The 288,358-nt window shown below is 46.2% G+C and overlaps 1 protein-coding gene and 1 pseudogene across 1 annotated transcript; both read left to right on the forward strand.

The window, feature by feature from the left end:
- Positions 1-687, forward strand: part of LOC121837228 — a 2,827-nt pseudogene extending 2,140 nt beyond the window's left edge.
- Positions 688-89,025: 88,338 nt separating this feature from the next.
- Positions 89,026-196,262, forward strand: LOC115324104 (nicotinamide N-methyltransferase). Its single transcript, XM_040216775.3, has 5 exons — positions 89,026-89,224; positions 181,537-181,612; positions 181,830-181,990; positions 192,969-193,176; positions 195,836-196,262. Exons 1-5 carry the CDS (start codon positions 89,026-89,028, stop codon positions 196,260-196,262), a joined length of 1,071 nt encoding a protein of 356 aa, XP_040072709.1.
- Positions 196,263-288,358: the final 92,096 nt, after the last annotated feature.

A 288,358-nucleotide genomic window follows, 5' to 3' on the forward strand; every position in this document is an offset into this window, starting at 1 on the left:
GTGCTGGTAGCCAAAGGACAAGCAGCAGTGTTTCTGGACGTTAATCTACCACAACATCAGATCGACCTGCCCAAGTAGTGCAGTGCCAATACCGAAACTGTGGCACACTGGTGAAAATGGGTACGCGACTGCTGGTCGTGATGTCGCTATACGAACGGCAAGGATACATTGTGCACGGCAACGCGGAGGCGTAGATTCCACACCTGAAACTGATGGCGGGGAACATACCTATTGTTGGGGGGGGGGGGGGGGGGAGACTTCAATGCCATACATGCCACGTGAGAATACTCTCGAGACTCAGAAAGAGGCGAGGAAATTGCTCAGCCAATAACTTTAAACGGCTTTAGAGTGGCAAACGACGTAGTTATGCCGACACGTGTACGTATGCACGCGAAACAGAATGACACTACCGCTGACCTTACATGGGTAACTCGAAACACCGAACTCGAGTGGCAACTCAAGATAGATTGTTTGGGCAGTGACCATCTACCAGTAGTTCTCAGACTGTCCCACTTCACAACAGGTGCTAAGAAGTGGGTCCACAAAAGAGTGAGATGGGACAAATTCAGGGAAGTTTTAACTGGAGGTGTGACCGAGGGCGGGATCACAGAAAGACTAAAGGGGGCCCTTAAAGAATCCACCCAAGATGTCAAGGTTAAAGAAGGTGCCCTGATACAAGACTCCTAGCTTATGAACTTGTGGGCCTCCAGACTTGACGCCTTGGAAAAGTACAAGGTGGGGGGCAAGAACCGGCACTAAGGCGAAATTCAATCTTGCGACGGGAAAGACACGCAGAACAACTGTCCAATTAAGGAGCAATGGCAAAATCACTGCGACTCGTTCTATAGGAAGACGGGCCTTGACAAGTTGGGGAAGACGTTCCAAGCCAGGCAACTCACGAAAAAGAATAGGACGGCAGCACAGATCATTGTGTTGGCACTACGCGTGTTGGAAGACCATATGCCAAGAGACGCCGGCCAAATCTTCCTCCCGCAAACCGCTACGCTCACTCTATCGGAGAGTAACATATGCCTACACTACGCAGGTGAGGACCCTTCTAGTGCCTCCGTCACTATGGGGGAGCTGATATCGGCCATAAGGTGGTGCAAGAGCAGGAGCACACCAGGCCCTGATTGCATTACATATGCCCTACTCAGGAACTTGCGAGACCAACTTTCAGAGGAGCTCCTGATATGAATCAATCAAGTCTGGAGTACAAGTCAGGTTCCGGCAGACTAGAAAATATCCTTGGTCATACCCATTCCTAAACCAGGCAAGCCTACAACAACGCTCGCTAACATGAGATTAATTTCACTGACCTACAACGTATGCACACTCATGGAGAGAATGGCGCTGAATGAAATTTAACACGTACTCGAAAAAAAAACAAAAAAACAAAAAAACAAAAAAAAAAACCCCAAAAAACAGCACACTTCACTACACACAAACAGGCTCCAGAAGACTCCTGGAGACGGAGGATAGCCTTTTGATGATTTACAAAGACGTGCTAGAGACACTCTCCAAGGTGGATCCACGCATCTTTGTTGTCAAAAAGGCTTTTGAGTCCGTGCCATATAAGTCAATCATCGAAAGCGCAATCGCTCATGGCATCCAAGACACACCAAACTTCGTCAAATCCTTTTTAGAGGGACGGAAATGCGCATTCAACGTGGGAAGTACAGAAGGCCAAGAAACACCCAAAAAGGTTGGGTCGCCTCAAGGCGCAATCCTCTCACCCACATTATTTAGCCTTCTCATTCTCTATCTCCCATCCCGCTTGGCCGAGATTCAAGGTCCTAGCTTCACGATCTATGCTGATGATATTATAATATGAACCAAAGGCGGAATATAAGAAGAGATCTTACAAAAGGAACTGGACACCATCATCGAGTTCCAAGACTCAGTGGGCATGACGGTAGCAGCCGAAGAGACCCAGTACATCCTAGTTGGGAACTGACCCATACTACCTCAGACCGAAAACCAGAACATACGTCTATCCATGAAGTAACAAAACATAAAGAGGGTAGAAAGTATAAGAATCCTCGTACGTTTATTCGATCAAGACTGAATGCATGGGAGCAGAGAGTACCGAGAACATGGAAGAGCATCCTGCTCCTAGTCAGGAGGGCAGCCTAAAACAATGAAGAGCCACGGAAAAAGTAACATGCACTCTGGCTCTATCACTTTTGGCTTCGAAAGTTCTTTATGAATAAAACCTATAATAGACTCACCCAGGCACAAACACTAAAACTCGAACGATTCAACAGAGAAGCCATGAGGACAATCAGTGGACTCCAGCATTAGCGAATACCGAAGACTACACACACACTCCAGGCTCGACACAATCAAGGAACACAACAGGTCACCTCCCTACGCTCCCACACAGAAGCCTCCAAGATACGACAATTTAACTACCACATTTGCTCCTTTGGCTCCCAACTTGAAAAAGAACCATGAAATGCGACGGGTTTAAAGAGTCATGGAGCACAACGACTTTGTGTGACAGTATAACAGGGAACTCACCAACCAATACGTATACTAACATGAAGCATTGAGCGGAAATTAGCAAGGAGCCATTGGGTGGCGTGGTTCACTCTTAACGCACAAAACAAAGCGCTCCAAGGAAAACGTAGCCTCAGGGAAGCGGAGCTTGAGGCTATACTTACCGGAGCCAAACACACAGCCACTTAACGCAGCAAGACGCAAGTCCTCTACAGACACTTGGGGGTTTTCACGGACAGCAGGGAGGCCCACGCAGATTGCGAGAAAGTCGGAACATATAACAGCATCGTCCGGCAGTTGAGAGAACTAGGCCAGCCATTCGCCTGTGAAAGGGCAATCCTACGAATAGGTAGGGTGTCGGGACACCCCGGCCTCTACGGTAACGAAGAGGCCGAAAATGCCGCCAGAAGGGCGCTGTAAGCTTAGCCACAGAGCCGTATATTGGGAGAGTTTGGCCAGTGGGTGTGGCGACGAAGGCGCCGGAGAGGAGAAAGTTAAATGAGAGGGAGGAGAGCGCCGAAGGAGCGAGAGAGAAAGAAGGAAGCAGAGAGTGGACGACCGCCATTTTTTAGCAACGCTGTCGGAGACTGGTCGGAGAAGAGCGCTGCTGAGGCTACGCGTCGTCTCCTACGGGCCGACTTCTTTTTCGCATGAATAAAAGTTTACGGCCATACGCCGAAAAATCTTAATTTATTAGCTTTTTAACCCACCGAGGAATAACAGATTGTCATTTTCTTGCCAGAGCCAGCGATATAAAAGCCAATAATCGAGATTTAGATGTCGATCCCACGCATTCTGCCGGAAGAATGATCGAAGATGGCGGCCCTCCCCACTCAGGTGGGAGCAACCGGGAGTTCACGCGCATGCGCTCATGCCTCTCGCTCTACGCCGCGTGCTGATTGGCTCACTTGGGAGGAGAGCGTTACGGCGGCGAGATCATAGACTGACCAAACTCTCCCCATATACGGCTCTAAGCCCAGACATTCAGACCACGATCGTCACGAACCGAGTGAAGAAGGCGGTAATGTCCTTGCCTTCAATCCCGACGAGTTCCTGTCTCCGGGACGAATGAGGCGGCGCAAGGCTCAAGCAGACTTAATAACTCAAAATCCGTATGGTGAACTACCTGCCGAATTCAGCCGGGGTGGCAGGAATATACTCCGCCGCATCCGAAAAAAATGGTAGTAACCTTAGCACTGCAAGCTAAACTGGATAGTATAAGGCGGAACTAGGATCCGCTATAGTCGGTTGCAAGCTAAGAAAAAACCGGAAATGCCTCTCAGAGGAAAATGTAATCCTACGCCGAGAAACGCCAGCCAATCGTTTTCATGACGTCACGATTCCGTGGACCAATCGCGATCCTTTTGAAAAAAAAAAAGAAAAGCCCAACATGGCTGCTGGCCTTAGCAACGCGACGCTAGTTTCTCGTGACAATTATTCTGCTTTCTTGCACCGTGTTTTACGTGCCCGAGGTTACGCCACGAAATCTTAATGGTATCGGCTTGCGTTTGCAGCAGTTTTTGCGCGACAACGTGAGAATCCAGCGACGCTATCGCCAACGAAAATTTCGAAGCGGGCGCGAGGCTTAGCACTGCTGAGAGGTATGTTAGACGGTATGTTAGACAGTATCTTGGACAGAAAATGAATTGGGAAGACGGTACATTGGACATGACTTTCTTTCTTTACTAAACAGCTATTTCGTTGACAAAAACGTATTTCGACTTATTTAAATGTCCTGAATGAATTAAATCAATATTGTAGTAGTTTAAGATACGTTTCCTGGAGGAAGTAAAAGCACCGTTGCTAGCGAACTACTTTCTCGACGGCGGACGCACTTCAGATGGGCGCAATGCGCTTGTGGGTGGAGCTAAAAGATTGTTCTTAGGTTGCATCCGACTATAGTACTAAGCCCCTTCATGTACCAGAAGTAGCGCAAGGTGCGTCGATGCACGAGGTACGTGCAACGTGCAGCCATTGGGAAGACCATGGCGGCACAGCGCAGCACTGAGCTAGATTTTAGACGCCATGTTCTTCCCAGAAGTGGCGCGCGGCACGTGTCTTGAGCATATCCACAACAATGGATGGCGCCACTTTTCACAGGATAAAGGGGCTTCATACCCCATTCACACGACCGCAAAGGTACCCTTAGCTAAGGGACCTTTATTCTCTGCGGCCAATCAATTGACGATCATCCGCGCGTGGTGTGTGCTCGCGACTTAAGAGCACGGGCTGAGTCGCCGATAGCTAAGGGACCTATGTTAAAAATACCTTTATGCTGACCGTGTGAATGGGACTTAGCCACCACAGAGCATCTTCTCTGGAGATGTCCCGCTACTGCACGAACACGACGGGCCATAATATATGACCTTCCCTCTCGGTATCACCCCAAGACACTCTCAGAGTGGATTAGGTCAGAAGGCGAAGCTCAGCAAGGGAAGATGGTACTCGACTCTCTCCTTAAATTTATTCGGAAAACTATCATCAGAAAACAAAATGGTGAGTTGGGCCAGTTGGTTCATAATGGTAAAAGACAAGCGCCGAAAGACTAGGACAACGTAAGAAGACGACGACACAAGGCGTCGTCTTCTTACCTTGTCCTAGTCTTTCGGCGCTTGTCTTTTACTATCATCAGAAACTACTTTTAAGAGGTTCAACTTCCACTATATCCTTACCTAGCTCTCTCTTTCCCCCCCCCCCTTTCCTCCCTACACACACACACCAATGACCTGAGGTCAAGGTGGGGAGGGTCTATATATTAAAATACGTTTGAAACAAACAAAATTAAATACGACCGTATTTTACGGTGTCAGGCCCATGGTGGGAAGTGGTGTTATCTGAAATCATGACGTCACTTGACCTAAGGTAAGATAACGTGATCACGTGACCTGATGTCAGGGCGTTGCGTGAGGTGAATTTCGCCGCTAAATGTAGCGGAGAAATTGACGTCAAAGTTTAAGCTGCCATGTCACATGATAGCACGACGTCACGTGCTCTGACGTTACATGACATGGTCCCGTGACCGGATATCACGGTGTCAGGGCTGATGTCACGTAGTGTCAGGTGTTCGAGGAAAAATGCACGGACCGACGGACAAATTTCTTGGATTAGGGGCTCAAGTAAAAAGCATCCCATGCTTAAAAAAGTAAGTGATGACGAAGTAACAATACCCTTCCTCCCCGATTTGTTTCTGCAAGACCCCACCCAACAGGCCCGCAGCTCTCAAGTTTGAGGAATGCCCCTGGCGGGCAAAATGTAATATTTTCCGGTCGCGTTTCGGCTGCACGTCATTACGCTCTCTCACATTGCTCGCGGGCACCAAGGTGGCAGAATTTCGTTGGTTGATATACAAGTTCAAAAAATAACAAAAAACAAAATAACAGAAAGAAAAACAATCGTTTCGTTTTGATAAGACACTGAAAGCGCGAGCTGCACTTTTTTTGTACTTTCATACGCTCTGTTCCCGCGCGTAGACAGATGCTGACTCACGTTTATAAACGACCCTAACTTGCGCATAATCAAACACAGCAACACCACTTTATGCTCAATACAAGCGTTACATGGCCGCGTCTTAAAAACAAACTAAAAAGTTCTTGGAAAAAAACAAAAAAACTCGAGCTAGAGGTTAGCTTTAGAGTATTTTATCCCGTATATCTGAGTACCACATTCGTTTCCCCCGTTTCCCCCGTTTCCCCCGTTTCCCCCTAACCGCAAGAAAACAGGAAAAACCTCCGACCAGTCGTTACGTCATACCCAGATCTTCTGGACGCCAAGCGTGTGTAGCTCGTGTGGGCAGCTCGGACAATCGCAAGCTTGCCAGGTGTGTTTCCCCGCACTCATACCAGTCATGACATTTTGTTTACCTTTTAGTGGAAATAGCAATGGTGATCCTTCATAGTTTTGTGAAGCACTGAAGGTGCGCGAGAGCGGAGATTCCGAAAACTCTGAATATTTCATGACGTCTGAATGCCGTTTTTACCTTATGTGGAAACACTTTAATTCGGTTGTTGGGCGTGGTAAGCGTTCCCATTACACAAAAGACATTTCTTCTGCCGGCGTAGCTTAACTGACGTATCTTTAGCAGATACATTTATAGACTATTTCGTAAATTTACGTGAACAAAGTTATAGCGAAGCCGCATGCGGAAATATAACGTTTAGAAACAATGACCATATTTCTACGTCCATTCATGGATGCAAAGATGTTTACGATTTTCAATTAAAAAAAATAACAGTCAGGGTTGCGATGCGGATAACATGCAGATTAGACTAGTAACGCATGTTTTGCCTTTGGTCACTTCCCGTCTTATTCATATTTTAAACCTGTCTTTCAATTGGCGTTTTCCGTAACTCATGCAGATAGCTAAAGTGTATGTCCTATATTAAAAGGGAGATAAAAATTACATTTGGCATAACATGGCTATATCTCTCCTTCCAGTATTCACAAAGGGCTTAGATAAAAATATACATACTTCTGTATCTAAGTTTATAGATAAGCACCAACTCATAACTTATACTCAAATCGGCTTGCGGAAATATCGATCTACACAACTGGTATTGCCTGAACAAAACTAATTTATTCTACGAAGCTTTGAGATAAAAAAATTGGCTCTTGGCTTTTTTGTAGATTTTACAAAGGCGTTTGATTATTGAAGTTAAAATCTACTACTAGAGAAGCTTGGTCTTTACTGAACTCAAGGTGAGGCACTTCTGTTGCTTAGGCCACATTTAGATAACACTAAACAATCTGTTAATCTACATGGTTTTGCGTCTGCAACAATGGAAATTATGTCCTGTTTTCCACAGGGAAGCGCTTTGGCGCCCTTTCGGTTCAATACTTAGATTAATGTTATTGTAAATATAAACCCACTTACTAAATTTGTAATATACGCGGATGACAAGAGACTTTTGTTTTCTGATGATGGTAACGACCTTATCAACTGAAAAAAAATGTTAGCCTAACAGCATTGCACAAATGGACTTCCGATAATGCGCTGAAATCAATACCAGTAAGACTCAGGCAATCTTTTTTCAGCCTAAGTGCAAAAACGTTTCCGCAATAGCTATAATAATCAGAAGGTGAACAATGGAGACAAAGGACAAGCACAAATCTCCAAACAGAGCTAGGTGACAACAAATGGTCTTATCTTAGATGCAAATGCTGTGGTGAATATAAATAACTTTAATAATGGGGGTGTTAATTATATTCTGTTCTTATCTTGGGACAATCATGTAAATGGCTTAAGCACTCAATTATCAAGTGTTATTGGTCTAGCCTCTCGTATTTTTTTTTTTTATTTTACCGACAAATGTTAAACTTCTTGTATGATATCCTATATTTTTTCATCTAAATTACGGCCTGGTACGGGACACATCAACTCGTACAAACCTTCAAGAAATACACCTATTGCACAAGAACTGCGTGCGCCTCAGTCAGAATGCTTCCTACGACTGGGGTACCCAAGGCTTGCTTATAGAATACAGTATACTTCCTGTTTGCAACATGTACAACTATAGACTCGCGGTCAGATTTAATTTAGAAAATAAGAGAAATGGGGATAGCTTAGTAAACCTTGCGGAGCTAAAGGGGTATTCACACGAGGGAGAAATCCCGGGGATTTCTCCACGGCACGCGCGCATCACGAGATGAAAACGCGAGGCTTTTGCACATCGCAAAGCCTGATGTTTTCATCGTGGGATGCACGTGCCGGGAAGAAATCCCGGGGATTTCTCCCTCGTGTTAATACCCCTTAAAAGATCATGTTACTTTCCACCCAACTCGTTCGGCGGAGCCTTACACAAGGCCACTGTGTCATAATAGTTATTCTATGCAATCACTCAAGTTCATGGTACCAACTGCATTTAACTCCTTGAGAAAAATACAATATTGATATTATATTTGTTACATTGCATCACTAATGAGATAAACTAAACTTTGAAGAAAACAAAGGAATAAATTTATACGACCTGCTTAATTTGGTATTTAACTTTGTTACGTTGTTTTTCTCGTTGTTTTCCTTTACTCTGTTGCTTTGTTGTCACTTCTGTGTATGAAACTGCAAGGGAGCAGGAGCTCTGTTAAGCTGTTTCTACAGCTTTTCTCTTTGTTTCCTCAATTTATGTATTGAAATGGAAAAATAAGATTTCTTCTTATTATTATTTATTATTATCGCGTCACGCTCCGGGAAGGCGGGGCTTCTGCAGTACTTCGCAAATGATTTTCTGCAGTCTCCATGCACCCAATTAAAGAAACGAAATCTCCATATTCGTTATCCTAGAGGCCAAATAAAAGACGACTGATGTGTTTTTCCTAAAATACGAAACCGCTTCAGTTTCCCTTTAAGGACGCTGTCTGGAACCCTTGTTAGGAGCAACAGGACTATTGCCCAAATAACTTTGAACTCCTCAGTAAGATTAAGCCCATACGTTGTGTTGATGGGACAGTGTATACGTACTGCAGCACTCGCTCTTACACGAGATTCGTGAATAAAACGTGTAACTTCCTCCTACAAAAGGGATTAGGTGCCCCACAAACAACCCGAGATTGTATTCCCGAGCCCAAACAAGCACTCTTGGGCAGCAAGCGTTCCCTACCGGAAATTCGAAACGTGCGATGCAGCCATCATTACCGTGTCCCTCATAAATATTAAGGCGGGTAATCAGGGCGGGGGCAGCGCGGGCGAAATACCCCCAAATTTGTTCGGTTGCGTTTGCTTCTGCTAAGCTCTTTTAGGTTAATATTTTATCACCAGCTGTGGAGCTTGCCTGCAGTGAAGAGGGAGCCTGTTGCTTCCTGGCTTGGCGATTGCATGGTCATAGCCTCACAAAGGCGTGGATTGTTGAGCCGGTAGGTTCTTGAATGACAATATTAACATTATTGTTACCCCTTATAGCCGATTCCAAAGACAAACCTATTCGCGATTTTCGTCCGCGGACCGTGCACCACATGACCGCACGTCACCGATTCCTGCGACACGCGCCCAGTCCGGGGACTCGCGGACTGATGAAGTCTAGCGCCTTTTCACGCGCGTATCTTTGGTGGAAGATTAACTTGATGAAAGTTGACTTTGCCAACAAAACAATGTCTTTCTTGTTTATTTTTTTTTATTTTTTTTTCGGACGATTAAAGCGAAAATGGCGTATCGTTGTGTTTTCTGCGTTCGCTGGTTCATTTTGTCGCGCGATTCTTGGTTTCACGTACGAAAGAAACAGCAGAAGAAACTTTGCCCGGCTGACGTGACGCAGGTTCCAGTACTACTCAGGGTCCGTGTCAAGAAGCTTCCTTTCAAAACTCGCCTAGCACGCGGCGATAATTCTTGCACATCTAATTAGACTTGTACTCGTTAGTTAAGAAATGTAATGGATTACAATTATAATTTACCGAGCCTCAAATGTAATGGATTACCGTTACAAATTACTTTCGCTGAAAAGTAACGGATTACTTTTCTCGTTACGTTACAAATTACGTTCACATTACTTTTTTTGTACACTTATTCAGAAAACAATAAAAACAATTGTTATATTTTTACAAAAACCCTTGTGCAACACTACTTTTCATTTCTCATTGTCCGTATTATGGTAGTCAATGTAAACATAAACGGACTCTCCATGACCAAAAACTCGACCAGTGAGAAAAAAAGTAGCGGTTACGGGTTATCGATCGTTCGTTGGTTCTCAGTTTTATACCATTATTCGTGGAGGCCAGGGGAGGGGATGCAGACACGTAGCCAGGATTTTGTTTCGTGGCGGGGGGGGGGGGGGGGGGGGGCACGCACGCACCCGTCAGCACGCGCTGAGCAGTCGTGCACAAAGCTATGGCCGCCAGTCAGCGACGTGCGCGATCAAAAGCGTCGCTCTGGTCGGCCTGACACGATTGGTCGAATGCTAACTATGACGTCAGCAAAGGATTTCCCATCGACGGAAATAAGAGGAATGTAAGAACTTTAATCCTTTGGCAGTGTTGCTTTGAGAGCGCAATGGATTCTAGCTTCCGCCACGCTCATTAGAAAACCATCGAACTTGTTGTTGACGACGTAGTGACGTCACTAGAGGACACCATAGGAGGGCGCCACCAAAACATCTCTCGGCTAATAGACCAGTATTCGAAATCCAAGCCTTTGGCGACGGCCATGGGAAATCATCATCTCAAACGCAGGCTGTTCTGAAGTGAGGGGCTGCGCATAACACAAGATTTTTGCTTGTTAAAGCACTCTAGGCATCGTTGATGTTCTCTGAGCTTCGTGACTTTGTGTTTCTGACACTCTTGCACTACAAAATTAAAAAAGGTTCCCGAAAAAAAACGAAAAAAAAAAAAAACGGAGTCGTGCAAACAGCGCAGCCCACTGCTGTGAAAGGCGTCGACATAAACAAACATGGCGGCGTCCATGGAACAGAGCAGATGCTGTCCGGCACGCGCTCGTTGCTTTTAGAGCGCAGCTCTTAGGGGCCCGTTTACAGCCTGAACGGCGTCGGCGTCGCCGTCGACGTCGGCGTCGGCGTAACCGGGGGGGGGGGTCACGTGACCCCCCCCCCCCCCCCCGAGGTCACTTGACCCCCCTCCCCCGAGATCACGTGACCCCCCTCAGTACCCTTCCCTACTCCTCCTCAAGAGCTGCGCTCCAATTCGGCGTTACAGGGATTTGTAAACGGCTTTCATTTTTGTCATGCTTCAGCTGCGCATGCACGCCCGAACCTCGTGAGACTCCGAAATGTATATCGAAGGTCTCGTGCTGGAGGTGGAACATCTAAAAGACATTCCTCCCATTCTCGTCCTGACAGCGACTGTTCGCCATTCAATGCCCTATGGGAGTATTCACTGGCGGCCATATCTGTGTGCGCGGCTGCTGAGCGCGTGCAGATGGCGAGCTTCCGCAGTTCTTTTACCACGTAAATTTCACACCATCAAGATTACCGGTCTTAGCAGCCTATTAATATCAGCTCCTTCTGAGCATGCGCTCTAAACATCGCCCTCAAATATGGCGTCCAGATAATACATCCTATAGGGAGTATTCACTGGCGGCGATATCTGTGTGGGTTGTTGTTAAGCCCGTGCTGACGGCGAGCTTCCACAGTTCTTTTGCAACGTGCATTCCACACCATCAAGGTTGCCGGTCTTAGCAGGCTATTAATGTGATCTCGTTCTGAGCATGCACTCTAAACATCGCCCTCAAATATGGCGTCCAGTGAATGCCCCCTATAGACGACGGGGCGGTAGTCGCAAGATGATGGAAGAGACAGGGATAGATTCTATCGGATTTTCCGCGTGCGCCTGATCGCTGACACTGGCCAGTGTGCTAAAATAATTTATTTGGCCACAAATACAAATGCGGTCAGGGTAGGAGCATATCACATGTGGCGGAGGTGTTGGCACGCGTTAAGGTAATGGACATGGCAATTTTTCAATACCGCGTAGCGGAACAAAGCAATTCTTATTTTAACGCACTCGCTTTTTTTTTTCTTTGTAAAGGGGGGGGGGGGGGGCAGGGGCGGAGTTTATGATGCACGAACACGCCAACTAGAACGATGCGGTAACAGTAATACCAAGGCCAACACTCCCCGCCACCGTCTCAGCCGCTATTCCCGCTCCTCTGGTTCTTTGTTCGTCCGCGAGAGGGCGAGAGAGGGGCTGAGGTTCCGTATAGAAAGACTTTCATGAGCCCGCTCCAGTAGTTTTGACAACGTAGTACAGAATGAAGAAAAGTAATGACGAAAAAAAATCGTACTGCAAACGTGAGGTTTTCAGTCATGATTTTATTACGAGATATACATTTTGAAGAGCAATATTTATTACAGATATAAGAATGCATGTCTGCTCGTTAGGAATACAATGGCATTCTCGTGATAGCAATGAAGCAGTCCATTCATAGCAACACTAAAGAACAAAGAGAAATATCCCGTAAGACTCTAACACAAACAAGATGACAAGGTGCCATATCTACAAGTATTTCTGAGATTGTGGCAGTAGTTACAAAGAAGCGTGAATGTATTTCGTAAAATGTAGAAATACAGTCTAAAGTCAAAATAACTGCGTCTGTGCAGCCAAACAGAGTGAAATACTACTAAATGCAGTGTTGTTACATAGAGGGGAGACATAGGAAAACTGCGAGAAAACGTCAACATTTTCTGTTAAAGTGTAAGCTCAGTAGCTTTCTTTTTCCTTGGCGCACTCCTTTAAGAAAATACCATATTCAAAAATACTCTATTTCTCTCGCTCTCAAAGTTTTGTACCCTATATCCAATTTTATTGGAGCTGAACCACAAGCAATTGTTCAGGGTTACCGGAATTTACATTATAAAAATAATGCTATGTAAACCATTAAGAAAATAAAGCCTCTGTAGATTTACACAACAACTCGACTCGAGTATGATTTATTTTCATTTTAAAAGGATGCCGTGCCTGGCAAGCGCTCTTGGCACGGTATTTATGTGAGTTTGGGATTGTTGTGTTTAAGTTTACGGACGGCATAATTAATGATTTCTCAACGCATCGGGACAGCATCTTATGAAGAATGCAATACACAAAATGTGTAAGCATAAGATTTTGTCCTTAAAGGGGTGATGTAACAATTTTTGTACTTTGCGAAAATACCGCTTAGAACGGATCCCTGACGTTAATGACCTGTGAAACACCCGTTCATTTTTCACCAGACGGAATCGAAGTCGCAGAAAAACAAATTAAAGAAAAACGAGCAGAGTTCACACACTTAAACGCGCAGCCAGAACAAGCGGCCACGTGATCTGGAGCCAATTATATGCCGTTAATGTTGATCTTAGCCACGCGCTGGGTTTGGCAAGGCACAGGACACAGGCTGCGTTCCTGAGATCGTTATGGTTCGGCTAATGCCGTCATTGCAGCGATTGGACACGGGCCACTACCCGAATGCTTTTCGAGCTATCAATGATCATGAGCCCAAATGGAGTGCCCACGCAACGCTCGGGTCCAATCTATGAGCCGCATTCAAATATCGTCACTCGGCGGTACTGCGACCGCCCAGCTACGTCATCAGGTTTTCCGAAGGAGAGGTTGAATGGAAACGCTCGCTTCTGTCCTTGAAATACACGGCAACAAAGGAGTTTCTTTGCCAGCGGCGTTGCGTGCGAGTATCATTGAATCCCACTAGTGCCATAACTTGGTGTAAAGTGAAACACATTCAAAGTGAATATTGTCGCACCGCCCCTTTAAAGGGAAGCTGAACAGATTCTTGAAAAACCGAGTTAGAGGTGAATGCTAGAGTATTTTTATCCCGTGCATATGTTCGATTTCCACGATGATGTATCTAAACGCGACAAAACCCGAAAGAAAGCCAATTTTTCGTGACGTCATACTAGGATCTTACGGCCGCCAAGCGCGTTTCGCTCGTGTGGGTAGCGTGTGCGATTGCAAGCTTACCAGGTATATTCCAGCGCACTGACAGCAGTCGCGATGTCGTTTGTGACCTTTAAAAAATAGCAAGATTGCGCGTGCAAAGGTTCGATAGGCGCTCAAGATGTGCGAGAGCGGAGATTCCGAAAACTCTTAATATACCCCAGGACAGCACTGACGGCTTAAGCCCAGCTGGTCTGGCCCTGATGTTTCTTTCATCTTATTATTTATAAAGACATTTTCAAAGAAACAAACTCTTAATATGACTTCAGGCCCCGGTGGGGAGAGGCTTCAGCGGTACCTCGAAAATGATTTTCTGCAGCCTCCGTGTAAATATTTGAAGAAGAAAAAATTCCACACTCGGAATCCTGAAGGCCAAATGAAGACGATTTAAATGTTTTCCCTCAAATACAGAACCGCTTCAGTTTCCCTTTAATCACGTTTTTCGGAGTAGCATTTCCCCCTTAATATTGTTAACCCTGTCATGTTGACAGAAGCAATTACACATTCCACGCAAAGCTTAAACAAGAACGTCCAACAAGAGAACCGACTTCGCATACTACAAATAGGTTATTCGGGCATTAGCAATGTGCGCCAACATTCTAACCATTCATACACTGCTTTCTGTAGTCGTTTGACTTACATATGCTTCGGTTGATATAGTAACTGATAGAGTTAAAACGGCAGGGCGTATCTTTCGGACGTCCGGCCCCCAGCAAGCGCTCCATGCCTTCCTCCCGGCTCGAGGTGCACGAGACGGTGAAGCGTTGTTGACAGTAGGAAGCTCGCGCTGGAGGCCGGACAACGTAACTCTTCCCTGCTGCTTTCACCTTGTCAGTGGCAATAGCACACAATGCACAACAAAAACTGCCATTTAAAGCTACACCTCGTCATTATGACATCAGCTACGCAAAGGCTCACGCATTCGTCACTAAATGTTCTCTGGAAAGGCGGGACGACAAGGAGTGTTACACCATAGCCTCCTCTCTACTCACAAAACTTAGCAGTTCGACGACGGAGCCATAGAGTGCCCGGTCGCAGATTTGGAGATTTGGAGGGCGAGAATCTGGTAGACCCAGAAGATCAAAAAGCCGTTTCTCGGGGAGCCTGAACGTCAGCGCACAGCTTTTGTAGCGACGAGGACCCGAAACATACTTGTTCTCTCGAGAGAAGTTTGTTTCGGCGTCTCGCCGCAGCGGGGCGCCAATCACGTGGCTCTCCTCTCATATGTTGTCTGCCGGTCCTCGTGGCGATCTGCCAGGATTTGTCAGTATATGGGAGGCTATAGGTAAACATTAACGAATTGAGATCCCGATAGAAGCTAGTGTGGTCACTTTAATAGGTGTAAAGGAAGATCGGGATTTTGATGCATCTTCTTTTTTTCTTTTTTTTAAGCAAATGATTGCAAGCAGGGCATCTGGCGGCCACCATGCCGCTTCTCGTGCGGGCAAGTACGTGCAATTCCAATCTCGCCGAAGTAACATTCGCGCGCACGCTGCACGTGCTTGCACGCACGGGGCACCAGTCAGGCGCCATGCTTGCAATTCTCAATTCGCGACTCCAGCGACCTATAGGGGACGCCACAATCGAGCAAACATGGCGGTCTAATACAGGTCGTGTCGTGCCACGCGCCAGCTCAACGCACAACGGTGGGGCATCAGCAAGAAAGCATTGGACTGAAAACGGTCTGCCCGCTTTTTATTCTCCACGTTTCCAACCTGCGGCGATCTGTTGGCGTGAGCGAGCTTCCAGAGGCTCGACTTTCTTTAATGCCCGGGTCCCACGAGAGCAACCAATAGAAGCAAGCGACAGCGACAAGCGTCAAACGAGAGTCTTTTTGCGATTTGACAGGTGTTATAGGATAAAGTAGGATAAAGGAGGCTATTCTCAAACACGAGAATCATGAATGCGAAGGTATCTTATGTAGGCTTACAGTCACTCGTGCTTACTTCACGAGCGCCGAACGACTAAACGCCTGCTAAAGGTACCATCGCGAGCATGCTGCATGTGTTTGAGGCTTGTTGCTGTCGTCTGTTTAATTTCTCGCTCTAGAGGGACTCGGACATTAGGACGCGATAAAAGAACTGCCCACTGTCCCTCCGCGGTGGTCCTCATGAACGTTGATAAATGCGGAATGTCTCGTTCACACGGTTGCGTAGGTTTCGAGCAGAACAATGTGGGAGCAAGCTGATACTATAGTTACGAGAGTCAGCGGGACGACTGTTCTACCGCGTAAACTACCGATAACATGTAATCATGGAAGCCAAAAAAAACGAGCAGAAATCGCGAAAAGACCTGCTTCGGCCAGTTCAATGTTTTTCTGCTAGGCGACGTCCGTTTTACTGGAGTCGCGAATCGGAAAATGAAAATAAAAATATAACTCTCGGTTGAGTTATTTGTGCAATATCTGTGTAGACGGAGACGCAAACGTTCGCAGAAAAAGTGCAGACACCAAGGAAAAGTTCAACGTAATAGACTATGAATTTTTTGTATTGTTATTTGGCACGGTGTTGAAAACGTTTGTAGAAAACGTGCAGACATCAAACAAGAATTTCAGGCTCTAGGAACCAGACATTCGTAGTACACTATGCTTTTTCTTGGCCCTATGTTGCCGAAGAGCAACTAAATTTTAATCAACAGCTGTCCACAGCGGACAATTTTCTTTAAACGTTCAACACTTATTACTTGGTTTGGGCACAATAGTATGCACATTTAAAAGGGAACAGTGATGAGCTCACAGCACAACCGAATATATTGATAATGTTGTAAGCAACATAAATCTCTTCCCGACGAGCACATAACATTATAACTTCCAGTAGTTGTACTCTTTGAAAAAAGTGTAGCTAACTGGCCCAAGAAATCATGCTTGAAAAACAAAAATGCTTTCCGCTGTTTTGAAGAAGCGTAATGCAGCGTCTCAAATAAACCGCGACTGGCGATGTTTTCTTTTCTCCAGTATTTGTTTAACCTGGACACCGATTATCAATACCCCAGGCTTAAGAGCTTAAATGGCATGCCTGCGAAACCTCCGTAATTTTACAAGCAAATTCGTTAACGTTCAGCAGATCTACAGGCAGTAGTCGTGACGTCATTCGTGCATAAGCGTAAAGGTTTGCTTAAGCGTTAAGAAAATAAAAGAAAACTTTAATATACTTTCGAGTGTGCTACTCGCAAGTATATTAAAGTTTTCTTTCATTTTTTTAGTAAATTAGTAGAAGTAGAAGCTTTAGTAGAAGCTCGCAGGAGGGACTTGAAATAATTATTTGAATGAAAGACCTATAATCTTAAGGGATGTTAAAATTAACTATTTTATTTATTGTTCGAAAAATGGGTTGATTTATGTGTATGCATTGCCTCATTAGGTGTTCGAGGCTGAACAACTTATACAAGGAGTGAAAGTTCAGACGAAAGGGCAAAGGAATCGATCTTCGACACAGAAATCGGTGCATCTTGAGCACTACATTTTTATTTTCTCAACGCGGAAGCGCGTATAAGGCCTTGTGAGTTAATCGTGGTAGTACAATAAAAGTTCAAGATTAGGACGGTTGTTCTATTTTGCCTTGAACTTGGATCTTCGTCAAGTCCTCTCTGGTCACCGTGTGACGTACGGGATGTGTGCTTGGTTTCATCGGGGCGGTGTTGTGTGCGGGCACTTTATTAGACCCAGATGCAACCGTGAACTTGAGCACGAGCAGCACCGAACACGCTGGCCCACGAAGGGGGCGGGCAACGGGAAAAAAAGAAGCAGTTCCGATCGCGAGAGGAAAACGGCGTTGAAACCGACTAGAGCCTCGAGTGATCGGCGATAGAGCTATAAATTTACGCAGAGTGTTCGCCCTCGGACTGAACTTGACGACATTCGACCAACCCGCGAGAAAGCACCGGCGAGCACTAGCTGTGAAGGCGCCGAATTGGATTCACGACCGAAGCCGCGGCTGCATGCTTTGCGTAGTTTATCACTGTCGAGAGATTAATAGAGGGTGAATTTCGTAGCTTGCGGAGTGTGATAGCTGTGCTGACATAAACAGAGACTATTGTGCGACTTTTGACTGGTGTCTCACTTCAACGACAAGTCCCAGTAAGTGTTCGTGCGCCTCAGAATGAGGATCGTCACAACTATACTTACACCTATACTGGTATTTACCTCACCAGCAGTACTGAAAAAGTCCGGCTCTTAGCAGAATGTTACTATTTTCCTCTTTCATGTGTTGAATTAATATACGTGTAGGTACATCTTATATTAGCTTTATGTTCATTTATCAAGACGTACGCGTTTCAAATTCCAAAAGCATAGTATCTTACTTTGATAACCAAATATTGTGAGAACTTCTTGGCACAGGGAATGAACCGCGCGCATATAGTGTTTTTTATGTGACAACGAGTACAGAAAAATATTATCTCGCACTTGATTTCTTTACGCGGGCTGGAAATAATAACTTGAATTCCATCTTTGACATTGGGTAGCAATATCCTCCTCTGCTACTGAGTAGCGATACCGGACTTTCCACTTGAGCGTCATAACAAAACACTGGTGCTATGTGAAGTACCCGAATCTGAAAGTCTTAGTAAGTAATAATTGTTAGCCGAAATCTGCGTAGGCATTTCCCTATTCCAGTCTCTTCCTAATAATCATATGGTCCATTTAATCACGTAGACGCACGGTACTAAGACACCATGGAGTCCCCCTTCAGATATCATGGTTCCATCTGAGTTCCTCTAGAGGTCGCCTCCGTCATGCACCAATATATATATATATATACATATATATATATATATATATATATATATATATATATATATATTGGTGCATGACGGCGGGCATGGTGGCGGGAGGCCGAAGGCGTGGGTATAAAACTGAGAAGAAAAAAACTCTTAGTGAAAAACAGCAACAACGGACGATTTAATCTTCGACGTTTCGGCCGGAGTCCGGCCTTCGTCAGGAAGCCTTCCGGCCTTCGTCAGGAAGCTTCCTGACGAAGGCCGGACTCCGGCCGAAACGTCGAAGATTAAATTGTCCGTTGTTGCTGTTTTTCACTAAGGGTCTTTTTCTTCTCAGTTTTATATATATATATATATATATATATATATATATATATGTATATATATATATATATATATATATATATATATATTTGAAGGTAGCTGTTCTTGTGTGTTTTCTGCCTTCTGTGACTGACGCACATTAAGGTTGATAGATATCTCTATCGTAAAATTTTTAGGTGGTTAGGCAAGGTTGTCTAACGCCGCTCGGCCTTTTGAACTTTCTAAACTTTTTGAAAGCGGTGCTATACGCGGTGAGAAGCTCGTTAGGGGAGCTTCTGTTATCGCCACTATGGCTAGTACACATGCTACCCACGCCGATATGTTTTAATTTTCATAGTGCATAAAAGTTTCGCATTGCACGCACTTGTACCTACGGAGGAAGTTGAAGTATCCTTACTCTCGGTTGTAAAAAAAAAAAAAAAGCGGTGATACCCAAACTTCTCGCCTCAAATAGGCTCCGTAGCGAAGATGTCACACCCATTAGATCTTTTTTCTGTGGAAGCTATATTTACACTTAGAATTGTAAAGACAGATAAGAGTGTATCCTCATTTTCATATCTAAATCGCAAAGGTCCTGAACAAGCCAGCCTTTTCTGTCAAATTTAATGATGCTATAAAATGTTTATAAAAATCTAGATTTGGTAAAAAAAAAGAAATGAAACGTAATACAACTTCTTACAAGTCAACAAGACTTGTCTACAAAAAGAAAAAAAAAAGACACACACGCAAAAAAACAACAAGATTCCAATTTTTCTTTTCCAATTAACAAAGGCAACAGGAGCCAGGTTATAGATTTATAGCCTTGTCTTCTAGGATTAGACGAACTGAGAGAAATAATATTCGGAAACCTGCCAACTATATTTCGCTAGGAACCTTTCCTGCACTCACGAGCTCTGAAATCAGCTCAGAAACGCAATGTGATACAGAAAAGTGGGTATAGGAACAAATAGTACCGGAACTAATGGTCCCAGAATAAATGGTCCCGGAACAAATGGTCACAAAACTAATGATCCCAAGTCCAAGGTAGGCAAAAATGGTCCCGTAAGAATATCGTTTAGAAACTAAGATACACCATGCAATATACTTCATCCGTTATGCAATCAGGGATTTCCTGGTGGAATGAAGGATCTCGTCTATATTTTGAGGCCGGTTACTTCGAAGAAAGTGTTGGGGTATTGAACTTAATTTTCGTCGAAATCGTCACAATATTTTCGAAATAAATACTGTTCAACAGTTATCTCCTAACTGTTAATTTAGTGACCTTATACGATATTATAGGGCTTATTACTATTTTCATATAAGGGCTTTAGGATATTTATAGTATCAGTAGGCACTTCTGAAACAAAAATTGAGTACCCTCATCCTGTTGAAGCCATGAAACTCGAATTACTTCCATCTCGCCATGACGCGTGATGGTAGCACACAGAACGAGCGGAGCTGGATGACTTTATAGGTGCATTAGGTTTCCATGCACACTTGGTGTTCCTCCATGTCTCTTTAACCAAATCAGTAACTGGAGTAACTAGGTTAAACTATATTTTACGACAAGATGTTCAGAAATTATACAATTTATTGATAACACTAATACGGACGAGACTTAACATCTTACACGTTGTGTTCAAAACCGAACAGTGCGACTGACACCTGCAAGGAATTCCTCCATCGTCTTTGCTCCCTGCTCCTACTGGGCGGAGAGTCTGCAGTCGGCGCTGCATCTGGACCAGCGCTGTTTTTGTTTTCTTCTCCATAAAAAACTCCTGAGCAGTTTTTACGGAGACAGATAAAGCTTCCCCCCGTAGAGCGTCGATCGCCTTCCATGTAGTTGGAGAAATATGCCCGACTATGCTGCTGAATACCCGGTTTCATGCCTCGCAGTTGTTTTTGAGCATCTTTTTTATATGGCAGTGTTTTTGAGCAGTATATTTATATAAGCGAGCCCCATTCGATTATTGTGGTAGAGAGGCTACCTAACTTTTCTTTTTTATATGGGCTGAAAATATATTATTTTATGACGCTTGTAGCACAAAAGTTAAAAAAAAATAAAAAATAAAATCAGCGCAAATCATTTCTGAGCTTCCCAGAAGAATATAAAAACTGGATGAGTTCGTGCAAGCAGCAGCATCGAAATTCGGAGCTTTTCGTGTAAATTGGAAACCGCAAAATATTTTACCGACAAGTGTTATTGGATTTTATCGGATTTATTCGAAAACGCGAAACCCATATTGGCAATATTTATCTGGGACCATTTTCTCCTAGTGTGTGCTTGGGACCATTAGTTCCGGGACCATCTGTTCCGGAACCATTTATTCCAGGACATTTACTCCGGGACCATTTGTTCAGGGACCATTTGTTCCGTTTCCCCAAGAAAACATAAACTCGCAGATCTGCCAAAACTTGTTCGGATCGCTAGAAAACAATTCTACGTTTATCACGTTCTCTTCTCGAAAGTAATTCACTAGAGGCCTCAAAGTGTTTATAGGAAGCGCATGTTCGTTTCACGTGTTCCGGCTATTTCATTATTGGTTAGGGGAGAGGTTGGGCGGCCCAGGGAAGAGCGAGGGGAAAGGGGTCCAAAGGAAGTCGATATAGAAATATAGATGATCTCTAAGAAGGTACAGCGAGCACACGGAAGCATAAGCATTAGGCACAGACGCTAAGCCGACCGGCTACTACGAGTATGCAACGACGGTAAACACGGCACACACGAGTACAGAGAGATGCACCAACACCGCCAGAGACTTAAGGGAGGGGGAAGACCCCCCCTCCCACCCTTCCCCGGCCCTCCCCACTCCAAGCAATAAAAAACACGACACACCCCAGCCTTTTTTGTTAAGAAGAAATTATCTGTTTTTTTTTTTTCGAAAAATAGAAAATATTAGGTAAAAAAAGATTAGATAGACAGGCTCGGCAGCGCTTCGCCCGTGAGGTCACATTCATCCGTGACGAGAAATTTCTCTGCAGACCCCTCACCCAGAACACCGCAAACCGCAAACTGTTCGAACCGAAGCAGTCTCCCAAACTCCCACAAGATAAAGGTCCGCTGACAGGCTGCAAACATCGGAGGACCTTAAAAAAAGTTTTCGCTCTCACAATTTAAGGGCTTTCTAAATGCACAGCATTTACAGGTCGTCTTCGTGTTCCTCCTTTTGCGGGCACGTAATGAGGGCTCTGAAGGAAGGAAAGAAGAAAACATTATTTTCAATAAAACGGCAACCTTAGTCCGGGTCTCTTAAAATGGCTGCTAGGCCAGCCTCCGCGTGATAGGCCAGAGTGAGTTGATCTTCGGCTCTGGGACTAGTTAGCCAGCAGCTCCATGATGTGGCAGCGGCTGTGGGGAACGCGGGGGCTTTGCGTGTATCTAAGCAGGACCAGAGTACGTGTTATATGCTGGGATAATGGATGCAGTGTATTGCGGAATTTGTGAGTGAGGTGTGGGGTTCGGAGAGTTTTTGTTTATATTTGTCTTAGGATTTAGTTCAGGCGTCTGTTGAGATTAGTATGCGGTTTATGATTCGTTTGCCTACTTCTCTAGCTTGTTAAAGGAGTGTTTGCGCTAGTCGAGGGAGTGGGTGTTTCGGTGTTGTTTCCGGGGTGGCGCACGGCGTGCTAGGCGCCCGGAAGTTGCCAGCTCGGGCGAGCGCATTAGCGCACTCGTTGCCTGGCAGACCTTCGCGTCCAGGGACCACAAAGGATACTAAAATTCGTGTGTGCGTTGTTAAGAGATATAATTATGATAGAGGCTGCGTTATCAGGAAGTCTGTTGAGACGGAGTGTTTTGCAGGCTGCTTGCGAGCTCTTTCGAATGATGGTTGGTTGTGTTGAATTATCTGGAATTTGGGCATCTATTGAAATAGCCAGAGCAATGGCAGGTATTTCCGCCTGTGTCGGGGTGTGTGAATCAGGTATCGAGAACCAACGTAGAGTGCACGTTGGTCCTCGGCTATCTTATCGATGATCTTGTCGATTTCTCCGACACGTAGTTAACGCCTTTCCCGTTGCCTTTCAGGGTCCATGTTAGTTGCAATTGGTGGTACCTTGATTGTTTCCCTATGTTGGGAGCTGAGAGTTCGTAGGTTTCTTGAGTTCCGTCGCCCTATTGATGGCCCCGAGTGCGCAGGATGGAGCGACCCTGGATTGTGTCTAGCAGGTTTCTTACTTGTCTAATCTTGTGGGCCATCAGGATTTCTTCTCGTGTTGTATTTTTTTTTTTTTTTGCACATGTCTTCTAGACTTTGTCGGCTGGTGTATACGGGGACGCCCAACGTCAGTTTGTGGACTTTCCTTAGCTGTACTTTTAATTTGTTAAGTTCTGTTTTGGTAAAGTTTAAGTATGGAATATGGTACACAAAGCGGGAGATCACAAGAGCCTAATTGAGTCGCAGGAGGTCAATTTCTCTCAGTCCTTTGTGTGTTCCAGGTGCGTATAATGCATGAATTATTTGGTTGGTCTGGTCGATAAGTTTCCGAACTGTACACATCGCGACACTGTTAGCGCGAACACGACATTGGCGCATTTTCGCGTTTTACTTCTAAACAGTATTAGCGAGCACGAAATTTTATCGCTTACATTATAGAAGAAAATTAGTTCTTTCCGTAGCAATAATAACCTGGATGATATCCCTTGGTTTCAAAGAGAAAAACTAAAAAAACCGGCGATCGCTTGTTCGCGCTAACAGTGTCGCGCTCTGTACATGTTGGCTCGCCGATTGCTCGATAGTTGGTTCCAGGAACTTGACAATGTTTTTCTAAAGAAATTTTTTTTTTTTGCGTTTAAGAGTACCTTAATGAGGGGTAGATGTTGTTTGGCGTTGTGCTTTGTGATGACTATGAGTTCAGGTTTCTCCGTTGAATAGGAGTCCTTTGTATTGTGCATAGCGCTGCGTTATATCAACTGTAGGTTTAAGCGTTTCTTCTATTTCTGCGTGTTAACCTTTAGTTGTACAGTGTGTGATATCGTCGGCATAGATGAAGTGCCTTAGGTTGGGGTTGGCATTCAATTGTTGGGTAGGTGCATCATGGTCAGATTAAAGAGTGTTAGAGAGATAATTGAGCCTTGGGGGGTGCCTCTGTTGATGGAAATGGCGTCGACTTCAATGGGTCCCAGTGTTAATTGGGCTGAGTGGTCTTACAAGAAGCTTCTGATCTAGTTGTTTGTCTTGTACTGTTTTCGCAGTTTTCGCTTTCTTCGTTACAGAGGGTGGCGAAATCCGCGACGTTATCGAAAGCTTTGGAGAGATCAAGCGCAAGCGCAGCTTATTTAGCTTGTGCTCGGCTCGTCCCAGGGTCACTAAACTTGTCCAACACGAAGTTGGGGCCGAAGTTGACACAGCGCGCCGATTGGCTTATCACGACGATGACTTTGCGCTTTTTTCGCCGACGACCAATCGACGCGCTTCAGGAACTTTCAACTCCAGCTTTGTGTTGGACGAGTTTAGGGCCCCAGGACGTCTTTGGCGAGCCTAGCGCAGCCCAAATACGGACCAAATTCACTGAAGGGCACATTGCAAGGGCTTTGGGAACATACAGGGTGCTTTTTTTTTTTTCAAGCTCTACTGATTTGTTTTAAAAAAAGCTTGAAAGGTACACTTACGCGGTTTGTGCAGGTATGCGGCCAGGGGGCCATAGTATAGGTGGCAAATCATAACGGTTGGTCGGCTAATTAACTATACTTTGTTAATTAACTCTTTAATTAGTGAAAATAATCATATGGTTTTAATTATAAACTTGCTGAGCGACTTCAAAAATCACTAAATCCACTTTTTTGGGAGAGATACAAGACAGGTCAGCATTTTACGGCGTTCTGAAAAAACGCTGAATTAGGACGCGTTTCTAGGTTTCAATTTCTTAACGGAACGCATCTTTGTGCCCGCGATCCTGCTCCCCGGTGGTCGCTTCGTGTAGCCACCCCGTCGCCTCCCTCGTCGGATGGAGGGAAGCAGGGCGTTCTAAAGAGACCTGATTTAGTAGTTTTTGATGACGCTCAGGAAGTTTCTAATTGGAATTGTATGTCTTTTTTACTAATTAAAGAGTTAATTAACACATTTTATTAATTACCCGACTGATCGTTACAATTATCTTCCTATATTGTGTCTCCCTGACCGTGTTACTCACCGGCACACACTGCATAAGTGTAGCTTATCCGACTTTCTTAAAACAACTGTACATTTTAAAAAAAGAACGCCCTGTATAAATCCGTCGCAGTATCACAACACAGCGGTTTTCCGTGACATCATAGTGTCACGTGACTTCACAATGGCAGGTTGTAGCAGTGTCGCATGACGTCACCGTGTCAAGTGACGACATGGTGTAACGTAACGTCATGGAGTGAAATGACGTAACAGGAGACCTATAAATACTATGCCTTTAGAGCGCTTTTGGGAAGACGACGTGTCAGACGACACTGTGCCGTCATCGAGGCCAGACGCAATAAACACGAAACCCCAAAGGCTGGAACTATAAATGGCACACATCTAAAATAATAACGCCCGCATATTCTCTGCAGGCCTTTACAGGACGACCTCAGTTGGGACAAAATGTCCTCTTGTGCGGCGGAGAACTTGGGGCACTCTGGGAGGGGTAGATCGATATGTGCGCGGATCAGGACGGCTCCTCGATTGGCTCTCAGCGGCCTCTTACACGCCTTGCCATCTCACGGCGTTTGTCACGAATTCGCGCGAACCTTCGCTGCAGCTGCCCCAAGGCGATGTGGCGCCGTTTGCGTATCTTTCTCTCTTTTTCTACCCTGGTTGGGATCGTCGCCTTTCTGTGTGCGGTGGGAAGTGCCTTCGTTAACGCAGTAAGGTTAGTTATAAGGTGATGAAGCGAGCATTCTGGTGCCCGCGCTGTGCCACTTCTCCAGGCCACACCACGCAGAATAATCGAAGCTCGGGCACTTTGCTTTCACATTGAAATCGAGTGAACACGAATGTTTCGCCGGCGTTCGTCCGGGCTTCACGCCCGGCCAATGCGTCGTAGGACGCACGGCGCTGGGTTCGGGCCCAACCGCTGAGTTGGTGATATCCTCGGATAATGACGCAGTGAAATAGCTATTTTACTGACCGTCGATCAGTGGTGTAGCCTCGAGAGGGGCTTATTCCACCCGACCCCATAATATTCACATGCATTTTGCCCCGTCTCCCCCTATCCCTATTCTCCTCACGCCCCTAAGTCATAGACATTGAACGATGCGACGCGACCGACGCGATGACAACAAGCGGGACGGCGGGCGAAAAAGCAGTGTACATATTGATGGGGGGGGGGGGGGGGGGGGGGGCGAAGGAAGGAGAGCCCGATGGAGGCGGCATCTTGGTCCTGCGAAGTCATGGCTCATTTATCGAGTGAGTTGCGATACTGGAATTGCCAGAGGCGCTTTACGTGCCTTGTTTTCAAACCGTGAGCCGAAATTTCGTGGACACTTCAAAGAAGAGGCTGTGGAACCTGTAACAAGGATTTCATACAAAACAAACGACCTTGTTTTAGGCTGGAGACCCTTTAAATACTATTCAATTTTGTTTCTTCTAGCCTTAACGAAGATATTTTTGAACCTGTGGGGTTTCACTCGGTGAAAGCAACACCTTCGTTTCAGAACCATTTCAAAGACCTTCACACCATGGTATTTTTTTAAAAATCGGCTATAAAGCCACTAATCATACGATCTCATCAAGCAAACTGCACAGGTGCACGCCTTCCGGAATCGGTGCCGCCGCCATGATATATGCTTGTAGTCACCGCTCTCCGGCTTCCCGGCTGCATAAGGTTGCGGTGCGCTTACATCATCGAACATCATCGTTTGGGAATACCCAATTATTGGACTGACTTTTTCTGCCATGTGTGAATTTCATAGTAGCGTGTTGGTCGTGATGGGTCTTAGCTTGTCTGCAAGCGCTAAAAGCAGTTGCAGTCGTCTTATCGCATTAAAATCGCTTCGTCGTTTGCTGCCACGTTCGAGTCGTTCACCCGGCGGTCCCACCACGGCCTCGGGAAAAACAACGACGCCACTACTCGGGCACTCCGGCTGCTAGTACGTCCCAATGAATATGTAATTCAAGGACAAAGAACGCGATAATTCCTGCGACCATCCGCTCGGTGTAGCACTACGGGACAGCATCGAGTGTGTCGATTGGGAACGGAGCTTAGTAGTGCCCAGGTTTGTACATAACGTTTATTTGACAATGAAGCAAGAACTAAAAAGAAATATAGGGCAGCGATAGGTTTTTAAAAGTCGTTTCATTCTGGCTGGCAGCCTGTGTGCGAGGAGGAGCCTGCACACAAAGAGGAAACGATCTACATAAAGGATGTGGCTGACGCGCTGTAACAACTAGCACCTGCCAACAAACTGCAAACATGCCAGATACCTAAAAACGTTGGGTGGAGATGAGTTTTTGTGTATAATTTCTATTCAATTTTATTTTGTCTGCTCAAGCTCCGAACGCTAGCTAGCAGACGCTCGACGGTGGAAGCTTTTTCTTCTTCTTCTGCGGTCTCGATTGGTGTTAGTGCAGAACGGATGAGACATGACAGCCAAAATCAAGTTGGGGCATAATGGATCACCACAAGGTAAGTGAGGTTTTTTTGCTGCCTTTCTAACGGTAAGTGTTGCAATTCTATTTTTTTTTTTTTACGTTTTGTAAAAAAAAAAAAAAAAGCAAAAAGAAAAGACTGTTTTTGAAAAAGTTGATTTCGTTTCAAGCGATGCATATCGGGCCTCACTGTTTTTTTAATGATTGTCCTGATTTCTGGAGCACAATTGTGATTGAAACACGTCGTCGCAATAACAGAACTTTATAAGTGGAAAATACATCGAGCAATAGGTGTATTCAAAACGGCCGCAGCAAAGCAGCGCGGAGGCCCCGATTGAGATAGGCCGCTACAAAACGAGAGCTCATTGAGGTTACAAATTATACGGAACACTCCGCCACGCCACACTGTGTCTCGTGCCATTTAAACTTGCACTCTCTAGCTAACCTGCAATAGGGGAAATATAAATTATAAAACAAATCGCGAAACACATAAAAAGAAACGCTTTTCCCTGGCGCTTTGTCCGGCTCTGTTTACCTTTTTTAGCCACTCTTGACTGAGGCTGTTTTCCTTCAGGAAGGTATAAAATCCTATGCCTTTTGTTCAGGGCTATTATTGCAGCACCCTGGAACACAACGGGTGAAGCCACCCATTGAGAACCATGAGGAAACAGCCGACTAAAAGTCTAGTGCTAATGCGAACATTTCAAACGCCGGGCATACCTCGAGCACTGTCGCGGCCGGAAAGCTGGGGAGAACTACAGGTATACCAGAATGCACCGCTGTTGGGGTGGTGCCGCGCCTTTTTGACTTCAGCCATTTTGATGCCTGAAATCATGGTTGCCGCTTACCTGAATCTTTATTTAAAATCACCTAAGCACCAAAATGGCGGCGCACACAAGGTACTTGGGTGAATTGAGTGCCGACTCTCAGCTAACACGTCATCTAATGATCATAGAATCGGGGAATGACCTCGAAATCTAGATTCTCAGCGTGCCTTTCGGCGTGCAATTTTTGGTCAAAGCTATGAAGGCATTCGGTCTGGAGGCCTTCGAATTGTCCGTGAAACAGACATATTAACGGTTTCGTGAATATCCTGTACAACGTAAAACAGGCAGGGAGAAACGACTAGACGAATATAGACAAATATGCGAAGTGAAATTGCTCGTAGGTTTGTGGCCGGTAATTATACTGATATTAATATCGAATATCCTCTAAAATATTCCGACGCCAGATATAGCTGTAAGGTTCGCTTTATGCCGTTTTGAAATTTGCATTGTAATTCAGAGGTTATTTTGCAAAACGAAATGTTTGTTTGTAAAGTAAAATCTAAAATAACACATTAAACAATAACCGAAAGAAGAACCGGCGTATGATGAAAGAAAACAGCAATAAAAAACATCATAAGTCCTACGTTTACATTTTTTTGCTCCCGTCTCGCGTTTGCTCTGCGGAACTATAGTTCCGTAGCACAAGCTAGTGCACTGATGTTACCGCTTGACGACGCACACAATTGGAGCTTTAGGTAGAAACAAATATCAATATTTCACTTCTTATCACGTGACCCTTTCTTACATTTGATGTTATCTCTGCTTTGACAAATAGCAGCGAGTTTTTAATCGTAAATTAATTTTTATCTTTAACAATATCTTCAAATAACGATGCTAGTTGACAAGATGTCCGCGAAGGTTGTTATAACAACAATGTTGTGATAGGTTCGTAGGTAACTTCAAATAAAAAAATAATAACTAAAAATGACCGCCATCTGCTACCTTGTAGTCTTCCTGCCCCAATAAAATCGCCCCTCTACAGCAAAAAGGAAAAAGAAAGAGAAAAGAAATTGGGCGCAATATAACGCCGCCTTTTTTTTAAAGAATAAACATTTATATCAGAGTTGTGACTTGAATTAAACGCTTTTAAAGCCGTGGTTACACTGCTTATACATCATATAGAAGGCAGTCTGCACACAGATACGAACGAGAGTCACCGCGTACGTCAGATGGCAGTGAGTTCAATGCGAAACTTGGCACGCGGCATTCGAACCACGGATATTGCGGTGACTTGTGTTTGCAGCCTGTCTTTTGCATGATGTATGAGCAGTGTGACCCCGGCTTAAAGTTATTATTCTCAAGCAATGTACCAAGTTCTGTTCTGGCTCTTTCGTCTTGTCTGAATTATGTTTGCCATCTTCTTAGCCACAATCCTTGCCACAATACCACCTTATGATGCTTGGTTTTTGTGCTCTCATGATGGTATTTTCTTTAATTGTTAACTTCATTCTGCTCTACGGAAACCGCTTCGCAGCCGCGAACAAGCAGCATAAGAGGTCGGGCTTCGAAACGTTGGAGGACATGTAACCACCGTCACACAAGGCTACAGTTTGAAACTAGGAACCGCCATAACGCCCATAAAGATAAAGCAATATTGCTCCGCCACACGAGGGCACGGGAAACCCACTTCGGAATACAAAACTATCACTCTTATAGGAGCAGCTACGAACTGCGCGACCTTTAGTACCGCAGTCAAGTTATCGACTGCAGCTACAATCTCTTTAAGACACCGAATTAATAAGACACTTTCTGAAAGGAGGCCCCTTAGCACGCTCTTTGACAGGTCTCATCAGGCCTGGTCCTGGCAGCAGCGCTCCTCCTCGACGGCGTCCGAACTGATAGCCATGTGGGGTGAAGAGCGTGCGCGGCAGCCGAGCAGCTGGAGCACGTCCGCCCTGATGCAGGGGTTGCTGAGGAAGTAGATAAACGGGTTGATGGTGCTCGCCGTCTTGGCAAAGAGCGGCGGCACCATGGCCAGCAGATGAGGCACGGACTTCGTGTCCGCGAACACGGCCCAGAGACAGAGGACAGCGTACGGGGTCCAGGCGAAGAAGAAGGTCACCACGATCAGTGCCACCATCTGCAGATAGAAAGAACAGCGGACATCATCAGGGGCCGCTTGCTAAAACGAGTTGGGACCCAAACTGAGACAGTCTCAACTGAGCGGTGGTCTCAGCGAGCGTGAGCCACTTGCTCGAAACCAAACTGAGTCTGGACTTGTGATTGGATTTGAGACACAAGCTGAGACTGTCTCAGCTTGTGTCTCAAACTGTGAGACAGCCCAGTAGCAAATTAGCTGGTGGCCAGTGGTCTGAGACGCAAACTGAGACCAAAAGTGAGACAGTCTCAGCCGAGCGGCGGTCTCAGCAGTTAGCCACTTGCTCGAAACGAAACTCAGACTGGCCTTGAGACCCAAACCGAGGTTTTGACTCAACTCGAGTCTCAAACCGTGAGACAGTCACGGAGAAGGCTCGCTGGCGGTCTTAGAGTAAACAAAATGTCAGACGTGGCCACGACACATAGGCTCCAAGATATCTTTGCTGCATGGATGCGCTCGCGGGACCATCAGAACGTATTTTCCTGGACCGATTTCACCCCTTCGACATTTTTGACGAGGGAGCTTGGGAAGGTCTCCAAAGGTCGGTTTCGCCGCAATAGCAACATGCGCATTGTCGGAGTCTTGGAGGTAAGAAAACAGTCATATTTCCAACGTTCCTCTTCGACTATATGTTATATGTATTAAGCGGCCAGCTGCAAAAAAAATATTGGGGCAATCAAGACCTTTGTTTTCACCAATTAAAAGCTTCTTATGACCAGCATGCAGCGTCGTCATTCCATCCTCAAAACGTTCTGTAGTGGTCCTTATTCCCAAGCACTCTTTATTTTGGTCTTGGGGTGGCACGGTCAGTCGTATCATCGTGTGTTTCTCATTATGAAAACAGTTTTAAAAAACGAGTTTCACAACATGTTAGTGGAAATAGCTGTTGGATGCATGAGTGCGTTTTTAAAAGGAACAGAATGTTCAAAGTGGTAGCGAATAATATGTATTGATCATATTTCGCGGCCAGCTTCATGAGCACGGTACCACTATGTCGGAACAATGGAAACACTGATACTATTCAACTGACGGCGTAAACCACGTTTCCTATTTCAGGTGGCCAACAGCAGCGGCAGTGTTATACCGTGGGCGGCTTTCCGGGTGTCGTGGAGCCACCGACGGCACCCACTTTAGGATTCAAGGGCCGCCGCGCACGAGGAACTGTTCGTGGACAGGCACAACTGCCACTCCATAAACGTGCAGCCGATGGTCAAAACGCGCGCAATGATTCTGAATGTGGTGCCATGTGACCCGGAAACGTCAACGTTTCCTACGTGCAGTCTCAGAGTAGTGGCGGGCAGAACGTCGCGACGGGCGCGTACGGCGATCTCCTCATCGGCCATAGCAACTACCCGTGCAGAGCGTGGTTGATAGCACCGTTCCGATGGCCGACCACGCCGGTGGAGTGTGCGTACAACCAGGCTTACGCAACAACACGGTCTGTAATGGTAGGCGTTGGGGAGAGCTGCTCTCGGAGAAACAGTTTGTTTATTTTATTTATACAGTAACCACGTCGCCCAGAGGGCATTACAGTAGGGGGGTCTAAATACATAAAAGTTGGTTGCATCACACTTGTTAAACACAAGTAAAAATAATGCTTGAAAGCACCAATACACAAACAAATGCAAATGAAAAAAAAATATTAAAGAAGTGTTAGAAAAAAAAGGATACAATCAGCAAGCACAGTACAAACTAATAACAAAAAGAAACACAATGCAGGTATAACTAAGAAAACACAATACGAGATATAGCAAACTGAGGGAGACTGAAGAGGAGAGAAGAAAAGCTGCATATGAGGTGTCTCGGAGCTGCCTTTTTCTAAAGCGTAAAGGGCACACTGCGCATTAAATAGCCAGGCTATGAACAAACCTGTTTGTGTGCACAGTGTACACTAATATAGCCACAATGCCAGGTTGTAAATAAAATTTCATTGTAGCCAGACTGCACCAAATGGAAAACGGTAGCAGTATCATGAGTCCTGGAAAAAGAGCTGCTAAGGCAATTGCATCCAGCATGACAATAAGTGGAGTCGAAGGTACTTGGTTCGCTTCAGCTGTTACAATGACTCTGGTTGTTGTTCTAACCCGACACAACGAGCGGAACCACCCGATCCGGACTTCTTCTGGCTCTGTAACTCTCACAGGCCCTATTCTCTTTCAGTTCGTTAGATTTATAGCTTATAGGTATATCACACTGTTCTCTCAGTATTACAGGGTGTGGCACGTCCTGAACATCTTAATTTTGCGCCTCCTCCAATGAGCTTTCGACTTTTGCCAGCAAGAAATAATTGCAAACCTAAAAGCGTGAACAAGAGAAGATACACCCTGCGTTTCTTACGCTGTCGGAAACGATAATGAGGCTCGTTAATTTTTCTGATGCCACTATACATGCGACCAACTTTCTGTAAAAATGCAGATACAGAGCCGAAGCATGCCGTTTCATTGCGCAGCGAAATATAGTTCAGCAAAAATTATTTGCTAAATATAACTTGCCCACTTAAAAAAGAAAAAACAAAAAAAAAACATCAGATTATTCTGTTTAGTCTTGCTTCCACAACATTGCAATTATATTAGTCAGGATGTATCAAATATAACTTTTATTTTTAAGCTCCTTTAGGTTTTTCTTGTTTGTTAGCCACAGGTTTTCTGTACTCCGTTACATCATAACTTGGCAAACAGCAAATGCTACGGTCCAAGAAAGCCAATCAGCACGTTGTAAAGATACACGTGACTCACTAGATGCGTGCAGTGCTGTTCAAGACTTGGGCGAGAAAGAGAAAAATGCAGCTTTTGTGCAAATTTTGTGTGACAGGTTAAGTTTTTGGGGAGAGGAAGCGACGTATGAGTTCTTCCTTTCCCCCTTCTTCAACTGCTTGGGTTAAACTTCGCCTCTGTCACTCTGATTGGCTGGAGGGGGCCGTAACGTTTGCTCTTTGCCAAGTTACGGTGAGTCAGAGTACAGTTTCCTGCCGAGCAAACATGGAGTTTTTCTCTTGTGCAATGGGCAGGGGTGTGGATTGGGTTACGCACTTTGAGCCCAGGATCCCTGGGTTCCGCATTACGTGTTTCTGCTATACAGTTTCCGAGCTGCGGTGCGCCACCGACTCTCTCTAAAGCCGGCAGTTATTGAACGCGATCCAAATAGGATTTGGCTTTGCGCCGTAGATTGTGCGTGTTCCTATTTTGGTATGTCGCGCTCACGCTATAATTTTTCCGCACCGGACGAGCTAACATATCAGCAACCTCAAGACTGCACACTCTCAACAAAAGGGTTGTCGTGGGGTACTAGCTTCGGGGTAGTCAGAAGCCGTCACAGATATCGCTACCCCACCTTCGTTATACTGACAACCCCACGGGTAATCACACGGCACGCAATCAACAGGTTGCCAAAGTGAGCACCCCCAAAAGCAACATGGCGGCTGGCAAGCGACAGTGGAGCAGTACGAGTAAGGCCTAGCGAGCTGGGCTGCTTTTTGCTAAAATACGATTCTCAAGTGCGTGCGCGCGTTCGCGGCCTTCCGTGCGCACTGAAGCACTCCAAAACGCGCCTCGAACCACGGACACCGCACGTATTACGAGTAGAGGCGACGATGTGAAAGGAAGGGGGGGCATTTGAGGGGGTTGTCCGCGACTGCTTTCGCGCGGCCGGCTGCATTTACTTCGCGACCAGAAAACATTCAAGAAAGGAATCGTATAGCGACAAATGGAATGATATCTTTATTGAACAGAGCGTCTCCTTGCTGTGCTTGCCGCAAGTGATCCGGCGGTTTCGGTTGACAGCGGCGAGGCGAAGCATCACCGATTTAAGCGGCGTCGGTTCCGATCGTTCAATGCTCCTGCTCACCTGTTAGCATTCGTTATCCACTGCCAAGTCCCTGGTAATCCTCACCGCGTTTGTGCACGCAATTCGCGCTATTCACCGCACGGAACACCCATTCAACTGGCTATGAGACTGATCCCACTGGGACGAGAGGCTGAGAACCGAACCCTTTGGGGCTGCCCCGTCAGCTCCGTAGAGCGGTAGAGCCATGGAACGCCTCCATGTTTTTCACTCAAATAAGTAGACACATAAACGCGCGACTCCTTGAATTGGGCGGCGCCACGCGCCACCTAACGGACAGGGCTCAAACTAGAAAAAAACGAAACCAACAGTCTTTGTGTTCAGCGCTTCGCCAGACATTCACGTATGTACATATTCTACTACACACTTCACACATACCCGACATACAGACACCATAGCATTCTACACAGGAACGCGTTCAGACACAGCACAAGGTACTATATGAGACATTGACACTCTACATTCCTATACACACGCCTAGTCGACACCGCCACCTTATATACTGCTGTATTTTCTGTGACCTATTAGGATGGTGACCACTGTCATATTTTGCATAAATACGAAAAGACTGTGCAAGGTTTACGCGTATATATTATTTTCCTCTACTGCCCTTAGGAAAGCGCTCGTATCTCTAATGTAATCCATTGCAAAAGTGAACTGCAGGTTATGAATAAATTTGAATAGTTGCTACACGTCACGTTTTGATCAGTTTCGTTTTCTCGCTAGCCTACACTTTAAGTATACAGAAGCCTGTTTAATTAATTGTATTATTTATTGTAAACAATTTCTGGTATCACAACTTTCTGAACACGCTGATGCATTTTCTTTTCTCTTTTTACATATCCGAATGACTTCAGCGGCGGTTGAATAAATGTTGAGTACACTGAGCGCGCGCAGGTGATTCTAGCGAAGCCCGTCCGCCGTAGAGCACTATATAGCTCCTTCGGAGCAGAGTAGCGCAATCTAGAACGCCGCCTCTCGGCGACTAGCGGCGAACGCCCGGAGGTTCCAACTGCGGTCAGAAATGCATGGAGAACGTGAGAAAATCGTTGTTTCTTCAGTACTGTGGGGATTTACGCAATGGAAATTGTTTTTGACATAATAATGGAACATTTTAGAATACTTTGCGCTAAGTTTTGTGCCACGCAAGGACGTACCTTTTTTTAAAAAAATTGCCTGAACGGCATCATGCAGCAGACGACACGGCGACGTCACACCATTCACGTGACCCGCTCCGGCCAACCCGAAAAGCCCATCTCCGCTGCGAGCAAAAATCGTCTGCTTCAAACGCCATTGCCTTGGAAATTGCCTTCTCAAAATTTGCACACGCATCCGATGTCATTAAAACTTTGATAAAGTGTTTAGTGCTTTACTAACTTCACGACAGACTAGTTTTGAAAAGTGTGAACTCGCCGCTCATTTTTTTATCAGCCGTGTGGTGTCGATCTCCATGTATTCTCCCATAGGGCGGGCCGCCTCCTGGAACCCTGAGTACCACGTGACTCGCGCCGAGCCGCTCCGTCGGCCATGTTGTCGGCAAAACACTGGGTTCAAAGGATTGCGCTACTCTGCTCCGTAGGAGCTATATAGTGCTCTAGTCCGCCGGTCCTCCCCGAAGCGTTGTTTCAGTTTTCTTCTTTTCGCTACAATTGTTTCTGCTCAAGCGTGTGTCTTTCAAATATGCGTTCTATGCGCTCGCGCTCGCGCCAAGAGGACAGTGCAGAATTGCCACTTTCGGGCCCGTGCCTTCACCTGCAACGAACGCGAAATACTTATGCTAAATTATGTAAAGCCTGGTTCAGACAGTGGCGTTTGACTGCGTCTGACTGCGTTGCGGCAGCGAGAAACCAGGGCATCCCTGCTGCTTACATCGCGTGCGAAGATGATTCCTTGAATTGGATTCCACGCTTCATACGAAGCACAGTCGTGCCGGTGAGTCGCTTTCGGTTCTCGACGCAAAGCTGTCAAACTCATTCAAACGCAAGTGTCTGAACCGGCCTTACCGCTCATTCACACTGGAAGCGGATCCCCGTTCGCAAAGCGGTTGCGAATGCGGTTGTATAAATATCCAGTACGATTGCACGCGCACTCCATGACATCAAGTGCGCGTGCAATTGGACTGGGTCTTTATACAACTGCGCTCACAACCGCTTTGCGAATGCGGATCCGCTTCCGGTGTGATTGAGCTGTTGAGCATCAAAGAACGCCGAGAACATAGTTCTCTGCGCTGCACCTGCTGTCGTCTCCAGCAATAATTTTTCTAAAAAAAAAAAAAATCTAAAACAAATAGCACGTATATGTTTGTCAATGCCTTATTTTTGGAAATTTACTTGGAATCTTTTATATAGATAAAAGAAACGCGTGCTGGAAGGCCTGAAATCCTAGTCCCTTTCGAAGTACTCCGCCTTGGATGACACATACTTGTTTGAGCATTTTTTTTTTTATCGAGAATGCTTGATGAAATCATGTATCCCGAGACATGCGAATCATGTATCCCGAGACAGAGAAATAGTGAAATACACGAACATGATCGCAGATATCTGTGTAGGTTCGTCCCGTCCGGCCTGAGTCGTGGTGTGCAATGCTTCATACTTCACTGCACTTGCAAGCAAACAAATTGGGTACGACAGGAGCGCAAGTTCGGCGGAACGGGCGGAACCGAGGAGGCCACTTGCAACTGAACTGCACGCAGAACTGACCGATCACACCTTTATTGAGAGCACGCTCTTTACTGAACCGCACAATAAAAAACGACAAGAGTATCTCGTCCGACGAACATTCAAGTCAACTCACGCCTGTGCGTAGCTTTCTGTGCTTTTCTAGAGATTTGGTTAAATTCCTCGAGCACGACGCCAGCTGCCAGCTGTTGTTTACTGTTGTACATCGTAAAACCCGCGACGGAACCAAAAAGGACAACCGCGATACTTTTTATCTGCCTCGGGTTTTAGTAGGTGCGTACCAATGTTGCCTGTACTTGTTTGTTTTCTGCCAGTTTCGGCGAAATGAGCCACACGCTTGTTTCGAGCGGTTTAAATTTAAATAAATAATAACCAACGCACAAAGAAAGCAAGTTTTAAGTACATTTTGAGATTTTTGAAGTGACTTTTACTATTAAACGACTGCATGCGCTTGAATGTTCAATTCAAGAGTTTATAAAACGTGACTACCCCATGCTTGTCACCTTCTAACAGGGTGCTAACTCTCAATGACTCGAGCCCAGTGGGTCGTTAGGTAAGCCTGTGGGGTAGTTACAGCCGTCAAAACGCACGATGACTAGGGGGGGTGCTCACTTTTTCTTAGAGTGCAGTGCCGGTGAACTTCACGTCATTTCTTAAATTGACACCGCATACCTGCGTCAGTCGTAAGACAGAATTTAACGCAATCGACCACGGTGTAATTTACCTCATTGACTTGTGTTTAGAAACGGGAGAAATATAGGGAAAGTTATGCGAATATACCTGCGTGCTCCGCGATCGCGGTTCAGAGCCCTCAATGCGATCCTCATATAAAGGAAGAAATTGTAGCAAATGCATCTCTGTCACACCAAAACACAAATTGAAACCAAAAACCAAGAAAAAAAAACACACAAAAAACCTAAACTACTCGGCGGAATATTAAACAGCTGTTAGCACCGCCCCTCTAGCTTTCTCTTCATTGGCACAGAAAGTTGATCCCGAGTGTAGGAATGCTTAAATCAATAAAAAAACTACAGAATTAGTGCGGCTACTTATACAGTTACTGATTAGACCTCGGCCCCAATGCGTGTTCTTAGAGAACAGAAACGTTTAACCCACAGCCCGCAATGCATCGTTGATGCCACGAGGGGTGCACGCCTACACACTTAAAATTTTTACACCCTTATTCGTGTAAATGGCTCGTCCTCTGGCTAACGCCTTTATTCGTGTAAGGGTGTTAGCCGCCGGAGGTGGTGAAAATCGTGTTAACTGCTAACACCCTAAAAACAATATGGCGGCCAGTATGCGACAGGCGATACGAGCCTGGCGAGCCGTACGCGGCTTCTCGCCGGAGCAAGAGCATACGGCTCGCACGCTCGTTTGGTGTCATCTGTAGGCGCAAAAAACTTTCCAAACATCTCTATGTCCAAGCGCCAACACCGCAAATAATACGAGTAAGGCCGAAACCGCTGGAGAATGAACAGCCGAGACTGTCGCCGAAGTCTCGCTCGGCCTGCTCAATGCCGGTCGCATTTTCATCGCATCAGAAGCGCTTATAAAGAAGGGATAGCTTTACAAAACACTGACAGGCTGGCTTTATTGAACAAAACGCCCACTTGCCGTGGACAAGTTGACAACGAATCGCTCCGACACCCTCTGTCAACAGCGGCTAGGAGGTATCGCACTCGCGCTCCGTGTGGCTCTCGATTAACTATTGCCTGTGCTCACCTCTGTTACGTGCGTTATCCACTCATGAACGTTTGTGCGTGAACAGCGGCATTCAGCACCTAGAACACGCGCTGGGGAAGCCGCCTAACCTCCTTTTGTTGCAATCAGGCAGTATAACACGACGACACAGCTACCAGCGGAACCGAACAACTCGGAGCAATTAACACGACGGATGGACTAATGAAATCCAGCCCTCTAATAGTTATAGACCACCAACCGCCACACTTTTCAAATTGGGCGGCGACAACCCCCATCTAGCGACAAAAAAAAAAAGTGATAAACATTTGAAAAAAAAAAAACAGTAGTTTTTTCGCTGCCCACCGCGCGGTTACTCACTCACGACATCGACATACACACAGCACTGTATATACACACGGGCATACAAGCACTGATAAATTGCACAACACACAACAAATAGTACATACAACCTACTTATACAAACCAACAAGTGCCCCGAGCGGTATATATGCCGTCCTATTTCGCGCATCGGTTAGCCCAGTGACCACGCTAGTCTTAATCAAGATATGAAAAGATTACGCCAATTTTATTTTTCAATAATATTTTTTCTGCATTTGTCTTAGGTAGGTACACATATCCCTTAATAACTTCTTACAGCATAATGTATTATAATGATACGCGCCTAACTTCTAGTAACTCAACGTGAGTGACGAGAAAAAAAAATCGTGTGAATTCTGTCTGGCAACCACACTCGCGGCGTGGTTGCTATGGCGACGCTGTCAGTACGCGCGCCGTTCGGCTGGTTCGGCTACGGCCGAGTGCGCGAGTCCACGGTGAACGCCGCGAACGCAATCGAGAAAACAAAGCGTCGACTACTGAAGCTGTACGTTATCGAGTTTCCGCCCGTTCGCTGCCGAATTCTTCGTAGTCTTCTTCCGCCCGTTCGAAAGGGAACAGCCTACCAGTACGATTACCGCCGTGGCTTCAGTGGCTTCATCTTCGGAGGGAACTGTCAACTGAATTAGTTCCAAAACGCGGGTGCATCAGGCAGCGCAACGTGGCGCGGTCCACGCACAAAGTCGGTAAGTTCACAAAGACTCAATGCCGTTCCATTCTTTTTTTTTTTTTTTTATTTACGGGGGCGCGCGGTGTTTCTGGGTGGCTCAAGGTATGGGAAAGCAACCGGAAAAATCGGCGCCTGATCGACCATGGGGTGAAAATTTCAAGGCGTATCGTACGCAAACGACAGCGTTTGCCAGTGGAAGACTCGGTCGTCCGTGGCGAACGCATTTTTAGTATTTTTAAGGATGTTCTAGCTGCAAAAGAAAGGAGCGCCTTAAAATTTCACAAGGTAAAATACACTGCTGAGGAATTAAACGACGCCCCTTTGCGTGCAGGCGCCGATTTTTCCGGCAGAGTTTAGCGCGCTGTGAAATGCAGTGTGCATTTAGGGAGAGTTTTGGCATAATATAATGTTGCTCATTGGAAATAAAAAAAAGAAATGCTGGCATCATATGTTTACACACTCTTAGTCATTTTTGGAATCTTAAGTACCCTCTTTGTGGCAGGTATTGGACACCAGCACATTTTACGTAGGAACGAAGAGTGGAATCCGGCCAATTCCCTTCCACATTAACATCAAATGAGTGCTGTGAAAGCAAAGAAGAAAGTGAGGGTGAGACAGTTCCTGCAGTAGTAAGTGCCAGAAACAAGAAAAGTGCCCCGAAGTGGAAAATATACTCCCTTGAAAAGGATCCAAAAGAAATAGAGGTTATCAGGTATACCGCCGAGCGTCACAGACCTGGACACTCCATTTCAGTTTTTTAAATGCCCATTGTTTACAGCGATATTTGAGGGGACCATCCTGTATTGAACTCAATGTCACCATGAACACCATTTTCGGGTTCTGGTCACACCTCCACGCAGGATGTCCTGCTTCAGATCAAGGAGGATATCCTTGACAGAATCTCCTGTACGACAACGCGGGCGGTCCTGGCCCTGGATATAAAGGGCGCCTTTGACAACATCAGTCACACGCTGGTGTTCGAGAACTTGGCCTCAACTGGGTGCGGGCCCCGGATGTATGATTATGTGCGGGACTTCCTGAGCAACTGGATGGCCACCATCGGAATCGAGTCCATCCGCACAAGCACCATCCCGATACCGAGCAAGGGCAACCGGAAAGGCTCGGTCCTGTCACCCACCTTGCTACCAGGCAATGTGCAAGCCGCCTTCTCTGCTGGAACGGATTCCCCGGATGAAGCATACACTCTATGCCACTCTATGTGGACGACCTGACGATTTGGGCTACGTCGGGTTCGGACAGCGGGAGGCAAGACTTCCTCGAAGAAGTCATTGAGACGGTGCAGAACTACCTCGAGGCCGGCAACCTCCAGCGCGCCCCCGATAAGTCTCAGCTGTTGCTCCTCCGCGCGGGCAAGCCAATTCCCGAAGAAGAAGAAGGCGGACATCCGCCTCACGTTAAAGGGGCACTGACACATCAAAATCATATTTTTTTTTATTATCCGAAACGATTGAAAACGATGCCGGGACATTACGCTCAAAATTTGAGATTTGGGAGTTCAGTATTCGTGAAGTAAAAAAACAATTTCCAAATGCCGAATTCGAAGTTCCCGCGCGATCGGCGCCGGTGCCTTGACGTCAAAAATTGAGGAGACCTGAGAGTCCACTTTCCTGTCACCACTCCCTGCTGTTGCCATGGCGACCCAAAGCGAGGAGGATAGGAGCGAGCGCCGGCTAGCGCCGGCGTTGCGGCGGACCGGTTTTGAGCGGTGTCGCCTGTTTTCCGTTGGAGGATACAAATCCAGGAGACGGCACCACAACGAACTCCCGATTTTTGGTATTTCAAAAAGAAGGGCCGTAGTGCGTTCGCAATTGCGTTAAAAAACATGTTTTAAGATTGCCGTAATTAAATGTTATAGAGATGTCGCCTACAAAGCTTCTAAATTTCCTGATTTTTGACGTCACCGATCAAAAGAAGCGAGGAGGCGAGAGGCGGGAAAATCAAACGCCAAAAATAAAAAGGCGCGCGCGCGCGCGGGAAAATTTTTTTTCGCGATGCGGTTTTTTTTGCGTGTCTATGACTACAACTTGCATCGTTTTAGACAATAAAAATAAATACGACCTTTGGGGTGTCAGTGCCCCTTTAAAGGATGGTACCCCCCGTGCCGGTGGTGAAGCGGGTTCGGATCCTGGGGCCTTCACCTCCAGCGGGACGGCGGAGCCAAGTACACGGTCGACCGACTCGTCAAGACAACCACGCAAGTCATGCGCATGGTGAGAAGGATAACGAGTCACAGGCACGGGCTCGAGGAGTCGGACCTGATTTCGCTGACCCAACCACTCGTCGTGAGCCACATCGCCTGCGGAAATCCGTATCTCAACCTGACCTACTGTCGAGAGATAAGGGCAAGATGGACGTGATTATTCGCAAGGGGCACTAGCTGGCACTGGGGGTGCCGCCGTACGCGTCGAACGCCAAGCTCCGGCTGCTAAGTGTAAACAACACCTTCCAGGAACTCATCAACATGCACCTAGCCAGTCAGTGGGAGCACCTGGCCCTCACACTGAGTGGGCGGCATGCCCCGAGCTCGCTCGGCATCCCCATCCCCGCATCGCAATGCGAGGCTATCCAGCTGCTGCTGGCCCTTTGGGACAAGATCCAGGTGGCACCAATCCCGTGGAAGCTGAACCCATTTTTGCATCCAGGTCGCTGGATGGCTCCCGGTCCCTTGATTCCACTTGGTCCCGTCGTGTAGCATAGGGCCCCTGGTAGCAATCGGTTGCTAGCCCAGCATTTAAGCATACTCCAGCCTTTTTTTATGTAAAGCAAAACAATTACTGCAACTGAATACTTCTTACCTGACAATAATCGTAGTTTGCACTGCTCAATGCCCTTCTGTTTTATCTAAAATACCGCAACTAAGTACTCCGAGTACTGGTCGGAGCACTGCGGTGCAGGTGAAGTTTCTACTTCACCTGTTGCCCTTCTGTTTTATCTAAAGTACCGCAACTAAGTACTCCTAGTACCGGTCGGAGCTCTACGGTGCCAGGTGAAGTTTCTGCTTATAAAAAAGTGTCTGCCCAAAAGCTTGCTTCGGTACCACGAGCTGCAACAGGAAGCCTGATGCAGAGGCTTTAAGAGCAAGCTCCATGCTTTGAATGTTGCTAAGCATGCGCGCTTGTGCAGTGCAACTGTCGTTCAGGACAACGTGCTCATTCTTGGCATTTCAGTTTCACTTGCACTTAAAGGGATGTTGAACCGAAATCTGGATTCCATAAAACACGCCGGCAAAAGCGTGTAACAAGATGTTACAAACACCAAAACATCACTCATACAGCGATATTTCGAATGGATGACCTTATTTTTAAAAATAGGAGGCGCATTTGACAGATTTGTTTGTCTTGTTTCTCCGAGAAGGAAAGGGAACGACCTCGCATCTTCTCCGCCTCGCCGCCTTGAGGGGGCGAAGCAGAGAGAGGAGAAAACGAGATATCTTGACGTCACGCGCCTCATCGGCCTCGTTCAATCTCAACCTCTTTCTCCAAAAACACGGCCGTCCATTCGAGATATCGCCTTGTGACTACGAGTAGTGTTTTAGGGATTGTAGCGTCCCGCCTACGGCTTCTGCATCGTTTTCTGAAATCCAAATTTCGGTTCACCAGCCTTTTAAAGGGAAACGGAGTGTGGCAGCGATGGGATGATTTTTTGTGTCAGTCGGAGTTGCCTACCATTACCACTGTAGGGCAGCAAAGGCTACAGGTATGCAAGAGCGACTTTGAGAAGCGCTTTCGCAGAACAAGAGCTTGCGATAGAGCGTGTACTAGCTCGCACTTGTCGCCTTCGACCGCGCTGTCACCCTGGCAAGCCTTCGGCAACACCTTCAGAATGCCCGCATTCTTCAAGAAAGCCACAATGTTATGAATATACCACAACAATGCCTGGCTTTTATTTTCTTCTAAAAAAGAGCATTTATGAAACTTTGAAAATGCAGCAGTGCACGCTCATTACCTTCGGTACTGCTTAGTACGTGCTCACTCACGCTCACCTTATCCAGGCTGAAAAGCTTGTGCTCGGACGGGGCATATTGAACACTGGTGGTGTCTTTTGACTGAAGTAATATACAAAGTATGAACAGGAGTGATAAAGAAACACAACATTTAATGCCGGTCATCTCCACTTTTAAAAAGTATCTCAACGTGAGATTAATTTGACATTTCGTAGTAAGGGTGATGAATTCCAGACAGGGTGACACAAACCGTTTTGATAAAAACGTAAAAACAAAATGTAACTACTCCATACAGGTGCCCAATAGTTTGACGACTAGGAAACAACACGGAGGACTAGAGAAATGTGATGAATATAAACGAATAAAGCTGGTCATGAATTGAAGCATACTTAGGTATGTGAGCCACACAACTTGCAGCTGCCATCTCAAGAAAAACAAACAAAGCCTTTAATGATTTCGAAAATCGGAACAATCCTGGCAGGAGTTTCACAGACTTTGGCGATTGCACTATGTGATCAGCAATCAGGCTACAGGTGTTTTCTTGATTGTATTAATCACCTTGATTGCAACTGGCCGTAGCTGTGAGTAGATTAGAATAAGACAAAGCCTTTCAAGAAGGCAGCTCGTATTGTACGTCTTCTGGCCATGGGCGAAGCCGAAAAGCCAGTAGGCCGCCATGACCACAGTAAAGCCTTCGAAAAGCCAAATGGTTCCCTCCTGCATATAAAAGCAGAATTGATAGTCAGAGAATAATAAAGGCCGCACTGATGAGTATGATTTTAAGCATGAAATGCTTTTAGCTCCCGGCCACCAAACTGATGACATATCTTTTCGGGAACTAATGCCAAAAATCACTTCAAAACATCCCAGGTTTCGAAGTTGACTTTTGCGTTGGTTTTCTTATTTGAAACCGGCTTTGAAACCTACTGGGTCTCGAAGTCAGTTTTGGATCAGAAACGTGTGCACTAGCAGGGTTCAAAATTTGCTGTCAAAATTTTGTTTCCTTGAGACAAGGAAACAAAAAGGAACAAACACACCACCGTCTCAAAACCAGCACAGCATACAGCTGTCATTTATTTCCACAAGTCTTCTTCCTTGTCATCCCACACGCTACACATGCTATGAAACCTATTAATTCCGAACTACAGCGTTAAAAAAATTATCCAACATTCAAATTACTTTTTTGTATGACATCTCACTACCGAATTCTAAACCAAGAGCGCATCATTCGTTTAAACTGTTTGAAGCAATCGCCTGACGAGGAGCCCGTTGTCGTCACGCTTTGACGGCGCACTTTAGTTCACCTTTCTGCCGCCGTCTTGGGGAGGGTCTCAGGCATTGTCCCCCCGCAAATATTACCACAACTGTTTAATTGATTGGTGCGGCACACAAACTTCTGTTCGGGCTGGAACTTGGTCAACAGTGTCTGAGATGAGCCCGACGCCCATTTTAGACGTCAAATAAAATTTCGAAATTGCTTTTATAATCTCTTTAAGAGTTTGAATGCATGCGTCTGGAATTCGCAAAATTTAGTGGCCGCGATTATGTCCTCTGTGACCGATTTGCAAAAATAAATGGTTTTACAGTAATGATCCAGATTGTGATTTATTGGGAATTAACCAGTGCTGTTAATAACATGCTCTGTATTGTCCGCTCTGCTGGTGTTTTTTCTGCCGTCATTGCATCCACGCAGCTTGAAAGTGCACTGCTTTATGCGACAGGTGGCACGCACACACCGTGGCACTCCACTTCATAGCGTGGCATGTGGTGGCAGCAAAAGGCTCTGCCAAAAACATGCTAAGCACAGCATTTGTGGCGGCAAAAAAGGTACAAGGCTATTATCTTGTTCCCGAGAGTATAGTATGTTGCAGGTTAAGACGGTACAGTGAGGGGAAGAAGCTCCGTCTACACTCTTTCCACTTTAGCAGAAAGGATGCTATAGAGAAAAGAAGGAAACCGCCAATCGTGGCAAGCAAACCCTTTTTGGACTGGCAGAAGTGATGGGAGACGCCAGGCAGTGTAAAAAAAAGGGGAAGGGGGGGAGGGGGTGGACTGCAAACGTGTTTACCAGGAATAAAAATGGGGAAGAGTGAAAGGAGGCATTCTTCTGTAGATTCCTTTTTCTCCCGGAGCTGTGAATGTGCCATGGCCGGACTGGGCTCAACTCAATGCCTCAAATCATATTTAAAAAAAAAAAATTATTGCCGGCAGTGTTTTGCGGATTCCTAAAATGCCTTTACGGAGAGGTTCTACAAACCCTCTTTCCAGAACCGTTGGCCTAGATTGCGGGCATGGGCATCTGCAGTACGTTTTGCAGGAAAAGGAGGGGGAGGGGGGCAAACCTTGTTTTCTTTCAAAGTTATAGGTTTGAAAGCTACACCCCTTCAGAATAATCCCCCCCCCCCCCCTTTTCCGCCACTTTGCTGACGCCCATGATTGTGGGCACCTCATCACTTACAAAATGTTTCCTAGGACCCATGTGTAGAAAGTAGGAGCCACCATTCAAGCCCCTGTCATGACTACAGTGCAGACATATCACAATAGCAGGGAAGAACAATAAATAATAATGGACAGTCTGACCGGAAACAATATTGGTACAGTTTCAGACTCGCCACTCAGCTTGCCAGCTGAGCCAGGCTAGAAAAACGAAATTGGCAAAGTGAATGAGTTGCGAGTATAAAGATGCAACAACAAAACCCTACTGGAGTTCTTAGAAAATGTTGGGGCCTTCTTGTCAATGGAAAAGGCACTCAGTAATTAAATCCAATACTCTTTCGGATAGTGAGATTGATATCGTGGTAAGGTGGGTGCTTGTCCCAAGCTCTTGTTTTAGCACCAGTGGGTGTCAAGTTACACACAGCCAGAAAACAAATCAGCATAGCCAAACGAAGCACAGGACAATTGCATCCGTAAAATAGCCGATGTTCCATATTTCAATTAGTTTTTGATCTCACTCTGCGCAGCACACAATTCATAGCAGACGATTGTCCCTTTTTGGCTCTGTTCGCAGATGACTTGCCAGTATGTTCGTCGTTTTGTTTCTGTCAGAGAATGATACCTACCTAGTAGCAAACAAACTCATTATTATTCCCTCATGTTAGCAGGCGATCCGTCTGGTAGCGGTATTTTATAGCGAGTTCGTTTCACACGCACTGGCACCGTTCGAGTTCTCTCCCAGAATGCACCGCACTCGCAGAGTGTTGCACTGAGAACTGGACTCAAACGAATTCGCCAAATGCACCAAGTGCGGAAGACTGATGCTGCCGCCATCTATGTTGTAGAAAGAATACCGACCTCAAACCGAAACTGGCGCCTTGCTGTTCGGAGTGATGGGTGGGAATGCGAGAGTACAGTCGCTACCAACGTTTATCTACAAACGTTGGTCGCTGCAGCCTGTAGTTTATAGTTGCGATGACTTCAAGCAACTCGGCTGTCATAGGGATAGTTACAGACGGCGTAAATTTCTGCAACCAGCTGTCTACAAAGCAGCTGGTGGCGATCTTTCAATTCTCATAACCGTTTACACTGAAGAAAATGGATGATGCTGTCCGAGCAGAAGCTTGATTCATTTCAGCATGGCATTATGCGTGGACCACTGAAAGGGTACGCCTTAAAACTAGTCTGCTGGAATACCCAGCAAAACTTTTCGATTTCGATCGTCATTACAGGTGGATCAGATATTAGCTTTGGTGAGGGCGTCAAGAACGAGAGCTTTCTCGAACAAAATATGACGGGGCAAGTTAGCTGAAGTAGGTGAATGTTAAACATGATGATGTTGCCCAAGCCTCGGGTAAAATCACTAAATTTAGCTTTCTCTGATGCTTATTGGGCAGTCAAAGTTTCTGCAGGGGCAGTTTTGTCGACAAATGTTCAATTTTTCACCCGCACAAATTGGTGATAAACATCTCGGGGGCCGCTTATGCATTTGTTCTGAGCATTTCTTTACACACTGGTATATTTCAGCGTTTTTATGGCAACAGAGCGACTTAAAACCTCCAAATAAAGCACGGTTTGTCAACTGCTTCCTTCATGAAATAGGAGACGCTCATAGTTCAAGCTCGCGTTTGATTCCGTTGCCCGCGGGACGCAATTTCTATCAGAAAATCTACTTTTTTTCCTTTCAGTTCTGCGACACATCGTAGCAGACAAACTTTCGTCATCTGCTCCAGCACCTTGCCGGCCTAGCCGGAGCGAGGCACGACGGGATTGCATTTTGGCGCAATCTCGATTTTCTCGGTGCAGCGAGTGCATGCACGCGTGGGGTGTCAGCAATGAAACGAACTCTGAGAGTGCAACCACTTGTGGAGTGCTGGCTGAAACGAACCCGCTCCACGCTGCGAGTGCCGTGAAACGAACTCGCTAATACTTCTTCAGTGCAAGCCGGTTGAGACCTCAATGACCAAAATCGGGCTCTCGGTGAGATGGAATGGCAAACTGAGAATGATTTCATGACCAGGGGCCAAACAAATAACAGGTGCATTGTATGGTGAGAGTATCAGCACCGAGAAGTTTGGGTGGCGACCTTTTACAGCGAGCCGGGGTGACGTCCTGCTGAGGACAAAATTTACCCCCTCACTCGCCCTACAAAGGCCGAGACGGCGTTAGCTGTCGGCATATTACTTTCGTTTTTTTTTTGTTTTTTTTTGTGCGCATTTTACGTAGGAAATGCGAATTATTATATGCGGCCTTATTGAGGTATGGTCTGTAGCTGCAGGCGAAACTTCAACCAACATTCCGAGCATGGTTTCCAGGGCAGACAGTGCATGAATCACAGATGGTATATGAAAAGGAAGAAATGCCACCACACTTGCAGGAGCATTGCAGTATATTTACATCTCGCACAATCAACGCTGCTGATGATTTGAATAAATTAAGAGGTTTTTTTCAACTTTGTTTCTAAACAAAAACGTCTCGGCGAAAAAGCTGCACTCTGCTCGAGCAACATGTTAAATATATTCTGAGCCATGGGGAGAAAATTACAAGTGAGACCGCCCAGAGGCCTTTGACTTAAATGCCATTTGTATGCCCGCAAAGCGGGGTCTGATGTTCTCCTAAAGTGCGATACAAATGGACGGCAGAATCGTCCGATCCGACAGTCCGAACGCCGCTCCGAATTGAGACACACGCACACGCTTCCGACCTTCCAAGCGACACAACAATCCGTTCGGCTCCGGCCAGGAGATCCAACTTCCAAGCACTCCAGCGGAGGTCCGCGTTCATAGATCTCTGGTCCCAGATTGATGGTTTAGCTCGCACGAGCGAAGCTAGGAGCTCGTTCTTGTTAGCGCGTGCATTCTTTGCCGGGGCCATCTTTCTCGAATGGATCAGCGGGATCTACGCGTCCGGCTTCCCGTCGCCCGTCCCGTTTTCTTATTCGTCCCGACAGACCAAGTATGTCATCATGACATTCGCGCTAGCTGTGCTGTCATTGGCTGGACGCATCCGACAATCCGTCCGCCAGCACAATCCGTGCACAATACCATTGATCTCCACGACAATTTGCTGGATCGCGTGTCTCCGCTTGGTCGTTGCAGCTCAGGTGCGGCCACCGGATGGCCACCTTGGGACAAAGATTATCAGTCAACCTTTTGGAGCGTTGCGGAGGCTGGGCGGCAGTAAGCTGAAGACATGTTTTCTGCTCGTTCGTTGTCATTTACCGAAGAAGTTTGTTAAAACCCCGAACGGTGAGAATTGCGTTTGAGAACACGTGGAAATTTTTACGAAAGCTCAGCACCACAAGGAAGAGGGGCAACTCGTCTAACGCAAGTCTTACCGTTCTGGCGGCATGATCAAAGCTTCCTTGGCATGCCAAAGTGCTGCATCTTTGTCTTCGCACGCTTGAATACCGATCAAGAATTAACGCCGTGTGGATTTGTTTCGTGAGTGCAAAGAGCATGAAGATGCATGTGCCTCTGGAGCAGCATTTTACTTTACTCTTACGACTGTATTTGTAACTTGTGGCACTTGCAGTCCAGAAGCGGGCATGATCCAGTGGCGAAAAAGGAGGTGTAGGAGGCTATGGCGACGACGACAGATTGCACACAACTATATGGACGGGCCACGTTTGAAAAACTTCAGATATCGCCGCTTCATACTTTTGCCTTCGAAAACCTACCTTCTTCCACAGCATTGCTCTATTTGTGCTGTCATGTGATCCATTTGAGTAGATTTGGAACATAGCCATGGTTAATCCATAATAGCAACCACCGATTTCGTTTCCTATTGATAGCAACTCGTTGGAACAGCTGGGTGATAGAGACGACGCCTATGTGCGACATACCTTCAAAGCTCTGCCATGGCATCGATTCTTGATAAGTATCCAAGCGTGAAAAGGCACAGAGACGCAGCAGTTTGGCAGGCCAAGGAAGCTTTGATCGCGCCGCAAGACCGGCGAGACTCGACGTTCGACGAGTTGTGCCTTTTTCTTGCGGTGCCGCGCTGTTGCAAAAAATTTTATGCGTTTTCAAAGGAAATTCTTATTGTTTACACATTGCGAGCGTTTGGCGCTCCTTTCACTAAACAGAGGGGAGCGCCGCCGGAGACTGACACTCGAGCGTGCTCTTCGTGCTCCGAGCATTTCTTGGAGCACACGTGACTTCTTCGCGCTCCGTGATGTCACGTCCACAAACAAGATGGCTGTGCCATTGTTGAGATTGTTGAAACAAAAGGCGTAGCCGGACAGCTGCTCCTTTTCAGTCCATTAGTGGTTAATCCAGCAGGTAAAAACAATTTGATTTGAAAGCCAAGACAGCAATTAGCATTCCGGAAAAGGTTTGTTCATGTGCCTTGCCTGAGAACAAAGTGATCTATCGAACGAGCGTGCTGATAGCTCGGCGACAGAAAAGTTGCCGAGAAGACAGTGGGACGGCTGCCCTTTTTAAACTGCTTAGTCCAGCTGCAGCGAATAAAGATACTTAGATTGGAAAGCCGAAGCATCAGTTAGCATTGCGGGAAAGGTTTGTTCGTGCATCTCGCCTGAAAACAGCTTGGTCAAATATAAACAGCTTGCACGGTCAATAAATAGATCAGCCAAGGTGCCTTTCCCCGCACGTGCTCGAAGCGAGTCTCCAAACCTCTCAGAAATACTTAAACGTTCGTAGAAACTTCATAACGTCGCCGTCTCTTTTACTTTGTACCCTGCCGCTCTACACTGGCTTTAATTAATTTACCACCGAAATAATTTTGGCTTCTCCCACCCGTATCCACGGGATGCCAGGTTCGTCATAACCGTGCGGTGGGAAGGAGCTTGTGCGGCTCGTCAATAGATTTGGTGTGTCGCGCTCCTGCTCGCCATGTGCCGTTTAGTTGCTGTGCCTGGAGTATGAAACTCGGAGCGTCAGAGTAGGAGTAAAGGAGTGTGGACTTAAAGGGGAGCTGCAATCATACTTAAGCGTCTACCTCTTTTGCGGTTTCCACGTCTCTTTGGGTTCGGGTAAGCCAGCGGGCACGGAGAGAATAACTAAATATCAGTGAGTCATATTTTAACCGGACGACGCGGAAACCTCCTCCACCTACGAGGGCGACCCGCGTTGCCAAAAACGCGGAATATGTGACGTCTTTGGTCCTGGGCTTACTACTACTGGTCAGAGCCGCTAAAAGCATTTTTTTTTAGTCGATACAAAATATAAGTGTCGCGAACCGTTTCAATTATGTATGAAAGTAGTTTTTGTTCAGTATCTTAGATCAGAAAAGAAACAAATGCAGTTTATAAAGTACGGAAACAAGAAAAGACCCGTCGACAAACCCGCCACCAAGCGGTGAAAAAAACGGCGCATAGTAGAAAGGCGTAGTGGGATGAGGCTCCGACGAGCAATGGGCTTAGAAAGGTCCCGGATGTACGCGGTGGCGCTGCGGTCGTATACCGGCTCGAGGATCCGACCGGTTCCAAGCGTTCCCAAGGCTTTCGGCGCGGGCTTGGCTGGCGATTTGACCCTTTGGCGGTATGGCAGCGCGAAGTGGCTCCCGTTTTGAACTGATCTTTACCCCGTGTTTGCCGTCGTTTGTGGCCAATGAAGTGTTATGCCAAATTAGTCTTTAATCGCGCGGCAAATGCAATGCGAGCTGCCCTGGCCGCCCGCTTCATACAGCCTAGTCAACACGTGCTTTAGTGGCACCCTCTCGAGCCGTTGACACTGAATGCGGCAGCCGTGAGCGCTCGATGAGCTCACTACTTCACGGCCACTCAAACCAGGACCTACGACGTCATGAAGGATGTTATTTTTTGCTTGTTTTTGTAAGTCTAATTTGCCTATAACTTTTAAAATAAAGCGAAATTTGAGAAAAGAAAATTTTCTTTAAATTACTACGTTCAATGCGCTCAGGTTCGGTCCAAATTAAAAACCAGTCATAAAGTTATTGCAGGGCCACTTTAACGCTCCCAATGACGACAAACGAGCAAAAAACATGTCTTCAGCACGCTGCCGGCCAGCCTCTGCAACGCTCCAAAAGGTTAATTTTCCGTGTCCCAAGATGGTCGTCCGGCAGCCGCAATCACGGAACGGGGAAGCGCAATTTAGCAATTGTCGTAGAGATCAGTAAAAAAATATGGAACGCATACCCTCCTAGCATCCATCAGGTAAGGATAAGCATTCTGTTCAGTCTATATGCCCATCAATGTCAACGCATGTAGCCATTTGCAGGCAGTCGCATCCTTTCGAAGATCAATCTGGCCTTCGTCAGGCACCAGCTTTCGCTCTCAACACACAGCCACTGTTGGTGGGCTTCGAGGCTGCTCGCATCTTCACCCTCCACAGGCGGGCAGCCCCGGTCTGTAAATGTAGAATATGAATATGGCAGGTATTATTTGATAACACTTTATGTTTTGGCCATGTAAAGAAAATCTGCATTCCATTTTCTAACATATCTGTTATGAAATAACAAGGTCAGGTGGAACGGCTCGAGTTCGCTGACTGAAAGACAGAGGGCTTAGCCTGAACCAATATCCTAGCAGCCTTCAATATTGGTGTGGGGGGAGAGAAGGCTGAACCTCTAAAGATGTCTTCAAATGATTCTCTAATTGCTTAACTCCAAAGTTTCAGGCTGCTGCACTTCAACGTTCTGAACTTTTTCCAACATATATTTGCGCTGTCGCTACCATGTTCCATTTGCCAATTTTTTACACGCCCCTTCTCCTCCAATCAGAACAGCACGAGAGTCCGCCGTGAACAGACTTGGCATCATCGTGTGTCATATATCCCCGATGATTGCCTTCCCCACTAAGATGCATTAAAGCCAAGGCTCGAGCACAAGCTCATAGCATCGCTAGATGGTCGCACTGCACGAACCCTCGTGCAGCCTGAGTATCTACTAGTACTGGTAAAAGCGAGCGAGTTGAAAATGAATACTTAAAATCGAAAGAATAAAGCGCGAGGGACAAGCACAGGACAACACCGTAAAGCCTGGTTCAAACAGTTGCGTTTGACCGCGTTGCGGCTGCGAGAAACCAGGACATCCCTGCTGCTTATATCGCGTGCCAAGATGATTCTTTGAATTGGAATCCACGCTTCATACGAAGCACAGATGTGCCGGTGACTCGTTTTCGGTTCTAAACGCAACGCAGACAAACACACTCAAACGCAAGTGTCGGAACCGACCTTTACGGTACAGGCTCACAGTAAAGCTGTGAGCCCGAACCGTCTCGCACGTCTAGCCTTCGCTTTAGTACATCTCAGGATGAGACGGAATGTATCATAATAGAACCGATGTGGTCTCACCATTCTGAGCAGAAATGCGTGAGTAACCGATGCTATTTTCGTGGTCGCTTGCACGTAAACAACCAATGAGCTTGTACACAACGCCGGCATTTATCTGGCTTGAAAACAACTTGAGCGTTGGCTTGGCTTGGATGTCAGCTGCCCATTGTGCTTACTTGAACTTCACGAAATCCTCTAAATTGAGCAGGCTGCTTCTTGACTTCTGCTGTCGGCGCGTATGTCTGCAATTCGGCGGTTTCCGAGTTCGACGATTCGGAAATCATGGGTGTACCACCGCAACACCCTCTTAACACGATTTCGGTAGCCGTAGGGTGTGAAAAGGATGTACGAAGGGTGTAAGCCTTTCCGTACACCCTTGAATATTCAAAAATCATGTAAAAATGGTGTAGGAAGGGTGTGAGCTCGGAAAAACACCCTTTTAACACGAACATGGGTGTTGAAATGTTTAGTGTGTAGTTTCAAGATGTGAGCTGCATGTGGCAAGCCTAACCCTGATATTTTATTTCTGGGCTTTTCTTTTTTCACACACTGTGTATTGAAGGGCGACAGTGAAGCCCACCTTGAGTTGCATAAAATGTGCTAAGGGCTCAGTGCAATGTTTCATTTGCAGGACTATTACATTAGGTAGCTCAAGCGCAGCTTCCACTGCCCGCAAACTGAACCGAAGGTGCTGAGGCAGTGCTGTTACACCACCGTTGTTGTATGCTGTGTCATGCACAAAATTGCACAGCACCATACAGCTGCGATGACGGCAACTGCGACCTACCACCAAAGGGGCTTGTGCCTTCCTCGCCACCCGAAGCGGACGACGGGGTTGCGCACAGACGTGCAAATTTACGGCAACACTTTTGTGGAAAGGCACGTGCCTGCAAACACAAGTTCATCCCTGATAAACTCGTGTAAGGGCAGCACATTTTTTCTTCCAAAATAACTTTTCAAATAATAGGTCATATAGGGTTTAATATCTATACATATTTGTGCAACTAACACTTAATGTACTTGCAACCAAAGTAACCAGTCTAATACACCTCTATTTCGAACCCGGAAGAAACAGAAGCGTTTCAACGCACCCGGACAGTCATACATGCGCAAGCTGAATTGCAATCTTGGTTTTGAAACTTGGTTTTCTTCCACTATCGCTTGTTCTGTGGAAGCACATTCCTGAATAACAGTCTGCGTAAAGGACTATTCAGACAGTTGCGTTATACTGCGTTGCGACTGCAAGTAACCAGGAAATATATATACATCGCATGCCGCGTGATAAACAAGTTTGTTGCTTCGTTTTCTATGAACCATAGACAACCCAGCGACTCGAGGCTACGTCTCGATGCAATGCAGTCAAACGCAACTGTGTGTACGGGCCTCTACACCACTGCACTCTTATTTGGCACCTGCATTTTGTACTTTTTTCATTTTCACTCCCACTCAGCTTTGACGTCAGCAAATGGTGGATGCATTAGTCCTCTTTTTGCAATGCAAAAAGAAGACAAATGTGCAGGAGGTTTGGCTCAAAGTGCCTCAAACAGCTTTGACAAACGGCTGAAAGAAGGGAAGAGATTGTAAGGGGAACAAAGGGGAAAAAAGCAGAGATGAAGTGAATGTAAGGACGCAAACGTGCAGCTTTAGATTGAACACGACATAAACCCCGAGACTGCAGGTAAAAACGACACTGACACTAAAAGCATTGACGCTGACTGCATGCGACGCCGGCGGTGAAGTCGCAAAAAGCCTGTACAAATGCGGAGGTGCGGAAGGCAAACATTTTTCTTGAAGTGCAGCCCTTGCAGGCGTTTATCTGGTAATAATGTCTGCTTTCAATTGGCCGAGTGTGCAAAAGTTAGTGCATCCTTTTTACAAAGCCGTAATTTCTTTAGGTTTGGATGCTGCCAAACGAACTAATGCAGTGGAAGGTTTGTGCATGCTAGACACTGAAGGTGAAGACATTGAAGAAAACCAAGCAGAAAAAAAATCTTTTATTATATACCTACAATTCCTAATGCCCCCTCCCCCCTATATTTAGGGGCCTTCTTGTTGAGCAGCCTGCCTAAGCAGTGCGTAGGCTCTTTTGCACTTTTACACTAAACGAATAGCCTCAATCTGCGTCTGCTTTGTTGCTTTGCGCACTGCCTCTGCCGTTCTAAGCTCCTCGAGGGCTGTATTTAGCCAAGGAAGGACGCATTTCCACATGTTGCATGTTTTCTGTCTGTTGCGCGAACAGGTATTTCTCTCTTCGCGCAACCCGCTTGCCGGTTGCCGAGCCTACAGGCGGTGTGCTGGGCCTTTAGACTGGTCATGGACGAGGGGGACCCGGTCGGTGTTGTCCTGGTGGTACTGGTCGCCCTTCAACAGCAGCAACTGCTGCCTCAAGTTCCAGGGTCTCCTCATTCTCGTCCAGCAGACAGTCCAAAGGCTGGTAATCTTTCGTTCCTCCGGGCTTCGGAACCTTGAAGAAAATGACCCTGGGGGCCACCTCAACTTCCTAGTTGAGGGCCCGACTCTCTTGCACAACCTTGTCGTTTGTCGGCTGAACGCTGATTGGTGCTACGCTAGCCCAAAGGAAACTACACAAGAATGTCTGCCTCGTCACCCTTGCACATAATTTGAGAACACTCTTATTTGTACTTCATTCATGCTTTTGTGTGCGTATGGATCATGCTCGATTCCTCAGGTCTCGGCCATTGTTGCCATTAGTTGTGAATGTAGATGGGCTTTAGTAGAGTCAGCCTACAATGTGCAGGTCGAGCCCGATCTTAGCTGTTGCGGCTATTAATTTTGAAAGCAGTTGGCTTCAAGCGGAGCCATTGTGCAGTGTTGATGCCGGCCGCGCTTATTTGTGGTTGCTTGTCCCTACAATTCTTTAATGTCCAAAATACAACCATGTTGAGAAGCAGATATGCTCAGGCTGATTTAAAATTTAGCGGTAGTGTACCATTTTTCAACTGACTGGTCAGGATGACTTCTTATTTCTTTTATTTATCAATACTGTTATTTATCAATACTGTTCCAGAAAAGACATTCCCCATGGTGGAAAATGCGCATCTTGGAAGTGTTGCGGAAGCTTGCCGTCCACATCTGCTCAGCTGCAGGGAGCTCAACTGTGGCAGTGAATACTATCTATAGAATGACTAAGATTTGAGAGCACTAATCTCGCACAAACATATTTATGTAACAGACTGTCTCAGGTTCGTGCCTTCATTCAATTGACTTGTCATTTCAATACAACGGACCTGAAGAAAATGGTGTCCAAGCGTTGTGTTAGTGATCTTTGGGTCTACGTAGCTGTAGAATTTTCAACATTTTGCTGCTTGTCACAGTTCGCCTTGACTGCATGAACTTCTGGCCTCTATACGGTAGTCTTGCGATAATTGAAACTCGGAGATCATACTTCTGGTTAATTCAAATAAATTTCATAAGTTTGGTTGTCCCGCTATGCTTTTAGTGTGTTCTTAAGTAAATTAATGTGAATGCCGTTTTCCTGTAATTCATACTTTTTGTTTTTGCAGCCCTGTTGTTGAGTGCGCTTTGTTCTAACACTACTGCACTCCAGAGGCAACACCCATGGAGCTGTTGCTTCTCCGCCTTGCACCAGTGCTCGCTGATAAGCGCACTCAACGGGGCTCTAGCGGGGCACGAGGAGCTCAGAGAACGAGCACCAAGCGGAAATTTCATATGTAAAATAAAACATCAAATATCTGCTTTGTATGTTTTAGCCAATCATATGGCAAATCATAATTTTATCTCGCATGATACGAGCATGATACGAGGAGAGATAGTGCGACCAACCTCTTCTGCGTCGCGCGATGACGGCGCAGCAGAGGTTGCTTGCACTATCTCTCCACGGGGCGCGGTGCCGCCCGGGCCGAGATGCGCTCCGATAGTAAACCGAAACTTGAAAACCTGGCGAATTCGTGCGGTTTTTCAGAACGCCGTAAAATGCTTCGTGTGCCTTCTATCGTTCTGCAATTTGTTGATTTAGTGTTTTTTGATGATGCTGAGCAATTTTCTAATTGAAACCATAGCCTCAAACATAATATTAAAACAGTTAATTACGCAAAAATAATTTACAATCTAATTATCCCGGACTTTAATAATTTCCCTAAATAGGCCCCTGGTCCAGGGTCCAGGGACAAAACGACACAAGCCTTTTCTTGTTGCGATGAGTAGTTTTCGCAGGAGCGATTTGGCCTGGAGTTCTCTGAAACACCCTGTATAAAAATAAAAAAACATGGTGTTCGTAAAAGTGGATTTATGGGTCTGGCTTGTGTGTGTGTGGGGGGGGGGGGGGGGGGGGGGGGAAGGGTGCGCGGTAGGAATCTAGTTGGCGAGGGAAAAGGGGGAGGTGGTGTCTGCCGAGAGCTGACATCTCTTGCGAGACGTTGCCAAGATCTATGTTGCTTACCTATTTGCGTTGTCACCAATAACTAAACATTTCCTCCTAAAAAGAAGGGTCGGTGACCAAGTGGGCTAGCCCACACCAGCTCGGAGCACGTGGAGTTCTCGCCGCACAAAGCCAGGGATTCTGCTTTCAGTCCCCATCCCTGCCCGTTTCTATCTGGATGAGCATCGTACCGGCGTACGGTCGTGTGTCACTGCTGCGTGGCGCAGGTTATAGACCCCGGGCTACCGGTTGTACCGCACTGGATCAATTTCTCATCTACAGCTGAGACGCCAGACGTCCATCGGGGCTGACTATAACTTCCGGCTGCATAAATATCCACACCAACACAATTACTTATTTCTTTCTAACAGAGTTAATGTATGTCGATTCCTTAATTAAAATAGTTGACCTGGGTTCTCACCCCTTCCGCCTTTCCCTTAAATCCGACCATGGATATTCGCTGCAGGCATGATGAGATCTGTGGACAGGCCTCAATCACCTTCGGATCATGCTTGCTTCGTACATATGCACGCTTTGAACATGTCTCTAGAGAAAGTTTAAATGACATACTTTGCAGGACAGTCATACAAGGAACAAGCACGTCTCGGACGTTGTTCGATGATCGCCTCTTGTTTTATGAATGGGCAATGTGACCGCAGCTTTAAGCAAAGACCGGCGCGAAAAATGATCAAGACGGAAGGCGAGCTGTGTGTACACTAACTTTATACAAAGGCACGTTGTTGTATGCTTCGTTTCACCGTAACTTCGCAAGAAGCGAACGCTGCGGTTCTATCGAGCTAATCGGAGCGACAAAAAAAAAAAAAAAGAAAAAAAGCACCTGACAGCCGTTAAAAAAAAACAGTTGGAGCATCCGAATTATTCCTCTGGCGTGCGGCGTACTTGTTTCGCTAAAACAAGAAACGTCTGCTTTCGACGGCTCAGCTGCGAAGAGCGTCGCCGCACGTTAAGAAGTACAAAAGGCGCGCCATTTCTCAAAGGGGTTTCGCGAGGGCGCCAGGCATCTCAGTTGTCCAATCAAGCGGAGTATTCATTCATTCATTCATTCATTTGTTTATTTTCTGCACTCATGAACAGTTTGACGCCTTGGTTACGTTTTAAGAGTCGTGTAATGTCACATTGGCTTGCATTTCAGAGACTGTTGTTCCACTCCCGTCTTCAACATGTGTGAAGTGATAAGGAAAAATAAAAACAAACTAAGTCGGAGAAATCACTGAGGCGCGGGAAATCGAAAGTTCGGGGGAAAACTGTCAGCACTACTTCACTATTTTTATCCGATAAGGAATGTCGCTTCTTAGACACACAGTGACAGCGCATAACGGTGGCTAAGGAGCATATGGCGTTTATGTCATGTATTTTATCTTTGTTTGCTTGTTATGACGTTACAGTGTTTATGCTTGATGTTAGCACGAATAAACTTCAGTCGTAAATCAGCGCCTTGCTCGTCTACCTTCTTGCTCTTGTCCGCGTCCTTGCGCTGTTTTCATATTTTAATAATGAAATACCAAGTAGCCCAAACACCTACGTTAGTGTAGACGCTCATAGATGGGTAAATTACTTCCGTAAGAAATTTAATTACAATTACAATTACTTTGCTACAAAAGTGGTTGAACTAGAATTACAATTACTACTACGTGAAACATCATTATTTACAATTACAAATTACTTTAAAACCGCAATACAATTACTTTACGATTACTGATTCCAGAGAACGACCCTCCCCCCCCCCCCCCCCCCCCCCCGATTTGGGCCATATAACTATAAACGAGTAGTATAGAATGCAACATATTTCTTTAATTCCTTACCCCAACGTTCGACGAAGTTTAAACATCGCTTCATAAATGGCACGTATTGCACTACTTTCCTTTTATGAATTTTGCTATGTTCGCGATAGAACTCGGTAGTTTGGGGCAATGCAGTACCTCGTTTTTATATTTTTTAATAAATAATATTAAATTGGTTCATAAGCTGGAAGACGCCAGATTGCTAAAGAAAGAAATACGCTGACGGACTTTTGTTAGCCAGGCAAATGAAAATACGACAATTTTGTCATATACGTATAATTTACAAGTGCTAATATAAATCTAAAATTTCCACGCGCTAATACGGCCACATTCTCATACAAACATATGCATGTTATTGTAAATTATGCAAATTGAGTTGAAATTATAATGGCTTAGAAATATGTAACAACCAAATCGGTGCTCCCGAATCATTGGTGACAACAGTCACAGGTGCGAGGTCAGTCTACAAAATGCTTATGCAAATAATATCCGAAGTAACAATGACAGGAAATAAACTTGAAAATAATACAGATACAAACATGCGATAGTATGAAAAGAGGGACGTAAAAAACTGGCAAAATATAAAAGAAAAATAACTTGATAGACAATTAAAATTTCCAACCTCGGCTGAAAGCAGAACCTCAATTTTTTTCTTCAAACATTTCGGCATGTTTACACTATTGTTTTCTACTCGCACCGCAAATTGCGCAACACGGTACCTTTGAGGTATGCTGCAAAGAGGATTAAAGCCTGGTTCAGACAGTTGCGTTTGACTGCGTTTGACTGCATTGCGGCAGCGAGAAACCAGGACATCCCTGCTGCTTATATCGCGTGCCAAGATGATTCCTTGGATTGGATTCCACGCTTCATACGAAGCACAGATGTGCCGGTGACTAGCTTTCCGCACTCGACGCAACGCAGTCAAACGCACTCAAACGCAAATGTCTGAACCGGCCTTAATTCTCTCTCAGCCCTCAGTGCAACCAACAAGCAAATAATCAGCACGATGTTATTTCTGTTGTGCGTGCGTGCGCGTGCATGTCTATGTGTGCGAGTGTGTCACGAGCGCTAGGCCCCTTGTGCGAGTGCTGATGCTTTCCGAGAGGTTCCGTCGGCGTTGTGCCTGAAATTTCGCCATTGCCGACGCTAGAAAGTAATTACATTACAAGTACAATTCATTTTCGCCGAAAGTAATTAATTGCAATTACAAATTACCAAAAAAAGTAATTAAATTACAGTAATTCGATTTCTGTAATTGAATTACTACCCATGTATGTAGACTCTTCACCGTCTGTTTGTATATTAGGGCACCTATGAGGTGAAAAGTCGGGCCACACCCGGTAAAACGTTCTGCTTTATACCCCTCTCAGACGGTAAAGTAAATGTCATTTTGATCGAATGTCATTCAACGTTTGGCGAATCAGCAAGTAATGCTGGTTCTGCACGTGCGGGTGCGCGCGCAGCGTGGCGTATTGAGCGCGCGGACTGGCCGACCTGTAATGTCATTTAACGTGCCGTCTGACAGGGGTATTAGTTGTACAAATAAATGTACTCTCGAGTAAAACGAAAAAAAAAAAAAAAAAAACAGGAGGAAAAACGAAAATTTATTCGTGCTGCCTTTTAAGCGACATATGTTCGTCGACCACACACTCGAATAGTTAATACTTGATGTTCCGAAGCTATATGATAAAATTGTATTTGGGGCGCATGGGCTCTTTATTTATCCTTGCATCACTGAAGATAAACTTCGGACAGTAAGGGCTCACGAAACTTAATTTGGGACGCCATTCAAATGCAATGTGGCAGATATATGGTTTGAACTACAATCCATGTTTGTTCACTTCCACAAAATACTGATCTGTTGACACAATTTAAAACTGAAGTACAGTTTAACTACAGGGAGAACCAACGTTTGAGAGTAATTAAATGTAGCACTGTACCACTCTTATTATTGAAGAACGTAACACCCCTGCCCGTTTCGATCTGGATGAGCACCATACCGGCGTTCGGACATGTATCACAACTGCGTAGTGCACGTTAAAAACCCCAGACTAACGGTTGTACTGCGCTGGCTAAATTTCTCATCTGCAGCTGAGCCACCAGAGCCCCTTGAAGCAAACTAAGTTTCGGCTGTCTAAACAGATTTTCGTTTACTACTAGAGTTTCTTGTCGTCTCGTAATACAGCTTCCTGTGCCGATCACTCTTGTTCTGAAGGAGACATCTGTTTGCAAAGAGCTGCATCCCGAGTTGTATCGTGGTACGAAGCATTTTCTTCCGATTACTTCGCACGTGTGACGTTTTATAGAAACCGAAGATATTGATTACCGGAAACTGGGAACTCAAACCACCGGAAAATAAGGGGAGCATTGCGGAAAGCATAGCAGCGTAGCCAACACGCGTGGCAGACTACGCCCTGCTGCTCTTCACGAAAGGTACGCCAGGCGGGCCCGTGGAGCCCCCCGTTGAACGGTTATGCGTCTTGGCGGCGAAAAAGAAAATCGCGTGCTCGTTTTCGTCACGACAGCTACCCGATGAAAAGGCAGCTTTACTCCACGTGATTCAATTTCCAACGCCTTGCTCGATTCCTTAACTGCGGAATACGCAAATCGCCTCTGTTTTCCTGAAATCGCAATATCAAGGGCCGCAGTTCAAACATACATCTTTACGCTGAGATAGCGCTAATTTAAAACAACATATAAAGTGAATTGTGTCAACGTTAACCCGTTAGCGTATTTAGCGTTTTTTTTTTTTTTTTTCTTCTTTCGTTCGTGCAATAGGGAGTTTTCGCAGACCGCGCTGCCCCCTCCATTACGCTTTCCCGAACGAGGACGCCGGTAAAGTGTGCGCTTGACGCAAGCCTTGTTCCAAGTGTTCTGGGACTCGCAGCGGGTTTTGGAGAGCGTTGCAGGACAGTGGAAAGGATCCACGAAAGCTCTTTTAATAATGCCCCGTGTTTATCCTGATTGAGAGTTCGCAGATCCACAGTCGCCCGGCGGGAATCGATCGAAGAGCGCTCAGCTGTCGAGCACGCCTGCCTGTGGACGTTACCACATCACTCGTTTACCTGGGGGCCTCTTTCCCAGGATGGTGAAAAGAGGACTAGCTGCAAGATGGTTCTCTCCGTCACATATTTGTTGCGAGATTCGAGCGCCTGCAGATCGATGCTCTCGCACTCTGGTCGTCTGTAAGCATTCAATTTAGTATGTCTTCAAGATGAGCACTCCAGCCAGTTGTCCCAACGCTTATAAAGAGAGAAAAGCACACGAAAGCTTTAGAAACAAACTAAAACAAAATTTTTAAAATAAAATTCGGAAAGAATTACAATAGGACACTGAAATATTTGGTAGAAGAAAAACAGCCTCTTCAAAAACCCCGGTTCTTTCGCCTGTTAAGCATAGAGTTTTTTTTTGTTTTTGTTGTTTTTTAGTTGGGAGAATGATTGCCACGATTTAAAAAAAAAGTAGGGTAGAGTCTTTTTCACGCGCCCAGAAAGATATCGATGTTCTTTATGTAATAAAATGCGTTCGCACATAGGATACTACAAAGGAGTACAGAACTGATTTGTACATGTAGGTAACCCGTGCTAACTGCATGTTGGGCTACTTAAAACGCAACTTTTCATTGGCACCTATTTCACTAAAATTGATCCTCTACAAAACATTAATCAGGCCTAAATTAGAATATGCAGCCTCCATCTGGGATCCCGGTCACGATACTCTAATCACTGCATTGGAATCCATTCAGAATAGGTCAGCCCGTTTCATTCTTTCCAACTACCGTCGTACTGCTAGTGTCACATCAATGAAAAATAGTTTATATTTACCACTTCTCTCCTTGCGACGTAAAATTTCACGCCTATGTCTATTTCATAAAATGTATTTTCATATCCCTCTCCTACGCAATCGGATGATTACTCCCCCCTTTTACATTTCATCCCGTCTTGACCATCAGCATAAAGTTGGAGTTCCAAGTTCGTTTACCACAACATTTCAATCTTCTTTTTTACCCCGCACAGCCGAGGAATGGAACCACCTCCCTGATTTGATTGCTACTATAACTGATACTAACCTGTTTAGAAATTCCATCACTAGCTATTTTAGCAGTGACCCATGACCTATTATTATTATTATTCTTTGTTTGTTGTATATTTAATATTGTTGACTTGTTACTATATTACTATCTTTGTTTCATGTATGTGCTCTCCCCCTCTGTAATGCCTTCGGGCCCTGAGGGTACTTTCAATAAATAAATAAATAAATAAATAAAAAGCGAGGAAAATATTTCAATGCGTATTACGGACGTTCAGACTTCAGCGGCAAAAGCTATTTTTAAAACGGCATTCTATGCGCCACAAAGTAGTTCATCGGTTAAAAAAAAAACACAAAAATTTTGTGATGTAAATAGGATATTTTAAACTGAATGTATGCGACGCGACAAAAAGATAGCCCGACGTGCTTATTTTCCCCTTATTTTCTGAACCACTACAGGATTCCTTGGGATGTGAAAATCTTTTTTGATGATGCTTCCTTTAAAGTAGTTTTATTGCATTTTTGTTGCGTCTGTTCGGTTGCAAGAGTGCGATTTTCTGGCACAATTATCTTTATTTTTATTTCTCGTGTTCTCGCGCCCGCGCAAAGACTGAATTTATGATGAACTTCACCGACAGCTTGACCACTTTCGCTGATTCTCAAATGCACCAGAAGAATTCTGAATACTCCAAAAGATGAAAACAGCGCAAAAGAAAAAAACGATTTCTTTAGCATCCTGAACACTCGTTCCTACGCTGGTTGTTTTTTCTGCAATCTAAATTTATGCGAGTATATACTAACGCATTTAACAACCGCGGAAAGACGGATATAGCTCATAATCAAATAAAGCATGAGACAACAAACAAATATTATCCTGCTATTACATATTTTCTTGTCTCAGGGTCTAAAATATGATGTTTCCTAACGAGCTCCTCTATACACTTCACTTTCTATTTTTAGAGATGTATTTAAATAACTGTAGCATTAACGTACTTTAAAATATCCTGCTTTTCTATTGCTTTAGTTTGTAACATAGTTTTCAACTCGCCGAATATCTCTTTGAAGATATGTCTGTAAAAAAAACACACTTTAAACATTTCAGAAGCCCGAAAACGTTAGCGCAACCTAAACGCCTGACGAATCTTAGTACTGCTTCCATATAGAAGCTACTTGAAAAGCAGTTACAAGTTAATATTTTTAGGTTGGTTTTATTTAGTAATTTTGGGGTTGGTGTCTTTCAGTCAATATTTTTCATAAAGAAATACAAGCTAATTATGTCTGACGTATCTAGGATTTTCTTTAAAAAAACTTTCGTGTGGAATAAGGTTTTTTTTTTAGAATACTAGCCGCTTAGCACCTTCCGAATGGTCATCATTAATATGCAGTAGTTCAAAAAGGAAACCACAAAAAGTAAAAAAAAAAAAATAGAAATTAAAAGGTCTTCAAAAATTTAGTATTAAAACAAGTAAAAATATAAGGAAAGCAAAAAAACGTGTTCTTTTTTCTTTTTTCTTTTTGTGATGGCGCGATTGGTGCAAAATTGCGAAGTAAAAAAAAAACGGGCGAAAAGGCACAGATTCCGCGATGCTTGTGAACAAGGCCGAAATATGTTTATTTTATACCATGATCTGTAAACGTAAGTGCTAAGTCTAATTTTTTTTTTTCGAGCTGACTATCGAGAATGTTCCGCTGCATTTGAAAGCTTGGAGCTTTTCAATATGCAGCAGGAATTCGTACACAGCCAGCTTCGGCTTTCACTGAGCATGTTAATCCAGGCGCGAGCATACTTCCGCGCGCAATATATCTGCAGACAACTAAACACTGACATGCTATTAGCGCCGATATGTTACGGTGGCACCCACTCATGGTCTCCGTTCGTGACGTCACGACCAGTACTTGCATCGCCCTGACGTGAGCAGTTGTAAATCTGGCTACTTATCTTCTGTTGCGAACTAACAGTTCCATGGCGTGTGTGAAAAGCACGATGGAAGCTGGGAGTCGCCTTAATTCCTAAACCGACATCACCACATTAAACAGTCTTACACTGTTCTTTCCGTCGACGAAAGAAAAGGGAATCCAAGGGAAAACGTCCCAGTGAGGCCATTTGGCTAATCGCGAATTCTCACCGCAGCGACGCTTTCAGTCGCGCTCGTCGCCATTAGCCACAGACGGAATGGGAACGCCAGGACGTCCTGTTCCGGATGCCCGGCCTTCAGAACGCACTTGTTGCCTTCCACGGTGCTTCGGATGCACCTGCATGCTCGAGGCTCACGAGACGCCGAAGCACTATCGAAGGCAGGAAGCTCACGCTTGCTTGCTTGCTGGCGGTCGTGTAGCGAAAGGGAATTTGCTGTGGCTGGTTTTGCTCGCGAAAATTTGGTGCGCGAGGTGGTGCTTATAAACGCCAAGGTCTACGCCCCTGCATCAGGATGGATACACCCATGTTCGAGGACTGACCAAAGTAAGACCGCTCACCACGAAGTAGGACACGACATTCCGCGGCTACCCATTCCGGCACACGCGAGACTTTTCATCATGTTCTGTAATAATCGGGATGCCGTATGGTCTCCCCATAAACGACTGCCCTCGATCAATCAGATATGAAGTTGTAAGCATCCTCAAAATCGGCTTGAAATTCCGCGGCGGTCACCAAGAATACTTTGAACGACCCAAGAAAGGAACGATTTCGGAATTCTAGTTTGGAAAACGTTTTGTGTCGATTGTCATGATTGTTTGCACAAAGTTGTCAACTGCAAAAGAAGACAAGCGGAAGCTTCAATCAAGAAATAAAGTAATCGTCTCCACTTTCACAGTGTTTGTCGGCGCGTTTTACGTCCAAAAAACAACACATGAAAACCGCGTCGCCAGACGCTGTTTGTCTTTGTATTTTTAAGTGTTTTGTAGACAACTCCAGTCCCACTAGGAAACAAGTTTCCTTGACCCCGTGTTCTGCGTCGTGTCCGCCAGGTGGGACGGCGGACACCGACAAACAGGCTGTCTGTCGGTGTCGTCTGTCGCTCGCTGTCGTGTGTCGCTGTCGTTTGTTGCTGTTTGTCGCTCTAGCGGGACGCGGCTATGACGGTCCCTGGACAAGACCGTCTGCCGACGACCGGCTGGCTTGGTGAATGGAATATGCCTGCGCGACCCTTGTGGACCCCTCCTGCATCAAGGCTGGTTCACACAGCCCCGTTTTCTTTACGTTACGTTACGAATTTTCACATAGAAGTCACCGGGACATCCGGTGACTTCTACGCCCGTTTGCTCCAAGCGCTAACCGTGGCTAAAGTTAGCCGGAGTACTATAGGAGTGGGATTTCGAAATCACGTGACTGGCTCGGCAGGGATGGGGGGAAACATGACGGTGCCCCGGTGAGTGAGCGCCGCTCGCTTTAAAAGTAATATGTCGTTGTAGCGGCTATATCTGGCGCGTTAGTCAGCAACGAATGGTGCAGGAGGCTTTCGCTTTGCTCACTTAAACCGCAAAGCATGAGCAATGACTTCGCCGCCATTTTTAGCTAGTCTTTCGATTATGGCCATTCCTAAGCCTAAATGAACGCGATAATTGTCGGCATGGCAACGTCTTTGGAAAGCGGATTGCCTTGACTCAAAAGGCCGGGTATTGATAGCACACAAAAGCAAACAGCGTCTCAACAGACCTTTTTCTAAATTATCCAAGCACCGAGGTGCATGCATAGAGTTATTACAATAAACGCTAGAGGCTCAGCTGGCGCTAGTGTCTACGGGACTTCCGGTTGCAAATTGAAGCAGACAGCATGCAGTCTACTTTTCCAGTCTTCCTGTGTATTCCTGTGGAAAAACGCGAGTGAATTTTGTCTCGTCGCCAGAAAATAACATGAATAACGCTTGTTAATTCGGTTGTACCGGATACTATGCACCTTTATTACTGTTGTGAAAGTGTAATTGCCTTAGTCACAGCATTTTTCTTTTACCGCTGAACGATGTTAAACTTCGCTATATTTCAGGCAGAAACCTCTATTCCATGGCAGGTATGTAGAAACGACCTACAATTCTAAGCAAAATAACGATCGAAAGGAATGTAGAGTGTGGTAAAAGTCCGCCAGCATTCCGTTGGTGCTTATATATCGCCTGTCCTCTCAATATAAGAAAATGACCCCGTCCTGCATCTTTACGAGTGGCTAAAAAACCGTTCGAAACGTAAAGAATAAAATACGTGGGCTACGAAAGGTGTGTTTTCTTATTATTTCCTATGTCGGGCAGTTTTTATCGCGCACCTGTTCTCTGGCTTACCCTATTTGCAAGGATTTGGAGCGGACGGGTGATGATTTGAGCACAGAACAAGCATCTTCGCACATATTCATGAACAGAAAAAATAAAGCAGCTCTTATTTATTGCAAATCGGATTATATTACGTGACTTTCAATTTATTTTGATTGTCTGCAAGCACAAGGAGTTACTTATCCAGTGTTACTGCGCAGTTCTTGCCGTCTCTCTTGGTTTTCCACGTGTCCTTCGTTCGTTTGGCACGTAATCCCCCATGCTGGAAAGCGCCGACGCCGTGTTCGCGCTAACAGTGTCCGACAGTGCACATAAATACATGTACCAAACAGTATTAGCACCGTTTCTCTGGCCACGATTTTAAAACAAAAACGCCGTAACTGACCAATTATTTCATCTGCGTGACTGGGAAATGTTCAAATGTGACTAGTAGGTACGAACTGTTCGTGATATTTGCTCTTATAATCGAGTGCAGAGAGGAAATGCACTCGCTTTTTCCATAGAAATACCTTACCGGAAGTCAATTTCGGACTGCTTGCTGCCTGCTTCAATTTGCAACAGCACACTGGCGCCAGTTGAACCTCTAGCGTACATTATAATAACTCTATGGGTGCATGCTACGTCCGTAGTTACACGCGTCGCACGTGCTGGCGTCTGCAGTATAGTGACCATTCTAAAGCAAAAAGTATAAAACAAATTTTGCCTTGCACGCGCGTTCGTCAAAGCCTTATTATGATTTTTTACTTCGAATCTCTTATAGGAAGTATTCACTGGCGGCCATAGCTGTGTGCACGACTGCTGAGCGCGTGCTGATGGCAAGCTTCCACAGTTCCTTTGTAACGTGCATTCCGCACCCTCAAGATTGTCGGTCTTAGCAGCTTATTAATGTGGGCTCGTTCGGAGCATGCGCTCTAGACATCACCCACAAATATGGCGCCCAGTGAATACTCCTTATAGGGAATATTCACTGGCGGCCATATCCCTGTGCGCTGCTGCTCAGCGCGTGCTGACGGCGAGCTTCCGCAGTCCTTTTGGAGCGTGCAATTAGCACCAACAAGGTTGCCGGTCTTAGCAGGCTATTAATGTGAGCTCGTTCTGAGCATGCGCTCTAAACATCGCCCTCAAATATGGCGTCCAATGAATACTTCCTATAGGAGGAAGACCAGCGCGTGTCGACAATACCACCTAGAACACAAGGCCTGCGCGTTTCCTCCTCTAAACGTCATCACTAGTAGATCCCCTCAGCGCCCCCTAGCTAGCCCGGATGAGCAGCATCGTCTGCTACGTCGTCTGCAACATCGTCTGCTCCATTGACTGCTTCAGTGGTTTGTGTAGCAGATAATAAAACAGATGCTCATGCCGAGTGTCTCTTGCTATACCATGCGATGAAGTTAGACGTTCACGTGCAGCGTCAAATGCATGAGCCAAAATGCCTTACTGCTGTGCTAAGGACTGCAAATCCCTTCGCTGGGCGCTGGACGCTGGCACTGGACGCCATTTTTGGGGGCGCTGTTTATATTCCGTTCATTCCTAAGCAGAGAACGCAGCCAATGCCACAAGCACGAGAGCTCGAGGTGGCTGCTTTGAAGCGTTCTTCGGCAGAACGAGCGCGCGCTCTAGAAATGCTCGTCTCAAAGCCAGGAGCGCGTGCTAGCCGGCGCTCCTGGCCGAGGCAGTGTTCGAATGCACGTTACAAATGAACTGGAAGCGCGCTATCAGCTCGCGCTCAGCAGTCGCGCACGCAGCTGTGGCCGCAAGTGAATGCGACGTACTTGGCCGTGTTCCAAAGTTTACTCGATCTTACTCCAGGATAAGCTGTTTATACCTTGACGTTCTAAAACCTACCCGCGTCCAGCGTATTTCAATATCTGTGTTGTCACGTGACACGACCCGTAGGAGTAACTCGGATCCATTTGGGTAAGATTTGGAACGCAGCCGTAGTTCTGAAGCGGCCCATATATACTCTCGTCAAGCTTCGGGGTGTTTGCCGCTTGGGGCGGGTCGGGGATCTACTAACGAAACGTCATGCGCAGGCCTTGTCTTCTAGGTGGTATTGGTGTCGACCGTAGAATTACACTTCCAGCGTTCTCCTCGCGATGCTTTGATAATTTAGAAAAAGTCAGTTGGGACGCTGTCTGCGTCCCAACAGATTTATACATTTATAAGTCTGTTGGGAAATACATTTAGGTGATTACCCTCTGTCTCACGTGGCGACCACACTATGTTTGGCACACCGAGCGTGCCGGCACCCTTCTGCTGTATAAACAACTAACGACTATACTTCGTTTCACGTTATCTACGAGCGAAGCCAAAGCTAGAAGCGCGAGACCAGCGCTTTTTGCGTTTCTCCCCAGCTCGCGCGCTCGAGCAAAGCCTGAACGCACGGAACTTCCAAGCTCGCGCTTCCAGCTTTGCCTTCGCTCGCACTTAAGGTGAAACGAAGTATAATTTTGACTTTTGCAGCTCAAAATATGCTCCCCGCCTCTCGCCGCAACACACATGCCGTTGGAAAGAAAGAAGATTGAAATTTGAAGGCCCATCTTTAGTAGCGCGAAAGGTGGAATGTCCACGATTTTGTTTTCAAGCAAACTGCCGGTCTAATAACTTCAGTAAAGAACAAGGAGTTGACCCAATCAAAATCAGGAAGGCTAGTCAAAATATAGATTCGCACTAAACAGTGATAATTGTAGTGATTTATTTCGGTCCACGAGAGCCGCAGCGCCGCAGAAAGGCAAGGCGCCCATGGCACCGCGTCCAACGACGGTGAGATGGCATTGCACAGATGCATTTTTAAAAGAAATAATGAGGGTGGTTTAAATAGAGCTTGTGGGACAAGGGTAAGGGGTTGATATAGTGGTTGAAGAGGGTGAAGAGCGTTAGGCTTGCAGCTGTTTTCGCGATGGTGGTCTCCGTGGGGCCGCCATGGGCTGCTGACTTCTAGCAAGCCGGTCTCGAGCGCCTAACGCGGGTTTCCTGCGTCCACGGCTTGCAGACGGGCCGCCCGAATTTCCGGCGACGCAGGGGGTCCAGCACAGCGGTGGTGGGGCTCCATGGGTTGGAGCCAGTATTGGCCGGGCGGCGGTCTTTGCGAAAGCGGGACCTAAAGTTTCCCAGCTTGCGGTCGAGCTTGTGTGTGACCACCTAGAGCCACTAAATAAGCTGCGCTTAGAGTATCGGCACTTCGTTCCCTGACATTGTTGTGGGCGCCGCCATTTTGGCTCGTATGCAGAGCAGACGCAACTGCCGATCGTCATGATTCAAAAGTGCGACTTCCTCAGCATTAGATTCGGTGTTAGAAAGCTCATGTAATATTGCTTTGCTCTGTAGCGAACGGTTTAAACATTTATGGAGGGCGGAAAAACATTTCCTGTGATTTCAGATAAAGTTTCAGATAACTGGCAACCATGATTTTAAGACACAATATGGCCAAGTGTCGTTACTCTGAAGCGTAGCTTATTTAGTGGCACTATGACCACCTTGTCAATCGAAGACATGGTGTGTGCTGGCTCTCTGACAATGGCTGGCTCTCTGACAATGGGAAAAACACGTCTTACGCCCAGATGGCTTACTCTTCTTAGGATTGGCATTCTCGGGTATCGTTCAGCGAAACAACGCAAAGACCGAAGCAGCGAATAAAACATCGTTCAGCCTTTCCACTCTCGTGAAGAAGGAAGGCCAACGGAGCTGTACTCGATACGCTGTGTGCTTCTTCTTCGTCGTCGTCTGTTTTTCGCTCTATTTGCTACGATGAATTCCTACCAACGCGCCCAACTATCAGTACTTCTATGATGATGATGATGATGATGATGATGAAAATGATGATGATGATGATGATGATGATGATGATGATGATAACGATGATGATGATGATGGTGATGGTGATGATGGTGATGGTGATGGTGATGCGGCTGTTCCCTCTAGATCGGGCGGGCTTGAACAATATTCAAGCCCAAGCCTGGGGGCATTTGTGTTTTATTGCCCCCTAAGGTGGATAGATCTTTTTCCACCAGTCCTCTAATCGTCTCTTTGTTGCCTCGACAGACGGCCTATGTGGACCACTAGAGGCTGCAGTCTCGTTCGAGGCACGCCTGTCCGCTGGTGCAGCTGGCCTAACCTCAATGGTTTGGTGTCCATCTCTAGTAACAGTGAAGCCCAATACTTCGACAAGCTCCGGAGGGCTTTGAAGGTCTCGGTCATTGTCTCGTGACCGGGATGGCCGGAGTCCTGCACATTCCAGTACAATGTGTGCTACCGTTTTGTTGTGGGCCCCGCACACCCGGTACACGCTCGTGGTCACGGTAGAACCGAAGTGTCGTCTGTAAGACAGAGTCCTTAGTGCCCCGGCTCATGCCTCAAATAGCAAACGACTACCCAGACTCTTATCGTAAAGCCTAGCCTCCGAGCCGATGGTCCTCTTGTTTGCAACATACAGATCGAGCGTAGTCTTCAATTGGGCACCTTTGAGCCACTGCTGTGTTTCCTGGTCGCGAACCTTTTTCCGGACCTCCGTCTCCCATTCCCTGGCCGACGACCCTTGGACAGGGTCGGAAAAAAAAACCGTACTTGCTTTCGAGCTGGTATAGGCGTTTCTGCCAGCGGGTCTGCTTCCCATTCAGTTGAGTGTACCTGAACAGCCTTTTGGCCCACCGGCAGGTGTCCATATGTCAGAGACGTATGTCGTAGGCGATTTTGCTGGTAGCTTCACGGGCTTCAAAAGAGGACCATCCCAAATCATCCTGGACAACCTTATTTGCTACTGTACCGTGACAGCCTAGCACTTGGCGCCCGACCTCCTTCTGCGTTCTATATGAGCTCGGATATCTTCAGGGACACACACCACAGCGTTAGCAAAAGTCAGTCCTGGCACCACCACCGTCATCCACAGCGCCCGGGTCACAACGAATCTGTTGCAACTCCAGAGATTCCGTCTGCGCAGAATGCTGGTTCCTCTGATGGCTGCTTGGCGGAGATGGGCGTGGTGCTCTTGCAAGTAGTCCCCTGTATTTGTGAGTGTAATGCCCAAGTACCTGTACGAGTTCATTACAGGTACACAGTCCACCCCGAGTCGAAGACTGCCAAATGTTGGATCTTGTGGACCTGCAAACAGCACCGCTGCTGGCTTGTTGGTATTGAATTTCCGTCCAAGTTCTGTTGCTACCTCGTTACAGATATCTAGGAGTTTCTGCATGTCGCAGACCGATGTCGCGGTCAGTACTACATCGTCTGCGTAGGTAAGTCCGGGTAGAACCCATTCGACGGTCAGACCATTTTCTAAGTGAGCCAACGAGAAGCCCACCCTACTGTAAAAACTATTTGAAATTCAAACGGGTGGCAAACTAATCGACCCGTGTGAATGAAACGGGTGGCAAACTTGCCGATCCGTTTGGATCAAACGTGATTATGGGATACGGGCACCCGTTTGAAACGGTACCCGTTTGAAACGGTACCCTTTCGAAACGGTACCCGTTCGAAACGGTACCCGTTTGATACCGATGCCCGTTTGATACAGGTGCCCGTTTGATACCGGTGCCCGTTCGACCTGGCACGTGGCCACACGTTTGAACGTGCCATTCGAATTGGCAAATTATGCGCTAGCCCTAAATGGGTATCGTCTGGGAGCTTGGTTATCTTAAACTTATTTAAGACGTCCCGAAACTCATAAACCTATTTAAAACATGGAGGAAACACTTAGAACAAATGTGCTCGCGTAGGTGCTTGCAAATGGACAGGAAAACAGACACAAAAGATTGTTTTCGATTCTCCTCGAAGTTTATTACCTCTTCTGTAGACAAGTACAAACGTGCAAGCGATCTGTGAAATGTGAGAGGCACTCTAAGCTTTTATACAACTGAGAAGATTGCAAAGCAAACAAGAATCGAGGTAATTGTAGACTATAAAGGTAGACTTTCGAGGAAATTATTCTCCCGGCTGCCGCGAGAATAGACACGGCATTACTATATAGATAATCTGGAAGAGTACGCGTAGAAGAACGGTCAATCGCTGCCAAGAAGTAGGTTGCAGTGCACTTACCATAACAATAGCGGACTTGAAAGATGTAATCCGCGATATTTGTCGACACGGCCAAAGCAGGACAACGACAAAAACACAAACGAAAGGGAACGGCTTCTTGGAAGTTTCAACACGATGCGGCGCACAAGCTGTCATTTTCCGAACCCAACCAAACCGCAAGAATTCCTGACTCCTTTGAAGAATCGCTTGTTGCCGATATGCGCGTGGGACTTCTTGAACACTGATAGCTTTGGTGCACATCCAATACGTTGACGAAGGACATCCTTATAAGACCGCAGGGTTAGGCGACAGATCGAAGCAGGTAGGATGAGCGAATTTCGAACTGCAACTGACAACAAGCAGACAAAGAAAAAAAAGCGGCGACCAGGCGCGCCCTTCCGGATCTCGGTGCTTATGAGCGTGTAGCTCGCGCGCTGCTGCGGGTCACGCGACAGAGGTGACAAGAGAGGAGGGACGGGGCGCGGTGGAGGCGCAGGACACCGGGACAGCACCGAACCTTCTCCCCAGGCATTTCAGTGAAACGTGTTTTTGTAGCCTCAGAAAGCAGGCGCGCGCGCGCGCATTTTAGCGCGCTTGGACGCTGGAAATGGCGGCGGGGCGGCCAGAAGCTCGGTTTGCGGCCGAGCGAAGTGCTCAGCGGAGCTCGTAGTTTTACTGCTGCAACGGCGGGCGTGCTGCCGCAATGCTCGATGTTCTTGCAGCCGCGTGTTCGCGCGCTACCTTCGCTGCGTTTTGAATCGAAGTGAAACGGAGTCTAAAAGTACATTCTTTCACGCGGTCGCGTCTTCTGCGAGAAAGATTCGAGCTGAATAATTAAATTGAGGCAACAAAGATGGACAAAGTTTTGAAGTTCTTTCAAAAATATCGGCTCACCAACGTCGCGCGTTTACGTAAAAAAAAGTGTTATACTTCGTTTCAGCTTCGGTCTAGACGCAGCCGATGCTACAAGCGCGAGCATGTGGCTTAGAACAGTGCTTGCACTGCACGAGCGCGCGTGCTTGGCAGACAGGCTGAAAGCCCGGAGCTCGCTCTCGTAGCTTTGGCTGCGTCTGGACCGAAGCTGAAATGAAGTACAGTTTTAGTTGCAGTATAAGCGAACATCAGCGCAATTAAGATATAAATATAATTACTTGCATTACGCGGACAATTTGAAATCGATGGACCGGCGCTCCCAGCCTTCCGGAAACATTGGCTGCCACGGCTGAAACAGGCGTACTCATGCTGCCGATCTGTACTTTCAATATCAAACGGGCTCCGGAGAGCCCCTCGATTAAACCGGTACAGTTTGCCGGTCACCGGTCACCCGTCTGTGCGACATTCATTCATTCATTCATATATTATTCCTTGAGGGCCCTTTAGGGCATCATACAAGGGGGGTCGATAACACACAATTATAATCATAGTTTAAAATAAATTAACCCTCACAGAGAGGAAGTCAGCAATACAGATGAATCAAAGAACAACAAAAAACAAGTAGTTATCAACATTACACAATATTATTATGTTAACGGTATGCACTGTGAACAGTAAAAAGGAAGAAAAAAAATTAGCAGATAGACATGTTTGTAAGTTTAAGGTAATTGATCAGTTCTTCGGCAAATCTATCAGAGTTAGTCTCGGTTACAGCGCTATCGAATAATTTATTCCAGTCCTTGATTGTCATGGGCAGATATGAATTATAAAATGCTACAGTTAAACTAACAATCGGGCGAACTTTGCGGGAGTTATCATGGTGGAGAGATATGCTGTGGGGTGGAAGGAAAAGGGATGCTCCAATAGAGGCATTGTTATAGTATAATTTATGAAACAGGGTTAGTCGAAAAAGAACGCGCTTAAATGAGAGTGTGTGAAGGTTAGCTTTGCTCCTTAGGCCTGTTACCAGGGGCGGATCCAGACCTCCATTTTAGGGGGGGGGCGGTTCCTCAGTGTAAAACGGCGGGGGGGGGGGGGGGGAGTGTTTATATTTTTTGTGGAGTTATCGTTTTTACTAAACTCTGATAACATAATATAGATCTTGAGAGCTTTTGTATCGGTTTACCTGTCGGGGATGAACTCTTTGAATTAGAACCCTTGGGTGACCACGCTAGAGGTAAGTATCTAGAAAATTGTGGTGGCACTATCCTTTCTGAAGACCATAACGCAAGGAATATTGTAGTTCATAGGAAACGGGATTACTCCATTCGCGTGGCAGCGCGCTAGAAATAAGAAAAGAAGTTTAACTATACTGGGGATGAATGTTTAGTGCTATAGCGGCTGTGACAATTGCAGACAGTGTAACCTGATGGCTCAGATATCCCCGGCGGGGCTACAATTTTTGGGCTCCTTTTGCTTGAATATTTATAAATTTTCGTTACACCCGCAGAGCATGCACGGAGAGCCAACCTTTGCCAACTATATGGAGGAAGCTCATGCAGCTAATGGCAATGCGAAAAACGTTTTAATCTAGAACTCGTCTGTTCTGTAAGATTAAGCTTGGCATAGTAGTTAGAACTTTATATTCAGTGCCAAAATGCAGAACATGGTTTTAAAACACACTTTTCATTGTCGCCAATAGACCTTATTTAGAGTGCCTTCATACACACGCGCGCTTTTGCTTGAGTGGTGACATCTCGGCCATTTTTCCGCCCAATCGCTCTTTCTATGCATTTTGAAGTGCGCGCAATCCGGTGTCACTCAGCACGAGCGCGTAGCTTTGGCTAATGCATAGACGCCATTTTACCGCCCAAGTCACGCACCAAGTGCGCGAGAGCGTCACGCGCTGGCACATTCAGGGCAACAATGGATGTCTTCACCCTGAGACAGACAGACATGTAGGCACCCTAACCTTATTCAGATTCGCGCGCCATCTATCGGACGTGGCGCCAACCTTCATTCCGACGCCATCTTTGAGGCGACTGGCAAAGCGCTGTGGCCGGTTGCGGCGCGTGAAAGCGACGCGCAGCGACCGCACGACTGCTTTGTTCCGCTATTGTATTCAACGAGGAAATAAAATGAAAAACAACCGATGTAAAGATTCGAATCGTATTGTTTTCTTTTCAAGTTGAAGGTATTATAGCCAACGTTTTAATAGCCGTAGCGCTTTCCTGCACTATTTATGCTCCTAACAAGAACCACCCGCGCGTTAGTGTTCTGTGGTTTTGCAAGGCTTTTAAACCGCTTTTAATATATGACACTTTCCACAATGACATGAAGGACTATGATATTTGCATGTAACAACAGCGAGCATCTATTATTGCATGTGATTTTTTGGGAGCTCGATGTTGGCTAGCATCGTAGCTTCGCTCGCGCAGAGGAACGGCGAGGTCCAGTCAACATCACTCAGATACACTGGTTCGAGGTTTTTTTTTGTTTCTTTGTGTTTTTTTTTCCCGCTCAAGTAAGGCTTACATTTGATTGAAGGCTGATGCAAAGTACAGAAGAGCTTGGCAACGTAACAACTTCGTTTAACACATGAATGACAAAGACAACGGCACTAAAAAGCAAAGGTGAACGCCCGCTTACTTTACGCTGTATCATTATTATCACGCGACTCTCATATTTCGAGAAACATTTTAGAGATGTAGACGAAAGCATACAAGCGGGCTCTTCTTGACTGCAATTGTGGACCTGTTGGCGAGTTCAACAGTCGCGCTTGCTCGCTTCCCAAAAAATCGGGCTCGCGCTGCGGGAGAAGCTTTTTTATTTGGAGCCAATACTGCAAGCAGCCACTTTTATGAGCACTGGTCATATCCTATTGCGAGTAAGCATGAAATTTAACTCTCTGTAACCGCGCTACCAGGAGGAGCACATTAAAATGTCGCTGACATTTATTCATGCATTTTCTCTCAAGGGGCCAAGGAGTATATAAGCGCTATTACTGAGTTTATTTTTTAGTATTATTATTATGATTATAAAAGAAAAATGTTCCAACTTTCCGTAAAATCTTTTTTTTTTTTCATACGCTATATTTCGTATACTTGCCTTGCCGCGATACGCCGGTCATTTCCTTCTACGCTTTTGTGCCTCACATACGCTTTGGTGAGCATGCTAGTATAGATCTTCAGCGGTTTTTTTTTATACTATTATTGTAAATTCGGGATTTATCACACACACTCCTTATAATGATGTTTTGAGCTACCATTCGATGATCTCCCCAAGAAACTAAATAAAAATCGATATAATATATTTATTTTCGTGTCTTTTTGTGTGTGTGTGTGTGTGTGCGCGCGTGTGTGTGTGCGCGTGTGCGTGTGCGTGTGTGTGTGTGTGTGTGTGTGTGTGTGTGTGTGTGTGATGATCTCTTCAATATTCCTAAGGTTAAGACAACGGAAATCAAAATTTAATGTTCAACGCCGCAATCATAGAATTCTGCAATTCGGGTCTGTACACGCTGGATAAATGCGCACTGGGTGAAGAACTCCTCGCATTATTTGGACCCGCAGCCGCAAATCCCAAATAAAAACAAACTGACACACACTAGCTGACGGCTCTGCTAAATATATCATATAAATCGTCCTTGTGCGAACAAGCATAATCGGCTGATCAGGCAACTTAACGCACGATCCTAAAACAAGTGCGTGAGTCGGCCTGCTCTGGGGCTGGAATGAAGCTCATTTTTATAAAAATAGATTCTAAGTGAAACCGCTGAAAACAAACTTGAGCTTAATATTCGCAAAAGTTATTCTCGAGCAACTAACACCGTCAATATACAAAAAAAAAAAAAAAAACAACGCAGGAACATGCACGAACGCAACGCGGGGAGAGGGGTTCGTACTGCGGCGGGCGGCGCGGAGGCGAAGCCTCAAAGATGGCACCAAGCCTCTGATAGTACCCGTGGCCGCCGAGAGATGGCGCTAATAATGAATAAGGTCTATTGCTTCAATGGAGCGAATACGTTGCAAACAAGCGACAGAAATGGCCCGGCGGCTTCGATGCTGCTCGCGGCGTCAAAACACTGTTGACGCAGCGAGCGAAACGAACGCTGCCAGGCAAGTTCGTCGGTTGTTCGCCGTATATTTGGAATGTCCAGAGCGCAGCGCATGCGGCATGGCCAACCCAAACTCGTGTTTTTACGTGTTCTGGATGCAACTCGAGAGAACGAAAGCGAATAATTGTTGAATATTTTTGAAAGCATGTTGCAGTTCGGCAACTATAACTTTTAAACTTAGATGGATCCTTTCAAATTATATTCAATTGCACTTCGTCAGGATATTTTCTGTATGAAAGGAGCACTTACTTGTTTCTGTGTAGTTAGCTCATTCGTCGCGATCGAGAGGACAGGTGCAGAGATATAATGGGGCAGAGCGGTTGTCCGGTCGGCGAATCTCAACTGGGCTAAAGGCCGATCCGGACTGCAGCATGGATATTTGGGAGTCGGTGTTCACTCGAACGGGTACAGGCACTGTCTATTTAATTTTTGTATAGTCGCATCTTTGAAAGGGCTCGTTTTCCCCAAGTCCCTAGTTAGGGAATTCGAAGCCGCAGTTGCCAACCAGCAAGCCCCGCCTGTGTTCCGTTCGACACACATATATTCGCTCCTGCAAAGCCGCGCGAAAGCTCTGCCGTCAATCCACATAAGCCGCGTTTAACTCGAAAAGTAAAGACGGCGCCAAGGGGAGATAAGGGGTAGCGGGCGCCTTTCCTAAAATATGTCCCGCCACCCTAAGTTGAAACGGCATTGTATACAAATAAATGCCTACGGCGTCGGCTTGAGGACCCCGTGTAAGCAGCCTCCAGCCTTTAGACATGCTCGTACCGTTTATCTTTCTTTTATTAGCTTCCCGCCACGAGAAGTCGTACCGCAGGCAGTATGAAGCCCAGTAGAGGAAACATCTCCCCCTTCTGGCGCTCGTCGGCTTCTTTCTGTATTCCGCGCTGCGGCGCTGATCCTCAGTGAGGGATGGAGGCGAGGACGAACGCGGGCTATGTTTAAGCCAAGGTCGTGGGGAAGTCCGGAGCGTCTTCAGGGGAAGCTCAGACCCCGACTGCACTGTATCCAGAGCATTTGCTTCCTCTCTTAGTTGAGAAGAGAAGCAATTTGTCACCTGGTTGTACAAGCTGCATCCCCCCCCCCCCCTTCCTGGAACGTCTCCTCCTGGTACGTCCCCTCCGCACTTCCCTTGGCAATGAGCACACACCCTTAGTGAGCCCGTGGGCGACAGCATTTCAAAGCAAGCCAAAAAAGACATGCCAAAAGACAAGCCCAGAACCACGAAAAAACCATCAAACGGAAAGCGATGAAAATGCGGCCGCTAGAGAGGAAGGATAATCCGCTGTGTATAGGATCGTACCCTTGAGGAAGGCTGCTTGGCGTCTGCGTTTGGGAGCTTTCAGGGCACAAATGTTTCGCAGACAACCTCCAAAGAAAGAGAGGGAGACAGAGAGAGAGAGAGAGAGAAAGGGGACCAGATATGTTGAAGGTGTTTTCCCCCCGTGCTCGACTTGCATGGCCTTGTTTGGAAGTGTGCCTTCAGTCGAGGACCCTGATATTTGGTGCGCCTCCCCACTGTCTCTCCACTTCGAAACTCCTGGCGCCGTCCCTGTCGGGAAGACGTACCGTGACTTTGACGGAGATAAACCTCACTTTGGAAGCGCCCAGCAGGCGCGTCCACCCACCGTTGTTTTAATCTTTTGTCCCTCGCGTCGATTGCATACGTTTTTTCCTCGAGCTGACGAAGAACCCCGGGGGGGGGGGGGGGGTGCCTGGCGAGGCGTTTGGGGGGGGGGGCGATCGCCCCGACCGCCCCCCCCCCCCCTTCTTGGATCCGCCACTGCCTGTTACGCTAGTGAAGCGAGAGTAGTCTGAGAAAATAAACCTTAAAGCTCGGTTTTGAATTGCCTCTAATTTCATAACTAGGTAATGCTGCCATGGGGACCATACAGAAGACGCATACTCTAGGCGAGATCTAACAAATGTTATGTATGATAATTATTTAATTTCAGGTGAGGCCAGTCTGAGGTTGCGCCGAAGATATCCTAATGATGAATTGGCCTTAGTTAAATAAAATTAATGTGAGTTTCCCAAGATAGATCACAGGTTAAATGAACGCCGAGGTATTTATAAGATGTACAGGGGTCAATTATTGTGTCGTTGAGTTGATATGAAAACAGTGATGGGGACTGTGATCTGGTGAAAGACTCTAGTTTTGTTTTATTTACATTAACTTCCATTCGCCATGTTTGACACCATTCTTCTATTATTAGTAAGTCAGCCTGTAAGAGGTGATCATTATTATTACTTATCGGTCTGTATCGAGCACAATCGTCAGCAAGGTCACCGGTTTGAGCAAGCGTGCGACAACTTTGCCCCAACGAGTCGCCCATTTGCCCAGACGAGTGACCCGTTTGCCAAAAGTGACCTGTTTGTCCAAATAGGTGAACATTATGGCTTATACGGGGTACCCCGTTGAGCCACAGAGGCGACCCCTTTGACAAACTGGTGACCGGTATGGTTAAACTGTTACCGGTATGGACCCGTTTATATTCATATAGGCGCCAAATATTTTTTTTTTCAGTAGGGCAGTCCAGATCGAATTATTTGCGTTTCGAGTCCGGTTACGTAAAGCATGTACAATAGTGAAGAGAACGGGCACCCCTGGCGTAAGCCCCTTGTCACCAGCACTTCCTCAAAGTTAGCCTCACCTAACTTTGTCCTAACCGTATTGCCACTGTATAGGCGGTGGATGAGGGTGACCCACTCTGGTCGCATGCCAACATATTGTAGTCGACATATCAACTGGGCATGTGGCACACTATCGTAGGCCTTGACGACGTCCAGAAAACAACATATTAGGGTCCTCTGCTCCTTGCGGGCCACCTTAATACATTGTGTTAGCGTAAACAGATGATCTTCCAACCGGCGACTTTGTCAAAAACCTCCTTGAAGTTCCGTAAGCAAGCCTTCTTCCTCTGCCCATGCAGTAATGTGCACCTTCAGAATATGTACGAAAGTTCTATATATCGTCCTGGTTACAGTCAGTGGTCTGTAGTTGCAGAGGTAACGCTGGCCACAATTTTTTCTTGGAACGAGAACGACTTTGCCTGTCCTCCAGTCTCCAGGAACTTCTATTCCAGAGGCAATGTTGTTAAAGATGCCTGCGAGCTGATCCCTTGAACCTGAATTCCCTAGTGCTTTGAGGACGCCTGCCGGAATCTCGTCCAGTCCAGGCTGAGGGCCGAGTTTTGGCGCCGCCTAGTGAGAGGCGTTCTCACAAGGAGGCACAAAAACTCGGTCCTCCTACCATATGATCTCTATGCACGTACCTCGTTGGGCTCTTCTGTTATCCGTGGGTGCGTGCCAGCTGATCGCGGTTTCTGTTTTCGAGCGCGTTCACTGTGTAAAGTGCTTTTCTCTATTAAAGGATACTGAAGGAGTCGAATTCGGTAATTAGAGCGCTTTTTGTTTTTAAGTTTGCGCAGTCAACACCAGGTGGTATTGGCTGCGACCGCGCCCCGCCAACACCATAGAGGCCAAAACAACCTGGTACAGCGGGAAAATACGAAAAAAAAATATACAGAGTTCCAGGCCTTGTCATGTGGCGCTGGTGAAACTCGGCCCTCTGAAAGGTGCGTGCTGGAGTGTTTCCAGACGGAGTGGTCGTAAGTATAGAGTTGGTCGTGGACCTGGCTCGCCTAGTTGTACCTGCCCCCGACAGATGTCGGTAGCACAGAGCGCGCCGGTCTCCGACAATGCCTCCTTTATGGCTTAGTGGCCTGGTATAGACGGTGCGGCAGCAGCTGGGCATCGGGGTTCATGGACCCATGAATTAGTAAAGCGGCAACGCGGCTCCAACAAAGACTGACTAAAACGTGGAGCCGCGAGGAGGAAACGGAAAAAGCATCACAAGAGCATGACAGTGATAGTAGGGTTCCTCAACCTGCAAGGAGCTTGACGGGAGCAAACGTGGGAGGACCACTTCAACCAGTTGGAGTCTGAAGGAACTGCCATCTTTGGGGTGGCCGAAACACACCTTAGAGACCTAGAGGAGCTTCCGGTGCACCAGGGTTGGCACTGGGCTGGCTGCAACCGCCGACAGGATTAAAGAAGAGGTGGTGGTGTTGGGGTTCTATGGCGGGACACGACAGTGTGGCTCAGGACGCTCGACGAGTGCAGAGATCACATCTGGGTGGAGGGAGAGTTGTTGCAAAGCCAAGTGTCTGCGTGTATTGTCTATCTCTCGGTGGGGAGTGCGCGCGACGAGGTGAACGAAGCTACGATGGCGTGTGTCACCAAAGATATGAAGGCACTGGAGAAAGGCAGGAATGTCTTAATCATGGGGACTTTAACGGCCTTCTCCACACACTTGACGGATGGGAAGATGCTAACGGGCGTTGGCTACTGAATCTAGCAGACGAGAACTTGAACTAGATAAAGGAGCGGTGCAACAATATTCAATTGAAATGTTTTTCACTTTACACGAGCTTACTGACACTAGTGGGACTCAAGGATACTCGCACGCAACGTCACTGGCCAAGAAACTCCTTTGTTGCGGTGTAATTTCAAGGAAAAAAAGCGATAATTTTTATTCAATCTCTTCTTTGCAAAATTTGATGACGTAACGTGGGGATCGCAGTACACCCCAATGACAGTATTTGAATGCGGTTCATAGATTGGACCCGAGCATTGCTTGGGCACTCGATTTGGGCTCGTGATAATTACTAGCTTGAGGAGCATTCGGGTAGTGGCTCTTGTCCAATCGCTGCAACTACGACAATAGCCGAGCCGTAACAGTGCATGGAACTCAGCGCGCGTCCTGTGCTTTGCCAACCCCAGCGCGTGGCTATGATCAACATTGGCGGCATATATTCGTCTCCCAATCACGTGGATGCTAGTTCCGGCTGCGAGTTGAGGGGATAAACGCTGCTCGTTTTTCTTTAATTTTTTTTTTTTTTGGGGGGGGGGGGGGGTGACTTCTGTTGCGTGGGGTGAAAAACGGACCCGTGTTTCATAGGTCATTAACGTCAGGGATACGTTCTAAGCGGTAATTGCGCAAGGTACAAAAATTGTTGCAATGCTCCTTTAACATATGGGCATCATGCAAGGGTCAATACACGTGGCGTGCCCGAGGAAGCAGAACCTGCATAGATTACGCTTTGGTGTCTTCGCACCTTGGTAACAGCCTAGTTGGTGTCTTAAAAGTTAACATCTTCGACAGAAATCTGTCTGGTTTGGGGAACAATTCGAACAAAAACAAAAAAAAAAAAAAACTCAAACCAAAAGAAAAGTTTAGAAACAAAGAGTTCCCAACGTTTCGGGGTCGACTTGACTCCTTCAGGGGTGACTAAAAATGGAATGGGACCAGCGCGAGCTTCGAACTCTCCTTCCTCTTCTACCGAGGTGATGTTTTGTGGACGTGACGCAGGCCATAGACGTAAATTGATGGTAAGGCTCCGAGGAACCCGTTAATGTTCCCCGGCGTATTCTGGATATGCCACGACTCCAAGAACAAGCGTCTTCGAATATGTGGCTCCGTGTCTATCACGTGTGCGTTTCCGAAGTCGATCCGATGATCAAATACCTCACAATGTTCCGCGACGGCGCTACGCTCGCAATCGAAATTGCGCGCATCGTTCTGGTGCTGGCGCATGCGTTCGGGAAAGATTTAGTTTCACCGATGTAGGCGGCGGGGCACTCCGCACACGGTATCTTATAGACCACGCCTTGTGCTTTCTCTTTCGGGAGGCGATCCTTCGGCCTTGGCATGAGCCGTCCTAATATGGACACTGGCTTGTGCGCCACCTGGATCCCTTCTTTTCGGAGCACGCGCGCCAGTGTCTCGCTCGTCCCTTTTACACAGGGGACGCTGATGCGCGTGATGGGGCGGGGCTTGTGTCACCCAACGATCTATGGTTATTGCGCGTGCAGCACTGTCGACGGGCGACGCGTTGAACAAAACTCCTTGAGTAGCCGGTTTTTTGAAGGTCAGCAAGTATGGTCTGTTTCTCCTTTCTTCTGTCTCGTTCCGACGAGCAGATGGTCGTTGCTCTAGACAAGAGAGTAGAGACCACCGACGTCTTGTGACTCGTTGGGTGATCCGAGTCATAATCAAGGTAGCATCCGGTGTGTGTTGGCTTCCTGTAGACCGTGAACCCCAGCTTGTCTCCTTGCCTTTTCACCAGAGCATCGAGGAACGGCAAGACTCCATCTCTCTCGTATTTTACAGTGAACTAGATGGCCGGTTCTATGGAATTCAGGTGTTTGAGGAAGTGGTTCACCTCTGATTTCTTCAAGATGCAAAAACAGTCATCTACATAGCGCATGAACTCTTTTGGCCTGTTGGTGAAAGTGCTAAGCGCTTTCTGTTCAACCACTTCCATTGTGAGGTTTGCCGTCGTGACAGAAATAGAGGCGCCCATTGCCGTTCCGCTGACTTGTTTGAAAATCTCACCCTGGAAGCTGAAGTGCGTACTGCCACGGCAGAACTCGAGAAGGCGGCATAGCTCATCAACACTGAGGCTGGTTTTTGAGCCCAATGTTTCGTCTTTCTCGAGAACCTCTCTGGCTGCAGCAACTGCTAAGGGAACTGGCACGCTGGTAAAGGGGCATTCACACGAGGGAGGAATCCCGGGGATTTCTCCCCGGCACGCGCATCCCACGACGAAAACGTCAGGCTTTGCGATGTGCAAAAGCCTCGCGTTTTCATCTCGTGATGCGCGCGTGCCGGGGAGAAATCCCCGGGATTTCTCCCTCGTGTGAATACCCCTTTAAGAGCGACACAACGTCGAAAGACACGATCGTGTCATCATCGCTGAGTCTCACTTGCGAGGCACGTTCCACGAAGTGGCCAGTGTTCAGCACGTGGGTCAGCGTATTTCCAACAAGGGGAGCTATAGTCCGGTGTAGGTTAAAGCCCCTCGATATGTTTGCGTTTGTCGTGCAAGTAGCGTCAAATGCGCGAGTGCACGAGACCCGCGTCTCGAGCGGCCCTTGGAAGCAAATGGCGGCGCAGCACTAAAATGAGCGGCCCTAGGAAGCGAATGGCGGCGGAGCACCCGCTCGTGGCACGTGTCTCGCGCGGTTCCACAACAATGGTTGGCGGTACTTGTAAAAGTGCCTTTATCAAGGGGCTTTACTGTAGGTAATTTGACAGCGCTCGGAGCGGTGAGGTCGTAAAGTCCACGATAGGTCTCAAGGGGACGTTAGGTTTGTGGGTCTTGGGTAGTCCGTAGAAGCTTGGCGCAGAGCCATTCCTGCAGATGAGATGCAAGTAAAGGGCTTTCGACTCTGGATATTGCTTGAAAATGTCAGACAACATCTTGTTCATGTTCCGCTGAATTTGGGACGTTGGATCTTTCTTGAGCTTTTCATAGGCCGGACGTTCCAGAAGATCCCGTGCCTTCTGTTCGTACCCCTCCCGGTCCAGGACGACGGTAGATTTCCCTTTATCTGCCGGCAGTAGCACACTCTCTGTATCCTCGTGGAGCTTCCGAAGCGCAGCAGTTTGATCGCGAGATAGATTGTGGCGTTGCCTCGGTGGAGGTTTTGAAAGGATGCCTATCGCTTTAAGTCGTGCACCTTCTCGGACGCTAGGGTCAGACGAGCAATGCCGTCTTCCACAGCGGCAACCATTTTTGGAAGAGGGGGCCGGGTTGTGATCATGTTGAAGCCGTGGCCTTTTGCCAAGACTTTAATCTCGCAGGGGGAGAGTTGTCTTGAAGACAGGTTCGTGTCTAGTTCGCAAAGAGCGGTCATTTATTAAAAAAAAAAATATGCGCTTAATAATAAAACAGGTATTTAAATCCCTCATGGCTCCCCATTTTCGGTACAGAGATGTTCGTTCGAAGCGATGCACTGTTCTCGTTTCCCACGTTGCGCCATCCTTCGGTAGCTCATACAACTATAACTCCGCGAAAGCAAGTGGGTACTTTTTAGTAATACAGTCATTTTCTTTTATGACACGGAAGTTTTGACTAATTATTTACAATTTAGGTTTGAGTAATTGGAAATGCAGTTACTTACTTTTCTAACATTTGCATGTCAACGAGGAACAGACGTATTCGAAAGAGAAATGCAAATGGCAACAACAACAAAACGAAGCATTTATTCCCGCAGCTTTTCCAGCCAGACAAGACTGCATGCTTTAGAGTGTAGAGTCTACGTACCAGCACACAACTCTCCATTCATGTAGGCATAAAAATGACTTGGTGTTATAAAAATGGCAAGAAGCATTTCAGAAATAAACATGGCAGTTGTTTATGATCCTATTTGATGGGCACACCTAAAACGAAATCGTCAATATTTTCAGCAGTCTCTCAATTCTTGCACAAAATGCAACGAGCGTGCGTTTTCATTATTCACAAAGCACACTTCGAAAGCTCCAAGAACGTTCCCTGGATGTTCGCACGCGGGCTAAGAGGCTGGGCTCCGAGTGCGGCTTTTCTGCAGAACAGAAATCGTTCTTCAGTAAAATCATTTGTGGTGGGATGTGTCGTTTGTACCAGCTTGCCTTGTGGGAGTACTCTTAGCAATGCTGGCTAAGGTAAGCGTGACTGCTGATGCGGTAGACGCTTCCTCCGATGACTGACTCGAATTCGCGAGGACGATCAGAGTTCCCTCAAACTCATCTTCCACCTCCGTTACCATTTCGTCTCCCGAATCCTCCGTCAGAGTCGACATCTTCGACACCACTAAACGACCAGTTCCACCAGGATTTGATAGGTCGTGTTGAAGCACCTTTTTCAAGGTCGCTGCCGTCGGTGTCCCGTGGAGCTTGTGGACAGTCCCGTTGAGAAGCTCTAGAGGTAACCTCGAAGGGTCGGTACCATTGCTTAATGATAATGCCGTATAATTCAAACCGTCGTTCGTCGTTTCGGTGAAAATAGCATGAGTTGCCTCCGACTGCAGTGACGCGTTTTCGTTGCCTCTCGCATTCGTGGACGTGTGTTGTTCTATCGAATTTGGAGACTTGGCTTGGGAGCCACTTTCGACTTGCTGTTGAATGTTGCTGGAAGCGATGGCCGGACCTATTTTCTCCCGATGGGAATTATGCCCAGACTGATCAATCAACTTAGAGGGATGCATCATTCTTCTCCGCGGTGTGAGGTTTCCCTGAGGAGGTGCGTTGAGGAACACCACTTGAGCGCCGTCGGTTCGTGAAGCGTTGTGGCGAGGCAATGCCCGTTTGATCTGCGAAGGCCCCCTGGCACGTAGCGCAGCAGCCGCCGCAACAGCGGCTTGTGCATTTGTACTGGACGCAACTTGCTGGTTGAGGTACTCACGGTACTGGTCCAAAATGGCCACCAGCTCGTCGTTCCGCTTGAGCGAGAAGCCTAGCAGCAGGAAGCATCCCATGACAATGCACGCCATGACTGCGATGACGGTGCAGATGCGAGACCGCGACGTGGATTCTTGCTGAACCTGCAGCTCCAACGCAACGGCCGGGTCCATGGTCCGATGACTCCGTGAGGAGTCCTAGACCCCGTCACCGGAAGTTCTAGGGGCTGCGGTGTCGCTAGAACACCGATCGCGGACTGCTGGTCATCGGTGGACGGGCCATTTAAGGCGTCCGACAAAACAATGGTAAGGGCGCGTGCAATCTGCCTACAGAGCTTCATTTTCCTCTTTCTTCCCTTCTTCGTAACATTCATAAAAAGTCGATTCATACTTCAGTGAATGCTGCAGAATCCAGGGATCCTGGGTTTTATTCCCACCCCTGCTAGTTTTGATCTGAAGGAGCATTGTACCGGCGTGCGGTCGTGTATCACTACTGTGTGATGCACGTTAAAGACCGCGGGCTAACAGTTGTACTGCTCTCGCTAAATGTCTCATCTACAGTTGGAAAGAATGTCGTAATTTTTCTGGCAGACTAACCTCCCGGTGTATAAACAACTAACGACTAATTACTAAAGTGAACTTGAACACTGAGTAGTGGGAAAACGGTGACCGAAAGGTAAGACACATCGTGTTGAACCTCCCAGGTGGCGCTGGCGCTCATTTCCCGTGCTATAGTGGCTATAGGGGTAGGTGCACCCAGAGCCGTTTATACTGAGATATAATATAAATAGCTCTGGGCGTTCTTGGGTAGTTCCACGTGCCGCCGCTTCATGACAAAGAAGTGGCGCTGTAGCCAGGATACCTGCGCATTTCTGCTCGAAGGCGCGTGGCGTGGTGTGAAGCGTCTCAACTGTCGTGTGAGAGAAAGACGAAAAAGTGGTCGTAAGCGGACGCTCTGTTCCTTCGCGGCTTCTTGAAACCCTACTTTTGGATCGCATTTCTTTGAAGTCGGGGAGGGCGCCCTTTCAGGCCCCTCGTTCCAGCCCCAATGGTGTCCCAGCAAGCCGGAGAGGACAAGATTCCTTCAAGTGACAGCTCAGCAGCCCTTTCTGCCATCACGCCTGGTCAGCAAACTTGCCCAACCGATGCTGGTCCTTCGTCCCTCCCTGAAGGCAATCGTTACGAACTCTTCCCACCGTTATCCGTTAGTGACATCGCCGACATGGACGCCGAGGATAATGCGTCCGGCAAGTGGCACCTTGTTAAATCAACTAAAAAAAGCAGAAGCAAGGGAGCTTTGCCTCCTCATCTACAGTGCATCTTTCAGGAAATTGCACAACCTCAAGAAGCACTGAGTCGCTGACGGTAATCTTTATATCAAACAAGCCTGATCAGATTATCACTACGCTCGGAGGCCTCAAGATCTCTAAAGCTCTAGAAAAGCTTTGTCCTGAGTGCATCATCGAAGTACGCGTCAATGACAGACTCAATTTAATCGCCGTAGACACACGAAACGGCCAGACAACGCGAACGCTTCTCAACTGCACGTCCATCTGCGGCCTACAAGTAACCGCCTACGAACCTTCCTCGCGCTCTGCGGCAGTAGGTGTGATTCGACATGTCGAAACCAACCTATCGGACGCCGAGATCACTGAGAACATCAGATCCACAGTTCGCATAACAAGACTGCGTAGACTGGGTGCCTCCGAGTCTGTCAAGATTAACTTCGCTGGTACCGAATTGCCATCCCATGATCTCCTTGGCCACGTCTGACACTCAGTGGCAGTTTTCAAGGAGCGGCCGATCCAGTGCAAAAATTGCAGTGGCTTCGGACATCGCGCCATTGCCTGCAAGAGACCTCCTGGATGCAGTAGATGCGGTGAGTGTCACGTAATAACAGGCACAGAAAAGGTCGATTGCTCGAATCGCCCCGCCAAGTGCTTTAACTGCAACGGTTCCCATGAGGCAACGTCACCATTATGCCCTAGGTGGAAACATGAACAAGACATTCTAACCTATGCCAAAAACCACGATCTGAGCTTTTCTTCGGCGAAATCTGCACTCCAGCAGCTGAAGCAGAGCAACTTGGCAGAGAAGAATTCACAACCCAACATAAAATAACTGACCCACCACTGATTGTAGAGCCAAGCAAGGAGATGGAAATGCAAAAGACACCTCCACCTCCACGTCCAGGAATAACGTACGCCGCTGCGCTGGCAGACCAAGAACCAAACATTCCAGTCATCTTTGCCAAAACGAAACCAAATCCAGAGCCTTCACGTACGGTGACTGAACGAAAGCAGGAACCAAGACATGCAAAGAAAAACACTTCAGAGATGGAAACAGAGACTGTCGAGACAACGTGGACCTCGATTATGAAGCTCATACTCAATTTATCTTGCAATGTACTTGCCTCAATCGCTGCACCCTGGGCTCGAACCTCTCACTCAATACTGACAACGCTCCTCACTCTCTTCACCACCTAAGCCTTATTTGAGGCCATAAGCAGTGGAGGGAATCTAAAGCCGCCAAGAAAAGTACCACTGCTGCTTCAATGGAACTGCGCTGGAATCCAACCCCGTCTTTCCGAGTTAAAGTTACTGCTACAGACAATGCCTATCCCAATTCTTGCACTATGTGAAGCGGGCTTACCGCTGCAGCGAACAATTTCCGGGTACGATGTGTACAAAAACCCATCGATCTCATCGTTTCCCAATGGTAGCGCAGCACTTTATGTGCGTAATGGAGTGCCTCACATAGAGCAGAGCCGTATATGTAGAGAGTTTGGTCAATGGGAGGTGCGAGCAGAGCCAGGACGTGCGGCAGACTCGGAAAGAGGGCTTGGCATGCTCTCTTAACCAACCAGAAGCCGAAAAGAATCCCCTAGCGGTGGTAGCGAGAAACAGTTCTGAGCCGATCGAGCCGATCGATCATCGAAGGTCTCTGTTCGTATATGGTTTTAATAAGTGTGTAAGAGTGAAGTGTAGTAACATTTGTGGTTGAAAATAAAGTTCACGTGTTGTTTCATCATGATCATGCAGAAAGATGTAAGAAACGAATGCGCCGCTCAACTCTGTTTTGCGCGGACAGAGTGTGACCGCTCTGACCACAGTTTCTCGGCGCTCGGCGTTTGGCGTAAGGATTATGTCGATCTTTCCGCTAGTCGCACTCTTCCACCATCATTTTAGATGAGTGTGATTGAAACATCACGTGTACCATATTTTCAGACATCGAGAGTTACTTCAATGCAGTTATCAGGTTTGTTTCTTGCGACCACCGCCAGGGTATTATTTCCGGCTTCTGGTTGGTCACATTCGAATTTCTGAAGACGCCCTGGAACACGCCCAGCCCGCTTTCGGCCAATGGCGCCGCTTTATTTGTCTCCTATACTTCCCAACGAATGGCCAAACTCTCTACATATACGGCTCTGACATAGAGATACCAGTTGATGATTTTTGCGCAGAGTTGATAGACCTAGCGGCGGCCAGAGTGAAAGTTAGAGAAAAATATCTTAGCGTCGTTTCGGTTTATGTACGGCCTCGTGTAAAGGTAGCGGTAGACGCTATAATAAAATAACTCTGTAAACGCTGTCCAACGCCAGTCATTATATGTGGCGATTGGAACGCTCATCATGAATTGTCAGGAGACGCAAGAATTGATAAACGAGGACGACTACTGGCCGGAATCTTTGAGGTTGAAGAGCTCGCAATCGCAAATGACGGATCACCTACCTTTTTCAGATATCCTGCCTCTTTTAGTGCCATCGATGTGACCGCACATTCGTCGGAACTTCAAGTAACGTGGCAAATAGTTCCTGACACGATGGGCAGCGACCATTTCCCAATTTTTGTTTCTATGGAAGGTTACCAGACCTCCCGACAACGAACATTTCCTGTCACAAATTGGGACACTTTTCGCTCTGGCCTTGGTGACTCAAATCTAAGTATCGTGGACACAATAATTCAAAGCAAGAAGGCAGCAACAAAAACAATTCGGCTACCAGAGTATTTCCCAGCACCCGATCTCACGTTACAAAATATCTGCGCTGCACGGCGGCGATCGCAGCTATCTCTTATGCGCACGGGAGCTGGCATATATAAAACCGAATTTAATCGCATCAATGCTTTTATTCGCCGCTACGCAAAGAAGCTGAGCCGAGCGCAGTGGGAAAAGCTGTGGTCCAGCTCCGATATGCACACTCCCGTTTCCAAGGTATACCGCATCATCGACAGCCTTTCCGGTAGAAGAAAACCGCGTGCACCTTACGCCTCCTTGGCTCTTTCGCGTGGCACCAACATTGCCAATATTGCTGAAGAGTTCGCTGACAGGTACGCAGCAGTTCAAAGCAAGCCACCAAGCAACGTTCAACCAGACACTTCAACATCGGCTCTGGATACGGCATTCACTGCGAAAGAACTTGAGGCGGCTCTGCGAGCATGTAGGCGGAAAAGTTCCCCTGGCCCTGATGAAATCAGCTATCAGATGCTACAAAACCTTCCTGACTCTCTTATTCCGACACTCTTATTGGACAGCGGGGGTCGTAGCCTCCACGTTTCGCCAAGGTATCGTGAAACGGAGTGTAGCTATGGCACACAACTATTAAATGGGCAAATTCTAAACTTACTGAACTTACCCTGACTTAATTGATATATTGGAACACTTCCTCTCCGCAAACCTTCAGGAAACAATCGGACATGTATTTTCTTAATCTTGTTTAATGGCCTTTAATAAAGTTGAATGTCTTCCAAAGATTTTTTCAAATTGTGTTGTTGCGTTGTATTCTTTGTATATGCTATAATCGGTGACAGGTCAAGGGTTTAGGGCGAGGGAGGGGTAGGCTGGGGAGGAGGGAGCTGATAGATTGCTAGAGAAAAGAGGAGGAAACATCCCCCTCGCTCCAGCATTCCGCCTGCTTCCCCGTCACCAGCCTTCTTTTCTTTCGCCCTGAGCCTGTCACCGACTATAGTGCATCTGCAGCTTTCATGTATTTCTGTTGCTGTGTTGCAGCTTAGCTTGTGTGGCAAGCGTAATCTGGTACTAAGGCCCAATCGGGCTACATTTGCAGTCACTTTTTGCGTCAGTTCGTAGGCAAGTCTTGAATATCCAGTTTAGAATAAAAAAAAAAAACAACATAATAAAATGTATTTTTGCCTAGCGCTGCTATTGTAGCATCGTCGTGCTTTTTCCCCCTCCCCCTTCTCCGCAGTACAGAGCAGCCAACCGGAACCTAGGTTCAGGTTAACACCTCTGTCCTTCCTTAATAAACTCTTCTTTCTCTCTATCCCTCTCTTTCTCTCTGGCACACAACAGGTGAAGCCACCGATTAAAAGCCCCCCTGCATGGGCTTTTAATCGGTGCACCTACATAGAATATATTTTGAATTCTTTCAATGAAATATGGATCACTAGCAAAATACCAGACATCTGGCTCACGGCATGGATAATACCAATCAAGAAACCTTCTAAACATCCAGCTCTCCTGTCCTCGTATCGTCCAGTATCTTTGACATCGTGCCTGTGTAAACTTATGGAGAGGATTGTGCATGCCAGGCTTATGTGGTGGATCGACACAAAGAAGTTATTCCCACATTGCATGACTGGCTTTCGGCCACGACTCTGCTCAACAGACAGCATTCTTGATATTGAAGTGACATCGAGCACAATACCAATCAAGGAAGTCTGGAAACACTGGCAGTATTTTTTGACGTCACACAGGCTTTTGATAATGTTGATCCCTCAGCAGTTCTTCGATCTCTCACAGCCATGGGAATTACTGGTCGCGTCCAAGGCTTCCTCAGCAACCTGTTGAGCCACCGAAGTCTGAAGATAAAGCTCGGGTTGTCCCTCAGCACTTCTCGTTCGTGCGCTCGCGGTTTACCACAAGGAAGCGTGCTATCACCACTATTCTTCAATGTCATCATGGCTGGCCTTCCGGATGCACTGCCTAAGCTCTTTGTTCCAATCGAAATTTCGCTATACGCAGATGACATTTGCATATCGGTCTCGGGTCAAAGCCATCAAAACCTTCGTGACATTGCCCAAACAGCCATTCACTGCGTCCAACAATACGTTCAAAGCGTAGGACTACAACTGGCAGCTGAAAAGACCGCGTACATCCTATTTCCGGGTCGCCATCGCCGCGGAGCTAATTTGAAGCTGTATCTTGGAACAAAACAACTTCGTCAAGTGCGAAAGTACAAGTTTCTGGGCGTTACACTCGATGCTCGATTGACTTGGAAAGAGGCTGTTGATGCTTCGTTCCATTCAGCCTCTATCGCAGCTAATGCGTACGCCGAGTGGCTGGTGCGTCATGGGGTAATGCCCCACGATCAATGCTTGGACTTCATTCCTCACTTGTCCTGAGTCGCATCCTGTATATGCTACCGTTCGCATCTGCCTCATCAACACAATATGAGAGGCTCGAGAGGCTCCACAGGAAAGGCATCCGCGCTGCTCTTGGTGTACCTCAAGCCGCTAGAAACGAGCTTATATAAAGAGAAAGTCAAGCTGCACCTCTATGTCTGAAGGCTACTGAGGAACTTCTTATTCAGCTCCTTCGTCTTCTCGAAACGCCTGCGGGACGGAGACTCCTTCAGAGGCTGCACAACAGGAGCTACTCACACTTCAATTCATGCTTTCACACTCTACAATCACTAGGTTGGCGCCCATCAGTTTCTGTTGTTCCGACAGCGTTGCGGCTGGCCCCTTGGATTGAAAATGGGCCCATCTGCAGAGAGACCATTCCAAATTTACACTCTAAAAGCAAAACTTCACAAGTTGTGGCCAAGGCTCTCACAAAAGACCACCTTTCTGTGACCTATCCAGACTTTCTTCGAGTGTACACAGATGGCTCAGTGAATGCATCATTACGAAGCAGTACAGCTGCTTTTGTGATCCCTGAACTGCAGTGCGAATGGAATAACAAATTTCATCGCATGGTCTCTTCAACCACAGCAGAAATTGTTGCAATCACAGAGGCACTCGTCGCACTAAGTCGTTACCATCCTAGAAACGTAGTGGTGATCACAGACTCCCGGTGTGCTCTTAGACGACTTCTTACGTGTACCGAGACGACAACCAACAGTGCCAGAATCCCCCTCCAACATATGGAAGCAAACGGATTCGTGGTGCATTTTCAGTGGGTCCCGTCGCATTGGGATCAAAGGAAATGAAGCTGCTGATCGGTTAGCCGCACAAGCTCATCATCGGACCCCATCGCTCGAACCACCTGACGACCATCGCCAACATAGTGCAGCTGTTCGCCGACACATTGCGTCTTTGCATCTAGATACAGGTACTTACTACCCATGCATAACGAAGGGACTATCGCGCCTGGAAGCTACAACCCTGTTCCGATTACGTACAAGAAGTGCTAGGACACCCGCGTGGTTATACAAGATTGGAGTCACGCAGTCTCCGCTTTGCTCAACATGTGCCGTCCACTGCGACCAAAACCACCTGCTTCTGGAGTGCACAAACTTTCAATCACAAAGAGATACGCTTTTCTAGCGTCTCCGGGCGATCGGCGTGGCACATGCAACTGCAGATGACCTGACATTTCCTAGCGGTTCACGATCCCACCGTGAAAAGACGCAGCGCTTTCTACTCGACTTCTTAAAATCGACGACTCTGCTTACACGTTTGTGACCATATCTCCTTAACCGAAGATGCTCCCGATGTAATTGCGTACTTTGAAGCGCACATAAGTGTTGCTTTAGGACAATATGTGTGAATGTGAATATGTATGAGTGAGGTTGTATGTGAGCAACAAAGCCAACACATTAATGTTAGGCTAACCGCTTACTATTAAAACGTCATTCTCTCTCTCTCTCTCTGTTGTGTGTGAGCGCGCGGGGCATGAGAGCGTCTCGTACTACGCGTGCTCATGCAGGACGCACTTCTACGCGGGGTGCCATTGTGCGCCACCCGATGGCACCAGGTGCAGGGTACCGGTGCCACCGGCGTCATGAACAAGTGACATGCTATTGATTTTCTGTTCGGCACACGTCTGCCACCATACCGAGCACTGCTAGAGCGAACTCACTGCCTAGCTAGAAAGTACTGAGCTGGGCGATGTGCCGACTGCCTTGGTCTCTCCAAAGGACTTCTGGTACACGAAGGTACACGAAAAGAAAGAGAGAGAGAGAAAGACAGAGAGAACCAGAAAAAGGACAACCACACTTCTGGACTAGCGACCATTTACTGAAGACAAACTTCATTCACTTTCTTATTGTTATTTCGTATTTTTTTATTACGGATGTAACTTCTTCGTTGGCCTCCCGGATTATTGTTCTTCGTTTTCATCCTTTAAGTTTTGCTTCCGGCATGAGAAGATCCCTGCAGGTACATCTTTCTTTTAGAAACGACGACGAAGTGTTTGGAACGACGCTCCAGTTTTTTTGTTTTTTTTTTCTTTTTGCCCTCCGTGTTGAGTATTATTTTTTTTTCTCAGTATTAGGAGAGTCATTTAACACGAGCGTCTCCTGTCCGCCCCGAGCGAACATACCTTCTGCGTCTACACTCCAACAAGATCCTTGGGCGTTTCCCTTCGGGGGCCAATGCCATGATCCAGCCTACTGCAGCTTCCATCGGCAGTGGGGATGAACTATCTGATCTACCCAATACCTCCGAAGAGTCCCACAACGTCTCAATGAGTGGCATTGGTGACGACGCAGGCTTCACTAAGAAAGAGTTCAAAGAGAGAAAGAAACGAAAACATCGCACAAAAGGCTCCACATCCAGTGAGGATACGATCATCACAACATCAAGCCCCGCCTCACTGTCGTGATCAAGCCAACTGATCTGAATAAAATAATCACGAAGAGAAAACCCCTAAACTGTCTAGAGAAGTTGAGAACATTGCACTCGATGGAATAATCCTAATTTGACCAAACTACAGGCTCAACCTTCTGGCGCCCGACACAAGGAACACGGAATAATCCCCGTAGGCTGTTCTGAAGGTAACAGATCTTTGTGGAATGAAGGTTAGCGTATACGAACCCAATCAAAGATCAGCAGTTGTCAAAGTAATTAGTTTCCTTTTAGATCACGGACGCAGATCTTCAGACGGAGATGCGCCCGACAGTCCCTTTCACCCCCGTGAGAAGAATCGGCAGTTCGAATGTCGTAAAGCTTTCGTTTTTAAACGGAACAGCTCCAGACTACGTCACCGTAGGACACACCCGGTTCAATGGCTTCCTATACGTGAATAAACCACGACAGTGCTCCAAGTGTGGTCGATTCGGTCATGCTAATAGTGTATGTAACAAGAAAGAGCGCTGCAGCCGCTGTGATGGTAAGCATCAACATGACACGTGCGATGCAGAAGTACCATGGCGCCCCAACTGCAAGAAACAGCACGAAGCAACATCCCACCAATTCAGCGTCTACGAAACAGCAAGGTATATATCAACCTACGAAAGCGCAAACAACGTGGACTACAGGTCAGCCAGATCCGTGGTGAAGCCGTCAAGCGTAAAAGCTCAAAGCTCAGAATGCGATCTGCATCCACGTCAAAGTAAAAATCTTAAAGAAGCGTCGAAAGATGCAACCATACCCCCAACAAGCGATACTGAAATTTTATATCTACCCCACAACCTCCGGGTACAAGGTTATCCGGAAAGCAACCTAAATCTTCACGTAACCAATGCGAAGACGCCGGCGGTCAAGCGAAGAAAGACCACTCGATTTCCAAGGCGACCAAAAACAAACGTTAGCCTGATTTATTAAAAAACAAAACAAACAAAAAAACACATAGTAATTTGCCTAGCTCACGGAGTTTAGGAAATGCACTATACACAATAACAACACTGGCTCATAACTTCTTAGCTTCACTCAATTCTCCATTGGCAAAATGAATAGTCCCAGTCATTGATATTAATCTTTCGCTCATCGGCTCCTGTTGCAGATAGAACAGGTGCGAGCAAAGTCATATATTTCTAACTGGAATGCTCGGGGTCTCCGCGATCGTCTGTCAGACTTTCGCCAACTAATTTACAAGTATAAATTTTCTACACAGGCAATATAGAAATCACGTGTTCCTCGTACGATACGCTTGACTAAATACGAAATCTTTCACTCGATCAGTGGAGTAAGGCCCAGTAGACTCTTACTTGCCACACAAAAAAAGCTCGCATATCTGCAACATGGTGTAACTTCCCATGCTAAAAATCAGGGGTTTCCCCAGAATTTAAAATTAGGGAGGGGTTTCTGAATCTTTAGGGCGGTTAGGGGGGATTGAGTATAGAGGAGTCGTTGCGAATTAAGGAGGCGCCTTCAGAAAAACAAGGGTATGTGTGAAGGGAAATCCCTGCTACTAATGAGTATGTGATTGCAACTATCTCCAAACACGACACAGACCAAACAGTCATTGCTGCATATCTTGAGCCAAGAGACAACTTCGAGAAGTAAACGTCTTGAGAACCTAATAAAAAGAACCACATCTTCTCATATATAGACTGGCGATTCAAACGCTCATCATGCTTTATGGGGAGGAGAGAAAACAACATCGCGAGAAGGAGCCACTGTAAACACCGCTCACAAGTACGATCTGAATATATTTAACGGTAGAATGCGACCTATTTTAGAGGCGCCACCACGAGCAGCTGTTTAAGACATAACGCTGGAATCCTCCTGTTTCGTACAAAAGCCTACCGGGTTCGCGGGCATTGAAACCAATGGCAGTTGGTTTCCAACCTTCCAACATACAAATTAACACCCGGGTTCAATACCATGCACAATATAAAAGCCCTAAATAGAAAAAAAAAACTTTTTACTGACATTGAAGAATAACTCACCTCAAAGGGGCTGTGCAACGACATTGAGTAGGAATATTTCTTACTTTACACCAGCTTCCTGGCACTAGTGGGACCCAAGAATACTCAAACGCAACACCATTGACCAAGAAGCGTCTTCGTCGCGGCGGAATTCAAAGGATAAAAGCGGAGCTTTTTTTTCAGTCTCTCCTTCTAAAGCCGCCTTTTGCTCCTTGGCGAAATTTGTCGACGGAGCTGTGGGGACAATGACAACACTACAATCCCCGGGAATGCGTCATCGAGCTTTGCGGTGACGACATTCAAATGCTGCTCACACAGTGGACGCGAAGACTGCGTACGCATTCGATCTGGGCTCGTGACAATCAATGCCTCGACATGCATTCGTGTAATGGCCCGTGTCCAATCGCTGCAACTACGACAATAGCCGAACCATAACAATATCTGGAGCTCAGCTCCGCGCGGTTCGAGCTGGGTGCGCGGGGGATCGGTGGTCACTCGGCCACCGATCCCTCGCGCTCGCGCTGCAGAGCCCAGGGATCCTGGGTTCGAGCCTTACCCCTGCCCGCTTCGATTTGGGGTGCTATCCTGGGGTGCTATCCTGGGGTGCTATCCTGGTCACAAACGGTCACGTTCGTGTTTCTCGAAAACTCCTCCCCCCTACGAACCGCGCGCTCCTATTGGCCACAGCCCGCGTGATAATTCCACGCGGTTCCCATGGGAACGTTCGCGAAACACGAAAGCAACCGTTTGCCGTAACTGTCGCTCTTCGAGTTCGGACCGTGACGACAAAGTGACGCATGACCACGTCCGACCTACGTAGCACATAGCGGAAGTCGCGTCACTAGATTAACTGCGCTATTACTCGACACACCCTACTCTCTGTTTCACTATGAGTGCGAGCTAGTGCGGGTGTATGAGCTACAAGAACGTGCTCCAGGCTTTTAACGTCCCTGTCGAGCAGGCGCGCTTGCGCAGTGCAAGCCAACGTTCGTGCAAGATCGTTCGGGGTGATGCGCTCGTGCTTTTAACCTCTCTTTCTATTGCACAAAGGGGAACAAGCTTTGGGCAGGATTCTAGAGCGTAGAAAATGGCGGCGATGCTTGTTGCTCACCGATGGCTCGACCAACACGTGCAATGACGGGTTTTCCGCGAGCACCCGGTTGCCTTCGCGATGCACGACGACAGTTTCTGACGACAATACCGCTTGTCGAAAAGCACCGTGTGATCCTAGTGTGACAACGAGAGACGGCGATGATGAGAGACGATGACCGTCGAGCAGCAGCTACAAATTGAATCGCACTGAGATTTTTCGCAACGGGGAACTACAATGGCGCGGTTGCCCCCGATGATCACATAGCTAAAGCCCAGTGGATGGTGAGCAGAGCCGTGACGGCCGTCGTGAGTATCGCTGTCAACCGGCTGGGAAGAGAAGGGTGGGTCGACGAAACCCCGGACCGAGGCAGCTGAGGCATGTGCGAAAGAAGGCTTTCGTCGCCACCATGACAAGCACACCGACGTCGTCGGGTGCGTTGACTAAAATTCGGCTCTAACTAAACCTTCGTCACCGTCATCATCGGTCTGAAGGAGACCGTCACCATTCTGAAGGACTCCAACACTTTGCCGCAAACACCATTTTGCCATTAACAACATGGTAGTAAGTTGACGTTTAAACTTCAGGGTTTCTACCGCTTTGAAGTTAGTGCACGCTTAGAACCTAGGTTTTCAGTTGACAATTCGTTGCGGTCTGTAGCTACTGTCAATCACGCAATAAAATCTGGATGGGTTGCTGATGGCATTTTGTTGTATGAATTAGATATTTTACCTTTTCACGCCGAGCTGCTGGAATTGCAAGTCAGTCATCGGAAAGTCATAAGAACACTTTTCGATGCCCTGCAATAAACTACGAAGAGGTCTGTCCTAAAATGAATCGTTACTTGTCTAGACAGCAGCAGTTTAGTTTGACAGAGTATGGTAACATTGTTACCCACTGTAGACGAGAAATTTAGCCAAGTGTCTTGTGGATAGTTGTTATCTTCGTGACCACGAAAAACAATAAAAATAGAATTGTCCTATATTCAACACGCGTGTGTTTAATGTAAAGGCTATTATAGCAATTAAACAGATTGTCGTTTCAAAAGTGACAGTAACTCATTGAAATAAAGAGTAGTGTGAGCTGGATTTTTGAGATTTGCCTGTGATGCAGAGCAAATACGCACTGTTGGCTTATCACCATCAAACATAAACGACAAGCGGAGGCAGAGTAGATGTGTGAAGGAAAAGCGAGCATATGTACTAAAGAAAGAACTGCTACGTAACGTGAAGAATGTCAGCAACTATCTTGCCATTGTGGTACGAGCTCAGTGGCAATGCACATGCTTATAGCAGCCTGTGAATGTAGGATGCTCCCCTTATGTGGCAAAGCCAGGGGGGGGGGGGGGAGGGGGGAGCGAGGGGGGGGTGTTTATGGGGCTTCGCTCCTTAACTCCCCAAATCCGGCGGGCCCTAGAATATACACACAAATTCCGACACCATCCCCCCCGCACCCCAAGTCATGAACATCCCAGCCACCTCAACCCCCCTCCATCCTCACCCTCTTAGAAGTTCCTGGCTACGCCACTACTATCAACAGCACTCAATAGATAGTCAACATTATCAAGATAAACGAAATTTCTTTTATTTTATGCATCATATAGGCAGTGTTTTTGTCTTTATATGCATGCAGCCAAAGCACACACTGTAGAAAACACTTGTGTGAAGCCTGCGTTCACAATGCGGTCCCCGTCAAACTTTCAAGGCGTTAACGAATTCCACAAATTAAATTTTCAACGAAACGATTTTGTTTTGCAAAATGCTGGCAAACTTACGTTGCGTTTTACATCATTCACCTTTGTCGTCCGATGAATCAGTAGTCAGCACTACACAAACCTCAATGAGCTTGTCGTTTGTTTTCTTGCCGTTGGAGCGATCGCTGGCGGTCGTGGCGGCGGCACAATTCTTTCTCAGACCGTTGGCTGCTGCCTTCGTGCTCGCGGAAACGTGGCTCTCTTTGTGTCAAGGCGAGGTTTTGAATCTTAATGCACCGCAACGCTGAATAAAGGTCTATTACCGTCTTTATAATATCAGCAACGCTACCGTACGAGCCACAACAACACCACCACTTTCAAGCTTCATAACACCGGCACAAATAGAAGCCAAGTCTTGCATCGCGCCAAGCTTTACATCGGAGACGTTAAACGCCAGCTCACTGTGCTCTTCGACCCGGTCCTGCCGCCGAATGGGCTCATCCAACAGCACGAAAGTATTCGTGTGCGCGTTGATTAAGTGACCGATCGCATGTCAAACCCCAGCCGCGGTCGATCCGACGAGCATCGCGGCCATGTTCTTTCGAGTTTAACTCGCCAAGGGTACGGTTGTCGAGTTAAAACAATGCAAATAGTCCCGTGCATTCTTGTTCTTACGTCATTTTGTCGTCACAACCCGAACTCGAAAAACGACTGTTAGCGGCAAACAGAGGCTTTCTAGTTTCACGAACGTTTCCATGGCAAATGGCGTTGAATCGTCACGCGCAATGAAGCCAATGGGAAAGCGAGGTACCTATGTAGGGACGTGTAAAAACGTAAAGAGCCGTTTTTTTTTTTTTTTGCACGAGCTATTCTGCAAATGAAAATAAGTAAAAAAGACTGCCCGAGATTATGCCGTCCCGTGCATTTCTTCAGCGCCGAAAGAGAAGAGCATGGCTTATGGAAACTATACCGGCAGAATCACTGCAGTGAGCAAAGGAGCAAAGCATTATTAAAACTGCCCGAAGAAACTTTCCTGCATCATCCACAGAATGCTCACAACCGGTGCACTCTGCGTCGATCTCATGACTAGTCATATATTACCACAGAGTCGTCGTCAGCTCTGTACCCATTTGGAGTCTCCTTCACAGGCGAACAGGAAATTTCATTTCCAGCTTATGTTCACGGCGGCTTCACAAAGGATGATCGGTGTCGCAGCGTACCTTCACATAATATTTTCTTCTCGTAATGCCATCCGTATCGTGCAGAAACAGGGAAAGCAACCACGCAAGCGAGACACAAACACCACAAGGTCGTTACCGCGGTTTTCGCCATGTTTGTTTTCAAAGACCGTAGCGAAAGACTTCGAGAAAAAAAGCTGAGATATCTTAGCTAAATTTACTTTACGTCATAATTATTGAAATAATCTTTCGTATATTATAAAAGGATAATATTATTTTTCTCTGTTTCCTTCCATTTTCCGGAAGGTAGCCTTTTCTCCGCTATTCGCTTGTTCTAAGTCCCGGAGGAAAGGAAGAAGATAACAAAAAGAACAGAGGGAAATGCAGGGATTTCTTCGCCCCAACAGGATGGACACGTCACCGCGACGTAGGGCATCGTCAGATTCTAGCTGACCGCGTGCGTGAAGCCGAACGTTGGGGCGGAGCCTCAAACAAGAATCATTCTAGTTTGAGGCTCCGCCCCTCCTTTCTCGATACGTCACAACTCGAAAGGTACCCGTTTGCGACCAGAATAGCACCCCTGGATGAGCATCGTACCGGCTTGCGGTCGTGTATCACTACTGCGTGGTGCACGTTAAAGACCCCAGGCTAGCGGTTGTACTGCACTGGCTAAATTGCTCATCTACAGCGAGTGACTCGTCGCAACTTTAAACAGCTGACCAATTACACGCTGTATAAATATCCCCAGAACCCAATTTGCTTTTTTCTGGAACTCAGCGCGTGTCCTGTGCTTTGCCAACCCCAGCGCGTGGCTATGATCAACACTGGCGGCATATATTCGGCTCCAGATCACGTGGCCGCTTGCTCTGGCTGCGAGTTGAGGGGGTGAACGGTGCTCGTTTTTCTTTAATTTGTTCTGGGACTTCTCTTTCGTGGGGTGAAAAACGAGCGTGTGTTTCATAGGTCATTGACGTTAGGGATCCGTTTTAAGCGGTATTTGAGCAAAGTACAAAAATTGTTGCATCGTCCCTTTAATTGAACATGAGCCGTTACCCGAATGTTTGGCGATGCCGGTCGGCGTGAACCAGAGCACTCGACTGGGGGTTATGAAAATCGCTTACGCCACGGGGTCAGGTGACATTACTTGATAGTATCTATTGACGCTATGAACCCACGTGACAACGTGACAATTGCCAATAGTAAAGTGCCATAAAATCCCGAAATTTATCCTACATTGCAATTCTGTACTTGACGATTTGATCAATAGATAGAAATACAGCTGCCAATTTTTTATTCCCATTTATTCATTTTGTGCTACTAACAAAAAAGAAAAAAATACCTTGAACCGTTTTGAACCCGTTACCGTTATATATTTTCCGGTTCGGTTCCGGTTCAGTTCGAAGATGGAGGCGGAGATTTCGGTTCGGTTCAGTTCCGGTTCGGCTAAAAATAACTGTTCGGTTCTGGTTTTCGGTTGGGTTCGGTTCCGGTTCGACACTTTGGTCCTGGGTTCAATCCCCACCCTGCCCATTTCTATCTGGATGTGCATCGTACCGGCGTGCGGTCGTGCATCACTACTACGTGGTGCACGTTAAAGACCCCGGGGCTAGCGGTCGTACCGCACTGGCTAAATAGCTCATCTACAGCTGAGAGACAAGCCGTCGGTAGAGACGGACTAAGTCCAGGTTGCATAAAGATACAAACAACAATTTATTTGTTTAGAAATACCATTAAAACAGTAGTGGTTGTAAGTTGGCAAAGTAAAAACATATTCCTCAGAATACCATGTCTTGGTAAATATAGTTACATTGGATGTAAATGAAAGCTGGCAAAAAAGGCAATCGGGGTCCATTGCTTTATTTATTTTTTTTTTTTTTGCAGACCCTACATTTAAATGAAAACGCTCAGTGAAGACTCAAAGCTGCTTTCAAGATGCTGTAAAAAATCAGCAGGGAATATGTACGGTAAATCTTTCTTCATAAAAAAAATAAACAACATTCACTAGGCTGTTATTACCGGTACGTTTTTCTGCGCCACCGTTGCTGCAATGCATCAAGGGAGTAGTTATGCACTTAGGAAAACCTCCCTGGAGCTCGGCGCGTGCAGAGCATGAGGCGTTTCGGGCAGTTTCGCCTGTCTCCCAAGAACTAAAGTTATGGCGGCTTCGTGGATGCGCGTAACGCTTGGTGGGATACGATTTTTGTTTTAGCATTCTTCTCATGGCGCCCTTCTCATTTGAATCGCGCCAGCTACGTATACCGACGCACAGCGGAACGCGCGCAAAGCAGCTGGGGCGCTACCTCGCTCTTGTTGTTCAGACATCTCTGTCTCCCTCACTGCGGCCATCCAAGCGTCTCACATCCAAACATCTGGCGGTGTTTCTGTGCCTCACGTTGCGTTCCAAGCGGCACGCGACGGCAAATGCACATCAATCTATTCTTGAACACATGTAATACTAAACCTCGCGTGTAATCTACCAGTCTAAATGTTTTGAAAAATGTAATGTTGAAAAGGGGGGGGGGGGCGGGGGGTTTGTAATTTAATGTCTCGTTATTTTGATTAGTTCACGTGAATGAGCTTTTATAGCACAAAAAATACCACCATTTTTACATTTGTTTTTATTTAAAATAATACATTTGTGTGCAATTAATTGCTTACTTTTGTAATTACTAATATCCCACCGACCGTTCACATAAATTATCGCGGCCTTTGGAACGTTTTAACTTCCAAGATCAAGTTCAATATCTGATACTATGGTCAAATTGAAGCTACATAACAATCTAACAACGAAGCTCAACGTAATATGGAGACATCAAATTATAGCTAAATGACGGCTTTTTGTCTTGACGTTACCTCTGTAACCTGATAAAACATAGAAAGGTATAAACCATTAAAAAAAAAAAGAAAACTCCGTACGCGAAAGCGGTGCATTAAATATATACCTGTTCGCGGTTCTAGGATAAAGACGGCAATTTAGAGTAGCCTTCTTTAACGTCACTATGGGCTCAGTGCTTAGTTAGTCAATGTAGAAAATGCTCAGCAAGTGACAACCAGCCTGTTCAACATTTAAAGAAAAAAAGTTAAATTTTGTTCTAATTTACCTGCTATTTATATCTTAAGCATCATTATCCAGTTCCTTGGTAATCGTCCTTCAAGTCATTTTTATTTTTTTTATTCGAGAATCCTGCCGGCCAACTTTTGAGGGCCAAGACATGATAAGACACCATAAGAAACAGTCAATGAGTCGAATAAACTCAACAACGACAATTAACGAGTAGTTTAGTCATTGGTGACAAAAAAAGTTCATCAACTGCACTTGCAGATAAAGCAGTAAACGCAATCGCCGTAACACCTGGAGGCAACTCATTCCACTCATAAACAGAACGAGAAAAAAAGGAGTATTTAAGAATATATTTTCTACAACGGAACTAATGGAGAAAAGTCTCGTACTTCTGCCTTGTATCCCAACTCGCGTTACACTGCAAATAATCATCAAAATTTTAAACCAGCTTTATTATGAGTTATATTATGCAAAAATTTAAACGCTTTACTTTCCTTCGACGTGATAATATAGACACAGCGGAGACGGCGTACAGAGCGCGACACTGTAATCGCTTGTTCGCGATTACAGTGTCGCGCTCTGTACGCCGTCTCCGGTGTGTCTATATTATCACGTCGAAGGAAAGTAAAGCGTTTAAATTTTTGCATAATATAACTCATAATAAAGCTGGTTTAAAATTTTGATGATTATTTGCAGTGTAACGCGAGTTGGGATACAAGGCAGAAGTACGAGACTTTTCTCCATTAGTTCCGTTGTAGAAAATATATTCTTAAATACTCCTTTTTTTCTCGTTCTGTTTATGAGTGGAATGAGTTGCCTCCAGGTGTTACGGCGATTGCGTTTACTGCTTTATCTGCAAGTGCAGTTGATGAACTTTTTTTGTCACCAATGACTAAACTACTCGTTAATTGTCGTTGTTGAGTTTATTCGACTCATTGACTGTTTCTTATGGTGTCTTATCATGTCTTGGCCCTCAAAAGTTGGCCGGCAGGATTCTCGAATAAAAAAAATAAAAATGACTTGAAGGACGATTACCAAGGAACTGGATAATGATGCTTAAGATATAAATAGCAGGTAAATTAGAACAAAATTTAACTTTTTTTCTTTAAATGTTGAACAGGCTGGTTGTCACTTGCTGAGCATTTTCTACATTGACTAACTAAGCACTGAGCCCATAGTGACGTTAAAGAAGGCTACTCTAAATTGCCGTCTTTATCCTAGAACCGCGAACAGGTATATATTTAATGCACCGCTTTCGCGTACGGAGTTTTCTTTTTTTTTTAATGGTTTATACCTTTCTATGTTTTATCAGGTTACAGAGGTAACGTCAAGACAAAAAGCCGTCATTTAGCTATAATTTGATGTCTCCATATTACGTTGAGCTTCGTTGTTAGATTGTTATGTAGCTTCAATTTGACCATAGTATCAGATATTGAACTTGTTCTTGGAAGTTAAAACGTTCCAAAGGCCGCGATAATTTATGTGAACGGTCGGTGGGATATTAGTAATTACAAAAGTAAGCAATTAATTGCACACAAATGTATTATTTTAAATAAAAACAAACGTAAAAATGGTGGTATTTTTTGTGCTATAAAAGCTCATTCACGTGAACTAATCAAAATAACGAGACATTAAATTACAACTGGCGAACTGGCGAACAAGCGATCGCCAGTTCTTTTGTATTTTTCTCTTAGAATCGAAAGGTTGTCAACAAAGATATCATTGTTGTAGAAAGAACTCGTTCAGGGCTCTAATGTAAGGGGTAAACTTCTGTGCCGACTAATACTCTTTCCTAACGAAATGCGTAAAGATGCCGATGTCGCGTTCCCGCTAACAGTGTCGAGATGTGTATGTACAAACGTGTCACGAGCGAATCTTTGCCGAATGAGTTACAAATAAACCGAAGAGATTTTACTTGAAGGCCTTCCAATTGATCAATGAGCGATTGTGAGTTTGGGTCCCATGTGATGTCAGCATGTTCCAGCAAAGGACGAATCAGCGATTTATAGACCGTCAGCTTTGTCGCAGAAGTACATTCGGCCTTAAAAAAGATGAGCACAAGGGAGCGATGGCCCGGCCGGCGATAATGCGACACGGGGCGCTTACGATGGAGTAGGCACATTGGGGCCGCGATTACCGAATTAGTCCATTCTTGGATGCACGGGGGACGTCGGCCCACCGAAGCCGTTCCCAAATGGCGCTTTCCAAACGACACAGCGTGACTGCGCACATGTGTTCTGTTTTCGCTCGCTCCTTGAGAGCACGGCTATGGTTTTGTATCTGTGTTTTACCGGCTGGCGAATGAGAAGAAATAAGAAAGCGTTGTCTCACGCATAACCCGTCCCCTTCAAAAACAAGCCGCCCAAAAAAAAAAAAAAAAAAAAAAAACCGAAGAACGATAATTCTTTCCAAGCACCCCTGCGAGTCAAAAGTGGGAACGTCCCGGTCACTGTCGCACCCCGTGCAATCGCGAAATACAGCGCCGCGCCTGGCGGTTTCCCCGCGCCGGCCACGCATCACTTGTGTTCATCTTTCTTGAGGCCGACTATACAGTGACGCATTTTCTCACATAGCGAGCACAGTTTACTTAACGCTTTTGTCATAACCTGCTCAAAATGAATAGCCCAGCTTAAGTTGGGCGTGATAGTAACACGCATACATGAGAAGTTAGAAACTACCAAGAAAGATATTGAAAAAAAAGTGGCGGCAGTTATAATAAAAATATATAATAAATAAATAAATAAATAAATGAGGAAATAAATAAATAATGGTCAGAATATTCCTAACGGCTCTCAGCGCAAACAACATTCCGAAATCCACAAGCACTCCAAGTAATATAAAAATGAAAACGTGAGCTAAAACAAATATATATATATATATATATATATATATATATATATATATATATATATATATATATATATATATATATATATAGACCAAAAATACGACATTTTTCGAGTTGTTTCGTCTTGCTCTAACGTTTCACCCGCCTCGGGTTTTCCGAGATGAGAATAGTTGACCCACTTACCGGTGCGTTTAGTGTCGAACAATTCGTCGCACTAAAAGCGCCGATGGTTTGCCTATATACTGCCACGCGCGTGGGCGACTAAGCGCGCGTGGCCCAGTGGTTGCCGGGCTTGACGTTCACGTGGAGGGTATAGGTTCGATTCCAGTCAGGCTGACTGTCCTTTTATTAATTCTTTCAACTTGGGCTTCTCGTAAGTTCTAGAACATTGTCGCCTGATCGTGTTCCGATTGCTATACGCACCGAAAGTTCTACGCCGAATAATCCAGAAACCAACGAGGGTACATAAGGGGCTCCGCAAGGAGAGCGGAGTCAGTTTCGCCCCAGCGTTCGACTGTGCTGCTACGCCGACTTCGACGCCCGCGACGCTCTGTTATTATCTTTGTACTCTTTTATTTTCGGCACAAGTTCGCCATATTAAACGTTTATTTCTTCCTGTTCATTTCCTGTTTTTTTTTTGGTCACCACCCATGACATTTTGGTGGAAGTGCGGGGTACCGCATGCCCGTGCAGCGTTCCCCTCCAAGAGCCCGCAGTGCAAGTCCGGTTCCAAGCCCAGTGAGGAGACCACTCCCCGCGGAACCCGAAACTCGGACCAGCCGGCGCATCAAGGGAGAGGATCCCGAAAACGGTTCCCTACTGGACAAGCCCAAGCCGAAGAAGACGACGATGGCCAACCAGTCGCAGACCCCGGCCGCTCCTGCCTTCATCTACCTGCCCGTCGCACCCCGGACTCCAACTCCATTCCACGGGGACGCCCACGAAGACTTCGAGGACTGGCTTCAACTGTACGAGCGGGTGGCCCAGCACAACCGATGGACGGACGACCAGCGCCTGCAGAACCTTTACTTCGCGCTCGAAGGAACGGCCAGGCACTGTTTCGAGAATCGGAGACTTCGTTGATCTCGTGGACCGCCTGCAAGAATGAGCTGAGGCGAACTTTCACTAACCAGTATCGACGGTAGAGGGCCGAGGACCTTCTTCGAATGAGGACCCAGGGCTCAAACTAGACCATCACCAGTTTCATCGAGGATGTCCTGCGCCTGGTCACTCGCGCCGACCCTCAAGCCACCGACGAAAAGAAGTTGCGGATCCTGATGCGAGGCGTACGAGATGACATCTTCGGAAGCCTCGTCCGCAACCTGCCGACCACCGTCGAAACGTTTGTAACAAAGGCGACCAACATTGAACGGGCCCTGCAAGCACGAGCCGCTCACTTCCATCGAGCTCCTGCCGTCGCTGCACCCACGCCGTCAAGTTGCGCCCTTAGCCCCAATATTCCGGGGATCCGAGAAATAGTCCGGGACATCGTCCGTGAAGAACTGAAGAAGCTGATACCTGCCGCCGAACGTCCAGCTTCACTCTCGATCGCCGAGTTTGTTCGAGAAGAGGTACAGCAAGCGCTCCAGCCAGACGTTCTCGCCGACGCCGCACCGGAACCACCAGCTGTGACCTATGCCGCCGTTGTTCGTCGTCCGCAGCCTCCTATTGCTCGGCAGTACCCAGCTGCACCCCGACGAGAAGTCTCTTCACCGCAGTACGCGCCGCGCCAAGAGCAGCGTGGACTTCGAAAGACCGACGTGTGGCGCACGGATGACGGACGCCCGGTGTGCTTCCACTGCGGGGAGGCTGACCACGTTTACCGAAGGTGCCCCTACCGCCGGCTCGGCCTGCGAGGATTCGCTCCAAACGACCGTCGACCTCGTGTTGGAGAACGACCAAGGGACATCAAGGAATACTTCCGTCGCCCTCCGTCACCAGCGCCCACAGCACCATGAGGTTCCCGTTCTCCATCCCCCCGACGTTCCGCGTCGCCATTCCGTCGGTCGCGCCGTGACAGCCTGTCCCCCCTATCTCGTCGGGAAAACTAAGTGCGGCAACGCCTGGAAGTGCCGTTGCCGAAGACGACCCGAGTAAAGAGCCTCCAAGAACGCCGTGGCGCTCCCACTCTCCCGACGCCACGCATCGCGACGACGCCCCTGTAACGGTGTCCAACAACCTAAACGTCGTCATCGACGGCCACGACGCATCGGCACTCGTGGACACCGGAGCAGACTACTCAGTCTTGAGTGGGAGGCTCTCCCGCCGCCTTCGAAAAGTCATGACGCCGTGGGATGGACCTCAAATACGAACCGCCGGAGGACATCTCATCACGCCAGTCGGGAGATGCACTGCTCGCGTCGAGATCAACGGTGAAACGTGCCCTGTCAAGTTCGTCGTTCTGCAAGACTGTTCGAGGGACGTTATCCTCGGAATGGACTTTCTCTGCGAGTATGGCGCCGTCATTGACCTCGGAACAAACCGGCTGACGCTTCGAAAACCTGCTATACCAGCGGTCCGAGTCCTCGCAAACCACGTAAGCCTACCACCGCGGTCGAGTGTTTTCGTACTTGTCGGGATCGATGAAGCTTCCTGTGGCGAAGTTCTTTTCGAGGGAAGCCTCCAACTGCTCCTGGGAAGAGGAATAGGCGTCGCAAGGGGAGTGGCTGAACTTCAGAATGGGCGGACTGTGGCCCTCGTGACGAACTTCCGAAACGAAACGCAACACCTCACGAAAGGTGCAGCCGTGGGCCACGTCGAGGAACTCCGAAACCCCGCCGAAATCACCGCGATTACTGACGAATCCTCGCCGCCACAGCAAGACAGTACGTCGCCGGCGCAGCTCGACATTGACCCTAAGCTTCCGGACCCTAAACGACGTCTGCTGCTCAACCTCCTCGCCGAATACCGTGACTGCTTTGCGACGTCGTCGAAGGTACGTCAAACCGCCGTTGCGAAGCACCGCATCGTTACCGAGCACGACGCGCGCCCTGTGCATCGATTGCCGTACAGAGTCTCCGCTAAGGAAAGGGAGGTGATCCAGCAGCAAGTTCAAGAGATGCTGAATGACGACAAAATCAAACCTTCAAGCAGTCCATGGGTCTCTCCAGTCGTGCTGGCTAAGAAGAAGGACGGAACTCTTCGGTTCTGCGTGAACTACCGGCAGCTCAACGCGGTTACGAAGAAAGACGTCTACCCACTCCCCCGCATCGACGACACTCTGGACCGGCTGCGCCACTCTCGATACTTTTCATCGATGGACCTGAAGAGCGGCTACTGGCAAATCGAGGTCGACGAACGGGACCGAGAGAAGACAGCCTTCGTCACGCCGGATGGACTGTACGAGTTCAAGGTGATGCCCTTCGGACTATGCACGGCGCCAGCAACTTTCCAGCGTGTCATGGACACCGTACTGGCAGGGCTGAGGTGGCAGAGTTGTCTCGTCTACCTTGACGACGTCGTAGTATTTTCAGCTGACTTCGACGTGCACTTGCGACGACTCCGCGCGGTTCTCCATGCCATACAGACCGCCGGGCTCACTCTCAAGCCGTCAAAGTGCCGGTTCGCCTATGACGAACTGAAGTTCCTAGGCCACGTGGTTAGTAACGAAGCCGTCCGCCCAGACCCCGAGAAGAGTCGCGCGGTCGCGGCATTTCCAGTGCCGAAAGACAAGAAGGACGTGCGAAGATTCCTCGGACTTTGTGCCTACTATCGACGCTTCGTTCGGGATTTCGCAAGGATTTCCGCATCGCTCACAAACCTCACGAAGGACGCCGAGAAGTTCGAATGGGCCGAGGAACAGCAGCAGGCATTCGACGAGCTGAAGCGAAGACTCCAGACTCCTGCTGTTTTAGGACACTTTGATCAGGATGCGGAAACCGAGATTCACACGGACGCTAGTGATGCAGGACTTGGAGCGGTACTGGTTCAAGTGCAAGAAGGTACCGAGCGAGTCATCGCCTACGCAAGTCGGACGCTGTCCAAATCGGAGAGAAATTACTCAACGACTGAAAAGGAGTGTCTTGCGGTCGTCTGGGCAATCACGAAGTTCCGCCCCTACTTGTACGGGAGTCCGTTCCGTGTAGTCACGGACCACCACTCGCTCTGCTGGCTTGCTAACCTGAAGGACCCGTCAGGACGCCTCGCTCAATGGAGCCTCCGACTACAAGAGTTCAACATGACAGTGGTCTACAAGTCCGGCCGCAAGCACAGCGACGCCGACTGCCTGTCCAGGGCCCCCGTCGAAACCCCTTCCGGCTGCAGCGACGACAATGACGACGAGAGCTTCCTAGGAGCAGTGAACGCCGACGACATGGCACGACGTCAACGGGACGATCCTGAGCTGCGCGCATTAATCGAGCACCTGGAAGGGGGCGGGGGTACCGTGCCACGTGTCTTCTCACGAGTACTGCCGACCTTCGCCATTCGACAAGGTGTACTCTACAAAGAGAACTTCGGCGACAACAGCACACCGTGGTTGCTGGTAATGCCGACCGACCTTCGGGAGGAGATCTCCCACGCGGTACGCCGAAACGAAAGCCCTCCCTTCAGGGACTGTTGTGGAAGTCGCCAAGTTTTTCATCGAGTCCATCGTCCTCCGGCACGGCGCTCCCGAAGTTCTGATTATAGATCGCGGATCATCGTTCATGGCACAGCTGACCCAAGAAATCCTGCGTCTCAGCCACACCAGCCATCGTCGCACCACGGCGTACCACCCGCAGACCAACGGGCTGACGGAAAGACTCAACAAGACCATCGACGACATGATTTCCATGTACGTCGACGTGGAGCACAAGACATGGGACGAAGTGCTGCCGTACGTCACCTTTGCCTACAACACGGCCGTGCAAGAGACCACCGGGGTTACACCCTTTCAATTGGTTCATGGCCGCAAAGTGCAGGACAATGCTGGACGCCATGCTGCCCCATGAGCCATCTGACAATGACAGCGACGACGCCCAGACGGTGGCTCAACGGGCCGAAGAGGTCCGCCAGCTCGCGCGACTCATAATTCAGGACCAGCAACGCGTCGACGCGGGCCGCTACAACCTTCGTCGCACGGACGTCCACTTCCAGCCCGGAGACAGGGTGTGGGTGTGGACGCCCATCCGTCGCCGCGGCCTCAGTGAGAAACTGCTGAAATGGTACTTTGGACCATACAAGGTACTTCGTCGCCTCGGCGAGCTGAACTACGAGGTGATGCCCGACAGAACACGGACTTCACGTCGCCCTCCACGACCGGAAGTCGTCCACGCCGTGCGCCTCAAGCTGTACTACGATCGATAGGACTGTGAATTGTGTTTTGTAATACGTGCGATAGGATTGTGTTGCACAAGTCCACGTAGTTTGACGTTAGTTTTGTTTTTTTTTGCTGTTTTGGTTTCCCGGCACGTCGCATCGAGACGATGCGCTTTTAAAGGGGGGGAGTAATGCCACGCGCGTGGGCGAGTAAGCGCGCGCGTGGCCCAGTGGTTACCGCGCTTGACTTTAACGTGGAAGGTATAGGTTCGATTCCAGTCAGGCGGACTGTCCTTTTATTTATTCTTTCAACTTAGGCTTCTCGTAAGTTCGAGAACAATCTCGCCTGATCGTGTTCCGATTGCTATACGCACCGAAAGTTGTACGCCGAATAATCCAGAAGCCAACGAGGGTACATAAGGGGCTCCGCAAGGAGAGCGGAGTCAGTTTCGCCCCAGCGTTCGACTGTGCTGCTGCGCCGACTTCGACGCCCGCGACGCTCTGTTATTATCTTTGCACTCTTTTATTTTCGGCACAAGTTCGCCATATTAAACGTTTATTTCTTCCTGTTCATTTCCTGTTTTTTTTTTGGTCACCACCCGTGACAATACATCGCATTCCTCTTTCTTTATTGCTTTGTTGGTTTGGTGTCGTTCAGAGAAAAGGAAGATAGGCGGGAGGCGTATTCGGAAACGCTTGTGGAGAAAGTTGGCAGGCTGATTTCGGCACTTTGGTTTGCTCGTTTTCATAGACGTTACATTGCTTAGTTCATCAGGGGCGGGGGGGGGGGGGGGGGGAAGGGGGTGGGAGGCGGAGGTGAGAGCCGCAATGCTTAGGGAAACACGCTTCAGTGGGTCAACCGCCACCTATTTAGCCGACTCCCAGATTTGCTTACACGATGCGCAAGCAAATCTGGGAGCAGGTTGAGGGCTAGCGCGTGTATCACTGAGGTTTTATATACCTAAGCATCGGCCCCACTCTCTCTCTCTCTCCCGTAAACCAGACGATGTAACATTCATGAAAAGGCACTGACCTGAGAGGACTAACTGGCCTGTTGACTTTCTTCACAAGTTTTCTCCGAACACGCAGCCCGGGAGAGGACCTTCTTTACGGGAATAAAAGAAACAAGTCTGTGAGATCTCTGTGGCCGACATTATTGGTCGAGCTGCATACAGCAATAATAATAAGGCTTATATTGCAAAAACAATATGGCGACCTGTATTAGCCATCTAGTCGTGACCACGATAAGCGCTTCTTGTCCTCCAGAGTTCGCAGCGAACGTTTTCGTCTTTCTATCTCTGCTAGTTGTGAGCAGACGGAGAACTTCACCGTCGCTTTCACATGTCTTCAGCAAAGAGCTATACGAGATCGATTTCGTGCAGGTCCAACCAATTTGTCACATGAAACCCGGAAAGTGTCGCTTGAACTTTTCGGGCCTCAGAGAACCGCTCGAAAACAACTCTTTTTAACTCTTTACGCTAACATTTATTTTCGTTTGATAACGGTCGCAAGTACAAAAGCGATGTACGTGATTGTCGAGCAAATGCTCGAGCCTTTGGAACCAAGCGACGTTTCTATTGAGCGCCTTGGAATGGACCCCACGTTCGATTTTAAACGACACTCGCATTTATACCTTGAAGGTCATCTAAATCAAATATAAATCTATATAAATATGTTTTTCAGCGCGTACAAACCCCGCTGCCAATTCAACTCTTGGGACTCCTCGACGTTGCAAACGGAAGGTATACGTTTTCGAAGGCTGGTCACATATAGGCCTCGTAGATCTCGTCTGGATATACATATCATCGCTGAGTAAGTGGTGACGCTCTACAAGTTTATTCGCAGATATGGCGAAGTGGGCGTCTAACCTATGGAGAACACAAGTTCGTCTGCATCTTTTGCAAGGGTTGTGGTGACGACAGAACGCGGAGCTCTGATTGGCTCTGATTGGCAGGATTGTGGGTAGAGCTCAAAGCAAGCTGCCTAGAGGTGTAACCACCATCCTTCAATCAGAGCCAATCAGAACTCGGTGTGCTGTTGTCACCACAGCCCCTGAAAAGAAGCAGACCAACTTGCACTCCGCATAGCACAAAAAGACGAGGCACACGGCTTTCTCTCCTCAAACGTCATAACTAGTGAATCTACGAAACATCGCGCATATTGCGTATGCAGCTTCTTCGCCAGAGCGTCTTGTAGCGTCTCGCAACGAGTGCGGTGTGAGCAGGCGGCGACGCTAAGACGGACGCGTCTGCGGCTTTGTAGAGGCTCTGGTCGAGCTTGAGCGTATTTGCCGCTTTGGGCGGGTTGGGGATCCACTGATCATGAAATAATACTTTTGTGCCTGCGAACGTTTCTCTGGCTGGTGTGTTTTACGGCGTCCAAAAAAAGGGGTCCCTCGATTCCCGACTCGTCATACAAGCGCCACGCTGTCGCCGGCCGCGATCCTCGCGGTGTCCCAGCGACAGTGGTGGATGTGGTGGACGCCTGTTCCGCTGCAGGTCGCTCTCCAGTCTGCCAAGTCACGGAAGCGTCGGCAGCAAGGAGTTGGGACGCCGTGACGACAGCGACACTCGCGCTCGCTCCTGCTTTTCGCCAGCATTTCTACGACCAACCACCAGGATCGTGACAGGCTACAGCATGACACTCCGGCTTCTGTACGTCATTCGTTGCCACTTCCGGACCACTTTTGATGTATGGGCAGTATAAGATGCTAAACACACCAGTCTGAGTCGCCCTCCAGGCACCGTTACGCAGGCTTTATACGTCTTCTAGATGGTATTGGTCTAACGTCCCCAATGTAGACAGGACATCATCCTCTGATGCATGTGCTTTTTGGGCCGCAGCTCTTAGGCGCACGTTTCTGCGTTTCGCGGCGTCGCCGTCGGCGTAGCCGCCCCGCTAAACTTAGCGGGAAATTGAATTTGTTCATGAGTGAGGTGACACGAGGTTATGTAACGTCATTTTCCCCGCTAAATATAGCAGGAAACTGAATTTGGGTTTAGGTCACGTGGCGTCAATTTTCCAGCAAAATTTAGCGTAAATTTTCCAGCCGCATTTAGCAGGGAAATTGTGGGAGAAGGTGAGAGTATAGAGGAGGAGGAGGGGAGGGTACGGTGGAAGAGGATACGCAGGGGAAGGAGGGGGTACGGAGGAGGAGGGCAGAGGAGGAGACGGGGAGGAGGAGAGAAGGAAAGGAGGAGAGGAGGGGAAATGAGGAGGACGGGAGGAGGAGAGGGGAGGGTAGCAGGAGCAGGAAGGGAGGGTACCAAGGAGGACGGGCATACCTTCCCCTTCGTTGTTTCCTCCCCTCCGTCCACTCCCCTCCTCCTCCTCAAGAGCTGCGCTCTAATTTCGCATTACAGAGATTTGTAAACGTCTTTTAATGTTTATTTTTTTCCCGAATTGACAATTTTTTATGCATTTAGAATATACTCGTGAGACTTCTCGCTGATCGGACACTGACTGGTCCGTGCCTCGGGAACGCCGTAGAGTATTCGCTGTTCCGGGACGCCCACAGTATTTAGCGGAATGACCTTTCGACGATACGGCTTCAGCTAGTCGCCGACGGCTGCTTTTGGGACATCTGGGAACACCCGCTTCCATTGGTGCCAAAGGCCAGCAGGTGTGCCCGCCTCTGGAGTGAAGTGAGGGTAGCGACACGGCAGAGCTGAGGGCCATGGTGGCCTTACTTCGTTTCACCTAAACTCCAGACGCAACCGACACTACAAGCCGGTAGTAGCTATCAGACAGAGTCAAAAGCGCTCCATCATGGTGTTCCTCATGTTTCCGTACGTCATCCCTGAATCAATTATTGGCTACGTTTACATAAATTCGACTGTAGCTGAAGGATGGTGTTGCGCACAATTGTATGCCGTTCTCAGACTATGCAACGTAAAGGATGTTTTGCCTAAATGCTGAACTCCACGAAACGAGCCAAAGTAGTAGACTACTTACGTCACATACTCTTCTGAATGTACTCTATTTCAGATACTTGTGTTGATATCTTGCTATCACAAAGACAGATTTTATTTAAAGTATTTTTTAAAGTTTTTTAATTACCTCTTTTAGCCATTTGTGGCTAATTTTCTAAAACACACTTCGCGACATTTGAAAGAATCTGCCACCGGAATGATTTAAAGGCCTATCAATCTTTAGACACCAATACTCAACCAAAGCTAGCACCATGAGCAGGATGGAACTTCTAACCGTCTTAAAACAAAAAATGGAAAAAAAATAGTTTTGGTTGTCCCACACGTTTCTGAGCCTTTTTTGTTGTATTTTCATTAGTTTGGCTTTTTGCACGCCCTGGCAACTAATAGAAAGAAATGAAAAGAAGGCTCAAGTTTCTTCTATCTCTTCGACACTTGAGTCTGCTACGGCAAGAATGTCAGACTTGTTCGTTGCTGTGGCATCTCTTTGTCTTGGGAGCATTGTCTGTAGGCGAAAGGCAATAGCCGGAAGACCTGTCAAGATGAGAAAGATTCCAAGAAAGCGGGAAAGGAGCTATGAACAGGATGAGCTCCCAAAAGAAAAACTGCCCCCGAAGTTCTACGTCTTTCTAAACACCCTTTTTTAGCTTGATATGTGGAAGAAAAATAGGGGTGGACATCACTGAGAAAGACAACTGTCCTCAGAATTTCCGGTGCACTTTTTTATGTTTAGTGATCTCTGAAGCAGGTCTAGGAACCTATTTGAAGAAGACGTGGCAGGTGCAGGCATACCCTATAGTTGAGCTCTTTTTGTTATTTACTCATTCTCACGCGTATCCCAAACTTGTTTAGCGTAAACTTCGCATATAGAGACTCAAGTTGCTTGGAAAAATGATGCGTCTAAAGCGCGCCTGATCGACCGCAACAAGGTGCGATTATCAGCAATGCGAATGAGATAGAGTGACTTTATCTTTTTGTGTGTGTGTGTGTAAACTCGAGTTTCTCATTGTACACTGTATACACAAATCTTTGTTATTGAAGTCGATTCGAATTACGCAATATTTAAGTACGTTTGGAAGTAATTGAGGTACACTTCTAGGTGTTTGTTTTCCACTAGAGCTAATGTTCGTTGAAAGTAGCTTGAGTATCTTTAAGCATGAGTAACTTAAAGTACACTGAAAAGTTTAATAAACAATAAGTTAGTAACTATTAATTAAAAAAAAAACTCTTATCGAGTATCTTGTCTAGCTCAAACAGCACCTAGAAGACGAGGCTTGCACTTGACGTCAAGATTAGAGGATCCCCAATCCGCCTCAAGCGGGAAACACGCCGAAGCTTGATCTATGACGCGGAAAAGTAGTAGACAAGTGCGTTTTGTCGTTCTCGGGTGCTAACATAACGCTAGTTGTGCACCAGTCCAAAAAAAAAATCGTTATTGAAAGGTTCTTCGACGCCTCAATAACTCTTTGGGCTTGTGAAGAACGGTTTTTCCCTCGGCCTTATTGCCCCCTGGTGCACTAGAAAGGCAACTGGGCGATGAGGAACTCCTTCTCATTAGAAAAGGAGCTTAAGAAAGCCCCTTATGTCCTTCACAAAGAACCCTTAAGGGGGTGTTTAAAATAACCTTTTGAGGGTGCAAAATATGGACAAACCAAAAAATCATTAGAAACTTTTGTACGACGAGATTTTCTTTTAGAGTGTGACACGCTGCGAGACACGCTGGAGGCGATGCCAGGAGGCTCTGCAGGGATCCACAATGTGGAGCGCAAGTTCGTCTGCTTCTTTTCCAGGGGCTGTGTTGATGTCAGAACACTAAACTCTGATTTGCTCTGAGTGGAAGCATAGTGCGGAGACCTCAACGCAGCTTGCTTTGGGGTCTATCCACTATCCTTCAGTCAGAGTCAATCAGAGATTGGTGTCGTCCTGACGTCACCAAGACCCCGCAAAAAAGCAGACGAACTTGCCCGATATCTGCATACTCCGTTCACCCCTAATCTCACAGTGATCACTACTGCGTGGTGCACGTTAAATACCCCAGGCTAGTGGTTGTGCCGAACTGGCTAAATTGCTCATCTACAGCTGAGACACCAGACGCCCACTGAGGCAGACTAACGTCCGGCTGTATAAACAAACACACAACAATTTGCTTTTGCTAAGCTCACAGAGCTCGGTGCAAGCTACTCGCTCGTCTAACCAGTCATACGTCGAGCTTTTGCAACGTGATCACGCTTTCCGCCCCATACCCGCCATAAAGGAGTTATTAATAGTGTACGCTAGGGGTTCAACTCGCGCTAGTGTCTACGCGACTTCCGGGATGCAAACTGAAGCAGACAGCAACCAGCCTACTTTTACGGTGCTCCCGCGCGTTCCTATGCGAAAACGCGAGTTAATTTTGTATCTTCGCTGGAAAGTAAGATGGGTCACTTTTGTTATTTGGGTCGTGCCGAATAGTATGTATTCCCTTTATTCTTCCTCATCATCATACCTTTTCTTCCCCCTCGACCTTCACCCCTGTACAGAGCAGCCATTCGGAACTTGCGTTCAGGTTAACCTCTCTGTCCTTCCTTAATAAACGCTTCTCTCTCTCTCTCTTTTTATTGTCGTAGAAGTGTAATTGCTTCAATTACTGCATTTTAATTCACCATGTTAAAGTTCGAAATCTTTAGTGCCCAAACCTCTGTTTAATTGCAGGTGTGTCGAAACGAGCGACGATCCTAAACAAGATAGCAATCGAACGGAATGTAGAGTGAGTTCAATGTTCGCCAGCATTCCGGTGGAGCTTATAAATTAGTCATATGCCAGTCCTGACACCATATGAAAATGACCTCGTCGCGCGTGCATTTTTACGAGTGGTACAAATCATTCAAAACGTAAAGTGTGGGGAATCAACTGTGCCTCCTTTTTATTATCTTCTAGGCCGGGCAGTTTTTATCGGACACCCGTTCTCTGACTTCTTTGTAATTTCAAACAATTTGAGCGTGCTTCAGGTCATGTTTTGAACGCGGGACAAGCAACTTCGCACATATGCACGATCAGGGAGACTTACTTTACTTACATTACTTATTTATTGCAAATAGTACTTTATTACTTGGCCTTCATTTAATTTTGATCGTCTACATGAACAGGGAGTTACCGGTTCAGTGCTACTACTTAGTTTTTGCCGTCTCTTGGTTTTCTAGATGTCCTACGTTCGTTTGGCACGGAAATCTTCGACGAAGAAAAAACAGACACCGATTTTGCGCTAAAGGCCCGACAGTGCACATGAAGGCACGAATGAAGCTGTTTTACCAATCTGTTTAAAGGAAAACAGAACGGGTTCTCTATTTGAATAAAAACACTTAAATCATCCCCATTTGGCCTCCGGGATCGCGGATATTGGGATTAATTTTTATTTTCGTGCACGAAGGCTACAGAAAATCATTTTCAAAGTACCGCTGAAGCGCGTCGTTTCCGAAGCGTTACGTCATAACGGGAGCTATCGGAATCTCCGGCCTCACACAGATTCAGTGCGTATCAAAGGTGTGCAGGCGCACTCTTGCTGTTTTCAAAAGAGTAAAAAAAAGTCCCGACTGGTGTCAGCGCGGGGGAATATACTTGTCAAGCTTGCAATTGCACGCTTTGCCCACACGAGCGACACGCGGTTGGCGGCCGAAAAATTATTTTATGACGTAACGACTGGTCCGAGGTTTTTCGTGTTTTCTTACGTTTAGTTACGCCTTTGGGGAAAACGGACGTGATGTTCAAATTCACGGGATACAAATACTCGGGAATCGACCTTAACTATTTTTTTTTTCAAGAACCTCTTCAGTTTCTTTCTAATGCGTAAATTCGAAAGAAAAACACTGTAACTGACATATTTTTATTTACGTGAGATAGCATAGAGTACAGTGCAGACAAAACAAGATACAGCGGAAAAGACTATATATACTTATTTGAGCTAAAGAACAATATGCACACATACTGAAGTCTCCTAATTCAAATTAGGAGGGGAACAAAAAACTCGTTCGCTCGATTATGCGACAAAGACCATGAAGGGAGGTCAGAATGTGTCCCGCGCGCCCCTTAGGTGTGCGAGACACTAGCGTAAACCACACTCTGTGCGTGGTTTGTGGTAGTGTTTTCATTGTGCCTGATAATTGCTAGCCAGGGCGACACCGAGCGAACGGTCGCTCCGCACGGCTCTAGCATGGCCCTTCTGCTATGGGTGACATCAGTGAGGTGTGATGTCACATTGTGTGACGTCACGCCGCACTCATCTGCACGTTCTGCCGAGGCCCGCTAGAACTTTCCGGAAATACGTGGTGCTCCCAGCGTCTGCTTTGCACATTGTGACGTTAAGATGTACGGCACGTGAAATTATCCACAGAAGCGAAGACGAAGTTGACGTTGGTTTAGCAGTTCGTGATTTCAGAACGGAGAGAAGGAAGAAGGAAATGCAAAACACAGTATATAATGACCTTTTCCATTCGCTTTATTATTATTTTTTTTTTTTCAACTTCTAAGTCTTGAACGAAACGAAAAATCAGTCGTGCCGCGGCCAGGATATACGAAGCGTTCGAGTCCGCAACCTCCGAGCGCACATCCGAACATCCCTACAGTTCTCCTCGTTGTAAGGTCTCCTGGCACTTTCAGGAAAGGTTCATTCTTCCAGGGAGTCTGTGCTACGCAGCTTAGTGCCTATCGATCAACACCCTCTTTACAAACAAGTCCGTGTTTGCCCACACCGGGTGTGGGCACCATTGTTGCGGAATGAGCACCCCCCCCCCCCCCCCCCCCCTTCCATTGCAATTCCTTTCCGGGGATTTAGAGCTTCCAAGAATGCGATGCATTTCAACTCCTCGGAATGAAAATACTGGGCCCTTTCGCACTCCTGGGATGACTGAACTCCGCCATTTTATTCCTTTAATTTCTACACATGAAAGAAAGAGCAATTGATAGCCACATCGAGTTCCTGGAAAAGCGCAGCATAAAGTTGCTGACGTTAATAAACGCGGAGGCGAATGCCAAAGCATGCAAAAGCTTCCTCAGAGCATATATTCTACTAAGCCGACGTGTGGTCGTACAAAGCGCTTGGTGGCATTTGGTGTAGCTGCAGACATCGATCGGGCGATCAAGCGGAAAAGGCTTGCGAGTCGCAAGAGACGCCGAAAATTAAACCCAGACATTAGAGAGTTTTAGAATAGGGGCCCCCAAAGCTTGGGGGCCCCAAAGAAATAGGGGCTGACCACTGCGCATGCGCAGAACCCAAAATCTGTTTGGGGCTTTGGGTTGGCGCTTGGGGTCGGGTTGCGTCGGCAAACATGGCGGCGCCCTTTCTGCTCGCTTCGGAGCAAATTCGTCATGGTCGCTGCAGTATTAGCCCATTTAAATGCCAGTGAATAGTGCTACCGGCTTTCGCTTTGCTTGATCTGGCTCAAATCACAAAGAATGAGCGGTGGGCTCGCCCCATTTTAAAGATCGTCCCCGATTTTGACCGTTTCTAAGCCTAAACATACGCGGTAACCGTTGACATGGCAACGTATTGCTACTCGGTGGCACGATACCTGCATCTTGCAAACAAGTATTTCAAGGCTTCAAAGTCGCTCCAGCTCAGATCTAAATAGCGCAACTGCCCGCAGAGTATGCGCGCTCGCGTTCGTCTCAGTCTCGGCATAGTTGAAGGCCAAAATCTTCGGCAGCATATGGTCAAAGCGCACACCCAAAAATATCGAGAACGAGCCATGCCTAAAACAGCGCGCAAGCAAAGAAGGAAGAAAATAGAACACAGGAAAGAGCGCTGACTCCCAACTTATATATTGTGAAAGAAAGAGAAAGAGGAAGCTTCAGACATGAAGCCCACGCGCACAAACAAGGTATAAAGAAGAAAGAATAAAAACATATAAATTACTAAGTTGCAATAGAAAACGAGAAAACTGACATTATAAGGTCACGAAGAAAAAAAAGATGAGAAAAAAGAAGAAAGAAAAACAACAACGTGGGCTTCATATCTGAAGCTTCCTCTTTCCCTTTCCTTCACAATACATAAGTTGGGAGTCAGCGCCCCTACCTGTGTTTTGTTATCTTCCTCCTGTACTTGTGCGCTGTTTTAGGTATGTCTTCTATGTACAAGCTAGCTGAACTCTGTATGTTACTACGAGAACAAGCGCCAAATTAGAGCGCTACGGATTGGATTGTTTCGGCTACACCCGAAATGGGATGGCCGAACGAGTCGAGGCCGATCCAAGGCCAAAAGAAAATGGAGGAAGAGAAGGCTCCCGCGCGCGTTCGCTTCTCGATCGGCGATGACATTTATGTGCTAAAGCGAACTGTATGCCACTAACTCATTAAATTCCAGGAGATGGACTTGAATGGCCGAAAGGGTCCCCGAAGCAATCGGAAGAAATTTCCCCACGCGGGCCATCCGCGACCGGGTCGACCTGCTTCTGGCACAGTTCAACACGAAGCACGGATTTCCCGGTTACTTTTCGTAACTTAACGTGAAAAAAAAAAGAAAAAGAAAGAAACGGGTCTGTGTGAACGAGCCTTTAGCCGCGGAGTAGCAATACGTCACCATGTCAACAGTTACGACGTATGTTTAGGCTTAGGAACGGCCAGAATCAGGTACGATCTTTAAAATGGGGCGAGCCCACCGCTCATTCTTGGTGACTTGAGCGAGATTAAGCAAAGCGAAAGCCTGTTGCACTATTCATTGGCAATGAAATTGGCTAATACTGCAGCGACCATGACGAATTTGCACCGAAGCGAGCGAAAAGGGCGCCGCCATGTTTGCCGATATACAACCCGGCCCCAAGCAATTGGGGGCCCCACGTTATTTCTCGAATTTCACGTTGGGGGCGCGAGCCAACCCAAAACCCCAAACGGAGTTTGGGTTCTACGCATGCGCAGTGCTGAGCCCCTATTTCTTTGGGGCCCCAAAGCTTTGGGACCCCCGGTTATAAAACTCTCTATAACTGTCGTGCTGCTTCAGCTACAGGATGAGCTAACAGCAAGCTACACCTACCAGCGTCGTGCCTGTGACCGGGGAATGGCCCGTCCAGTTCTCAGATAATTCCATTGGCTCACATGATAGCCTGGTATTTGAGGGCGTGCACTCTCTTGTTGACCAGAGAAGTAAATCTTCTGATTCAGAGACGGTCGGCAGATGGGCCTTGCTGTGCCGTTCCAACTGGTGTTACCCTCCCTATTATTTGAGCCGCAAGCCACAATAAAGTGTCGTTTCGGCGGAAATGTTTTGCGTTTTAATAATTTTTCACTGTTAAGAAGTTCGTTCGTTGTCCACAATGGCGCTGCATGCGAAAAAAGCGAGCGTGCCGCGTTGCGTCGTCACAAACCCTATTCTATAAGCACGCTGCGTGAGGTGTCGTTGCGTTGGGTACCCCAAAGCTTTGGGTTACCCAAAGCGTTGGGGCCCCCTATTCTAAAACTCTCTATTTTCTTCGCAAACCGAGCGCATACCCTCAACAGATACATGGTTAGCGTGTTGTTCGTTCGATAAGGTCTTAAAATGTCAGCATGTTTCCCCGCTCATTTTAATCCAAATGACGACCAATTTAATCCAAGCGCCACAAAACTTAATCCAAGCGCCGCACAATTTAATCCTTGCGCTTCCCAATTTAATCCCGGGGTCAGCCAATTTAATCCACAATATATAAATGCACTTATTGCCTAAAGTGGTCGTGTTTAGATTACACATTGGGTAGCTTAAATAGTTGTTGATGCAATTAAATTTTTGGGGGAGAATTAATTGATCATTTGATCACTATTGTGATTACTTGTTATTATTATTATTTCTCCAAATGCTCCAATTGATCTATAATGAACTCCGTTGACATTATTTCTCCAATTGATCTATAATGAACTCAGTTTACATTATTATTTCTCATTTGATTACTTCGAGTTACTTTTGACCCATTGACCCTAAATTCGAATTAAATGCCATTGTGATGACTCTTCATTACGTTTAGCCAATATTCAACGAATCGAATTTTTAAGTGATTATTGACACTTCGATTACTCTTGATTACTCTGAGTTACTCTCAATTCAATTGTCTTTAATTCAGCCTAAGTGACAGTGCGTGACTCTTGTTTACTTTATGTAATTATTGTGTCAATTTATCGGTTGTGAGCTGAATGATACCTTATTATTAGTGTTTTGATTACCTCGAGTTACTTTTGATCCAGAGGACTTTAATTCGGCCTCACTGATATTGCGACGACTGTTTTGATTTTTTGGGGCTTATATTTAACAAACGTATTTATTATTAGCTCAACTGACATTACAATTACTGGTTTGACTACTTTGAGTTACTATTGACCGAATGGACTTTAATTCGGCCTAATTGACATTTTGGCTACTCTTTTGATTACTTCATATTATTATAACTCCAACTGATCTATAATGAACTCAGTTTACATTATTATTAGTTTTTTTATTACTTCGAGTTACTTTGGATCCAAAGAACTTTAATTCGGCCTCATTGACATTTCAATTGCTGTTTTGATTACTTTGAGCTTATCTTCATACAAACTTTTTTGTTATGAGCCTAATGCATATTATGATTACTCTTTTGATTACTCTGAGTTACCTTGACCCTATAATTTCGTCCTATTTCACAATTTGTTAACTCTTCTGATTACTTTGATGTCACATTCAACCAATTGGTTTTTTACGAGCTTGATTCACATTTTCATTACTCTTTTGTCCCCATTAGTCTTAATTCGACTTAATTGACATTGTGAAGACGCTTGATTATTTTCTGCTAATTTTCAACTAATTGAGTTATTGTGAGCATAATTGACATAATGATTAATATTTTTTTTTACTATTGACCCAATGGGCTCTAAATCCGCCCAATAAACACATTGGTAACAATTTTGAATACTTTGAGTTATCGCACCGCCAATTTATCTATCATCAGCTCAATTTTCATTGCTATTACTTTTGTTTATTTCGAGTTACTATTAACCCAACGAACATTAATTCGGGTTAATTAAGCGTTTGATGACTCTTGTATGCTTTGAACAACTAAACCAACTGTGCTCTTGTGAGCTAAATTTGCATTACAATTACCCTTTTGATTTGTTCGGACTGCTATTGACCCAGTAAACCAGTCTGCTTAATTGTAAGTTTGGTAACTATCTTGATTACTTTGGGTCATTATACAGACGATTTAATAATTATTAGCTAAATTTTTAATTTGATTAATTTTCGATTACTTCTGTTACTTTAGAGTTACTTTATACTTCACTTCAATCACCCCGACACCAGAGGGCGGCGTCGGACGAGACGTTCTTCCATTGAGCCCTTGTCCTCGTCCGACAGCTGTCTCTGGTGCCCGCGATACTTCCAATGTGAGCAATCTCTGATTTCGATATTAATTGAAAAACTGTAGAGCCTTTCCACTTCACGCGAAGATGGGGGACCAGCAAAGCTATCTTTACAACGTCATTTCGGACGAATTTAAGTCCACTGGGTTAAAAGTAACTCGAAGTAATCATAAGAATAATCATAATGTCAACTGAATTCCTTATAGATCAATTGGAGCAATACTAACACAAAGTAATCAAAAGAGTAATAACAAATTGCAATTGTACTTATATCATGTGAACTGTTGCAATGATAAGTCGAGTAATAAGAATGTTTAAACAAAACGTCCATCCAGCTAAAAGAAATTCGAGTGCGCCACAATAACTCGAGGTTACAAAAAGGGTAATCTATTACGCCTCGTCATAAGGGGGCTATTAACTCCAAATAATCACAATAGTGGTCAAATGATCAGTTGTCCCCCCAAAAAATCTAATTGTATCAACCATTATTCTAAGTTGCCCTATGTGTAAGCAAAACAGGACCACTGAAGGCAATAAGTGCATATATATTTATTGTGGATTAGATTCACTGACCCCGAGATTAAATTGAGTAGCACAAGGATTAAATTGTGCGGCGCTTGGATTAAATTGGGTGGCACTTAGATTAAATTGGCCGTCGCTAGTGGGAAAACCTGTAGTTTGTGCGTGGCGCAAGAATAAGCTACCTTGCTTTCTGCTTCGAATACTTGCACAACAGCTTCGCTAGTGCGCTCTGAGAAGCAACGCCGTGTATACGTGAACAACGTCTATGAAAAGTATGCGGTTATACAGGCGCTTAGAAACAGCACGAAAGTACAGTACTCACATGTGAAATTAATCAGCCAGCACGCGCAGTGACACGATGAAGGTAGCACACACCGTACACGCAAACTATAAACAAAAAACAAAAACAAAAAAGTTGTTAGTCGTTCAGACAAAAGGAGTTTAGTCTTTCAGACGGTGGTGACATTGTTACCCACTGTAGATTAAAGGTTTATCCAGTGCAGGGTTTTTAACGCATATCACCCAGTACTGGTTCACAACCGCACCTCAGCACGATGCTCATCCAGATCGAAACGGCAAACTACCCACACCGCCACAAAGTCAAAATTGTCGTTAGTTGTTTATACAGCAGGGTGATCAGTCTGCTACAACATGGTGACATTGTTACCCACTGTGGATAAGCAATTTAGCGAGTGCAGTGCGACTGCTAGCCTAGGAGTCTTTAACGTGCACCACGCAGTAGTTATAGACGATTATACGCCTGTACGATGCTCATCCAGGTCGAAACGGGCAGGATTGGGTACTGAACCCAGGATCCCTGGATTCTGCAGCGCGAGCTTTGGCTCCACGTGCTCCGAGCTGGTGTGTGCTAGCCCACTCGGCCACTGATCCTTCTACCCACACCGCAAGCACGAACGACTCCCTCGAACGACTGAGTTGAAGAAGAGAAAGACCGAGAAAGACGGTCGAAAGTCGATTAAAACAAAAATGGACAAAAAATGCAACGGGCGGCTTGCTGTTTCCAGAAAACCCACACACGTACAAAAAAATTCACTCAAGCAGCGTCCAGGGTTCTCGGCGACTGGCATCCACGCGACCGGCGCCGCGCAGTGTCGCGCTCGTCGCGGCTTCGCCCCTTGGTGCCTCCAAATTCAGTCACGGCGGAACAAACGCGGCGACTGCCATCAACTTTTTTATATTTATGTTTGCTTTTTCGTTCCTTGAGGATTATAGCTTATCAGCAATAAAAAAACGCACACACAAATGATCGCTTTTTAGCCTCTCAGGATAGTCAAATCTACAAATATATTCCGTTTCACTTTATGATATACCGCGATGGACGCCACGAGCTGCGCGAGCCAATCCGAAGTTTGAAGCTGGCGTCGTGACTTCGTGCTCTCAGCGTCGCTGCACTCAAACGGAAGTACACGTGACGCACTCCGAACTATGCATTGGCTCCTGTGGCTCGAAGTGTTATTTGCGGTCCATCGTAAGGTGAAACAAAGTATAGACGTGTACACCCGTGAGCGATATGAAACTGAACAGCCCTATTCTTGTTTTTGACGCTCCTGCAAGTTTTGGAACAAGCTCTGTTCCAGAAGAGGGCTAGAACGCAAAGTTCAGACCCCAAGCCACGTACCATTTCAAACGTTGAGAGTTAATATAGATTGAGGGAGCCGTAAAACAGGCAAGAAACCAGGTAAGGTGTTCACCTTCATATTGCCGGTGGGTGTACGCCTCCACGCTGACTCGCCGACGCCAATTCGTGCTCTACACAGGTGGGGAATATACGTATTTGTTGCATTATTATTTTGCTGCCTCCATGCCGTCGCCGCCGTTTCTTAAGTCAGAAGTTGTCCGCTGACATCACCGTCGCGAAAATTTCTTGACTTCGCGTCGCCACCCGCAAGAAAGCGCGGCCCACTTTTCATTACGCCGGACCGTCTTCAATGAATCGTTAACCGCCACATAAGATTACGATTCTGGTTCGGGTTGAATAAAAAATGTTTAATTTCAATTATAATCTTGTTCCTGTTCCGTTAAAAATAACGGTTTTGCTCCTCTTTTCGGTTCAGTTCGACACCTGGTTAGGTTACATTCTAATCGCACATGATTTGAGTAGCCGCTTTGTCGCATCTCGCGGCGCCAGGAACGACACCTCGTCCGCCTGCAACTATCGAGTTTTGGTTGCTTCACTGTTGTCGTGCCATTTGCATCCTCGAAGGAGCATAAGCCATTAAGACAATCAAGCCATTAGTCACCTCCCGTGCAATGATACTGTTTCAAGAGCCACTTACCATGCGCTAGCGAATTGTGCCATCAGCCTGTAGGCCCTAGATGATAATCGACATAGGTCGCATAAGACCAGAGTTCCCATTCCATTCCCACTCCATTCCGGGCAAAGGCCATATAATTCCATTACCATTCCATTCCCCCCAGCGCTGGCGCCATTCCATTTCCATTTCACTCCAGATTCGCCGAGGCAAAGCATCTGCGCATGCGCAGTGCCGACAGCAGAGCCACCGCATCGGCGTGACGTAAGAGAATTGAGTCGGTCCATAGTATCCGAATTCCACCGCACCCACCCAAATTCGAGTCCCACTGGGACTCGAACATTAGGTATAACCGTATTACCTTGGGGTATGAAACCCTGCCAGCGTGTCGAATGTTCATGACGCTCGTTCCTAATGATTTTTTTATTAAAAATACAAAAATGACACATAAAGCACACTGCGAGTAAACTGAATAAATAAACAAGAAAGCACGCGAAGTTGGTGCTCTCAAAACAGCGGAGGGGTCGGGGCAATACATTTTTTCACGTGTTATGTGGAGGCACGTCCACATAACAGGCTTCTTTCCCCACTCTTCCTCCATCGTCAGCTCCCGCCACCCCTTCACCTCTCAAAACACTCGTAAGCCCACTGCATTTTGCTGTTTGAACCTAAAAAAAGCCTCGCAGTAAAGCCAACTTGTCTTGCCGATTCGGGTCAGTGGGTGGATGTGTGTCTGTTTGGTCACATCTCCAGAAAACACAACAAAAAAGGAGCCAACTCTGATGATGCCGAAAGATAGCTGACGACATTGGAAATAACTGCAAGAAACTAGAAATATAAAAAGTTATTTTTTAATAAAGGAAGCGCAAAATATGACTTAATTTAATGTTTGATTAAATTATATATATATATATATATATATAAATAAATAAGAAAAATAAATAAACAGGAAGAAATAAACGTTGAATGTGGCGAACATGTGCCCAAAAAGAAACATAGAAAAACGATAGCGTCGCAGTCGTCGATGGCGGCGAAACAGCAGGATCGATCGCTAGGGCGAGACTCAGTCCGGCTGGCCACCTGGAGCCCCTTTTGTGGCGTGGCGAGTCACGTGGGCCACGTGGGCTTCTGGAACAATCGACGTCGAAGGTTCGGCGGGTAGAACATTCTAACCTCGAATCAAGAACACGGTTCTCGAATATATATATATATATATATATATGGTGCCACTTTATTTTCATTCATTCGGCGAATAATATATATATATATATATATATATATATATATATATATATATATATATATATATATATATTATTCGCCGAATGAATGAAAATAAAGTGGCACCAGCCGATAGCCAATGTGGAGGACTGCAAGTATACAGAATTTCGCAAACAATATTTATGATGAATCCTAAGATACAAGGCTCCAGATATGTTTTCTAAACTCCAAAGGTACGATATTTAGCGTTTCTGATTTCTTGCAGGAATCATATCAAGAAACGTTTAATTTAAACTAAAAAACAAGCCGTACATCATGCATTTGTTGAATAATATTAGTGTGACTTTTTTTTCGTTTTTAATTACTTATAAAACACAGCAGACCTGGGTACAAGAATAAAGAACCCGAAATGTAGCATTGCACGCTGCTCCACTCAAAGGGGTGATGAAACAAGTTTCCTACTTCTTCCCCCTAATGGTATATTCGGTGGTCGTTTTTCGGCCTCTTGGAGCGCTCTGAAAAGCCGGTGTGCATTCGGCTGGTCGATGCCAGGCGCTCCAAGTATATTCGCCTTGTTCTTTCGGAGCGCTCTCGAAGCTCCGACTCTCGCCGTCCTCCGAATCGGAGCGGTTTGAGGTGCTCTGACTTGGAAGTGGGAGCGCGCGAGAGATCTGGCTGCCGACCGGTTACGTGACTCCAGCCATTCCGCCATTTTGCTTTTGTGTCGGAAGCGGACGGCGAGAACGCAACTACTCCGCAAAAAGAGGGCTGCGAAAAACAGCCGTCAGTCTCGACGCCGTCACCGTTGTGTTGTGCTCCCCGAAATGAGGTGAAATGTCGTTGAAACGAAAACGTTTAATGTTAGTGGTGGCACCGTCAGTGCTGCTGGCAAAGCTAGCAGACAGCGACAACACCGGCAGCTTGGACTACGACGACGAGGACCGTGTTTGCGAAGCGAAGTTTGCCGAGTTGTTTGACGCACCTTGTACCTAACGTTGCCTTGTACCAACGTTGCCTTGTACGGTTCCCAAGGTCAAGGCCTATGTTTTTATAGTGCGAACCTACTCGGACAAAACGGTAAGAACGAAAGTACGAGAGTTTTCAAGCTGTAATGTTGTCATTTTTGATAGTTTCGCAGGAATTTCCGCTTAGCACGGCTGGCTTGCGATGACCTTATCAGCGTCCGCGTTGACGGTTGCCATTTTTCGAGGATTTACGAATGGATGGATCACTAAATAATGCTCAACCCTTTGAATCCAAAGAGCAAAAGTTCCGCTAGAGGGCGGCTCGCGCCGTCCTCTAGTGGCGCACGCCACCCTCTATCCGCTCGGCTTGCCGCTCTGAAAAGTTGAAGAGCGTTCGGCTGGGCGCGCCGATTCTCTTGCTCCGATGCGGAGTCGCTCCAGGATCTGGTAGCTACGACTCGGATGATTGGAGTGCTCGAAAGTGACCAGCCGAATATACCATTAGTTTTTATCCTCACCTCAAATGCGAATTGTGAAATCACGTCGTCGTGACATTCTTCAGCACCGGTGCAATGACTCCTGGCTTCCACCGTGCTTTTTATGCACACCATAGAACTTGCCGTTCCCCAGTGACGATAAGTTCCGTCAGGGCACTCATTGGCCACGAGCGCGAATCCGAATATTCGTCGACGGACTGATTGTTGACGAGTGCATACGTCCGAGTGACGCAGCTCTCGTGTCCAATGCGTGAGCTGGGCTCGGCTGACGTCAGGTTGCACCACTGACGAGGCTTTGGGAACCGCGGATGCATCATAGTGAAAGGCGGAGAGCTTTCGAAAGAAAGAAGGTACAAAATACTCCGCTATATTTTCAAATGTTCGTACCGAAAAGCTGGCTGTTGACTTTCTACCCCCTTTCTTTTGGCCAACTAAACTATATGCGATTAGTAAAGTCCCAATTTGAAATCATTTATCCCAGCCCAAAATTCTTTTTATGGCCCCTTTAAGAATATTAGTGGAACGAAATAAACTTTAAAAAAATGTGAAGAACGCTTTTGTTCATACGCAAATGGGGGCAATACACATATTTTTTAAGGCAAATCAAAATACCTGTTTTCCATTTCAAATGAAGTAATCCACGTTGTTAAGTATGTAGAAATCCTGCTTATTAATTAAGGTGCGTTTTCAGGGAAATAAAACCCGAGACTCACGAACACAGAAGGGGACGTCCCCTTTTGTGTTCGTCCCCTTCTGTGTTCCTGAGTCTCGGATTTTATTACCACGAATTATCACCAGCTCGCTTGTTTTTAAATATTATTGCAAGGTGCTTTTTGTTAGAAAAGTTGATTTTTCCAAAGTTCCGTCGGCATTTTTTTTTTTTTTTTTTAGCTTTCTATGTTGGTGTTGGCGTTTTGGAGGGAGCATTTGCGGGGGCATCGCGGCCGAGGTGGGAAAGCTTCCCCCACGGTCGTTAAGAAACGTATCAGGTTGCGGGAGGCGGTACGGGAAAAACCCACGCTTTAAGCTGCTGGTGGCTCTTAGCCGAGTGTGCCTGTGCATAGAGGGCTTTGCCGCTTAGTATCGAATTGTCGCTTTTTAACCCGATGTAATAATATAGCTGTTGGTGCCAGCCAGACTGGGAAAGTGCAAGGAACGACTCTAGAAGAAATTTGGTTTTGGCGGTTGGAGCGCCAGGCTGACAGCTCGCCGACCATTGGAGAACAGTGTACTACGTGGGAGTGGTGGAGTTTGAAGAGACTGGTCGGTCTCTGAGGGAAAAGGAGGCCCCTACGAGTCTACAAAAGGACTGCCGAGGGGATTGGCTTCGATTCGATTTTGGGAGACTGGGAACGAAGTATGGAGTTTAATTTTAGGATTTCAACTCACTGCTGAGTTGTTTTGTTTCATAATAAACGCGGCCACACTGGCCACTGTAAAGCCAGCCAACGTCGCAATGTGTTCAGCAAAATCAAACAACTTTTCTTTTTATCAACTTTCCGGGGGTTGTCATTGGGCGAGCACCATCCGGACTAGGACGCCTACCCCCACACGAGGTCGAAGGAAGTTGACTCACATGGTTGGCATTGACGTCGCACCGGCGGCCGTTGAGATAGCAATGCACTTGAGTCTGCGCCTTCTGTAGAAATCATTTAGTACCTTTGAGTTCTCTTTTCTTTTTCGACAAGGACAAGTAGGGTCGACTATTGTCATTGCAGCTGTCATGATGCGAAGACGTCGCGTTCAAGACATGTATTCGGGCAGGCACGTGCTAAACGGTGAACACGGATAAATAGTCGCGTTGAGGGTGCTGCTATCGTATAGTCAAGTCACGTACATGAAACAGCAATTGCCGTTCAACTGTAGCTACGTAATCAGTATCCAAGTGTTTTCGCTGTGTAGTCCGTAATGTCACTGCGATAGACTATTGAGAAAGTGGATGACAAGTTCTACCTAATAGGTTTTGGTGCATTTTTTGTTTTCTTTCAGTTTCTATCAAACCACAAAAACATTAGAAGAACATTCGGCTGGAAATTCCATTACGACTGACATTGAAGCAATTTACAATATCTGTACAAAAAGTGGTGTAGGCGGGCTGGTCGCAAAACGGCCATATGAACCCTAATATAAAAATATTAAAAAAATTAAATTATAAAAAGAAACTGTGAATACTTGAAGTGTTCATTTTGTATTAGTTTCCCTTCAACATATTTGAAACAACTGATTTGTTAAGTTAGTTGGTACGTTAAATAACGAACCGATATATTCGTATTTTGTTGTTTCGCTATATTGAAAACCAAATACAGCAGCTCTTTAGAAGCGTTGTTACACAAGGAACATAAAGCAAAAAGATTTATATCTGAGATTGACACGACGCGCGAGACGAAAAGAGCGCCCCAGGTGCCATGTACACCGGCTGCTTCGACATTGCTTCTTACTTTTGCGTATGGTACGTTCTGCTGTTATGTAAAGAGGCGTTTTCGTAAGATCCGTTTCCGCAGCATTCTAGGGTTTCCCGTAGGACGCGAGCTTACAATGGAATGATAACATGTGCTACCCGACGCCCGTGGACTGTCGTCTTTCGTATGTGGACGTTGTATCTACGTGTTTAACAACGATGGAGGTGAGAACAGAAGGGCGTCTTTTTCGAACGCCTGGGCCACAGCACGCGCTTGTTACCTTTGGCTTTCTCACAAAGCCTGGCAGTTCGACGACGGAGCCATAGAGTGCCCGGTCGCAGATTTTAAGCGCGATCCCGTAGCGCAGTGCATCAAAGAGCCATTTCTCAGGAAACCTGGAAGTCAGCGCACAGTTTCTCTGCAGCGGCGAGGACCCAAAACACAATTGTTCGCTCGGGAGAAGCGTGTTTAGGCGTCTCGCCGCTTCGAGGCGCTAGTCATGTGGCTTTCCTCTCACCCATAAATCAATTGGTTTAAACCTGTTATTCCGTTTGGTGGTGCAGGTAGAGAGACACATTTTATTTTTGTTCATTTTTGCTCTCACTTAGAAATTCACCAAATTCACCCATAAAGCCCCTCTATCCTGGTAAAAATGGCGCCATCCATTGTTGTGGAAATGCTCGAGACATGTGCTGCACCTCACTTATGTGAAAAACATGGCGTCTCAAATCTAGCTCAGTGCTGCGCTGTGCCGCCATAATCTTCCCAAGGGCCGCACGTTGCACGTGCCTCCTGCATCGACGCACTTTGCGCTACTTTTGAAACATGAAGGGGTTTTACTCAGATGTTGTCTGCCACTCCCCCTTTTCCATTTGGGCGGCCGCTTCTCGTGGCGATCTGCCAGGCTTTGTCAGTATATAGGAGGCTATGCTTTGGCCGGTGCTTTGGCTGTGTGCACGCTCCACTCTCATAAGACGCCGAAAGTTGTCGAAGGTATAGGAAACTCGCACTGGAGGCGGGGCAAGGGAAGCTCCTCCCTGCCATTCTCATCTTGTTTCTGGCTCGGCTTTGATTTCGCGCACTGCTTTACACAGCGCTGTCCTCTATGGCTTGTCATTTTCAAAAAGGGACATATCAAAGGGGGTTGACGAACTCTTTATCTCTATTGGAAGAAGTGGTCGTGCGATTTCATTTAATTAGAACAGGGGGAAAAATATGTTATCTGATTTTGTTAGAACAGAGTAAAAGCGAATTTTTTCATTTTAGTAGTGTGATAGAAAAACCGGCTGACCAGTTATTTTGTTATATTTAGGAATAATTAGATATTGTTTGCATGTCTAGATATAGCTGTTTCTTTTCTTATTTATTGTCCACTTCATACGAACTTTGAAGTCATGGAGTCATAGGTGGTCAAGCCCTATGTATACCTTAAAAAAGCTACTTTTTGCTCTTTTGACAGACAGGTAAATACACTATTAAAACTAATTTATGCCCCGATTTCACAGTTAGCCGGCTAGCATTCATCTCTCAGCTAAGAAAACACATTATTACAAGAGTTTATCTGTCAGACTCTCTTCTCTTTTTTTGTGGTATATACCCAAGCAGGAGATTATTACGATTATGTACATTGATGCGATGTCATATTAAGGTTCATAGATTGTATTTATGTTCCACAGGTTTATAATCAAACTAATGCGGAGTGTGTTGCTGATGATGAGTTTTATCGGAGAAAAATCCATGGCGAGCTAATTGTTTTCAAGAAAGCGTCTGCTGAGATGCTGCCATATCCACCCGCCTTGTTTGCAAGCGTGATTGTGGGTAACGCCAACTGCCACCATCAGGCGTGCTGTTTCCCGTTTTATGAATATTCTTATTAAGACCAGCCTCCTTGTACAGTTACACCTAATTAGAATGCATGTATGCTAGCACTGTTCAAGTGATACCACTACGGTATTGCGAGTTGAAAGTATTTGGAATGATTAAGTTGCCCTTAACACTCAGGGTGAATGCTTAAATTGTCGAACTTCAGTAAGTGCCTCATGTGGACAGGTGTTATTCAAAGAACATAATCTATATCGGATCTGTGAGCTTCTTCATGTTACAAAGTGTTTGACAATGTAAATTCCACTGTACTTATGCGGTGACAAGTGCAGTAGTCTAGATCATCAGGTACTGCCAGCTGGTTTTTAGAGCCCATCGAAAGTGATTTTGCACTGTTGGTAGTTTATTAATTACTATAGTTTTGCAGTAGTCATATAATAGCCAATTTATATGTACAGTTTTTTTCTTCTTTATCTTGTCTGAAAGAAAAATTTGGTTAGGAAACAACTTTTCTCCGGATGTTCTTTATTTTCATACATCTAGTTATTTACAAATTTCCTGGAAGATTTTATTGTTATGGTATTTGTAGTGTGCTCCCAAAATATACCTAGAACCTACCAAGTTACTGTTTTATTTACTTCCACACCTGTCGATTACTCGAGACATTTCTTTCATAAAAATGAGCACGATCTGGGAGCAACGACTTGCTGGTGTCCGCAGTGACCATTGTTATGGGCATGCAAGCAGATATTTATGTTTTTAAACAGATATAGTCGGTACCACATTAAAAGTTCGTGGAAAGCCCCCCCCCCCCCCACACACACACACACACCGCTTTCCACTATAGCAGATAAAACACTGGTGAGAAGATTGTCTTCTTTCCAGCGTTTGCTCCACGAAAGTGAAAAAAAAAAGTGGGAAGACCTTCACCTGACCTCTTAACCTGTCACTGGCGATATAGTATAAGATTTTAACATCATTATTTGCTTAACTCTACCTGGAAATTAAAATATAATCTATGACATAGGTGTATCAATGTGGCGATGCAGGCGAGTCGGTTCGTAATACAGCGGTAGAAAGCGCAGAAATAACGAATACGAGAAAGTTGTAGACGGAACAAGCGATGAACTACTTAATAAACTAAAAAAAAAAAGATCGAACTGACAATCCACACCACTATCGCGTCGACATATGCCTCAAAAAAGCCACCTCACTCCTATGTAAACAAACCGAGTTCGACTGACGCATGTTTAGCCTTCCTTTCGGATCTATACATTAACACGATTTGGGAAAGGGATTGATAAAACCGCCTGAGAACTGCTGGCAGCTTATAAGTTAGGAAAGGAAGGGTATGTAAACAAACTTCGATTTGTTTACATAAGGGTGAGGTTACTATTTTGGGGCACGTGTCGACGCGAAAGTGATGTGTATTCTTAGTTTGATGTTTTTCCTATTATTAAATATTCAGTCGATGTACAGCGATTCTGACGTATACGCATTTCTTCTGTTTGTTATTTGTGCGCTGTTTTCAGTTGAACTCTAGGTGACGAGACAGACAGTTGCAGAGAGATATAAAACAGAAACATTTTAAGCGAACAGACGCAGTAGAAAGTTGGAATGGCAGTTTTTTTTTTCTTTCGTCTCACTGGGTGGCCATAGGAAATTCCACTAATAAAGGAATCATTCATTATATTTCTTTTTTTGTGCGTCGGCATTCCTGAACAAGCCCCTTAATGTGCACCTCATATGACGCTGTCGTAATCCTGCGCAGCCCTTGTTTGTCCGTCCTGGTCTCATGCTATTTTTATTTTATCACCTTCCTTGTCGAGAACTGCGCCTTACAGCAGTGCTCAAGCTCTCCTTTCATCTTTTTTTTCCTTCTGGTTTGGTTGTGGGGGGGGGGGGGGGGGAAGGGGTGGTGGGTGGGGGGGGGGGGGGGGGCGCACACCTACCAGGGAGTTGTGAGCCCACACTTCGACTCGGAAAAGGTAACTGGTTGGACACCCTTGGTCTGCAATCGTATGCTTCCATATTGAATCGCTTACTACATACCAGACTTGTACGTAACGCGTTACAAGTAATTGATTACTTGTAATCAATTACAGTTAAGTGTAATTTTGTAACGCTTCAATTACATTTCTCAAGCTGTAACGCTCGGAGTAATTCAATTACTTTTTTCTGTAATCAATTACAAAATCAATTACACAATTACCAATTACATTTTTCATTCCACAATTTTTTTCTTCTCACAAAAATCAACATAGTCACTCAGCCATGGAGCAAAAATGATTGACATTTTTTTAACATCTAAAAAAAAAAAAAAAAACTAGGATTAGTCGGCAAATCCTTTTTTCTTTTGCGCCACAACTCTTCTACAAGCGCGCCACGAGCCTTGGCTGGGGAGTTCCGGATCTCGTTGCAGATTGCTGATAAAGTCGACGGGAAGCGGGAACTCGCTATTGACTTTTTAGTGGGCTTTGTTCCTTAGGTCGACGCGTCAGCTACACGACAAGGTCCGGGTCTGAAAACAAAAAAGGGAACAATAACCAAACAAAATTGTGTACGCAATATTTTACTGTGTATTTGTGTATTTCTGTCATCGCAATAAGAAGTAATGTGAAAGTAACTTGAAAAGTAATCAATTACTTTGCAGTAATTGTTCAATTAGTTTTGGGAGGCAGTAATCAGTAACGGTAATCGGTTACTTTATTGACTGTAGTAATTGTAATTGTAATCAGTTACTTTTTTTCAGTAACGTGTACAAGTCTGCTACATACCCATATATCTGATGCTACTCTTTACATTCTGCAGAAGTGCTTCAGTCAGTTGGGCTCACAAAGAAAAGGCAGTCTCATGCCCTTTCAAGGGGAAAAGATGTCAAGCTCATGAAAATGTTCTAAAAAAAAATTAAACGTGCTGCTTTGGAATTCAGCTGCGCAGAAACCTGTAAGCATATCAGCGTATAGAAATCCAATAATAAGCTTAATTTTCATGTTTAAGTTCCCTTTTATAAAACACACTTTTAACAAAATAGAATATCTACATTTTAAATCGTGTGTATGGAATAAAAACACGCCAAGACACTTAAGACTGCTTAAATGTAGGAATGCGGAAACATTCCTACAAGCAGCGCGCCAAGTCTTCCTTTTGCACAAGGCGCTCCAGAGGTGACACCACATGTCATGTAAAAATAAAAACCTTGGCGAGCATAAGTACCCTTTCAGTGTCCCTTTATGACCTGATAGTAATTAACTTCAGCAAGATTTTTTTTATTGCGTAATCTCTTCATCTTTCTTTCTTTCTTTTTTTTTTTTGCAACAAGCTTTTTCAAAAAGTGAAAGTTAAGAAATTTAATTAACATTTCTTTTTTAAGAAATCTGAGCTGAGTATAATCAATCCACCATCCTGAGATCGTCCTACCTAACCGAAATGTGATGTAGAATGCTGCAGTTCTCTTGGCGAGGAGATCGAACTATAGGGGATGCTCTGGTTACCTTGTTTTCCCTAGAGCTAGGTGTTTACACAATACAAGGCCCGTGGAGCTTAATATTTATGTAACGTAAAACGTGTTGACAATAAATGTAGTGACGTTAGCGGGACGCAACAAACTGGATCTCTATTGAAAGCAGTAATCAGAGAGTATGAGCTTGACCCAGTTCAGCGTTTGTGTTGAGCATGAGCTAGACAAATGCCCTCTTTATGCTGCATTGTTCACGCAAACCGGAGTGGCTACAAAACACCCGTTCCACGGGAGACAGGGGAACAGGGCCGAATGTTGACACAACGTTCGACTCCCTCAGCCGAGCGCTACGTCCTTGTTGTTGTCCCTATGGATGGAGTTCCGGAGTTAGCCGCTTGGGGCTCGGTGGTTGAATCCCCTCCCTAATAGATTAGCATGGTTCTCACATGGAGGTTCGAACACTTTTGGGATCCCTGATGGTCTTCTAGGGTCCACAGTTTAATTTTGAAAATGTTACTGTTGTGTAGTTATCAACATTCACAAAGTGTCTGTTGCTTTTTGAAGTACACCGCGCCATTTCACTTTTAAAGTTTGGTTTCCTCCTAAACTCGTGACTGCAATTTTTTGTTTTCTCGATCGCGGCGGGGTAGCCCCGCTGAGCGCGCTTCTTGCCAAACACCGGTGCACTGCGAAGAAGCACGCTCAAAGGGGCTACACCGCCATAATATTTAGAAACATATATTAACATATATTAAAAACGACCATCCCTCAAAAACTTATAAATTTTTCTAATAGAAGACGTAACTTTGTATATTCGATTTGTATACATTTGTGTTCGATCTACTGGCAAGTTTGAACACAAGCACACAAGCAACAAGAATACCTAAGGCATCTCACACCGATAACGAGCTTACGTCACGATCCATAAAGTATACCATTTTACGAGGCAGTGTCGGTAGATTAGAACGTTCTAATTTTAACTGGCATTTGCAGTACAACAAAAAAATTGGAAACACGATAAAAATATAATACAAAATAATGGTACGCACAAAGATCTTCAATTATTCTTTCCTGCAGAAAAAAAAATGCACTTATTTTAGGTGAAATAATTTGTGTGAATGACAATAAATAACAGGGCAGACCGTTCTGAAATAGTTCTACTCGACAACGGATTACCAGGCAAACCGTTTTACCATTAAGGAAAGGTTAGCAATATTCTATGGAGAAATAAACTACACACCTAGGGTGGCGCATGTTCCAATATTAATTATTCACAAACGAATAAAAAACAATGCCGACGCTCACTTCATACTTGGCCGAAGTTGTGACGAATGCTTGAAGCGAGTGCACACAATAACGACTACTTCTTCACGAGACTCGCGTTGGTGGCATAATGCGCCCTTGTATCCCAACAAATCACGGCTTGCTCAAGCGCTCGGCCGACGCTCGAAAGGAGTCGAAGCGGAACAGAGAAACAGACGAAACATTTCTTCACTTGGCGACATGACGGCTGGCGCCGGAGCGGTGGAAGACGTCAGCGACCGTGACGGAGCTGTAAAAACCCTCGCGCAACTCGAGCGCCAGCGCCGCGACTACGGTGAGGGCGGGAACTACTTCTGATTGAGCGAGGTCGTGGTGAGAGAGCGAGTTTGGTGATGGGCGTAAGTTCGCGAGTTCGATGAGTTTGTGAGTCGGTAAGGGGTGTGAGTTCGTGAGTTCGGTGAGTTCACGAATTCGTGAGTAAGGACTTAAGGGTGAGTACGACCATGAGGGTGGGGATATGTGATTTTTTTCAGTTTTATTTGGAGCTAGCTAGTGAGTGAGTGAGATCAACCAAAAATGTCAACCTCTGCTCATGGTCCAAGGATCCTCATCCTAGCAGATTCCTGTGCATGCCCGGGGAAGCACAGGCTGGTTGCGCCCATGTTGCGTTCTACGAACAGGTGGCCTTTGTTGAACATTTGGGTGCCATACTTTCTCCTAAAAAACTTTTTTTTTTTGCTTTTTTTTACTTGAATATATGGTGCTTTGTTATTCGAAACACGTTTTCAAAGTTCTGAAACATTAGAAAAATATAAGCGGGCAAATAGCTAGGACTGCGCGGTTCACATGAATCAAACAACGTTCAATGAGCTCACCCGCCATGTAAGGCCCATGCACCGTGGGCCCATGACTTCAAAAGCGCCGCTGCATTTCTTCGCTGAGGCCAGAGTTGGAATTTTTCGCCGTTTCGGTACTTGTCGGACTGGAGGCACCACAGTTGCAGGAATTCCTCCATGAGTAAAACTAAAAAGAAAGCAGCTTCGTCGCTGTGGCCCTGCCCCTTTGTTTCCTTCACTGGCAGATGGGCGATACGTTGACTGAATGCAAGTCGAGCGTCACGTGCGCTCCTAGGTTATTCTTTCTTAGCTGGGAGTGCAGCGAAAGCAACGGGCGCCAAATTACACCTTTGAGGGTGGCTGATCTTGTTTGGTAGAACGTGCAGCGAACGCGTCAACCAAAGCTACGAGCTCGGACTCGCTAAAGGGAGCCGAGGACACACTGTTTCTTTTCTACAGATTGTCCCATCGTTAGGTCAGAAAGAAAGACGGCGTTGAACGATGAGTTCGATTAGTTCGTTGATGTTCGTGAAAAGCATGGTTGATGCTTGAAGTCACTGCATTGTCACCAAACACCGTCAAAGTTGACGTTGTGTCGCTGTTGGTGGAAGAAGGCGACGCTGAAAACTTCTAACTCCCACCGTGTTTTTTACACAAGATATCGAAGTTTCGTTCGACGCCATAATATTTTCTCGCCGGAACGGTGGGACAATCCCCAGCTCTCGGCTGAGTGGCGTACTAAGATGATTAACAATCATTCGTGACGTGGCGCACGTGACATCGAAACGCGATGACGTCTGCTCCTTTCTGTGTAGAAAACCTTCTTTGGTGCGAATACACCGTAAACAATTTGTTGTTAGATGCCTAGGTAGTGGAAAGTTAAACTACCCCAAGAAGGCGCCTGTTGTCTCCGACGGGGGCGAGAAATTTAGCACGCTGGTACGATGCCCACCCAGACCGAACCGGGCGGAGGTGTGGTTGGAGTCGATGATTCGTGGGTCCTGCGGCGAAAGCTTTCCCTCCGCGTTATTCTCCTGACGTGTTTAGGTTTGAAGCCAAATGTGCTAATGAACAAGGCTTGCCTTGTTCAGCAGTTGGACGAACCAAGGCCGTGCTAATGTGAACAAGCGCGATCTCCTGCCTTTGCACTCGGAGTAAGTTGCTCCCTACGGCGGCAGTTTCGTTCAACGCCAAAATATTAGGGAGTTCTAGAATAGGGGCCTCAACGTTCGGACTCTTAGAAAAGAGGTATCCATTGTCCTCCCTAAAGGGAGGACCGGTGTTGTAACCTAATTTCCTATATAAAGGGAGAAACTTCGTTCCTAAAGCAGGGAGAATAGTTCCCCCATCGCCTGCATCTCATTATGGCGGCCCCGAATCGAGCAAATCAAGCTCAATAAGGCTTAACGAGTACGCAACGTCTCCTGTACGGGACAGGAGGAGCAGCAAATAAAAGCGTAACACGAGCTTTCCGAGAACTGTGTTTATTTCCGAAGCCACCGTCCTCCCGCAGGCAAAGAGAATTCTGTTTCAAAAGCAGCTACTATACGTTCTCTCGACGTCAGCAGTTCGATGTTAAACAGAGACGGCCGACATCCAGTTACTTTGCGCACTTTACGACTTTCATTTACTATTTCCTCGAGTCACAATTCCGTCGTCAATCGCACATCACGAAGGAATGGTAAACCAATTCGCGAAACCAGAAGCCGCTCTCAAAAGAATAAACTCGAAGTCGCTGTCGCAAGGTAACCAGAAATTATCGCTTGGCGTGAAATAAGGTTAAATCGCTTACCACAAGATGGCAGAGTCAAGCAGAGTAGTTGCAAGTAGCTAGGCTAGGTGGCGCTAGGTAATTCATGTTCAATTTATGTTCTACAAGAAATATTTTCATTTCCTCACGCCACCATTGCGCTTCGAGACCCTTTGTTATACGCATATGTAGACACATTACGCATACATAGGCACCAGCTAAACATGCATTGAAGGCAAACACATACACGACACTTTAGAAACATCAAGGCTCACGAACCCGATCACAACTTCCCAGCTTTGCGTTTCCGCCTTTTATACTGGTCGTTTTGAACGAACTGAATTTCTCGGTGACCGCCTAAGCAATAAAAAATATTCCCAGCATGCTAATATTTTTCCAGCAATGTCCTACCTCTGAGAGTATTTTGAACGGCTCAAGGGATGAGTCTCTTAGTAAAAAGTAAAAGCTCGATCATGCCGTAATTATTTGAAACCCAATAAATCAAGCCGCTCCAATGCGGTTCCTAGCCATGCGTTTGTTTTCCCGCACAACACGTCGTAGCCGATATTTCTATTGTTTGTTTTTCTATTTGTGTTGTTCGTGTGCGGCTGGAATTTTCGTTATCAATTAATATCTTTAGAGCGGATACTCACGCAGCTGGAAGCGATGATTCACCCGCAGACCAATTGCTTTTCGATCAACTTGAATGCAGTCATAGCCGCGGCTTGCGGCAGGTGTACGGAGCTACGCCGTGGCGGGCTCGAAAACTTCTAGCTCTCATCCCAGCGCGCCACTTGGAGGGAAGTTTTTCCAGGAACCGTAGTATATTTAGACAGCAAAATAGAGCAGTTTTTTTTTTCGTCTTTTACCTACCTTCCTTTTTTAATTCTAAAATTCCAAACTGTAAATATACGTACTTTCCGTTATATCTTCATACTGTCAGTCGTTTCCTCTGAGCGCAATCGCTCTCGGAGAGTTGAAAACCGACAGTCATTTTGGTCACTGTACGATAGGAGCTTACGGTTCAAACCAGCGTTCCAACATGACTATCCGCACGTCGACCGATTGCACCTAATCTTTCAAGTTGTCTTAAAAGGATACTGAACCGAAATTCGGATTTCGCAAAGTAAGGCTGTAGAAGTGTTGAACCGGACGCTACGAACCCCAAAACATTACTCGTACATCGATATCTCAAACAAATGGCCGTACTTTTGAAAAAGAACGACGCGATCAAGCGAGTTCTTTGACGTAACTGTCCTCCGGGAGAATTTGAGAATGAGGAGAAGCAGCCTCGCTTCTCTCCTCCTCGCTTCCGTTCACCAGCTTGACGGGACGTAGCGACGAGGAGAGAGAATGGGAATCGTGACGTGCCTTGTCTCGTCGGCCTCGTCGGCCGGGTTCAATCGCACACTTCTTTCCTGAAAAAATACGGGGATCAGTTAAATATATCGCCATATGAGTGATATTTTTTGGCTTTGCAGCTTCCCGCCTATCCGCCCGGCATTGTTTAGTGAGCTCGAAATTTCGGTTCAGTATCCCTTTAAGCTCTTTAATGTAAAGCGGAATGTCAACCTGCGACACCCCGCCCCCTCTGATCACGGGCCGAACAGTGGCATCAATGCCCGACAGCTCATCTTGTTACACCACTCATACGCAAACACACGGTCACATCGGCGATAATTTCAGTATTGTGTTCACAACGCACAACACTGGCATCCCGACGTTGCTGCTATGTTGCTGGCACGCAGAAATACAAAACCACGTTGACTGGCGGTTGGCACTCGGCATCGGAGAACAGAACTGAACTCAGCACGGAAGGCACCCAGGCACCCGGCAGCAAAACCTGCCTGTCTTGGACGCAGTTTCCGCGATTTCCATACCGTCGTCAAAGCCGACACATCCACTGGGGACACATCGTTCCGCGTGGTCCGCATGGTTCCGCGTGGGTTTTGCAATCCGGAGATGGCCATCTTAGCCCATTGTACGTAGCGCTGCTGGCGCTGCTCCGGAACTCCGCTGTTTCTAGCGGCTTTGTTTGCTCGTTTGATAAAATTAGTGGCAGAAAACGTCAATGCAACCAAAATGCTCTGCACGTTTGGAATGCGAGACGAAATTACAGGCGGCCTTCGCTGCCGCTGAAGCTCAATCAACTCAACAACGTGTGCAACGTGCACACGTTGTTCCGTGTGTACATTGCTCCATAAGTAACTTGTTTTTAGATGTTTAGGTAGTGGAATGTTAATCTACCCAAGAAAGCGCCTGGTGTCTCCGACATGGGCGAGAACTTTAGCAGGCCGGTCCGATGCCCGTCCAGATCGAAACAGGCGGCGGCGTAGTTTGAGCCGATGATTCGTGGGTCCTGCGGCGCAAGTTTTCCCTCCGCGTTATTCTCCTAACGTGTTTAGGTTTGAAGCCAAATGTGCTCATGAACAAGCGCTTGCCTTTTTCAGCAGTTGGAAGAAGAAAAGTTGTGGCAGTCAGTTCGACGTCAGCACGCTGTACGTCAAACTGACTGCCCCAACGTTTGCGAGAGAGCTGATGACGGTGCGATATAACATATTAAACAGCTAACATACGTATAAACGTCTAAAGAAGAAAAAGAGCACAAAGGTTTTGCAGTTGAGCCAAGAAATCCCCGATAACTTTTTTTGCAGTCAGCCACACTTAGATTAGCTATTTTAATAAGTTGTAAAACTCGGCTATCAAGCCGCTCATGAAATTTGGTAGCGTCGGTTCAACGACAGTGCGCTGTGTACGTCCAACTGAAGTTTTGGGGTGTCGTATATGTGACAGGGGTGTAAGAATATACCATTTCTTTTAGAGTGTTGTAAGCCGAAACTTATTAAATTTGGCTCACTGCAGTTTTTTTTTTTTCATATAAACACAAAGACACACATTTTCAATCGCAGTGGTCGGAGGCAGTTCAGGATGGCTTGGGCAGTGTTGGGCGTGGTAGAATATGGAGGCACCTCCACGTGGCTAAAAAAAGTCCCATTGCACAAGAAAAACCGCTCTCTAGTCGTTCTCTAGCCTGGCCATAGAAGAACATGGCAGGGCAGCACTGAGCATCTCGCTTGATTTTATTTTGCAGAACTGATTGGGAGCGCTTGCAAGAACGAAAGAGAAGCGCCAAGAAGAAGAAGACACTTAGGTGTTTAATGGAACAGCGGCAACTAAGGCCATAGTGTGCCAAACACAAGGTAAGTTAAAGGCAATACTGAAAAGACCTATAGTAGGTATCTATCTTAAAACTATGGAAAATGAATGATTAAAACCTTACAAGATACAGGCCTATTAAGGCATCCAGAAATTTTAACCAATGCTCCACTAACCAGAGGCACTCTAAAGGAATTTCATTCACGCAAGGAAGTATGGAAAATGTGCCGACGATACAAGATCGCCGGCTCTCTGCCACCACTAATTTTCAGGTAAACGTAATAGAAAAGAAAACAAACTAAATTTCATAGCCGATGTAGGATGCCAATGCGATCTAAAAACTTAAAAACTTGACGGTGCGACACAAGAGGTTCATCACCCAATAATAACGCCGGGTGGAACGGGACGCGATTCCGGAGAAAGGTAGAGAAAAAAGTGGTGCGTTCGTGATGTTACTTAGGACATACGATAAGAATATGCAAGACGCTCAAAGACTCGTTACAGTGTTCACATTTCGAAGCTGCCTCTGCCCGTAGGAGGTACCCATGCGTGAGATGGGTGTGTCCCAGTCTCAGACGACAGAGCACAACCTCAAAGAAGCGCTCCCTGTGTCGGCAACTTGCCCATTCCCGCAAGGTAGGTTTCACACAATGAAGCTTGTTGTGTATTTCCGTGTCCCATTCTAACTGCCACTTTTTCTGGATTGCTTTTTTAAGACTGTGTTTATAATCAGTGTACGGAATGTCCTTGATATCCACTTGCCTCTCAATGCACGTACTGGCAGCTCTATCAGCATCCTCATTTCCCTGAATACCGACGTGACTAGGCACCCAACAGAAATTGATGTGTAAATCTGATTTTGCTGCAGTGTGCACAATGGTCCGGAGCCAAGTAACGAAGGTATTCTTTGGTACTTCCAAAGAAGCAAGTGCCTTTAAAGCGCTGAGAGAATCAGAGTAGATAACAGAATGCAGGATAGCGTTTTCTATAATGAATTCAACAGCTAAAATTAAAGCATATAATTCTGCAGTAAATATTGAGGCTCTGGCATTAAGACGCCTAACAACCTTCCATGTCTCGCTTATAACAGCACAACCAACAGCAGAGTCACTCTTAGTACCATCTGTGAAGAAACTCCTACAGTCACTGCACGTATAAGCAACCTGGGAAAACTCCTGCTGCAGGGCAGCAACATGAGTTTGCCGCTTATTATATTTGATCAGAGTAAAATTGATTATGGGTGCTACGCACTCCCAAGGAGCCACCGCCAGTGGAAGTTGGGCAACTAGGTTGAAACTGTCAAGGTTGTAAGCCTGTGAATATGTTTTAATTCTCTGCGTAAAAGGGAGTACGACAGATGGCTTGTTCTGGAATGTAGTTTCATAGCGAGAATCCTGAATTGCTTCCTGGATCGGATAAGAAGGGACAGAGCGAATTCTTAATGCATTATGGAATCCTAAATAAAACCGTCTTTTTTCAAGTGAATATTCATTACTCTCAGCATATAGGCTAGGAATTGAAGGCGTCCGAAAAGTACCAGTGGAAAGCCTCAGACCTTGATGGTGGATCGGGTCCAACACCTGAAGGGTAGATTGACGTGCGGATCCATGCACTACGCATCCATAATCCAATTTTGAAAGAACCAAGCAGCGATAGAGACGAAGGAGACATTCCCGATCGCTACCCCAAGACTTGTGTGAAAGCACCTTTAGGAGGTTCATTGACCTTGAGCATTTCTGTTTCAGGTAAAGTGCATGACTACGGAAATTCAACTTTTTATCAAATATCACTCCTAGAAACTTGTGTTCATTACGAACAGGAATTGCCTGCCCCCTTAAGGTCAGACTAGGCTCTAGGATCATGCCCCTACGTAACCGAAATGTTACACGAACAGCAAGAGATCTGCAAGTCATCCACGTAAAGAGAATAGGAAAGTGATTGTGGGACAGACTTTCCAATAGAGTTCATTTTTATTAAAAATAGTGTTACGCTAAGAACACCACCTTGTGGAACTCCATTCTCGTGGACGAAACTACGAGAGAAGGTTGTACCAAGCTTGACATGAAAGTATCTGTCTTCCAAAAAGCTTTTGATGAGTGAGAGCATTCGGCCACGAATTCCGTACGAGACAAGATCGTTCAAAATTCCATACCTCCATGTTGTGTCATAAACCTTCTCTATATCAAAGAAGACAGAAACACAATGCTGTCTATTAACAAAAGCCTCACGAATAGTTTTCTCAAGTCGTACGAGGTGGTCCACCGTTGATCTGTGGGCACGGAAACCGCACTGAAACTTGTCGAGGAGGTTATTTTCCTCTAAAAAATGGACCAATCTTGAGTTTACAATTCGTTCGAAGGTTTTCCCTAAGGAACTTGTGAGGGCTATGGGCCGGTAACTTGAGGGTAATGAAGGATCTTTTCCTTCCTTGAGTAGCGGGATAACCTCAGCTCTTTTCCAAGAATCTGGGAAGACCCCTTCTCTCCAGATCTGGTTAAAAAAGCCTAAAAGCGCCTGCAGGGTATTGGAATGCAAAAACTTGAGCATACAGTAGTGAATTCGATCTGGTCCCGGGGACGTATTTTTACTTTTATTTAATGCTGCCTGTAACTCTCGAAAAGTAAAAGGTCTATTATAGGGTTCTCGTAGTCCTCCAGAGCAATTTATTCTCTTCTTCTCTATAACACTTTTATGCTTTAAAAATTCAGCCGAGTAATGCGATGAACCTGATACTGATGCGAAGTGCTCCCCTAGAATATTGGCCTGCTGCTCAAGACTAGGCAGTACACCACCTGGCAGAACAAAAAGCGGTATGGAGAAGGCTCGATAATCCCCATTAATCTTGTGCACTTTTTCCCAGACAACTTTTACACTGGTGTGACTATTAACGGAGGAGGTGTTTTAGAGCGCAGCTCTTAGGGGCCCGTTCCCGGCTTGAGCGGCGTCGGCGTCGGCGTCGGCGTCGGCGTCGCCGTCGGCGTGGGCGTCGGCGTAACCGCAACCCTCGTAACCCTCGTGAGGGTTACGAGGTTTACGAGGGTTAATCTAATGAGGGTTACCCTCACGAGGATCACGAGGGCCACGAGGGTTACTTACCCTCGTAACCCTCACGAGGGTTACGAGGGTTAGTTACCCTCAAAAGGGTTACCTTCACGAGAGTTACCCTCACGAGGGTTACTTACCCTCGTAACCTTCACGAGGGTTACGAGGGTTAGTAACCCTCATGAGGGTAACCTTCACGAGGGTTACCCTCACGAGGGTCACGAGGGTTATGAGAGTACCCTCACGAGGGTCACGAGAGTTACCCTCACGAGGGTCACGCGAGTTGCTCTCACAAGGGTTACTAGGGTTACCCTCACGAGGGTCACGATAGTTACCCAGGTCACGTGACCCCCCGTTGACGTCATAGCCACTGATGACGTCATCAGTGACGTCACTGATTACGTCACCGGCATCCGCATCGTCATCGTCATCATCACTGATGACGTCATCAGTGACGTCACTGATGACGTCACCGGCATCCGCATCGTCATCATCATCATCACTGATGGCGTCATCAGTGACGTCACTGATGACGTCATCGGCATCGTCGCGTGGCCCCAGGTCACGTGACCCCCCCGACGTCACGTGAAGTCCCAAGGTCACGTGACTCCCACAAGGTCACGTGACCCCCGAGGTCACTTGACCCACCCCTTCAGTATCCTTCCCTCCTCCTCCTCAAGAGCTGCGCTCTAATTCGGCGTTACAGGGAGTTGTAAACGGCTTTCATTTTTTCTTCCATGTCGTCTTTTTTGATTGACGACGGACATATCGAGCCTTCGCCCGAGCCTGTTTGAAGGCTAAAACATTTGGAGGGGTGGGGTACCGGCGTAGCACATCCCATGAACAATTTTGTTTTTTTCGAGTCTCACTGCACTCCTTAGTCCACCAAGGTTTTGGCTTAGCAGGAAGGCGTGTAGAAGACTGCGGAATAGCTTTATGAGCTGCCTCAATTATAGAGGCAGTAAGGCATTTGCAGACATCATTTACATCCAAGCCAACTAAAGTGTCAGGGTTAATCTCAGATGCACTTTCAAACATGGCTCAGTCTGCCTGGTCTACTTTCCAGCGTGGTGAACGTGTCATGAGAGAGCATGAAGGAGCAGTGCACTTTAAAATAATGGGGAAATGGTCGCTACCATATGGGTTAGGATGCACATGCCATGAGAAGTTAGGGAAAAGTGTGGCAGTCCCAATGGAGAGATCAATGCATGATGAAGAAAGGTGTTGACAGCTAAAAAAGGTAGGCTCACCAGTGTTAAAAAGACAAAGTGTTCGAGAGAATAACACAGACTCAATCATTTTTCCTCGGATGTCACGACGTGTACTCCCCCATGGAGGGTTGTGACAATTAAAATCACCCATCAAAAGGAATGGCTCAGGAAGCTGGTCTAAAAACGAATTAAAATCTGAGGATTTCAAAGTAAAGGATGGTGGTAGATACAAAGAGCACACTGTCAGAGCTTTGTGAAGCATGAACCGTACAGCGACTGCTTCCAGTGAGGTAGACAGTGGGTCCTGAACGCAGGGCACTTCTCTCGGGAGAACCACCGCAACTCCTCCAGAAGAACTGACAGAGCACGGACGATCCTTTCGGAATACCTGGTACCGTCTGAGGAAGTTGGTATTGCTGGGATTTAAATGAGTCTCCTGTAAGCAAAGCACACGTGTCTTGTGTTCCTCCAGCAAAAACGCCCCATCATCCAGGTTATGTAGTAGCCCTCGACAGTTCCACTGCATTAGCACTGAAACCATTATTAAGATATGAAAATATGAGCACACGGATCAACAGTAAAAAAAAAAGTGAAAGCCGTTTACTGTAACACCGAATTAGAGCGCAGCTCTTGAGGAGGAGGAGGGAAGGGTACTGGGGGGTCACGAGACCTTGGGGGTCACGTGACGATGCCGATGATGTCATCAGTGACGTCACTGAGGACGTCATCGGTGACGATGACGATGCGGACTCCGATGACGTCATCAGCGATGATAACGATGACGATGCGAATGTCGGTTACGTCATAAGTGAAGTCACAGATGACGTCATCCGTGATGATGACGGTGACAATGCGGATGCCGGTGACGTCGTCAGTGACGTCACTGATGACGTCATCAGTGATGATGACGATGACGATCCGGATACCGGTGAGGTCATCAGTGACGTCACTGATGACGTCATCAGTGATGATGACGATGACGATGTGGATGCCGGTGACGTCATCAGTGACGATGACGTCATCGGGGAGGTCACGTGACCTCGGCGGGGGGTCACGTGACCTCGGGGGGTTGCACGTGACTTCTGGGGGGTCACGTGACTTTGGGTGTCACGTGACCTTGGGGGTCACGTGACCCTGGGGAGGGGTCACGTGACCTCTGGGGGTCACGTGACCTTGGGATGACCTTGGAAGGCCGCGTGACCTTGGGGTGACCTTGGTTACGCCGACGCCGACGCCGCTCAAGCCGGGAACGGGCCCCTAAGAGCTGCGCTCTAAAAAGTGAAAGCCGTTTACAACTCCCTGTAACGCCGAATTAGAGTGCAGCTCTTGAGGAGGAGGAGGGAAGGGTACTGGGGGGGGGGGGTCAAGTGACCTTGGGTGGGGGTCACGTGACCTAGGGGGGTCACGTGATGATGACGATGCCGATGACGTCTTCAGTAACGATGACGATGCGGATACCGATGACGTCATCAGTGACGTCACTGATGACATCATCAGTGATGATGACAATGACAATGCGGATGCCGGTGACGTCATCAGTGATGATGACGATGACGATGCGGATGCCGGTGACATCATCAGTGATGATGACGATGACGATGCGGATGCCGGTGACGTCATCAGTGATGATGACGATGACGATACGGATGCCGGTGACGTCATCAGTGACGTCACTGATGACGTCATCGGGGCTCACGTGACCCCGGGGGTCACGTGACTTGGGGAGCCACGTGACTTTGGGTGTCACGTGACCTTGGGGGTCACGTGACCCTGGGGGAGGGGTTACGTGACCTTGGGGAGCCACGCGACCTTGGGTGTCACGTGACCTTGGGGTGACCTTAGGGGTCAAGTGACCTTGGGATGACCTTGGTTACGCCGACGGCGACGCCGCTCAAGCCGCGAACGGGCCCCTAAGAGCTGCGCTCTAAAAAAAATCATCCCTTCGGAGGTATCAGAGGTTTTTTAGTTTTTTGCTTGGTTTTCGGATTCTGCCACTCCATCTCCTCCTGGTCAGACTCAGGGGTAGATGGGGAGGTGGATAGGGCAGGAGCACCCCCCTCCTGAGCTCCGCAAGCAGGCTTGCCTGCCGACTTGGGAGGGTCGGAGCTGCGAGACCCTAACCTGCGGCCACGACCAGAACCTGACGGGAGGGTGGCAGATGTACTAGGGAGGGATTCAACCCCGTGAATCTTCTCCACCTCCTTCTGTGTTACAGAAGCTGCATGAGGGCCATGCAGCTCCTTGGTTGCAGGCGGTCTCTCCAGGGAGTGAGGCCAAGGGCCTCGCTTTTTCTCCCTTGTAGGAGACCATGCAGACTGTACAGGCGCAGCAGGCGCTGGCCTGTCTTGGGATGTGGGAGCAGCCCGCGAACCCTCTCCGCGAAGAGAGGGAGCCTGCTGTCCCTGGGTAGGCTTTGGGGTCCTGAGGGCGGCAGCCAGGTCTTCGAGCAAGACCTGGGTTTCCCTCGACTCCATACGCGGCGTAGGACCCCGGCGCGCCACGTCGGCATACGGGCCTTGTGCAAGGAATGACCAGCGTTTCTTGGCCTCAAGGTATGTAATGTTCTCTTTAGCCTTTAAACTCAGTATCTCCTTTTCCTGCTTCCACAGGGGACAGGCACGGGAGTACGCTGCATGGGTGCCTTTGCAGTTGGGGCAGCACACAGTGCTTTCACAGACGTCTGCGACATGTTCGTTGCTGCCACACTGAGCGCAGATCTCTCTTCCACGGCAGCTCCTGGACCCATGCCCGAACCTTTGGCACCTGAAACACCTTTGGGGGTTCGGCACATAAGGACGGACACGGCAGTTCAGATAGCCTGCCTTTACTGTTGCTGGGAGACAGTGCCGTTCAAAAGAAAGAATAAGATGTTTTGAGGGAATCTCCTGACCCTCGCGGCGAAGTATAATCCGCTTTACTGCAATGACACCCGAGTTTCGTAGGCCTTCAAGGATCTCATCCTCACTTACATCTAGCAGGTCCTCTTCGGAGATGACACCACGCACAGTGTTCAAAGTCCTGTGCGGTGTTACCGTGACTGAGGTCTCCACAATACTCTTCATCTTCTGAATGGCCACACTTTGCTCTTGTGTGGTGACCTCAACAAGGAGGTCCCCAGAATGCAACTTTTTTGCTTGGTAGGAGTGTCCGATCAAATGCTCAAGAACCTTGGCAACAATGAACGGAGACAGCTTGGCGGCAGGGCGTTGATTGTCTTCAGAGTGAACTACAAAAAATTTAACAAAGTGTTCTGTTTCTGGTGCTTTGGCGATGACTTGTTCCGGACAGGGCCGTTTGGATGCCTGCCTGAAACCGGGTTTAGAAGAGAGGGAGCCATAAGAGGCGGAAAGTGTTCAGAACCTGCGGTGTGCCGCCCACCACGGAGCCCAACAAGGGAATAGTTAACGGACCATAACAAAAAGGGCTTTGCTGGAACCGTTAGACTATTAGCACTGCCCAGGTACTATAACCAAGTGTGGTTTTGGACGAGGAGTCTGTCGCACCCAAGGTTAGCCCTTGCCGCCAAAGGAAATGAAAAAAGGAAAGAAGAGAAAATGAGAAGAGTGAAAAGAAGGAGAAGACAAGGGTAAAAGAAGGGAGGGGATAGTAGAAGTGGTGACTGACTGAATCATCCTGGTCGGGCCAAGCCAGGACACCCGTCTACGGGAAGCGGGGGCCGAAGTGGTGTATTGCCTCACCCGGGGGGCCCCGAAGGGTCCAAACCTACCCCGGGTTCGACTCAACCACCAGGATGCCCTTTTCCCCGGACACGGGAAAGCCACGCAGAGCCAGACGTGGGCGGGCAAACCCGCATGGCTCGGGGTCCGTGGAGACGCCACTCTCCAAACACCTGTTTTCACAGGTGCCCCCTGCGGGGGAGAAGCGCCAAGAAACTTGACGAGCTGATATCCTGGTCCGGCTTGCTAGAACAGCGTCTCAGCTGAGACACTGAAAAAAAAAAGGCCGTTTACAACTCCCTGTAACGCCAAATTAGAGCGCAGCTCTTGAGGAGGAGGAGGGAAGGGTACTGAGGGTCACGTGTTCTCGGTGGGGGGGGGGGGAGAGTCACGTGACCTGGGGGAGGGGTCACGTGACCTTGGGGGGGGAGGTCACGTGACTCCCCCTCCCCGAGGTCACCGAAGGTACCCGAGGTCCTTCCGAAGGAACCTGAGGTCCTCCCGAGGTCCTCCCGAAGGAACCCGAGGTCCTCCCGAGGTCCTCCCGAAGGAACCCGAGGTCCCCCGAAGTCCTTCCGAAGGAACCCGAGGTCCTCCGAGGTCCTCCTGAAGGAACCCGAGGTCCTTCGGGAGGACCTAGAGTTCCTTCGGGAAAATTTACCCATAATTCACCACACGGTTACGCCGACGGCGACGGCGACGGCGACGCCGACGCCGCTCAGGCCAGGAGCGGGCGCCTAAAGCCTGATTCACATGGTGCGATTTTCTCCTGCGAAATCGGTGAAGCGATGAACCGCACATGCGAAATTTCGCGTTTCCTTTCACATTGATTGAGAACATATGCGATTTTTAGCACTTGCGAAGCACATGGTTGGAACCCTTGAATTCGTTTGACGATACTAATTTCGATATTTAACAAAATTATAAAATTTTCAGATTTATTTATTAGCTTCTGGTAAAAAGTACGCTGTATACTTATATTTAGGGCCGACTCAGACGTTTGCATCGACTGCATTCGCATCAACGAAAAGGACGAAAACAACGAGTACGACGAACGCGACAAGGACACCGGGAGAGTCACAGCTCGTAACTGCTTGAGCAAGCTATAGTTGTAGTTGTTGCGTTGCTTGGCATGTCGCGCAAGGCGAACAGTTGTCCCGGTGGCTTCGTCACGTGGACGATGTTCCATATTGAAAGATTGCAAGTAGCAGCGCGTCTTGACTTTCATAGAGCATGATGGCCGCTGATGACGACGAGTTCAGACTGCTCTGTAAAAAGGAATACCTACTTCTGCGGAAAAAAAACTCCTGCTCCTAGACGGCAGCCCGCGGTGATGGCGGGTCAGGCCGTGCTGGCAAAACAAAGCCAAAGAATCGGAGTTTTACTCATTGGTAAGTCGACTTGTGCTTTTCTGCGAGCAGGTTTCTGGAATACTTTTTCTCTGCAGACCCTTTTTATGCTGCACAGCGACCCGGAGCAGTTTCGAAGATATTACCGGATAATGCGGAACGCCTTTGAAAGACTCCACACTGGCCTGGAAACAAAGCTTACGAAGCAATATGTCGTCAGAGAGCCCATTTCGTCGCGGGTGCGGCTTACTATCACTTTGAGGTAAAATGGTATTCTCTTTAAACTTCACTGTTTGGAGTGAATACGAGGTGCAATTAAAGTGGTTTATATGGCGAACTCATTACTAGTTTCTCGGCTTCCAGACATTGATGTACACAGCAATGTTTTGTTTTTATTCAGGTACCTGTCATCGGCAACGTCAATGCAGGATCTTGCACTGCAATTCAAGGTTGGAGTGTCAACAGGGGCATCCATCGTGCATGAGAGATGTCCGCATATATGAAAGGTGCTTCGCCCAAAACACGTGAAGGTAAGCAAAGAAATCTGATTTAGTTTTTGGTAACTTGTGGAAAAGAGGACGGTTTCACATGGAGCGACTTTAGTTGCGATTTCGCAGTTGCGACGGCGCTGTTGCGGCAAACAGGCAGGTTCAATGCAGTGTTGCAAGGTCTACTGATTTATCAGTAGATCTACTGATTTCGTTCCGGGTCTACTGATTCACTGAAAAACAAGAAAATGTACTGACTTTTTTTTTAGTAAACATATTAAAAATTTATTATATGGCCCCTTCAGTTCCCAGTGCAGCCCATCAAAGGAAACTCATAATGTCCCAGAATTAAGAACGAAGCACTGGCAAGATGGCCCAGAAGCCCGTCCTATTCGAGTGACGTAGTCGTATATTCATCTATCTATTCACCCAGAGCAGGTTCGGCAGGTTCGATGGTGACATCCGGGCCAGAGCCATATATGGAGAGAGTTTGGCTAGTCTATGATCTCGCCGTAACGTCCCTCTCCCGAGTGAGCCGATCAGCCCGCGGCGCAGAGCGAGAGGTGTTTGCGCATCCGCCTGAACTCTCGGCTGCTCCTATACAATCTACTAGAATAGCTTCAAGTTGAGCGGAGAGAGCCGCAATTTTCATTCATTCGTTCGGCGGAATGCATGGGATCGACATCAAAATTTCAGTTATTTTTTTTTATTTGGCAGGCTGTGACAAGAAAATGATATAATCCTATTCCTCGGTGGCTTAAAAAGCTAACGAATGAAGTTTCGCCACGTTTGAACGCAAACTTTGGGTCAGGCGAAAAAGAAATAAGCCCGTAGCAGACAACGCGTAGCCTCAACAGTGCTCCGGACCAACAGCGTTGCTTCAAAAACCTTCCACAGCCCAGTGAGGAAAGATGGCAGCATGCAGAGGACTTCCATTGGACATGTTCGCGCACACTTGCCGGAGCGTCTTGTTTCGGTTTTGTTTCAATAATAGCGACAGGTGAACGTCGCACTGTCGCCTTCATCTGTGATCCCAAAAGTGCCTCAGTCTCGATTCTAAAGAATAATCCTCGAAACAGTCAATAATGACTAAAACAAAAACATTTATGGTGTCATTTTAATTTGTCCTTCATATGAAGTTACTTGAGAACTGGTCTTGTTTTTTTCTTTCATTTTTATTTGTGTTTATTACCATGTTATTTGTTACTCTATACTATTTCTTTGAAGTGTGTATTAATGGAGATAGCAAAACATGGCAAAACACATATTTCGTGGAATCTACTGATTTTTGTGCAAATCTACTGACTTTTTGGGGATCAATCTGCTGACTTTTTTTTTCTCCATCTGGCAACACTGGTTCAATGCGATTATGAAATAATCGGAGCTGCGTCAATTGCCAAACATCTTTCGAGACGTCACCAGCGCCGCTGCGACGGTACGAAAAGACAGCCAATAAAAACGCGCCTCATCCAAAACCAACCATATTCTTAGTGTCGCATGCATGCTGTGAAAGAGTCGCTGGCGTCTCGTAATGAAAAAAAACACTTGAAAATGGAGGTGGTATTCCAGTCGTGTGGTATTCACTGGGGGCCATAGCTTGCGCCGGTTGCTGTTGAGAGCACGTGCTGTTAGTGAATTTGCACAACGCTTCTGCAACGTATATTTCACACCGTCAAGATTGTTTATCTTTGCCAGCAGTACGTAGCAGTTTTTTTTTAGCTCTAGCTGCGAACAATGCGCGCCAATACGGCGTCCACTAAATACCGCCTTTAAAGATGTAGATCATTACGAACAACAAGAGTCACTGTGGTGTTGTTGGGAAATTGATGAATTCAAGTTTCCCCCCCCCCCCCCCCCCCATGCCCCGGTGTACTCTTTCTACACACTACCAAACCACGGAATCATCCAGAATTCGAAATCAGGGGGTGTTGCAGTTATTCGAGGGGGGGGGGGGGGGGGGGTGCTGTTGGGAGGGGGTGGGCTTAGGTTTAAATGCATTGGTCAAGAAATTCTGGGGGGTGTCGCCCCCAACCTGGAGATAAATAGGGGGGTGTTGGAAGGGGCTGGCTTTACGTTTATATACATTGCTTAAGACATTCTGGGGGGGGGGGGGGGAGGGTGTCACACCCCACCTGGAGATAATTATGGGAGTCGGGTGTACAAATCACTGCAGCAAACTCGTCCTTTGCAGCTGCTCCTAACTATTCGCAGCCGAACTATCTAAATGAATCATGTTGAAAGCTGTACTGTCAAAAATGGTTTCTCAAAAAGTTTACACAACAGAGAGCCATTGATCTATGATTATAGGGACGAACTTGGAGAAGAGAGCGCTGCAGACCTGAGGATGTTGAGGGCCCCAATGCTATTACTGCGCCACCTTCGAAAGACGGGGTCACACATTACGCATCCTACGAATACAGTTTGCAGACAAATAGTAATTCGAGGCACCGCAGCCTCCCTGCTTTGTATGTCGCACGGCAACCAATGAAAGGAGCAGCCTGGCACGCGGCTTATGAAACACGGATGCGTCAGTGAGTCGCGTTCGATCGATGTCTGCAGACTGTTTTTTTTTTGTCTTTTGTATAAGCAGTCTGACACCGGCCTGACTTGGGCATAATATGATAGCTTACAAAAGTAAGTGGTGAGTGCCTGGAGCTGGGCTAGTTGGCTAAACATGCTTCTGAAAGTTTAAGCTGAACGTAGAAAAAACGGAGCGAGGGAGAAAAAAAACAGACACACAGCTTTTCAGATTCAGTTACAAAAGTATTCGCAATTGTTAAGCGTCAACAAGTATTTCTCATATTTGAGGATGCATTTAGTACCAGTATTACTATAGGTAAAGTAAGATTACATGAACGGCTTTTAAGTAACAACGTAAAACCATGTGTGAACTTTGTGCTGTACTTCTAGCTCCCATCAAGAATCACAGACTAAGGGAAATTGCCAAGGGCTTTGAGACAGGGCGGAATTTTCCTCATTGTGTGGGGAGCGTTGACGGAAACACGGACATATCGAAGCCCTTGCCGATTCTGGAAGCCTGTACTATAACTACGAGGTGCTGTATATGGGTCTACAAATTTACATTAACACATATCATGTTTTGCAAGAGCGCATGAAGTGAGGTAACATTCGGCTTTTCAGGGTAACCTACTCTATAGTGCTGATGGCCGTCGTGGACAGCAAGTCGAGGTTTATGGCCACAGACGCTGGAGCGCATGGCCACCAAAGTGATGGTGGCGTCTTCAAGGCATCAAGGATAGGACAGTGCCTCAGTCAAGCTGCCTTGAATTGTCCACCACCAAATCTGCTGCCATCTTCCCATGTTATCGCCGCGTCCGTCTTCGTTGGAGACGAGGCATTTCAACTGAGGTCGGACTTTCTGAGGCCCTGTCCTGGTTGAGTCCTGGAATCTTCACTGATGGCTGAGTAGCCATCAGTGAAGATTTTCCCATTTCTGTCCGACTTGCGCGCCGTCACCTTCTTGATTTTGCCAAGCCTAAAGGCACGACTTACAAGCTGCGTCACGATAAGCTGTTTTTAGATAATAAGTGCTATGTATATGACGCCGCTCTTGGTGCCGTGAAGGAAAAAAGTGCATAGCAATGGCAGCGTTCATTTCGTTTTTCGTCACCCAATCAACCTGCAAAACGCCGTGATATCTGTAACAAACCTTCTTATCATTCTATTTTATTTACTAATATTAGAAGCTTGATACCAAAAAGAGATGATGTGATTTCCTTGGTTGAGGCATGCAACGCAGATTTCCTTGTGCTTACCGAGACGTGGCTAAGCCCCGATATATCCGATACTGAACTTTTTCCTTTGTGTCCAAACTTTCGTGTGTATAGGTGTGATAGATCCGCTAGGAGGGGGGGTGGTGTGCTTTTAGCTATAAATAATCACATTCCGTCCCGGGTTATACCAATTCTTACTGACTTAGAAGTTGTATTTGTGTACGTCGCTACGACGCCCCCCGTAATAGTGGCTGTGTGCTATAGACCGCCAGATAGTGATAAAGAATTTGTTAACAAGCTATATAAGTGTATTTCTGAAATCACCACTAAATACCCTAACGCCTTTGTTACTCTCTTTGGTGATTTCAATTACCCGAACGTTGACTGGTCTGCCCTCTCTTCTAGTTGCGCATTGTCTCAAGAATTTATAGACTTTTGTTTAGATTTCGACTTTACAAATGTTATCACTCAGCCTACTAGGATTACTAATCACTGTAGCAATATACTCGACTTGTGCTTAAGCCAAGACCCCTCACTCTTCAGTAACATCACATACTTACCCGGCATTAGTGACCATCTCGTCATCGATTTAACTCTCTCTCTCTCTGCTCCTCGTAGATCACATTACTGCAAATTCATTCGCAATTACGCGAAAGCTGATTACGCATCAATCAACTCGAACCTCGAAGATTTTTATCATACTTTCTCAGTTAACTTCTGGGAAAGAACGGTTAATGAAAACTGGACTCTATTCAAAGATAAAATGATCTACCTAATCGAACGCTTTATTCCACTGACCCGTATTATATCTGACAACACTAACCCTTGGTACAATAAAACAAATCATAGTCAATCCAATAGGAAAAAAAGACTCTATAAGCGGACTAAGGCTGTCAACACTACGGCTTCTTGGAACGCCTACTACGAATGCGCTAGGGCTTATAAATCAGCAATAAATCACGCCAAAACCAAATTCTATAGTATCGACCTCCCCAACATACTAACCACGAAACCAAAGAAGTTTTGGAAAATAATCAATCCGGCACTTTCACTTCCTTTGCAATTTGTAGATGACGACGGACTTCCGCTTTCTGATAAACACGGCGCTCTTGCTATTAACAATTTCTTCTGCTCCATCTTTACTAACGAGGACTTACTAAATATTCCCGACTCGTGCCAATCCATTCACCCTCTCATGGATCCTATCGTAATTGACCGTACTGGAGTACTTAAGGCTATAGATCAACTAAAGGTGTCCTCCAGCTCCGGAGATGACCAAATTAACTCTAAGGTATTAATAAACACTAAACACATTTCTTCCACTTTCCTCTGCAACATATTCTCTCAATCTCTTAAACTCTCTGAAGTACCATCAGACTGGAAAGTTGCTAACGTCATACCCGTTCATAAAACAGGCGATCGCCAACTAATCAGCAACTATCGTCCCATCTCGCTCACCAGCGTTTCATGCAAACTCTTGGAGCACATTCTCTATTCTAACATAATAAATTTCCTAGACTCTCATAACCTCCTTTTTAAGCACCAGCACGGATTTCGCAAGTCCTACTCATGCGAAACTCAGCTAACAGCATTTCTAACTGACGTTTACTCAAATTTCGATTCCAATGTTCAAACTGACGCCATCTTTATTGACTTCTCCAAAGCATTTGACAGGGTCCCTAATCAACGTCTTTTAATGAAACTAAGAAATATTAATCTTCACCCCTCAGTAGTCAATTGGATTTCTGAATTCCTTACTAATCGCACACAGTACACTTCTATTAACAATATAAAATCTACCACAAGCGCAGTAACGTCTGGCGTCCCTCAGGGAAGCGTTCTTGGCCCCCTTCTTTTTTTAATCTACATTAATGATCTCCATCATTGCATCACTTCTGAAGTACGTTTGTTCGCCGATGACTGTGTCATATATAGACCCATTCATTCACGCCACGATCAGCTAACCTTGCAAAACGATCTCCAACTTATAATTCAGTAATGTCATAAATGGCAAATGGCTTTAAACTATAATAAATGTAAATCGCTATCTTTTTCCCGCAGTTCACATGTTCTATCCTCCTCTTACCACTTTTCTGGCATCCCAGTAACTGCTTGTTCATCGTATAAATATCTAGGAATTCATCTGACATCTGACCTGTCATGGACCACTCATATAACAACTGTCATCGCCGATGCTAACCGCACTCTCGGATTTCTTCGCCGTAACCTCAGACAAGCTACATCCCCCGTAAAAAAACTAGCTTATACTACCTTGGTCAGAACTAAACTAGAATTCGCTTCTTCCATATGGTCACCGTGGCAGGCATACCTAACTAACAACCTGGAATCCGTTCAAAGCAGGGCCCTCCGTTTTATTTATTCCGACTATTCCCCATACGCAAGCATATCAGGACTTCGCCAATCAGCTAACCTTGACACTCTTTCTCACCGCCGCAGGGTGTCTCGTCTTTCTCTTCTTCAGCGGATCTTTTATTACAACAGTCATCTCAGACAAAGTTTGTTATCACCTCCTTACCGCATTTTCCCTCGTCTCGACCATTCTTGTAAACGCCGTCCGATTTCATCGTCAACCGTCACTCACCAAATGTCTACTCTACCATTGGCCATTGACGACTGGAACTCACTGCCTGACGTAATTGTTACCTTATCTGATACTAAGAAATTTTCTGCAGCCATTAGCTTATTTTTTCTAACCCATAACTAGATTACAGCGTGTTTTTGTAGATAAATTGTTTTGTTACTTGTTTGTTTTTTAAGTGTTCACTCCCTTGTGTAATGCCCCCTGGGCCTTCAAGGAATAATAAATGATGATGATGATGATGATACCTCAGCGATTATCTAAAAATATTCAACTATCGACTGCGTACTATTCTAGATATAGCTTAGACTTAGAATCATTCTAAAATTTTTTTAGAATGATTTTGGATACTAGATTTTGCATCTTCCGCAGGCCAATCGACCTCCTCCCAGACCACGCCACTGGAGTCGTCCGCGCAGCTTGTGTGCTGCACAACTACCTACAAGACAAGTTGCCCATGCTAAATGCCAATGCTGATTGAAGTCGACCACTTCAGCAACATCGTTGATGGCCAGTGGCGCAAGGAGGTCTCTCAACAGACAAACGCGTTCCTCCACCTACCGAGGCTGAGATCGCGGCACGTCGACCAATCTGCCCGAAAATGCAAAACATTGGCCACCGCAGTGAGAGACCTGTACTGCAGGTACTTTGTAAAGGAAGCTGCAGTGTCATGGCAAAGGGACCGCGCTGGACTGAAATCCTAAGTAGTGTCAGCGGTATGGTGACAAATCACGAAGTTTTCAAGTTTTTGTGTGTGAGGATCGTCTGACCTATTTCCGGTGGAACAGGGAGCTGAGGCCACCATTAAAACAATATTCTGCCGCTGCTAGTTAGCTACTTTTGAACGGGCGCTCTGGTGAGAGACGGCTTCCGTGTGAGGCCCACTAGGACTTTGAACAGAGAAAGTGAAACATCTGTATTGTACCAAGACCGGTGCCACTGGAGGGGGATGAAATTAGGGACTCTCCCTGTTCATGTGCACTCTTAATGTGCCTAACTAGGAGTGGGCGTAATTTATACTCTACCACCCGTGAAGGAGTGACACAGTCCTCTCAGATCCTTGGTTGGATAAGTGGGACGAGTGTTTTCAGAGCACGTTCTGCAAGATCCTGAACTGAGGCGCAGTCCTTAAAGGGAAGCCGGAACACTTCTTTAAAAAAAATGAGATAGAGCTTGATTCTAGCGTAGTCTTATCCCGTGGATATGAATATCGCGTTCGTTTTCCCCGAAGATGTAACTAAACTCGAGAAAACACGAGAAACACCCGACCCGTCGTGGTTTCATAAAAGAGCCTTTCGGCCGCAAAGCTCGTGTCGCTCGAGGGCCGCGCATGCAATCCCTAGCTTTCCAGGTGTATTCCCCCGTACTGGCACAAGTGTTAACATCTTTTTCTGCCCTTCTTAAGAAAAATAGCAAGGGTACGCGTGCATAGCTTTGGTGGACGCTGCTGGAAGGACGATTCCGAAAACTCCTTTTGTGGCGGCACGCTCCTGGAAGGAGGGCCTTCGGCGGTACTTTGAAAATAATTTTCTGCGACCTCCATGCACCAAATTATAAAATAAATAATTTCTATATTCAAGATCCTGGAGGTGAAATGAAGACGATTTATGTGTGTTTCCTCAAATACAAAACCGCTTCAGCTTCCCTTTAACTTGGTGTTTGAGAGTTATTTGAGTGGTCTCCGAAGTATGTGCATTTAGGTGGTTCAGGTAGATCTGCAACGTGCTGGAGGTAGTGTAGTGTTGAGAGGGAGTGTGTTTGTACACGCCGAAGAAGCGTAGCATCTGCCCACTTTGCAGTGTGGGGTGGGCTGTAGGGGGTTATGTGGTTACGAAGAAACTATAACAGAAGGCACGGCGAGTTTTCTTCTCGTCGTGCCTTGCGTTGTAGCTTCCGGGTCACGTAGGGGTCAATTTCGTCTGGCCATTGACAAGGGGTACTCGGATCGTCGGCGGCGTGCGTAGATGAGCGGGCGGCCTTGCAACACCGGCGCACAATTCAAATATTTGCCTTTTGGCGCCGGTGCACCCCATGACTCCAGCAACGTGTTATGTTCCTCTTTATTCATATTTGATGTCTGCCAAAAAGGTGAGCCTGTACTTGATTTTTTTTTCTTTTGTAATTGCATCTTTTTTGTCTTTTGTTAGTTGTTATCTTTCAACATTTAAAGCCAGCAATAAAAAATTTATTCCTGGATCACCCCTGCCTCATGTCATCTCTGTAGTTCATTTCCACCCCGGACCTGTTGCCTGCAAATCAGTCAATTTTTTTGTAGAAAATGGGTTGTGGTCTTTGCCTCTTTTACGGACAAACTGGCGGAAACTTTTTGAGGCAGGTATAGCCCAAAGTAGGTCGACAGAGTACTGGCTGATTCCCCACAGGGTGAGGTGCTATTTTACTGCTTTCGTTGGACCTACGCTGCCCAATCGGGTCTTTACTTAACACAGAATGCGTTTTATCGGCCGACTTTCATGAAATGAACGACACGCTGGACGTGCAAAACACATTCTGTACTTCCTCAGTGTAGGTCAGCATGAACAAGCTAACGTAAATGTTTAGCTTCTTTTTAATTCAAAACAATATTAGCGATTACGAACATGACAAAAACACTGAAAATAAAGGAAACGGCATAAATAAAAAAAAATCAGGTTTTCAGATGCAAAAAAAGCCAAAACAATATTGTTGGTGAAATAATTGCAAACTATGCACGAAACCAAATTGTCGCAGGATTTCTATGACAAATGTCACGCGTGGCACGTGTGACATTTGCGTAGGGAACTCATTGAATAGTAGAAAGACCCTTTCTTGAAATCTGTTTGGGGATCTGACACGAAGGTCTGTCCAGAAACCGAGAAGCGCTGATCGGCACCTTGTGATTAAAGCCATTTTACACGCGTGTCGCTCGCGTAGCACGCGTTTACATATCAATAGTTGTTGGCACTATACGTAAAAATGTGAAGCTCGATTTTTATCAAGCGGCTTTAATAACAAGGTGCTGTTCAGCGTTTCTCGGTTTCTAGACAGACCTTCGCGTCATCTGCAAACAGATTTGAAGAAAGGATCTTTCAACTATGCCACGAGTCCCTTACGCAAAGTGATCGAACAGAAGAGTCAATTGTTATCGCCTGGAATTTTACAAAGGAAGCAACCACAACCCTCGCGTGGTACGCAAACGCCAGTTCGTTTTAATGCCGAGCTGAAGCTTACATCCCCCGGCGAAAAATATTCACATGGAAGAAGCACATCCGCCGCCCCACCCCCGCAGGGAATTTTGAAGACGACGACGTAGGAGTCGCATTTTTCGTATTTTTGATTCCCACGTTGCTATGACCACCGCGACGTCTTTCACGAGCCGCGTTTGATTGGCTGTCCGTCCCCTTCGCAAGAGCGGCCGTTCGCAAGGAAAGTTTGGCAAAATACGGAGTTGCGAATTAGTCGAATTCGCACCGCAACTGCGTTGGGCCGCAAGAACGGCGTCGCAATTGCGAAATCGCATGCAAATTCGCACCATGTGAATCAGGCATAAGAGCTGCGCTCTAAAAGCACCGCAAAGGCAAAGGCTGGGGCGCGCGAGCGTTTTGAGTCGCGGCTTGAGTCCCGCTGAGCTCGTGCAATGGTTTTAGCGGTGCTTTCTTTCCTCCAGTCTTAGCTGAAACACTGTTTCTAGCACGTCGCCCTTGGCTGCGTATGATTAGTTGCAAAGAACAAGAGTCATGGTGCGTGTAAAGCGCAAGGTGAAAGCTTGGAGCGGTTGCATTATTAAAAAAAAAAAAAAAAAAAAACACCGCGAAAGTTGGTCATCTGACATTAATCTTGTTTGAATAAATTAAATATCAAAATTAATCAAAAGAAAGACGCCCCGAGGAGGCTTTCGCCAATGTGTAGTGCTTTTGATAGCGTACTTCACTGGTGAGTGGTCCATTAGAACCTGGTCCTGAGCGTCTCATTTAAGCCACACGACTGTTTTTTTTTTTTTTTTTTGCCTTATCGTAAGGCCCAGTCATTGCGTTTTGGACATAACACTCTCCGTGAGTTGCCTGCAATTAGAGTAACTTTGAAACTGAAAATCTCGAATCCCTGCACGATGGCGGACAGAAGAGAACCGGCACTCTTGGGAAGCTGGAACCTTAAAAGTATATTCTTGTTTATCTAGCAGTTAAGAGAAAAAAAAATTTACTACGTCGTCGGGAAGCATATGTGCTAAAATATTTACACCTTTCGTGGTGTCGGAACATGGCGGGCAGAGTGGAACAGCTTATTTCTAGGCACTCTGTGCTTTCGGAAACTTGCTGTGACTAGCTGTGACCATGTAACGGACGAGCCTCTGTGTTTTTTTTTGCGCAGGATTCAGTGTGATTTATTGCAAGAACGAGGAAGGAGCGCGAGAAAATATTTGAGGCTAGAACCCTCTGCGTCAGGGAAAGAATAAGCGCCACTTTTCCTGAACTTCTTAACCTCGAATTTTAGACACCTTTCAAAAGATGGCACAAGTGTGCGTCGCGTGCTAAAACATAAGTCTTTTTTGATATTCATGACAATTAGTACGCTTGAAAAAAATACAATCATAGAATGTAACTTTAATTAGAACAAAAAAAAAACTATTATTAAGAAATCCTTGTTTAAATAGCTGTCCTTTTAGTTTCAACCGGTGTCTTGCGTACAAAGTCGAGCTTCAAAATAATCTCATGAATTAGAATAATTTTAAACAAATCTGAATATGAATGAATATAACCAAAACAGCCTTACATAAATGCAGCCGGGTTTCTTTAGCATACAGTTAAAAAAAAAAATAGAGCAGATGCTAGAATGCTATTTGAGAACAACCAAGAACACCTGAAGAGGATTCTTTAGGATTTTTCATATTCAAGTGGTGTTTACAAAAAAAAAATGACGGTGTTGCATTTCTAATAATTTTTATACTGAGTTTCTATGTGTACCAGGAGCATGCACTTAAATGTCCTTTCTGCTTCATGAGAAACTGAGTTCCGACACTTCAAATACGTATAAAAATGGCATCCTTTAAAGAAATACATAAAAATATGAGTGTGCTAATTAAGAAAGAAAAGTAAGTACAGAACCACATGAATCCTTCACATATTCATTAAAAAAATAAGAACACGACTTGGATGCATTATAAGTCTAGAAAATTGGAATGTGCAGAGGCATGTCTTCGAAAATGTAACAACTTGTACTCTTTTTATTGTTTGTCAGGTATTGAAAAATGATTGTCTCATTCTGTACTAAGGCACTGACGAGGCATTAGCAATTTATTTGCAAAAATAACGAGATACTTGGCACACGCAAAGACACGGAATTTGCACCTCAAAGAGACAAAAATACTCTGCCAACCATAATACCTCTGGCAGCGTTACTACAGCTGCCACCGGTATTATTGTTCGGGCCGTTAGACTGCCGCCACCCGCTCGTAGGACGTTAAGATGGGAAAATAATCGTCGCGGGTTTTGAGTAAAGTATTAGAACCTAATAATTCGCATGGCCTCTATAGGAATCTGCGTGAACACTGCATTTTTAAAATGATTCACCAAATCAACATCAGAAGTTGATTAATGAATTTCAGTTCAATAATCTGCTGTGGCCTTTCTGAAGGCGCTTGATTAAGAGATAAACTATTATCTCTCCAAATTTAAAAAAAACAAATATAATATATAGTATAAATATGTTTAAATATTTTAATAGATTTTTAATATTTTTTGTTGCTCTTAAACAGCTGTGGGCCTATGGAAGTTGCGCCAAATGTCAGCCTCTACGTGTCTATGCGACAAATTCCACAGTAATCGGCCAAGTCGAATTAAACGCACCCGAGGGTGCGGGATTGGTTTGTCTGTTGTGTTGCTATTATTTGAATATGTCAGCTCATTGCATTGTATTTCCCCGCTTGTTTTTGTATTTAGAGTTTGAATGGCAAGGTGAATACCAGCGACGCAATTCGCTGGTATTTATCGCTGCAAATCTTTTCTTGACTCTAAAAAAAAAAAGTTTTTTTACAAAGCTTTTTCGAACCAAAAACCCGACTTTTCTGTTCATTTTTTTTACAAAATCTTTGTTTTACATTTTCAAGAACAGAAACAGTTTTTCTACTAGGCTGATCAACAGAAAGGCAGTCATTTTACAGAAAGGAAAAGCTTCGGAAATATTATTTTTCCACATAAGTTACAGAAACAGAGAAACCGATGAAAACAGATCACTTGTGGCGAGAGAGCTGCCATGCTTGTTGTGTTTTTATACTTTTTTTTTGTGTGTAGCTGCATGAATCATATGTATCGCTTGAGCTGGCTATTGCAGTGACCTGAAAGAACAGATGCATCCGGAGTACATGTAAAGCTTGCCTGAACGTGCAAGTCTCGACTGTTGAATCCGCAGCAAAACGCAAATCCAAGAGGAGACCAGCGACGACCTCATATGATGCATTGTAAGTGAATTCCGGCTCTTCTGTTATATAAGCTTAACTATTCCTGTCGTTCTTGTCACGCGACTCGTTCTATTCACTTTATTTTGATAATATTTGTGTAAGGAATCGCGTATCTAACATACACAGGGAATAACAATGCTTATACGGAGGCTATATTGGTTGAGTCATTTACGGATTAGTCAACTTGATACATTAGTAAGCTTGACAACCTGATACAGGCAGCCCTCGTTGCTAGCGACAATTAGCTCTATGGCGTTCATTAAAAATCGTGTGCGACGTGCCCAGAAAACGAAACCGAAAGAAGATGATTCGGGAGGGAGGAACTTTTTTCCCCTTTGCCTGGAGAAGGAGAAAATATTTCGTCCCTCTCTTCTTCCCGCGTCCGTTTGGGGGAGGGTCAGTAGAAGGGAGGAAAATGGGTCGTTGCTAACTTTTCCTCCTTTTTTCTTAGAGTGTACAGCACGCGCGGAATACACACGAGAGCAACCTTGGCGACCTTGCAATCACACGAGCTTGCCCAACCACAAACGTTACTAGAACACTCAGTTAGGAAACTTGCCGTGGAAACCTGTGTCGCTGGCGTCCACCGAGACCACGGTGGAAGAAATACATTTAGGCGATGATTCTGGCCGCTCTTCCCGCGTTGAGCGAGCGAGACCAGATCGTGTTCGGAGCTAGCCTCAAATCAGGAGTGGTTAGTTCCGCGCTGCCGCGGAGGGCACTGAGCTATGAGCACCGTGGGTATGAGGTCCCTCCTCGGCGGCTACGGTGTCGGCGGCGTAGCGTGCTCGCCTTTTTCGCGGTGTGGTATTGTGGTGGTGGTGTGCGGCCAGTGGCTGGCCTCGTATTTTTCATTGATGCTATGTCGATCACAGGTGCCACCATCGCGCACGAAAATGAGCCTTAACCACCATACGCTTAACGCGCTTCAAGACATCTTGCCCTGGGCCTGCACAGTATAAGGCTCTGTATAGAGGTACAGGAAACACAGTATCGCACACAGCCTTATACAATCTTTTCCGAGGAGCTTCACTCAAATACTCAACTGAAAAACGAGATAACAGAAATTTACATGAGGCAACGACTTCCTTTAAATATCCATGAATACCACCCGACATCGAAGACGTGGAAACAATAAACTCAGGCAACCTGCTTGCAACTCTCACTTGACAAACGGTGCGCAAAAAGGGGTCACTTATGTCCCGAAAATACATGAACCGATTAACAAACTGACGTAAAAACAAATGCGTCAAACTAAGCCCCCATTGCGTACGCGCCGGAAAAAATTCGTCCTACTCGATCGCTCCCACGTGGAACCCCAAATAAACACTGCAAATACCCGGTGCAATTTCTGCACATTTAACCGCGAACAGTGCAAAACTTGTAGAACGTACCACAGTTTGCTGACAAAAAACAAATTACAAACTGTGGCCCGTACAAAAATAGACAGATCATACCTCCGACTTTTTTCTACTCTTTCGCGAAGCTCCACCACCTGCCGTCGCCAATAGGGTTCGCTCCCCAATACAAAGGAGAAACAATTGCTCAGTTGCTCCACTACTACATCAGAATACGAATGCGACAATACTTGAAGCATATCACCAGAAGTATGAAAAAACAAGCTCAAGAAAAGGAGAAATCAGCAAAGTAATGCTTGTGTTAGTTTAAGAGCGTGGGCGAAAAACACAGGATGTAGAAAATGGCGTTCTTTAGTATTATGCAGTGTATTCAGCTTTTGTGTACATTTTAAAGCAAAACTATTTGTCAGCTTCTTTTCTTTACCTACAGGGGTGACACCATATGTGAGTGTATAGATGAAAAGTGATTTATGGCCTATAAGCGCAAGTACTGTTTAACATTCAGTCACTGTGTCATCGTTTCAGTCAGTATGTCATCATGCTGTGTCATCATTTCAGTCACTATCTCGTCATAAATAAAAATATTTTCTGCTCACATGGTTTGTATGTACCACAGTACCAGTTGACGTCGTATGTATAAACCATTTGCGATGCTAATAACTTTCTGCGCATCTAAAGAATTATTTAGCCACTGTGTGCCACTATTAGTATTTATGTTTTTCAATAAGAAGGCAGGAGCAGGGTGGGAAAAATCCCTTGACCTTCTATAAAGCTACGCAATGTGAGTATATACTTTACGGAACTCTTGCCAAACATGCTGTCGGACAAAACATCCGAGCACGACCCAGCTGTTTAAAGGAATTATTTAAAATTACTCTAAATTATTGAAAACCCAGTAGATTGTATCGGGAAGTTTTATATTTATACGAATACTTTTGTCACGTTGAGTCATCATCGGAATGTTCTCGTTCAAAAAGTAGCAACCACACGGGGGAAAAGGTAACCAGTGCCAATGCGCCAACATAAATCCACCATTTCGCCAGACAGTACACAGGGACCGAGTAAAGAATGCGTAATTTCTTTCACATGCCCTCTACGCCAGTGTTTTACGGAACGGCGTTCCAGGGAACGGCGTTCCTGGAACGCGTTCCTTTTAGGAGGAACGAAGGAACGCCGCCGTTCCATTTGACATCTGTGGAACTGGAACGGGAACGCATTACATTTTTACTGGAACGAAAAAAGAAACCGCGTTCCTTTTTTTCGTACAGTGGAGTAATTTGTATTTATTTCTGAGAGGAAAATTTAGAAGTATAAAACAATATCTTTACGAAGAGCAGTATCTCGCTAACCTTTCGGTTACTTATCTCAGGGTTTATTTTGTGTGGTCCTTACTTGGTAAGAACCGGGTGCAGGAAAGCTAGTGGACACTGATTCTTTTTTTAGTGCCGGAGGACAGAGAAAAGGGGACGATTAAAACTCAGCTACTTTCTTTGCTTTCACGAATCCTCATACACCCAGAGATCTAAGGCCGACTACAGCCACCACTGAGCTTACACAAAGAGACCTACAGTTAAACAAGAGAACAGGAGACGAGACATCGAACGCACCCTTGAATCCCGAACATTGGTCACTTAAAAATAACCAGAAATTAACCTTTATTCCTTTTCCACTTGTCCCCCACCTTCAAACTGAACAACGAATCTAACCTTCACGAAGAACGACTAATAGTTTTCAAGACTGACCTTCCAAAATCCCTACCCTATTCTTCACTTGCTCGTCTTGCGGACAGCAACATCGAGAACCAATTGTCGTGAAGTTCGTACAAAGCACTTTGTTAGATTGCAACGTGAAAGGTTGCTGTAAAACGCTCGTGCAATTTGGGGTAACAGTATATTTGGCTCGTCTGAATCACCCACCACAAACATGAAAATGGTTAAAAGCTGAGACTTTTAAAAGGTGAATATATCAACAAACGTAACCCAGCTTCCACTTATTTTCTCCTCTTGGTGCCTGTTGTGTCCCGGGCTACGGGGACACTGTGAAGTGAGCAGCCAGTCTGGTTCGTGCGTTCTGATATACTGTTCTTTTATTAGATTGAGCCAATAGAAGAAAAGAAAGATGAAGAAGAGAAGTATGATGATAGCATCGAACTATTTACAACACTGTGAAGAAGATGAAGTGGAAATCGAAACTAGGTGAACACAACATTCTCCCCCCTCCCCTTGAATTTGGAAATTAAGAATGAAACATTGAATATAGTTAATAGAGAGAGCCAAGAAGAGAACAACATTTCAAGGAAATTACAAATTAAACCGGATCACTATACAGTACCAAAGGCATGTGAACAACAACAATTACACATATATACAACTGGCAATTTTTTTCGATGTACAATGCCAAATTCGTTACGTTGAAACCAACAACAATTTCGAAGGCATCGCTCAAGGTAACACGACCCATTTTCAGACTTATTTACAGCACATTCATTCCAATTCTACACGTTTAGTTATTCCTGACCAGGACTATAGACGTTAACACATACTACTACATGTACTCATTTTTAACCACTCACACATACAGGTTTCATGAGATAAACAGTTCCGTTATATATAAGTTCTACTGAATCGTTCTGGTGGTCGCCGGCTGCGCTGGGACCGTCGCAGTCTTGGTACTTGGGGCGCTGGTGCTGTTGAATTTGGTTCCGCTGATCCTGGTCTCAACCGAGGGGTCGGAGCGACAGCTGTTGGTTGCGAGTCATGATGATTGCACATCGCACTTTCTTTGTCGTTGGTTTTGTTTTGGAGGAGGCTTTTAGGCACAGTCACCTCCGGCTCTGGAACGGTTGCTAGCTTGGAGGCATTCCATACCTTGCCGTCCTCCTGTCGATAGGTCCACCTTCCGACCTGCTGTGTTATGCGCGTGGGAGAACTGAAAGCTGGGCTTCCCTTAGGCACTTTTCCAGGCTTTTTCACTCTGACGAGGTCTCCCACTCTGAAGCGCGGTGTTCTAGCCGCCCGTCTTCCATCGGTATATCTCCTGCAGCGGTCTTGTCTCTGCTCTACACGCTCACGCAGTCGCCGCATCTCCTCAAACGGGTTCTTGAGGAACTCTGTGTAGGAGAGACCCAAAATGTGCAGCCTGTGTCTTGGCTTGCGACCGTGGAGCAGAAGAGCAGGAGACAACCCGGTGGTGGCGTGCGGCGTACAGCGGTAGACGAAAACGTAGTCCAGGACTGCAGCGTGCAGTGCGCGGTTCTCGAGTGCTGCGCACTGTATGTAGGACTTGAGGGTTCTGTTGAATCTTTCCACCTGCCAGTTGGCTTGTGGATGGTAGTTAGAGACAAGCTTGTGTTTGATCCCCCGTTGAGCCAGGAATGTTTTGAATTCCTCAGAAACGAACTGGGGCCCATTGTCGCAGACGAGACTGTCGGGATAGCCCTCGCGCGTAAACACCAGATGTAGAAAATTAGTCACCGTTTTTGTGGTGACGTTTGAGCAGAACTTAACTTCCGGCCATTTAGAGAAGCAATCCACCAACGTGATTACTTAGCGGTATGCCGGCGGCGCTCTCTCAAAAGGTCCTACTATATCGATGCCCACCTTTGACCACGGGCGATCCGGCAGAGGCGCCGGTTGCAGAGGCGTGGTTGCCGTCTTCGCAGACTTGTCGGCTGTCTTGCAGATGTCACAGGCGTGAACTGCCTGCTTCACCTCCGCGTTCATGCGGGGCCACGAGTAAAGTTCGCGAAGGCGAGTTGTCGTCCTGACAATGCCAGCATGACCTTCGTGTGCCCTAGCGATCAGCGTCGCTCGCATGCTTGTTGGGATGACAGACCGCTCACCCCTTAACAGAGGGCCGTCATCCACCGAGAGTGTGTCTTTCTGATCATGGAGAATGACCTCATCTGCGGACAACGCCCTCCAGGGTGGCCACTCAGAGATGATGTAGGTCATTACTGCAGGAACGAGCGGGTCCGCTGCAGTTTCCTCTTGTAACTGCGCTTTTGTTATGCATTCACTGTTTAGGGAGACAAATAACACAATCCCTTCGTCGAATTGTGTTCCGCCTTCGTCATCTGGCACCGGAAGCCTTGAAAGCGCGTCTGCAACCTGATTTTCACTGCCCCGCTGGTACTCGACTTGGAAGTTGTACTTCAGGAGACGGGTCGACCACCGCGTAATTTTGAGTGGGCGAAGGCCATTTCCTCGTGTGTTTAACAGTGCAACGAGTGCCTGATGGTCTGTCCGCAACTTGAAACGACGACCCCACAGGTACGTGTGCCATCTTTCACACGTCCACAAGCATGCAAGGGCTTCTCTTTCCCCCGCCGAGTACTTGCGCTCTGCCGGGGTCAGCGTACGTGATGCGAAGGCGACCGTCTGGACTTCCGTGCCGTGGAGTTGCTGAAGCACGGCTCCAAGCCCGTACGCCGAAGCATCGGTAGTCACAATGATGGGTAGGTCTGGATTGAACATCCTGAGTGTTTTTGAAGACGAAAGCAACTTCTTCACTCGAGTGAAGCTCTTGTCCGCGGCTTGGTCCCAAATAAAGGGCGTGCCCTTCCGGAGGTACTTGCGCAAAGGTTCTACCCCAGACGCAAGGTGGGGAACGAATCGTGCATAATACTCGACCATGCCCAGGAAGGACCTTAGCTGCGTCAGGTCTGTTGGGATCGGAGCAGCTTGAAGAGCATCCACTTTTTGTTGCAAAGGAGCAATTCCGGCGCCGCTGACTTTAGGTCCCAGAAAAGAGGGTTCTGGGGCGCCGAGGACACACTTGTTGTTAAGCTTGAGCCCTGAGTCAGAAATGCGTTGAAGGACCTCCTGCAGACGTTCCAGATGTTCTTGTTGAGTCTTGCCAAAGACGACAACGTCGTCAAGGTAAAACAGTACGCCTTGACAGCCCTCCAGGATTTTGGACATCATCTGCTGGAACGTTGCCGGAGCAGACGCTAGTCCAAAACACACCCTTTTGTAGCGGAACAGCCCTTCGTGTGTGATGAATGCTGTTATGTCACGGCTGTCTGGATGCAATGGCACTTGATGGTAAGCAGCCGCGAGGTCTAATTTTGAGAAGTGACGGGCACCGTGTAGAGCGTTCAACAGCTCTTCGATGTGAGGAAGCGGGTAACTATCAATTACAACCGCTTTGTTTGCGCTACGAAGATCAACGCACACCCGAATGGTGCCGTCTTTCTTCTGCACTACCACAATGGGCGAGACCCATTCTGAGGCATTAATGCGCTCAATCACGCCTTCTTGTTCTAGGCGTTTGATTTCTTTCGAGACGGCTTGCCGAGCCGCTTGAGGGATTCGCCTCATGCGATGTTGAACCGGTGGAACCGACGCTCGAATCTTTACCTTGCATTGGATTCCTTTCACTCGACCCAAGCCAGGGGTGAAGAGGTCATTAAAACGTGCGAGACACGCTGGAAGTTTTGGACTGCATTGACGGTGCGGATGCGGTAGGCAGAATTACTGCCGCTTGTTTTTGTGGCATGGCACGCGCCGCCCACTCTTCTTGCAGCGCTGCAGACATGTCGTCGGACTGGCAGGTTGCATGAGTTGTAGATGTGGAAGGTGTTGGTTGTCGACCTTCCGTGTTGTCAGTAGTATTCTCAGATACCAAAGGAGGGTCTGGCAGTCGCGACGCTTCATCAGGCTCGTCAGCGTCGGTATAGAAGCATGTTCTGGCTGCTCCACTCATTTGAACGTCCAGTGCTACCACAGCGTCCATTCCAAGTAGCGACCTACCGCTGTCCGCTATATAAAACAGCACTTGTGCCTGTCTCGTTTTGAACGTAACAGTGGCCGTGAAAGCTCCCAACACGTTGATGGGCTCGCGGAAAAAATTCAGCAACGTGACAGGGGGTGGCACAACTTTGGCGTCGCTTGCGAACTGCTGTATAAATGTGGACTTGTCCATTATCGAAACAGACGATCCTGTATCAAGCAAGAACGGTAGTGACGTCTTAAAGACTTTTACCGTAATGAAGATTCGTGATTTGCACAATCCCGTGATATAATTCACGAGCGTTGAGTCTTCGTCATCGTCGTCGTCGTCATCCGACAGAATCTGTTCGATTTTTTTGTGCCGCGGCCGTTGTGAATAGCCCTGGGGCGTGCTTCTGCAGACATCGCCGAAGTGACCACGACGACCACACTTGTAACAGTAAAGGTTCCGGGCTGGGCTAGGGTGCCTCAGTGTCCTTCTGTTTAGGGTGATGCCACCCTTTGTAGTACCACATGCCGACAGCACGCGCTCACGGGAAAAATATGAAGAAATCGTTGAAAACAAAATGTCGCCATAGCACAGTCAGCGCCACAAGCGCGTGCAGGGACACGCTCTTTCACGCGCTTCTGAACCAAAAATAAAAATAAACGTGTGTGACAAAATGGCGAGATGCCACCACCCTAAGCAAAGCGCACATGAAGGCACCCTAGGCTGGGCACGTGTCGTAACTCTGGCAGCGTTCCAGCCCGTGTCCGCAGTTCGGACACGTTCGTCCATAAATTCTCTGATCGTTACGTCTTGGGGGTTGGTCTTGCCACGAGCTAGGCGAAGATGTGAATTGGACCGACCTACGACCTGGCTGTCCAGACCGTCGTGGTCCACCTCCAGACGATTGTTTTCGGCCGGTACCGCCACAGGTGGCACAGGGCGAAATAGCTGGCGCGCGTGCGTCGCGCGTGATTCGAGAAGTCGATCTTCGGCTCTCAGCACGTTCACTCCTTGCGGGAGAGCGAGAACTGTACCGACGGGAAGACTCTCGAGGTGATGAGTTTCTTGAAGACGGTGGTGGTGTATGATTCCGTCTCAAGCTCCTTTCTGTCGACGATCCTGCTTCGAAGCCTGCACTTCCGGTGGAAACGTTGCAAGTCGATAGAGAGTTCGGTGAAGGCGTCGATGCCGTTGTCCATTCCCGAACTTCACGTCGTGCACGTTCAATGTTGAGAAGCGTCTGAAGGACCACGTCGAATGGAAGAGCGGCATCTAGAACCATTCGCTCTTGCATTTCAGAGGACGCGACGCCGATCATGAACTGTTTCCTGACCTCTGCTTGCGTTTGGTCTCCAAAACTTGCCGGAATCGCTAAGGCTCGCAGCGCCGACAGAAAGTCCTTGAGGGACTCACCCTCTTGTTGCCTACGAAGGTGAAATTGCAGCTGTTGCAGAGCCACGTTGACGGGTTGAGTGAACTCTGCTTCCAGGAGTTCCACCGTCTCTTTGTAGATGTCTCTCGCCGGTGGACGGCGAGTTTGTTCGCCGCTTGCTGCTGCCGACGTTGCTGGCGCCGTTGCAACAGCACTCTCGGGCGTTGGTAATGAGTCGAATATCTGTTGGCCTGCTTCACCGAGACAGTTTAGCAGCATGGCCTGCCGACGTTCGGCGTCGTAATCTCGAGCGCCAGTAGCCAGAAGATATCGCTCAAAAATGCGTATCCAACGTTTCCATGGAATGGGCGGACTACCCGGTTTCGCCAAGAACTCTGGTGGAAGTCTGCCGCCGGACGTCGCCATCATGGGATGATGACCTTCTGCTTGCGAGGGAGGCCGTTCTATAGCACAGCCATCTTGAATGTGGCTGGGGACGACCGAAGGACGCGGCTGGACGAACAGAATAATTCGCCGAGAACCAGCCGACGAAACCAAGGGCGCAGCCGATGTCTTGCCGGTGAAGACAATCGGGTCCAGGAACTCCTCGTCGCCAGAAATGTATGTTGTGTCCCGGGCTACGGGGCCACTGTGAAGTGAGCAGCCAGTCTGGTTCGAGCGTTCTGATAGACTGTTCTTTTATTAGATTGAGCCAATAGAAGAAAAGAAAGATGAAGAAGAGAAGTATGATGATAGCATCGAACTATTTACAACACTGTGAAGAAGATGAAGTGGAAATCGAAACTAGGTGAACACAACAGTGCCCTTCCATCACGACATTCAAATTTGTATGTTCCCATTTCATGGGATAGATAAAAAAAGAAAACTTTGCTTAATCTAACTAAATATGGCAATCAGGAAAATACAAATGTAATGTATATGTAACGATACGTTCTATTTTATAACTGTTACTGGAGCGAGTTCTTTTTCACACATGGAGCTTGTAACGAGAACGTGTTCCAACAATCAGAAGGAACGAGGAACGAAACTTCGTTCATTTTTTTTAGGAACGTGTACAACACTGCTTTATAAAAGCCTTCATAAGCCCCTTTCCAGAGTGCCACAAAAAAAAGAAATACAGGGTTTTTTTGTTTTGTTTTTTTTTTACCGCAAAAATAAACTAGGCATCGCCGAACGCTCATTCTCCGCACAAAGGTAGCGCTGAGGTCACAACCAGATGCCGAAACTTCAACCCGATTGGACACCTTATTCAAAAGTTATAAGTAATTTTTTGATATTTTCGATGGGAAAAATGGAGCCCATTTTTGGCCCCTTTTGGGTTTCTGGTGCCATAGAGCCCCATGTATTCGAAAACCTTCGTCGGCCGCCATTTTCCCATTTAAAATTTCAAAAATTTACAACTTCTGAATAAGGTATCGGATCGGGCTGAAACTTTGGCATCTAGCGCTACCTTTGGGCGGACAATGAGCGTATGGCGATGCCCAGATCATTTTTGCGGTAAAAAAAACAAAACAAAAAAAACGTACATTTTTTGGTGGGACGCCCTGTAAACTTGGGCGCCATCTATCCTCGGGCGAGTGATGCGCGCTCGGTGCGCCTAACATAATGTGGTCGCCGCGTCGGGCAGAGAATCATCAGCTAAATGTATTTCTTCCACCGTGACCGAGACCGAGCTTTATACGACAACAGCGTCACTCCTTATCCTTGGTCTTTACTGTGGTCACCTTGAGCTTTTAGAAAAGCATGTTTTTGCGTAAAAATCAATCGAAAAAACTCTTTTCGTAGTAACTTATATTTGAGTTTAGTACAAAATAATGCGTTCGTGATTTTTTTTCTAAAATCTTTAGTTTGCAAGTTTTTGCGGCAAAATTAATATTGTCTTTATACAACCATGCCTCAACGGTGATTTCAGGTTGCGCGTCCCGACCTAGGCGCATCCTAACTTCGGTAGTAATTCGCGGCGCATCCTCTTGGGAGAAGGGGGTGAACCCTCTGAAACCTCATCCACCATATCTGTTTCGGCGCCAAAAGCAAAAATAGAAGACCCGTGCAGTTCCTCTAGTGGCCGTTGCGATCGCCATTAGCTCGCTTCTCGAGTACGAATCGGTGCCACTTTTTCAGAGCAGACTCTATGGCAGTTTCCCAACTGTGTGGTTTTAGTAACGTTGCCAACCACAAATACCGTGAACTAGAGGAGGGGTTGTGAGATCAGGCACCGACGCACGTCATGCATTGCTGTGAAGTGGCGAGCGTAGAAAGGTCGCGAATGCACGCAGCGGCTCTGCAGTAGCATGGGTTGGAGGATCCGAGCGTTCCGAAGGCCTTCGCGAGCAGGTTTGGCTCAGCGGTTTGGCAGCGCGAACTCGGCTCCTCTTCAGATCTTCCTTCCGTGTTTTTTGTCGCTTATGTCGATTGAAGTGCAATGGCGAACCGATTGCAACGACAAGAACGACGACGACGACGACGGCGACGACAACGCCAGTAGCGTTGCAAATGCTATACCTGATGCAAGCACTACTACAGCCTATGCTTTAGTGGCGCCCTTTTGTGTCGTCGACACGATGTGCGACATGCGTGAGCGCTTGCTGAGCTCGTTACCCTTCCTCTAGTTCACTTTACCATGGAGAAAACTAGAAGCAGCCTGTGGGTCTGTGAGAGCCTTCGGTCGAAGCACCTGATTACACTCGACGAGCTCATCTTCTCTGGGGGCCTTTTGTTTTGCCGGGAGAGCAATCAAGCGGGCACATCTCATGTGCACGCGACAGGTCATACTGACGGCACTCACATCTCATTTCGGAAAGTAGCATTCTGCCGTCATTAGTTGTCATCCTATGTTTCGGTTTGATTCGGAGCCGCTCAAGTGGACAACTACGAATACAGACAGGTGATAAAGTTCTGCCGCCGATGTAAAAAGGTAACAAAAGTAAAAAAAAGTGAAGTTGAGTTCTGACTGGCAGCCTAGCAATGCAGGTACAAAGACATGTAAAGTGACTTTCGCTACAAGTACGGGCGACTGAAGTCCCTTAATACTTCTTTTAGAAGTAACCACAACCAATACAGATGATAAAGCACATTCCGCTGGAACAAAATGGCGTCATTCAGTTCCGACCTGCGCTGTTCACGTTATTCGCTTCCTAAAAAATGCACCGTCACGCAGTCGGCGCTTAAAAAAATGCCGTTACTTGTAGAAAGCTCTTATCTAGGAACTTTACGGGCGATGTCTTCACTCGATATGATGTGTTTCTTATCCTTGCAGTGTTACCTCGAGGTAAACTTTTCACACTCATCTTGGCGTCATGGCGCGGAAGGAAAGAGGGCTTTAGTAAGATAAGGTGCGTATTTGAATTCTTCCGGCGTGCTTTTCAATGGGCGGAACGTGAACAAGAAGAGTGCGAAATGAAGGCTAAACGCAGATGGCTGATTGCCTCCCGTGTTTAATATTTTGACGAGCCATACACGAAAAATATGCTTTTAACTGGCCAATTTCGACAAAGATACTTTTGCACAGCAGCAGGGGATTAAACTACCCATATGCCTGTTCGCTTTCAGAAGTTCCAGTTCGAACACTTTGGGAAGCGTGGAAACACAAACCCTGAGAGCTGCGTACAAAGAACAATTTCTGCCACGCACTTATGTGGACATATATGGTAACTTTACTCAGGAAGCATATATTTCCGGAATAAAAAACATTGTTGGCATTTTTCAATCAGGTAAGTTACGTTTAGCGTTCCGAATATAGAGTTGTTTGTGTTCCAGAGTTGTATACATACCGAGATTACTGACCGATGAACACGTAAATTTGGTGGCTATTATTGGTGTGTGAATGTACGAGCGTGTTGTCTTCACTAGGGTGCCTTCATGTGCGCTTTGCTTGGGGTGATGACATCTGGCCATTTTGTTTCGAATGCTTACTTTTAGTTTTTGTTCTGAAGCGCGTGAAAGAGCGTGTCACTTCACGTGTTCGTGGCGCTGACTGTGCTACGGCGACATTTTGTTTCCTGCGATTTCTTTGTATTTCGCCTGTGAGCGCGTGCTGTCGGCATCGGGTACTACAAACGATTGCATCACCCAAAACAGAAAAACATTGAGGCACCCTAGATTTCACGATTTAGAGCGCGTTTATTGCCAATACCGCCTATAGTGAGTTGGAGCTCAAGATGGTAGGGAGAGGGAGAGAACGGCTGGAGAGGAAGAAGCAGACGGTAAACTGGAGAGGAGAGGGGAAACCTCCTTCCCCTCTCCAGCGTTCCGTCTGATTCCTCCTCTGCAGCATTCCTTTCCCTCATCCTACCTTCTTGAGTTGCAATGGACTACAGAAGAGGAGACCTGCAGAAGACGTCGTCGTTAGTGAACCCAGACACACCCCAAGCCGCCAACGTGCTAAAGCTTGTCGAGAAACCCCGCAAAGCTGCAGACGCGTCCGTCTTGGCGTCTCCACGTGCTAGCGTCACGGTCGTCGTGAGATGCTGCGAGACGTGCTAGCGGCGATGTTGTGCATTCGCGCCGCCATTCGGGATAGGACTCTTAAGATGATACATCAACACAATTTGAAATATACCGGTCGCGTTCACAAATAGGCTGGATATGATCCACAATATCCATAAATCACAATGCAGATTTATATTTTGAGCCGAGTGGCTGTGTTTTTCGTTATAAATGGCCCACTCTAGCAAGCGTTTGGAGAGCAGCGAGCGGATCGCATGTCACACCCGGCGCAATTGTGGCGTAGACTGTCTTGGGACGAGCAAAGCTGCGGCGAGGCTGATGAACAAAGAATGTCCTAGCCGTTCCAGCCACCACAGCGGCCGAAGCACGCCAGCGACCGGGCCCACCACAGTCCACAACTAACCCCAAAGCGGCTTTAATACGAATTTTAAGTGACGGGTTCATCTTCTATAATCTTGTAGAGGAACAATAGCGACAAAGAGAGTCTCGGGGAGAGGGGAGGTCCTCCTTCTCCTCGTTGTTGTGGTGGCCTGAGGCGAGACAGTTATTGTCACTACCTTTCAAGGTTCCTAGTCGGGCATTACAAACGATGCATTAGCGACATCCACCAGGTGCTTATTGCTGGTCGTTTAATTTGGTTTAAAATTCCTTTTCTTGTATTTTTTTCACAAGAGATTGGTGTGCATGATCTGATAGTGCTACACTGAACACAAATAGATCAAGAAATAAGTAACCGCCCAAATTTCGTTGAAATATTTCTTTAAAAGGCTACTACGATGAAAGCTGGGTGCCTATTTCTTGGTCTATTTGTGTTCAAAGTAGCAGTATCACACCGATCTCTTGTTGAAAAAGACACGAAAAGGACTTTTAAAACGAATTAAACGATTAGCAAAGAGCACCGGGTGGATGTCACTTACGCCTGGTTTGTAATTCCCGTCTAGGAACCTTGACACGCAGCGACGAGAACTGTCTCGCCTCCGGCCACCACGACAGAAGAGGGGACGGAGGAGCTTCCCTTTTCCCGAGACTCTCGTTTGTGTGTCTCAGACGTCGCTATTGTCTCTGTCCAAGATTATAGAAGGTTAACCCGTCACTCAAAATTCGTACAAAAGCAGCTTTGGGACTAGATGCGGTTTCCGATCGCTGGCGTGCTTCGGCCGCTTCTGTGGCTGGAACAGCTAGGACATCCTCTCGACATCACCATCGCCGCAGCTTTGCTCGTCCCAAGACAATCTACGTCACGATTGCGGCGGATGTCACGTGGTCTCCACTGGCTGGTCTCCAAGCGGTTGCCAAAGTGGGCCGTTTATAACGACAAATACAGCCATCAGGTTCAAAATACAAACCTGCGATTATCTTTTACGGATATTGTGGATCATATTCAGCCTATTTCTGAATACGACGGGTATATTTTAAATTTTGTTGAAGTAATCCTTTACAGGCGGCGGGGGGCACGGCTTCGCGAATTTGACGACGGCCAGCGCGCTTTTTGAAGAACGTTCTGCCTAGGCTCCTCGGACAGCGCGGGGCTATGCGCAATGAATGTTCGCTGGAGGGGAGGCTGCTTATACTTAGAAATGGGAAGAAGTCTAGCCTGAGTGTTGTTCTCTCTGTGCGTTGGTCTGCAAAGCAGGAGGGAGCCAACTATTCTTGTTGTATTCATGTTTCACGGCGTTAGGCCCACTCGGATATCTCTATAAGACGTGCAAACAACCTCTCTTGAACCGCAAAAACCGGCGTCTGCCGCGCGTTCTCCCCACAGCATGATGGCGTCGCGCCGTCAATCATTTGTATGACGCGCGGCCTTTTTGCTGTGGCCATGCCACTTGAGGAATGCAACCGCCATCCTGGCAAGCCCTTATATAAGATCATATTAGGTCTTCCCTTATATATATTGTACGATTCATATGTGTTTATTGGAAGACAAGACATATCTCATACAAATGGCTTTTTCAGTAGGGCTAAGAGGTTACGTGACACTGACACGGCATTGGAATGACTCGTAGCGTCCGCTGCTGTCCATTGTAAACTGTAACGGAGTATATTCGCGTCTGAACGGTCTTGACCGATGCCAGAAGGCCGGCTTGCTATGAATGCGCGAAATCAGCAGCTCGTTTTGCGCGTGCGGGAATACTTTATGGCGTCCGTAGCCTTCACGACGACGACTCTCGTGACGCACCGTTTACTTACCAGCGCTGCCAACCTGCACAATCATTTCTTGTTATGAAAAAAAAAATCAATAGATTTTTCTACATTTTTGGAAAATGTGTTTATTTGCATCGATATTGAAATTGTCGTTATGAAGAAAGGCTAGTCAATAACGCTCTCAAAGGTATTTCGAAATACAAATACCTTATGGTAAAACCGGTTAAAATACTGGTATTGAAATACATTTATAAAAATGCAGCACGATACCTATTAGAAATACATTTCAAAAATAGAATGGTATTTAAAAACTCAAATACAAGAATACATTTTAGTGGGGCTAAAATACAGACACTGACATCCGTTGTTATATATATATATAAAAGAAAAAAAAACATTTTGGATGTTTTGGTGCAGCCCTAAGGCGTTAGAAAAAAGAAAAAATGCTTTAGAATTGACGATTTTGTTTTTAAACCAGCAAGCGAGTTTTCACTGCATGTTGCATGCTAAATAAAGCTCGAATCGAATTTGCCGCACAATTAACATATTATATTTTGAGAAGTAGTACGGGAAGCAAGCGATTGTTTCACCGTGGCTCGACCGTTGTTTTATTTTGGTTTCTCTTAATTTTCTGAGACAATATGCTAGGGATCTCTAAATCAGATTTGTGTCCTCCTAGATAATCTTGAGAAGTCACTAAGATTATGTTCAATCCGGACGCCTCTTTCAGCCGTGACCCTTTAACGTAACCGTGGAATGAAGTTCAAAGAACCCGTATCCTTTTATTTGTCAGTTGGACGCGCCAACAGAGCCGTCAAATTTTGGAATCCGATGAAATGGTCGACCACTTAAAGTGTGGGGAAACATTTTTCGTCTTTTGCACAATAAAGAAGAGAGTTATGTGCAGTCAGAGAGACAAAACGTCCACGACCAAACTTGGTCTGGACTCTGGACCCTCTATGCGGAGGACAACAATTAGCTTTGAAATTTTCACAAGACACGTACATCCTAATAGTACAGCGATAGCAAGAACACACCCGAAAATATGCAGAAATGCAAAGTACAGTTGAAAAATGTATCGTGATAGAGAAATATAAATGCATAATATATTTCTTAATCACTCTCGGATTACATATGTATCGCAATACTGCCCAACCCTGTTATGGAGTAACTTAGAGAGACGCCTGTAGTTGATTGTCCATTTAAAGGTTAAAGTTGCATTGTTGGGACATTTTTACATCATTAAACTCGGCAGCTAAAAAAAACTTAAAATCGAGGATTTCGAGCATATGGATCGCTAAACTCGTCAAACACAAAGATTGTTTCTGTTATGACACAGACGACACAGGGGAAGGAGCCGAAAGATTGCCCGCGAAGTTTTCTTTTTCTCTCAAACCCACAGATACGTTCACCTTTTTGACGTTCTTTACTGAAGGGGCGAAAAATCCCTACCGCTCCCTAGGCGCAGAAACAAAAGCAGCACGAGAGCACGCGCGGAGTCCACCGTGGTTCAACTTCATACGTGTGAAGTCACGACAGATTATCAGCTGCGACCAACACGTTTGATGGTCTGAAAAAAAGCACGGTGGGGGCTTGGTGTAATTGCATACTAAAATAAACAGTGTCAAAGTTGACCGTTTGATATCGTTCTCATTGCCGCCGATAAAGCGGAATTCACTAAAAAACGCCCTGGCGTCGCTTTCATTTCTTTCGGGATCAAAATGTGGTCCCCCGATGTGGCTATGTCAGAACCAGCCAAGTAGCGTTGTCCGTTTTCGGATGGATTTCGCCTCCGGGCAGTGGTCCCCCCGTCACCAGGTTAAATCATTTTACTGTTTTTTTTTCTGAGAAGTGACTCTTGGTCATGTAGGCCACGAAAAGTGTCGGTGTGGTCGGCTTGCCAACGCTGGCCAAACTGGAAATAATTCTGCTTTCTTCAGCGGAAGTAGGAGTAATGTAAATTTGTCTATATTGACGGTCACGTTTTCAGAACGTAATGACTCCAAACTTCCATCGTACACTATCAAATTTGTCACCGTCGATTCGAACACGCACCATCGACTTTGTCGTTCACAGCTAATAATCCGTGCCCTGACGCCAAGGGTGTGAATTATAAAAGGACGCCACCGAACGCGTCTGCACACGAGCCCTAGCAAGATCCTCTAAATTGAAAGTTTGTCATGGCCACTCGTGAGTTTATGGAACGCGAACCGTTTTATTACACTACTTCCATTAAATCCGTCACCAATCGCGTTGCATTCCGGGAACCTGTGGAAGGAGCGCGTATAGAACCATCTTGTAGGCTCTCTTTGTGCAACCGAGACCACGAAAGAGACCGGGGAACTCGCGCTCTACTTGTTGGCGCTGCTGGTTCTCGTGCTCCACAGTGTTGACCCGGTTGACGAGGCCAAAGTGCTCGCATGCTTTCAGGCCCATGATGGCTTGCCTGCCCTTCTTTACTATAAAGAAATCGATGAAACCTTGTTTTCTGCCGACAGATACCGACAGGCGGACTTTTCCCAGATGTTGTATGATGCCACCTCCGTAGCTATGCAGAGTTGCAGTCGTGTGTTGAGGCCGCTGCTTTTGTTTGATCTTCATAAACAATGTTCGAGGGAGCAGATTGGCCTGTGCACCGGTGTCCACTTTAAGCTCTACCTGCTTCCCTTCTATCGTAGTATTCACGGTCCAGTCACGGTTGCCGACCGAATGCACGCTGCTGGTTGACAAAATCTCAAGCACATCAAAATCGCTGCTTGCCTCACTGGTTTCTTCAACGTCATGTACGCCAGACTGCTTAGTCTTGCAACATACTGCAAAATGATTTTTCTTCCTGCATTTTGAGCATGTCTTTCTGTAGGCTGGACATTGCCTTGGCGCGTGAGCTTGGTTGCAGAAGCGACATCTCGACTTGTCTTTCTGCTGCTGCTTGACTGTCTTAACGATTTCCACCTTGGCCGCTGCTTCACTTGACCCTTTAACTGCCGCGTCATTCCATGTTTTGTTGTGGACATTGGCTGTTTCTTCGGCCTTGCAGCATTCAACTGCTATTTCTAAAGTCAAATCCTTTTTCCGCAGGAGTTTCTCTCGAATCTTCTTGCTTGACGTTCCATACACGATCTGGTCTCGTAGCATGGAGTCCTTTAGGTCGCCAAATCCACAGGTCGCTGCTTTCAGCTGAATATCGCGGTAGAAATGTTCGAAAGCTTCTCCTTCCTCTTGTCGCCTCGTTCGGAACACATAGCGTTCGAACGTCTCATTGCATCTCGGAAGGCAGTAGGCTTCGAACCTCCGTACCAGGACATCGTAATCTTGGGCTTCTTCAGCTGACAAACCAAACGTGTTAAATACCTCAATGGCTTCTTGCCCAGCGACGTGCAGAAAGATAGCGGCTTTTTGTTGCTGGTTGCGACCTTCCTTGGGCTCTGTAGCCAGAAGGAAGAGTTCCATCCGCTGCTTGAATTTTTTCCAATTCTCTGCAGCGTGCTCTCCCAGCCGCAGCGGTTCTGGTGGCGGAAGATCAGTCATGGTGCGTGGAGACTGAAGATCACTTCTGACACCATGTATCGTTCTATTACGAGCGCCTACGGATGATGGACTGTACGCCAGGATGAGATAGGAACGACTGACTCGTCGTCGTCTTTTATTCCCGCACCGCGAGGCTATGCTCGTGGTACAGAATTTGCTTCCCACATAATCCCACAATGCATGACGTGTCATTACGTCGCGATGAGTTGTTTCGAGTTTTGGAATAAGTGTATTCCAGAATTTCTAGAACCACTATTTCCAAAACTGCACGCTGTGCTGATTCTCGTCTTCGCTCAGTTGGAGCGCATGTAAGTATACTCTGTTTCACCTTGTTTTGTACCGCAGGAAAGGCTACAAGCACGAGCTCCTTGCTCTAGGGCACATCTCGGCGGCACAAGCTCTCGTGCACCAAGGGCAGCGGCCAACGCTATGAGCTCGCGCTTCCAGCCTTCGCTGCGGTACAACATAAGGTGAAACGGAGTATAGAAGCTTCAGAAATCCCTCCCCCCTTCTTCCCCAGTGGCGTCGAAAGAGGGGACGAGGGGCATAAAAGGTGCAAGGGAGGCGATCGCCCTAGCCCCAATCCATAGTCTCCTTTATAGTGCCAAAACATTTCAGAAAGGAATAATAGAATGTTCAGGGGAAGGGATATCCCCCTTCTCCCCTTCTATCCCACACCCCTCTCTCTCTCTCTCCCGATCATTTTCTACGGCACTTAAGACTCCTATGTTTTTGTTTATTTTTTTGTGTGTGTGTGTGTTGGTCGTACACGTTTTTATCTCCTCTAACCCGGTTTTTTCTCGAACTACTCATATCTTAAATACCACTAACGTCAGTAAACACTCCAATTCCGGGTAACCGCGGTAACGGTGTCAGTGGCAGAAGATGGGCTCTAAAGCAGAGCACCACCTCGCACGGCTCCACAGTATGTCAAAGTTCAATCTTCGACTCGATACCGAAGTGAAGATTTGGGCCCCAAATAATTCCTTTTCAAAGTTGTGAAATGTCATCTTGTCGTTGCCAAAAACATCCACAAACGTCGATCTTGCGACGAGAAAGTTCAGAGTATTCACAGCCCGCCTAGGGACAATCTAGTCAGCATTGACTCTAATGCGGCGAAGGGATGAAAGGACAAGCGGGCGCGACGTCATCAGTGCAGCCGTTCAATCGACTGGCCCCATGGTGTTGCTCGCGCGCGATCCTACGAAAAATTGTGTTGTTTCATAGCCTCCTCTATACTGATGAAGCCTGGCAGATCACCACGAGACGCGGGCACCGAAAGTGAAAAAGGAGAGCGGAAGAGAAGAGGCTCAAGAGGCATGTAACGGGCGCACCGCTGCGGCGAGACGCTGAAACACACTTGTCCCTCGTGATAGAATGTCCGCTCGTGCTTCTCGCGTTCCTCGGGCTACCGCTTCTTTTCTCGTCGGGTTTGAAAACCATGTTTCGCCGCTGCGAAAGCTGTGCGCTGACGACAGGCACCCCGAGAAATGCTCTGTGCTACCACATTCTCGTGCTCCATATCTGCAGCCGGGCACTCAATGGCTGCGTCAACGAACTGCCAGGCTTTGTGAGTATAGGGGAAGCTATGGTCGTGTGTATGTTTATACAGCCTAGTACTTGGTCTGCCTCAACGGGCAACGAGTCTCCCAACTGTAGATGAGAAATTTAGCTAGTGCAGTACATCTGCTAGCCTGGGGTCTTTAACGTGCATCACGCAGTAGTAATACACGACCGCACGCCGATATCATGCTTATCCAGATCGAAATGGGCAGGGGTAAGCATTGAACCCAAGATCCTGGGTTCTGCAGCGCGAGCTTTCGCTCCCTTTGCTCCGAGCTGGTGCGCGTTAGCTCACTCATACCCTTGTACACGCGCACACTTAACTGCAGTTACGCTAAGCCACAGTTAGCGCACAATATTTGCCGACAACATTCTGCGGCTATGCAGTCAAAGCTATGGGCGAACGTGCGCTTGAGCATCTTGATCATCCATCGAAGCAGTGCACGTGCGCTGTTCACTTCTTATGGAATAGCTGTCCGAGAGTATAGTGCGGTATCAGTGGTGCCGCGTAACAGCAGTTAAGCTGAGTTAACCGTGGTTTAGTGTGCCCCTGTAACAGGGGTATCAGCCACTAATGCCCCCGCGCCCCTGTGAAGCTCGCTACGACTTCCTGTTTCGGAATCTCGCTGGGATTTGAGCACCGAGGGAGTTTCTATGATTGACATCTCGTCTCGCGTGACGCCATCGTCGCAGGAGTCCAATCAGCACGCTCCGCGAACTTTGGACTTAACTTTGTGTTTGACGAGTTTAACAACCCTGCTTTACACGTTTCTCGATCTCACCTGCCAATCACGATTAACGAGAGATGGCCGAGAGCCTGCCTCTGGCCGCGAGCACGTAGCTACCGCTTGTTGGCCCATTATAAGCTCCCCCAAATTCCCTGTTGTTACAACTGGATATTATCTCTGGCCCCAAAAATATACAAAAAAGCCTTCTTCCCACTGCGCTCGGCCGGCACAAAGAAGGAAAGGAGAATTAAATTGTTCCTAAAGCCCTCTAAAATCCATTAAAAAGATCCCTAGATTTGAACAAATTTTCCTTTGTCCCTAAGCCTGGCAATTCGACGAGGTAACCGCAGAGTGCCCGGTCGCAGATTTAGAGCGGGAGGATCTGGTAGCATAGAGTATCAAAGAGCCATTTCTCGGCAAACCTGGACACAAGCGCACAGCTTCTGCAGCCGCGAAGAACCGAAACATACTTGTTCGATCGGGAGGAGTGTGTCTCAGCGTCTAGCCGCAGCGGGGCGCCTGTCACGTGGCTCTCCTCTCATCCGTTGTCTGCCGCTCCATCTTTTCCATTTCGGCGGCCGCTTTTCATGGCGATCTATAGGAGGCTCTGACCGTGTGGACGTTTATAGTGGCTAAAGTTAGACAGGATCAATGGGCGCCGGGTGTCTCAGCTGACGATGAGAAATTTAGCAGCGCAGTACAACCATTAGGCTGGGGTCTTTAACGTGAACCACGCAGTAGCGATGCTCATCTAGTACAATACTCATCCTGATCGAAACAGGGAAAGGTGGAGGACTGAACCAGGATCTCTGGGTTCTGTAGCGAGAGCTTTCGCTCCACCTGCTCCGCGCTAGTGTGCTCTATAGAGTCACTGTGTATTGCCAAAGTATCGCACTCGATTGCGTCCGCTGATATGGTTCAATTTTAGCTTTGATCGGCCATTTAGGTGCCAAGACATACACAATGGAAGGGGTTTCAGCAAATAAAAATAAATTTGCACACTTATGCGAGTTTCAGCAATGTTGCAGGGTCACAGGTGCACTCCAACCCCCGTCTCCCGAGCGGACGCACCGCGACTGACCACTGACCATGTTAGAACACGCCCAGGTCGGGACGCGTTACCTGATATTACCGTTGTGACATGCTTGTATAAAAACAATATTAACTGCGGAGAAAAGCCTGGTAAACTAAAATTTTATGAAAACATCACGCTCCTGTCGTTCTGTACAAATTGCCACTAAAATTTCATGAAAAAAAAAGCTTTTTCTGGTTGTTTTTACGCAAAAACATGCTGCCTAAAAACTCATGGTGAGAAAATAAAAAAAAATTACTAAGCCGCCATTTTTACGCTTCAAATCTGGGAGTTTCGGTACTTTGGAGAACTTTCAATGACTCTAGTGTGCGCTAGCCCATTCAGTCACGGATTCAGCGTCTATCACCAGTCAAGTTACGAAATCACAGTAAAGTAGCGCCATCGACTGCCCTGCACAACAGAAACAGATAACTAATATACAGACGACCAACCTCGCAAGGCGACTGGTTTATCGGTCTCTGTTGCAATGGCAATCGCCAGTTCGGTCCTTTAAGATCTTCGAAGCTATAAAAGGGTCGTTCTGAACCAGTCGTGCCAAGATCGCTATGCGGTCACATGGTACGGAAAGCATTCCTCGGCAGTGTGTCTTTGGTGCTCTGTTTCTAATCAACATATCAATCATGCTTATCTCCACAGATCTCATACAATTATATTGCTTCTTTTACGTTTTTCGAGACAGAAAAAAAAATATTTTTCAGTGTCTCTAAGCACCGACGCCATATGCGGTGGTGGTACGAAGACGTACGCTTCTCTCACCGGTGTGTGGGTATCAACATCTCCGTATGCAAAAAAAAAAAAAAAAAAAAAAAATCTTTATGATGTTAACTGTCAACAGGGGATCAAATCGGTGGAAAAATCAAGTAGAAATTGCTCATTTCGTGAAACCAAATGGCGGTCATACGGTGAGCTTGGCACTACATTCCCATGATCCAGCGTGTTTAGCCAGCAAAAGCGTTAGTGTCATATCTAGGCAGCCGTAATCCGAGAACGCCTTTTACCTCACTTTTTTATTCGTCGATATGTCTAGTATTCCACCTGGGAAAAGGTGGATCTATGGATGCTGAGTACGCAATGCGGCATGTTTCTCAACTGGGTAGTTTTAAAATAATAGCAGAGAAATGTTGTATCTGTATTTGTTGGCAGTAAAGCTGGGTCGATATAAAACTCTGCTCTGCTCTTTTTCAGATCTGATTCAGGGCCAGACTCTGCTGGATGTTGGCAGCGGTCCGATGCTCTTGTGCTCACTCGTTGCGTCCAGTCGATTCAAGCACATTGTGCTGAGTGACTTGCTCGAACGCAACAGGCTTGAACTCAATAAATGGCTGAACAATCATGAAGATGCTATCGACTGGACTACCCCTGCCGAGACGATTGCTGCCTTCGAAGGCTATAAGTAAGCTGGGCTTTTCTCATTTTTACCGCACTGGCATAGTACGGTTCCGTCGGTCTTTTATTCCATCTCTATCCTTCTTGTGGCCGTCCGCGTTCCTCCGTTCCCTTCGTCGTCGCCGTCCTCTTTTATTTCTCAAGCCACTACTCCTCGCCGGACTTGGGAAGTATTCCGAAGTCCGGACAGTATTGAAGAACGCCTTTAATTGACGTAGTTTCCATCCAAGAACTCATAGCGATATGATTACAGGATCGGTTACTGTTACTGCTCTAAATTCTAAATGAACTACGTTTCGGGTTTTTTCCGATTTTAATTCCTAAAAAAATTATTAAAATCTTTTCTTTTTTCTTAGAATATATTTATGGATTGGACTTGATGCGAAAAGCGCTGCGCTCAAGCGTGACGGAGAAGCGTTACACGCATGCCGAGGCAAGGACCGCTCAAGTTACAGCAGGCAATGCATAAGTGTCTAAACAGAAGTCGTACTTTGTCTTAATTAACAATACGTAATCCTAATTAGGCGCAATTAATTTTAACAAGCGAGTTCTATCACGTGGCTCAGCGGGCATCGAACACAGTGCGATCTGTGGCCCCATGCCTTCGCTCGGTGCCCCACGGAGGACACAAAAGGGAGCGCAAGCAAAAGGAAAAGGTACATGTAGGCTACCGCGCTTTTTATGGGTTATTCTGTAGAGGTTACACGTCGGTGTTGATTAAAGTAACTTGTACATCGGCTTTTTGTCTTTTAATCTGGCCCTTGTAACCTATAGTCTTGACGAAAAAACTTTAAACCTCAAAACAACTGCCTTTGTAACCATTATTTTATACGCTACTTCGGTTTAAAAGTTACATTATAGGTGACCGAGCTTGCAGAGCATTACTCACGCGGTCGCCTGCGTTGGCAGGTAACCGTCGGCCCGCGCAAACAACTTCTGAAGGACGTAGCGTAGCACCTCACGTGACCTCACGATGTCACGGGGCGAATTATAGCAAGGCTTCCGGGTTTATGGGGTTTATTTTAAGTCAAATTCGGAGGTACTTCTTCGGAAATCCTTTTTTCTCCACTGATTCGGTATTTTTCCGTGCCGATACCCCCTATAGATGCGCTGCGAGCGGAAACGAGATTTATTGACTCCACTAAAGATCGGGTGTCAGCTCCCACATTTGTTATACCATCTTTAGACACACAACGTCCATATCGATCGTCACATACATCATTCTCCATGCTATACTTTCAGCATGACAATTTATTTCGCAAGCAAGCACGATAAAGAAGGTAATCTGCACTTACTCTCGGCACTTGAGTGGCACTCACGTTAATACCATCGACGAACTGAAAGAAGCAACAACGGCGGATACATTTATAAAGTTCTGATTGAAATGACGACGGCAATGCTGGCAGGTTGCCTCATTGCACTTCCGTGGCTTCCAGCCTCGCGGCACTGTGACCTGATGCTGCGCACTGTGTGCCCAGCATGAATTCGACTGCCTTTTGTGACTTCCGCAGAAAAGGCCGAAAATCGAGACGTACTTGAACACCGCTCTCGAGTATTCCGATGAAAAAGGAAATGGGCTACGCTGATGCAGATCACTTACCGCGAGTCTAGGCCGCCGCGATGCCATTGATTCCCATTCCCCACCCTCTCTCCCTTAAACCGGTTCAAATAAATGTTTTATACTACTACAACTTATCGACATGCATCTTTCATATCATGATCAACTTCGCTTGCGCGTTGAGCACCTATTGTAAGCGCCACGATCGCGAAATCATGTGCTTCGAGATCTGGGACCGCGGGAAAAGGATTCCCGGGAAGCTGAAGGACGTGAAGGCACCGGCCGATCCCCGGAGAAGTTGCCATGTTCGACTAAGGAACCGGAGGCGGAGCGAATCCGTTATGATCGTGTGCTCCAACTCAGATCTGGTTTAATGATCCCAGCGCACTCCAAAAAGATCAGAAGAAGTTGCCTTTAGTGACGCATTGCCTCGCCTCGCCCCCCTTACGTCAGCAGCCGAAGAGGTCTGGCAGGTGGAAAATCGTAACATTAAGATATTTGAGAATTCCAGATCCTGATAAAATTCGAGCATAAGCCATGCGGGACAGCTAAGCAAGCGCCGGTAATATATGACATATGTATATCGCAGTTCAAAGGACAGCTTAAAAAAGAAGCCCTAAACTTTCCAAACGCTGTGTCATTATGTAAATTCTATATTATTGGAGGAGGCGATGTAGTTTGACTGTGTGCACACGTATGCTAGAGGTCTGAGGCAGAAGGCGGCTCGGTGAAAGGAACTAGCTCAACACCGGTAGTCCACCCCGTGGGGGAAGAAACCAAGCTTGCCACTGACCGGACACCAATACACCAAGCCCTCTCTTCAAGCACTAGACGCTTGCGATTTCCAAAAGTGCGATAACTTGTAAACCGTACCTTACTGACTAAGTGGAGGATTGGCCGTATACACAATAGCGCGTGGAGTTACTCATACGTTCCTTAAATATTTATTCATTATTACAATTTTTTCACTCACAGTCACCGTGCCGGAATCTCGATTCCCTTTTATACCATCACACCCTGGTATAATTAGGATTTCTCTGCACGCATCTGTATAGAGTGTCAGCCATCATAGCAACATTGATCACCACATCGTTGTTCTGCTTTACAGCGACGTCAAGAAGGGGGCGTCGGAAATAATGGAGCGCACACGCTCAGCCATTCGCAAGGTGGTCCCCTGCGACGTCCTGGAGCCCGGAGTGCTCCCCGAGGAACACAAGGAAACCTTCGACGTCGTTCTTTCCTCCGGATGCCTGGACGCGGTCGCAGCAGACCACGAATCGTTCCGAACGGTGGTCTGCAATGTGGGCACACTCGTGAAACCTGGCGGTCTCCTTGTCATTACGGGCGCGGGCGGTCTAAAACACTACACCGTGGGAGCAGTTGATTTTGCTTACTCAAACCTCACCGAAGATGTGCTAAAACAAGCGATTAGAGATGCCGGCTTTCAGATAAAACTATACAGGTCTACAACATTCGAGGTGGCTTTGCAAACTTCGGACTTGTTTAAGTTTATCCTGGTGGCCCGTAGAGCCTAATTCGGCTAATGGAACTGTGCTTCGCTTCAAACGAGATAGTTTACTTTGCCCGGTCCTGCTCTCTTACCTTCAACATGCTTGGCTGCTCAAATAAAGTCTTCATAATTCCAGGTATACATTTTATTTTACATTCTTATCAAAACTGCCGACTTTTCGTGGTCCGCGCATGGTCGGATAAGCTCGTCAAACATAAAGATCATTTATGTTATGACGTAGGGAAGGAACCGAAATAATGCTGCGAGTCTTTTTTTATTATCCAGCAAATCCGTTCATCTTTGTGACATTTTCTACTGAAGGGTCAAAAACCCCCTTCCACTCCCAAGGCTCCCAACAAGAACAGCACCAGCGAGGGAGCGAACACTAATGGTGAAATCTTGGAAGAAATCCCGTTCTTTGAACAAACACCGTGAAAGTTGACATTAAGCTGAGGCTAGTCTTATTTCCGTTAATGAAAGCATAATTCCTTGAAATGCCACAGCTGTCGTTCTAATCCTGTCACGCGGCATCAAAGTGTTGGCCAACGTGTAGCTATTGGTGACGTGCGCGATGAAAAGCGTGGCAGTGATCGGCTTACAACAATTGTCCAAACGCTCACTCTGACGTCTTGAGTGTGATGAAGTGTACTTTAATTAATTAGAGAAATCTAGACCTTCGCCACCCTAGTCAACAACAGCTAGAAGCTCTACGTTTCAAAGCCGATGTGTGTTTTTTTTATCAGGGGCGACAATTTGCACGTGGAGAGCAGCAGCTCTCTTTTCATCTACGGTGGTGTCCATATGCTTACTTCACTTTTTCTTCATCAAGAGGCCCAGTACGTTGACATGTGCCAATGGTAAACTGCATGTTGACCTTTTGATATTCCCTGGCGTAGTTTAGATATGCCAGGGTTCTATGAGAAGTCGTTGATAAATAAAATTACTCTTTTAGTCGTCAAACGAGAGCGGGGCGCAATCCAATCGAAACGCTTTTTGCCCGTGCACCCTCTGCAATTGTAAGCTTCGAGTTTACAATGACAGGAGAAAATATCTTTTGTAACAGTGCTGGGAAATGTAGGAAAGCGCATAAGTAATGCCGCAATAAAATCTGCTTTGACTTCATGTTTCAAAACCTGCTTTGGCTTTGACTGATGAATTGAGATGGTTATGCATGCATTTAGATTGAGTTGTTTGTTATTTTATAAAAATGCTTATTTTTCTTTCTATCCAGCTCGTGTTAGAACTACATCACGCAGAGGATAAAATATACGCACAAAGCTTGTTGTCGCTTTTTCAATTGACGCTTATGGTTATGGTACTGTGTTTGCTGGCAAGACAGGGCAAAAGGTAATGCGATTAATTCCTATGTACTGAGACCCGCGATATGGGCAGGGTGGATACAAAAAAACTAATAAAGTATGACAATGACACTAAAATGAAAACAGCGGTAATTGTATAAACCGTGTACTGGTGACGCTTTTTAGTTTTAATGCGTACGTTTCTATGGTTCACACAAAGTAAATGAACATTTCCTCGAATACCCCAGGACGGTCAGAAACAAAAAGGGCGGCAGTCACGGTGAAGTTCATCCTTTTGGCATAGAGCTTGGGAAGCACAGTGGGTCTAACCCGTGTAATGCCAAATACTCAAGAAAATAAATTTGAGATAAGATAATAAATACCCATTTAAACATGTAATTAGAGTAGTATTCAAGTTAATTGTAGTGCGAAGTATCTTGAGTGGAGTACAAATACTTTGAAAACGTAATTAAATTACATTATAACATACTCGGCAAGATTTGTATGCTGGTAATGAAAGAATAAAAAAGTTAGAAAGGCGTGCTTAATTTGTGATTACTTCTCTCAAAATCATATTTTGCCGTGATCTTTATGAACTTCAGAAGCGGCTTAGCTGCTGCAATTGAAGTTTACTCTAAAACAAACTCGTGATATGCAACATAATGGGTGTCGACATACTTTAGGAACAACCGTGATTCATGTTTCGTAGACATGGCGCCTGCCGTGTTTATTAGTTTGGCGGCAGGCTCGGCTCGTGGCGCATTCCACAATATATTTGTGATATGCCCCGCCTCGATTCGGTGATTTAACATGTAGTCTGGCATTGCATATCCATAACAGCCGAACTAGAGGTTGCCGCCATACTTATTGATGAGTGCGCGAGTGAAAGACACACGTCCACGCTCGGGGAAACACATTGACAGTAGTTGATTAACAATCAAGCTGTAGCACCCAACCGCGCAACAAAAATCTCACCCATCCACGAAACAAGTCGAGCGCAACAACAAGAGCGAAGCACACTAGGCGTTTACTCGCAGGCAAACGACGAGACACAAATGATCGCTTTGCTTTATGGCCAGGATTGGGAGACATTTGCTTTAGTTCACCGAGGAGCCCCCGGGTGGCGCAATGAGCGGACTACCAGCGTAACAACAACGCAGAGTGGATTCAGGGATTCGCTCTGCGACCTTCGTCGTCTCTTTCCTTCTATCTTCCCCCTCGAAGTGAAAGAGGCACGATCGTGAACTGGGTGACTGGTCGAGTGGACCAGCCGTCTTGCGCAGGACAGCAGCGTGGCAACAAAGGGACGTTTTGTGCGAGCAACAGTTCGCGGTGGAACTTTTTTTTTTTTGCCCAGTTTGGTAGGGAAAGAATATGACAAATTTTTTATTTATCCGTCGGCTCTGAAAACATATTTGTCTTATATAAGGAGGACCTCAAACCCTGGTCAAAGGAGGCATCAGGCTTCCTTCAACAGTGATCTTCCTTGAAAACTTGGCGTGCCTCATTGCTATTTTGTTAGCGCGTGCGTGCGTGCGTAATTGCGTGCGTGCGTGCGCGTGTGTGTGTGTGTGTGGTGCCACATCCCTCCGGGGTTGAATAATGATATTAATATTATTTATTATTATTAATATAATTATTAGAACACAACTCAAAGCTCAAAATGGATCATATATACAACAATGTTTTTGGAATGTGTTGGTAGCTCTGGATATCGGGAAGCGGGAACGTTGTTTCGAAATATACGTGTCTGCTTACGCGTGCAGCCCGGAGTTGGAACTACAAAGCACGCAACCCTCTCATGCGCCTCATTTGAAATATTCGACTCGGGGAGCTGTGCAATTAACTAGGCAGAGATTTTATAAAGAACACATGTAACGTCGGTGCTAATATACTATATGAATGTGTCAATGGGTAATGCTTATGTTCGAGGGCTACTAAATATTCTAACGAACGCTGATACATTGGACGACGCAATAATTGCTTGCGACCGTTTTAACCAAGCTCGCATGAATAAGGAAATTTCTCACCGCTATAATTTCAAAGCGGTGTTCTGTACCTTTGTTCTGAATATTATACGAGCTTGCCGGATTTATGTTTTTCATTCAAAAACAAAGGCATCACCACGCTCATCACGCGCTACAAATTATAAAGCTTTCTTATCCCCCAACAGTTATGCTAAACTAAGACGCAAGCTTGCCTAATTCTTTTGCTTTCAAGATGAAAAGAAGTTAGCTGCAGAGAAAAGGAGGGAAAACAAAGCGCATGCTTTTTGGCAACTTTTAGGGTTACATGGCCCTCAACAATTCCCACAAAACAAATTCCTTCCTCATGCTTTTAAATTATTAACGTGGCTAGTGAAGCTTAACTCCACATTCGATACATCATGCGAGCTCAGTTTGTCGGTGCTCCGTGCAAGCGTAGGCTAAAAGGTTCTCTTGGGTTCGCATCATCGTAGAACCGTCCAAGCGCCCATTCGCGCAGTCGAGCGCATGGACATAACCCAGTTAGAAGACAAGGCCTCCGCATGACGTCATCGTTAGGGTATCCCGACCCACCACAAACGGTACACACAGGTTCCACGAGAGTTGGCCCAAAGCCACAGACGCGTCCGCCTTGACGTCGCTGAGCCCTAGGGTCGTGCTCGTCATAAGACGCTGCGAGGTGCGCTAGCGACGATACTAACGCAAGGTAGGCGCGACTCCGTCGATTCATGACGTTTGGGACAGGCTTTGTTTTTTAGTGGACATAAATTCCAAACCTGAATATATACAGCGCAAGAGTATGTTAAACCAACCAGCCCCCCTTAATATTATGTACAACAATATTGCAATCCCAGAACAAAAACTCAGTTGCGCCAAACTGGGTCCGGATATTCCATTCGACGCGGTTTCATCGACCACCGTTTTATCGAATGCCATTTCATCGAGCGCAATTTTATCAAACGCCATTTCGACGAGCGACGTTTCATTGAAGTGGTCGCAACGAACACCGCCTACTTGAACAGTATCCGTGAAATAATTTATTTTTGGACCGGAAGGGTAACAGTGTTCTAATAATCATTACGATGTATACAATTTATTTCCTAGTGGAGTAAATCAACTAGTAATAAAAAAAACTAATTTTTTCTGCTATTTGAATTTTTAATAGTAAATTATGAATGACTTCTGTTTTAATGTGGCTCATAAAAACGGGAACACTGACAGTATTTCCTTTTAAAACTGTGATAATCGGTACGAACTATCGCCCTTCAAGGGCGTTTCTTCTTTTTTCGAGACGTAATCGGCATTAAGACGGAGCCGACTTTGAACCAGTGACCCGTCTCTATGTCGCATGAAACAGAAAAAAAAGGCGTATCTCCCCTACTTGTTCATTTATTGCAGTTGACAGAACCTTAGACCTGCCGAATTTTCAACCTATGAATATTCTCCTATGATATAATGAATACTCATATAAAGAGATAAATACAAAATAAAAAGGCGTAGCGGAGAATAACTGCATTCCTTTTCCGGAAGCGCCTTTCATGCTTGAACAAATAGAGGGAAGAAGTGGGAAGAAAGCGTGTAATGGAAAACAGCCGCTTACATCACATTACACCCACTCAAGTCGTAATATCATCGGCGTAGAGGGCGTGATAGACACCCTCTATTTCTGCGAGTTGGGCAGGGAGCTTCATCATCGCCACGTTAAACAACATAGGCGACAGAACCGCTCCTTGTGGCGTTCCCCTGTTGGGAGTGGGGAGAGGTTGGGTCCGAAGGTCGCCAATGCCGATCGTGGCGGTGCGGTTTTGTAAAAATGCTTGAATGTAAGCAAAGGTTCGTTGACCACAGTTTAGATCACTGAGATTGGTAAGTATGATGTCGTGACTCACATTGTCAAATGCCCCCTTCAGATCCAGCGTCAGGATGGCTCTAGTGCTGTGAGCGGAGACTTGTTGATCGATATCCTCGTGTAGTTGGAGGAGGATGTCTTGCGTACTGAGGTGCGGACGAAAGCCGAAGATTGTCGGTGGTAGGAGGTTGTTGTTCTCGACGTATGGCTGGAGCCGGTTGAGTATCACGTGCTCGAATAGCTTCCCAATACATGAAGTGAGAGAGATCGGCCTCAGGTTCTCCAATTTGGGTGGTTTGCCGGTCTTGGGGATCAGGATGATATCGGCATGTTTCCACGCTGCCGGTAATGTGCCTTCCTCCCAATGCTGATTAAAGAAATTGGTGAGGGCTTGGATGGAAGGGTCGTCTAGGTTTCAAATGATACGGTTTGTAATCTTGTCCGCACCGGGGGTGGTATTGCGGGTAAGAGCCTGGATGGCTTGATTCACTTCGGCCAAAGTGATGGGATTTTCAAGGTCCGCGTTGGGGGCACCACGGTATTCCATGGGCTGAGAGGGCGGATGTTGTTGCCCTATGTACTTGTCTCGCAGAGCGTCGAGAATGTCCTTGCTTGTCCCTGGATATTGATGTAGGAGTTTTGTGATGATATGCCGGGTGGCTGTCTTGCTCTTGGTGGGGTCAAGCAGGTGGCCCATCAGGGACCAGGTTTTGGCGGTGCCCAGGGTGCCCTGTAGGCTGTTGCAGAAATATTGCCAGTTCTGTTGCATGAGGTCCGCAGCATAATCAGCGGCCTCCTCTGTGAGCCTTGCTATCCGAATCTTGAGGGTCCTGTTGTGCTTCTGCCGACTCCATCGCTTGATCAAGCTTCGTCGAGCTTCCCACAGATGGAGTAAGTGGGGGTCAACGGCTTGTCGTTCGTCGGTTAACATGATATCTTTGGAATAAGCGGAGACGTCGTGTTGTAGAGCGCTCACCCATTCGTCGAAGGAAGTGATCTCTGAAGTTGGAGTGGTTTCTCTCTGCTTACGAAACTCGTCCCAATTAACAAGTCGTGTCTTTTTGATGTAGGAGTTCTTGCGAATGAGGGGGACCGTAGTGATGAGAATGCAGTGGTCACTTCCGAGAGTTTCCTCGGTGTTGCAACATTCAGCGTCTGCGAGCCTCTTGGTCATTGTCAAGTCGGGGCATGTGTCACGCGACACACTGTTGCCAATCCTGGTAGGGCAGGCAGGGTCTGTGTGTACTGTGAGGCCCTGTTGATGGATGAGCTCCCACAATTTATTGCCTTTCACGGTCACCTTGCCGTATCCCCAAACTGGGTGCGCCGCGTTAAAGTCGCCCAGGATGACGACCCCGTTCGGCTTGGCAGGTAGGCAAAATTCTCCTTTCGTCGACTTGGTAGACTGTAGGCATTGAGCACGAAAATACTCATCTGACCCCTTTTTGCAGGCAGGATCTCGATAAGGTTATGGTCGATGTTACTGCCATCAATTTGGTGCAGAACAGTGGTGAGTGATTTGGCAGTGAGTGTGGCGACTCCACTATCGGCGGAGCTTGTATGACAGTTGTAGCCGGATTGCGATGGGACCGATCCGGTTTCTTGAATTGCTATGACATCAGGGGGGGGGGGGGGGGGGGTTCGGCATTGCATATGTATTGACGAAGAGAGGCATGTTTTTGTTTGTACATACGACAATTCCATTGCCAAATGGTTAGGTTGTGGGAAGTTTGTTGGGCCTGATTATTCATCATGACCGGGTGTATGAGTAGGAAGGGAGGGGGATTCTAGGTTGGGTACTAGTTTTGCTTTTTTTGCGGTTTGCGTGGTCAGTATCTAATAATAATAATAATAATGTCTTTATTTTTTCATCACATGATGAAGGGTAGGCCGGGGAAAAAAGCTGTGAAAACAGCTTGACCGGTCCCCGACCTCCTACAGTGGCAGAAACATAACAGCTCAAACAAACAAACAAAAGCAAAGACAAAAAAAATGGCTGTTACAAAAAGAGCCCCGGCATGACAGATTGTCACAAAAACCGTTACACTGTGCGGTTATTGAACATAGTAATTTCGAAGCTCATTCATAGAAAGCGAGTCCAGTTGAAAGTCACGACTAATAAAGCTGTTAAGTAAATGTGGTAAAGTATATTTTAACATTTGCAGGCCATAGTTAGTTCTATGAGGTACCATCCTCCAATATTCAGCGTGCCGTGTAGGATAGGTTACAGCATTTCTAGTTAACCTCGCGAGAGTCGTCAGGAATTGTGAGTTTCGTTTTTGATCTCTTTTAAAACCAGCGGTCAACCTGTAACTGTACAAGTTATGTATGGTTATGACAGCGTATTTTTTTAACAAACCAGCAGTATGAAAGTCATGTGGGGCATTGCAGATAATTCTAACCATTTTCTTTTGAAGCAGGAATATCTTTTCTAGGTTTCCAGCTGTGGTCGTGCCCCAGATAAGGTGGCAATAGCTGAGATAAGAGAAAAAAAGAGAGTTGTAAATAATCAGTTTGGCAGAAGTTGGTAAGATAGAGCGGTTGCGGTTTGCTAATCCAACAATGCTAGATAATTTAGATATTACATATTGTACATGGTTATCCCATGACATGCTCTCAGAAAAGATGACTCCAAGTGTCTTAAAGCTATTAACGATTTCAATGGGCATTGTGTTTAGGATGAGGCTATTAGTGCATGACAAAACCTTACTTTTCGGACGAAAAAGAATGGCTTTCGTTTTATTTGTGTTTATTTGCAATGAATTTGCCTGTGCCCAAGACTCCAGTTTTGATAACGTTATATTTGCATGGGCTATCAGTAAATTTGGCTCGTCAGCGGAAAAAAATATGCTAGTATCGTCTGCATAAATGACTAGTTTAACCGTTTGATCTATGTTCACTATATCGTTTACATATATATTAAATAGAAAGGGACCTAGAATGCTTCCTTGAGGGACACCTGACGTGATAGTTCTCGTTGCAGATGAATGGCCGTTTAGGTATACGAACTGTTGTCGGTGTTTAAGGTAAGAGTTCAGAAGCATTAACGGGCCGTCTCGAAAACCATAATGTTCGAGTTTCTTTAAGAGTATTTTATGATTTAGGCTATCAAAAGCTTTAGTGAAATCTACGAAAACACCAAGTACTAGTTTTCTATTTTCGAATTGCTCTAGAATATGTTCTTTTTGTGCTAGGAGGGCCGCTTCAGTTGAAAGATTTTTTCTAAAGCCAAATTGAGCAGAGTTTAATAAACCACACCTGTCAGAAAATTGGCTAAACCGGTGATGTAGCACTTTCTCAAGAACCTTTGAAAAGACTGGGAGTATCGAAATAGGGCGGTAGTTTCCTACGTCATCTTTCGCACCCTTCTTATGCAGCACTAACACTTTGGCCAATTGCATCCCTTTAGGAAAAAACACTTGTAGCAATAGCAACATTAAAAATATGCGTTAGCAAGGGAGCAATAAGATCTATAACATACTTCACCGGGCGAATCTGAATATTGTCGGCGTCAGTGGAACCACTATTTTTTAATAGCATTGTTATAGAGATTACTTCCATCGGAACTGGGTCCAAAAAGATAGAGTTAACATTGCTTTGATCAATGTGTCTGTATGCATTAAGGTTAGTTGGAGTGTTGCCAAATTTAATAAAGAATTCATTAAACACATCTGCCAAGAGGCCTCCCGTTAATTTTTCTCCATTTAAAGTCAACTCGTCAACAGAACCTGATGAGCAATTACGATGTAGCAACATGTTTAGGTTTTTCCACATGATATCCGAACGCCCCTCGGATGACTTAAACAATGCATTGTAATAGCGCGTCCTCGCACGACGTAATTCTTTTGTCAGATTGTTGCGGTACGCTTTAAATATCCGAAGCTTTTCGGGCTCTCTTGTTCTTAAAAACCGCTTATATAATAAATCCTTGTGGTTAATTTGACATAAAAGATCTTTTGTTACCCAAGGTTTTCGCGCATTTTTTGATGCCTTCAAAAGTTTAGACGGGAAGTGAGAATCATATATATGTTTGAATTCATTCATGAACGCGTCATAAGCATCATTTTTAAGGTACACCGCACTCCAATCGGCATTCGAAATGCACTGACGGGAAGCATCTAGCTTGTCTAAGGTTATAGGTTGAAAATATACTTCGCAATTGTTTTTAGCATTTTTTCGTAAAGTTGTTTCTACACACAAAAATATAGGAAGATGGTCACTCAAATCACAGCCTATTACACCAGATTTGTGTTGTTTATCAAAATTAGTTATAAACAGATCGATAAGGGTCTCAGATTCTGATCGTACCCGAGTTGGAGCAGATACAGTGTTCACGCAGCAGTTTTCATTCATAATAGTGATCATATCGCGTTTCGTAGCACTGTCAACAAGCATGTTTATATTAAAATCACCGCCGCAGATAATATTGTAATTGGACTCGTTTACAAAACTAAGAAAAGTATGAAAAAACTCCAAAAATTTCGTGACGTTGCCGTCGGGTGGTCGATAACAAACAGCAAACACATTCTGGTTATTACGCAAAGTATCTCATAATCTTTGGTGACAGCACTGAAGTCGCTAAGTATTTCACAGCACAAATTCTTTTTAGTTAAAAGGGCAACTCCCCCTCCACGCCTGCAGGTACGGTTTAAAAAGTTGGTGTTGTAGGCTGGTTCAGTGTTAATGAGAGTATGAAGGTGCTGGAGCGCCTTTTTCATCTCTCGCAGCTGTTGTTGGGACTGCTCTTGGGACAGCTGCATTTGCTGCTGGATCTGAATGATTTGGTGTTGCATTTGTTGTTGTGACTGTACGAGTGTTTCTCCTAGTCCTGTTTCTATTTGCGAGGGCATGGGGGCAGTGGGTTCGGGGATTACAGCCACTTCATCGGAAGCTGACACTGGTGAGGTTTTTTTTTTCCCCGGTTGTGGTTTGATTGCGGGTATGACCTGGAAGGGGTCTGGGGGTGGCGAGGATCTTGAGGGTGTAAGGAGTGTTCGGAGTTGCCTATTCTCCTCTCTAAGTTGCCGACTCTCCTCTTTAAGTTGTTGATTCTCAGCCCTTAGTTCCTTTAACTGGTTTAAAATTTCGGTTAGCTTCTGACTAACATCCGGCGCGCAGGACGAAGAGGATGTGGTCTGCTTCTTTTGGTTGTTTTGTGGGAATAGCCGCGCTGCCCAGGTCACCCTTTTGTTGTCTGTTGGTTGACAGAGTGCTGCTGGTGCCTTGTCGCATTGTGGGTTGCTTGATCGTGACCTGGAATCGGACCTTGGTCTTGAGGAAGACCGTTGCCTCGGTCCTGTCCTTTGTGGCCCTCTGGAGCGGGAGCGTGACCGGGAGTTGACGCGAGTGTCCTTTCGTCTTCGGTGATGGTTCGAGACAGGTGTTGGTTGGCGGTGAGCCAGCTTTTTAGGGCATTGCTTAAAGCCCGTAGGGTGGGCGCCTGTGCATAGAGCACATCGGGGCGTACACTCGTGGCCTTTCGTAGGGTTGGAAACGCCACACGTCACGCACTTAACAGTGTCCGGGTTCGGGCACACATCAGCGCGATGACCGATCTCGTAGCATATGTAGCAGGCGTGACGGGTAGGTAGATACCAACTGCATGGAAGTGCTGCGTGCTCGAAGCTGACATATTTCGGTAATTGCTTGCCGGTGAAAGTAATAAGAGCTGTCGATGTTTTTCCGATCATTCGGGCTGAAAGAATTTCATAGCCCGGCGAGTAGAGATTGTCGATTAGTTCTTGGCCAGTGGTCTCGGGCGGGATGCCACGCACCACGCCGCGAGCCGAGTCGTCGGGGGCGGCAATATAAGCGGTAACTTCACATTCGTTGTCACCAAAACGCAGGGTTGGAATGTCTCTGTGTCGGGCCAGGTCTTCACTTGGGGTGCTTGAGATGGCGATATTTTGTATTCTGTCCATGCGGACTTGGAATGTTGCCGAGTTTGGTCGGTCGCGGGTATGTTGCCGAGTTTTCTCCGCGATGGCGCGAGAGAGGTGGATAGTCTCGAGGTTGGCAAGATTTAAGGCTCCTCGCGGGCGAATAATAATTTGGAAATCGTCTCGAGGGAGCGGAGGTAGTCTTGGTTGTCTAGTTAGGGCCCTCTGCGGCGTCGGTTGAGAGACTGAGATTGTGGCCTCGGTATTTTGTGGCTTGACCTTTTTGGATCTTCGCCTGCGTATTTCTACCCAGTCGTCTCGTTCGGGTTGGTCTTCTTGGAGGGGGATGCCCTTAGCATCGCTTGCCTCCATGGCTGTTGCCATGCTTGGGTTGTGAGCCGGAGGCGGCGTGGGGCGAAGGCACGTGCCTAGCGCACGAGCACCGGGTAAAATGCTGCGTACCTGGTTAGGCTTAGCGTGGCGGCCGTCGCTTGGGAACTTCGAGAAGCGATATTTCCGAGGGAAATTCACTCACGCGCTGGATGATGGTGTGCACTTGTTCCTTGCGACGAACTGCGTTGATTGAGACCAGAATTGTTGTTGGATTATACCTTTTGCCGGTAATTGAGATCTCTGAAAGCGGGAGCCCGTGAATGGTAGATCAGCGCCAGTTGGCCCTCGTCTTCTTTTTTTCAGGACAGGAGAAAAAGCTGTCCCCAGCCTTGCTTTTTCGTCAAGCAAGGTTAAACCGTAAGCTTCGGCCATTAGAGAGTTTTAGTAGATCGTTCCCATTACTCTGATGACGATACCCGATACTCCGCCACCGCCTCCCTTGTGCATGCATAGTATCGTTATCGGGGCTATCGGAGGTATCGGAACGATCTACTAAAACTCTCTATTGTGAACAAGAAACGATCGGAATGAATAGTTAATCCCAAATGCCTTGTAGAGCACCCGGAACGTTTCGTGCGCATCCTTGGCACTAAATGTGCTCTTTGTAGTCGGAAAAGACGGCAATCGAGCAAAGCAAATGCCGCTCGCGTGTATGCCTCGCTGCCTTTCCTTGGGAAGTTTATTCGAGAATAACCCCCGAATTCACAAACCTTACTCCAATTAAGGTGCCCCTCCACTTCCTCAAGGAAGGTGCGAGGGCCGGCGCTGGCCAATCGCGATGACGGATCCGCCGTCGCAATTGGCCGGCGCCGGCCTTCGCGCCGTCCTCGAGGAAGTGGAGGGGCCCCTCAATTCGAGTGAGGTTTGTGAATTCGGCGGTCTACGAGCAGATATCGCCACCTGTTTGTTGGGAAAGTACTACACCTGTAAGGAAACTCGAGGCGTCCATTCCTCAGCTGGCCTGGCGACGCATCTGCCTTGCAAATGCCCAGCCTCCTTGAGAGACACCGCGTAATAACGTGGGCTCTTCGGTTGTTTGCGAACAATACTCCTTGAGAGGGATGACCGCGAATCCGTCAACTAGTGCTCTTGGGAGAATAGGATTAGATTGCGTCCGAGGCGGAAGGTAAATATTTCACGTTTCCCTTCCTTCATATAACGTTTTAGAAAAGCAGAAAACAGAAACATGTATTTTCTTATTCTTTAACTAAGGACCTTCATCGTTGAATAAACATCGAAACTGGTGAGTCGACTGTCTTTGAGTCACATCTAAGGAAAAAGCTATTCATCATGTTTAACACTTATGTCGTGTGCGCCAGCAAAATGACTGATTAGTATATGGTTAACTTTGAGGCGCATAAGGCTGCTGCGGTGTAAGCAGGAAGAGCTGAGTTTTGGTACAACAATGTAAATAAAATGAGCACAAATTGCCGCCCTAAAGTATTGAAAAGTAATGTCAAATAATTTCCTTACCTTTGTAAAGTAATTGTAATGCAATGTCATTACTTTTAGTCAGTGGTAATTTGTAATGTAATGTAATTACATTTTTGGAGTTTTCTGAAAAGCAATATGTAATGTAATTCAATTACTTTCTGAAAGTAATTTTGCCATCACTGGTTAGGAACAAAAAAACGAAAATAGGGAACCATACCAAAAGTTTGAAGCCGTAACCTTGCGTTTCGAGACCGGTCCGGCCTGCGTGTGAATGCGCGGCTAGATGGTGAGAGGCATTAATAATAGAGCCAAGATGAAAGATAGAAATTTTTACAAAATCTACGATATGAAAGGTGCACTAAGATAAAAAAAAAATTAAAGGAGCACGATAGAGGATTCTGCGATCGTCTGTTCTTGGTCATAACTATTTAAGCGGGCCATAAACATCCTAAAAAAATTGCAATCACGCGACGTTAATTTTGCAGTTGAAAACATGATGAAAGGTCAGGACACACCCCTTTCTGAGTGAATTTTTCCGCTCAGAAAGCTGGGGCATTCCCAAGCAGCGGTGTCAGCGCGGTGACGATTGGCGCCGTCGGCCAATTGCAAGCCGAAAAGCTGAAAACAAAATGTAATGACATTCTGTTAATACAGAAAAAAAAATCGAGATATGGGTTGGGTGAATAGCCATCACACATAAACGGTCATGTTTAGAATGTGCGTAACCTTTGCGGGTTTTGGAAAATGGGGAAGGGGGGGGGGGGGGGGCACCAGAGAATGCGGGTTATGGTGTCAAGCTTAAATCTGTCATGTTTTGGTTCTTTGTGTATCTGCGATTGCCTTCAGATAAGAGTGCATGTGTCTATGCGTGTGAGTGTGCGTGCATTAGTTCGCGAAAGGAAAAGGAAATCATCCGTGTTTTCGCAAGTTGCCGGTCTTTTGCCTGGTGCACGAGTGGTAACTTTTACGCACCCTTGCGCTTCCTGCAAGCTCCAAGTCGTCCTAAAATTGACTGATTTAGGGGTCTTCGATGAGGCTCAGGAAGTTCCTAATGAGAACCATACGCCTATTTTACTTATTAAAGTAATAATTACTCAATATTAGGAAATACATTTGCTATTCAGTATGTTTTTGCGATTTCTGACGTCCGCCATAGCTAATATTTGTTCCCGAAAATAGGTTTTTAACCACGGAAATTTTAGAGGCCTTTTAATTCACATGCAGAAACACTGGGTACAGGAAGCTATCGTATGAGATAAAAATTGAATAGTGCAGTAGTAAGAGTTTTTTTTCTTCATTTTTACCAAGCTAGGCGATATAAAAAGACGGGACGTCTCCTTGTGGGCGTGGGAAAATAGGCTTCGAATTCACAGCATCAACTCCAGGTAGCAATGCCTCTCGGCAAGGCCACTGTTCTAAAGAGTAAAACTGCATTATAGTGCAATTAACATGACTTGCGAATTCAGCGATAATCGAAATGCCCACCTACCCTTAAATAAGCTGCTTCATTCAAACGGGCAGTGTTGAAGTACGATCTGGCAGAGGTGGGGGATCGGTGGCCGAGTCATTCCATTTTCGAACGCACGAGCGCACGGAGGTGAAATCATGAGCTCCGAAGGAGCGGCGATAACGGCCCTCGCCGGCCGCGGTGATACTGTTTTTCCCGGCTCAAGTGAGTACAGGTTTTTGTTGCCCCAGCTTCCATCAGGTGATTCAATGAAGAAAGCGGTCGTCCTTCACTGCGACATGGCCGGGAGGCCATACAGGATTGAGGATTTCCGGCAACCGCTCGACGAACTGGGGGTCCTAAGGGAGGTAGCCGGAATTGGGGCGTACCAGATGTCCCATGTCTGGCTGCTTGACCTGAGGACCGACGCGGCCAAGCTCAAGCTGGTGAACGCAGGGCGGCTCGCTGTCAAAGGACGCACCTACATCGTCGTGGACCCCTCCAGGCAAGAGGTGCGCATCAAGCTGCACTGGTTGGCGTTCGACGCGTCGAACGACACCATTCGCAAGGCTTTCTCGGAGTACGGCGAGGTGAAGGACGTCGCGTCCGATCGCTGGAAGGTGCCGGGCTTCGAGGGAGCCGAGTCTACCACCCGGATAGTGCGGCTGGTACTCCGGGAGGGTGTCAACCTTGACCGCCTCCCCCATCAGCTGCGCTTAGGAGGCGGCTTGGTATTGGTCGTCGTGCCTGGGAGGGCCCCAGTATGCCTCCGGTGCCGTAGGACGGGGCATATACGTCGAGACTGCCGGGCTCCCAGGTGCTCCGAGTGCCGCGCCTATGGCCACGAGCGTGACGACTGTGTCCGCTCCTACGCCCGAGCCGTGGGACGAGGAGTCAACGAAGACCACGTCGACGACATGATGGACGAGGAAGAGGCGGAGAGAGCGACCGCGCCCGTGAAAACCCAGGCCGAACAAGCCAAGAGCGACGACGCTTCCAGCACCTCCCCCGAAGTGAACAACCCCGTGCTGCCGGACAAGCCGTCGACTACGGCTCATGCAGATCCACCTGCAGTCGAGCGCTCGACGGTAGCTCCAACAGGGAGCGCCGGCGGGGCAGCTGGTGCTTCGCCATTGCCAGACGAGGTCTCCATCACGCCAGCGATGGACGTCGAGCTGGGCTCTGCGAAGCGTAGGCTCGAAGACGTCACGGACACGACTGGTCAGGAACTGCGGCTGCGTCAGCTCGAGCGCAGGTGGAGAATGGTGTCGGGCGGGAGCGGAGTGGATGGCCACCAGCGGTCCGGCGCAAACCGAGGAGGACCACGCGACAAACTGTCGCAGTGAACGGCAGTGTAGGCGGGTTGGTCCTCACTAACCCATGGTCTCCTTACAAAGTCCTGTCCGAGTAGCGACCCTTAATGTCCGAGGCCTCTCAGATCGCAGGAGGCAGAGGCAACTCTGCCGTCTAGCAGTCGAACAGGACCTCGACATCATCGCTGTGCAGGAGACCAAGGTCGAGAGTGAGGACCAGACCAACTTCATGGTTAGACCTTTTTCGGCGCGTTACGAAGTGTGTGTTAGTCACGCGGTTGGGTCGTCGGCGGGCTGTTTGTTGTTAGTGCGCCAGAGTTTGGGTGCTACAGTCGAGGCGGTGACGACGTGTGATTCAGGGCGCTTTGTTGTATGTGATTTTTCTCTTTCATCGTATGATTGGAGGGTCATTTGTGTGTACCCCTCCAATAGGGTTGATGAGCGGCGGGAGTTTTTTGATTTCATGCATCAGTATTGCAAAAGTGATCGCCTTATTATTTTTCTTGGCGATTTCAATTGCGTCTGCTCTGCTGGGGACAAGTCCAGCTCAACGCCCTATCGCGATTTAAGCACAGAGAGCCTTCTGAAGTTAATCAACGAGTCCGGCTTTGATGACGTCGGGGAATGTTTGAGGAATGGCCGCGAAATCCAGTACACCCATTTCCAAGGGTCGAGTCACGCCCGTCTAGATCGAGCGTACGTTTCTTTAGATTTGATACCATTATGTTTTGAATATCGCGTGCACCCTGTTTCTTTTAGTGATCACTGTCTAGTTTCCTTTTGTATGCGTAGTAAATCCCAAGCCAGGAAAGTCTTCAGCTGGGAATTATGGAAATTGAACGCGAAACTGTTGGATGATGACGTTTTCACTGCCGAAGTGCAGGCCGCGGTTGAAACACTGGAGAACCAGAAAAAATTAGGGTATGGTGTGAGATAGGAGCTTTTTAAGCAGGAAATAAAAATGAAAGCGTTAGAGCGCGCAGGCGTACTTAAAAACACTGAAAGGAGCAACGAAATGTTATTGCGTAATAATTTGCGGATACTGCTAAAGGAAGAGACTAAAATGCCTGGGGCATACAAAGACGATATTTCTTGTGTGAAAGATAAACTCGAGATTCTAGATCGGGAACGATACTGTGGGGCGATTGTTAGAGCCAGAGCCGAAAGATGGTCAACAGGCGAAGCGCCAACTAAGCGTGCGCTGAGCCTCGAGAAAAGATATGCTCGGCGTAACGAGATAACGGGGGTAGAGAGGAACGGATCACTTACGACCGATAAGGAAGAAATCGAACTCGCATTTTTCGGGTATTACAGTAGATTATTTGCGTCCTGTCCAGTAGATGTCCAGCTTTTTAAAGATGAATTTCTGGGTTTCATGCCGCGCATAGATGACGAAACGAAAGAATTACTAGAATCGACCATCAGCGTAGAGGAAGTGGTCTTTGCAATAGAAGCCCTAAACCCGGGAAAGTCCCCTGGCCCAGACGGCCTAAGTGCAGTTTTTTTATAAGACTCAGAAGCACGAGATTGCCGCAGTCCTAGCCAAGGTATTCAATGAAGCATATGATTTGAATATGTTGCCTCCATCTTTTATGTCGTCGCACACAGTGTTAATTCCCAAAACAGATGACGCAGTTAAGTTGCAGCACGTCACAGCGTATCGGCCGATCAGTGACTAATGTTGACTACAAAATTTTAATGAAGATCTTAGCAAGGAGATTGCAATCTGTAATATCAGAAATAGTGGGGCCCCATCAAACTTGCGGCATTAAAAGAAGGACTATTTGCACCAACATCCATAAAGCACGCAGTGTTCTGGAGTGTTGCGACGCAATGCGTACTCGCGTTGCGATGCTCCAGGTAGATTTGGAAAAGGCTTTTGATCGCGTGCCTCACGACCTGCTTTTAACCATTCTCGATCATGTAAACGTCGGCGCTGTTATCCGTGAAGGTGTCAGCATGGCGTACAACGGTTGCTCGACGAGACTTATGGTGAACAAGTCGGTTGGAAAACGTATAAAAGTGAATCGATCCGTCCGCCAAGGGTGTCCTTTGTCACCACTTCTTTTTTGCATTTACATAGAATCCCTTTGCATTAGTATCTTTAAAAACAGTACTATCAGTGGTTTTCAGCTTCATGCGACCGAAGTTAGAGTGTTAGCGTATGCTGATGATGTTGCAGTGTTTTGTTCCAACCGCGAGAGTATTGTTCAAGTCGTTCACACGCTTAAACGTTATTGCGAAGTCAGTGGCAGCTCTGTTAACTGGGCCAAGTGCCTGGGATTTTGGCATGGAGAGTGGAGTTCTACTCCTTGTTCGTTTGCCAACATGCAGTGGGTGACCACCCCCGTAATATATTTGGGAGTGCCTCTAGAAAATTATCGCAATAGCGAACCCTATTGGCGACGGCAGGTGGTGGAGCTTCGCGAAAGAGTAGGAAAAAGTCGGAGGTATGATCTGTCTATTTTTGCACGGGCCACAGTTTGCAATTTGTTTTTTGTCAGCAAACTGTGGTACGTTCTAGAAGTTTTGCATTGTTCGCGGGTAAATGTGCGGAAATTGCACCGGGTATTTGCAGTGTTTATTTGGGGTTCCACGTGGGAGCGATCGAGTAGGACGAATCTTTTCCGGCGCGTACGCAATGGGGGGCTTAGTTTGACGCATTTGTTTTTACGTCAGGTTGTTAATCGGTTCATGTATTTTCGGGACATAAGTGACCCCTTTTTGCGCACCGTTTGTCAAGTGAGAGTTGCAAACAGGTTGCCTGAGTTGATTGTTTCCACGTCATCGATGTCGGGTGGTATTCATGGATATTTAAAGGAAGTCGGACTCGTTGCCTCATGTAAATTTCTGTTATCTCGTTTTTCAGTTGAGTATTTGAGTGAGGTTCCTCGGAAAAGATTGTATAAGGCTGTGTGCGATACTGTGTTTCCTGTCCCTCTATACAGAGCCTTATACTGTGCAGGCCCAGGGCAAGATGTCTTGAAGCGCGCTAAGCGTATGGTGGTGCCCGCAGGCACCAAGACGTTCTTCTTTACATTACATTCAGGTACACTGCCGGTCAAGACATGGCTAAACGAGAGGGGACTTTTTGTACCGTGGGGGGATCACTGCTTTTTATGCAAGAAGCCAGAGACGGTCGAACACGTGTTTCTTGAGTGCTGGGATGGGGTCTTTTTCTGGGACGTCCTCCAACGTACCCTGAAGAAGGACCTCCCCCTGGATGCGCATGGAATCCGTTATCTATCGGTTAAAAACGAGGAAGGTTTTCCCTCTGACCTGGTTATGCTGTTGGGTCTGCACAGTATTTGGAAGTCCCGAATGACTGTACACAACGCTGACAATAACGTACGGGAGGCGCGGGAATATTTTCGTGAAAGTGTTTCTTTGTTAGTTGAAGTCAACAGAGCACAGAAACGCGAGCCTGAGTGGCTTCCGCGCATTGAGGCACTTTTGTCCATGAAACAATTTTAGCCTCCGACGCCAGTCACTTCCGACTGGTTTAGTTTAGCCTTGCCCTGCTTCCTATGGTTTGAGCGATATGCCTGCCTATTTGACAATGTAAAAAATCCGGCAATATAGAAAAAAAAAAAGAAAAAGATCGGTGGCCGAGTGGGCTGAAGCGCACACCCAGCTCGACGCGCGTGGAGCGAAAGCTCGCGCTGCAGAACCCAGGGATCCTGGGTTCGAGCCCCACCCCTGCCCGTTTCGATCTGGATGAGCATCGTACCGGCATGCGGTCGTGTATCACTACTGCGTGGTGCACGTTAAAGACCCCAGGCTAGCGGTTGCACTGCACTGGCTAAATTGCTCATCTACAGCGTGTGACTCGTCGCAACTTTAATGGCTGACCAACAGCGTGAACATGGCCCATGTGACCATGTTCACGCTGTAATATCTCGTAAAATAATCCGATTATCAAAGTGCTCTCCAGGATAATAGTAGTAGGCCTGCTCTATAATCTTCTGTTACTGCTGAGAGTTCCCTTAGCCTTGAACCCTAGGTTCGAGAGAGGCGCGCTTGCCCGAATGTTCGATGACACGCCCCTTTCTGGGTGGTTCTTGGCCCATGTGACCATGTTCACGCTGCAATATCTCGTAAAATAATCCGATTTTCAAAGTGCTCTTCAGGATTATAGTAGTAGGCCTGCTCTATAATTTTCAGTTACTGCTGAGAGTTCCCTGAGCCTTGAACCCTAGGTTCGAGAGAGGCGCGCTTGCCCGAATTTTGGATGACACGCCCCTTTCTGGGTGGTTCTTGGCCCATGTGACCATGTTCACGCTGCAATATCTCGTCAAATAATCCGATTATCAAAGTGCTCTTCAGGATTATAGTAGTAGGCCTGCTCTATAATCTTCTGTTACTGCTGAGAGTTCCCTGAGCCTTGAACCCTAGGTTCGAGAGAGGCGCGCTTGCCCGAATGTTCGATGACACGCCCCTTTCTGGGTGGTTTTTGGCCCTTGTGACCATGTTCACGCTGTCATATCTCGTAAAATAATCCGATTATCAAAGTGCTCTCCAGTATTATAGTAGTAGGCCTGCTCCATAATCTTCTGTTACTGCTGAGAGTTCCCTGAGCCTTGAACCCTAGGTTCGAGAGAGGCGCGCTTGCCCGAATGTTCGATGACACGCCCCTTTCTGGGTGGTTTTTGGCCCATGTGACCATGTTCACGCTGTAATATCTCGTAAAATAATCCGATTATCAAAGTGCTCTCCAGTATTATAGTAGTAGGCCTGCTCTATAATCTTCTGTTACTGCTGAGAGTTCCCTGAGCCTTGAACCCTAGGTTCGAGAGAGGCGCGCTTGCCCAAATGTTCGATGACACGCCCCTTTCTGGGTGGTTCTTGGCCCATGTGCCCATGTTCACGCTGCAATATCTCGTAAAATGATCCGATTATCAAAGTGCTCTTCAGGATTATAGTAGTAGGCCTGCTCTATAATCTTCTGTTACTGCTGAGAGTTCCCTGAGCCTTGAACCCTAGGTTCGAGAGAGGCGCGCTGGCCCGAATGTCCGATGACACGCCCCTTTCTGGGTGGTTCTTGGCCCATGTGACCATGTTCACGCTGTAATATCTCGTAAAATAATCCGATTATCAAAGTGCTCTCCACGATTATAGTAGTAGGCCTGCTCTATAATCTTCTGTTACTGCTGAGAGTTCCCTGAGCCTTGAACCCTAGGTTCGAGAGAGGCGCGCTGGCCCGAATGTCCGATGACACGCCCCTTTCTGGGTGGTTCTTGGCCCATGTGACCATGTTCACGCTGTAATATCTCGTAAAATAATCCGATTATCAAAGTGCTCTTCAGGATTATAGCAGTAGGCCTGCTCTATAATCTTCTGTTACTGCTGAGAGTTCCCTGAGCCTTGAACCCTAGGTTCGAGAGAGGCGCGCTTGCCCGAATGTTCGATGACACGCACCTTTCTGGGTGGTTCTTGGCCCATGTGACCATGTTCACGCTGCAATATCTCGTTAAATATACCGATTATCAAAATGCTCTCCAGGATTATAGTAGTAGGCCTGCTCTATAATCTTCTGTTACTGCTGAGAGTTCCCTGAGATTTGAACCCTAGGTCCGTGAGAGGCGCGCTTGCCCGAATGTTCGATGACACGTCCCTTTCTGGGTGGTTTTTGGCCTATGTGACCATGTTCACGCTGCAATATCTCGTAAAATAATCCGATTATCAAACTGCTCTCCAGGATTATAGCAGTAGGCCTGCTCTATAATCTTCTGTTACTGCTGAGAGTTCGCTGAGACTTGAACCCTAGGTTCGTGAGTGGCGCGCTTGCCCGAATGTTCGATGACACGCCCCTTTCTGGGTGGTTTTTGGCCCATGTGACCATGTTCACGCTGCAATATCTCGTAAAATAATCCGATTATCAAAGTGCTCTTCAGGATTATAGTAGTAGGCCTGCTCTATAATCTTCTGTTACTGTTGAGAGTTCCCTGAGCCTTGATCCCTAGGTTTGTGAGAGGCGCGCTTGCCCGAATGTTCGATGACACGCCCCTTTCTGGGTGGTTTTTGGCCAGTGTGACCATGTTCACGCTGCGGTATCTCGTAAAATATACCGATTATCAAAATGCTCTCCAGGATTATAGTAGTAGGCCTGCTCTATAATCTTCTTTTACTGCTGAGAGTTCCCTGAGATTTGAACCCTAGGTCCGTGAGAGGCGCGCATGCCGGAATGTTCGATGACACGTCCCTTTCTGGGTGGTTTTTGGCCCATGTGACCATGTTCACGCTGCAATATCTCGCAAAATAATCCGATTATCAAAGTGCTCTTCAGGATTATAGTAGTAGGCCTGCTCTATAATCTTCTGTTACTGCTGGATGTTCGCTGAGACTTGAACCCTAGGTTCGTGAGAAGTGAGCTTGCCCGAATGTTCGATGACACGCCCCTTTCTGGGTGGTTTTTGGCCAGTGTGACCATGTTCACGCAGTAGTAGCTCGTAAAATATACCGATTATCAAAATGCTCTCCAGGATTATAGTAGTAGGCCTGCTCTATAATCTTCTGTTACTGCTGAGAGTTCCCTGAGATTTGAACCCTAGGTCCGTGAGAGGCGCGCTTGCCCGAATGTTCGATGACACGCCCCTTTCTGGGTGGTTTTTGGCCCATGTGGCCATGTTCACGCTGTAATGTCTCGTAAAATAAAGCGATTATCAAACTGCTCTCCAGGATTATAGTAGTAGACCTGCTCTATAATATTCTGTTACTGCCGAGAGTTCGCTGAGACTTGAACCCTCGGTTTCTGAGAGCGGCGCACTTGTCCGACTTTTCGGTGGCACGCCCCTTTCTGGACGGTTTTTGGCCCATGTGACCATGTTCACGCTGCAATATCTCATAAGATAATCCGAGCATCAAAGTGCTCTCCATGATTATAGTAGTAGACCTGCTCTATAATCTTCTGTTACTGCTGAGAGGTCGCTGAGGCTTGAACCCTAGGTTCGTGAGAGGCAAGCTTGCCCGAATGTACGATGACACGCCCCTTTCTGGGTGGTTTTTGGCCCATGTGACCATGTTCACGCTGTAATATCTCGTAAAATAATCCGATTATCAAAGTGCTCTCCAGGATTATAGTAGTAGGCCTGCTCTTTAATCTTCTGTTACTGCTGAGAGTTCCCTGAGCCTTGAACCCTAGGTTCGAGAGAGGCGCGCTTGCCCGAATGTTCAATGACACGCCCCTTTCTGGGTGGTTCTTGGCCCATGTGACCATGTTCACGCTGCAATATCTCGTAAAATAATCCGATTATCAAAGTGCTCTTCAGGATTATAGTAGTAGGCCTGCTCTATAATCTTCTGTTACTGCTGAGAGTTTTCTGAGCCCTTAACCCTAGGTTTGAGAGAGGCGCGCTTGCCCGAATGTTCGATGACACGCCCCTTTCTGGGTGGTTCTTGGCCCATGTGGCCATGTTCACGCTGCAATATCTCGTAAAATAATCCGATTATCAAAGTGCTCTCCACGATTATAGTAGTAGGCCTGCTCTATAATCTTCTGTTACTGCTGAGAGTTCCCTGAGCCTTGAACCCTAGGTTCGAGAGCGGCGCGCTTGCCCGAATGTTCGATAACACGCCCCTTTCTGGGTGGTTTTTGGCTTGGCCTATGTGACCATGTTCACGCTGCAATATCTCGTAAAATAATCCGATTATCAAAGTGCTCTTCAGGATTATAGTAGTAGGCCTGCTCTATAATCTTCAGTTACTGCTGAGAGTTCCCTGAGCCTTGAACCCTAGGTTCGAGAGAGGCGCGCTTGCCCAAATGTTCGATGACACGCCCCTTTCTGGGTGGTTCTTGGCCCATGTGACCATGTTCACGCTGTAATATCTCGTAAAATAATCTGATTATCAAAGTGCTCTTCAGGATTATAGTAGTAGGCCTGCTCTATAATCTTCTGTTGCTGCTGAGAGTTCCCTGAGCCTTGAACCCTAGGTTCGAGAGAGGCGCGCTTGCCCGAATGTTCGATGACACGCCCCTTTCTGGGTGGTTCTTGGCCCATGTGACCATGTTCACGCTGCAATATCTCGTTAAATATACCGATTATCAAAATGCTCTCCAGGATTATAGTAGTAGGCCTGCTCTATAATCTTCTGTTACTGCTGAGAGTTCCCTGAGATTTGAACCCTAGGTCCGTGAGAGGCGCGCTTGCCCGAATGTTCGATGACACGTCCCTTTCTGGGTGGTTTTTGGCCTATGTGACCATATTCACGCTGTAATGTCTCGTAAAATAAAGCGATTATCAAACTGCTCTCCAGGATTATAGTAGTAGACCTGCTCTATAATATTCTGTTACTGCCGAGAGTTCGCTGAGACTTGAACCCTCGGTTTCTGAGAGCGGCGCACTTGTCCGACTTTTCGGTGACACGCCCTTTTCTGGACGGTTTTTGTCCCATGTGACCATGTTCACGCTGCAATATCTCGTAAGATAATCCGAGCATCAAAGTGCTCTCCAGGATTATAGTAGTAGACCTGCTCTATAATCTTCTGTTACTGCTGAGAGTTCGCTGAGGCTTGAACCCTAGGTTCGTGAGAGGCGCGCTTGCCCGAATGTACGATGACACGCCCCTTTCTGGGTGGTTTTTGGCCCATGTGACCATGTTCACGCTGTAATATCTCGTAAAATAATCCGATTATCAAAGTGCTTTCCAGGATTATAGTAGTAGGCCTGCTCTTTAATCTTCTGTTACTGCTGAGAGTTCCCTGAGCCTTGAACCCTAGGTTCGAGAGAGGCGCGCTTGCCCGAATGTTCAATGACATGCCCCTTTCTGGGTTGTTCTTGGTCCATGTGACCATGTTCACGCTGCAATATCTCGTAAAATAATCCGCTTATCAAAGTGCTCTTCAGGATTATAGTAGTAGGCCTGCTCTACAATCGTCTGTTACTGCTGAGAGTTTTCTGAGCCCTTAACCCTAGGTTCGAGAGAGGCGCGCTTGCCCGAATGTTCGATGACACGCCCCTTTCTGGGTGGTTCTTGGCCCATGTGACCATGTTCACGCTGCAATATCTCGTAAAATAATCCGATTATCAAAGTGCTCTCCACGATTATAGTAGTAGGCCTGCTCTATAATCTGCTGTTACTGCTGAGAGTTCCCTGAGCCTTGAACCCTAGGTTCGAGAGCGGCGCGCTTGCCCGAATGTTTGATAACACGCCCCTTTCTGGGTGGTTTTTGGCTTGGCCCATGTGACCATGTTCACGCTGCAATATCTCGTAAAATAATCCGATTTTCAAAGTGCTCTTCAGGATTATAGTAGTAGGCCTGCTCTATAATCTTCAGTTACTGCTGAGAGTTCCCTGAGCCTTGAACCCTAGGTTCGAGAGAGGCGCGCTTGCCCGAATGTTCGATGACACGCCCCTTTCTGGGTGGTTCTTGGCCCATGTGACCATGTTCACGCTGCAATATCTCGTAAAATAATCCGATTATCAAAGTGCTCTCCACGATTATAGTAGTAGGCCTGCTCTATAATTCTCTGTTACTGCTGAGAGTTCCCTGAGCCTTGAACCCTAGGTTCGAGAGCGGCGCGCTTGCCCGAATGTTTGATAACACGCCCCTTTCTGGGTGGTTTTTGGCTTGGCCCATGTGACCATGTTCACGCTGCAATATCTCGTAAAATAATCCGATTTTCAAAGTGCTCTTCAGGATTATAGTAGTAGGCCTGCTCTATAATCTTCTGTTACTGCTGAGAGTTCCCTGAGCCTTGAACCCTAGGTTCGAGAGAGGCGCGCTTGCCCGAATGTTCGATGACACGCCCCTTTCTGGGTGGTTCTTGGCCCATGTGACCATGTTTACGCTGCAATCCCTAGCAAAAATAACGGTTTGAAATCAGTCCGGAAAGTGAAATCCGGACTAAGATCAAACCGGAGTCACACCGGAGAGGCGGCTTCCGGTTCGCACAAACCGTGAATTTTCAAATCCGGTTCAAAGTCAAATTGGAGGAATTCCGGAGAGGCGAATTCCGGTTCGCTCGTACCGTAATTTTCCTAATCCGGTTCAAAGTCAAAGTGAAGGAATTCCGGACAGGCAAATTCCGGTTCGCTCTAACCGTGAATTTCCTAATCCGGTTCAAAGTCGAATTGGAGGAATTCCGGACAGACAGTCTCCAGTTCGCACAAACCGTGATTTTCCCAATCCTCTTCAAAGTCAAATTGGAGGAATTCCAGACAGTCAAATTCCGGTTCACACAAACCGTGATTTTCCAAATTGGTTCGAACAAACCGTGATTTGTGGAGTCCGGTTCAAAGCACAATTGAAGGAATTCCAGACACACAATATGCGGTTCGAACAAATAATTCCTTGTCACATTCGGTTAAAAAACAAATTGGACAAAGTCTAGACTGAAAATATCCGCTTTGCACAAACCATACTTTGACATATCTTGTTCGAAAGAAAATCGGATCAGCCGCCTGATGCCGAAGACTTTCAAGCGTATGGTTGAAATATCAAGTTGCAAACAATCCATCCCGATACCGTACGTACGGGCTGCTGTGTCGATCAAAGCTCAGACCGCAGAAGACAGCCAGCTGATATGCGGTGTCAAAAAGGCGACATCACGGCGATTTTTGTGCAAGTCATCGCCATCTGATTCCATCTAGCATTTTTATGCACTCTGCGATACTTGTTCATTATTATGCTTAGACTACGTTTCGTTATTTCTTAATTATTTTTTTAAATAATTGCTTGATAACTGTCAAATACCCTTTTTTATATAATTTTCTCCAGATAAAAACAAACAAAAGCAAGAACTAATTTGATGCCACAGCTAGATGTACACACAATCGGAAAGTGTCATTTCAGTATCTTTGGCAGCTTTCCTGCGGTCTCCTTGTTTATGCCTGCATGCTGAACATTCTATTATGGTGCACATGCAGGCAATTTCAGGGGCTTTTATCAATATAGGTACGCAAAGCAGGGATTTAAACCATAACCGAAACCGAAAACCATTTAGGAACGAAAATTTTCAGTAACCGTAACAGAAACAAAATTGTTAATTGAAATTAAAAAAAAAAAAACGTAACCGTAAGCGTAACCGTAAAGTCTTTACCAGTAACTGGTTTTAACCAATATTAGCCGAAAAATAAAAAAAAAAAATTTTTCTCAGGTATGACTTGGAGGACGGATCTTGAAATATTGTGGCAATTTGACAGAGTTACTTTCAGCGAGTGGTGCATCTGGTAATACAATTTCCGTTCAATCTAACTTTAGGATTAAGGATACTTGGTTAGAATCAGTAGTCATGCTTATAATAAAAAAAAGTCTATTTCTAAATCTATAACACTCCTACATCACTACCTGTGTCAGTACGTGTCGCCTTCAGTGTAATAACTAAAGTTAGAATTCTCAGATGTCCATCCAATTCGATTCTATCAAAACCACCAATGTTCCTGACATGCAGTAGCCAGTATGAAGAAACAAGGTAAATCGACTGTCATGCAGAGCTGGCGGAAAAGAAAACCTGGTATACATTTAGTCTGAAACGTCGCTAGTGACGATTTTGATACAACACAGAAAGAAAAAACTATGTGACAGGTTTGACATTGGCGTTAAGTGTATGTGTCATATTAACCGTGATCCAGAATCTATTTGAACAGAAAACAAAATTAAAATTATTTTGTGAAGTGAAAGCTAATATATCCTTCGATGGCCAGTATTTACATGGAAGTTCAGTGACTGGCCGGCATCGGCGCTTTGGTGTTCAAGCAGGCGAGCCCCGTCATGGAAGATCCGTTTATTGACCGGCATTGTTTTATTGTTTTCGCCTTTTTCCCTATGAAGTCAAGTCATTGAGATTCTGACAAACTGTGGCATTTCATGGATAGCGAGTGGAAATGTTTGCGTTGATCAATCTTTCCTAAATGACTGCCGACGCTAGGGTATTTTATCCCAGCATGGCAAGGCTGACGTGTTTTATCGCGTAAACGCAAGAAAAAACAGTACGGTGAAGAAAATTAGCTGCGACGATTTGAGAATATGACCGCCTACGCCACGAAAAATAAATTTTACAACGCCGAACATTACTTTTTTTCAGGAAGCTAGTTTAATTTGATGTGCTATACTTAAGGTCCGGCGGTATACGCCTCGCAAGTGGGCTCATTTTCGTCTTCTGCGCATGAGGAAGGAAGTAGCGGTGACGTCAGAACGCCGAGCCCTGATTGGCTGATCGCGACCCCCTATCTCAGCGTCGTCTGCTCCTTTGCAACGCCGTCTGCTCGCAACATCGTCTGCGTCTGTCTTACCTTTCCTGCAACCTTCGAAAGTGCAGGTCTTTACGAGCGAGCTTGACTTCGCCTTTCAGAGAGGGCAGACGAAATAACTCGAGCGGTACGTTGTTTGTCTAAAAACTAGCAAACGCGCTTCAAGGAGGGAAGTCAAAGCACTCACTGGCGAGGTGTCCCAAGGCGCCGAGGTTTGTTTGCTGAGGACCGAGAGGTGAGCGTGTTGGGTGTCCGCAAGTTCCCTTCCCAAATACTTTTGCCCTCCTTTCGTATGCGGCGAGACTCCTCATTCTTTAACGGCGTCGGCGGGTTGGCGCAGTTAACGTCGTCTGCTTTACGTCTGCTAGTCAAAGCGATGGCTGCTTTACCTTTCCTGCGTCTGTCGGAGATTCACCGCTCTTTCACCGGCGAGAGTCACCGTTGCCTCGGGAAACAAGGAGATAACAAGAGGAAGAAAGTGACCTCTTAATCTAAAACTGAGGTCAGCGATCAAAGTATAATACGGGAACGGTTCACAAGGGTCGCGCGGGCATATCTCATTCAGCACACCAGCCGGTCGTAGGCAGACGGTCGCCGAGCCGCGGAGTGCCTGCTAGGCCTAACTGCCGTGCTCGCTTGGTCACGTTCGGCGGAATCGTGGCCGTTGGGGCTTTTCCCGGGTGTTTGTGGATCCAGCGTTCTTGTTCGTCGTGATCTGTTTCAAGTGCTTTTTACTTTTTCTTGCTGCTTGAAGTCGGGACGCGTGAGAAGCGCACGTAGAAAAATAAACGTCCGTGGGCCGTCGCGACCGCGACGCTGTCGGCCATGTTGGTTTGATCGTAAGAAGTGCGTAAGACAGCTTCGGAGCTGTCGTAGGATTTTGTCGTAACCTGCGCAAAACTTACGAATTCGTGAATACGAATTTGTTTTTAAGTTATGTCTTACGCACATTTTTTGGCGTAAGATCGTTTCGTGAATCTGGCCTCTGCACTTCCGAAAGTCGCAGGAAAGGTAAGACAGACGCAGACGACGTTGCGAGCAGACGACTTTGCAAAGGAGCAGACGACGCTCAGATAGGGGGGTCGCGATCAGCCAATCAGGGCTCGGCATTCTGACGTCACCGCTACCCCCTGCGCAAGAAGCAGACGAACTTGCCCTCCGCATACGCAGGTGTTTGACCCTGATAAAAAATAAAAACGGTATAACAAAACCTAAAAATGAAAAAAAAACCCAAAAAAACGTGGCATGATTGAGCACGCGCTTTGAGTTACGAAAACAATAATAAACATTACTCTCCAGAGACTAGAAAAGTAAGAGATGTGTTTTTTGCTTATGACGCTACGAAATTGAGTGCGAAAATATGCTGTTTCAGACGGGAATCAACTGCTTTCTGTGGTAGTTACAATTATCTAACAGAAATATTTCGAATGTTCCCATAGCCAAACGATATCTGTCGCTTTGATAACTTATGTTATACGACATACCGTTCCAGAGGAACGCGAATATAAAAACTTCTTTTTTTAACGCAAAAAAAGCGAGAAACACCACTGCATTGTGGATGTTCACACTGCCGGGTTTGGGAATGTGACCCCTTGACGGCTACGAAAAATAATTGTTACAACGTTGAACGGTGCCATTTCTGAAAGCTAGTTTAATTATCCGTGCTGCACTTGAATCTCAGGAATAAAAACATGTCTAGGCCTAATAAAAAAGTAAAACTGCGGAGCGCAACCTGTATAAATAAAACCTGGCGGCACGCGGGGGATAGCACTGATCTACGAGAACAAATTAAATACTACTTTCCGGAAGTCAGAATATTAAGAGATGTGCTTAATACGTAGCACGCTTTGAGCTCAGCTAAATTACTGCCTTAAAATGACGGTATTTTTGATTCGACAGTGGGTGAAGATGGCCGCTTTCAGACAAACTTCGGCTGCATTACTGTGGCAGTTTTACCACTTACACATTTTCCCATTTTGCTCGCAATATGCTCATTATTATGACATTTCTTTCTTCTTTGAAAGGACTTGTACTGTTTGCCTACGGTTATGAATTATCCCGGCAAAACAAGAGGGCCACGGTTTGTGCTTTGCAACGATTCAAACTTAGGCTCGCACTTTTTGTTTTCACCTTCTCCGTGATTATTACTCTAAAGAACGGTGCCGACGACTGTGAAAAAAAAAGAAAATATTTAAAATAGTAAAATCTAATACAGAAAGGGGAGAAAAAAACATTTAAAAACATAAAAGCTAATACAAGAAGGTGAGAAAAAATATTTTAAATAATAAAAATTAATACAAAAAGGCGAGAAGAAATATTAGAAATAATAAAAACTAACACAAGTAGGCGAGAAAAAATATTTAAAGTAATAAAAACGAACACAGAAGGTAAAAACAAATATTTAAAATAATAAAAACTAATATACAAAAAAGACATCAGAATAAAGTGTTTCCGGGATTCGAACCAACGTCCGTGTGCTCTGCAAGATAGCGCGTTAGCAAACTAGGCTAAAGTCGCTTTTTTTTTTTTTTTTATTTATTTCCTGTTTAACATTGGTGGCATACATAGTTATCAAGATAGACTAAATAGGTAAAACCATCAGCCTTTCTGGCTAATGTCACAGCTAGAAGTCTTTGATGGAGGACAAATCCTCCAGAAGTGGCAGCCACTCAGGTTGAGGCTGCTGCGCCCTGTACAACTCTTTAAGGAAACACATGTGTTCTACAAAATACTTATACACTGGCCGCACATCGATATCCGCATGACGTACTGCCATACGACATCGCCATATACTGTGCAGTCCCATGAGCATGAACATATCATAAGGCACAGAAGCAGCTTCTACAGACAGGAACCGAATGCCGTGGGACGTTAAAGGGAGGTCTTTTTTTATAGTCCTTTGAAGGACGTCCCAAAAAAACACTGCGTCCCAGCAGTCCAGGAACACATGTTCAATGGTCTCTGGCTTCTTGCACAATAAGCAGTTTTCTGACCATGCTACTGGTATGCCCTTTTCAACTAACCAAGCTTTTACAGGAAGCGATCCGCTATGTAACTTAAAAAAAAATGTTTTCGTGCACGCGGGAATTACCATTTTCTTGACTCTTTTTAGAACATCCTTCCCTGTGCCTGCGCTGTACAGCGATCGATACAAAGGTGTGGGAAAAAGCAACTCGATCAAGTCCTTCGACAACCGCTTGCGTGACACGCCAGACAAATATTCTAAGGAAAAACGTGTTGCCAAAAACCGATAGGCCCCGATAACTTCCTTCAAATAACCCTGAACACCAAAGCAGACTTCATCGTTCGTCGCTACGATAAACTCGGGCAGCAGATTGCGCAGCCTTACCTGAATTACAGTGCGTAAAAAAGGGTCTCTTTGGTCTCGAAGAAAAAGGAACCTGTTGACCAGCTGTCTAATAAACAAATGCGAAAGGCCGAGACCGCCGGACTTGACTCGACGAAAGAGATTTGATCGACTTGATCTTTCCCACGCCGAACACCAAATAAAAACAGCAAACACCCGATGCATGCGCTGAATATTGATCCGTGAACAATGCAAAACTTGCAAAACATACCACAGCTTGGCAGCGAAAAAAATGTTGCACACAGTTGCACGCGAAAAAATAGACAAGCACTTCCCTCCCCATTTCAGAGTCTTTGCACGAAGAGATTCAGTTTCATCGTGCCAGTACTGGTCGCTGGTGCGATAATGTTCCAAAGGCACTCCGAGATAACGTACCGGCGTGGGGGACCATACAATGCCCTCAAACACAGTCGGCACGGAGGGCCAATTACCGTGCCAAAAACCGGTACACTTGTGCCAGTTTACCGCGCTACACGTGTGCTCACAAAAGCTTTTGGTTACCTCAACTGCTCTTCGAACACTTTCTTCGTCGACACAAAAAATAGCTACGTCATCTGCGTAAGACAGAATGCGCACTTCGGTAGCTTGCAGCCTAAACCCACGCAGATGACTATCATTGATAATGCTTAAGCAAAACGGTTCAATGAAAATACAAAAAAGTAACGGCGAAAGTGGACAACCCTGTCTCACTGACGAAAAAAGCCTAATACGCTCACTGACACGCTTGTTGACAACAAGGCTGGTGGCGCAGTTTTTATACGCCATCTGCACACCATCGCATAAAACGGAACCCAGATTCACGTGCTTTAAGATAGAAAAAAGAATTTGGTGAGACACGCGATCGAAAGCTTTTTCTAGATCAACTTGCAGTAGTGCCACCTTACGGTCCAAACTATCACAGCATTCTAAAATACTACGTGCAACATGAATGTTTGTAACAATACTTCTTCCCTTGATACCACACGTCTGGTGTGGGCCGACAATCATATCTATAACACTTTGTAGCCTGTCAGCGAGAATTTTCATGAAAATCTTATAATCAACATTCGTCAAAGTAATTGGACGATAAGAACCAACGAGACGTAGCTTTTCGCGATCATCACTTTTCGGAATAAAAATGGTGTGCGTGTACAAAAAAGATGGAGGCAAACAATTCAAATCGTACGCTTCCCTGAACACTCCATACAAAAAAGGTGCAATTTGGTCTTTGAAAGCCTTGTAGACCTCCGCTCCTAAACCATCCGGACCGGGCGATTTTCCGATTTTTAAATTTTCGATCGCCTTTTCGATTTTCCCCAACATTACTGGCTGTTCTAATCTCTCCCTCACGTCGTCCTCTAGTTTTGGCATTAACGGCAAAAATTGTGTCTGGAACCCGTCTTTATTGGGGGCACGAAGACTAAAAAGCCCCTTATAGCAGTCTACGAACGCGCATTCGATTAGTTCTTTATCGCTGGTTACAGTTCCGTGGTACAAAATTTCGCTGATCTCATTTTTACTGGCGTACGTCTTTTCTACCCCGAGGGCTCGTTTTGTTGGTATCTCGCCAAGTGATAACCGTTTGAATCGCGCGCGCACCATGGCCCCTTTGTACCGTTCCGTATCCAGAGCCTCAAGTTTCTTTTTCAAACTGACTATGTCATCAGAGAAAAAGCCGGGCATACGACATTCTTCCTGCAGCAACCTTTGTAGCAGTTGGCTTAACTCTTTTGTTTCTTTTTCTTTTTCGTGTTTCAATATGCTGGACCGTTCAAGTGCTCTCATTTTTAAGTCTTGCTTAAATAATTCCCATTTTTCTCCGAAGCCTCTCACTTTTCTGCTGGCGAAATCGTCGAGACTTTCACGCACCCCCTTTACAAAAGGATCATCTTCTAAAAGCTTTGTATTAAATTTCCATAAATCCCAATCGAACTTTTTAGGAGATTCTCTAGGTGAACAGAGCATAAAAGAAACAAGGCAGTGGTCACTGAAAGAAACATGATCTACTGAATAAAACTTGTAGGCGCCGATGATTTCCAGAGAGACGTACGCTCTGTCCAGGCGCGCGTGACTCGCTCCCTGAAAGTGCGTGAACTGTAAGGAGCTCGCTCTTGACGCACAGTGGGCGACAACTAGGCTAAAGTCGCCCGGCTGTCCGGATGTGTTTTCTGAAGGATACATGTCTGCTAAATTCGTTTCGAACCGTTGTACACTTAGTTTCGCATTTAATATTTCGCTACGTGTTCAGGACTTATTCATAATATTATGGCAATAATGACGTCTGCAATAATTTATTATTGCTGTGTATTTTATGAGTTTTATAATGCGATTTGCTTATCCTTTTATTTGAAACGTTTTGAAGATACCAAAACAATCTCATCGAATCAACAGCCTATGTTTCGCACGGTTTGCCGGCCGTATCGGCCGTGTGCGTTTGAATGCCTACGTTCACGACCGGCTAACGGTTAAATTTCCCGATTAGTCGTGATGTGTGGAGTTTGCCTTAGTTTCAAACGTGTCCGAAAAAAGACGGAAGCGACTGTGAGAAGTGGAACTTCGTCAAATCGGCTCAACAGCCAAGATCATGGCACGGGATCCGAAGTAAGTTTGTTTCTTTGTCCGTTAGGGCTAGCTTATTTCCTGCGTTCAGAAGGCTTGTTATTGTCTGTAGATCGCTTGCTTTTACCAGTATTATTATTTGTGCGCGAATGGTGTTATGCGAGGCTGTTTTCTTCTTTTTTCCCCGATGCAGAGACTGTACTCGCTCAAGGTTCATCAGTAGCGGCGGAACTCTTTGGGAGACGGGGGGTGCGGGGGTGGGGGTCAAAGCGGATGGGGGAGGATTGCCTCCCCAAAGGCCTCCCTCTGCCGTATTGTTTACTGGTAAACTAGAATGTCTGGAAGCGCGCGGTGCGGTGCCCCTCCATCGTCGACGCCATTGCATGCGGAGAGCTGGACCCGACAAAAAGCAGCGATTGATTGATCGAGCAAGCCCGTAGCTTCCACCGCCCAGTCGTCTCCAACCGATTTCATTTTCGCGATTCGTAATCAGAAAAGAATTGCCAAAAATTGGTGCCGCAATGAATTCACCCCATGGTTATTAATGCATACTGGTATGCATTAATATGCATACCAGTAGTTGCATAAGGATATGCAACTAGCCATCCTTATTAATGCATAGCATACCACTTACGATCGCAAATATTTGTGCCCGCGAAATAATTTTTGACGCCGGCACTTATTCCTCGCGAAATGTCGAGCTCTAAATATCATTTGCTGTACACGTGTTTTGTATGATCCAACGCACGTGCAACGAATTTCACAGTTCCAGAAACACTCAGGCTGCTTTAAATGGTGAAGCATTTATTCTTTTCCTACTGCTGTTTTTTTAGAGGCTATCAAGTATTAATTACAAGCTTCTAGGGAAATTTACAAGCATGTCCTGAATTAAGGTAGTGGCTCGCCAGTTTTTGGTATCTATATTTTTTTCAGTGTAAGTATATAGTGTTAGACAAGCCTCACCAAATCCCTGTATTTTCGTTTGGTATTGCCTTTAGCGAATGGTGCAAGTTGTATTTGTTTTTAGTTGTTGCATGATTGTAGTAAGGTGGTGAGCTGGTACTAATGGAACATCTTAAAAAACGGTTCGCAAAAAAATCAAGGAGGCAAGGAAAGTAACACATGGACCTCATGCAAGCGCAAACTGAACTCGCATAAATCAGAGAAGGGAGAAATATAAATGCGGAAGAGCTCGAGCACAGGCCTAAGTGGAACGCGCTGATTTACCTGTTAGCAAGAGCCGAGTACAGTGATGTGATTGCTGTGTCAATTGCGCCAAACTGATCCAAGTGGCTAACCCTGCTACATCCTGCTACATTTTGCCAAAATATGAGTAATCTGCGCCAAGCCTGCGCCAAAAGACCAATTTCGATCGCCTTTCAAAACCGAAACTAAAATGAGTACCGTAATTGAGCACGCAAGTGTTATGTGGCGCAAGCGACCGCCCTGGCTCGCGATGTCTTTCATCGATGCACTCATGGTTCTTTGTTTTTTTTTCTCTCTGTGTGTGTCTCTGTGTGTGTGTGTGTTTAGCTTGTTCCTTACCAGCCTGACAAGCGCGCGCCACTGGACTGTTTTCTGTCGTATGTTCGACAATAACATTTTGCATACAATTTGGATATCAGTCGGCGACGGAGCGGAGTGGCATGGTTTCGATCGAACAGCCGTTGTTTCCGCTTTTGCGGCGAAGCACGCGCAACTGCAAGCCTGCAGAAGTTGCCTTAACGTGCATGCGAGCATGATTGCACGACAAAGGCACCAGCCGGGACGCTTCCAATCGACTGCTTTACGTTTGCTTACTTTTTTACGTAAATCTGGCACTCGGGAACCAGTAAAACGGTGGCAAGCGATTTTTCGGAATTACTCGGTAACTTCTACAGCACTGTACGCTTGTGGGATGTCTCAGCACTAAAAACACAACCAGCGAGTTCCGTCACAACATGTCACATCAGAACACAACACAAAGTGGCCTTCGTTTGTGCAGCACTTAAAACATTTTTTTTCTAAGAATATCTGTTCCGAAAACCACTTTTGCTGTTTTGAAACACTGTCTTGGCTGCCCCAAAAGCCACTTTTACTGCTCCAGAACACTCTTTTGGTTGCTCCAAACGCCATATTTCCTGCTCCAAAACACTGTTTTGGCTGCTCCAAAAGGTGCTACAAAATGGCTTAGGCCAATCACATCACTGCAATTAAAAAACAAAAAAGAACGCAATTTTTATGTTAGTGAAGGTAACAGATAGATGGCCAGTACATAAAGAGAGCTCAATCTCTCTCTAAAATCTACGATGGATTGTCACATACCTATGCACTGTTCACACTACTCGTGTATGTCATCCTTAGGAAAAACGTCAATAATTAGCAGATACTATAAAAACATAGAAGATAATTATTTTAGGCCTGTCTTATTCATACTATGGGGCAACCAATGGTGTCCGCACATCCGTCGGTTACCTGAGCTGGCGAGGAAATTGTTTTTACTGTATTATGCATATGGGTGAATTAGCACGGCCCACTTGGACCTGTTCGAACTTTTGTTAAAGCTCCTAAGGCATTCTTTTTTTTTTTCTAAAGCATGTGTGTCGGGAGTCTGCACTCGTATGTAGTGTATATATTCCTAGCCTTTATTCCTTGTTTTTTTGGGTACTATTTTTCAAGATGTTCAATCAGAATGAACTCACCACTTTACTACATGGAAAGGCTGTTGCTAGTTCTAGAGTGTCTGTAAAACAATCTACCTGACATCTTTGCCTCACATCCCAGTTCCTGAAGCTCACATTCTCTGAGTACAGCCTTTCTGATTTCTCTCATCCTCTTATTTTCTTTTGTGTACAATCAATCGAGTTGCGAATGTACACCAGTTTGCGTCCTACGTGTTCCTGTATTTTTGTCCTTGTCTTTTTGTGCACTTTTTCAAGTTGGTCCATGATATTTTTTTCATATATTCTAATCTGTGTTTTCATCTTTGTACTTACTGCAGCCTTTCCCAATTAGATGTTGGCATTCACTTTCGCCATCCTGATGTGAGTGACCTGAGACGACACAAAATGACAGTCTCCCCTGCTGAAGTCCTGGCTTCATGAAAGACTGCCAAGGCTGTTCATGGTAAGGTTAGCAATATAATAGCAACTTATTGCTGCTAGGATTGTTTTTGACACAGACTGCATTTATGGGCTGGCCTTTAGCAATTCTGTTGCCACTCACGTGGCATGAAAGTCTTTAGGGAAACTGCGCATTTCATTCGTAAGCGGAATGCTGAGTTTACAACAGAAGTGCATTGCGTTGCCTTGCGTTGGGGGTCGGTGGCCGACTGGGCAAGCGCACACCATTTGGAGCACGTGGAACGAAAGCTTGCGCTGCAGAACCCTGGGATCCTGGGTTCAGTCCGAACCCCTGCCCATTTCGATCTAGAAAGCATCGTACTGGCATGCGTATCACTACTGCGTGGTGCAGGTTGTAGATTCCAAGCTAGCAGTCATACTGCACTGGCTAAATTGCTCACCTACAGCGAGCAACTCATCGCAACTTTGAAATGGCTCACCAACTACACGCTGTAAAAATATCCACAGAGTCCCAACAGAAGTGGGTCACTAATTGCATCCAGTATTGCTGTGTGTTGTATTTGTATTTTGTATTTGTTTATTTAGTGTTCCCAATAATGGCTGAAGCCTTCCCATTGGTGCGCTAGTTAGTAGCAACACAGAAACACAAACAAACGGCGAGAGTGGTGAACACCACCACTTTTACCGCTCGCCGCCGCGCCCACTGGTTTTCGGAGCAGTTTGCAGTGTTAGTCCTTGTGGTATTTGGTCATATATCGCACATGGACACAACCAGGGCACTGTACCTACAATTCAACACTTGCAAGACTTGCGTGAATACACCCTGCAGGTGCTCGCGCTTTCAGAGTCATTTTAATGTTGCAGAAATGGTAGAATGGATGCTTGGGCGAGTTGATGAACCATATTCTATGGTGACAGCGCAGAAAAACATTCGCACACCAGATCCTCAGGAAGACAAGCACACGCGCTGAACTTACAACTCTCGTGTATTCGACTACTTCGTTCTTCTCTTCAACGTCTAGATTGACTATTCAGAGTGTGATAAGCAGAATAGCACAAAATACAAGGAAAGAAGCAAAGAACAGAAGAAAAAAAAACGGAGGAAAAACAAAAATAGGAAGCTCTTACAAGTCATCCCTCTCCCTCACTACTATCCTTAAGATAGAAATTGGAGCTTTTTGGTCGACAACACAATAGAAGGACTACTTACACACTTGTTCTTCAGATGCTCTATTCTTTGCGCTTCTATTATTTCTCTTGGCAATGGGTCTCGACTTTTAACTATTACGGAACAATTTTCAAAATGTGCTACACAACCACACTCCGGACAGTGGGTTCCCAAATGTCCAGCGGCAACTGGGTGGGTGTTATAAAAATGCTCCTTTAAACGATCATTTAAACACCTGCCAGTCTGGTCTACATAAGTAGTGTGGTAAGACGTATGTAGGCCAGACTGGCAGGTGTTTGAATGATCGTTTAAGGGAACATTTTTATAATAACCACCGAGTCATCGCTGAGCATTTGGGAGTCTGCTGTCAAGATTGTGGTTGCATGGCACATTTTGAAAATTGTTCCATAATAGATATGATTTGAGACCAATTGACAAGAGAAATAATGAAAGCGCAAAGAATAGAACATCTGAAGGACAAGTGTGTAAGTAGTCCTTCTATAGCGTTGTCGACCAAAGAGCTTCAATTTCTATCTAAACAATAGCGGTAGAGAGAATGATGATGTGTAAGGGTTTTCTTTCTTCTTTTGTCTCGTCTTTCGCTTTTTCTTGTATTTTGTGCTATTTCTTCTGCTTATCACCTTCTGGAAAGTCTATCCCGACGTTGAAGAGAAGAATGAAGTAGTCGAATACACAAGAGCTATAAGTTTTGCGCGTGTGCTTGTCTTTCTGAGTATCTGTTGTGTGATTGTATCCCTGCACTGTCACCGTAGAATATAAAAAAATGAATAATGCCATTGGCATATTTGTCATGCGAAAGCCTGTCACACTTGTTCCAAACTTTTATCTCAACGAGATCACAATACCATCGTTTCTGTTGTAGTGACACTGCAGACTCTATACTTGTTTTGCTTCAGTCTTTGTAAGGGGGACGCTGTAGTCCGATTCTACACATCTATGGTGTACTAGACAGCACCATATTTGCAGAGCTAGTCTTCGGTTTTTGTAGTTCCATCGAAATATATTTCAGCTTTTAAGTTATTTGTTATTTGCCATGTACATTTACAAGCTTATCTAGATTGAAGGCAGCAAATATTTTTGCCAGCACTCATGGTACGCGTTTGAAGTATATTGCGTTAACATAATTGACCCAACCTCTGATTTTTATTTGTCAGTGCCTCTAACGAATTGTGCATGCTAGGATTGCTTTTGTTTGTTTGTTTCACATAATCTACGGCACATTTTTCACCTTTCTACTCAGTGCAGCCCTCGCCGAACAGAAGCTAGCATCGACCAGGCCGAGGTTCAGTCCATGGCAGTGTGCAAAAGTTGTTGATGGGTAAGCTGCCTTATATACAGCTGTGTAAGAGCAGCTTGTCTTGGGTGACAATTTGAAATGCATTTTTATGTTTTAGAAAGTGAAATTTGCATGGGCATACTTGCAATGTGAAACCTTTCCAAGCCTGTTCTGAACTTTCATCCTTTTGAGATTTCAATACAGCCGTTTGTGCTGCACACCAGAGTGTCGAACCGATATTTTTATCGGTTCGGTTCGGGTTCGGGTTCACGGCTTTCGGTTCAGTTCCGGTTCAGTTCCGGTTCAGTTCCGGGGCGCAAAAAATAACGGTTCAAACCGGTTCGAACCGGTTAGAACCGGTTTGAACCGCTAAATTGAGAATATATTTTCCGCGCTGTTCTGTCAATAGGCACTATTTAGGCCGTGAAACTAACTGCTGTAAACGATCTGATTTTTGCGAGGACCTATTTTTGAGAATTTTGCGAATCGCCTACAATTCGCGAAAAATGGGTCCCGCGAACAATGTCGATAAAATGTAAACACACTGAAATTTATATTGAGATTCCACCGCGTCGAGCAAATTACAACCCGCGAATTATTCCAAAACTTCAGCTTTGACATAAATCGCGAAATATTGAGCCCACAAAAAAAAAAAAAAAATCGTTTACAGTATATAGTTTTCTTTTTTTTTATCGTTTGTTCAATCCAGTTTTATTTTCAGGTACCAAAATTATAAAATTCTGTTATTTATTCCTACACAACAAGAAAAGAAAATCTACATTAACATACAAAACGTCGTGTTTATACGACTCAACACCCCTTCGTTTACCAGTCACATAGATAGATAGATAGATAGATAGATAGATAGATAGATAGATAGATAGATAGATAGATAGATAGATAGATAGATAGATAGACAGACAGACAGACAGACAGACAGACAGACAGACAGACAGACAGACAGACAGACAGACAGACAGACAGACAGACAGACAGACAGACAGACAGACAGACAGACAGACAGACAGACAGACAGACAGACAGACAGACAGACAGACAGACAGACAGACAGACAGACAGACAGACAGACAGACAGACAGACAGACAGACAGACAGACAGACAGACAGACAGACAGACAGACAGACAGACAGACAGACAGACAGACAGACAGACAGACAGACAGACAGACAGACAGACAGACAGACAGACAGACAGACAGACAGACAGACAGACAGACAGACAGACAGACAGACAGACAGACAGACAGACAGACAGACAGACAGACAGACAGACAGACAGACAGACAGACAGACAGACAGACAGACAGACAGACAGACAGACAGACAGACAGACAGACAGACAGACAGACAGACAGACAGACAGACAGACAGACAGACAGACAGACAGACAGGTAGATAGATAGATAGATAGATAGATAGATAGATAGATAGATAGATAGATAGATAGATAGATAGATAGATAGATAGATAGATAGATAGATAGATAGATAGATAGATAGATAGATAGATAGATAGATAGATAGATAGATAGATAGATAGATAGATAGATAGATAGATAGATAGATAGATAGATAGATAGATAGATAGATAGATAGATAGATAGATAGATAGATAGATAGATAGATAGATAGATAGATAGATAGATAGATAGTTTATTTAGTGCCGGTCAACAGCCGTGAGGCCTACAGGACAGTACACTTTGTCATGTTTCGCACAGTGGTGTTAACAATAAAAAGGGTATTACATAGGACAGTGCGGTTGCCGAGGAGCACAATAGAAATCAGTCTGACGCGTCATAAAATCCTAGTTAGCTAAAAATAAAAGTGGTTGCCACGGGCACACTAGGATAAAGTCAAGTGAATATGTCATCTTGTAAAAACATTGTACCTGAATCGAAATGTTTTCGCGAAGTGAAGTAGGTTGCCTAAAATACCCGTGATTGGTACAACTTTGTATCGCAGTATTAGATGTTGAATCGTGGTTTTGCCCTTGAACTAAGGAATTAATTACAGTGAATAAAATCATGAAATGGGCACCTCGTCGCAATATATACCATAAAATGTGTTTTAAGGAATACGTTTCACAATATATATATATATATATATATATATATATATATATATATATGATGACGAGACGACTGAGCTTAAGGCAATATAATTTTCAAAATGTCACGAAAGTCACGGGACAAGTCCTTCCAGTCTATATTTTATAGAAACACTAAGCGACAATCGCAGTGCTTGTTTTTTTTACTAGCATTGTTTGCTCTCAGCACCATGATGCGGGCGACGAATCATGCCAAAAGGAGTGGCTGAAATTGTTCACTCTAATCTATGAGCACCTTCGTACTGAGATCGAATCTGACCGAAAACAGTGCTTACCCATGTTAACATTTTCTTATATTGGATAAACTGACATAGCCTGGATGTTGAGGTTTGCTCTTGACAAAATGCCGGTCAATTTAATTTGCAAATAAGCATCACCCTCGCTAATTGGTGATTTTTGTTAAATAGAACAAAGTGGTATTTCATGCTCTACTCAATTCGGAAGCTACTTAATCGGACACTTTCTGAGAGTTTAAGTGTGCAATCGTCATAGTTCCACCATTCGTTCCAGTAAAAAAACGCGATGATAAAAACACATAAACAACGCGATAATAAACTTCTATATATTTGAGAAGTTATATATGCGTGAGGAACACATAGTTATTTAAATTAGCTTCAAGATAAAAAAAAAATTATTTAAAGCTTTTCCAAGTCACCTATAACGTGTCTATAGAGGATAAAAGCGCCGAAAAACATTTGCAGAACATCTTTCAGATAATTTAAAGGTGCATTTACTTATATATCTTTGAGGTGAGGATCTTCTAGTTATGCTGCCAAATCTTCAGATAGGAATTAAGTATATTTTTATTATCATCGATAAATTTGACTTTATGAAGTTCACATAACCGCCTGAGACCGACACGGAAGGACGATGCTCGAAAATACGCCAGCTGTTGAGTCTTCGGCAACGTGCTTTTGTTAGCTGTTTTGCAGTGTAAAATACTGGGTTGCAGGGTATGCCATAAAAACGCTGTGGTCACATGATATATCGGAAGGCAAATACACGAAATGGGCAGAAATAAGGAGATGACACGCAATTTTTTTCTAAATAATCCCTTACACAACGCTTTACTGCAAAAAGAGATGCATAGAAATGCATAAAATGATATTCCTAATTAAACATACATTCCGCGCAGGGCAAACGAAGATTTTTAGAATCCTAATATAAATCACTTTTGGGCATCAGCTTGCCTCAGCTCGAAACGTCGCGAGATACTGCCTCGGGAGGCTAATGTTATATGCTTTTTTACCTGCACTTGTTTTGGGACCTTACTTCACGACTCTGTTCTTTATCAGTCATGTGCTCCAACATTTCATTAGGCTGCCGTATATCATCGCGAGACTGCTATAAATACTACACAACTTTACACCTTGGACGTCTACTGCTGGTGTAGCGAACGTCGCACTTGACCAGAAAGCTGAAGTATTTAACATGGTTTGCACGTGACGTAATCGCACTAGATACTGGTTGTCATTGCGAGTTGTTCTTGCTGAGAATATCAAATCCGGTGTGACAAAATGCACGCTGCAAAAGCTTCGCGCTCAGTGCAAGCTATGTATTTGAGAGGCATACATTTTTCTTGTTGGTGCATCGTCGTTAGGCACGGCACGTGTATCTGGCACGACGAAAACGTGCTTTCTGTCAAGAGTGTTTTTACAAATAAAAGTTGTACCAACTACCCATCTGTCACTATCGTTTCCAGGCCACGCTTTCTAGTCTGCGCCGAAATTTAGGGCAGAGGAATCTTTACGACACAGTGTGCTTTAACACTGCCCCCCTCCCGACTCCCTTTTTTTTTAGTTGCTCCTCAAGATACTTTTTATTCCTCAGGGATTGCCTGCTCCGTATTGAGTGGTGTTCACTCGACAATTATATTTGTGTCACTTGTTAACAGTAATTCTTCCTTGTTTTTACTTTGCACCACACTGTGAAGTTTAAACAAAATATAGGGCGGTCGAAACTTGGAGAACTTGAGAACGACACTCCTGTGAGACTTGGAGCGGCTGCCAACGTTCGGCTATCCCCGTGAGGCCACTAGGATCTTTCTTCTCAGGAATCCCTCCCGTACACACTAATAGTTCCATGTAACATCGGACTAATACGTCACATTTAGACCCTTTAACTCTTCTATTCTCTGGACAACTTTCTGAGGCAGTTCAGCAATAACGAAAACATGTTTGGGAGCCTCAATGGTGTGCATACATGTAAAATGGGTCGTGCAGCATTTTTTTTAACCTTAAGTTCAATAAATACTGCTAAGATGTAATCCCTGACGTTGATAACTTACAAAAGCATCCATTAGTTTGCCCCTCCGCAAAATGGCAGACAGTCGAAAGAAAGAAATGAAACAGCTTTCCCCTCCTCAACTTGCAATTAGAACTATCAGCCACGTGATCTGATCCTAATATATACAACGTCAGTGTTTATCATTGTCATACGCAGGGTTGGCAAAGCAGAGAGCATGGGCTGATCTTCAGATATAGTTTTAGTTGGGCTATAATGCCCGAGCCCCACTAAAGCGACAAACAGAAACAAACGACAGCAACTAGCCTTAAACCAGAGTATTTCGCGATTTGACAGGCTTTGTAGAATAAAGAAGGGTATGCTCAAACACGACTATCATGCACACGATGGTACCATCTGCAGGCTTGTAAACGCTCGTGCTAACTTCGCGAGCACCGAACAACTCAAAGCCGTATAAAGGTACCATCGCGAACATGCTGCATGTGTCTGAGGCTTGTCGCTTTCGTTTGTTTCTGTTTCTAGCTCTAGTGGGACTCGGGCCCATCATAATCTTTGAGTTGAACACGAGCCGTTACCCGAATGTTTGGCGATGCTGGTTGTCATGAACCAGAGCATTCAACTCGGGATCATGACAATCGGGTACATCATGGTGTCACGTGACTCTCAGTGCGAAGTTGTGATGTCATGTGACGTCACGGTATCAACAACGTTAATAGATCTAGCGACGTCCTCAATTTGAATCGACTTAACGCGGTGAGTCACGTGAGGTCACGGGGTCACGTGATGTGACATTACTTAACAGCATGTCTTGACATCATGACGTCACGCGACGATGTGACACATGGCTAATCATAGTGCCAATAAGAAAGCGCCGCAAAAAACCAGGATTTATTATACATTGCAATTTTGTATATGACGGTTTGATCAATACTTAGTGGAATACAAGTGCCAATTTTTTATTCCCAAATAATAAATTTGTAATACTAACAACAAAAAAAAATACCGTGAACCGTTTTGAACCGGTTACCGTTCTATTTTTTTCCGGTTCAGTTCCGGTTCAGTTCCAAGATGGCGGCAAAGATTTCGGTTCAGTTCCGGTTCGGCTAAAAATAACGGTTCTGTTCCGGTTTTCGGTTCGGTTCGGTTCCGGTTCGACACCCTGCTGCACACACACTGGCTACTTCGGCCAGACAGAGACTTGATCCATATGAAGGTAAACAGGCGAGTATCGACGGCTCAGTTCCGTGTGTGGTGACGTTCTCTCCTTATCAGACGACGTACCACACTTGGTTCGCAAGGCATTTGAAAAGGACAGCAAGTCAGCTGCTGGATGATGCTCCCAGTACTGAGCAGTCGACGATTGCTTGTTCACCTTTGTATAGATCACGACTGTACTTCAAGCGCGGCAAGTGTGACACTTATCTGATTCAGCCTAGCAGTGGTGTGCTGAGCGGTATCTGTAGAGCTAGTTGGGTTTTGTATAGACAGTGGCTGCGCGGTATAGAACAGACCCAATTGGGAACTCTAATGCAATCTTTTGTACTCCCATTGATGTTATGATTATGATTACACAACGTTTTATGGTGCAAAAAAAAAAACGCGATGTAATCGTTTTTTGAGACTGCGTGTGCGATCTCCAAGCTTGTGTTTGTACGTTCTGTGCGGTGAAATGCCCTGTATAAGCAAAATTAGACAATCCTTGAGCTATATGCTGCAAGGAGTGAAAACTGCAGTCCGCCCGCATTCTCCTCTCTTCTGTATACTGTGCAAATGCAGACGGACGCGCACTTTGGATGCTTTGCACTTAAAGGCCCCACATAAAGCACACTGCTTAATGCGCATCAATTATTGTGAAGTGCTTGCGGATTTGGCTTTTAAATGTCATGCACATAGGAAGCACAATGGTGATGTAAAGTATGCCGAAATCGTAATGGTGCACTTTAAGGTTTTACAGGGTATGTTCTGCAAAATGCGGGCCAAATTGTTTGTGTCAAAACTTTACATCGCCCAAAAAAAGATCTTGTGTTCTCCTAGGCCAGGAGCCTATTTAAAAAAAAAATTATTACAAGACAATGTAGCTAATAATGTGTATATCTGCTGAATATTGTTTGTTTTCTTCCATTACAGCATACACGGAGGGCATCTCCAAGGAGAAGGGGTGGGATTATGTAGAGAAGCTAGTGCTTCTCTCTATGGGTACGAAGCTGTCCGAAATAAAGTCGGAATGGAAGAAGCACCATCAAGTTCCGCCTGGTCCTGAGCGGCCACAATAATGAACACAGAATTCAGAAAATAGTAATATGAAGGACCTAGGCAGGCAGCCACACGTTTTGAGTTCGCAACGACATTTGATTATGATCACAAATATTCCCGCTTTGCTCAAAGTCGCATAGTTTACACACCATATTGGTTATGGTTAGCGCAGCAGGAATATTTTTTTTTATCATTCTTCAACGTCATTGTTAATTGAACAAATGTGGCTTTCTGTGTAAGTCCTTTGTGTTTTTACTCTTTTTTATTTGTGTGTTCGTTATTTCATTTTTTTCTTATGATTTAGTCCGGGTTTCTGTTACTTATGTGTTCATTATTTATTTATATTTTCTTTTATTAAGTTTTAGTTAGAAATATGATTCCCTTGTCATTTTCCAGTCCGGGAAACTGTGGTGACCTCGTCGTGTTCAAGGAGCAGTAATGAACTTTTCATCTTGTATTGCTTCCGGCGAACAATGGTGTCTGTGCGTGTGTGTGTGCGCGACGCGTTGGTCACAGGGGATGATTTCGGGACTGAACGGAAAAACAAGGCCAGCGAGGAGCGACTGGGGGACTTTGAACATCGCACGGTGCAAGGAAGGACTTCAACGACGAGGCTAGCAAGCAAGCCCATGTCAAAACTGCTGTGCTCGACCGGAGAGTTGAATCAGAACTTTACCCTGTGAGTAAGGATCAACGACTTTGGAAATTTTGTATAGTTTACAGCTTAATTGTCGCCTTCCTTTTGTTTTATTTTAATAGGAGTCTGTGTGCTATTACTTTTTTAGTTTATTTTAATGGTTCGTGCCATATTACTATTATTTTTTCTTAAACGGCGGAAGTGCTTGTTTGGAATTTTGGCGCTCTTATGTATAAAACTTTTTTGGCAAACCATATTATCTGTCTGCTCCCTCGACAACCAATCCCGCCAAAGGGCTGTGACTTTCAGACGTCGAATGATATGTTACAATGTTTGCTAACTAGCGATCGCCTGCATTTGATTTTTGTAGCATACATATTTGTCGGAATTACAGATTTCGAACCAGGCCACTTAAGATTGGTCAGTGGCCTATTCTGCCAATGTATCTACGCAAACACACGTTTGGCAGTGTGATAGCAGTAAAATGTATTGTTTGTAGATATTCATAGAAATGCATTATATGATCCTATGTCTGGACCTGAAAGTATGGTACCTGCCCCATGGCAATAATTTTAATATGATGCTAGGAGCATCACATGAAAATTGCTTTATATGAGGTGGGTACCCTATTTGCCAGGCCCAAACACGGGATCATATAAAGCAGTCTATATATGTTATATAAGGAATGGGGCAGATATGGCTATATCTATCCATATACGGACTGATTATGCATGTGTCGTATCTGCACAACTCCTTATATATCCATATCTGTATTTTCATTATAAGTTTTGATATGACATTTTTGTAAGGGATGGCTTGTAGCATCAGCTGCAGTACATCGGAAGGTGAAACAGTAGGTGCGTCATTCTATTAAACTACTTCTATTATATTCAGGTGTTGCCTGATACGGTTTAATATACGGTTAGACCCACTCCGATGAAGCTCTACGGATTGGCCAGATACGGTTCAGCTTCCGCTTCGACCAATTACGGTTGGGTTTCCGGACTGGGTATTTCCGGTTCATTTACGGTTTGCTTAGGGGCCCATATGACGGATTAAAATTCCGGATTCATTCCGGTTTATTTTTAAACCGTTTTTTTTTTTGGTAGGGATATCTCGTAAAATAATTCGATTATCAAAGTGCTCTTCAGGATTATAGTAGTAGGCCTGCTCTATAATCTTCTGTTACAGCTGAGAGTTCCCTGAGCCTTGAACCCTAGGTTCGAGAGAGGCGCGCTTGCCCGAATGTTCGATGACACGTCCCTTTCTGGGTGGTTTTTGGCCTATGTGACCATGTTCACGCTGCAATATTTCGTAAAATAATCCGATTATCAAAGTGCTCTTCAGGATTATAGTAGTAGGCCTGCTCTATAATCTTCTGTTACTGCTGGATGTTCGCTGAGACTTGAACCTTAGGTTCGTGAGAAGTGAGCTTGCCCGAATGTTCGATGACACGCCCCTTTCTGGGCGCTTTTTGGCCCATGTGACTATGTTCACGCTGCAATATCTCGTAAAATAATCCGACTATCAAAGTGCTCTCCAGGATTATAGTAGTAGGCCTGCTCTATAATCTTCTGTTACTGCTGAGAGTTCGCTGAGCCTTGAACTCTAGGTTCGTGAGAGGCGCGCTTGCCCGAATGTTCGATGACACGTCCCTTTCTGGGTGGTTTTTGGCCCATGTGACCATGTTCACGCTGCAATATCTCGTAAAATATTCCGATTATCAAAGTGCTCTTCAGGATTATAGTAATAGGCCTGCTCTATAATATTCTGTTACTGATGAGAGTTCGCTGAGACTTGAACCGTCGGTTTCTGAGAGCGGCGCACTTGCCCGAATTTTCGGTGACACGCCCCTTTCCGGACGGTTTTTGGCCCATGTGACCATGTTCACGCTGTAATATCCCGTAAAATAATCCGATTATCAAACTGCTCTCCAGGATTATAGTAGTAGACCTGCTCTATAATATTCTGTTACTGCTGAGAGTTCGCTGACACTTGAACCCTAGGCTCCTGAGAGTGGCGCGCTTGCCCAAATGTTCCATGACACGCCCCTTTTTGGAGAATTTTCGGCCGTAAATATGTGCTAAGAAATAATAATGCTCATCTATTATGTACTTTTTATAATAATATTAACTCATTTAGTGCCAATATGCTTGAGAAACAGCTTTTTACTGCTCTAAACAGCTCTAAATTCATTTTGAGAACCCTGCATTTTGTTCTTTTAATGACGAGGACACATTGCAGAATTGACGTATCGCGAAGAAAATAATACCAAGATGGAGTTAGAGAATGGGAGCTTGTAGAACCGTAGAGAGCTACTCGAGATACGAAGTGGTTTGTCTGTAAATCGAGTTTGAACTCAAAAATTCCTCTGCATTTCGCCGTACTCCCATAAGGATAATGCATTTTTTTCGATTGCCAGTTGGCCCTATTTATTTTAGGCATACAGCCTTTAAATTTAGCAGGATGAACGAAATGTGTATCTATTAAAAAAGGTCGCTGAGAGCAAAACAACGCTCCGGTTAGAATTTCGTGAAGTAAAAAAGTCTAGTTCGTCCCATTGAGTTACGGGCCGTCCCGCCACCGCTGCCAACAGATGGCGCAAGTAGTGTTGGCGCGCTCGTGTCCAGCAAAACGTGGGTTAAACATTTCACTTCCTTCTCCTCTCTGCGAAAATAAATATTTCCTGGGATAGTCGAATCTTAAGCTTGGTAATTTGCTGAAAGTTTTATGTTGTTCGCAATTCTGAGTGCTTTGGAAAAAAAAAAAAGGTACATTCATTACATTTTTTTAAACTTTCCTTCAAAAGTGTTTTTAAAACCAGTGTTGTACGGAACGGCGTTCCAGGAAACGACGTTCCTGCAATACCTTTCTTTTAAGGGGAAAGGACGAACGCCACAGTTTCGTCTTGCAAGGGTGGAACTGAAACAGTAACTCGTTTAGTTTTCGAAACAACGAAAAAAGAAACAGCGTTTTTTATTCATTGTCTGTTTTTGCATTGTTACCCAATATACTAGGCACTTAGAAACTTCATTAGCAGCCATTTCAACCTCCGACTTTAAGGGATTCGGAAGTCACTGGTAGGTAGTCGAAAACAAAACGACACGTGGTTCAATGTGAATATTTGCCCGAGTGATTGATTTTAATTACGAATTAAGCTTTCGTCTTTCTTTTAAAGGAACGTGTAAAGCACTGACTAGATCCAGGATATATATGGCATTATAAAGAGCTCCAAAAAAGGGGAGGGGGAAGGGAATTTACACTTCGGCCGTTTTACACGTTTTATACAAAGTGAGATAAAATAATGGCGTATACGAGATTCATAACGCCTATTCTGAAATGCCCTACTCTCTGGTATCCGCATACAGACGTAGAAATTAACACACTGGATAGCGCGAAAAAAAAAAAACGTAGTGCTCGATTTATTTGCAACAACTATATGCTCACCTTCTCTTTACCTAGTTCTCTTTCAGAAGCTAATATTCTTCCAATGAAGACAATATCCAAGATAAACTAAGGCATCTACATTTTGTAATTATTTTTTTCCGTGTGAGCAGTAAAATATATCTAGGGTTCGGAGTTTTCGGTTTAAACCAATAAAAACCGATAAAATTATGCCGAATTCATTTTCGGAAATTCAGTTTTGACCGAAAAGGTCAGTTTTTAGGCTCGGCATTTTCGACTTAAACCAATAAAAGCATGTCGAATTCATTTTCTAAAATTCAGTTTTAACCGGTAAATGTCACTTGGACCACCCAGTCGTCCGTGGCGAAAAAGTGGAGCAGTGTGTATCGAAACGTGTCCCGAATGTATAGGATGCACGGATGCCATCACAACGGTTTCGCTTAATGTGCGCATCATCAATCGGAACGTGAAGTCCGAAATGCCCCATGAACTCGCCACGTACGAGCGCGTTTTCAAGCTCGTTGTAAGGAAGACTGACTTTTCAAGCTCTGCATCTTGTGTTATACTTCAAAACGTCGCACCATGTCTCTTGGCGGTCACAATTGGTTGATTGGCCGATTTTGGCTCAGGAAGCGCTTCGTCTCCTCAGCCTGCCATTGCCCATTGTTAGCGTTGAGAAGGCATTCTAGAAGCTCAGGGTCATATTAACAGGAAAGAAAGAGTGTGGATCAACGAGGACAACCTGGGAAAGTACATGCGTGTGTACTATAATAAGATCACGTAATCCTGATGTAAAGAAGGTGAAGTTCCATGTTTCTTGGGCATAAGCTTCATGTCTGACTTGTTTGTACTTCTGTGTTTTTCTTGTTTGTTTTACAGTTGCACTTTGCCTAATGAAGTGTCGATTTTTTTTCAATGTATCTGTGCCGTTATATTTTTGAGTGATCACAAATATCAGAGCTAGAAGGATTGTCTGATCCAGTGTCCATTTGTGTTTGTTTTATATTCACCAAAAAAAGCAAATAAACCTTTTGGGCATAAATATACGCTGAAAGAAACTGAAAATCTAATTTTAAAATAGACACCGAAAAATATACGACGATTTTTGAAAAAAAATAAAAACCGAAAAAGCGGAACCTTAAATATATTTAAAATTTTGACAGCCGACTCTTTCTAACGTCATTCAGTAGCGAAATTTAATGCTTTTGAAATATGTCTAAATGTATTTTAATGTACCTTAAAAGCATTTTTATAATTTTTAATACATTAAAGTACACTAAAAATATATTCTTCAGTTTATCACTTATTATTGAAAATTGAAATGTATTTTTAAAGATACGCAGAAATATCTGTATCAAAATGATTGCATTACGTACACCTCAAATACATTTAAGAACTAATTTCATAATTTAATCTAAATGAATTTCAAATACATTTTTGTTAATATGAATAAGATTCACTCAGTATTAAAATGTATTGTTTCTCAGGTGCCCAAACAGACAAATAATACACAAGGTAGGCTTCGACAAAACCGGACTTCTAAAATCGGAACAAATTTTGAGCAAGAAGCTTTTTTTCTTTTTTTTATGTACCCATTTTAATTTTAACCTTCAAATGAAAAAAAAAAAAAAAAATCCCATATTTTTTTACAGCTGGCAACACTACAGGGAGGTCAACATTGTGTTTGCTGTCTACTTTCGACTCCGTGAGTTTCTACGTCTTTAGCCGAAAAACGTCTGAATCCTCGCTGAAAAGTTCCTGGAGGTCTCCATAACTGTTCAAGAAAAGCATCTGATACGTTTTTCGATCGTTCGTGTAACTTTTCAAGGTCCGAGGGGCACATTTCTATCGAGCAGTGACGGCCGATTGAGCATGGCTGCCATGTGCCCGCCACTCGCGGCCAGCTGTAGCCGAGCCTTCCTGCAGGACAAGAGGCTACTCATCGCCGAAACGTTCCTATACTTCGTTTCAGCTTAGGTTCCAGCGCGGCCTATGTTATGAGCCGAAGCCGAAGGGCCAACCACACAGCGCAAAAAGCGCAGCGTCATGGCATGCTCTCTGCGCTTTATACAACGAGGTAGAAGGGCTCAGAGCGATAAACCGGGGTTCCGGTCTGCACTCGAAAAAGGCCCCCATAAGGCCGCTGCCATTTTACGCAAATTTGACAACTCGTCACGTGACCGAACCAAATACGTGACGTCACAGGAAAGATGGTAGCGCCCAGGCGGCGGCTGGCCCCAGCTGGGCCAGAGGTCGTCGGATGCTTTGTTCGTTGTCGGTTGCCACGGCGAGTTGATTTCAGACGTGGAAGCCGTCGTATGAGGTTTATCGAAAGCGACTTCAGAGTTCAGCGTGGTGTCTGTTGTAGGTATGACGTCAAAATACGGAGGAACCGACGGGGATATTTCCACGAAAGAGACAATCGGCCCTACGTGGCTCGGACCTCGGATTGATTCGGATACCGCTAGGATAACTTTTAAGGCGGCGTTCCTGTGCTCTCGTTGACTATCGGAATCTTCGAGGTCTGCAGTGAAGCGTGTGCAATATATTTGGATCACAGTTCAGCGACGGAAATTCCGTGAGTCGTGATTTGCAGTGTGCAATAGTGCGGCTTCGTTCAAATGACCGAAGGCTCACTTTGGTTGTGCGGCGCACCGGAGAGCTGCCTTCAAGCTGGTAGTTCTGTGCCGTGCTTTAGGTGACGCTGTGCTGCTTCCTAAATTGTTCTGGCGTAGACGTGCACTTTTACGAAGGACAGGTGTAGCAGTTGGTATTGATTCCGCTGGTCTGTGGCACGTTTCGTCGACACAAAAGTTTCATCAACACTCGTTACGCGAATTGCAAGCTGTATGGACATTTCATCGCGCGTGTTACGTACCGAGTTCACCCGTTCACGCCGCTTTGCGACGACAGTCTGCAGCGGCTCATTACAAGAAAAGTGGTCCCACATCCATTTCAGTTCAGCTCGACATCTGCAGTCGCCAAACCCCGAAGGAGAGGATTTATTCGGACAGAATGTCACTAAAGCAATGCAGCTTTTTTACTGGTCAGGATAGGCCCTCTTCTGTCTGTTCTGTTATATTGTCATGAATGCTTGCTCCAGTGCTATCTTCTATCAATATTTACTATTCTGGAAAGTTCCAGGCCATTCTCAGCTCTCATTGTATGTTCTGGTGGAGGTGCTGCGCACTTTACCCATAGCCCTTCACTCTGTGTGGACCCTGGCTGCTCCTCAGTCGTGTTGCCCAATAACAAGACACGGGTGGCAGATTATCCCGCGTCTTAAGCCCCCAGCGAGCCGTGAACCAAGTTTTATCCCGAGCCCGGCAGAAAAACTGCAAAACGAGCGAGTATTACAAGGCCGAACCTCGGAAATACACCACGAAGAACCTGAAATCCGAGCCAGTCGCTGCTACCAGCGAGAACCACCGGAATTCCGTCTTTTCCCAAAAAAACCGAAGCTGACTAAGCCAACAATGAGAAACCTGTAGTAGCAAACTGCGTCCGCTCCCACCATCGTTTGCATGCCCGTCGCATCTCGCACTCCGACGCCATTTCACGCAAGGTGTGTGAAGACTTCGAGGGCTGTATTGAACAACATGACCGTGTCGCCTGCCACAATGGGTGGACGGACAACCATCGCCTTCTTGCGAAAGAAACTACCAGGCACTGGTTTGAGAACCACGAATCCTCTTTAACGTAGTGGGAAGTTTGCAAGATCTAGCTGAAGTGCACGTTCATCAGCCAACATTGACGAGAGAGAGCCGAATTTCTGATTCTGTCCAGGACATGGCCCCAACGAGCGCGCCACTGCCATCATGGAGGATGTTTTGTGCCAGTCGACAGTCGAAGGATTCATATCACCGAGGCTTCCAACATGGAATGAATACTGCAAGCTCGAGCCTGTCACTGTCAACAACTTACCGGCGTCTTAACACTCAAGTCGTCCAGCTGCAGCTTCGACGCCAACCCCACAGGCATCCGCGACATCATCCACAACGGTGTCCGGGAGGAGATAAGGAAGCTAGTTCCTGCCATCACCTTCCCAGCTTTTATTTTGATTGCCGAGATTGTTTCGAAACAAGTTCGACAGGCATTTCAACTGCAGACTTCTTCGAGCGAAGTGGCATCTGACGAACCGAGGGCGACATATGCCACAAAGTCACAACGACCACCACTGGCTACCTGTTACTATTCATTGCCTAATTCAACGAGACACCCCAACGCCGAAGCATTCCCGACATCGGGAAGAACAAATGTAGGTCCGCGCTGAACAAAGTACACCGAGGAAAACGTAGGTGATGCGAACGGCCGACCGAAAACCACTCTGCTACCACTGCATGCGGCCGACCATGTCTACAGTAGATTAGAGCACTGCACGGGCCTACTTTCTGAGGCCCGGCCCGGCCCGGGCCTGCTGGCACGCAGTCTTACCCGACCCGGTCCCGGCCCGATGGGACTCCTCTCTTATTGGACCCGGCCCGGGCCCGGCCCGGCTGCTGGCGCCTGACCTCAGGCCCGGCCCGGGCCCGGTCCGGCTGCTGACGCCTGTACTCAGCCCTGGTCCAGGCTCGGACACGCCTCCTTGTCCAAACACTGGCAGAATGGGCTCGAAAAAGCCCGCGTTGGTGCCCTCGGCCTGCTCATTAAATATCTATTACTCGACGACTTCACGGCATTTGCAAGCTGCGCGAGCGCTCGTGCTCGGAATCGAAGCAGCTCGGAAGGCTATGAGCTTGTGTACGTGACTGTGGTCAGTTAGAAGAGTACAATATTATTTTATATAAGACATATTACACAATGTGAAGCCAACAAGTTAGACATTGGGACAACACTCAGCATACAGAGGTATTATACAGCTCGGTTAAAAAAGTTAAACAACACGAGAATCAAATCATAGCGGTTATTTACAAGGTGCTTATACAATGGGAAAGAAAAAAGAAACTGAGGTTACAACAGATTAAAATAAAGCTGGAAGAGAACAACAATGTTCAATGATTACATATTTTTGTGCAAAAATAAGAGATTATCTAGAGATTCTTGCTTTAGGCAGGTTCGCCGCTCATTCATCACGTACCCAGCTGCGCTGAAGTTTATCTCACTGCTGGCACTTGTGGCTGGGACGCAGAGTACTTTCTTTGCAAGGGCTGCAAGTTGCGGGTACATGATATGGTGAGTCTGCCACCATAGCATCAAGTCCTTCATTCCACCTTCGCCACCATACTCGGCACACAAGTACTTGTCAACTTCATCACTTTGTTCTGGCACTACTTCCACATCGCACCATTCTTGGAACTCATCCACACATCTACGCTTCGTGGGAGCTGAAGTGTTGTCTCGAATATCCACGTCGTCTCTCATTGATGCCAGCCGCAGTGCCTCGCGTGACAGCCTCTCTTTCACGTTGCCGTAGACCAATTTTCTTTCGTTTCCAGGGAGCATGCTGAGTTGTCGGTACTGTGGACACAAGAATGTCGATATCTTGTGCATTTCTTCGAGCTGTAGTTTGCCTTCCAGGAAATGTTTTGCCCTCTCTTTGAGTTTTACAGTAAGCGATGAGTCGCAAGGCTCCACTTGAAGATGCTTGCTTAGTTTGGCAAAGCACAAGAGCACAAACGGCAAAGTGGGTTGTTTATCTTGCTCAAACTTGTCGCTCGCCTCCTTAAATGTTCCAAGAAATCAATCATTTCTTTGAGGTTAGACTTGTTCAACTCATGAAGCAAGCAGTTTCTGGTGGCCAAAATGCGTTCGATATCTTCGTACTGGACAAATACCGACCGGATCATTGCCAGTTTGGAGTTCCACCTTGTGCTCACATCTTGGTAAACAGCATGTGGCAACTCGCTAGCAAGTCCACTTTGCTTCAGAAAAGTCACAACAGACTTGACACCTGTGATGTTTTCGTGCTTGGCGGGCAGCTCTTCTGTCACGCACGACTCGTCAAATGTATGCCGGAGTACGGTGATCAAGATGTGAGCAGTACAACTCATCCTTGTGTACGGACGGAGTGCACGTATAATATTTGCACCTTGGTCGGTCACGAACACCACGTTCGCCAGGAGGTCTTCACTGAAACCAAGCTTCGAAAACCTTCGAACAATTTCTTTGCGTATGTTTTCGACCGTCTTCCTTTCCTTCGGAAAATCGCAAGTGAAGAGAACTTTGCTCTGCAGAACCCAGTTTTCATCAATGTAGTGAACGGTTGCGGTAGTATACGCGATCTTTTTGTAGTCGTCTGTCCACATGTCAGTTGTAACAGCGCAGCGACTTTCCTTCATTGCTGCTTCAATAACAGGCCTCGTGGCATCTCTCATAGCATTCGCTACATCGGCTACTTTTCGGGACACAGTTGTGGGATGTGGAAGCACGTCATTCGCAGAGGTATTTCCGTAACGGGCGCCAATGCTAATTAGTTCGTCTGCGAGCTGAACAAAGCCGTCTCCGTGAACTACATCAAATGGTCGCATATCTTTGGCGCATAAGCCAACGCAAGCCGCTGTCAACTTCACTTTGACAATCGCAGGAATGCTAGACTCCTTTGTAGCGAAAAAAGAAGTAACACTCGCACACTCAGAAGTGGATGACTTACATTTGTGCCGGCTCAAATGGGAGACGGCACCAAGACTGGGACAGCCTTGGTGCCGTCGTAGGTCAAAAATGCTTTGCAGGGGCTGCATTGGACATGTCCCAGCGGTGCTGACGTGGTTGCGTCAACAACTTTTATAAATTTCTTCCACACATCACTTTGTTTGTAGTCCTTTGTAACAAGCTTCAGCTGCCCCGGTGAAAGTCCTTCCTTCAACTTGGCGACGTTCATATTAAAATTAACGAAAGGGAAACTGAAAACCGCATATACAATTGTCCACTTGTGGCAAAGTCAGCTCGACGTAGCTGAAGTTTATGTTAGACATCACTCATGTTGCAGTCACCTCGAAGCAATTCGTGTTAAAAAGCAAGAGATGACAGCAGGGTCAGTCATGTAAACTTTAACCAATCAGGCGGCTTCGTTCACGCGTCCACGCAGAGAGGGCTGTCACTCGACACAGGGTGGGGAAGTCAGTTCGTTCTCGTTTGAGAACGCCGAACAATGCGCCCCCCCGTCCCGGGCCCCGATAGCGTGTACCCGGCGAGAGTTTTCCACGGGTCTAGTTATTTTTGAAGCAACAACATCACAGCCAGAAATACAGCAAAGATGGTTATCTTGCTTTTTCTTTTTCTTTTTTGCGTCGGGAAAGAAATACACAACAGCACAAAGACAGTCCTCCAGAACCCCTGACAACTTTAAGAAAAACAAAATCGATGGCCGGGTCGCAGACTTCTCCGAAGTCAAAAGATCGTCCGAGAGGAGCCCACAGCCCCACCCACACCACGAGGTCCCCATCAACGCTCACGGCCATTGTGCTTACAGCTCGGGAACAGTACTCTTCCAGAACCACGTGCACCTACAAATCACTGTCAACCGTCGACGGACCCGTACGCGACCTGTTTTTGGACACCGCAACGCTCGAAAACCCCACATCGAGGGCGACCAAACGGTATGACCCTAGCGAAGGCCTCGCGTTCACCAACCTACCCGTAGAAAAAAGAATGCGCGGACAAAGAGAATAAAAGATAAAAATGTTCAAGGGGCGCGTTTCCCCCGAACCTCCAGACCGCGGGCGGGTCCTCGGTCTGGAGGTTCGTCGAATTGCGAAAAAACCGAATGACCCTCTTTTAGGGGATCGGTCGGTTCAGTTGGTGTTCTGTATGTATATTGCCCTTGTGTTTTAGCGAATGGTTGAACTTCTATGCTTCCTATGCGGGCGGCCGAGATCCGGGCCGGATGTGGGCCGGACGGCCCGAATGCGTCCCAGGTGTGGCCCGGGCCTGGCCCGGGCCGGACGGCCCGGATGCGTCCCGGGTGTGGCCCGGGCCCGGCCCGAGCCTGGCTGAAGCGTACGCTGCCCGGCCCGGGCCCGGCCCGCGGGCCGGGCCGGGCCCGGGCTTCCGAGTAGGCCGGGCCCGTGCAGTGCTCTACTGTAGATGCCCATACTAATGAATTGGCCTGCAAGGGTTCGTGCCGAACGACCTTCGACCGCGTCTCGACGAGCGTCCGCGAAACATTGAGGATTATCTTCTGCGGTCTTTGTCCTTGGTGCCGAGATTACTCCGAGGCTCGTGATCCCCTTCATATGGACGGGAGGTAATCACGACAAAGCAGGTGAGCTGCAATGAAAGGACAGTCGATTTGGTGTCCGTTGTCGTCCAAGGAGCACACCTAATAATTTTCTGACACTAATTATCTGTGTCCACGCCGCGAAGCACATAACTTCCAGCTTTAAGGGAGAATGATTCTGAGTGACTTGAAGGAATAGAATGGTTGGTTGCTCTCAAAAGTGGACTGCAACCATCACCAGACTTCACTTTGTCACACGAGACTTACACAAGTTGCAGTGGTCGTGGGATGCAGAATAAGTCGCCATTACGAAATGGAAGTGAAATGGCTTGGATAGCAAACAAACATTGTTGCCAGCTATCAAGTCAACCGTACAGCAAAGGGCACAGCCACGTAAGCAATACATGCTCGAGCTTGCTGCATTGATGCAGAAAACTACCGGGAAAGTTTGCGGATTAGAAGCCAGCCCTGCAGCTTCAGTGCATCAGATGTCAGTGGCCGCACATGACGTATGATTACAAGACGGCATCAGTCGGTCAAAGTTGCCACTCGACCAAACAGAACACCGATGTGCCAGGAGTGCCATCCGACAACAAGGTCCACAGGTACTACGACTGAACGTCGACACGAGACTGTCGCAGAAAGAACTCGTTATGGAACCATTTACTAAAAATCAATAATTATGTAATCAAGTGGAAATAAACATATTTGATACACTAACCAGATAAACATATTTCCGCTTGCCTTTACGCCTTGAGAGTCTATACAGCAAGAATTTTGTTCACTGCACGCGCAGGTCCTTTTGAGGACACTCGCGTCTCTGACACTTCAATATCAAATAATGGGACATACGAGACTGGCAGACTCGTTGCATGGGACTGCACTCGTTCCACCTCTTCGGAACACGTGGTGAATCCGAAAACCAACTCCAGTATGTGAAAATGTTATTTATTACTTTATTCCCTCCAGGGGCCATTGTAGGCGTTGCAGAGAGGATACTTAAAACTACACATATGATAATAACATTAAAGCACACTGCTGTAACTTGTTAATTGCAAAAACAAACACACCTCTGAGCATATAGTTTTGTACTATGTGTTGATGCATTGTTATGACACAATAGAATAGACCCTTTGCAGAACCCCATCAAGCAACACAACTGTCAACATTTTTTCCGCGTAAAGCACAAGAATGGGCCCCAGTTCACGTGAACCCTAATGCAGCATTCTGGTCCAATAGGCGCTCAGCCGAATTCACAGGGATGGCGCACATAACATTCTTGCCGAACAAATGCCCAAAGTATGAAAACCGGGGGTAATTAGAGTAGTAGCTACTGTGATTCGCTTCATCAGAATTTGGCAGACGGCAAAGGCCGTGAGTCAATATGCACATTGGAGAGGGGCACATGACAACATATCATCAGAGTGCCCGTCTACACAGATTTGTCACACACCTTCGCTCCGTCTCTCTGATTGGCTCGAGGGGGCTGTGGCGGTAGCCCTTTTCTAAGTTACGGTGATACGAAGCATAGGCAGGCCAAACTTTTCAAAAAAGTCTATTGAAGAGACCGAAAGGAATGGTAGTATAAATTTTTCAACAAAACTGCTCTCCAGGCAAGGGATCAACACAAATATGAATCATCCTATCCAGGTAATTAGAACAATTAAATAATTGACCAATTAATAAAATGTAATCTTGATGGCAAAAAAGTATTGCTGCTATAGATCCTACGAAAGAGAAAAATGTGCAGTTAATCTATGCATACACCAAAACAGTTGTTCCTATAGCAAGTCGAATAGCTTTGAAGCAGGTGCCTGCAACGATTTATTCATCCCCGCACTCAATAAAACGTCATCCTCGTAGCTGAAAATAAGTGTGCGCTTTGCACTCACAAAAAAAGGAAGAAAAGCGATCAAATTTAGAATTGTCGATTAGTACAAAAGGTTAAAGATCGCAGGAGCTTCCTCACTAAAAGTTGCTGTGGTTATTCGGTGACGCAGTGCTAAGACAACTTTCCCTCGGCCCTAACGCGACGTATACCTTTCGCTTCGATTTTCAGACATTCCAACGTTCAAACGAAGCTAGAAAAATACATATATTTTATGCCTGAAGTTATATCGTAAAATTGTTGATAAGTACGAAACGTAAAGATTGCAGGAGCTTGCTCGCTAAACGTTTCTGTGATTATGCAGTTACTTAGGGCTGAAACGAATTCCCTTAGGCCCTACATCCGACGCACACATTTCGCGTCGATTCCCAGACATTTCAACGTACAAACAAAGCTAAGAGAACGCGAAAATTACATGCTAAAAGCGGTCAAAGGTTTATCAATCCTCCGAATAGATTCCGGAATCTGAGCACCGGTACGGCGATACGGCTGATGCTGTCTCACAGGTGTTATATCCAGATGATACAGAGCGATATTGCGCAAAAAGGGTATAAAGTCTCATTCCTTCATATTTTCACATTATACCTGCGTCAGCGAGCACGAAGAAGCCCGAAGTCGTCGGAAAGCAGCTGCACATCATGGCTACCGCGCACCGAACAAACTTGCATCCGCCAGCTCTGGGCGCTGCCATCTTACCTGTGACGTCACGGCTCTTGGGAGGTCCCGTGACGAGTGGTCACATTTGCGTACAACATGGCGGCAACCGGGGGGGGGGGGTGCCGCTACCGAACTTCCGCTTTAACACTCTAAGCACCTCTACCTCGTTGGCTTTATAGAACTAGCCGCCAGAGGAGCACGCACAGAGAAACGGCGATTACCAGCTGGTCCTATCAACTGCAGAAAGCACGCCATGGACGTTGTGCCTCTTCTGCTGTTTGATTGGCCCTTCAGCTCATAACACCGGCCGCGCTCGGACCTAAGCTGAAACGAAGTATGGAAGTCTTCATGGATGTACGAGTACGGCGCACGGTACGTTTCCCGGCCGTTTACTTGCCTTTTCGAGTGCCGAGGAGGTGATTTTCATCGTGATGCGGCTGTTAGATCAACACGGCGGCCATCTTCCCACCCGCCTGGCTAACCTTGGCGGCACCTCTCGTGGAACTTTCCGGTGCCCTAGCTCTGAAGGTCAGCAGGTGTGCCGGACGCCATCGCGAATCGACAGGCCTTCGTGGGATGACAGGATGACGACCAGTCGATTACAAGGCGAAAAACTTAGTGCGGAGACTGACCACCTTTGTTGGCGGCCATTGCCAGTGCCGAACGCTAATTCGCCTCCGTCGGCTGATATTTCCAGGCATCGGCCGCCGACCGAAATGAACGGACGACAGCTCACCCTCGACAGCAGCCGGCAGGCGTTATTTATTTTTTTTTTTTTCGAAAATCGTTTTTTTTAGTAATCGAGTTCGTTTTTAATGTTTGCTTACATGTGCGTCCGGGCGACGTTCGGGTCCCAGAAGTTGTGTAAGAGGAAACTATTTATTCTCTCTAACTTATGGACACCAGTCACAAGTTCTGTGTCCTCTGTTGTTTCTTTTTCGTTTTCTTTCTTCGTCGCATGTGTGAGGGTTTCTGTGGCAAGTGCTTGTCTTTTGTTGAGCGTAAAAGTGCATTCTGTAGTAATATGAAAATAACGTTGTCTGAATACAAGGCTTAGTTTTAAAAACAAACGCGAGAAGACTGCGGCGATACAGTTTACCATTGTACCGGTAGTACAAAATAAACACGTTTCTAATTGCAATTTGTGTGAAGCGCTCAATGATTTTTAGAGTTATCTTTTGTGTGACTAGCATCCTGGGAGGGGTCTCTGGTTTACTTTCAACGAGTGAGCAATATTTCGTGCATTCGCTGTACTAGATGTCTTGCAGTTTTGATTTGGGGAGGGATATTCAATAGGATTATTTAAGAAATATATACAACGTATTAATAAAGCATGCTAAAATGTATTAAAATGTATTTTAGAACATGCATCTCAAACGCTGGCAATACAATACGAAAAAATACGTGTATTAAATGCATTTAAAATACAACTTAATATAGGCTTTTTTTGCCAAGGGATATCAGGGCAATAAAACATAATACTCTTCAGCCTCAATTTTTCCTGAATGAGCTTTTGCTTTTTTTTTTTTGGCGAGTAATGAAAGAAGCATGTCATCAGATGAAATTGAGACCCTTCTCACATGTCAACTTTACTGACGACATGACTTCGATCATGAGGTATCATGTCAGGGAAAAACATAAGTTCGCACAAGCTTAGTAAACCTCCTGACCTTTCGTTAGTTCTTTCTAATACGGTTTCGCTAGGAGTAACTAGCTGGTGCGAGAGTAGTTTTCTCTGGCATTTTTATGACTTTTTTTCTGGTTCATTATATAATCGGCAAAGTATCATACTTGAGCCATAGGTGTATGAACCGAAGATCCAGAAATAAAGCATAAATCAGGATTTATTTTCGCGATTTAGGCCCAAACTTTCCATATGAAAACCCAACAACCAGAAGTGAAGCATAACTGTGACACCTATTTGGTGATTGGTGCTCGCAGGTGCCAAATAACAGCGAAAACTATCAACATTGAAGTCTACTTTTCCACTTTAGTGAATTAAGGCCATGATGCATATACTATGGCCAAGGAAGGTCAATGACTCTGTTTTGGTTTCTTCTGGCTCTGAAGGCCCTAAATTCCCAAAAAATTAATGAAGTTATACCCAAAGAAATGTGCTACCTTGGTCTTTGTGCACACTTGCAACGACCCACATTTGGAAGCCACAGTATGTCTTAAGTGAAAGATAAAAACGTGTACTATGTTTATTCCCGAGACGACCAAATTTGAAACATCTTATTTACATTTGACATAGACATGTGTTTTTTTGTGACGTCACAAATACTGAAGCCATAATAAAAGACGATTTTTCTGTCTTTTATCATAGTACCCAGCCTTGTACTTACTTATTACTCGAGTGGTACCTTTTAAGCAACAGAACGCTTCCCACGCGCACAAAGTGTTTCTAAAAATTAATGATTTGGTGGTTTTTGATAACGCTAAGCAAGTTTATAACTGGAGCGGTATGTCTTTTTTCACTTACCAAAAAGTTAATTGATACATTTTACTTAATTAGCCGAATGATCGTTACGATTAGCCCCCTCTACTATGCCTGACCGTATAACTCACCTTTACGAATCGGATGAGTGTAGCTTTCACTATCTTTTTTATACAAATATGTTATGCTTAAAAAACATCCTGTATATCTTCCATACATTTTTTTTTTGAGCGCAGCTCTTAGGCGTCCGTTTCCGGGTTGAGCGGGGTCAGCGTAACCGCGCAAGTTGCATTATGGGACGTTTTCCCGCTAAAGTTAGCCGGGAAATTTTTCCGCTAAAATTAGCAGGGAAAAGTTTCCTCTAAATTTAGCTGAAAACTTTCTCCGCCAGCATTTCCCCACTAAATTTAGCGGGAAAATATCACCGCTAGCTTTAAGGGGCAGGTTAAGTTTCGCCGCAGAATTTCGCGGCGAAATTGGGGAATTGTAGTAGACCGTTTTCGCAGCCCGCTAAGCGCCCGGATAGCGCTCCGTAATCCGCCACAAGACCTTGAACTATGCCAGACAAGGCTGGTGGCGCGCATGCGCAGCTGCGGCGTTTTCTTCACGGATACCGTAGCGGAGGAGAAAAACGGTCTACTACAATTGCCTTTAACGCCACGTCACCTCAACACATATTCAGTTTCTTCGCTAAATACAGAATGGGAAAAATGACGTCACGACTTTGTGTCACGTCACCCATGAACAAGTTCAGGAGCAGGAGGAGAGGAGGAGGAAAGGGGGGAGGAGGGAAGACGAGGAGGAGGACTGGTGGAGGAGTAGCGCAAAGGGAGGACAGGGGGACGGTAGGAGGAGGCATATAGGAGGAAGGGAGTGCACAGAGGAGGAGGAGGGGCCCCCCATACCCTCCCCTCCTCCTCTTCAAGAGCTGTGCTCTAGTTTCGCATTACAGAGATTTGGAAACGTCTTTCATTTTTTGTACGCTTTGACAAATAAATTATACATAAACCCCGAGGAGCCGTCTCCAAACAACGCGCGTTTTTATAAAGGCCTACCTCAGACCATTATAATGTTCACGAAAACGAAAATAAAAAATAAAACAAAATACACGTTTTACTGTGGCGCGCCTTGTGCGGCAGAATATAAATTGAAAAAAACAACATAAAAATCACAAAAAAGAACAAAGTTGTATCTAACAGTCATCGGGCACTTTACGAATTATATGTACTACATCCTCTTTTGGATCCTACTCATTAGTACAAGTCCTGTTTGACTCGCACGCGATATCCTGTAGAGGATCCTTTTGCACGCGGATTAAGGTCTAAAAACAGGTAAATGTATTTAAGTAGTTTTTAATGGGCATTGCACGTGAAGCTAGAAACAGGATTTCATGGAGAGGTGGGAAAAGCTTCTGGCGTTAAACGACAGGATTAGCTTTTTGATTCAAAGCAATATTCGAACGCTTCTAGGTGTTTTGCTTCGAAATATAAATGATAACCTCAAGCACCACTTCGCAAAATTATTGATTAAAACGAACTTGCTCCCACGTATATAAAGGCTGCCATACTAGGTAATAAAAAAACTAAGCTACACTAATATTCTAATCTGGATCTACCTAAACATTTATTCCTACAGACATCTACACGTCATTTTTTCGAACGTGTCAGTTTAAAAATACTTATTAAACACGCTTTTTTTTTTCCTTCAAAAAAGGGGAAAGATAAATTAGACTGCTGTGTATGTGCGAGCCTTGGCAATGTTCCTCTTCCGTTAACTATTATTATGTCTAGAAATTCTCAATGAGAGAAATTCCTTAATTACCGAATATACGTAATTCGAAGTTTGAATGCTCAGGCTTTTGTGACCAGCATGGTACACATCTATCGCCATTCAAAGCTTAATTGAAGCAAAAAGCAACACGTCCGGGGCATCTTATTATCGCTCCGCCGAATTGCGGCATTAGACAACAAGAACATCGAAGAACGACTCACTACGCAATAAGTGGATACATATTAAGCCACGCTAACTGTTCCTTACATTGTCGGTAAAGATATATAAAATATGTTTTCACTGACAGCCTAAGAAACGCGGGGATCTCCGAGACCAGAACATCGTATCGCCCCATACCCAATGGGATTGCAGGATCCCCCGTTTCTTAAGCTGTCAGTAAATATAGGTTGGTAAAGTGTCAGTTACATTTTCTCGTTCAGAAAGAGCAGCAGCACGCTGCGCTGTAGCGAGCCTACTCTACCTCTGCTTTTAATTACACCACCGCATAGCAACTAAACACAGCACCTGCTTCGGCACATATCTCGCACACAAGGTCGCCTCGAATAAACTGCGCAGATCAACTGGAGCTCTCAAAACAGAAAGCGATATTATTTATAACACTTTTTAAGCTGCTGCGACATTCGGAGGCTACGAAGTACTCTTTCCAAACTCAATAAAATACCTTTATTTTTGACGCTCATTTAACGGACACTTATGCTCTTTTCACGTTAAGTCTGACTTTACGTTGAGTATGCAGTCCGACGGAGCAAATCAAGCGGCGTCAAAAGTGCACTGTCATGGTGCCCGTTGTTTCTACTGGCTTCTTATCGCTGGAAAAATTGAACACGTAGAGAAAAACTTGAAGGAGACTTTACCTTCGCGTTTAATGGCGCATTCGCGCTGGCGGTTGAGATGCGTTTGCGAAGGGGTTGCAAATGCGGTTCACGAGCGACCCTATTCAGACACATCAAGACGCGGTTGGCGGTTTCTCGGCGACCACACGTGATCTTTTGAGACTTGCGTTCGGCAACACTGTTTTACAATCAGAAATCCAGTTTAATCCCCGATCCAAAGCCAAAATTTAGCTATTTTGGCACCGAAGATTTTTCTTCAGGCGCATTGCGAGTTTCGGGCAGCGAAAAAAGAGACATGGACCCGAAAAACCCGCCCTCAATTTCCTCGACTTTGCCCACGAGCAAAGCCCAGCTAGGCGTGCCTTTCTGACCCAGAAGACGATGCCTCCGATCTTTCTTCGAAGTTGACCCTTCCCGCTTTTTTTTTCTGGATAAATGGCCAGTTTTTGCACCTCGCTGTTCGCTCTTTTCATTTTCGGAGTTGTGAGCGGCGCTGGAACATTATCTGTGCTAGCCGGTCGTGGCTTCGAAGGTGGCAGACTCTCCTCTCGTCACTCGCACGTCCATCAAGTGTACTGTTTGTTTGAGATCCTGCTCAAATAAGCGGGGTATGGATTACATATCCATCGTCTGGGACGTACACATTATTTCTTGAGTAACTTGCCTTTATTCCTTACGGTAGTAGTAAACGTTACCGGTCGAGCTAGCGCAGGTACCCTGCCAGCTCCGCGGTAGTATGTTGGCTACGCAATTGGGCTTACGACGTCTCTATCAGCCTTCGTGGTGGTTATGCACGGTATCGAAATCTTTCAGTAGTTCACTGCTTCACACGACTGCCTCTGTGGTTACAAAAACTACCATTTAGATCGATCGATCTTCTACGGGCAAAGGCTAACAAGGTAGAGAGCGATGCGCTTTGGCACCTCGAATATCAAACAAACAATTACCAGAAGCAATTCACCGGAGTGAAGTCCGTTAATACTACGTATCAATTTCTTTCGCGGCGGATTCAAGTGACGGACGTGAACATCAAGTTTCTTCGTTGATTTGTCTGCTTCAGCGCAAGCACTACAGCACCTTAAACGCCTCACCAGCGACAGACGCCATCTTGTTTCAAAAGCCACCGACGTCACGTCAGCGTCGCGTTGCCGGTTCGCCAAAGCGGTTTGGAGAATTCGGTCCTGAAGCGGTTGGCAAAAACGCACCCCATACGCCCGATCCCAGCCGCTTTGCGGTTGAGAATGCGCGGATCCGCTTTGCAGTTTCGGTCCCGCTTCCAGTGTGAAGGCGACATAAGAATGGAGCGCGATAGCGTATCGGGCCCGTTCGCATCGCCTTTTCATTCGCCGTGCAAGCGGGCCTTGCGTGGCCTATTCTCCGTTACCCCTTAAGTTAAGACTAGAAGCTGCGCCTTCGGCGCGAGCTTTCTACCCTTGCTAGAGTGTACTAGAAGGTACGAGTGGGACGAGCTATACTCCGCTCATGCTTTGAGTTGCACCTCAAAATGTGGAAAGCGATCAGGTGGAACCAAGCCACTTCGATCGCAGCGCCACCTTCGCTGCGTTCGAGCAACGACACAGGTCAAGGTCCTATGAGCAATATAGTCCCCTGGGGGCTATATTGCATTTTTTATGATTCTGACGTCAGAAGTAACGTCAAAGCACCCCGACACGACGACGCCACGAAGTCATCGTCGACGACGTTACGCGACGCCAAGATGCTGTCGTAAGGCCGTCGTGACATCGCTTCGCGTCGAGGACGACGCCGTTTGGCACATCAAGTCGCCGTTGTGACGCGGTCGTGACATCGCGCCGTGTTGAGGACGACTCCGTTACGCGACATCAAGTCGCCGTTTTAACGCGGTCATGACGTCGCGCGTTACATCGGGGACGACGTGGACGTGGCCGTAGATGCCGACGTTGACGTTGACGCCTACGTTAACCTCGACGCCCCACGCAACGCCAAACATCGCCATGACGTCACGTTAACGTCGTCCTGACGTCATCGTGAACGTCAACGTCACGACGACGAAGCCTTGACGGCCTGTAACGTCGTCGCTTTCACCATCATCAACGTCGACGCGCAATCACGACGAAGTCTTGAGGTTGCGTAACGTCGTCCACGATGACGTCGACGTCGTGAAGCTGTCGGGACGTCTTCGGGACGTCGAGTTTCGTCAAGTCGACAACGACGTCAACGAACTGACACCAAGTGTCCTTATGACGTTGCATTGACAAGGATGCCGTCATCTGGACGTCCCGTGACGTTATCGTCGTCGTCATCAACGTCAACGACGACATTATGTCGTTGTCAACGCAATATGACGTCAGAACGCAGTCTTGATGTCGTGTAACGCACGTTGTCAACGTCGATGACGACGTTGACGTCAAGGGGTCGTCCTGATGTCGCATGGCGTTGTGACATCGCGGTGACTTTATGTACGTGACGCCTGACGTCTAGGTTTTATAAAAAATATAGTCCGACGTTCTATCGTTTCTATGACCTTCACCAGTGTACCGGTCGAGCTTGGTGTTGAAACGAAACACGTTTTTCATAAAAAGCGGCTAATCCGAACCACTTCGCTCGTAGCACCCTCTCGGGCGCCACAAGCGAAGTGGTTTGGATTAGCCGTTTTTTTTAGATACGGAGCATCTCTTGCTCAGGTCTATGTCCCGCGGCGTCGTAGTCCGCACTCACACTACGCATGCGCAACTCTCCTCCTTCCCTCTCTCCAACAACTGCGCGTTACTCTCTCCGCTCTCTCTCTCTACCAGCTGCGTGCACTTCGCGTGCGTTCGCTTCTACTCACACCGCGCGCGCATGCGCAACTCTCCTCCTCTAGTCTCCTCTCCTTCAAGTGTGAATATAAGCAGCGGTAGCGCGCTGCGCGTGTTCAAGGGGAGGAAGTGGCCGAGTGCGCTAACGCGTCTCAGCTCGGAGCGTGGAGCGAAAGCTTGCGCTGCGAACCTCCTGGGTTCGAGACCCCGCCGCCCCCGCCCGTTTCGATCTGGATGAGTTTCGTACTGGCACGCGTTCGTGTGATCACAACAGCGTGATGCACGTTAAAAATCCCAGGTTAGCGGTCGTACTGCTCTGGCTAAATTTCTCATCTACAGCTAAGAGACCGATTACCCGTTGAGGCGCATCTCCATCAAGGCTGTATAAACATAAAGAGCCAACCAATTTCTGCGCGCGTTCAGTTCACCGCTGTTGACTCCACTTCACTCCGTTCTTCCGATGAAGTGTGATGGAACGATGCTCCGCATCACCCCATGGTTCCCCTCGGGAAGATGGTGTAATTTTTTCCACATGCGGGGGTACCAAAGTAGCACTCCGGTGGTCCCACCCGTTCTTTCTAGTACACTCTACCCTTGCTAACACAAGTGTGAACGCGCAACTACAGCACTACGGAATGCAGCCAGCTCGCTCTGAAGGCGGAGCTTCTAGTCCCAGCGTAAGGGTGAACGAAATATTGTCAGTAGCTGTCTAGCTCTCAACCGAACTTTGGCGGGTTCAAACCCCGCCCAAAATTCTTCAAATTGTTCTTTAACGAAAATGGATTACTTGATAAAGTCGAATAACTTAAGACATGAGGCGAAATTTAATTCGCATTACATGTCATGTTTTTAATCACTTTCATTCCAGGCGTGACGTCACGTTTCACGTGAGCATTGTGGGTTGTTTGAAATTCCCACGCGAGGTCATGTGGCTGTGACGTCATTACCTTATCGACCAATCAAGATTACCGTCAAGATACAGACGCCGGCATTTCTGCGACACGAGCTCCTTAACACCGTCGCGTTCAAAAAAGCGCAGGATTGTGGGGCATTCACTGCGCGTGAATGCGTAGTTCCGTTCAGGGATTGGAGAGCTTTTTCCTTTCGTAACAGCGAGCGAGGTAGTCACGAAGCCCACACGGAGGCGGCCGTACGCGAAGAGGGGTGAGGGGGGGGGGGAGGGAACGAAGAAGACTAAACAAAAATATAGGTGCTCATAATGTGAAACATGGAGACCAGGAACAGATGGGGCAAGGACAACAATGTCTCATTATGGATGTGCAGCAGTTCGCCTGCGTTTTTGCTTTAATTTCATGAATACGTTAGTTAAGTATAGAAATCATGCTTTTTAATTAAGGTAATTTCTTTTGGTGGAAAAGTTTATCTTTCCAGAGTTGAGTCGGCATTGTCTTTTTTTTTAGCTTTCTATGTTTGTGTCGGCGTTTTTGAGGGCGCATTTGCGGGGGCAGAGCGGCCGAGAGATAGGAGCGGTTGTCCCGTGGTCGTTAAGAAACATCTCAGGTTTCGGGAGTCTGCTTCGACAGATCCCTGGGACGGCCCGTTCTTGGAGCTGCTTGTGGCTCTTAATTGAGTGTGCCTGTATATAGAGGGTTTCGCCGCTTAGTGTAAAATTGTCGCTTTTTGCCCGATGTAATAATTTAGCTGTTGGCGCCAGCCAGACTGGGAAACATGCAGGGAACGATTCTAGAAGTAACTTAGTTTTGGCCCTTGGAACGCCAGGCTGACAGCTCGCCGACTATTGGAGAATAGTGTACAACGTGAGAGTCCTGGAACTTGAAGAAATTCGTCGGTGCCTGAGTGGAAAGGAGGCCCCTACGGGCCTACGAAAGGAGTGCCGAGAGGAGTTGGGGGGAGATTTGGATTTTGGGATTTGATGGAGAGAAATTGGGGACGGGGGTCGAGACTCTAGAGGATTCAGGGTGGTCTCCCAAGTTGGGACTTGTAACTAATGTAAATAAATGCACATAGTTCTCGACAAACAGTGGGTCGACCCGTCACTCAACGACGTTCGTGCCACCACGCTCCAGACCATAGGAGCAGAACCTGCCTCCCACACCACCGGGAGGACCAACAACTTAACTACGTTCTTTGCCCAAGTATTGGGATGCCGAAGAATGCCAATTGGAAGTGCTCCTTATTCCTGGCTAACCCCATTTGAGGTCAAAACTGCCGGGTGCTTCTTGAGTCTGCGTGAAGAAGCCGTGAGGTACGGGAGGAGGGGCGCTTTTCTGGTGTCATGCCGGGGGCCGCATGAAAATGCCTCGCGTGCCGCGGGCTTCCCACCCCTCGCTTAAATGGCGATGGAAGACGCGCAGAGACGATGAGATCCGTGACTATGGACTTACTTCGCTGCTTTATTGATTCCTTGAAATCCGTGCGTGTTCTGTGGTCGGACTTAGCTTGAAACGGCTTATGCAAAGTAGCTGTGTCAATTATGGCGGTCAGCTTTAAGATGTCTGGAGTGTCTCCCTTCGCTCAAACCGCATGTGAGGGCCAATCCCTGCAATCTACTGAGGGGGCTCGGCGAATCACAATTCTAAAATATGTTTAGACCTAAAAAAGGGCAGTCTTCGCGTTGGCATTGAACATAACGCGTTAACATGCTCAGTGTTACAGCGAAATTGCTTTCCGAAAAGGTAGACACTCAACATTTCTTCTTAGTGTGATTTCTATTTCACAGTAAAACTAAAGAGACACGCACATTACTTCAATAAATCTCACGCGTGTATCAGACAACGCGGCTTTATAAAAAAATATATGCGAACATTTCATACTGCGGAAAAGAATGTTTGATCCAGTTCAGTTATCATGTTCCACGCTACCTGTCAGGTTGGAGGATGAGTAGGGAAGTGTGCTTGTGGTGAATTTTAAATTTGGCCCGCCGTGAGACGTCAGAGCTCCATTGTTGCCAACGAAAGCAGCGTTTACGCTAGGATGTGATTGGAGCAGTATAAATTCAATTGACTCCGTAAGTGTGAGGTCATTGGTCCAAACAAACTGTTGCTCGGGTAGTTGTTATGAACAACTACATGTGACTTTGGTTTCGCAACGAAAACCCGACCGTTCAAAAATCTCGAGTAGGATTTAAACCTCTAAAAATCACAGTATAGAAAGCTCGAATGTCATATGTGTTTCGACAGAAGCGTGCCGGCAATCGCTTGTTTCTGAGATGTTTATGACTGCAACTTTAGGTACTCAAGACACCTGCAGCAGACGAAGAATGAAAGAAGTATGTCGTCTGCCACACGCCGGCCGGCCAAGCCGGCGTCGTCATTTGAATCGTGTGAATAAAGACGATTATCTGATATTGCATTTGTTTGAAAAACAACGACCTACAGACACTTATAAGAATTCATTGTGGGGTGCGATGCAAAATATGGTTTATCAAAAGTCCAGGCGTCGATCAAGATAATCGTCTGCTAAAATATTGCATTGCTCCTATGAGAAAAGCACTTTACACGATCGGTTGAGATCCCAAATTTTGTCTGCGGACTCGCGCTATGGGAGGGTGCTTCGCGCCTGTTTGTGACCGTCGCTTGAAGAAAGATTTCCGCAAGACCCCAAAGAGCGAAAGAAGCGGATAAGAAACGTAAGGCGAGGACATGTAGCACTAACGGGCAGTTGCCTTGATATAAAAAAAGGGCTAAACCAACCGAGAGCACGTGAAACCCATATTCTGTTCGGTCATAATGTCTTAAAATATGGCCGCTATATTTATATATTATTACTATAATATTGGTAAAGTAGTTGCATGCAAGTAGTTGTGAGAGTAAAATGCAGCTCAAACTTGCAGTTGTCTTACACTGCTATGGTAAACAGCGTTGAGAAGTACGCATGTGTTCATGCGCTATCTGGTTATTTTGTTTATGCTTATATATCAACCTTTGGTGATGTTTTTTATTATGCTCTTCATATGTTCTCCTGTTCGGGCTAGCTTTTCAATTTAGTATTTAGTACAAGACTCAATAATAATAATAATAATAATAATAAACGTATTACCTAGACGGCGTACAATTTGTTTCTCATTCTGGCCTGCACTACGCCGGTAATACACTTCAGGTCCTGATCGTAACTGCTTCGCACGACGTGGTTTGATTTTACGGCATTTTCATCCCTCTGAACTAAGCTGGATTCTTCATACACACAAAAAAAAAGCTCATTGTGGAGGCTTTTACGGCCACGGCGATGCACTTGTTTTTGTCGCTCGTTTACCCACGCAATTCAATGAAGACACCCGCTGCAACAGTGGCCAACCAATCTATCGTGTCTTCTGCTACCAAAGCAAAGCGGAGTGTAATACTTCAGAAATAGTCTTCATCGTTGCAATACAAAATTGAGACAACAAGGATATCTTCATATTTAGATATCAAGAAGTAAGGTTACTTACAAAAAATTATTTACTTGTAAGGATAAACCTAGCCTCATGTGGAGTCTCCAGGCATTAGCCCATAGCAACGTCCTTATCAACGGTTTGTTTGGACCCAGATGCCATGTGGTGACGTAGTCACTTATGGGATCAATTACCCATGCAGATGGGCTTAGAAAATTCAGATATTGCACGATGGCAAATTGATTTACGAGTCTTTAAATTCGTATAAAAAAGGCACCTTTTGAATAAATATTTAAAAATATTAGTATACTAATTAAGAAAAAAAACGTAAGTACAGAACCACATTAGTCCATCTATTCATCAAAAAAAAAAAAGAAGAACACGACATGGATGTGCTACAAGTCTAGTAAATTGGAATGCTTAGAGGCATGTCTTCAAAAATATAAGGACTTGCTATTTTTTCTTTATTATTCTGCGTTAAGTTTTGAAAAAAATGCATGTCACATTCTGCAATAAGACACTGACGATGAATAGGCAATTTATTTGCGAAAAGAACGAGATTCGTAGTACACGCACAGACACGGAATTTGCACCTGAAAGAGACAAGAATCCTCTGCGACCATAATATCTCTGGCAGCGTTAGTACAGGTGCAACCGGTATTTAGGCTGGGGCCATGAGACCGCCACCACCCGCCCGTAGAACGTTAGGTGGGAGAATGATCGTCGCAGTAATTGAATAAATAATTAAGATCTAATAGTTCGCATAGCCTCTATAGGAATCTGCGTGAACACAGAATTTTTAAAATGATTCACCAAATCAATATCAACAACTGATTAATGAATTTTGGTTAAGTAATCTGCTGCGGACTTACTGAAGGCGCTTGATTAAGATATAAACTATTCCCTCTGGAAATTTCAGAGGAATATTATTTCGTATCAATACTCTTATTTTTTTTCTTGCTCCTAAACAGCTTGTGGACCTATAAAAGGGGGTTCCAATGGACCTCTTGTAGAAACATCGGTCCGAGAGTAAATGGTTTTAGTACCTCTCTCTTCCTTCTGGCCGAATACAGAGGGAAGATGGTTTCATTGTGTCGACTTCGGGGTAGAAGATTGACTCCGTAAGTGTGCCGTCATGGGTCCAAAGAAACCGTTACTAGGGTCGTTGTTATGAACAAATACATGTGGCTAGGTTTCGCTACAAAAACCTGACCGTTCAAAAATCAGTAGTAGGATTTACACTTATAAAAATCACAGATATACACAACTTCAATGTTTATATGTTTTGACAGAAGTGTGCGGTAATCGCTTGTTTCTGAAATATTTACAACTGCAACGTCCCGTCCTCAAGATGCGTGCAGCAGACGACGATTGCGAGAACTATGACGTCTGCTACACGCCGGCCGGCCAAGCCGGCGCCGTCGTTTGAATCTTCTGAATAAAGACAATATTCTTATACTGCATTGGTATAAAATATAATGAGTTTCAGAAACCTATAAGAATTCATTCTCAGGTGCGATGCAAAATATGATTTATCTAAAGTCCGGGCGTCGATCGAGATGATAGGGTGTTAAAAGATCGCATTGCACCCGTGAGAAAAGAGCTTCAAGCGATCGGTTGATGCCCCAATTATTGTTTGCGGACTCGTGCTATGGAATGGTGCTTTGTACCTGGTTGTAACCACCGTATGGAGAAAGATTCTTACAGTTTCTCCAGATTTCCGCAAGACCCCAAAGCGCGAAAGAACTGGATAAAGAACATAAGGTGAGTACATGTAGCACTGGCGGGCACTTGCCTTGATGTAAAAAATAAAGTGCCATAAACAACCGAGAGCACATAAAACACATATTTTGTTCGGTCATAATGTCTTGAATATGGCGCATTATTGATATATATATAATTACTATAATATTGACAAAAAAGTTGTATGCAACTACTTTGTCAATATTACTTTGTTAAGTAGTGGTGAGAGTGAAATCCAGCTCAAACTTGCAGTAGTTTTACACTGCTCTGGTAAAACAGCGTTGAGAAGTATGCCTCTGTCCATGCGCTATCCGGTTATTTTGTTTATGCTTATATATTTGCCTTTGGTGGTGTTTTTCATTGTGCTCTTCATATGCTTTCCTGTTCGGACTAGCTTTTCAATTTAGTATATAGTACAAGCCTCCATAATAATAATAATAATAAACGTATTACCTCGATGGCGTACGATTTGTTTCTCATGCAGGCCTGCACTACGCCGGTAATACACTTCAGGTCGTCGTCGTAACTGATTTGCATGACGTGGTTTGATTTTACGGAATTTCACCCCCTCTGAAATAAACAGCTGAATTCTTCATACACACACAAAAAAAACAAAAAAAAAAACAAGTGCATCGGCCATGGCGATGCACTTGTTTTTGTCGCTCGTTTACCGACGCAATTCAATGAAGACGCCCGGTGCAACAGAGGGCAGCAAATTTATCGTGTCGTCTGCTACCAAAGCAAAGAGGAGTTGAATACTTCAGAAATGGCTTTCATCGTTGCAATACGACACTGATAAGACAAGAAGATCTTCATAAATAAATATCAAGAAGTTTGGTTGCTTACAAAAACTTATTTACTTACTGGTAAGCAAAAACTCTAGCTTCATGTGGAGTCTCCATGCATTAGTCCATAGCAAGGTCCCTAGCAACGGCTTGTTCGGACCCAGACGCCATGTTGTGACGTAGTCATTTACGGGGTCAATTACGCACGATGGGACAAAGGCGAGTTTGGGGGCGCCGTATCTAGTTCACAGCGCTTGAATGGGTGAACAGGATGTGGCTGACATTTCGGGTCTGGAACGCGTCAAAGAGGCTTTGCGTGCGCGTTGTTTTCTGGCCACTTAGTCTCGAACCTAGTTGCGTGTCTAGGTGGCAGCACATATTCGCCAAAAGGTCCACTGTCAGCCTCTAAGTGTTTATGCGATGGGAACAGGCCCACTCGTCACAGTCAACTTGTCATAGGGAAACTGGTGATAGGTGAACTGGTCAAAGAGGGCATCTCGTTCTAGGTGAACTAGTAGTAGGGAAAGTGGTCGCGGTGACCTTCTCGTTCTTGGAAAGTCCGTCAGACTTTTTTTTAGAGGGGGGCTTTCATTTGGAAAGTGGTCGCATCGAACTTGTCCCAGTTTCAAAGCTTGCTTCTCCTTTTGTTTGTGTGCAGGGGGCGGTTGTGGTCGGCTTTTCGGTGTTATCTTTACTTACGACGTCCCTTTGTTATTACACCTTTTTCGGAAGCTTTGCTAGGTCGAAACTTATTGCGCAATGACAAAACAGAGGTCCCCCTGTTGTATGCAGACCTCCGCACCAGGGTGCTAGGAAGCGTAGCAGTTAGGTTTCGTCTTTCGGGGCGTCTTCCCTGTTCTCTATCACTCTCTACTCCAAAAGGGTTTTTCATTCGAAGTGGCTTCGAATACGTTTATATATAGGGACGAAATGTGCGGACCTTCAGAAGGCGCGACCGCATTTCGTGTGATGGACCGAATAAAAACCCAGCGTGACGGTCCCATGCTTCTGTGCGAAGGGTATTCTTATAGGCGTAGCCGAAAAGACGCCGACGCTGTGTGGGTCTGTAGAAACAAATGAAAAAACATGGCAAAGGCCAAAGCCATCGCCCTCAGATGCACTATGGCGACTTGCCCTACGAGTCTACCCATGACGAGTTAGCTTGTGATCAGTTCTTCTAGTCCTAGACCCAATATTTTAATGTTTCAGAGTGGTTGTTATAGTCGGTCCTGGGCTAATGAGTTTGCTTCCATTAATAGCACGAGCGCGCACGCTTAACCAAAGCACGACGGAAGCTAACATGCGCGTTCTTCACTTCTTCTCGACAATTTGCCATTCTCAGGTACGGTCCAGCGTGCCATATTTACAGCCCAGCACGCGCGTGTTTTCATTTCGGAAAGCGAGCAAAGCACGCGTCATACGAACAAACTCTTCGAGATGGCAGCAGAAGCTCTTTTTGAAAAAAATCTACACAAGACCATGTCGTTCTTTTATTTTTTAGTTGTAAATTAGTAGTGTAAATTAGCTCCAATAGCGCATTGCTAGCGCTCCAGTAGCGCCTTGTTAGCGCTCCAGTAGCGCCTTGTTAGCGCTTGAGTAGCGCCGTGTTAGCGCGTCATTAGACAGTTTTAGTGGACCGTACGCTATAGCTTTGCGTACGCAAGGAGATTGCGGGTCGTGAGTGCGCATGCGCAGAACGCAATAAAAGGGCTAGCGTATTGCGTACGCATGCAACGCTGGGGATTTTGCGTTGCGGGCTAGCGGGCCTTGCGGGACGCTCTCGAGAGATCTCGGACCCAACGAGAGCGCCAGTTTCAAGGTGGCGGTTGCCTCGACTGGCGCAGCAAGTGCGACGTGGTGTTTTCAAAGTTCTGTGTTACGTGAAATTGCGTGGTGTTCAGCTCGACGATTCTTTCTGGGACCTACAGCGGTCGAATCAGATCGCCCTGCAGCTGAAGGAGTGCACAGTGGAAATGTTCGCTGCTCGCAGTGTGCGTCGACGCTGCGATCTGCTCAACACTAAGCCTATTCCCACAGTTCATCGCCGACGGACGAACGACTCTAAAAGAAATCGCCGAAGTTCTCGCTATGCACTGGATATCAGGGTCATGAATTTCATTCCGCGATAGCATTGATAAAAGGTGCCGTTTCCACGGGACGACTGACGGAGGCTCCGTGATCGAATTTGGCTACGCACTCGTACTCGTAGCCTCTGTACCCCGCAGAAAAGGGCGCTTGACGAGGCAGCTGTGGCTTGGTTTAATCTGAAATAAAATGATTGGACACTTTTTCTTTTTCAATATTTCTTTCCAGGAGCATGGTTGCGCTGTAAGCACGCGGAATTCCACGGCTCTAGCAAATTTCACCAAGATCATGCGCGGTGTTCACACGAAAACGTAACGCACAACTAAATTCGGTCCGAGCAGGTCATTTTTAGCGTACGCTATACTACTGCATATTGAGTACGTAAGATCCAGCAACGCTATACTAAAACTGTCTATTAGCGCTTATTGTACCGCGGTGCTGCGGATTAGAAGGTGCACTGCGGTTTCGGTTCCTGTGGTTGGGTGTGCATCAGCAGCACCATGGCGGACATGTGGGATGTTGAAATAGAAATGCAAAAAATGCTCTTACATACGCGATTAGTGCATATCTGTGTGGACGGCTTAACTGCCAGAAGAGCCTTTTGGGTGCGCGAAATCTTTCGCCACCGAGATACCGACGGGTATTCGGCGAACCTCGTTCCTAGGATGAGGAACGAGACACAGAGCTCTTTCGAAGGCGATTATTTTTACCTGCGTGTCCTTGAAACCAGCGTCACACATATTGAATTGAAAGCTATGAGGTCGTACCCAAGCAATAAAGGCCCGTTCACACTTTTGCGACCGAGTACGACTGAGAGAGACAAGATCTCTTACAACTTCTTAAATGTTTCTAGAATGAGGGAACACACTGACATTGTGGCGCCATCTATGCGGTGACCCTAGAACTGCATTTCACAAAAGCGAAGGTTTTGCGGGATTTCCGAGGTCAAATGTGCGTAATACCCATAGAAAGGCTCGTTTATAACATTGGCAAAAGTTTTTCGAGCCAAAAAAGAAAGGATATTGCGCGAGAAATAAAAAAAATATATGCCGGACCGCTGAGTTTACACTGCTTCCCAATAGATGGCGCCAGTGTGTTCTCTGGTTTAAGAAGTTTTAAGGAACCCAGGTTTAAGAGGTCGCAAGCAGTCGCAAGAGTGTGAACGGGCCTTTAGTCACTCAGAGTCCATGACTCTGGGCCGCCGGCCCGACCCTCTGCTTAGAGAGCGGCTTTTACTTTCTCTTCTTTCACTGCCAAAGGAAATAGAACAACCAAGGAATCGCCGTGCACGCGCTATTCCGCAGCAGCAAGCATAGCACAAGGGGCGTGAGAGTGCTAACAGAGCGCTTCTGTAGCGCTAACAGAGCGCTAACAAAGCGCTTCTGAAGCGCTAACAGAGCGCTACATCACGCGCCAGGAAGCGCCACATGAGCGGTCCTTGGAGCGCTCACGTAGGGCTAACTTAGCGCTCCGCTGTATAGACGCTTTACACACGCGCCAGATTGAGCCGCCATAGCTGCCCTTCTCTTATCTTACCGAGATGCCGAGCAGCTGAAGCGGGCGTTGACGGGTCTTCAGAATGGCCTATGCTGGGCACAAGAACACAGTAGCATCTAAAATGGCAATAACCTGTCCTGCTGTGGTAATGATGAAGTGAAGCGAACGGAATAAGAGGGACCAAAAACTGAAGGTCAGTTATGGCGGCGCCCATGCACAGCTGCTGTAAAGCGTCTATGTGTGAACCGGCCTTTACACACACACACAAAAAAAAAAGAAAAAGACTGTTACAGCGGCGAAGACACTCGTTCCCCCAGCTCCAAAGTCAATACCAAAAACGCTCAACTGGGGCATCTGGCAAACTCATTGCCGAATTCCAAGAAGTGGTACCGTGCCTAAGCATCGGGCAAAGCGTCCCCCGAACGAGAGTTCTGCCGATAGTCGGGAAAAGGCCGAGGGTGGATTAGGGCCGAGCGAGGCGGCACTGCCGAGGGAAGTGATAGTGCCGACGGCGGTGAAAGGGCCCAGAGACGTGCCGAGGCCGACGGAGGGGGAAGGGCCGATCGCGGCGGCATTGCCGAGGAGAGCAAAAGGGCCGATAGAGGGGGACGGGGAAAGGTCACGTTGTCGCTGCCACTTGCTGGGACAGAGGCCAATAGATGGCGCTACACTTTTTTGTTCACTTTTAGTTGCAGTGCTTTTATTTGCTCACTTTCTTCACAAAAAGAATATATATATATATATATATATACCGGGTGTTCATTTTTAATTCGAACAGATTTATTTTAAAAAATCTGTAAAAGATGCATTGATACGGTTTGTGCAGGTGAGTTATACGGCCAGGGGGACATATTATAGGGTGCTAATCGTAACGATCAGTTGGCTAATTAATTAAAATTCGATCACTAACTTTTTAATTAATGAAAATAGACATATGGTTCCAATTAGAAACTTGCACAGCGTTACCGAAAACCACTAGATCAGTCATTTTCAGAAAGACTTTGAGCGCGTGAGAAGCGTAGTAGTGCACTAAAGTTACGACTCGTGGAGCAGATACAAGGCTGGGGCTAGATAAGAGACGGAAAGATCGCGCGAGCGCCTTACCGCAACCGCTAGCTTTGTACCTGTTCCACGAGTGGTAACTTTAGTGCACTACTACGCTTCTCACGCGCTCAAAGTTTTCTGAAAATGACTGATTTAGTGCTTTTCGATGACGCTGAGCAAGTTTCTAATTGGAACCATACGTCTATTTTCATTAATTAAAAAGTTAATTATCGAACTTTAGTTAATTAGCCTACTGATCGTTACGATTAGCCCCCTATAATATGCCCCCCTGGCCGTATAACTCACCTATACAAGCAGCATAAGTGTAACTTTCACCGCTTTTTTTAAATAAATATGTTTGAATTAAAAATGAACACCCGGTATACATATATATATATACATATATATACATATATATATATATATATATATATATATATATATATATATATATATATATATATATATATATATATATATATATATATATATATATATATATATATATATATATGCATTTTATGCGCTGGGGATTTTTGGCCTAATTTGGTGCTCTGATCTGGGGAAAAGGAAGGAGGCGATTCCGGAATTTCCTGATCCGCCGCCAGATGCTTTACCATTGTGACCCTAAACTTTTGTTAGCCTGTTTTGACAATTGAATGTCTAGATCTGACATCAATCAGGCAGACAATCTAAAATGACATAAATATACTTCCCTTCGCGAACATAACTTATGTAATACAGCCGTATTGTTCGAGCATTCATATCGACATGCCTTACAGCCACGCTACTTTACAAGGTCTAACGGAGTTCGGTTAATTACTGAATATATTTTGACGGCCATACACCAATCTAATGTTCGCCGAGCCGCACAGACGCACGATGACGACGGAATTCGTGTGTGAACTTTGTCTTTTTAATATTTTGTTTAAATCAAAATAAAGCGCCCGGTATACTCATGACGTAATCAAGGGTTGGTTGACGACGTAACCGTGACGTATCTTTTACGGCCACCTGACATCAGTCATGTGATGTGACACAAAATCTTAGCGTAAAATTCGCTGGTTGTGATGCAGTTCTGCGCATGACAGTTTTATCGATTGATAAAATGGAGCTACAATGTTTTTTGCTCGTTTCACTTTTAATATTCACTAACCAATGTATTTATTTATTTTTAACGAAAGAGTGACCACCGCAGCTATTTTATTTTTCTAATAAGGTTATGGTAGTGTTAAAGGACTTTTTTTCTTGTTTTTAATTTGCACCGAACCTGAGCGCACTGAACGTAGTAACTTAATGAAACTTTTCCTTTCTCAAATTTCGCTTTATTTTAAAAGTTATAGGCAAATTAAAATTACAAAAACACGCAAAACATAACCTCCTTCATGACGTCGTAGGTCCTGGCTTGAGTGGCCGTGAACTAGAGGAGGGGTATAGTGAGCTCAGCGAGCGCTCACGGCTGCCGCGCTTTGTGTCGACGGCTCAAGAGGGCGCCACCAAAGTATGTTCTGGATAGGCTGTATAAAGCGGGCAGCCAGGGCGGCTCGAATTGCATTTGCTGCGCGATTAAACACTAATTGCATGACACTTTATTGGCCACAAACGACAGCAAACACGGGGTAAAGATCAGTTCAGAATGGGAGCCACTTCGCGCTGCCAAACCGCCAAACGGCCAAACAGCAAGTCAAACCTGCACCGAACGTCTTCGGAACACTCGGAAACGGTCGGATCCTCGAGTCCGTAAACGACCGCAGCGCCGCCGCGTACATCCGGGACCTTCCTACACTCGTCGCTCGTCGGTGCCTGATCCCACTACCCCTTTATACCCCGTTTCCTAAATAGCGGCCAGGCTCTTTAAATTTACCGCAAAAATCGGTTTCTTAACCTATCGCGTTTCGATTTTGTACAGCGTTGGCCACAGGTGGTGCATTCTTTTCTATAAAATTCGCAAAAAGGGAACTTACCTGAGCAATAAGTAAAAAAGAAAAAGGCTTAACTCCTGTGGAAACGCAGCGAAGCCACCGGTCTTCAAACAATAGGGCGCCGTATCGTTTGAAGATCGGTGGCTTCGCTGAACTTCCATAGAAGTTAAGCTTTTTTCTTCTTTCACTTTTTCCTCAGGTAAGTTCGCTCTTTGGGAATTTTATAGAAAAAATGCACCACCTGTCGCCAACGCTGTACAAAATCGTAACGCGATAAATGAAGAAACCGATTTTTGCGGTCTATTTAAACAACCTCTCCGCTATTTGGGACACGTGGTAGTATGCGCCGCCTTTTCTACCGCTTGGTGGCGGGTATGTCGACGGGTCATTTCTGGTTTCCGGAATTTATAAACTGCATTTGTTTCTTTTCTGATCTAAGGTACTGACCAAAAACTACTTTCATAAATAATTGAAACGGTTCGCGCCACTTATATTTTCTACTTCTACAAAAAGAAGCTTTTAGCGGCTCTGACCATGAAGTAGTAAGCCCAAGACCAACGACCTCACATATCGCGCGCATTCGGCAACGCGGGTCGCCCTCGTAGGTGGAGGAAATTTCCGCGTCGTCCGGTTAAAATATGATGCACTGATATTTAGTTACTCTCTCCGTGCCCGCTGGCTTGCCCGAACCCCAAGAGACGTGGAAAGCGCAAAAAAGGTAGACGCTTAAATATGATTGCAGGGCCCCTTTAAAATGAAAGAGACGTATAACGGGACAAAACAAACGACACAGTTTTCGACTTCGTCAACGTCTAATTTACTAGGACGGCTAGCCGCTCAGTGCGATGGGAATAATAATAATTATAATAATAATTTCGTACCCCCGAACCACCGTGAGTTTTTGGTATGGTGGCACAAATATACATGACTTGAGAAAAAAAGTATTCAGCAGGATCTCGTCGAGGTAGGGTGCATATTCGAAGCCATGCGTAAAAATTGCGCATTCACTAAAAACGTCCAAAGCAGTAAAAAAAAAATAAGAAGAAAACACCAAAGAGTTTTAAGAAATCTTATAAAAAAAGAAAATAGAAACGCGACACGGATGTCGGCAACATGGTACCTACAGGCTGTATGTTGTTATTCATATATAGACCAACACGCGTCCCTGACGTCACGCAGCTGCGGTGGCGCTGTCGACGGCACTGCGCATGTGCAGACTCTTCAGTTCACTCGAATTCGGTTTCTGAGCATGCGCAGTGCCCACACCTGGTGTGGGAAAGCGCGGGCTTGTTTGTAAACAGCGTGTCGGTCTATAAAACAGCCCTAAAAGCTTAAATAAAAAAAAATTAAAAAGCTAGCAGTTTTTAAAAGCACTTGGTCATGGAAAGATTCGTCAAAAAGCAGGACAAGAACGACTAAAAGTTATCTTGAAAAAAAGGTTGGAGTTCGTGCTTTACTAATATCTTTCAAACAGCAAGGAACGAGAGTGCTTGTTACTGTAACGTCTCAAGTTATTGAGACATTGCTTTTAGTCGATTTCCGGGTTGAACGAAAAAACGAGCGTCTCTTTCCTCTGCATTCCGAGTCAGAACATCCAACGCTTTAAAACATCCATCGAGTCAAATTATCCATTCGTAGATGTTTTGACTCGTTGGACGTTTAACGCGATCCAGGTTCCGACTCAGATATATAAAGCTTGCTTGTGAGCTGTTAGATCTACTTTACCTGAAAGGGTCGTTCTTTTGTGTAACTGACTTTCATAAGAATGGTAAGCAAAGGCCATATGTTCCTCGGTAAACCTATAGACGCTTTACACACGCGCCAAATTACAGCCGCCATTGCTGACCTTCTCTTGTCTTACCGAGATGCCGAGCAACTGAAACGGTAGTTGACGACCCTCTACAAAGGCCGATTCTTTAGAAAAGGACACAGTAACACTTAAAATGGCAATAACCTGGCCTGCTATGGTAATCATGAAGTGAAATAAACGGAATAAGAGGAAACAAAAAATGAAGGTCAGTTATGGCGGCGTCGATGCACAGCTGCTGCAAAGCGTCTCTATAAATGACGAAGAGACGAACAATGTTTTCACATTCTCAGGGAATAGGAACCACGCGCAGAGAATGAGTGGAATATTTCTACTTTCTGTTTTCTCATTTTTTAGCGTACAGTACACTGGTCAGTGACGCTGTAAACTCTACCACTGTCGTATCTTATCAGAGCTCGTGGACACAGCTTCTAGCGTTCCGCTCTGTGTTACGCCAAGGAGGAACAGGCATGCGCAGCCGGGACGGCTCCATAATGCGGTGAGCGGATTGCATGCTTGAAAACGGTATAATGAAACTCATGGCGTATCAAATAGTATTTAGCATGCAGGTATGCGAATGGTATGTCCCAAGAACGTTTAAAAAAACATGGTTTCAGATATATGGGGAAAGGAATTTCAGCAATTTATTTTAACTGAACTTAAGAATACAAAAATTGAAATGTGAATATTTTCCTTGACCGGTTCCAGCATAGTACATGTCACATGCGGAGAACCAGCAAAGCGGGCGATGGGCTCTGAGTAGTGTGAGTGATAGCGCGAGATAAGACGTCATAAGTGAAGCAAACATGGGAAACGGTGAAAATCATCAAGCTCGGGAGCGGGATCCACCTGCCTCTAATAATGTCGCAGTCAAATTCGAGCAAATGGTCCGGAATCGTGCAGCAGTAGCATACGCTCGGGAAGTCAAAGTAATCGCTCAACTAGATGCAGACGCTGGATAAACAGCGCACGGAAGGCCGAAAACATTTTATGCTCCAGGCCGTATTTGGGGACCGATGTAGGGCTGCTGTTACATGTTTAGGCGCATATGCCCAGTAGTGGTTCATCACACTGCACTCCCTTCGCCCCGAAGCTGACAGTGCGGAATAAGCTGCACGCTTGTTAGACCTGTCGGCGCCACACCACGTGATCGCCCCTATTCCTGTATATGCTCAGGCGGGAAGAACGATATCAAGCTAGAAAAAGCATGCCATTGGTTGCACTTGGGAAAATATGGTTTCCACAGCGCTTGGACCGCACTGTAGACCGAGGGGTGAACGGATTATAGTTTGTGCCTCGGCTTTCACTCCGAGATGCGACACTATGATATTTTACGAAAGGTCGTTGAGTAAAACGCCAGTATTGCCCGGGGCATTCAAAACGGTCTGTTGTGTGCAGAAGCGTTCATCAATAAAAATTACTCATTTTCAGGCAAGCCGGCTCACCTACTATAGTAGGTTCGTTCTATGGAAGGACTCCAATTATTGAAATTTCGTCAACGTAGTTGAGCACGTGTTGAAATGTCGGAACTGCGGTCGCCAAGTAGCACGAAAATATAGCCATCTCCTCCTGCAGCCGCTGGTTACGTCTGGTACCTTGAACTGCCGGTGCAGACGCCACCGCGAGGGGATCCAAGAGCAGTGCCTGGATCCTGTTTTGCGAGGAATGCTGGATAACTCGCAGTAACTATATGAATTCAGTCAAGCCTGGGTGATGACTCATCAGCCGGCTGTACAGTCCATTATGCCACCCTTTCACCCTGTTGGTGGTGCGTGGTCCATCGTTCTCAAACTGGCCCCAGATGTCCTCGACGACTGTGTTCGAAAGCCAGAAGCTGTCAAAATACTTGGCAAATTGCCCCAGCCCAGCAGTGTCCAGTGCAATACCTGTGGCCGAGTAGCGAACAAGCCCCTGGCGAAGGTGAATGGCATCCTTCCCGGAACTGTCATCGCAAAGTATGAGCGTTATCTTATACGTTATTTGTTTATTTAGTTCTTTGTGCCTCAAAACGACCGAATTTTTTGTATGACGCACTTCAGTACAAAAAAAAAATCATTCGCACAATTTAGAATACCATGCATACATCAACGCATGCAGCCTTATAGAGGAAGGTTAAAAATGAAAGACATTTACAACTTCCTGTAACGCCGAATTAGAGCGCAGCTCTTGAGGAGGAGGAGGAGGGGAGAGTATGCCCCTCCTCCTCCTCAACTCCTCCTCTTCCCTCCTCTGCTGCGCCCCTCTTCCCTTCTCCTCCTTCCCCTCCGAGGATCAACGAGGGTCACGTGATCCTCACGAGGTCACATGACTTTCGTGACGTCACGAGGGTCACGTAACCTCACGGTTACGCCGACGACGCTCAAGCCGGAAACGGGCACCTAAGAGCTGCGCTCTAAAACGTTTTGATAGCAATGTGTGAAGAGTGACTGAACTCAACAAAAATAATACATATATCTCAACTTCTCAAGGTCCTCGGCTTTCAAACTTCCGGAGTGATGTTCCCAATCGATGGACGTTTTGACTCCATGGATGTTCAGACTCGGATGGATGTTCCCACTCGAGCAACGTTTTTGCTATGGATGTTTCGACTCGGATGGGTGTATTGACGTGTTGGATGTTTTGACTCTTGTGTCACGTGACCTAATGGATGTTTTGACTCGTTGCATGTTATGACCCGTTAAATGTTTTGACCATAAGTGGCTCCTCTGGTGTTGACACATTGTTAATTGTTGTCTATTATGTTCATATAAACTCCAGCTTCTGGAGGGCAGTATGTGTTCCTCTCCCCTTCACCGGGGTTTGCGAAGAAAGGGAGAAGGAAGGAAAGGCGGATTTGGCTCTAGCGGGAGGGGAGTGGAAGAAGATCGACTTTCCCTAGCAAAAAAAAAAAAAAGAAAATGGCAACGTGAGCTAAATGGCGAGAAGGAAGATATTCTTTCCGTTTCTTTTTATGCGTTTATGCGGGTTTTAGAAATGAACGACTTGACCCGTTGTCGTTACGGCCTTCTATTGTTTTCGTCCTGAGTCCCGTTCTTCCCATCAGTGTGCTTCCCCGCGTCGTAGGCAAGCAATCTAAAGAACAAAGGATTGATTTGCCCTAAGCGAAGCGCACAGAAAGGCACCCTAGCTCTATCCTTGAACGAAGGCTATTAGCGCGAGCTCAAAATGGTCGGATGATGCTGCAGCATAACTCGTGCGGCGGGGGCAATACCCAACGCTTCCAGCTCAGACTCGTTTTTTTTTTTTTGCTTTTTTTTAAATTCTGGGTTCAGTTATCACCTGCTGCCCATTTCGATCTGGATGAGCATCGTACCGGCGTGCGGTCGTGTATCACCACTGCGTGATGCACGTTAAAGACCCCCAGGCTAGCGGTTGCACTGCACTGGCTAAATTTCTCTTCTACAGCTGGGAGACTCGTCGCCCGTTGAGGCAGACTAAGCTCTAGGCTGTATAAACATACACACAACTAAATTTTTTTGTTGTTCTTTTTATTCCACGGTCATGTTAATAGATCTGTAGTAAGTAAGGTAAGCAGCCATGTGAATAGATCTCTAGTACGTAAAGTAAGCAGCCATGTGAATAGATCTCTAGTAAGTAAAGTAAGCAAACATAGGGGGGGGGGGGGGGGGGCCACTGCAAGCAAAAAGTAAACAAAAACGTGTAGCGTCATCTATTGGCCTCTGTCCCAACAAGTGGCAGCGACGACGGTCGACGCGGCGGCTCTGCCGTGACCTTTCCCCGTCCCCCTCTATCGGCCCTTTTGCTCTCGTCGGCAATGCCGCCGCGATCGGCCCTTCCCCCTCCGTCGGCCTCGGCACGTCTCTGGGCCCTTCCACCGCCGTTGGCACAATCACCCCCCTCGGCAGTGCCGCCTTACTCGGCCCTAATCCGCCCTCGGCCTCTTCCCGACTGTCGGAACAAGTCCGTGGCCCTGCGCGCGGCAATATTGCTCGTATGACCCTTGGTATGACCTTGATCTGTGTCGTTGCTCGATCGCAGCGAAGGTGGCGCTGCGATCGAAGTGGCTTGGTGCCACCTGATCGCTTTCCACATTTTGATGTACAACTGAAAGCATAAGCGGAGCCTGTAGCTCGTCCCAGTCGTTCCTTCTAGTACACACTATCTTCACGTCTTCAACGCCTCTTCCTATAGAGTACGGTCAATCCCCCTTCCCGTGGCCGTGCCCATGGTCACCCAATTTTTGAAAATCCGCCAGACTGAGGGAAAGTTTCCTATTTTATGATTGGCCGCCTTCAACGGGGCGGGGCTCCTCTCTCCCGTCGGCGCCTGGGACACAGAACGCTGTCTTTCGGCTCCTTTCGGCTCCGGCGGCCCGATTTCGGTCCGAAACCGGTCCGAAAACCCCCTCTCCCGGCGGAAACGCTGCCCAGCCCTATCGCTAGGACGGGGTACAAGACGGCTTGCCTCCTGATTCGTCCGCCACCGTCGTCATCGTGGCTCGCTAGGTTACCTTGTTTTTCGTGGGTTCCCCCTAGTTCTCCCTACTTCCTACCAAGCTGACCAAGCTGATCATACCTATCGTACTGCTCGCGTGGCTCGCGTGCTGTCGCGCACGCGCCGCAGCTCAGAGAGCGAAGAAACTGGTAGCATAGCTCCCATTATCGACTGGTAGTGCAGGTCACCTCCTCAATTTTCAGTTCGTGCAGCCGCCGCGTGGTGCCGTCGGTATGTGAAAAAAGTCAATCGCAGCAATTGCGACTTCAAGATAAAATGGAATTTCAGCTGCTCGTCAAGCGATCGGTATGGCAGTCTCAGCTTAGAGGTGAACAAAGTATGGTAGCGGCAGCACCAATTATCAAAGCCCGCCATTGTTTGGGCACACCCTCTGAGCATGCATTGGACATGAGGGCTGTGCAAGCATTCGGCGTGAACCAACACCTCCTAGAAGACAAGGCCATAGCGCTCTGAGAGGTTACGTCACAATGGCGGAGGAAGGAAGTCCATGGCGCAACTACGTGAGAATACGCTATCGACGTGAAAAAAAATGTTTCTTGACAAGCGGCGCGGTGATGTTCGTTCATGCGCGTTTATCCGACATTAATATACGTTTTAAAGGCGCAGTCTTGTACAATTTATTATATATATAATATAAACGTAATATTCAATGCACTACCAAGGTTGAGAGTACCAAATTTATATTTATGAGTATCCCCGTAACCGCGGGACTACGTGCAGTTCCTCAGCACCCCACACTTTTCGAAAGGACCGGCTGCGATGCTGCCGATGCCACATTGCTCCGATTCTGGTAAATTTACGTTGTGTGTGAGCTGCTGACTGTCTGAAAACGAACGCTGAGACATCTCAGGAGGGAAGGAAACCGAAAAGAAATCCAGTCATTGTCACAGGGAGCGCACACCAGCAAGAGATGGGTCGACAACGTTAAGCCTTTCGTCGTCGCTGCTCTCGTGTGTGGTACTTCTGAGACTTGTTTCCCGTCGTATTTCTGTCATCACCGTAGTTTCGGGTAGTTCTTTTTTTTGTGTTCGCTTGATACTACGGAATTTACGTGGATTCGTGAAACAAGTCCTGCTACGGTTCGAGTGACAAGTGTGACAACTAGCCAACGAAGACTGGTAGATTAATCGATAGACCTCTCTCGACAGAGAGAGGCTTCTTGGAGTTCGTGTTCAAATGTGTTCGTCACGGATATTATGGGACGTATGGATACGATCGACAGTTGAGAAACAACTTATTTACGGGATTTCTTGGTCATGTAGGGCGCAAGTAAAATGCTGCAATCGGTATTTTTCTTAATCACATGATAGACTGCAATTTTGTTCTTTGTCGTTATTCGTATGCAGTTGCGTCGACGTTTGTAAATATGCGCGGTAATCTAGTTTTTACTGGAAGGTAAATAACAAGTTTGTGTGATTATTGAAAGTGCGTTGTTTGTGGTTCTGTGTTTATTTATACTAAGGTTATTGTATTTCCTTTACCGCGTTTGTACCAGAATCTTAACTATTAAGGTAATAGTATTATTATATACAAAATAAGTTATGTTTTGTTCTAAGGCAGCTCGAGCCCATAGGGAGAGGTAAATTAGTAGACTAAGTAGTACGTTTAGTACCCCTGCCACACGGAAAAGTTAATATATTTTCATTCAGTTATATATGATTTAATCAGCTCGCGGTCTTGAGTGATTATACGACCGCCGCAAGCGGATTTGTCGACCCCATAATGTCATTCGATCGAAATTACATTAATTTTGCCATGTGGCCGGGGTCTGATGCAAGAATTTAGTGACTGCACGCGATAACGTCGCTTACATGATCGTGAGAAACACTTGTCTTGCCTTGTCCGCCTTGACTACGTCTACCTGATTTTTAACTTTTCTGTTTTGCTGTTTCTAAATCACTGCGTGTCTCGCCATTTTGTCGAAGTATTCCTGTGCAAAATATGCATACCTACAACAATAATTGCATGACTCAATGTTTTCGACTTAAAACAATCGCATTTTTCTATAGACGACTTATACGCATACCTCGTGCCATTTCGTACCGATTATTTAGCGGTGTAATATTTTGCTCGTGTAATAAAATGTTTTCTATACCCGTTGCTATGTGCAGCTTTCATTTTAGCTAATATGACACGCGTATGTGACTAAAAACACGTTATGACGGTCGATCCACGCGCGTTGCCTTCGCTTTGACGCGCGCCCCGATGGCCTTCCTTTGCGACGTCACGAGAAGAGCGCTACGGCCTTGTCTTCTAGGAGGTGTTGCGTGAACTCGGCTTGGCTTGTATAGAGAATAAATGTTGCGTCAGAGATCGGTAAGCACTCTGATGCCATTACAGGTTTCGTGCCCAAGAGATGGCGACCGCCAATGTTGAAATTGCCTTATCTCGATAAACCTTATGCGAAATTGCTTGGTGGTCTGACAACACTAAGAGCGTCACTATTTTAATGTTACGAAGCGTTGTCGGTAAGAGGTGGAGGGATCGGGGAAAACCGTATACGGGCAGTGTGCGATGGCGCGGCAGCTGTGTTTTCCGCCTTCTGACCATAAAATGTGGAGGAACAGCTTAAACAACCATCCTCAACTGTCTGACGAAACTCTCAGAGGCCTGTTTACACGGTGGCGACAACCGACAGTGTGTAAGCTTCCGCAGCGAAGGTGTAGGACTTGCTCCGCTACTCCGACGAGGTGGTCGCCAGCGTGCACACGCCTCCGAGAGTTTCGTCAGACAGTTGCGGTAGGTTGTTTAAACTGTTCGTCCAGATTCCATGGTCGGAAGGCAGAATATACCGCAGCTGCGCCATCGCCCACTCCCCATACGGCTCTCTCCGATGCCTCCGCCGCTCTTCGGTAACGACGACGCTTGCCAACATTCAAATAGCGATTCTCTTAGTGTTGTGAGACCACCAAGCGATTTCGCATAAGGTATATTGAGCCTAATTGACCGGTTGCCATTTTGTTTTTAAACGGCTTATGTTGAAATTTTTTAACCCAGTTAATCATAAAAGGGTGGCCGCAAAAGCAACTAAAATGAATTTCTGAAGGGCGGACCGATTGTAGTACCAGCTTCCGCAGTCAGCACTGCTTAGCAGCACCCTTTCCAAGTGAGTTTGTCGACCGGCATTGTCTGCTATAAATTTTTTTTCCAAGCGGTTAGAAATAATTTGTCAATTTTTTTTGCAATGTTTGATATGAAGGAACAACATGCAGCCGTGAAGTTTTGTTTTCTTTTAGAGAAAACGGTGTCGGAAACTCTTGTAATGCTTAAGAGAGTTTACGAAGATGACGCTGATGCGAAATCGCAAGTCTACGAGTGGTTTTCTCACTTTAAGGCCGGGGAATTACTATTAATCACCGACCAACCTTCTTCAGGGCGATCCTCAACTGATGAAAATATATATATAAAAAATGGGCATTGTTCACTTCGAGTTTATGCCTCTTAATGAAACTGTTAATCGGGTGTTTTACCTGGGAATTTTGCGACGCTTGCGAAACTCAGTAAGGGAAAAACGCCCTGATGTGAGGGAAAGGGGGAATGATAGTTCCATCACAACGATGCCCCAGCACGCTCTGTTCTCTCAGTGCAACAATTTTTTAGTAAAGATGGGGTGACGCCGATTCTCCATTTACTCTATTCTTAGGACCTCGCCCCTTGTCACTTTCTCTTCGCCCGTAGGAAAAGTCTCGAAAGGAAATAGTTTTGCAAACGTGGAAGGCCCTTCAAGTCAGACATTGCAAAAAGCGAGGAATGATTTTGAAGTGCTTAAGGAAAATTTTAACAGCATGCCGCTAGATCCTTAGCAGACGACGCCGGTGGGCAAACTGACTCAGGAAGAGTGCCGCTTAGCGCTGCTAGAGGCGGATGCTGGTACTACGAACGCCCCGCCTCGCCTTCCTGAAATTACTTCCAGTTACTTTTGGGCACCCCCTCATACTTTTTTTTTTTTGATTGCTCAAACTGGTTCTATGGCCCAGTACCTTGCTTG

This window comes from Ixodes scapularis, unplaced genomic scaffold (genome assembly GCF_016920785.2).
Source record: "Ixodes scapularis isolate PalLabHiFi unplaced genomic scaffold, ASM1692078v2 PGA_scaffold3__209_contigs__length_174095766, whole genome shotgun sequence".
NCBI lineage: Eukaryota > Metazoa > Arthropoda > Arachnida > Ixodida > Ixodidae > Ixodes > Ixodes scapularis.

Excerpts from the sequence above, each read along its gene's own strand:
- LOC115324104 (XM_040216775.3), top strand. The coding sequence starts at position 89,026 with ATGGTGTCCCAGCAAGCCGGAGAGGACAAGATTCCTTCAAGTGACAGC. Across the intron at positions 89,225-181,536 it reads CGCCGAGGATAATGCGTCCG|TGTTACCTCGAGGTAAACTT; the intron begins GCAAGTGGCACC and ends TTATCCTTGCAG. Across the intron at positions 181,991-192,968 it reads TGTTGGCATTTTTCAATCAG|ATCTGATTCAGGGCCAGACT; the intron begins GTAAGTTACGTT and ends GCTCTTTTTCAG.